We start from the raw sequence: 288,358 nt of genomic DNA, 5'->3' as shown, positions 1-288,358 counted from the left end.
TAACCACCACTTCTATCTGGTCCCTGACCTCCAGGAGTACCTTTACAGAAAGGTTACAAACCTGCCCTCTTCCATGCAGTTAGCACTGAATTCATGTACATTAGTTCATACGAAATAAAATTTTAAATTCAGTTCCTGAGTCCCATTAGCTAGAATTCAGGTGCCGCATTTCATGTGGTTGGTGGCCACCATATTGGACGACACACGCACACACGGGCAGATGCTGGGCATGCAGAGCCAGTATAGCAGCCACTTGGTCGGGCAGATCCCCAACAGCACGGAGTCAGTCATGGGGGACATCCCACGTGGCCTCCCCATGGCCTGTAGGAGCTGTCCCTATGCATCTCCTAGAAGTTCGCAGCCACAGTCCAGCACAAGGCCTGCCTGCACTGGTTTTTGGTTGGCGAGGGCTTGGAGCTGGAGTTCATGATGCCCAGAGCAACGTGAGCCACCTGGTGTCTGAGTCCAGGCAGGAGGAGGAGGCCAAGGGGGAGGTGGTCTAGGGCAGCCCCCCACCTCTGTGCCCGCCCTCCTGCTAGGCGACTGACCCCAGCCCCCCACCCCTGGAGAGCCCCGGTTCTCTTCCTGTCTGAGCCCATGAACCTCACTTCATCTCGATGATCACTGAGCCTTCCTCCTATGTCTGACTCCCTTGAGCTCTTCTAACTTGGACACATGCACCCTTCCCAGCCCTGCTTCACTGGTGACCTAGCAACCCCCACCTCTTTTTTTTTTTTTTTAAGATTTTATTTATTTATTCATGACAGACACAGGGAGAGGCAGAGACATAGGCAGAGGGAGAAGCAGGCTCCCTGTGGGGAGCCTGATGCGGATCTCCATCCCAGGACCCCGGGATCACGCTCTGAGCCAAAGACAGATGCTCAACCACTGAGCCACAGGTGCCCCCACCCCACACCTTTAACCCCATGAGCCTTCCTTCACTCCAACCTCTCCTCCACCTTTGACCTCCTCCATGTACCTCATAAGTCCCCATTTACCTTCAACCCCTCCTGTCAAGCCTCCCCTCACCTCTGACCTTGCTTCACCTTTGCCACTATGAGCCCCACCTCCCCTCAGACTGCCTTATCTCTGGCTCCCATGAACTCCCCTTCCATTTCCTCTCCTGACTCCCTACCCTCAGTTCTTGCCAACCTGGGTTTTCCAGGAGTGAGGCTGCAGGAGAAAGCAGCCTTGGAGCAGGTGGCCAAAAGACACTGTGCCCTCAATTTATTTATCAATAAATAAACTGTTGTCCTGCCCACCACACCCCTGCCCCCTGAAAAGAGGTATGCAGATGAGCACCCACACACCCAGCCCCAAGGGTCATGGCACTCAGGGGAAGTTGGTTTTATACTTTCAGCTACATGCGATGGAGAGTGGCTGCCTGTAAGAAGACAGTTGGAACTAGGGGCTGCATCCTGTCACAGCACAGTGCCCATGACAACTGCTGTGGTGCTGCCTGCAAGAATCAGTCTACCAGTAGAAAGTTACTCCGCAGCTCTTCAGAGACCTGTGCTGCAGCTGCCATCTTGTTTCTTGTGTGGATGTGCTGACTGAAGATCTGAGAATTATTTGGTTAAGGTCATTGCTACCAAAATTCAATTGCATATAATGGGCACCAGGTATTTTAGGCCTCAGGGCCTCCAAATCTCCTTAGTATCCAGGGTGGGTGGCAATGAGCAAAGGTCAGAGTAATGGAAGAGCACGGCTCTCCCGTCAGACTGTCTGGGCTCACACACTGGCTATATGACTTTAGGTAAGTTAACCTCTCAATGCCTCAGCATCTTCATTGGCAAAATGGAATAATAATAGTACCCATAGAGGCTCTCCAGGAATGTCAGTCCTGGGTCTGGTTGCTCCAGTTGGTTGGGGATACTTGCTGGTACATGTTCCTGCCCGTGGCTGGAACAAGAGCTGGGACGTGAGAACAGGCTCCTTTCCCCAAAGCTGCCCTTGGACATCAAAGTAGGAACAGATACAATCTCTTTGCTGACAGAGGAAGAGTCCAGGACTAGGATAGCTAGAGAGGAGGGGAGAGAAGAGAGAAAGAAGGAGATAGAGAGAGAGAGAGAGACTCTAGGTTATGTGGTTGGAGACCAGCAAGCAGAAACAAAGTCTATTAATAGCGTCGACATGGGAACCTCTGGGACCTCCATGGAGGCCCTAAAAGCATTTCTCCACCCTTCATTTCTGGTTCCAATACCTCAGAAAATGAAGCTAAGCTTTTTACCAACCTCCTATTTCAAGCATCACTCCCCATCTCAATGCACCACAAGGGGCAACAGACTAAAAAGGGAAATCGCCTTAGGGTCTTGATGTGACAAAAGAACTGGAAGCAAAAAAAAAAAAAAAAAAAAAGAACTGGAAGCAACTCTTAACAATCATCACAACCAACAATTTCCCCATAAGACCTCCTAAGAGGAGAAGTTGGTGTTCATGGATGAGCAGAATGATGACCCATGCCCACCCCAGAAGGTGGGTACTCTTTACCAATGAGATGCCTCTATGGCAGGATGAATAATTTCCACTACAAAGAGTTAACAGCACCACCCAGTATGTGCTCATACAGCATCTCATTAAATCTTCACAACCCTGGCAGGTGTGTATTGTCACCATTTAATATTCTCTCCATTTCAGAGATGATGAAAATGAGGCTCACAGAGATCGAATCATTTGCCCAAGGCCCCTGGCCAAGCAGCGAACCAAGCCCAAGTAAGTCTATGCGACTCCAAAGCCAGTGCACTTGAACCCCATGAACACCATCTTCCACCGCAGAATAATGAAGTACGGTTTCCTCTCACTTCTTTCCTCTCTTCTTCCTGCTAATCCACAGTTAAGTTTCACTGCCTAGGATTCTCGTGAAAATGCATGTTTTAAGGCCAGTTAAGGCCTCCCCCCTAAGATGGCTGAGCACATGCCCTTGAGGCTAAGCCCCAGGAGGAGAAGAAGAGAGAGAGAGAAAGAGAGGAAGAGAGAGGGTTCAAGCCCCATCTCACAGAAGAGTAGAAAGACTTCCGGTGATTCCCCACGCGGAAGAGGATTATGCTTAATGCGCTCTATAGCTTACATAATCCTCACACTGCCCATAACAAGTAGGACTTTTCAGATAGGAAATCTGAGGCTGAGTAGGTTTAGCAGCCAGCTATTCAAGGGGTATGTTGGGATTCAGTTCAAAGTCTTACACCAAAGCCCATATTCTTTCCTGTACAGGGTTACTGGGAATAATTTTACTTGGACGCTTAATGAGGTCCCCATACTGCTCTAGAACATTCTTACTTAGATCTTAGCAGTTACAAAGGTGTAGGGAAAATTGTGGGCCCTGGACCGCCCTTCCTGCTGGTGAAGGTGGGATGAGACACAGATCAGACGCTGATGTTTTCTGTTCCAAAGCAAGATGCACGCTCCTTTCAGAGAAGTGATGCTCTCTGAACATTGCAGGTCACATGATGGGGTTTGGCCAGCTTGTGGCAGTATTTTCAGAGGATGACAGAGTACTCAGCCACAAAGGAAGGCTGGGGGAGCCTGGGGAAAGGCACTGCCCAGGGAGAGTGACCCAGGAAAGAAGTTATTTGGGGCTGTTAATTTCTGGCTTAGATTTATATTAAGCTTTTCCTCCAGAGTCTCATTCTTTGATTTATGCTCAAACTGGAGGATATTGTAAGCATCTGAAAAGCCACAGTGGAAAACGGGACAGTTGAGCTCTGAAAAGGCTTGTTCCCGTGGCTAGAAGTCCAGGGTGGTGATGGGAGGTGGGGGACAGCAGGTGGGAGTGCCCTGGGGGTATCTGAGTTCATGCTGCGAACAGGCACATTCCACCAACACCAACTTCTGGGAGCGTGCTACCTGCTGTGAACCCTGATACTTAACAAAAACAGTTTTGTCTCTGAAGGTAGGAAAACAAATGAGATGACCCCTAGAGGGAGCTTCTAGCCTGAGGAGGTTTCTAGGATAAGCATCTTGAAAAGATAAGAATTAGAACCAGTCCCTCCTGTGCAACCTACTTCCGCTCCCTCACTACCACCACTCCTTTCCTTGGACTTCTTACCTGACCTCCCCATCCCACCTCTGGGCTTAATGAACAAAGTTCTAAATCCCAGCTGTCTTTCACGGTGTCTTTCTGTCCAAAAGTTGGAACAGGGGCAGCCCTGGTGGCTCAGTGGTTTAGCGCCTCCCAGGGCCTGATCCTGGAGACCCGGGATGGAGTCTCGCATCGGGCTCCCTGCATGGAGCCTGTTTCTCCCTCTGCCTGTGTCTCTGCCTCTCTCTGTATCTCTCATGAATAAATAAAATCTTTAAAAAAAAAAAAAGTTGGAACAGTGAAAAAAAATTAAAATACCCCAAATCAAAGGCAGCTTCTCCTGGGAGTGATGGGCTGCCAGCAGAGCTTCTCATTCTGATTTCCTCTGCTTTTCCCCCCAAGGGTTAGCACACATTCTTCCCATTGTGGGTACACATCAGATGGAGAAAAATAACCAGGACCAGGTTTTTCCTCCACTGAGGCTGGAACTTTGAGGGAGCCCATGATTCCTGGGATGACCCATTCTTCATCATTTGATAACTTCCTGTGCTATCTAGAATCCCTCAGATGGGCAGCCTCTCTCCTTTTTTTTGTTCATACCTCCACATTTCCTGTGTATGATTTAGGCACATGGGTTATCTTTTGTTAGAATGGTAACTCCTTGAAAGGTCCTAAAGGTTTATATGTATCACCACAAGTTCTTAACCCAGTAGATGTTCAATAAATGTACTGAGTGAATAAAACAGGTATTGTTTCAAATATCTCCCTTTGTCTGAGACATTTAGGGACCCCAGTGGAATCTGACCCCAGAGCAGCTACTGAGTCAACCTCACTCTTTTGCTATTGTAAATACTAGGAAAGCCCATGACCGAAGACCTCAGGTACGTATAGTGCCTAGAGTTACTTCTTAAACAATCTGAGTGCCCAGACAGTGGTAGTGATGTGGATAAATACAAACTAGCATATGACCTTCAAGTTCTCACAGCCTATTGCATTGTGTTTTCACAGCAGATTTCCATTCTCTAACTGTGCCTGGCAAAGGTTGATACTAAAATGAGGTTGGGGTTGCTGAGCAAACCACCACTTACAGGACCATGCTGGGTGTGCATGGGGAGCTTGGCACAACATGCATTTTAGATAACGTCCCCTAAATAATCAAGTGTGGTTCTTTTATAAAGGCTACCTATTGAGGTCAGCCAAAGGAATAGTCTAGTGTAATGGTGAAGGATCACAGACTTTGGAAACAGAATCCCACAGCTCAAGTCCTGGCTCTGTTGGCTCTGTCACAAGCTCCCTGCTTCCATTTCTTTCATCTATAAATGAGGGAAATAGCACAACCTTCAGAGGGCTCTTAAGAAATGGAAATGAGTTAAAACATACACTTGCTTAGAACAGTATCTAGTACATAGTAAATACTATAAAGTGTTGGCTATTATTATTGAGCTTCTGACTTTGGTTATTCCCCTCTGGTCTCCCTAGGAGTCCAGATAATGCCAAAGTCATCATCATTCAAATAGGCAGTGTGCAAGGTGTGGCCACAGTACCACCTGCTCTCCTTCCAAGTCTGGAAGAGAAAACACAGCCATCAGGAAAGTGTGGTGTGCCCACACTAGGGGGAGTTGTCCTGGATCTCCAAATTTCTGCAAAGCCTCCACTAAGGGGATTGGATCTCTCAGACACGTCCCAAGGCAGGGTGTACAGAGGCTCCCTCCTGCATTGTTCTCTCCCCTTTCCCAGATCCTGAAGGAAGGGCAAGGAAGGGCAGATAGAGGAGACACATGCTGGCCACCTGCCTACCTGCTGCCAAATCCTCCTCCTCTGGCAGAGGCTCCTGGGGGAGGTAAGGTCTTACCTCCATCTCTCTATTCCTTCTACACAGAATCCAAAAAGTTCTTTGAACTTTGGTGGCTCAGATAATAAACAGCACTTCTTCCAAAAAATCATTTCTTCCTCAACTGCGAAGATGAAAAAAAAAAAAGGAGCTTCTTTCATTTCTTCTAATCTATCGTAAGATTCAGAAAGATGACATTTCCCCAGGTAAGATTCTTTACAGCCCTCTGAAAACTGGGTAGTTCTCAAAGTCTTTAAAGGGCCTCTCATGACACCTTAGTTTCTAGAAAGACTGCCCAGGGACTGCAGCTATCTTAAGCATTGGATTGAAGTGGTTTGGAGATCCCATCATGTTTCCTGGAAATAGAAAGGAGTTAGCACAAAGTAAGTCACCAGGGCTTGAACTTCACAATGGCGGGTAGTTTACAAAACAAAGAGTGTTCTTTTGGGGAACTGAGCTCTGGGGTCAGTAGGCAGATCTGGGTAATCAGAGTGGAAAAAGAACAGACATACCCATTGCAAAACAAATCAAAATCCAACCTTCATCCTTTCTAGCAATGAACAGATGGATGGTGGAGGGATGGCAAGGAAAAGCCATCTGAAAGGAGTACCTACCTGTGTCTGTCCAGAACCACCGAGCCTGTGTCACAGAGCATCTGGCCAAATGGACGAGATTCCATTTTGTAACCCATACCGACAGGAGTATCCAGTGATCCCTCCCATCAGTATCCAAAAGTCATCGATATATACCCATTGCTGAAACCAAGCTAGAGCGATGTCATGTCTATGCTTGTCACATTTCTTCATGCTCCGAAAGAGGCGATGGCACCATGTTCCCAGCTCTCTCAACAGTGCTCAGGAAGGAAAAGGAGGCTTGAGAGCTGTAGAAGGGCACACAGAGCCCCAGTGTTTAAAACCAGCTGCAACCTGATTGGCAGGAAGGAAGTTTATGTTTGACTTTAACATTTAGTACCTAAAAACCATAAAAGCAAATGTCTAGTTTATTTTGCAAATGTGGTTTTTCCACAATTATTGTTAAAAGACTTGAGTGTATAGACGGAAGGGATGCGACCTATAGTATATGCCAAGGTTTGTCTAAAAATATTTTACACCTGTTCTCTGTTCTGCACACTGGTCATATTTTATCAGTGAAGTAAAGTACTCATAATGCCAGACGGAATGTGTTTTTCCTTCCAAGTCCTGAATGTTTTTCCCTTCTGTAAAGCAAACCTCCTCTTCTTTCCCACCTGTGCTAAAATAAAGCTAGGACCATTATCTGTAGGACATGTCTACTGTCAGAGCTACCTTTAACTACTCCTATCCCCGAGCCAGTGTTGTTTAAATAGCAACAGCCATTTCAATACTTTTCACAACAGCATGGACACTTTAGCAACCTTTTTGGCTGCTCTCAAAAGAAACGTCAACTTGTATTCTGGGTTTAAATCAACTTGCTGATTGTATGAAAAAGAATGCTGAAACACGGTTTCCCTGCCAGAGCCTCAAAACTAGAGATACACACTCAGTGGTATTTATCACTGAAACATGAATAGAATAGCTTTTAGGATATTACTGTAGAATTTTTATTTAATTTTCTGTGGATGCATACAACAGACTAGACAACAAAAATGTTGATTATAATAAAGATGTGGTGTGCATTTACCTTTCTGATTTCAAAGGTCAACAAACCAAGGGTGAAAGTCTGGACTTTGTGATTCTAAATACTGTAAACCCCTAAGAACACATGTCCCGTTACCTCACTGACAACTCTTCATAGCGAGGAGATTAGTGCCTCATGAACCACCAGAGGAAGTATATTGATATCACCCTACCCATTCTGCAGATGAAGAAACTGAGCCATCTGAGCCAAATGACTTAGTATGCTTAAGAATAAGACTCCATTTCACACAGCCTCCACACACAAGTGGCCACTCATTGCCTCTTTCTAGGGTTTGCCTAGTTGTAAGGTAATCTCAAAGCTCCACTTACAGACTATGTATACAGCAAGTTTTCTAAAATATAAATCTTAAACTTCCATTTTTTTTAAGACTTTGAGAGAGAGAGTGAGCGAGCGAGAGAAGGAGCAGACAGAGGGGCGGGGGCAGAGAGGGAGAAGCAGACTTCCCACTGAGCGTGGAGCCCAACGTGGGACTTGATCCCGGGACCCCGAGATCATGACCTGAGCTGAAGGCAGATGCTTAGCCAACTGAGCCACCCAGGCACCCTTAAACCTCAAATATTGAAAGAATTGGTTAGTAGAGGTTTACTACTTCACAGTCCATTAATAAGAAGACTTTTAGCCCAAGCTAAACCTCCAAAAGCCCAGCCAAGGGTTCAGCAATACTTGGTCCAATCAAATTCTAACCCCAAATCTAAAAAATTGGTACTCAGTATAACAAGATTTAATTCATATAGAAACTACTGAATATTCTTCTGAGCCATTAAAAAACGGGATTTTCCTGTTTACTGTGCAGTTGGTTTTTTTGGTTTTTTTTTTTTTTTTAAGATTTTACTTATTCTATTGGACTGTTCGGTGGAGGAGGAGCAGAGAGAGAGGGACCATCAGACTCTGCACTGAGTGGGGAGCCCAACTTGGGGTTCAATCCCACATCCCTGAGATTATGACCTGAGCCAAAACCAAGAGTCAGATGCTTAAGCAACTGAGCCACCCAGGCACCCCTACCATGAAGTTTAAATATGTTCAAAACTCAAAACAACACTAATGGGAATGTAAGTTCATCTATAATAGCTTATGCATTTAAAATATGACTTTTTAAACCAAAATATATTTTGATTATTTTCAAGGAAGGCTTTCAGAACAGTTTGAAATAAGAGGTCAGTTTCCTTAGTGGTTCTATTTTTTAAAGATTTTATTTATTTATTTATGAGAGAGGAACATGAAAGGGGGAGGGGCAAAGGAGGGTGGGGAGGCAGACTCCCTCACTGCTGAATTGGGAGCCCCATGCAGGGCTCCACCCCAGGACCCAGGGATCACAACCCAAGCTGAGGGGAGATGCTTGTGTTGTTTTCTATTTTTTAAAAAGATTTTTTTTCTTTATTCATTGAGAGACACCGAGACAGAGGCAGAGACACCGACAGAGGGAGAAGCAGGCTTCCTGCGGGGAGCCCGATGTGGGACTCGATCCCAGGACCCAGATCACAACCTGAGCCAAAGCTCAGAGCTCAGAGCTCAACCACTAAGCCACCCAGGTGCGCCCCGAAGGCAAATGCTTAACTGACTGAGCCACTCAGGTACCCCATTAGTATTTTAAAAATAAGACCAAGAAGACCATTTATCACAACATCTATTCATACAGAAACCATGTATTCCCAAGTAGGTACACGGAACACATTGTTGAAGACTATTTTGGTGACTTGACCTTTCCTTATGGTGTTTATCAATAACACAGGTGAGAAATGTATGTGAAAATGGCTGTATAAGGTCAACAATTAGATTTTACTTAGAAGGAATGGGGCCACTAAGTCTAGAGTCCTTACTCTGTCTGAGGTAATCATCCAGTGGTTCTAAAATGAGAGAAGCAATTTACACAATTGAATTAAGAAAATCAACACAATTAAAGCACTGACTTAATGATTTCTAAAAACATTTCCAGATAGCCTATAATTATAGTTTATGGCTACCGGAAATATAAAATATCTCCCCCAATACATCATCATGACTTCTAAACATGGCCAAGAGCCTCCCATTAGATTCTTCTCATGAACACTCCTATAGAAATTCTACCAGTCATGTGACTAATACATCAAGAATAGTCTTATTTCCCTGACTTCAAATCAGAACAACAACTAATCCCAGGGAACAAAGCATCGAGTTTAAGAGCGTAAACTCTGGAACTTCACTGAGTTTGAATTCCAAGTCTGCTACTTATTGGCCATATAATCGTGGATGAATTAACCGTCTCATCTCTTCTGTAAACTGCATTGGAATTGTGCATGCACATAGTAAGTGCTGTATGAGTATTTGTTAACCAAATGATTTAAAAATTTTTTAAAACGGTTTTAACAGAAGCGTAGGACTAATTTTCCAGTTAAACGCACAGATATTGATCTAAGGTTCGTTAAACATGAACATAGTACCTTCCTAGTATAACACACAGGAAACTGAAGAACTTAGATCTCAAGTGGCCTCCCGGGCCAAATCGATTAAGCACCAACTGATTGGCATACTGAACATTATAAGAAGTTTTATTGGGCAATGGCAATTTTACATACTTGTCTACTAATAAGGCTGCTTTCCTCCTAACTGATCTTGCACTAGAGTTATTATCCTGCTTCTAACGAAAGCATGCATCTCTTCAAGCAAAGATACATACTGCTGTGTCATACCTATGCTTTTTTTTTTTTTTTTTGAAGTTTTATTTGAGAGAGAGCGCACGAGCAGGAGGAGGGGCAGAGGGAGCGAGAGAAGCAGATTCCTTGCTGAGTAGGGATCCTGATGTGAGGCTCGATCCCAGGACCCCAAGATCATGACCTGAAGCCAAAGGCAGACACTTAACTAAGCCACCTAGGCGCCTGCATGCCTATGCTTAGTTTGTGTAGGGAAGAGGTTATGGAGGATAATCTCCAACCAGCATTTTATCTCATTAGCTTGAGTATGTCCAACTAGAGATACTTAAGTTCTCTAAGTGTTATAGTGACTTGTTTTAAAATAACCCATCTCCTGAAGATTTGTGAGAGAAGGTCTCTCAATTAGAAAGTAACACATCTAGAAGAGAATGACATTAACATCAACACATATTAGAACACCTTAAACTCAGAGCAACTTGAGTTTCACCTTCACAAGCTAAGAAGTTAATCACAGTAAATAAAGATGGTCATTATCTTTAGGGAAGCATTTTGACTTTAGGCCTACATTTGCCATCTAATATAGGTTAAAGCTATTCAGAGGAGATTTTAACAATACACCTGCTTTTAGAAAAGATGGGCAGTAAAGGAATATTCTAAACTCAAAGAGCTACAGAGCTATTTTTATCATCTTATTCATCCATCAATGAAGTATACGATCTATAAGGCAGTATTTTGGACACCAGATCGGGCCATTCAGAGGCTGCTATGCAGTATCCATAGTTATAGAAGTAAAAATAATGGGAAGATAATTAACTCATCAGGGGTGAATGGCTGGCTCAGAGGGTAGTGCATTGACTCTTGATCTCAGGGCTTTTTAAGTTCTAGCCCCATGTTGGGTGCAGAGATTACTTAAAAATAAAATCTTAAAAAAAAAAGATCATTAACTCATCACATGGTCAATCAAAACGGTTCCCACAAAAGGGTCAAAAGTGTGATAGCAGAGTGAGAAGAAAAAGATTTGGGGCCAAGATGTAAGTAAGCTTTTCTAAGGCTTTATATGGTGTGCTAGATAAGAGCATCTTTTAAAAAATATCCATTCCTGGGGAATGCCCAGCTGGCTCAGTTGGGGGAGCTTGTGACTCTTGATCTCAAGGTTGTGAGTTCAAGCTCCACGCTGGATGTAGAAATTAAAATCTTAAGAAAAAATTCCATTCCTTAGCTAAAAAGCAAAAACACAAGAAACAAGTGTTGGTGAGATTGTGGAAAAAGGGGAGCCCTCAGGCTCGGAATGCATACTGGTGCAGTCACTCTGGAAAACAGTATAGAGACTCCTCAAAAAGTTAAAAATAGAAGTATCCTATATTCAGCAATCACATCACTAGCTACCTTTCAAAAAAATACAAAAATACTGAGTCAAAGGGATACGTGCATCCTAATGTTTATAGCAGCATTATCTACAATAGCCAAATCATGGAAACAGCTCAAGTGTCCATCAATTGATGGATAAAAATGTGGTGTGTATATATGTATATACACACATACATACTATGTGTGTATGATAATGCTGCTATATACACACACCACATTCTACAATATTATTCAGCCATAAAAAAAGAATGAAATCTTGCATTTGCAATTATGTAGACTTAGAGAATATAATGCTAAGTGAAAGTCAGAGAAAGACACACCGATATGATTTCACTCATATGTGGAATTTAAGAAAAATAAGCAAAGGGGAAAAAAAAAGAGACAAACGAAGGCACAGACTCTTAACTATAGAGAGCTGATTACCAGAAGGGAGGGGAATGGGTGAAATAGGTGATGGGGAGTTAAGAGTGCACTTGTGGTAAGTACCTGATGACGTATGAAAAATGTTGAGTCCCTATATTGTACATCCCAAACTACTATTACACTGTATATTAACTGGAATTAAAAACTTAAAAAACATTTCCACTCCTATTGGATGTGGAAAAAAGGGCAAAAAGGGCATGAAAACAGAGCCTCTGTTCATTCTTTAAAAAGAAAAAAACGTCCTCAAGGATACCAAGCTCAAAGTGAATGGATTTTTTTTTGAAACCAATCAAGATTCAAGGACCAGGGACACCTGGGTGGCTCAGCAGTTGAGCATCTGCCTTTGGCTCAAGGTGTGATCTCGGAGTCCGGATCAAATTCCCTGCTTGGAGCCTGCTTCTCCCTCTGCCTGTCTCTGCCTCTCTCTGCCTCTCATGATTAAATAAATAAAATCTTAAAAAAAAAAGATTCAAGCACCAAACCAACATGGGTACTAATATATTTCCCTAAGATCTTTTGGGAATACGCACATCCCTAAGTTGTGGAAGATACTCATATTTACATTAAGATCAATTATTTAAAATCTGATTATATGTATTAGCGTTCCAGATTGTTACAAATGTGTTTCTACTAGCCAATTGTCTTAATTCTTATATTCAGAAAAAGTACATTGAGTCTTTACTTATAAAAAGGCAATTTTCCTATTAAGCCTAGGATAACTTCACCCCCAAGTCTCTAGGAGAAATTAGCACTTAAGACCATTACTGATTATTCTTACAGCTATTCAAACTTGCGGATCACAAAAGCACATAATTGATAGTGCTGGCAGACCAGATCTCCGCCAGTTCCACTCACTATCCCAGTCTTCTTCATAGCCTCATTCTGTCCACTCAAGGACAAAGGCCTCACCATGGAGCGGACGAAACAGCTCAGCTTGGTTATTCCCAGTGCTTGTTTCCTTAAAACTTTTTATTGCTCTAAATTGCATGGGTAACAGACAAAAGGCTTTTGTACACTGGTGTCCAAAAAATTCATTTAAGACCAAATTTATTTCACCAGTTACCCAGACAGTGCTGGTTCCTTACTATAAATGTACATTTTTCTTCCAATTTGAGGCAATTTTCTCACCAATACTATGTCAACACTGTATCAATGGACATTTAAACAGTGAAATGACTCATTTTACTTTAAAAATAGTGTCTCCTGCTCCCAACTCATCACTTTTTTAAAACTCCACCCTTACCAAGCCACCCCAATTTGACACATTGCGGGTGAGTAATCTTTGAACCTCCCTTCATCTCCCAAAGCAGCAGGTTGGCTATCCAATAGTAATTTTTTTTTTTTCAAGAAAGGAAAAAAGTAAACTTTCTTGCTGGGAAAATGCACACAAATACTAACACTAACATTTAGCACTCTGTCCAATCTTGAGTAGAGTTTGATCATAAATTCTCCAACTAAACATGACTGAACTTTAAGTGTAAGGATTAGTAAACAGACCTAATCTTCTTTTTAAATAGTTAGGTCAGCTGCTTTGTCCAAGCAAGGTTTCTGAGCTACTCACCTCCCCAGCAGAAGCAAGAAACTAATCCAAATGGTCTCTCCATATACATTTCAAATAAATTCTCTCAGGTTACATGAGTGAATTTCATTTTATCATCAGACTCTCAGATGTCAGCACACCACAATTTAAAAATTGCCGTAAAACTGGGTTGCCTGCCTTAGCATACCCATCCCTGCTCACAGAGAGATACATGTGGGCTGAAGAAAGTTGCTTAAAAATATACAATAAAGCAGTCCCAAGCATCGGTCAGGTTATGCAGTTTTGATGGGACTTTTTAGGTGGCAAACTACTACTATCTGGTGTAGTAGTGCAACTGCATTATTCCTCCATGATTCTAGGAGTCAGGCCTTTCCACATCACTAGCATTTACAACATCTTAACTCTAGAGGTAGATCTTTGGCAAAGGCTTCAAAACAAAGACAACGATAAGTGTTTTTAATTTTAAAGAATTTTAATACAAACTTAATATAAACTATTTCAGTCCCTCTTAACATGTAAGACACTGACTCAAAATACTTTTATACCGTTTTTTCAAGTATTGCACAATATAGGTACAAAATTAATATTTACGATTACATTTTCTTCCATAATATATAGCAAAAATCTTTAAACCTTTAACAGAAAATACATTTTTTTGAAAAAGCAAATATTCGTACATTTTAATTCCACCACTAAAGGAATATCCTGTACACAATTTTGAGAATAGTTGATGTCTTTAAGATGGATATTTTACAATTTCAGTAAAAAAAATACATGAAGCTGCTGCTGTCACAGGTCACTGTAGTAAAAAGATATAAATGCAATACCGTGTCGTAGAAACAATATATATATCCTCTGATATTTTACAAACTTTGTACTAAATTAAATTATACAATTAGAAAAGACCAATAAACCCACTTATTAGTGCCAATTTTTTATAAAAAAAAAATCAGCCATGTCCTTGCTATATCTTAAATACTGTAAGAGGCCATATCTGAGAGTATACTTTAAAATATACAGTCAGTATAAAATAACTTTGTGCTTGGTTGGCAAATGAAAAATGATGCAGGTTTTATTTTTGTAACCAAGCTTGAATGTATCCTTACTATAAGCTTTAAAAAAAAAAAAAAATCTCAAGGAGGTTAAAAAAAAAAAAAAAATCCCCCTTGGGCCCGTGCATTTTAACTTGTACATTTTTTTTTTCTTTTTTTAGTTAGCCATAACAGGCTGGAATTGCTGGTTAGAATACTGCATGTTATTTAAGCTAAAATTCAAGCCATCTACAAAAGACTTCTCGTTGAGGCCTCCATAGGCCGCAAACACATCAAAGGCATTACTGTACTGGAGAGGACTGAGGTTAAGGGGGCTGTCACCTGGGAACATTCCATTGGTACTACTACCTTGACCCTGCATATTAGGAAAAATAAATTCCTTGGCATTAGGAGAAAGAGCAGAGGCTTTCTGCTGTTGCTGCTGCTGCGGTGGTGGCGGTGGTGGTGGAGGCTGGGATGGCTGCTGCTGCTGCTGCGGCTGCTGCTGGCTACCCAGGCCAAGCCCGTACAGAGAGTGCATTGAGGAAGAGATGGCTTTCTGCTTCAAGAGGTCATTCACATTCAAGCCGAGGTTGATAGGAGAAGTACGTGCAACCTTGTTGCTGCGGCCACTATTCTTCATTTTGGTTGAGCCGAACTTGGTGGCAGCAAAAGTGGCAGTGGTAAAGGTTAAAGGCTGAGTGGACCGGGGCATGAAGGTAGGGCTTACAGCAGCAGAGTGACCAAAGGGAGGCGACGGAGAGCTGGACACGGATGAGGCTGGGTCACTTATGGGCATAAAAACCTGGGCCTCTGGGTTAAAGCTGTTTTTGATCTCTTTATCCAACTCACATCCATTTTCATTATTATCATCCACATAAAGCACCTTCACTGGTCCCTTTTCACCAATTTGGTAGGAAACCTCAAACGGGTCGATCCAAACACTAAGATCCTGTGGCAGATTGCCACGAACATCATCAATGTCCAAACCACTCTCTTTGGATGCTTGTTCAATCACTGGGTCCACTTTCTCCCCTATGTGTATACATCTAAACCCTGATCCTTTGTATGGCTTTTCAGGATACCAGTGCCCTTCATATTTCTTCTTAAGAAGTCTTTCAAGCTCTTCACCAAAAATGTTGACACGTCTCCTGGGAAGCTTATTGTACAAATATGAAATAATAAAATTTAGTGCTACTTGGATTTCAAGCTGCATAGCTGCTATGCCACAAAGTGAGATTTGTGTTTCAACTCCCCCCCCAACACACACACACAGTGTTCAGTTTGTGGCAGAGAAACAAATTTTCATTCAAAGTGCTGGTACTTTGTAGATTATCCTTCACCTTGAGTGGTCTTGCTCCTTAAAGAAAAACAAAACAAAACAAAAACAAACATGTCCAAATAAGATAAATCTAAGTCCCACAGCCTTTTCTTACCCCCGGAGTAATTTTACTTTTGAAAAAGTCTAATAGGCTAGGAAGTCAGAAAAATATAATCAGCACAAAATAAAGGAATATACAACAGAAAATTGTTTATTAAAGTTCAAAATCTCATGGGACAACTTAGGATTTACAGTTAAAACAGTATTTTTAACCCTATTATTTACTTTTTTTCCCTGAATACAGCTCATATATATATATATATGTATATATGTGTATATGTATATATGTGTGTGTATATATGTATATATAAAATCTCCCCCATATGTAGTGTATTTCCTCCCTCAATTCTCACAAGAATATTTATTGGAAACTCTACTCTGCACAACCATCCACCCACCTCCACACACATATATACCAGTTTTAGAAAGTGATCATATTCCTATTCACTAATTTAGATATGAATTCTGTATTTCAATTCATTCTGGATATATGCTGCCTAAATCTGCTGTATGGTTAAACATTCAGACATTTGAGAAGTTAGGAAAATTATTTTAATTTCCAAAGTACGTGAAGCTAAAATTAAAAATACTAAATGAACTGCCATCCTAGTGAACAATAATTATGAACCAAACTATCCTGTATCACTGCCGTCTTAAATATGCTAAGGGCACACAACGTAAAAATCGAGCTTCTCTGTTCTTCCTTTCCAATGTGCATCTTTCTAAATCTGAAAATACCTCTTTAACAGCAAGTATAACAAAAGCAACAATTAATTTCAAAACTCTATCGATTATTCTCTTTAAAGGGCAGGGTTTCTGAGTTTATTCTGATTTTCAAAACCACCTCCCTCCTTCGCGATAAGAGAACAGCCGGAGAGGCTTGTACGATAAGGTCGACCTTTAAACGTTTGCTGGATCAGCATTGGGTGGGGATAAGAAAAGATCAAGGGCAAACAGAAGATATTTGCGAAAGGGATCTATTTGTACACTGAGGTTGATTTAAAAGGACATTTTAAAAAATCAAGTTGGTATCAATCCATCTGTTCCATTTTCCATTATTTGTGGTGACAAAGGGAAAAAAGGATCTCCGGCTGCCCCCAAACTACACTTTCAAGCCCAAAGCCCGAGTGCCGGCCAAGGCAGCTGATTAAGCCAAATTGCTTGACGGTGCAGCCGAGAGAAATTCAGGCTCCGCGAAAGGTAGTTTGAAAGCAACGCCTTAAGCAGGAGTGTGAAGAATTACATAAACAGCCAGTTGGGTCTCATTAGATTTCTGCTCACAGCTCTCGGAGCCCGAGCGCTGGAGCAGCAGCAGCGAGGAGGAGGAGGAGAGGAGGAGGAGCAGGGGAGGAGGAGGAGGAGGAGAGTACAAGTCTCCTCCGAAAACGAGGAGGAGGAGGAGGAAGGCCACGAGAAATGGCAAAGCAGCCACTGGGGCCAGGCGCCGGGCAGGTCGGGGCGCCGGCCGCTCCGGGTCAGCCGCTCCCCTCCCCCCGCCGTAACCTGACCCGCCGCGCCCGCCCCCCGCCCCCCGCCCCCGCCCCCCGCCCGAGGCCCCGGGGACCCGGCCAGAGCCCCGGGAGCAGCGGCTCCCCGCACCACTTCGGGCCCCGCGGACCCCACCGCACCCCTGGAGCTCGTCGATCCTCCCGGCGCCCCAACCCCCGCCCCCCCTCCGGGCGCCGGCCGGCCCCGCCTCCAGGTCCCGCCGCGCCGGGGCCCCTGCGAGCCGCTCCCCTCCGCGCTCCGGCCGCCGCGCCGCGGTCCCCGAGGGCCCGGGGCTCGGCCGCTGCAGCCCCGCCGCCCCTCGATACTTACGGGCTGCGTCCACCACAGAGCCGGCCGCCGGGCGGGGGAGCAGGGGCGGCAGGGCGGGGGCTCGGGAGGGCGGCGGAGCCCAGCAGGCTGAATGCTACGCGGCGCCGCCGGGCGGACGACGGGGGCCTGGGCGCGGGCCTGGCAGCTCGGCAGCTCGGCAGCTCGGCGCTGTGGCTCGGGGTGGCGGGGCCGGGTCAGGCGAGCGCGCTCGCTTCTCCACACAGCCCGGTGGCCTGGCCCAGCGGCCCGTAGTACGCCGGCTCCGCGCCGGGCCAGAGCTTCGCTCCTTCTGCCGCGGCGCGCGCCCCGCCTCTCGTTTTATATGCTCCTCCCCGCCCCCATCCCCTCCCGTAGGGGCGCGCGCGCGCCCGCCTCGCGTCACACAGCTCGCGGCCGCGTAACCATTCCCCGCCCTCCCGCCCCTCATCCCAGACCCTCGGCGGCGGCTCCGCCCCTGCCCTGCCCCTCGACGCCATTGGTCGAGTCCCGCCTGCCCATGTCCTGCCGGGCGGCGGAGGGCCCCGGGGACGAGGCCACACCCCTCCGGCTCCACGACGGCCAATGAACCGACGTCCTGGGGCCGCCGTGGGCGGGACTAAGAGGAAGCTGGGAAAGGGATTGGGGGAGAGAAGTGCCAGTGAGGGCGACGGTGGTGGGTGGGGCGGCTGACGCCGGGTCCAAGCGAAGAGCCTCGGAGAGAAGGGGGGAGGGGAGCCAGGCAGGTGGCGGAGCGGCGGCGAAGAACGGGGAGAGCCCGAGGCCTCGAGAGGGAGGGGACGCTTTACCAAAAAATGCCCTACGCGAGCGGGACTGTGGCCCGGGAAATTCCCCCCCGTGGACGCGCCACCACATCGGCCCCCGGTGCACGCAGGAGAGCCTCAGAGAAAGGGCGAACTGTGCCGGGGACTCGTGCAGCCGGTTCATTGAATATTAATCACCTCGGGGGCCTAGGCCAACTGCCACCCGGGAGTGGCAGCAGCAGAACCCGAAGCCGCCGTGCCGGGCAGGGGGTGGGGGTGGGGGAGACACAGCACCTGGCCGCACCTCCCGCCCAGGTGACAGTTTAACTGCCTCCGCATCCCTCCGACCTCCCCGTGCGACCCGGCAGCCACTTGGACGCGGGGGTGGCTGGAGACCGCAGGAAGAATCCCATTTTACCCCACACATCCCGGCCCAGGCCTCCGTGCCGAGCTGCGTACGTATCTCAGTGTCTCTATGCATGCGCGTTTTCAGGTGGTACTTTAACCTCAAGACCCATACACACGGCGCCTTCCTGTAATGCGCGTTTAAGATCCTCTTCGGTTGAAAGAACGGGCGGGGAAAGAGAGAGACTCCCGGGAGGCGGGTAAGCGCCCCCTTTCCACAACCTGCAGCCGAGAGATACCCGGAGTTCCAGGGGGAGTGGAGGCCAGCGTCCCTCTCGGCTAAAAATATTACTCACAGGTAGCAACGACGCCTGATTGGCCGCGCTCCTCCCCTAGCGGCGAGGCGATTGGCTGCCTGGTATCCAGGAGACCGACGTCAGACTGGCACCGGGAAGAGGAGAGAGCGAGTCGGAGCCGAGGGGAGCTGGGAGGGGGAGAAAGAGGAGCAATGAATGAAACGCCCAGCGCTGGCCTCCTCTCCCCTTTCCTCTGCGCTCAAGAAGTGCTTCCTGGAAAAACACCAGCTGGGGCTCCGCCTTCCTCTTAAAACGGTGGGGCCTGCGCTCTCAACCTGCTATAAGGAAGTTAAAGCGCGGCTCTCCGCGGGGTGGGGTGTCCGCGGAGCCGGCGGTGTAGACCAGCTGTACTCCTTGGGCGCACACCCGCTTGACTGTTAGGCCTAGAGGCTCTGCGCTTTATGGATGCAAAATCCGGTTGTGGCCTATTCTTCTCCACCCTGACTCTCCTGCCCTCGTGCCTCCACCCCCTGTTCCCCTTTAGAGGGAACCGAATTGATAAAAAAAAAAAAAAAAAAAAAGGCTATTGCTAAAGTCCGCAGTGTGTGTGGGAGGGAAAGGGAAGACAGGTTTGTAGAATGGGTTGAGGGTGGGAGTGGTCATTGTATGGATTCTAAAACTCAGGCGGCGTGTGTTTTAAGAACATCCAAGTTTTATTCTGATTTTTTTTTTTTTTTTTTTTTAGTCTTTGGATTTTTCTGTAACAAGGAAAAGTGGGATATGATGGTGAAAGTGTTGGAAGTGCTTTATTTTCTGGAAACATTTTAAATGAAATGTTTCTCTGCATCAAAATAGTCCTTAAGTGTTTTCTACTTTTTGCTCAGTTGTATCTTTTGTTTCCTATAATGAACATTCATTCCATTTGTTGTAAAAAAAAAAAAAAAAAAAAGTGAGTTATTTTTAATTTTTTAATTGAGCACAGAAATTACAAGAAGCAAGATAGTATATTTTGGGAATGGAGTATCAAGAGAAACGCTTCATTTTTCATGTGCTCCAGAGCATAATTTCTCTTACCATTAGGCAAATAATACTGTACCAAACATCCAGAATTGCAGGACCATGTGTTGGGCCATGTGTCTTGATTTGTAATTTGGAAAATATATCACTATAATTAGAGGAGCATATTAGGCTTGGCTGACATTAAAATGTCTAACCAAAGATAGATGAATTGCCATGTTGTCAACCTTATCTATACTTTTCAAGAATTCTCAAAGAGAAGGCACAAATTCTCTTTTTTTGCATGTACCCAATCTATAATCCCAGCCTTAAAATTCAAGAGCAGTCATCCAATAGGTTCTGATTAATTATCAATGGCAGTAAATAGAATTTTTAAATAAAAAATTTAGATGTCAAAAATGTATGTTTTTGGAACTCAGTCGAAGGATATGAGAACGTTTCAAAGCAAATATAAACACACATGCACATTAAGGCCCCACAGCATACTGGGCAAAGTACTGAAGTGCAGGTACTTTGGCAGATCTGATTTTACCCATTTCTATGAACCTTCAGTTCTCTCATCTATAAAGAGGGTTGGATACATAATCTCTAATCATCTCTTTCAATTTAAAAATTCCACGTTTAAAACCCAATGCCCCTAAAGTAAATTACAATGTAGTTCTTTTTTAAAAAACAGTTTACAGGGCAGCCCGGGTGGCTCAGTGGTTTAATGCCGCCTTTAGCCCAGGGCATGATCCTGGAGACCCAGGATCGAGTCCCACATCAGGCTCCCTGCATGGAGCCTGCTTCTCCCTCTGCCTGTGTCTCTGCCTCTATGTGTCTCTCATGAGTAGGTAAATAAAATCTTTAAAAAAAATATATATATATATATATAGAGAGTTTACAAGGAAAAGGAAAACCAGATTCATACCCTTCCAAGTCACAGGTATAAAGTTTCCTTTATACAAGTTTTACACTTTAAATGCCCTCCCCCCCCCCATCACTTATTACCACTTAACATTTACTTTGGAATTAGGGGAGTGAACTGCTAAATGATTATTTTGATTTATGGAGGAAAAAAAAAAGCATTTGATATGAGGCTCCAGGTGGTTATCGCAACTAGATATTCCTGCCTGTGGACAAGTAATAGTCACTGAAAATCACAGCATTTGCCTTTCCCCACTTTGCATTCCACATGACTCCTGGAGCAGTGCCTCACACTGAAGGTAACTATTGTTTGGTAAACAAATATGTTCTAATATCATTATGAAACACAATTCTTGAAAGTGCTGTGAATTATCTCATTCACACATATAAACACATATATACTCCCACCTTGATTTCTGAGAGACATGTCCTAAACCTTCAAATTCTCATTGTTTCTTTGTAAACTGAGGATTACAGGAAAGTTACCATCACCTGATGTGTACTTATTATGGCTTGTTTAGCTTCTAGAGAATCAACTTTGTGTCTTGAAAGTTAGCATATGAGCATAATATTTTTATCCTTATTGTTGTTCATTTCTTGTGGACAGTCATGCAATATGAACCATGCACATTTTAAAATTGTTGGTGAGGAACAATTATAAAATAATCACCAAGTTATTAAAAACCAAGTAAACCAATTCTTTCCTAAACATTTTTCACAGGAAGTCACACATTTATGACTGAAGAAACCTCATTGTGGTTTCCTGTGGCTTTTCATATGGGTTAGTGGAGGAGAGCCATTCATTCTCTAAAAGAGATGGGAACACAGTTGTAATCGAAAGATAACTAGATAACACTGAACATACTCATTTACCTTTGGGACAAGCAATTCCACTGAAGGAATTGGTCCAATAGGAAAATATGTCCTTATAACTTGCTTACTCCCTATTATCTTGATGAGCAAAAATCCAAACCAAATCTTTCCATTTCTTTCTATTAGCAAAGGATAAGGATTTTGGTCTCAGCCAGAGATTATAGTTGCAGATTCTGGGAGTTGATACAGTGTTCACAACATTCTACACACAAAGAACATTAATTGATTAACATTTATTAATAATATTAGAATGCTTTAAATATATGAATTCCAGATTTCACCTGTTGTATACCATGTTACAAAAAATGGTAAGTGTTCAATTATAATGATACATAAATTTAAAGCATAGATTGTTTTACAGCTCTACTTACTCAAATAGAATTACATACATAAAATTTAGTTTATAAAATAGATACATGGTCCAACAATATATATGATGGTTTCTAAGAAAGCTTTACTCTTCTTATCAAAGGAACGTATGTCAGTTACTACTGCTACATAACAAACTATCCAAAACTTAGCAGCATAAAACACCTATTTTATTATGTTCTGAGATCCTGTAGATCAGAAATTCAGACAGAGTACAGGAGACAGATGGCCTTTCTATGCCACACAACATCTGGAGCTTCAGCTGGGAAGACTCAAACACTCAAGAATCATCTGGAGCAGATTTGTCTAATAGAACTTTCTCCAACGATAGAAACATCTATGTTGTCCAATATGATAGCCACTAGTCACCTGTGGCTCTTGTACACTTGAAATGTAGCCAGAGTGATTGAGGAACTAATGTTTTCATTTACTTTTAATTAAATGTTAATTGAAATAACCATAGATGGCCAGCGGCTCCTGAATGGAACAGTGTGAATCTGGAGGCTTCTTCACTTATCTCTCTAGCATCTGGGCTGGGATGACCCAAAGGCTGGACTCCGTTAGCACTGTCAGTTGGAGCATCTTACACATGGCCTCTGAACTCTCCTTGTGGCTTGGGCTTCTCACAGCATGGTAGCTGGTTCTGAGAGGAAGCATCCCAAGAGGGAGTTTCTGAAGATCAAACATTCTAAGAGAGGCACTTGGAAGGTGTATGGCCTTTTACTGATCGAGCCTTGGAAGTCACAAAGCACCACTTCTCCCATATCCATTGGTTGAAGTAATCATAAGTCTGTCTAGAGTCAAGAGGAAAGCACAGAGACCGACCCACCTCTAAAGGGAGGAATGTCAATGAATTTGGGATCCTTTATAAAAATCACCACTGGGAAACTTCCACCTTTTTTTCTGCCTTAACATGAATCTGATGGCAGGAGCTGCAGCAGCCCTTTTATCACCATGAAGAGGTTGCAAGATAATCACAGAGATAAAGGCTCTGATCAAAGCTTATGACTATCTCTAGTCTACTTTTTTTTTTTTTAAGATTTTATTTATTCATGAGAGACACAGAGAGAAAGAGAGGCAGAGACACAGGCAGAGGGAGAAACAGGCTCCATGCAGGGAGCCCAACGTAGGACTCCATTCCAGGTCTCCAGAATCATGCCCTGGGCTGAAGGCAGCGCTAAACCGCTGAGCCACCGGACTGCCCTCTAGTCTACTTCTTAAGCCAACATGAAACCCTCCATGACTTTTAGCTGAACATGTTCTCATCAAAAACACTAACTTAACAGCTTTTAAGGAAACGTGAACTTGATTCTTTAAAAAAATAAAATTCTATCTAGTCTGAATATTAGGGTTTCTTTCTTTCTATAAAACCTTGAGGGGTGCCTGGGTGGCTCATTTGGTTAAACATCCATCTTTTGATCTCAGCTCAGGTTTTGATCTCAGGGTCATGGTTCAAGCCTCATATTGGGCTCCATGGTGGGTGTGGAACCTACTTAAACAAACACCTGGAAATGCTCTTTGTAGAAAATTTGGAAAACAGAAACGAAGAAGAAAATAGCAATCACCCTTATCTCACCATGTGGTGATAACCATTGTAAGCATCCTGCTCTGATTCTTTCTGAATGAGTTTCTACTACATGTGCAGATTTGTATCCTGCAGGGCACTCAGCATTATGTGGTTTCTATTTTCCCCTGACACTAAGCATTGTCATAATTATCATTTTTAAGGACTGCATTTTCAGATTTAGAATAATTTGATCATTGCTCAGCATGATTAACAATGTATCTGTATAAAAACAATCATATTTAACAAACATAAAAAATATTTTTAAATTTATTACTTAAGTATAGTTGACATACAATGTCATATTGGTTCCAGGTGTACAACATGTGTGTATATATATACATGCACACTTTACTCAATGTTCATCATGGTAAGTGTATTCACCATCTGTCACCATACAATGTTATTACATCATTGACTATATTGTCCTTGCTATACTTTTCATCCTCTGATTTATTTATTTTATAACTAGATGTTTGAACCTCTTAATCCCCTTCACCACTTCACTCACTCCTTCCCTCTGGCAACAACCAGTTTGTTCTCTGTATTATGGAGTCTGCTTGGTTTGTTTGTTCATTTGCTTTGTTTTTTAGATTCCACGTAGAAGTGAAATCATATGGTGTTTGTCTTTCTCTGATTTATTTCATTTAGCCTAATACTCTCTAAGTCGATTCATGTTGTCACTAATGGCAAGATTTCATTCTTTTTGTGACTGAGTCATATTGTGTGTGTGTGTGTGTGTGTGTGTGTGTGTGCCAAATCTACTTTTTCATTCATCAATGCACAGATTTTATATATAAATCTTTAACTACATCCCTGTTATTTCTTTGGGATTGTTCCACAAGTGTATTTACTGGGTCAAAGCAAAGGGATCTTTTTTAAGGATCTTAGTACATAATGAAAATCCACTTTCTGGAAAGATTGTACTATTTTACACTCTGTCTCACCACATATTGACCAATAAGATTTTTTTTTAATTCTTAGCTATTTGATAAATAAGATGGTATCTCTTTGTTGTTTTAATTTACATTTCCTTGATCTTACGTAGGATGAACATGTTTTCACATATTTCTCAGCTCTATATTACTCTTTCAGTGAATTTTCTAGCAATACCTTTTCTCCACATTTCTATGAGAGATCTTTGTATGTTTCTCTTTAATTCATTTGAGCATCTTGCATATGTATGCCAAAATATTGCTGAACATGACTCTTTTTATAAGATTTTATTTATTTATTTGAGAGAGTATGAAAGAATACAAGCAGGGGGTAGGCGCAGAGGGAGAGGGAGAAACAGACCCTCCACTGAGCAGGGAGCCTGATGAGGGGCTCGATCCCAGAACCCTGAGATCATGACCTGAGCTGAAGGCAGATGCTTAACTGACTGAGCCACAGGTGCCCTCCTGAATATGATTCTGATCTTATTTTTTTTTAAAGATTTTATTTATTCATGAGAGACACACAGAGAGAGGGGCAGAAAGAGAGAAGCAGGCTCCATGCAGGGAGCCCAATGTGGGACTCAATCCTGGGGTCCCAGGATCATGCCCTGGGCCGAAGGCAGGCGCTCAACCGCTGAGCGACCCAGGCATCCCATGATTCTGACCTTAAATTTTATTTTCGAACTTGCCCAAATGTTATGTTTTATTTTGTATTTATTTTTTATTTTAATCACTTGGTGCTCATCACAACAAGTGCACCCTTCATCCCCATCACCTATTTTACCCATCCTCCCACCTACCTCCCCTCTGGTAACCTGATGGTAAACTGGTAACCATCTGGTAAACTGATGTTTGTTCTCTAGAGTTCCATCTGTTTCTATCCCACATTTAATCCATTTTGAATTTATTTTTGTGTATGGTGAAAGAAAGTGGTCCAGTTTCATTCTTTTGCATGTTGTTGTCTGGTTTTCCCAACACCATTTTTTGAAGACTGTCCTTTTTTCCATCAGATATTCTTTTCTGTTTTGTTGAAGATTAAGTGACCATATAATTGTGGGTTTATTTCTGGATTTTCTATTCTGTTCCATTGATTTGTGTGCCAGTACCATACTGTTTTGATAACTACAGCTCTGTAATGTAGCTTGAAGTTTGGAATTGTGATGCCTCCAGCACTGCTTTTCTTTCTCAAGATTGCTTCGGCTATTTGGGGTCTTTTGTGGCCCCATACAAATTTTAAGATCATTTGTTCTAGCTCTGTGATAAATGCTGGTGATATTTTGATAGGGATTGCAATGAATGTGTGGATTACTTTGGGTAGTATAGACATTTTAACAATATTTATTCTTGCAATCCATGAGCATAGAATGGAATTTCATCAGTGTTTTATAGTTTTCAGAGGGTCTTCTACCTCTTTGTGGAAACTTGATTTCTTATGTATTGTTTAACTTTTTAGCATTTGGTCTGATTCAAAGGTTATAATTTTTAAAGATTTTATTTATTTATTCATGAAAGACACTCACAGAGAGAGGCAGAGACATAGGCAGAGGGAGAAGCAGGCTCCATGCAGGGAGCCCGATGTGGGATTGATCCTGGGACTCCAGGATCATACCCTGGGCTGAAGGCAGATGCTCAACCGTTGAGCCACCCAGGTATCCCATCAATGCTTTTAAAAAAACACAACAGTTCTAGTGATATTTACTCAATTTTCTTTATCCTTGATCTTTCTGCCACACATCACACTGTTTACTTGAAATATTTCCATTTGATTTTGTGCATTCATGTGCTGATATAGGATGTACCAGCATGGCTCCCACTTCTTATTGTCTCAGCTGTAGTTGAACAGAGTAGAAAAATTAGGAACTTGAAATGACAGAGTGTTTAAGTCCTTCTCTGCTGGGTGTGAGCTGGGTATTGCTACACTGAGTCTCAGCCTTTGTGTAATGAATAGAAGCAATAACTCCCTCTGACCTGTGTGAGGATCTAATGAGATCATGCCTATGAAATTGCTTGGTGGGCTGTAAACCCCTACGTAGATATTAACATTGTCTTCCTTCCTCCCTCCCTTCCTCTTCCTCCCCTTCCTCCTCCCTTCCCCACCTCTCCCCTCCTCTTCTCCTCCTTTGCTTCTTATATCCAATGGAAATTTGATTCAGTTCAAGTAAGAAAGTATGTGGAATTGGCTGTAAACTGTAAGTGGGTATCATAGACACTCTCTTCTCATATACAGTATCCCCAACTCTGTCACTTCCATCTTCAGAATATTTCTCAGAACCTCACACCTTGGTGTTTTAGATTGTTACTTAATTCTTAGGTTATCTTCCTTTCCATGGGTTTATGTTCCATCTCCTATGTTGGATTGATTCCAAGCTTTTTTATGTCTTTGCACATGAGCTCTGTAGAGCCTTGCAGCTTATCAATATTGACTGATTGATGGCTTTGCTCCATAGTTGTCTGATCTAATGAAAGAATATAGACTGTTTGAGAAAGGGGAAGGGTATTGATACTCTGGAGAAGAGGCTGGATAGGCAGAAGCCAGATTACTGAGGGCCTTGTGTTTGGATATTGGGAATTTTGCCTTTTAAAGATGAGAAGATATTAAGTGATTTTTCAGTAGGGAAATGACATTGTTGGAATTCGGTTTGGAACATATTTTATTTAACTCTGGATCCCAGAGCCTAGGATAGCACTCGGTATGCAGGAATTGCCATCAATCTGTGTTCAATTGCTTTTATCACTAAACAGAGTATTCTTCAATTGTTTGATTATTCTGAAGATGAGATACTTTGTCTTTTAGGGAGGAAGTAGATCACGTCTGTAGACCTACCAGTATTTCTATCCATCTTGGTACAAAAGAAAAAGGATCAATTCTGTGGCAGGGTTTAAGCCAAAAACTTTTGGTTTCTGGAAAACCTAAAAACTTTCTGTGGGAAAATTCTGCTGGGGCAGAAGATTGGTTTCTTCTGCCTCAACCTTTTCTGTTGTGCTGAGTATTTGTTACTACTTTAGACAACCCCTCCTGGGTTTTGTTTGAGCATCCACCCCTCTCCCATTCTCCATTCATCCCTCTCCTTTGGGTATTAACTTCTAGGCTGGAGACAACTAGAACATGGCATTCTCCTGGCCATTGTGATGGGTTCAGGGATGGTCACTGACCTAATTAGGCCAATCAGAGTCAATAACTCTCAACTGTGTTTGAGATGTTGGGAATAAAGACTGTTTCCCCATGAAATGTGAACCGGGAAAAATCCATTGTTGAGGCTTCTGGGGCCATCTTAGTACCATTAGGAGAGAGACTGCTGCAAATTCAGCTAACATAGGCAAAACATGGAGAAAAAATAAGTACCTGAGGGTGCCTGGGTGATTCAGTTGGTTAAGCGTTTGCCTTTGGCTCAGGTCATAATCCCAGGGTCCTGGGATTGAGTCCTGCATCAGGCTCCCTGCTCTAAAGGGAGCCTGCCTCTCTCTCTCTCACAAATAAGTAAATACAATCTTTAATGAAAGAAAGAGAGAAAGAAAGAAGAAAGAAAAAGAAAGAAAGAAAGAAAGAAAGAAAGAACCTGATAAAAACTTTAAGCCCCTATATCACCTCTACCTGGACTTTATGCTACAAGATGTCCCAAAAGAGAAGAGCCTGAGCAAAGGGCTTTGTGCTACCACTTTAACAGACAGTGAAATCCTAGGGAGCATGAGTGAAGGACAAAGGGAATAAAGCACCAAAGGAGAGAGAACCAATCCAAGGTTGCATCATTGAGCCAGCCACTGTGAAGTACAATTGTTTGATCCCACCATGGGCTAGTCCTTCAAGAAGCAACATAAACTGTGTCCCAGGGCAGTCCACTGGAGAAAGGAAAGGGCCAAGAATTAATTCAATAGTTCCCATTTTCCACTGGTCAAAGGATGCATATTACAGGCTGTTAACTCTCCCACATTTCTGGGTTTGGAATATTGGAAGACAAGCAGGATCCTGCATCTCCGTGTCAACTGGGAAGTCTTGAGGCAAGAGGCCATTGACAAGGTGTGAGCTGAGAAGCTGTCAAATTGTGCTGTCAAATTATGAAGTTAGAGCCTGTGCAGCAGCTGGAGGGAGAGAAGGTGAGGCCAAGAGAACCTGAGTAGTGCCTAAGAGGCACCTCAGATACTCCTGAGTTAATAATAAGGCCCTTTTTGGCTAAAGCCAGCTGGGTTAGGTTTCTACATAAGCAACCTTGTGTTTACAAATTCCATCTCCCCACTCCCTAGACTGCTGTAACACTCACTGCCTGGGCCATTCATTTGGCATGAAAGTGTGCGCTGTCTTTTTGTTACTTAACGATCTTGCACGTCCTATCCAAGAGAGCTGTGTGGCCGTGAGGGCAAGGCAGTAGCCCTGTGCCTGTGCCATTCACAGAATGCTTAATAACTATTTGGCTGAACTGACTTTTTCAGATTCATAAAATTCAGCATTCTGCTATTTGGCCGCTCGCATCCCAATGGGCTTCTCCCGGTGTATGCTGACTTTTTTAACTTGTTAAAAATTTGTCGTTTGGGCAGTACTTACACAATGAATCACCACATGATTTCACATGCCCAGTGGCATTCGGATTCTAAAGTTAAATCACTGTTCTTCTATTCTCACTCTGGTTAATATGAAAAGATATTAAGGTGCAGAATAGCTCTAGAAGATTCGATATTGACCAAAACTGGAATTCTGGAAGCTAAGAGTGAGTAGAGAAAACAACCAGAAGGAAATAATGAAGTCATAGAATAATAAGCATGATTTGGTAGATACCTGTATTCTTGTAGGACTTGCCAATGATAGATATTCTTTTCAAACATCCATGGAAAAGTTTAAAATTGGCTGCATAATAGAGCACAAAGAAAATGTCCATAAATTCCCCAGAGTAGAAACCTTCTAACCTAAAAGTTCCAAAGAACATTAACACTAGAAATTAATGACAAATGTAAAAAAAAAAAACAAAAACAAAAACAAAAAACAAAAAACAAATCCATTCACTTTCAATTTTAAAGATTTTTATTTATTTATTCATGAGAGACACACAGAGAGAGAGCCAGAGACACAGGCAGAGGGAGAAGCAGGCTCCCCTTGTGGAGCCCAATGCAGAACTCTATCCCAGGACCCTGGGATCACAACCTGAGGGGAAGGCAGACTCTCAACCACTGAGCCACCCTGGTGCCCCTATTCACTTGCAATTTTAAAGCAGTTTTTGCAATAGCTTTTGCATTAAAGAGGAAATCAGAACCGAAATTTCTGTAATTTGTAGTTAAGTAGGAAATCAAATTTGAAACATGGATCACTTTAGAATAATGACAGCATAGACACTACCCACCAAGTTCTATATGACGCACAGAGAGTGATAATTGGAGGGAAATTTATTACCTTAAGCACACTTATAGAAAATAAGAAAAGCTGAAACTAAGTGATCTAAGCATACAGTTCAGGATGCTAGAAAAAGAGAAACAAAAAATAGACCTAAACCAAGCAGAAGGTAAGAATTAACAAGGATAAAATGGATGAAATAACAAATATCAGGTGTCTAATATAAAAAGCTGATAATTGATAGATAAAATTTTTAAAAGTCTGATTAAGGGAAAAGGGCTCAAACTGACAATTTAAAAGAAACAGGAGGAGAACATGATTATAGAAACAGAGGTTATTAAAGAATTTAGAGGGGCATTTGAGTGGCTCAGCAGTTAAGGGTCTGCTTTCAGCTCAGGCCATGATCCTGGGGTCCTGGGATCAAGCCCTGCATTGGGCTTCCGGCTCCAAGGGAAACCTGCTTCTCCCTCCCCTGCTCCCTACCCTCAACCCCCCGCTGTTTGTGCTCTCTCTTAAATAAATACATAAATACATAAATACATAATAAAATATTAAAAAAAGAACTTAGAGAATACTATGCCCAACTGCATTAAATCTAGATGAAAATTACAATTCTCAGGGAAAACATAAATTATCTCAATTGACTCAAGAAATAGTATCAAACCCAAATAGATCACCAACAATGGAAAAAGTAGTTTGAATTCTACCCACAGTGGGGCACCGGGCTGGTTTAGTTGGTGGAGCATGTGACTCTGGATCTCAGGGTCCTGATTTCAAACCCCAGGCTGGGCATAAAGCTGACTTTTAAAAGAAAAAAAAAGTAAAATCCACCCATGGAAAAGAAATGAAGCCAGTCTGGTTTTACAAATAAGATCTTATAAATTCATTCTATGAGGCTGGCATAATGCTGATACCAAAGTGGACAAGCATAAACAACCAAGAAGGAAACCAAAAGCTAAACTTGCTTATAAACACAGATTTTTAAAATTCTAAATGAAATATTAGCCAATTGGATCAGTGTATTAAAGTAATGCAAATATGGTTCAACACTAAGATAACTTAATGAAATTCACTACATTCATATACCAAAGAGAGAAAACTTCTGATAATTTCAATTGGTACCAAAAAAACCCATCTAAAACCAAGACCAAAAAACCTGCACATACTTCTAGTTGAATACAATACCCTTTTGTGACTGGGGAAAAATAAAACCTTCTCATAAGTGAAGCAGGAAAGAAAACATCTTTGGGGCACCTGGCTGGCTCAGTGGGTAGAGCACATGGCTCTTGATCTCAGGATCATGAGTTTGAGCCCCACATTGGGTGCAGAGTTTACCTAAATAAACTTAAAAAAAAAATCCTGAACTTGATAAAATCTCCATTAGAAACCTACAGCTAAAAAAAAAAAGAAAAAAAGAAAGCTACAGCTACAGCAAATGCTAAACAGCAAAGTATTACAAGCATTTTCTTTAAAGTCAGGATTGAGACAAACTGAGTTGATACCATTGTTATTAGTACATGAACCTAGAGTACCTAGTCACTGCAGTTAGATGAAAAACAAGAGTTAGACATCAACATGAAAAAGAGACAAATGGCATTAGTTCTAGATGATATGATAATATATGCAGAACTTCCAGGCTCAACCCCTTAACAAATGATTATGGCTTAAAAAAGAATCTAACAAGGTGGTAAATTATAAAGGAAACATATGCACACACACAAGCCAGTAGCTTTCCTATGTATCAGCAATAATAAATTAGGAAATATGATAGAAAAAAGATATAACTCATGTTAATAATAAAAACTAAAAAGGAGCTTAGGAACAAATTATCAAAAAATGTACAGACTTATGGAAAAAAAACTATGGACTTTCTTAAAGGATACACAAATGTTGAATGTATGGAGAAACAACTTATCTTCTGAAAATGATGAAAAAACTCAGTATTAAAAAGATATTAATTCTCCTCCAAATTAGTTCCTATTTGACATCCCAGCAGGACTTTTTATGGATATGCTGATTCTGAAATTCATCTGGAAGAGTAAACATACAAGAATAGCCAAGAACATTTTGAAATAGAAGAATAATGACAGGAGCACCTCCTGTTATATGTCAAGACATACAACAAAGATACCAAAGATTATAATAGTAAAAAATGAGGTATTGATGTAGGAAAAACCAAATAGGTGAGGAAACAGAACAGAGTCCTGAAGTATATCCTGTATAAATAGGAACTTAGTTTATGATAATGATGGCAATCACAAGTTATGGGGCAAAATGGTCGGAACAGATGGCTATCAATTTTAGGAAGAAATTCAAGGTGGTTTAAAAATCAAAACATTTTTAAAGCCTATAAACAATTAAAGATAAATGTAGAAACATATTTTTGAAATCTTGAGTTTGGGCAGGCCTTTCTATGGAAGGCCCAGATCCCAAAGGCCATAAGGAAAAGATTAACAGACTGACTATAGATAAATAGATTTATCTCTTAATAAGCAGATTAACAGATAAACATTTAAATCTTTGGTATACCTAAGGAAATCATAAGCAATATTAACACACAAAAGGCCAACTGAGAGAAACCATTTGTGACTTAAGCAAAGAGCAAAAGATTAATACCATAATATATAAAGAACTTCTACAAAACATCTGAAAGATATAAATTCAATGAAAATTGCCCAACATTAAAATGGAGTTAATTCATTGAAGAAAAAAACACAATTTATTAATAAATATATAAAATGATGATCTCACAAAACAAAAATGACAACAATAAGGTATTTCATTTTATCCACTGGTTTGATGAAACTTACCAAAAATTGCTAAATGTTAGTGTTGACAAAAGAGTGGGGAAAGAGGTCTCTAACAGGAATTTGAATTGACTAAGTACAAGGGTGGGAGTGGACATTGGTGCCATTTTGTAGTAAGAACAAAAATGCCCATATGTTTGCAGAAAGACACATCTTTAAAGATACTTTACAGATAATTACAGTATAGAATCACGAAGGAGATGGAAATAAATGTCCATCCCCAAAGGCTAGTTGAATAATTTCAATCCGTCTTGTACTTGGAAGCTGTTGATGAGGTAGATCCGTCCTGATGCAGGAAGATAATATATGTACCAGGCATTATATTCTGTGCTTCATGTTTTCTTAACCCTTCCAGAAACTCAATGAGGAAGATACCGTAACTTGTGCTCTCTGACAGATGAGGAAACCGAGGGACAGTGGGGTGATCATTCATCTAAGATGACACAGCTGGTTGGCAGAGCTGGTATTTGAACCCCAGTGATCTGGCTCCATAGCTGTGGCTTGGTCATGACCCTAAGTCATGCTTCCATATGACTATGGGGAGAAAATTAAGCCACAAAAAAAATTGAACAATCTCATCTTTATTAAAAGTGGAAACATGTTTCATTGCATAGGAAAAAACGGTGACATTCGATGAGAGAGAGCTTTACGGGTGGGTGAACTGGCACTTCACTTTGGTGCCACTCTTTATATGTTGCTGGAATTTCTCACAGCAAGCAAATGTTGCAATTAAAAGTAACGTCATGGGGATCCCTGGGTGGCTCAGCGGTTTAGTGCCTGCCTTTGGCCCAGGACGCGATCCTGGAGCCCTGGGATTGAGTCCCACGTCGGGCTCCCAGCAAGGAGCCTGCCTCTCCCTCTGCCTGTATCTCTGCCTCTCTATGTCTATCATAAATAAATAAAATATTAAAAATAGATAGATAAATAAATAAATAAATAAATAAAATAAAAGTAACATCATGAGAGACTCCTAACTCTGGGAAATGAACAAAGGGTTGCAGAAGGGGAGGTGGGAAGGGGTTTGGGGTAAATGGGTGATGGGCACTGAGGAGGGCATTTGATGGGATGAGCACTGGGTATTATACTATATGTTGGCAAATAGAACTTCAATAAAAACAAAAAAAAAAAGAAAATTTAAAAAATAAAAGTAACATATTTAAAAGACTAAAAATAATACCTTATTAAATATATTTTAATATTGGGATACCTGGGTGGCTCAGCAGTTGAGCATCTGCCTTTGGCTCAGGGCCTGATCCCAGATTCCCGGGATCGAGTCCCACAAGGGGCTCCTTGTGTGGAGCCTGCTTCTCCTCTCTCTGCCTGTGTTTTTGCCTCTCTGTGGGTGTGTCTCTCATAAATAAATAAAATCTAAAAAATATATATATATTAAAAATATTTATCATATAACTATATTGAGTGTATGTGGTCAAAATATCTTTACATCTGGGGCTTCCTTTTTTTTTTTTTTTTTTTTTAAACTCATGAGAGACACACAGAGAGAGGCAGAGACATAGGCAGAGGGAGAAGAAGCAGGCTCCATGCAAGGAGCCCCTTGTGGGACTCGATCCCGGGAATCCGGGATCACGCCCTGGGCCAAAGGCAAGCTCTCAACTGCTGAGCCACCCAGGGATCCCTGGGGCTTACTTCTTTATGTAGTGTTTTTTTTTCCAGAAGCTTCCTTTAGTTCAAACTATTATCTTGCAAAAATGAGAACAGAATACTCATGCCCCACCTATCTGCCTACATTCCGAAAGCATCAATTAATCACTTTGGAAGGAATCTGATTTTGTGCATTTGGAAGTACCTGTTTGTTACAAGAATTCTGTAAATAGTCTGGCTGAAATGGCTTGAATTTAACGCCTGACACACTCCTAATAGAGAGATTTGCCCTTTTGTTCCCTGGTATCTGGATTTCCCTTCCACAAGCTCTTAGTAAGATGCTATGCTTGGGGGGCACCTGGCTGGCTCAGTCAGCTAAGCATCTCCCTTTGGCTCAGGTCATGATCCCAATGTCCTGGGATTGAGCCCTGAGTCAGGCTCCCTGCTCAGCAGACAGCCTGCTTCTCCCTCTCCTTCTGTCCTTCCCCCTGCTTATGCTCTCTCGCTCTCTCTCAAATAAGTAAATAAAATCTTTACAAACACACACACACAAAAGATGCTATGCTAGATGCAGAGGCTCTGAGACTGAGTAAGCCCAGGCTAGTGAGAGCATAGACCCTTCCCAAGGCTGAAACCAGGGAGCCACCTTGGACTTTGTCCCTGTTGCCAACCTGCCACTGAGCCCATCAGTGTGGCACCCTACCTGCTGATCTGATCCACCCACCACTGTCCAGGACACAAGCACCTCTTTCCTTGCCTTTTCCAGTAGCCTCCTGCAGCCTCTCCTGCCTTCACCCCTGCCCCCATCACTCACCACCTCACATGTTCCCATCCCTCCCGCCACCAGGCTAAACCCATCAGTGTCTCCCATTTCTCCCAGGAGGAGAACCAGAATCCTCACTGTGTCTACCAGGCCCACAGCCCAAGATCCACACAACCTTCCTCCAACTCCTTTTACTTCCTCTACCAGGTTCCCTCTCACCTTGGGGCCTCTCACTCCACCCTCCTGGCCTTATTAACCTCCACTTAGCATTCAGCTGTTATTTCACTTCTTCACGGGAGGCTGTCCCAAGCCCCCACCATCAGAGCTCTTTACCCCCCTAACTCCAGAGCCGTCCCTGAGAGGACCTGTCAGGTCCCTACGGGTAGGAACCATGTCTCTTTTGTGGTATCCTTAGAACGAAGCAGAGAGAGCCTGGCCCACACGGGTGTTCACTGAGCACTTGCTGAAAAAGGAGTGAGGGAGGGATCCACAGAGAGGTGAGGGAGGTGAGGGAGGCCCTGAAGGGTTCTGTGGCAGGGAGTGAGAAATGACATTTCCGACTCGGGCCCTGCTGAAGCAGGGTATAGAGCCCTGTGGTTGGCAGGTCGGAGCAGGGAGGCAGAGCTAAGGCTGCAGCTGTGGGTGAGCCCTGCCTGGCCCGGAGCTCCCCATACCAAAAATAGGACTTGAACTCTATGCTGTAGGTAATGGGAGAATTTGGGAGGTTGTTGGGGAATCCCTCCCCACTCCCTTTCCTTTTCCATCCCCTCGTCCCTGCTTCCCCTCCTTCTGCAGACTCCGGAACAAGGAACAAAGTCTCTGAGTGCCAGAGAGCATGCTCTTCGTTAGAAAGGAAGTGGCAAGGGACTCAGAACAGACGTTGCTCAATGGGCCCCTTTGCCTGGCCCTGTTCCTAGATGTACAAAGCAGAGCTAGAGTAGTAGCGAGAGAGATGTCCTCCAGAGAGGGGCCGGGGAGCCCCCAAAGCATCAGAGCCCTGTGCCCCAAGGACGCAGGCGAGAGGGAGGAGTTGGGTCAGGCTGAGGCCCTAGACAACTAGACAGAGCCACTGACTAGTATCTGGGGGAGGGTCCCTGAGGCTCTGCTGCCTTCCATGACTTCTGCCTGTTGGCTTTGCCTCAGGACAGCTGAGGGGTCGACTCCAGGGCTCCAGCTCTGGGGCATGAAGAGGCTTCCGCTGCCCGAAGCCCGGCAAAGTCACCTCTCTCTGAATAATGTTGATGAGTAAGGGGGCTCAAGGTGGCACCTCGGCCTGAGGACTTGGATCCTCACCTTGAAGTTCCCAGGGGAGGGCACTGACTCCTGCCAGGAGCAGGGTTAGGGGAGACAGGAGCGCATAGGACCCGGCCTGCAGCCACTTCCCTGGGCTCAGACTTCTGCTCTCCTGGCCTCTCTGCAGACATTTCAAGCCTTTCAAAATCTCAAAAGTAGGGCACCTGGGTGGCTCAGTGGTTGAGTGTCTGCCTTCAGCTCAGGTCATGATCCCGGGGTCCTGGGATCGAGTCCCACATCGGGCTCCCCACAGGGAGCCTGCTTCTCCCTCTGCCTGTGTCTCTGCCTCTGTCTCTGTGTCTCTCATGAATAAATAAATAAAAATATATTTTTTAAAAAACCTCAAAACCATGGGACCTATCGGCTTCTATGTTTCCCACCCTATTCTTTGGGCTTGAATTTATTCTTCAGTTCAACAGCATTCACTTGAGTGTCTGCTCTGTGCAAAGCCCCATATAAGGTTCTTAGTGATAAAGATGAACAATTTATGATCCCTGCTTCCAAGAGGCTTACAGTCTAGTGAGGGAAACCACATTCAGAACAATATAAAACTCCAGTTTAATCAACCTTTTTACTATTTTTATGTAACTGACATATATAGGGCATGACCTATATGCTTGCCCCCACGTTCTGTCATCTTTGGAATCCTTGTTTATTTTTTTCTCCAGCACTCTTTGGGGTTTGGGATTGTTTTGTTTGGCTACAGAAATGGTTAGACTTGCTTCAGCGTCTCCTCACAATTTCCTCTGCATTATCAACCAGCTGTCACCTTGGAATTAGATCTGCCCCATCCCCTGGGTAGGTAGACCTTTCTGAAGTGAACTTGAAGCTGTCAGAGGATGCAGCTTCTGAAGAAGGGGCAGGAGACTCCCAGGCCATAAATATATCCTTGATAAGGGCCTGCAGTCCCACTGTTAAAAGGTTATTCCTTTGAAGGTGCATGAGCTCCTGGGGGAAATAATAGATTAAATAAATCCTGATTATTTACCAACTCTAGTGGGGATTCATTTATAGCCAGGGGTGGGGGGTAGAGGGGGCACCATCTTTCCTGGTCTAGTTGATTTCTCTAGATTTTGAGGTTGTTTCAGTTAGCTATTGCTACGTAACAAACCACACTGATTTGTTGTTGTTACAACGTTGTGGGTTGGCTATGTGGGTGGTTCTGTTAGTCTCCCCTGCCATCATCACCCATGTGGCTAAGGTCATCTGATGGGGGTTGGGGGCCCAACACGGCCTCATTCGCATGTCTGGAGGTTGGTGCAGCTTGCCAGTTCTCCCAGTGGTCTCTCATTCTCCAGTGGACTCAGGGGACTTCATCAGGGCATGGCAATCTCAAGGTTATGAGAGGGTAATGGTAGACGCTGGAAGACCCCTTTAGACCTAAGCTCCAGACTTTGCATGTCATTTCTGCCATATTCTGCTGGTCAGAAATGTCACTAGGCCAGTCCTGATTGAAGGAGGTGGCAAAGTAGACTTGACCGCTCAGTGAGGGGAACAGCAACATCACATAGCAGAGGGGTGCAGACACAAGGAGACGCCATTCATCGGGGCCATTGCTCTAGAACTCTACCATAGACATCTAAAAGAAGTAACATCTTAAGTGTTTGCTTCAGGACAGCAGGATAGATAGAGGAGGTGTAAGTCCCTACTTTCTGTCAACATCTATTTCCATGATTTTGCCCGGGGTTGTTATCCTTTGCCAGCAGGGAGAGAGCCTACAGATCCAGTTCCCTTGACTCCGCAGAGCCCATCAGACTGCATAACAAGCGCCATTTGGCTGATTCCCCTTGAGTTTTCCAAGCACCTTCCTCACCAGGCCCCATGACGTGCAGGTAAACTAGATTGGGGTGGGGGGTGGGGTCCTGATTTGCAGCATTTGCCAGTTGCTATGGTGTAAATACTCCTACTGCTGCCAATTGCAAGCTACCAATGTGACATCACTGAATGAGGAGTTTGGAATAGATATGAGTAATTGATTTTTGGCCCTGTACAAGCCAGCTCCCCACCTTTTCCTTATCTCTGGAATTTTCTAGAAAAAAGTGAATACAGATTTAAAAAGAAAAAAACAAAAAAAGCAAAACCTTTCTTGGTGCCAAAAGAATAAAATGTGTTAAGAAGACAGATTCTTGTTTCAGAAGATGGGGAACTCCACAGCCATGAGACAAGCCGTGGCAACCCCGGAATCTAGGCAGGGCCTAAACATACCCAGTGATATCTTTGTGTAGGCAGAGACCATTTCTGAAAGGGTGCTCACCTAACAAACACTGGTTATTTCTGGAAGTGATGGTGGGTGGGGTGAGCGACCTGCCTTTATATATTTCTGCTCTAACTTTGCTTTCTTACAGCAAACACGTATTCGATTTACAATTACATGATTAAAACTAAAGAAACAAGATATAGACTTATTGAACATTGCAGACTGTATGAGTCAGATAAGTCAGGGAACTTGCCCTGGTCAGGGGCACACCCCAGACTAGGACCCAGGGCTCCTGACTTCTTAATGCTTCCCCACAACCTTCAGGCTGCCCCCAATCTGTACAGCTACAGATTGGGAAGAAATCAATCACTCTCCCAGCAAAAGCTCATGGAAGTTTGGAGAGCCTTACCTTGGGAGATTGGGCAGAGACCAAAAAGAGTCCTCTCAGGAGTAGCTTTCAGGTGTGGCAGGCCACTGCAAGGCAGTGCAGAACCCTTTAGGGACATACCTCCTGCCCCCCACAGAAAGTCTGACCTACCATTGCTGTCAGTGAGCAGTGAAGAAGAGCAAGTAATGGAAATCTCTGTATCGTTGGCCGGAAGGGTCCTCCCATCCAACTTACTTTTAGACTCTCCTCTTGGGAAATTTCCCCAGTTCTAAATCACTTGATTGAATTTGTTGTTGTTGTTGTTGTTTGTTTGTTTTGGGGTTTTTTTGTGTTTTTTTTTTTTTTGTTTCTTTTTTTTTGGTTGAGAGGTTGAGAGGTTAGTGTTTCTTTGATTTATTTTCTCCTTTCTTGTATCCTTTTGCTGAAACAACCTTCAGGTTTCAACAAAGTAAGTACAAGGCCAGCCCAAATTCAGTATGAAAACAAGAATCAATACAATGAGTGAAAACCCAAAAAAGGCACCCTTATCTTGCAATGGGAGGCATTTGTTTTTAAGGAAAGGTCTTGCTTGTGTTTAGGAAGAGTGTGGGAGGGGGTCAGGGAGAATGAGCACCAGCAGACCAAGACAGAAAAAACCCTCTCTGGAAACAAAAGTTGGTGGTTGCATGGTTGTGACACTGACTCGCCCTTGGCTCAGAGCTGTGTTCAAGGCTGAATGGGGTATGTTTGGAGCCTCAGTGGGGAGATTGCTTTTCCAGGCTGGGCCGACCCATAGGGGCCAAACCACCCAAGCACTAGGAGGTGAAACCAGTTCAGCCCAGCCTTTAGGCTTGTTTGGAAATATTCTGTATTTTCTATTTCACTTCCCATCCCATGGCCCTGTGTCCTCCTCTTCATGAGGCTGAAGGCTCCTTGAAGGCAACGTCCTTATCTGTTTTGTCTTAGCATCATTCTTGGCAAGTGATCAGTAAATGTGTATTGAATGAAGGAATCAAATTCAAAGCAACAGTATTTCAATGGCCTTTACTAGTTGGTTTTTGGGGAGGAAGGGTGGTCAGGGGGAATTGGGAATGTGTAAGAAATAAAAGATTAAATAAAAGATGATCAGAGTAGGTCCCCACCTCAAAGAGCTTGCAGATAAATCCAAGAGACACGCTTTGACACAGATGAAGGTTATCCTTTTAGCTTCTTGCCCTCCGGCCTCTTGCTTTCTATAGGTTGTGACCAAATTTGAGACTCTGTCTTCTCCTTCTGTCCCTCACCCCCACGGGGAAAGCAGGAGCACGTGAGTGTAAGAAGTGCTAAGTCCATACTGCAGTGGCTGTGAGGGTTGATCTCAGCTCTGACATTCTGTGTAGATGCTCAACAGTCGAGGACTAGGGTGGAGACTGAGGTCCAGGGGTGGGGATGGGACAGGGCAGGAGCAGGAGGGGCAGAAGGCAGGTTCCAGCCAAGGCTCTTAAAAAGTGCCAAAGGTCAAATGGGAGCAAGCAAGTTTAGCTGTCACATCCAAGAGCAAGTGGAGGGGGCCATGGACTGGAGTGAGGTCCGATGGGGCCAGAAGCCAGTGGCTCTGAGTGTCTACACAGGACTGTAGAGGTGCCAGCTGTGAGCACAAAAGCTCAGAGTCAGGACAGACACCTTGTACATGGCCATGGAGCTTTTCCCGTGGTTCTCCCAACCGAGCCCTCACAAGCCCAGGCCCCAGGAAGGGGAGCCCCAGGCATGAATGAGTCCTCTGCTCTGCCCATTAGCCATGAGGCAGACAGACAAGGCTTCCCTCTATCAGCTGCACGCTGATCAAAAGATAGTGCAAGCTAGCCTTTAGTAAAGTTAGTTTTCATTTCTAACTTAAATGTCTATTCTGAGGTTATCTCCATCTTAGTTTTGGTGACAAGATGGCTCTTCTTTTATGAAATCATGATGATGGTAGGTGATCCATTATATTTTGGCTTCAGTGGGCTTATTTGGCTAAATTAAAAGGTGGGCAATATCGGTCCCCAGATTTACAGAAGGAAATAGTAAGGCATCAAACCCCAGTCTGGTTATTTCTGCTCTAAGTCTGGTCATTCGGCTGCAGATCCTGGCTACCAAAATAACACCATCATCACCAGCAACATGTACACAGCATACTCTTTGAACCAAGCACTATCTTAAGCATTTGCATATGCCAATTACCTCCTCCCGTTGGTTTGGCTCTCTGGTCCCCCTGTATCTACCTAATATCTGAACTTGGCCTCTCCCAATGTCAACTGAAGCCTGGTTCTGGTGGCTTCCTTAATACAGGCCTCATAATCTCTTCCCTAACTCCCAGCCACCTGGAAAGTAGAGATCCACCTCAAAATTCCTATCTAATGGCTGTGTCTCCACTCCTTGCTTCCAAATCCTCACCAGACTCTTATACTGACTGCCTGGTTGGGCCTCCTACCAGACACTGGCAAGCTCTCTGATACCGAGCATGGGTCCTGGAAGGAGAGCAACCAGCTGCCTAGCTGTGAGTCCCCAGGATAACCACCAGTCCAATTAGACCCTTCCCCACTTACCTGCCTTTGAGTTTTCTGGGGCCACATTCCACCCTCCTAGCAGCCTGACTTTACCATTTGCTTCCTGCTGGAATCTTCCCCAGACTCCCCACCGCTGTGTGAATCTTCTAGTTTCTAGGTCTAGCCCTTATCCAGCCTCCTCTAAGCAAAGCAAACCTTGAGTCAAATTCTATACTCTTGCCCCAGGCCTGGAGCTGTTGCTCGAACAGTACCAGAGAGCATGCCACATACACCTCACCACATTGTGGTGTATTACTTACTGTACACCGGATCTCCATTTTACGGAGAAGCAAACCAAAGCCTAAAGAGGTGAAGTCACTCGTGCAAGGTCACACAGCTAGGAAGTGGCAGACATGGGCTCTAATGCCAGGGTCTAGAGGCCTGGCGCTTAGCTACCACATTGCCTGGCTTCTCTAGGACGTCTGAGAAACCCCATACTGGGGGGTTTGGAATGAGATGAGCCTCTTTGGCTTCTGAGCTCCATATCTGTGGGAAGTTGCCAGTTCTGAGTCTTTGTTCCTGTGCCTTCCATGATCCTATTAGGACCCACACAACCATCACCTCCATCCCTTCCTGAGGCGGAACCCTGGTGACCATCGCATGCTGAGTGGGGCCTGAGGTATTGAGCTCAGCACTCTGGGAATGTCAGTCACAATTGAGAAAAGCAAACCTGTGTCTGTTTGTAAAGGATTTCACAGCTGAAGGAGGAAGGGAATGCGGGAATCTGAAGCGTGGAGTCTGAGCCTGGCCGCGCAGGGGTCTGAATCCTTACTCTGCCGTAGTGCAAGACTTTGGGTGAGTCTCTTAACTTCCCCGTGCTTTTGTTGTCTCATCTCTAAGGGGAATAATAATCATGGTAATACCTACCTCGTGTAGAGCTGTTGCTAATTATGGAGCTAATTAATATAATAATGTAATATAAATATGTATAACCCTTCGAACAGAGCCTGGCACCCACAATGAGCTTTTCATGGGGTACACTGTTATTAATCTCTGGGGTAAGAACATGTACATTACCACCATTTTGCAAGCAAAGAAACTAAGACTCTGAGGGGTTGAATGAGATGCTCAATATTACACGCCTTCTGCAGGATGGACTCAGATTGAAATCCAGAGCCTCTGCTGAAAGACCTGGCATTTCCTCCATTTCTTCCAGGAGTTTCTTATTTCCATTTCTGATGTGACTGCAGTTGGCTGTGATCACCAGGCTAGCTACCACTTTCCAACTGCATTAATCCACTCCTGCAAAAATCAGGCTCCTCTTAACGATGCAGCTGCTGCTCGGAGTAGACCTGGGCCCACTGAGCAGCTGTCCACCTACACCTGGTCACTAGAGCCTGCAGAATGCGGCTGTCAGTGGGGAGGGCACTTACCTCCAGCAGGTGCCTGATTATGCAAATCCCGCACTCCAGAAAGGAAGGAAGGGTGGGGGTACAGGGATGTGGCCAGCCCAGGACCCAGGAATGACTGATGAGGCTGGCTGGTTCCCTCTCCCTTGCTGTGCAGGCCGGAGCCTTGTGGTGACAGCAGCCCAACCACACTATCTCAGCTGCTTTGTAGCAGGCGCTGGGGCGAGGAAAGCTGAATTGGGTTGATATGGTTCTCCAGTGACTCATCCAGGCGTGGACCCGCAATGGATAATTAAGCTGTCTTGAACCTTCTTTCAGGCCCACACCCCCCAAGATGAACGCTCTCGATTTGTTTATCGGGTCTCCAACAATGGGCCACTATTCTCCTTCCCCACAACCCGGTTACACAATCTTTCCCCGTGTCTTTCAGCCACCTACTGAAAATCTGTCTGCGTGCTGAGCACTTGCTCCCCATCCCTCCACCAAACGCCTGGCTGGCACATCATCCCCGACTTTGATGGAATTGCTCACTGCCTTCTCGACTCTGCTCACCAAGAACCCCCTAAAAAATGAGGCACTTACTCTCCTGCCGGAGCCTCCTGAGGGCAGATTTTGGTCTCCACGCTAAACCTTCACACTGTCCCTGGCTCCACACTGGATCTGGACCTCCGAATTAGCGATCTTCCGGTGCCTAATGAATGCCCTGGATCTTCCAATTCCCTTTGATCCAAATTTCTTGGGTTAATTTTTTTTTAATTCTTTAGAAAACATATAAATAACTCACGTTTGGGATGTCTGGCTAGCTTAGTTGGTAGAGCATGCAACGCTTGATCTCAGGGTCATGAGTTCAAGTCCCACTTTGGGCCTAGAGCTTACTTAAAAAAATAAAATTAAAAATAAGTAAAAAAGTACCTCATGTTTGTTATAGAAAAAGGAATACAAGTCACTCATAATCCTGCCACCCAGAAATAGTCTTTATAAATATATATATATATATATATATATATTTTAAAGATTTTGTTTATTCATTCATGAGAGACACAGCGAGAGAGAGAGAGAGAGAGAGAGAGGCAGAGACACAGGCAGAGGGAGAAGCAGGCTCCACGCAGGGAGCCCGATGCGGGACCCAGTCCCGGGACTCGGGGATCATAACCCGGGCTGAAGGCAGGTGCTAAACCGCTGAGCCACCCAGGGATCCCTCTTTATAAATATTTTTATAAACTCTTTATAAATGTATCCTCTTGGACCTACCTCCCCATATTCTAAGATTTATTCCCATGCCCTTCCTTCCCTGCTGGGGCACCACTGATAGGTACCCCCCAGCCAAGTATGTTGGAAGTATGCAGATGCCATTTTTAAAATGAGAATCTACTACAGGACAGCATATTTGTTAATTTCTAGATTGTGGCTCTTGATGGTGAAGTCAGCTTCTTCATGGCGTCGGTATAGATTCCAATGACAATGTCTTGCCTGCATTTCTGGAACAGCTGCCCGCCCCCCCTCCAGTCTCCTGTCCTCCAGCCTCCAGAGTGAGCAGAATAGTACACTAACATCACCAGTTTGTTCCTCCGCTTTGCAATCTAAACTGGCTTCTCATTACTTTCGGGATAGCCTCAGGACTCCTTAACATGGTGTTGGTAGCTCTTTGTGACAAGAGGCCACCTTGCTTTTCCCATCTCTTCACTTCCCCACACAAATTTACATTATGCACCCGCCATCCCTGTCAGGCAATTTGCTCTTTCTAGAAGGGGACTGATTCTTTGCACCCCAGGATCTTTGTATCTATTGTTTCCTCTTCCTGGAATGAATTCCCCTTCCTTCTCTTTTGTCTGGATAATTTCTACTCTTCCTCTGAGACTTGGTTCAAGATTACATCTTCCAGAAGCCTCCCTTAAATATCTCATCTCCAATCTTGTTCCATCTCAGTTTAGTGCTTCCCCTCTGTGGATATATCATGTCACCTATAGAACTTGTCTGGAAGTCTGTCTTGTCTAGACTCTGAGCAACATGAGGACAAGGACTCTGTTTTTTCGAACTCTGTTTTTCTACCCACTGACAAAATGCCTGGCCCACACTACGTACTCAGTTCAAAATTTTTTTTCAGATTAAAATGTAAGAATGAGAAATAGACCTTATAGCTACCCAATGTTATTGTTGCCCAAGAAGTGAGCATTTTAATCAGATCCAGGTACAGCGTACATTTTAAAATTGATCCAAACACTAAGTGTATACACACCTATGATCACATGCTTTACTTTGTGTAAATTATCCCACTTAATGTCATTTCAACCTCATGACAACCATGTTGAATAGGAATTATTTCCATGTTACAGGTCAGTGAGATTCAAAGTCGTATTAAATCTTACATGTAGTAAATAACAGGATCCGAATTTGAACCAAGATCAAAATCATGATCATTCTCTGAAGAAATGATTGGGATTTGATGGTCTTTAAGGTTTTTTGGATACAGAAATTTGTTTCCCCATTTGGTTCCTTGTAATTTAGCAGCTGAGTAATCATGGATCTGCATCCCTCCTCACAGGTAACCAGGGAATTTGTGAATGAGTTGTGGATTAATGCATGATGACTCTCGTGCTGCTTTCTGGCTGACTCTCCACCATTGGCACCAAGTTGCAAAGGTCTTGTTCTTTCCTGTCCTTCCTTGTACAAGTATGATAAGCTTGTTCCAGGCATCTTTCCTTAAAAAAAAAAAAAAAAAAAAAAAAGATTATTTTGGAGAGAGAGAGCATAAGCGGGAGGGGCAGAGGGAGAAGGAAAGAGAGAATCTCAAGCAGACTCCACACTGAGCACGCAGCCCAACACAGGACTCTATCTTATGACCCTGAGATCAGGACCCAAACTGAAATCAAGAGTCAGATGCCCAACCAACTGAGCCACCCTGGCGTCCCATCCAGTCATCCTTCCTTAACCAAACATTTTTTGCTCAACTTGAAGAAGTGGTGAATTGCTTCTCACAAAGAAGATAGTGCTGATCCAGGTGGCAGAGTTTGTACTTTGACCTGGCTTTAAGATCTTAACAGAAGGGCTCTGATACTGAATGCTCTTTGTTGCTAGAAAATGCCTTGCTAGACTGTGTAGGTTCCCATTCACTCATTCATTCAAAAAACATATACAGAGGGCCAAATAATCCCAGTTAATAACAGTAGCTAACCTTTATTGAGGGCTTAATATGTGAGAAGCACTGCTCACATGCTTTACAAATAGTAACTCAGGTAATCCTCATTGTTGAAGATCCCCTCAGGCAGGAGCTATTATGACAGTTTTACAAATGAGCAAACTGAGAGACAGAGAGGGTAAGTAAGTTGCCCAAGGCCACACAGTCTTCTCATATACCTCATATACCTCTTCTACCGTGCACAAGGCTCTCTGCCAGCTTTGAGTATGGGGAGCTGAGTATGACACAGGCCCTGCCCTTAAGTGGCTTATGAGTTCATGCAAGAGCAACGTGGAGCAAGGGACTGCAATTCTCTGGTCTTCCTCTTGTGCTAGATGAAAAGACACATCAGAAAAGCCTGTTGGATGGCTCACTGATGACATCAGAAGAGTCACAGAGAAGGTGACTTTTCAGCTGAGTCTTAAAGGACTATCGCAAGGTCCATAAATCAGAAAAGATGGGGTTTGCTGTGGAGCACAGCTTTTGTAGAAGGTACAGATGATGCAAGGTGTGGAGTGGAAAAGGAATAACTTGCTAGAAGAACAGTGGAAAGTGCCAAGGGGTGGCTCACACAGTCACAAGGGAACACAGCAAGAAATGGGCTGAATATTAGATTGGGCCAAATCATAGAAGATCTAAAGGAATTGTATTTTTTAAAAAGATTTTATTTATGTATTTGAGAGAGAGAGAGAGAGAGCACAAGCACAGGAAAGGGCAGAGGGAGAGGGAGAAGCAGGCTTTCTGCTGAGCAGGGAGCCTGACTCAGGGCACGATCCTAGGACCCTAGGATCATGACCTGTGCCAAAGGCAGACACTTAACTGAGCCACCCAGGTGCCCCAGGAACTGTATTTTATTTTGTGAGAAATGGAGAGTTAATGAAGGTTTTTAAACAGAGGAGTGGCGTTATGCCTGTGAGCAGTGGGAAAGGGGGATGGGTGAGGGAGAGAGTTAAAATAGGAAGCCAGGAATCAGCGAACCAGTTCCTGATTGGAATTAACCAGGCGAGAAATACACGGTCCCCCAAAAGAAGACATTGGCTGGAGGTGTATTTTAAGAAGCAGATCAACTGGACTTGATGGGTGAAAGCTTCTCCCTTGGGCCTTATGTAAATAGGCTGGAGAGAACCAGTCAACCACAGCAGGGAATCAAGGAGGAAGAGGTCCTTCATTCATCTGTTTCTTGGTTCAACAGGACCTGCACCAGGTAGTGAGATCTAGTGGCCAGTCAGACGGAAGCCAGCCCTCAGAGCCCACAGTGTCGTGGGCAGGCAGACGGGTAAACAGGCTGGTTACAATACAAAGGGGTGGGTGGGCCACCCACAGAGGCAAGTCTCTGAAGCCTGATGGTGAATATCTTGACTGCAGGCTTCACTGGCAGGACCCACCCTGAGGCCTGGCTGGTTTCCTTTCTGCCCCTCTGCTGGTCAAAGACCTGCCCCTGGGTTGTCCAGCCAGGACAGAGGCCACGAGTGGATATTTGGGGTTGGCAGGGCTGGAGCCCTGGAGAACAGCTCAAATGACAGCAGTGCAGAAATGGGGCACCCCACTGTGTGAGCCACATCAATGCCCATGGAGGAAGTCAGGAGCCAAATGCCAGTAGGATTGGATAGAAACCCCTAGTCCAAAGGGCCAGGGCCGGGGAGGGAGAGCCAAGAGTTTGGAATTGGGCAGATAGGAGGCAAAAACAAGCCAGAAGGGCTGGATGAAACCATAGGGGGTGGGGCTGGGGTGCTGTTTTCCCTGAAGGGCTGGTATGCCTGCCACGCTTGGCTTCTGGGAGCTGCCGGAAAGGGTCGGAGGTAGGACACTAACCACGTGCCTTCCCTGCACCCTGCAGAGAAGTGACCCTGTCCCCCGCATGCATGCTTCCCTCCCCATCCCAGATACCCCCCCGCCCAGTTCATCTGGGTGTGCTGTGGATTGGATCCTAAGGAACCAAGGTGGACTGTCTGTAATTGTTCAGCAGGAGGCAAGTGGAGGAAGAGAGCGGAGCCGCTCGCATAGACAGCAGGGCCTGTGAGAGCCCTTCGTGCCCAACTGGCCCTCTCTAGTTGCCACTCTTTACAAAGAAAAAAAAAAAGGAATGAATGTGGTCAGCAAAAGCCAGAGGCGGTGTTTAAGCTGTCAGTGCTGCTGAGCCAAGCGGACAGCGCCCGCCCGACCCTTTGGGACACCCACAGAATCCAGGGCCCCTCTCAGAACATTCAGGGCAGACGGACGAGGTCAGCCACGGGGCGAGGAGGTGGGTAGAGAAGGCAATCGGGGAAGTGAGAGACACTGCCAACAGCCAAGGGAGCGGCGAAGGGGAACAGCAGAGATGGGGGAAGGAGGGTGGAAGTGGAGGCCCTGTTTCCTGTCTGCCTCTCGTGGCTCTGCGTCTAGAAGCCTCGGTTTCCAAACACCCGCACCCGCAGCTGACGTGGCTCCTGGGCCAGGTGGTGGTGGAGGGGAAGGCCTGAGTGGGGAGACCCACCGGGGCGTCCTGAAGCCTGCCAGACCCGATGGGAGGTGGCCCCAGGTAGACCGGGACACCCCCCGGGGAGGGAAGGGGGACAGGGATGGAGAGGCGTGTACCAAGTCCTGGGATCGCTACAGGCTCCTCTGCGTTTGGCTGCACTTGCTGGATGGGCTTTTCATTTTATTAACTTTAATTTGTAACTGGGTCGATCAGCAATTGTTCTTCCTGGAGGGTGTAATTAGGATTATAAATAAAGCCAAGTGGAAGGCTTGGATGACCTACAGCTGTGTATTCTGTGCTGTAATGAGCCCAGGGGGGCCCCAGGCATCCTCCCCGGAGAACGCATTTTCCAACAATACGTATGTTGCTTCATGGGCTCCAGTGGAAAGCTGACGTCTCAGAGAATCCTCACACTTCTCTGGAAGGAATCAAGTTGGCAACCTTGATCTTCTAGGGACCAATCAGCTTGGAGATTTACTGTAGGAGCCTTTTGAATTTAGAGCCCATAGCTCTAAGTCAATTCCAGAAGTCACATCTCCTGCAGCAAACCTTCCCGGGCCTTGTATAGGACCCTTTCCATCTGCCTGGTGGGGGCAGGACCCACAGCCCCTCAGACCCACCCCTTCCCTCCATGCCCACTGTCCAGGCTTTAGTTCAGGGCAAGTAGGTTTCCAACTACATTATTCCCCGATCCTCCTGGCTGCTCCCCATGCTCTCGATCTCATTTTCTCTAAAGCAATCTTACTAAAATGCAAATCTATCCTGGTCTTATGCCTGCCTGTAAGGCTTCCAGGAAAATTAAATGCCCCCTCTCCAGCATGGCACAAAGCTTTCCGCAGACTGGCCCAGACTGGCCCATCGGACCCCCACACTCCTGCCATATCGCCCAAGGTGATCCAAAGCATGGCCAGTCCCTCACATCTCTGCACTTGGAATTCCCTCTTCTTTCAATATCCCTTTGCCGCTTTCCCAGGGAAAACTTCTAACCACCCTTTAAGGCCCAGTCCAAATAAGTCCTCCTCGAATGAGTCTCCTAAGCCACTCCTCCTCCGAACTGCCATGGACTTTTTACCTTCACCCCTCTCATTGCTGTCTCTTGCCCTTATATGTCTGCCTTTGCTTGGTCTAATACTGGTCCTCCACTGTCATTTTTTTTTTTTTAAAGATTTTATTTATTCATGAAAGACAGAGAGAGAGAGAGAGAGAGAGAGAGAGAGGTAGAGACACAGGCAGAGGGAGAAGCAGGCTCCATGCAAGGAGCCTGATGTGGGACTCAATCCCAGGACTCCAGGATCACACCCTGGGCCAAAGGCAGGCGCTAAACCACTGAGCCACCCAGGGATTCCCCCTCCACTGTCTTAAATCGAGTGTCATTGTGTCCTTCTGGAATTATGGATGCATTTTGGGCAAGGATTCTTATCTCCGAGATTTTTTTTCAAGGTCCAGCCCACATAAGGACCCAATGAAGATGGTGCAAAAAAAATGTTCTAGGGGCACCTGGGTGGCTCAGTAGGTTAAGCATCTGCCTTCGGCTCAGGTTGTGATCTCAGGGTCCTGGGATCCAGTTCCGTGTCAGGCTCTGTGCTCAGTGAGGAGTCTGCCCCGACCCCTCCCTTCACTCACACACTCTCTCAAATAAATAAATAAATAAATAAATAAACAAACAAAATCCTTAAATTTAAAAAAATATTATTTAATTTTTAACTCAATTACCTTAAGTTTGAATAACCACATGTGGCTAGTGGCTACCATTGTGGACAGCACTGGTTTGGATCAAGCCAATTTAGAATAAAAGCCTAAACATACAACCTACCTGTGTCAGTCAGCCCCTCACAGCCACATCATAATCTTGGAAGAAAACAAATGCTAGTAATAATAATAATAATAATAATAATAATAATGGGTTCAATGTTATTTGGGTAGCTCAAACTGGGCAATATCACACGGTCATCAGCTGGTCTGACTTCTGACCGTCCAAGGCCACATCATCTGTGTGCTCACTTAACACATGCTGGGACCAGAGGGATCTTGCCAGTAAGTGCCTTCTAAAGACTTGGACCATGAAAGCAACTAAGTGAGCTCCTCCTGGAACGGGCAGTGGTATTTTCCCAAGCAGGGGAGAATGCTTTGCCAGGTATCCTTGAGGTCTGAGGGACATGATCTTAATTTATCACGAAGGAGTCACTTGATGGCCCAGCCCTAAAAACTTCAGACCAGGATGGGAATAGGTACAGCTCGGCAGAAGTGCAAGTGCCAGGCCCCTGGGTTGCCTTCATTCCTGTTCCAACGGAAGAGTCTTTATTCTGCTGGTACTTTCACACCTCTTGGCAATTAGCAAGGAAGCTTCACCCTTTCTCTCCGGGCAGCTGCGTCCTTTGGAGCCAGGGGAGCCCAGAGCTCTCTGGTGACCGGCAACAGGATAGAGAGCAAGCTGACACGGGCTACTGGCAGCAAAAAAAGCAAAGTCGACTGGCCACATGCATTGCCTAACTCAGGTAGCAGCCCGCACTGGGGAGGAGGAGGTGCCCAGGACAGGAGCACTCAACCTCCCCTGGCCTTGGAAAGAAACGGTTTTATCTGGGGGTGGGGGTGGTGGCAGACAGGGGGATGGGGTGAGGCTGCCAGGGTGGCTGTAGCTCTGTTTAAAAACACTCTCACGGAATGGTGTGAACTAGCAAAAGGAAAATAATTACAGCATTTTAGCCAACAATACATCTGCTTAAACTCAGGTATAAATAGATCTTCAGCCCTCCTCCGCTGAGCACAGCCTCTCAAATCTCAACGGTGAGCTGCCACGTGGAGGGGCAAGGGAATGTCTTCTGGCAAGGCTAGGGGGCCCTCCCACCCCTGGAGCACTGCACCACCGTACAGCCCTGCTTGGTTTCCGGGGAGAGGAAAGGCCGAGGACAGGGAAGAGCAGCATTCCAAATCCCTCCATACTCATGCCTGTAACACCCTACAGCCGCTCTGTATGGGGCCTCGGTTGGGGGTTCTCAAAGTGTTACACAAGCTTATCGTATGACCCAGCAGTCCCCCTCCTGGGTACTAATGCACAGAAATGAAAAGCACAGGTCCCCACAAAGACTTATGCACAAATGTTCGTGGCAGCTTTATTCACCATAGCTGCCAGCTGGAAACAACCCAAATGTCTAAAAACAAGGGAGCTGATCAAGAAGCTAGGATTTATCCATACAGTGGAATATTACTCAGCAAGACAAAGGGAAGAGCCACCTGCAGACACAATGATATGAGTGAACCTCGAAATTACCATACAGACGGAAAAGACACACGAGTCCAAACTGTACGGTGATGTGTGTGAGACGGGCAAATCCCGGTCTATGGGAATGGATCCGTGGGTGCCCAGGCCCAGGGGAGGGGGTGAGTGGGAAGAGGACACAAGGGAACCTCTTAGGTTGATGGAAATGTTCTGTACTTGATTATTGTGTTAGGAACACAGCATGCACATTTACACCTCCCCAAACAGTACATCTAAAACGGGTACGTTTTATTGTATGTACATCAGACCTCCATAAAGTTGATGTGGCAAGTCCTTCCTTCCGAAGGGCCTGGATGAGGGGGCTGGAGCCTCCATGCTGACAGAAGCCAGCCGGCCCCTCCTACAAAGTGCAGACACACGCCTTTTCAGAAAGCCCAATCAAAGATCAGGGAAGTCTCCCTCGAGGGCTGGTGATACCACCAAGCTGGAAAAACAGCTCCCTGGCGGCCTGGAAAAGGTCCCTCTCTGGCCCTTGATCCTTAAAAGGCTGGAATTTCTGGCTGAACAAGAGGGCCTGGGCCCAGTCTCCGGGCAGGACGCCCAGCCACCCTCACGCAGGTGCCGGCTTGCTGCCCAAGCACAGGCCCTGCCCCCCCCCCCCCCCCGCCCCCGGCAGGTCCCCACAGCTCTGTGGGGGGCAGGGCAGAGAGGCCACTCAATGCCAAGCCTTCCTATGCTCTGCCCCCACCACCTGTGACTGGCAAAGCCTCTGCATGCACAGCAGCTCTGGGGGGGAGGGTCGGTGGGGGGGTTGGGGGAGGAGGAAGCAACAACCCAGCTCCTATCCAGCTCCCCAGCCAGGGAGCCCTGAAGTCACCTGAGACCTTTACTCTGAATGAGGATGGCTGAACAGCCCCCAGAGAGAGGCCGGGAGTTGGTGACAGGAGCCCTTAGCCCAGTGCCCTCTACCCCACACTAGACTCGGCTCCCAGGAGTTGCCTGCCCTGGGAGGGATTTTTAATGGGGTTGGTTCTGAACACTAGTTCACAGGGGCAGGGCCTATGAAACAAAGGGACTGTTTGCCCCTGTGGCTGGGTGGCTCTGGGGGGTGGGTACTGCTGCTGCTGGCTTGGAAAAGGGCAACCCTGCCCCCGAGATGTGGGTATCGTCCTTGCCCACTGGCTGAGGCCTTTCTGACTGTGGGCTCCAGGGCCCTTTGGAGCCCAGCAAACCCTCTGTGGGGTCACAGAGAGGGTGGGCCTGGGACCAGGTTCTGCTGCTGGCCGTGGGATCTGCTCTCCCAGACCACGAGGGGTCCTCGTGAGCCCTAGGGGCCTCACCTCCTCCACTCTGTCTGGTTCTATCCATCTCTCTTTGTCTCTGGGTTTGCTTCCCTTCCCCCGTTCCCTGTTACCACCTGCACCTGTTTTTCCTGGCTTGCTCCATCTCTCCAATCCACAGGCTGTGGATTCCCAGGGGTCCCCTCCCCTTACCTCCCAGGCAGCTGTTGGCCCTGGCCTGAAAGTGCAAAATGAGCTAGCTCTTCCTCTCCTCCTACCTGCCGCCCTGCCAGGGAGCCAGCCAGAGAGCCAATAGCCAGAGCACCAGGGGGTGCCCAGGGCTAGGGGCTTGAGAAGTGGGGGCTGTGCCCAGGTGTGACACCTGCCACACCCTGTGACCGTGACTGGGAGCTGGCCACTCACCCTCTGCTCCTCAGTTTTCTCATCTATAAGATGAGAACATCTTCACTTTTATTATCTCAGCTCTGCCCACCAGCACGCACACAGACACACACAGACACACAAACACATACACTCCATGTTTTAAAAGTTTAGGACTATCAAATTACATTCATTTCATAATTATTAATTCAGGAGCCGATTTGATATGAAACAAAAGCAATCAGAGCTCCTGAGCTGCATGCCATGGTTTTGTTTCATATAAAACAGGGTCTTGAATTAGTAATTACTGAATAAATGTACATATATCATGTTCCCCATATAATTCCAGTAAAGAAACTTGACATTTTAGTTAAGCCTGTGTAGCCTTCACACAGATAAATGTTCTATTTCTGCTAGGCTTTTCAAAAGATAAAAAAGTCAGCCCTGGGTCTCTTCCTCCCCACTCTTTTCTGGTCTAGGAGTGGGATGGGGGAGCAGGGGAAGTGGGGAGCCAAGGACTGGTGATTGTTGAGACCCCTTGTGGTGCTGGGTTAGGAGGCCCGAGTGTGTCCCATCGGCTAACACCCTAGTCACCCTAGTATCATTGGTCCCGCCTACCCAGACCAGGCCTCCCATCAGATACCAAAGAAAATGGCCAGCAGGATGAAGGCCTGGGCCCTAAGACCTGCCTCAGCACAAACCTCTCTGTTCCTCGCCTGCCTGCCCAACCCACAAGAATTGGGAGCAGAAGGGGCCAAGGTGGGGGTGTCTTAGGATTTTCCCAAGGGAAAGGGAACAGGTGTCTTGGCAAGGAGACTGCACTTGGGAATGGAGGCTGCTCTCCAGAACATCTCACAGGCTTTCAAACAAAAGTGCAGGTCAGCTGGTCCCCATAGGACCCCTGGAGAGACCTCTCTCGTTCCACAGAAAGCGAGCCCCAGGGCTATCACTCCCATGCCATTCTCTTTTCCAGTCCCATGCAATCGGTCAAAGGCCCTGAGCCAGACAGGGTAAGCTGTGTTTCCAGTCTTGGCCTCATCTAGCAACATCCAGATCTGCAGCCCCTCCTCCTAGCTCCCTTCCCCACTGAACACCCCACTCCAGTGTCTTACAGATGCTTCCGATTCAGTGTGCTCAGAGCAGCCCATGACTCCCTCTCTGGGAGCAGAGCTGTCCCTCTGGCTGGGCTCCCCAGCCTTGCAGCTAGCCCCAAGTCACCCAGGCCCTGCCTCTGGCCACAGAGAATCCACCGTTCCTGATCCCCCTCCTGGCCCCTCCTCCAGACCTCTAGGCCAGGGCTCCAGACAGGAATAGAGGTTTCTCCCTCAGTGCTCTGCAACCTGCCCTCCCTACAGCCCCGCCCCCCCTTTGCTCCCCACCTCCTCAGCCCAGGCCCCCATCTAGCCCTCCTGGACCACGGTGGGGCCTCCCAGGGTCCCACCCACCCCCACACTGGAAGTAGAGGGGCCTCTGCACTTGGCTTCAGGCTGATCATTCACAGCCGTGGCCAGAACCTTCAGTGACTTCCTCATTCAAAGACTCAGCCTGTGTGGAAAGGAGGACGAAAGAAATGAAGGGTAACTCAAGTTCTCAGAGGGAAAGATGGGGAGCCATCCATCAGGTGCAGAGACGGGAAGTGACTGGCACAGGGTCACCCAGTAAGGCAGAAGCACACTGGCATGTTCTTGGGACAATAACACTCTCCTTCTGACCGCTCCCCTGTGTCCCCGCTTGACATGGTGTTCCAGTCATGCAGAGCTCAAATTTGCATGCTCTTTCACAGGTCTGCTTCCTTCCTCATGCAGTCAATGCCCTTCCTCTTTTCCCCCACCTCCACAGTCTTAGCCACCTGCCTGAGCACAGATGAAATGCTGCCTCCTCCAGGAAGCCTTCCCTGAATGCCTATCCTGGCACACCCCTTTCATGTCACTCAGTATTCTCAGACTTAGGTTAGAATTAATCCCGTACGTGCCCCCTAGGAGGGGTGGGACTCATCTTACTCACCTCCATCGTCCAAGAGCACCCTGCATAGGACCTGGCCTGTCACAGGTGCTCCACAGGTATTTCCGGAAGGAATCATCATAATATTTATTGTTGTTATGAATGGCTGACGTTGACAGAGCCCTCACTTGAGTCAGCCACCGGGCTCAACATGCGAGTCACAGTACACGCATCTTCACCACAGCCCGGCTGACTAGCCCCATTTCACAGATGGGGAAACTGGGACTCAGTGGAAATAAGCAGCTGGCCCGGGCTCTCACGGCTGGAAGGTGGCAGATTTAGAATTCAGCCGCAGGCGTCGCCTAGATGCAGCCCTGTGACTCTTGTTCTCTGTGCTCTGCCTGCAGCCAAGATGACAGTGCACTGGGCCAGGTGGGAAGCTGGTCAGTGCCCAGGACTCCACTGGCCCCAGACGACCCTGCCAGCCCCGGTGACCCTTGTGGCCAAAGCCTGAGGGACAGAAACCCCTAGAGCGGTCACGACAGGCTCTACTCAGTCCTGCTTTGCCAATGACCCTGAGGGTTCAGAGCAGGCCCTGGATCCCCAGCCCAGCCGGCCGGCTGATGACAAGAGTTCCCTGCTGGCCCCCTGCCACAGGGACACAGAGTACCTTTGCACATAACCTCTCTTTGTCACCCCGTTGGTCACAGTGAATAGGTCAGGCCCAGGGCAAAATGGTAAGGTGGCAGAAGTTTGTCTTGGATGGCGTGTGCAGCCTCTGTTCTGTTCCCTTTCCACTTGGGGCTTCCTGCTGGCTGACCCCTCCCTGTACCTCAGGAGGGACGCAGCGGCTTAACCCTTTGCACCCGAGAGCAGCACCAAAGGACGGCAAAGGGGACTTCAGGCTTTTCGGGGAGACGTGCAGTAAAAGTGGGGCTTCTCCTTGCTCACAGAATCGGAACTGACCTGCAGCTAGTCCGATGACAGCCTGGGACCCTGTGTCCCCCCGGGGGTCCCTCCTCCACCACCACGGAGCTCAGTGGGGAAGATGCTTTCTCCCCTGTTTCCTCACTGGCTCAGAGACCTCCCAGGTAGGGGGGCTGGACAACCCCAGTCCTTGCTGCCACTCCTGTACCCCCAGGACCGGCCTGCTCCTGTTCCCCAATCCTGTGCGTGTGGCCCATGCTAGGACTGCATGGCACCGGCGCCTGGAACCGCTCCCCACTTGACGGACGTCAGAGGCTCAGAGGGGTCACAAGCCCGGTGTGTGAGCGGCTGGGAGTTGAACTTTGGTTCATGTGGCTGCCAAGCCCATACAGCCTGGCTCCGGTGGCCTGTTAGCCTCAACTGCCCAACACAGTGTCCCCAGGGAGCAGAGGTCAGCTGGGGACAGGGGAGAAGGGGTGTCCCGCACTGTGCTTCCACTCCAGCCACAGGGTCAGCCTGCCGAGGGCGGCCCACCCCTGCCTCTGCGACCGTGACCCTGGGCAGCGTAACCAACCTAAACCTCCCTTCCCTCTTTTGTGAACTACGAGCTAAAAACACCTATTTCTCGAGATTCTTGTGAGGATTAAACAAGATAATCCAAGTTCAGTGCCCTGCACAGGAGCACCTGCTAGGTGCTCAAGGAAACCTCGCACTGGGCCTGTGCCCCTGGGTGGGGGTGGGGCAGGCTGGCGACAGTGACAGCAGGGCACCGGAACCCACAGGAAACTTCATCACAGAGACCAACAGCACATACATGGGAAGTAACAAAACAAGAAGAAAAAACCTTAAAATTTTGGCTGAGCAAAGGCAGCAGTATAATTACCGTCATTTATAAAAACTGCTTCCCATTAATGCCTAATTCCCGTGAAGCGCAACAATGATTATCTCATTAACTATGTGTCAGATTAACTTTGTTGTAGGTTTTATTTGATTAAAACAGTGAACTCTCAACACGTATGCTCATTCTTCATAGTCTGTGGTTTCTGGAGCACAGTGCTCTGTTGACATCTTTTTTTCTAAATTAGAAAGCATATTTCTGCGGAAGTGTCTTGTACAATCCAGTTATTTGGGGTCCCCAATGTGGAGCAAGGTGGAGCAAGGTGGAGGGAGAGTTCCCAGTGCTTCCTACCAGCACCCATCTTTGGATAGCAGCACCCAATTTTGGATTTTCAAAGGCTGGTGAGGGAGCGTGAATTACGTGTTCATCTTTTAGAAGCTCGGCTTTTGTACCATTTGAATATTTTACTATGTGCATATGCATTATTTTATAGTAGCAGAGGTTGCTGGTTTGGTTTTTTCCCCCCCAATCCGTTGAAAACTCCAAAGTTGTAACATCCTGGGTTCTGTTTCCCCCATGGGGAGGAAAGGCTGCTATCTGTCATACGCACTTAAGCGCCTGACAATTTTCTCATTTTCTGATAGGCGCTGCAGCCCCCCCCCCCCCTGCTCCTCACCCCTACCTTAACAGAGAAAAGCTGCTGGCTGACAGCTCCCAGCTGCACAGGGAGATAGCTGAGAATTTCCAACAGGGAAGTGCCATGCCTTGCCAACTCTGGGGAGGACAGAATAATTGGTTGGAACCACAGACCTGGGCGATGGTGCACGGGGAGACGGTCCTGGTAAAAGGGTCCCTGGGGGTGGGCTGGGCATCTCCACGATGCCAGGCTAGAGGCATTGTAGCCAGGCCCCCAGGCCCTTCAGCGGCCCCTCTTACCTCCAGGAGCCCTGGAGTGTGCCACTGCCATGGGGGCGGGGAGAGTCTCCGCAGCCCACACTAGAGCCCTGGGTCCCTCTCCTGGAGATCAGGTGGTGTGTGGGGAAGGTGGTTCAGGAGGAAAAGTCCGTTCTAGCACTCAACTTCCATGGGGCAGGGAAGATGGGGCGGTGGCAGCAAAGACCCCCATTCTCATTATAGGAAAGAGAGGCCAGAGATCTGCAAGGGGGGACTCACATTGTCCCACTTCCCTAGAGTCTGTGCAGATGGAGATGGAGGGTGGGAGTGGCAGGGCTCTCAAGGACAGAGGCATCCTGGAGGATCTCGGGCAGGAGGACCTCAGAGAGAGGAGCCCCTGACAGGGGGAGATGAGGGCAATTGCATGTTCTTTCCCCTCCTGATCAGAATCCTATATCCCTGGTATAGATTCCCGCCAGCCCAGGGCTCCTGGAGACCGTCCTTCTCCAGCCCCAGCCTCACTCTCTGTGGTCTGACTGCTTTGCCTTTGGCCATTGGATCTAATGCTCAGGGCAGCGCCATCCAGCAGAAATAGAATGCTGGCACGTAGATAATTCTAAAGTTGTCTACAGCCACATTTTTAAAAATGCGAAGAAACAGGTAAAATTCATTTTAGGAATATATTTTGCCTAATCCAACACCTCTAGAATATTATCATTTCAACATGTAATCAACATAAAAATGAATGAGATCTTTTACACCCTTTTTCTGTACTGAGTCTTTGAAAGCCGGTCTGCAGCTCACTCTTGCAGCACCTCCTGGTTTGGATTAGATCCCTCCTCAGGGCCCAGCAGCCACAGGTGGCTTGTGGCTGCCATATTGGGCAGCACAGGCCCCAGGCTTTCCTTGTGCCCTGTGATTCCCCAAACAGGGAGTCCTCCTCACAGGCCCCAGTCCAGACTGCTTTACCTTTCCCCATGGCAGGAGCAAGTCAGCTTTTGAAGCTGGGTGCTCCTCTATCACCTGCCCTATCTGGGCCCTAGTTACGTCCTCTGTTAGGAGAGAGGTTTCCACTAGAATTGTGATTTCAAGCATTGGAACCTGTTTTTCCAAGGAAATTTCACACAGAAGCCCAACGTATACATCAGAGAGAGTTGACCCTGTTTAAAGAGAATGAGAGCTTGAGCCTGGCCTCCTGCAGCCCCGGCCCTAGAGGTAACTCACAGGCCAAGCCCCAGAGGACCAAGCAGGGAAACCCTGCATCAACGCTCCATCCAGAGCTCACATTTCAACAGCATTTTCTGAACATTAGAGTGACACTGTAGGTGGTTCATGGACCCAGATCTGTAGTAAAAGTATGAAAATGCACGTGGAAAATGCCTCCATTTCAAGTTCAAGGCCTCCACAGAAGGGGGAGGAAGGATGTAAGCTAGGGATGGCACTTGGGTTCTATTGTCAACATTTAACTTTTTGACCAGAGGAGACCTAAAGAAAATATGGCACGATGTTAACATTTGTTCAAGCTTAGGGTTGGGTGTGTGGCTTTCTGCTCTTCTCTGTATGTTTGAAAGATTTTATAATTTAAATTTACTTAAAACTTTAAAAAGGGTAAATATATATCATCTGATGTCACTTTAAGCAAAGAATTATTTTAAAAAATAGTGAAGTAGGGGCATCTGAGTGGCTCAGTTGGCTAAGCATTTCTTTTTTTAATTTATTTTTTATTTATTTATTTTTCTTATTAATACAGTATTTGTCTTCCCTCTGTCAAACCCTGAGCCAACCACTTTCCCCAGGCTGCCTGGGGAGATATAGGAAAAGGAACATACAGGGCAGACAAGACATGGGAGGAAGACCTATGGGAAGTGGAGACAACTCCTTCACATGGCGAAGAGGATGAGAAAGGCCAGCATCAGGCAAAAGAGTCCCATGGCCTCTGAGAGGGCAAAGCCCAGGATGGCGTAGGAGAAGAGCTGTTGCTTCAGAGAGGGATTCCTGGCATAACCAATGATGAGGCTCCCAAACACAGTCCCAATTCCAGCCCCAGAGCCAGCCACCCGTACAGTGGCAGTCCCAGCCCCAATGAACTTGGCTGCTGTGTCAACGTCCCTTGAAATGGCGCTGGTTCGGAAGCTGCGGCTAGGAATAAGTGAGGTCAGGGGACATGGGGCTGCCAAGCTGCTGAGGCTCTCATCTGTCAGTGTCTCCGGTGGTTTTAGCACCACTGCAGACAGTGATCAGCTCAACAGCTGAGAGGTGCTCCGGACCAAGGAGGTGGAGACGAACTTTGCACAGGCGTACATTTTCAGGGGGTGAGGGGCTGTAGCAGGAGAGCTGCTCCCAGTGCAGAGACAGCAGAGAGGGGCCTCTTTTTGTTGTTGTTGTTGTTGTTTTAAGATTTTATTTATTCATTCATGAGAGACACAGAGACACAGGCTAGACGCTAGGGAAGGTTAGGAGACTTGCCAAGGTCACCTTGCTGGGCTGGCCACGGCAGGAGGTAGAAAGCTGTAGGAGGGCAGCCCGCACCAGGTCCAGTGGGGTTATTTCATCCCAGCAAACAGGTCTTGCTGGTTTGCCATTTGGAGAGTTTGGCCCCAATTCCCATGACCTGGTTAAATGGTAACTTGTCTTTGGTTGTGTGAGAGGAACAGGGAAGGAGCAGACAGCTGTGATGAGGAGTGGTGTGAGACTCAGCCAGCCCTGGGTTCTGGACTGCAAGTGAAGCTTAAGTTTCTTTATTTTTTCTTCTCTTCTGGACTCTCCCCCTTTCACACATCTTTCTGGGCAGATGAGTAAGGGCAAGGAGCAGTGGCGATGGTAATAACAGAGTTCCACAGCCATCAAGGGCCTTTCATTGGGAGATTGTTTAGCTAAGAAATGCTGTGCCCATTTTACAGAAAGAACCACAGAGGCCGAGAGGAGTGAGGTCACTCTGAGTCACTGGCCTTCCTGGCCTAACTCAGGCCTGGCTGCAGGGGGCCGAGCTGAAGAGCCAGAGCAGGCCAGGGTGGGGGCACATGCTTCACCTTACAATCTCTGGTTCTTCCAACAGAGTCGAATATCCTTGTTGGCCTTTGATCCTCAATTGTGTGGTCAGAGGGTGGGGGCCACCCTCCTCCCTTTGTTCAGCACCTGCCTCATTACAGAGCTGGGCACATGGGATCTCATCTGTCCCCACAACAGCCTTCTTTGCAGGCAAGGCCGGTTTTACAGACCAGGAAACTGAGAGTCAGCGAGATTAGGGCCCTTGTTCAAAGTGTCACAGCTGGTCAGCCCGAGGGAGACCAGGCCTCCAGACGCCAGCCTGGGACCCAGGCTTGCCTGTGGTTCCCAGGCTTGTGCCAGGCCTGCCCCTACTTCTGGCAGAAGGACCCCAGGACATAACAGCTCTGGTCTGAGGGTTCAGCTGACGTGGGCTAAACTAAGGACCTGCAAAGATTTGTCTTGGAATGGACAGTCACTGGGAGAGTAAGGATCCTGAGGAGCCCTTCATTTTGCCCTTTCAGGTGAGGTCAGCCTGCCCCGGCCCTGAGATGGCCCGTCTGCTCATTAGCAGGGCCTCAGAGTGGCTGAGCCCATTGTCATCAGCTTGGCCATTTCTCAGGTGGCAGGGTCTCACCTGTCACCATGTGCTCACTTGGTGTCAACACTCTGGTGAGAGGAAAGGAGGACCTCCATCCCCAGCCCACAACTCCAGGCAGGCAGAAAGACTTTTCTTCAGCTTTTGGAGACCTTGGGGAGAGAGTAGCCCACCCACCCTTCAGACTGTCTGTGGGAACCCCGGGGTGCCCCAGGGTGGGCAGTGCTCCGTAGTCAGAGATTGCATGCAACACAAGACAGGCCGGGGTCATCCAGTCTCCGTGGAGTAGTAGCCGTGACTCCCTTTCCTTCCTGGTACCCTGGATAAGACACTACCTTCCTTGACGGGTCCTACACAAATGCGTTGGCCGGATGTATGTGAAAGAGCCTTCCAGAAGCTCCAGGACCTCCCCTGGGAGGGAGCATAGCGTCCTCGTCCTGGGCAGCTGGCTCCTGCTCCATCCAGGCTACTGGATGCCATGCTGGGGCCAGAGGTTCTCGAGTGAGGAATCTGTGGAGGTCGGTGAGAGGCGGGAGCCAGGGTCACAGGGAGGGCTGGCCAAGGCCAGCCGCCCACTGCAGGCCACAGCTGAGGCTCTCCCCACACTGAAGGCTTAGTTTTCTCCTGCAGAGCCATGCTGTGTAAATCAGTGCTTGGGTTGAGCAGACTCAAGTCAAAGAGTCCAGCATTGAGCCCCTTCAGATGTCTGAAGGCCTGGGCCAGCGTGGAGCATCACTTGGCCAGTTCTGGGAGCCTCACTGAGGCTGGAGCAGTTGGCCCAAAAGGAACTGGGCCCTTCCCCAAATGTGTTCTGGGAGCAGGTGCTAGACCTCATGCCGCAGTGGTGGGGCCCACCTTCCCACAGGGAGGAGGCTGAAGGAAAGCCCATTACTTGGTTTGGGAAGAGTTAGCCTCCTGTCACATGCCTCCAACTTTTGACCCGATTCCTGTCTCCCTGAGGGAAAGCCAGACTGGGAAAGGGTGTGGCTGGTGTCCCAGAGGCTGATGTCCCCTGATGGAGTCAGGCAGCTCCCTTGTGCTGAGAGAGAGTATGTCTCAAATGGGCACCAAGTTCTCCTTCCAGGCGGATGGCGGTGTCTTGTTCCTCTATCCCAAAAGGGGCTTTGGATCTCCCCAGGCCTTCAGACCTCCGGCTTCCGGGCGCCTGTCTCCTCCAGGGTGCCCCCGTGGATGACTCTGCACCCTTGGGATACTGGGCAGGGGCCGCCCTTACAGAACCAGTTTGAAGCCAAATAGTGTCACGTCATAGTCCATCTGAGCAGGAGGCCACAGCAGGTGAACACAAGTTAGTTCAAGGCCGTGAGTGTCCATAGGGACCCAGGGGTAGACCATGGCACGTGTCCAGCAAGCTCCTTCCTGTCGTCCCCTGGGTACGCAGGCTGGCAAAGTGACCCCAAGGGCTCCCTTCTCCCCCTGTGGCCCACCTGCTGGGTCCCTCACCCTGGGGAGTGAAGTGGGGGGGAACAGAATGAGCGGCTACAGCCTTCCTACTATTCGATCTGAGTGGCTGTCTAGAACTCACGGAAGCCTTCTGAGAAGCTCGGTGGGAGGTCCGCCCTCCTCCAAAGGGAGGTAAGTGCCCCCAAGTACAGGTGTCTGGGGGGAAGCTGAGGAAAGCCTTGCAGAACTGGGGTCCAGAGGCTGAGCCTCTGCTTGGGACAGGCCCCAGCCCTTCTCTTGAAGATGGGAAGCCTGAGGCAGGTCCAGCCCTGGGGGGATGGCCAGGGAAGGGAAGAGCTGGTGGTGGAGGTGAGCCGGATGGGTGGCGAGCTCTGTGGGCCTCTTCCTAGAATGGCCCTCACCTTGTGTGCTGGGGCGGGGTGACTAGGTTGGGGGCACTGCCAGAGAACAGTCGGCACCCCTGGCCAGAGCCTGGGAAAGGAAATGGCCGAGGGACATGCCATCCGGCCCCTGCAAAGAGCTTCAGAGGAGGAGGCAGCAAAGAGGAAGCCCCCATGGCCTCTTCCAGCACCCCCACTGCCTGCACCCCCATGGGGGGTGAGCTCCAACCCACCCTTCCCCAGCTCCCTGCAGCTCCCACCCTCTCCTGCCCTGTGCCCCTGATTCCTGGTGTTCTGCACAGCCATCCGTGTTCCTCCCACTGGGTGAAGAACAGAGGTGGCTCTACCCCAGCAGAGGGACCCTCATCTGTGTCCTGACGCCCTCATAACTCAGCGATGATGGGGCCAGTCACACCTACTCCCTGGACCCCTGCAGCCACATCTGTGAGCCCAGGGCATGAGACCAGAACAGCCCTGAGCCAGCATCCAGGCCAACTGTTGCCCCCACTACATGGCTTCCCTAACCAGATGGCACCCCCCCATCCTCCCCTCACGCAGGGGGAGCTGATGAATAATTGTGTCTTTTCCTCCCCAATTCACAGGCTCCTCTCCACGATCCCACATCAAGGGGTCTGCCAGTCAGGGGGCTCCCCTGGAAACAACCTAAAGCTGCCATTCACCATTGGAGTAGCTTTTTACAGTGTACCACGCAGCCATATATTATCTGTGATTTTGTGTAATCTTCACTGCAAGGTAAATATTGTTAGCTCTGTTTTATAGATGGGGAGAGTGAGTCTCAGACAAGCCTGTGGCTTGCTCAAAGTCACCTGGCAAGTCAGGGGCAGGGCATGGGGCCCGGGACTGGGGCAGGCCCGCCCCAGCATCCCATAGAGCACCCCCCCAGCACCCCCCCCCCCCCGCCCCGTCAGGGTCGCCCTCCTCCGTGGGGCCGCAGCATGAACACCCAGGCGCCTCCATTCAGGGCCTGGCTCTGCAGACAGCTGAGCCTGGTGATGTCAGCGTTGCCATGGAAACCCTTCCCCGGGCGTCGGGCAGGACCAGCCTCCCCGGCACAGTTTCCCTTTGTGTGGACTTTGCAATGCGTTGCCAAGGCAGTGGGGCCTGCTGGGCGGGTTGGCAAGGGGTGGGGAAAGCAGACAAAAACCCACACCGCATCCCAGCAACCAGCAGCTCACAACAGGGAGCGCCGAGCCCTTGGGAGGGAGGGGCTGCAGGCCGGGCTGTGAGGGGGCGGGGAGACCGCGCCCCCCTGCGCCGGATCCGGGCGCGGAAATAGCCTCTGAGCATCTTCAGTGCTCTGGTGGGGGTCCTGCCACCCCAGCGTCACCTGGGCGGGGGGCTTAGGCACCAGGCGGAACCAGGCCCCCCGCAGACCCGCTTGGCAGGGGTTGGGGAGGAGCCCCAAGTCCCCAAGGCAATCTGGATGTGCAGTCAGCTCTGAGAACCACCCTCTAGGAGAAAACGCGCTTTATTGAGCACCTTTTCCCTCATTTATCTTGCATAATCCTCTCAGCCACCCTGAGAAGGAGAGGTGAGCAGAGGAAAGAAGTTTGTTCCGGTTTTTGGGTTTTGTTTTTAATCCACATTGCACAGGGGAAGACACTATCACTCAGAGAGGTTAAGGCCCCTGCTTGCCCACAGTCACCGAGCTTGGAGGCAGCAGGGTCTAGATTCACACCCAGGGGCCCCAGGCCCTCCCCGGGCAGGCCTCCACCCACAGGGGCCAGGGGCCAGCAGCCCTTCCTTCCTCCTGCTGCCTTTCGGGAAGCATCCTAAGGTATGTCTAGAGAGCGGGCTAACTCTGTCCCAAGGCTCCCGCGGCTCCCAGATCCGAGAGGGGCTTGAGCCAGGGGAGCCCAGCGGGGCCGGGCCTCCGCGTCTGCACTGCAGCCGCCTGCCCAGCCCGGGGAGGAAACCCTGCCCTTCCCCTGCCTGGCCCTCCCGCCAGGCCCTCCTCCCAGCAGCCTGCCAGGGCCTCCTGGCTCTCTGGAAAGGCTCCTGAACTCCCCGGTCCCTCCCCTCGCCCCGGGGTAGGTGGCTGCTGACCCAGTGCACACAAAGATGCCCCGATTCTTGGAAGTCTCCAGAAGAGAAACTCGGCGACCTTTGCTGGCCTGGCTGAGCCTCACAGCTTACAGCTGACTGTCCTCCTACGTCCAACCCCCACACCTCCTGCTCTCTTTGAAGATCGGTCCCCTTTTGCTTAACACCCTCTCAGGGCACTCAGAGGGGAGGTCTCCACACTTTGGTCCCGGGGGTCTATTCTGCTCGTGACCCTGGGAGGAGGCCGAGATCCTGGCTGACAGCACAGCCCTCTGTCCTCTTCCTCCTCTCAACCTGCATCTTCCTTATTAAAGCTCGACAAAAGCCCAGTGATGTCAAGTGAGGGCTGATGCGGGCCAGGGATGCCAGGAGTGGTTGGGCGGTGAGTGGCCATGGGCCGTCTCAGCCAGGTGCTGGGCCCCACTGAAGCCAGCCAGTGTTCCGGCCCCAAGCGTGACCAGGCTCTGCCTGCCACTCTTTCATTGAACAAGTATTTCCTGAAGTCTCTGCTATGTACAAGGAAGGATAAAAAAAAAAAAAAAAGTCTCCAAACCAGAGGATAGAAGGATAGAGAGATAAAAACAACCCCAGATACCTGCAATCCTTGCCCCCATAGAGGAACACAATATAGTTGGATTTCACATTTAACATCACTTGGGGATGGAAAGGCAAGATACCTCCAAATACTAACCTTGGTCCTCTCTAGTTGGTGGCATCGTGGGTGACTTTTATTTATTCACTTATTTAAAGATTTTATTCATTTAATCTGTGAGAGACACAGAGAGAGGCAGAGACATAGGCAGAAGCAGACTCCCTGTGGAAAGCCCAATGCAGGACTCGATCCCAGGACCCAGGGATCATGCCCTGAGTCGAAGGCACATGCTCACCCACTGAGCCACTCAGGCATCCCATTAAATACCTCTGCTTAAACCTTGTAAGGTCTAAGTTCTGCAAGCAGAGTTGCCCTGGGTAAACATGAGTGTTTCTCAGGATCCTCTTAGGAACATGTCATTGACAATGTCTGGGCTGGAAGATGGGTCAGAGGTCAGCTGGTTCATCCTTTCTCCCCAAAAGGGCAACCCAGACAAGTCAGTAAGGTTCCCTAGCCCTCCATCTGCAGGGTGGGTGAGGCTGCCGAGCTGAGTCCATGCCAAGGGGACCTGGAGACTCTGACCCCAGCCAGGGAGTGCAGAGTGACCCAGGCATCAGGGGGCGATGAGTGGGTACCCCCCCACACACCAGCCTTTTAGCCCCTGCCCTAGCCTGCCAGCCTGGGCCAGTAGAGGGGAGAATTGGGGTACAGCTTTCCTAAAGGGGACGGACTCTAATGTAACCTGGCCTCTTGGAACTTCAGCTTACTCATCTGTAAATGGGAATAGCAGTGCCTCTTGCATAAGCTGCTGGGGAAATTTAAAAAACGGGCCTGTGGGGCCCCTAGAGGGAGGCCAGCACATAATAGGTACTCAATAAAGCACTGCTGACCCCGTGCATGAACACACACGCTGGCTACTCTCCCTTATTGGGCTGGAAACCACCCCCCATCGTGACTTCAGAGTTGTGAAGCGTCCCATCTTTATCATTTGGGTGAGAAGCTTTCTCTGCTCCTCAAATTCTCCAGCAGGGGCTGTAGCAGCCATGATGTCTGGCTCTCTGCAACATCTCCCAGCGCCCTGGGGCCCAGGCAGCCCCTGTTGGAACTGCCACGTCCAGTCCCACCACACCCCAAACGGCAGCCACAGGAATGAAAAGGATTATGGCTGTTCTGTGGGAAACTGAAACACACACACACACACACACACACACACAAAACCTGGGAGGGCCAAAAGATCCATCTGCAGTCTACAATCTATGTTCTAAATTTTAGCATTGATCTTGCTAAAATAACACCTTTACATGTTATGAGGGCCTCTCTGGGGAATGATTTCCTCCAAAGGGGAGACCATCCTAAAGGGGAATCTCAGGCCCTGTGGCAGCCCCTGGATCACACTGGGCATTTGTATGTCCTGTGCTGACCAACCCTGTCTCACTGCCATGAACTTTCAGTCACCAGTGGGTTTGAGATTCCTGGCAACTGTCTCAGGAATGACGTTGTCGCCAGCCAATCAGGTGGGGGCCTCTCTGGAAACAGGTTGTCGGCGGCATCCTGCACTTGTAGAAGGTCCTTTGTACAGCTATTGGCTTGGGACTTGGGAGAGGGGGGTGTTCCAGAAACACCCCCTTTCCCAAACTACATCAGATTAGGGTTTCCACTGCTCTTCCTTTCAATAATCCCTGCATTTGATTACCTAACTGCCCATGAACCAGGCCAGGCAGAGGTGATCACCATCCCTATTGCAAGTGAACAAACCAAAGCCCAAAGAATAACTTAGCAGAGGTCACCAAGGAACTAAAGTCGAGCCCTAAGCCCTAGGACCACGTGATAGCAGATTTCCCAAACACTATGTCTTGTCATACCTCCCTCAGGAGACTTTGTGGGATTTCTTTCCCTTTGTACATTTTATTCTGTAACCATTACACAAAGCCCATGGCAATGACCATGACAAGGACCCCCAAAGACCCAAAGATAGTCTGTAGCCCACGGCATCATTCTCTAGTATCTCCACACGCTTCTTTCCAATCATTATTCATAGGACAGTCCTAGTTCATCGCCTGTGAAATACACATTTTGCACATTTCTAAAAGACAAATGCGTTTTGCAACTGATGTATACACATAATGTGCTTGTGTCTTCTTTTCCCACCAAAAGAAAAAAAACCAAAAAGCTCCTGGTAAATCTCCTGTGTCATAGAATCCAGGAAGGTCATTTTGCAGAGACAGAGTAAAATCATCAGTGTGGTCTGCCTCCCACTCTCCTCACTTCCCTTGAGATCCCTCAGCATCAGCAAAGGTTAAGGACAACCAGCCCCGACTGGGTGAGACCCAGAGTTTCCTAATCCCTTCCAGCTGGCCACCCCCACACAGGACACTTGGGCAATGCGACTAAGTTCAATATAAATCAAAACAGCAGTAGGACGTATGTAAGGCCCTGCTCTGTAAATTCCAAGGGGGCAAAGGGAAGGAAGGAAGCTGGTGTTTAGCGAGCACCTACCAGGTGACAGCCCTGTACTGGGGAACTGGAGGAATGAGGGCTTCTGGTCCCAGATTGGCAAGGAGGGGATGGTCAGGGCGGGGAACGTTTCCAGTTGAATAAGGAATAGCCCAACCTATAGTTTTTCTGACCCTTGGGAATTAGTAATCCAGGGTAAGGTTTTTTTTTTTCTTTCCACAAAGCATCTTTAAATTGAACGTGTCTTATTAAGCTGCTTGTTTTCAGACGTGTCAAGTTACTGGCAGGCACCACCTGTGCCTCACATGTCCTCGGTCTGAAATGATGAGCCTCAGTATCACCTGGAGGGTTGGTTAAACCACAGATTGCTGGGCCCCACCCCAGAGGTGCTGAGTCAGTAGTTTTAGGGTGGGGTTTGGGAATTTGCATTTCTAACGAGCTTCCCGGGATGCTCAGGCTACTGGTCTGCGCGAGGATTACTTGAGGAGCTCTTAAAAAATGCTGGTGCCTGGACTCTCCCCCAGAACTCTGATTTAACTGGTCTGGGTGCAACCTGGGAGCAGCCTGGGCATCAGGGTTGTCAAAGCCTCCAGGTGATTCTAAAGTCCCAAGATTGAGAAGCACCAGCTTAATGAGAAAAACCACCAGGCATAATTAAGGTTCCTCAGCTCTGCAGGTTTCCTAGGATTTCATGGACACCCTCCTCACTTTTCTCGAATTGGGGCATGCCAGGCAGCAGGTGTCTGAGGGCCAGAGGGGAGCTGGGCCGTGCAAACCATGTTTCCATACTTGTACCTTTGAAAACATGTAAACTGTTTGCTAATGCTGGAAAAAATGTGTAAGCCTATTACCGATGTTTAAATTAGGAAATGTCATAAAACCAAGCTTTCTGGTTCCTCTGGGCAAGCATCTGGGCATGTGACAATGTCTAGCCGGAGCGGGCTTAGGCCTACACTTGCCAGCTGGCCCCAGTTCCCATCACTTCCTGGTGCATTAGCTCTGCTTGGCCTAAGACGCTCGGTGATTTAGCTGTGGAGAGCCGTTTACACCCATCCCCTGTTAGTGGGCAGGTGTGAATGGACAGGTGATGTGCCAGTGGGAACTCAGATTGATGTCTTCAACCAGAGACAGGAGACCTGGGAAAGGAAGTCTGTGGCGTGACCCAAGGTCACCTGGCTGGTTCCTCAGCCTCCCTGCACACCTGGGCCCCTCGAGTCAGGCTGCCCCCTGCACCCCCAGCCCCAGCCCTACTCTTTCCTCTGCCAGTTGCCATGCCTTGGGGCCCTGAAGCATCCTGGACGACTTGACCCTTCACCAGTTCTGTGACTTTGGACAAGTTACTTGGTCTCTCTGAGCTGTTGTCAAATGGAGGTAATATCGTCCACAATGCACTAAACTCCTTGACGGCAGGGACAGTGTTTGTCAGTCAGCAATATATGTGTCCCCAGCATGCAGTCCAGTGGCCAGCATACAGTAGGTGCTCAACAAATATCTGTTGAATCAATGAATGGTTGGCCTAAGGATCAAATTGAATAATGTATGTAGAACATACTCCTAGGCGCAAGGAGGTGTTAAACTAATGTTTCCTGGATCCAAACCCACTGGAGTCGCTGGACTTCTGTAGTTTCCTCCTTGCACTTTCTGGTGGCTCACCTGTCAGGACACATTCTGGCCCTTTACCACACTTGCCTCCCACCTACACCTGCGCAGCCAATTTCAGCAGAAGAGGCAGCCCCAGGGCCCATCCCACATCCCCTTAACACCACGTTGAATGTTCAACAGCCACCCGGTGCCCATTCCCTCACGACCAGGGACCCTCGCCGCCTGACCCGTGCCACCTGCCCAGCCTCCCCTCCTCTCCTGGCTGTCTCCCTACCTCAGAAGGAGCTCCCCTCACCCCTTGGCTGACATTACTCTATTTTTTCCCCTCTGGGGCTTACTCTTGCTACCCGTCTGGCTAGGAAATGCCTCTCCTCCCTCACCTCCTCTCTTACCTTAACAAGCCTCATTCACCTTTCAAAGCCAGTTCAATGTCACCTCCTCCAGGAAAATTTTTCAGACCCCACCCGGTCCAGATTACAGACTCCAGCTCTGCTCCCGTATTACCGGTACATGACTCCATCCTTGCGCTTACCACATTATTTTATAATTATCTGCTTATGTGTCCAGCTTCGCCATTAAATTGTTAGTTTATGGGGCCAGAGACCGTGCTTATTCATCATTCTAACTCCTCTGTGCAGAGTGCCTGGCATGGAGTAAACCCTCTTTTCAGATCTTCCTGCTTTGTAACAAATCACCCCACAACTCAGCAGCTTAAAATTGCCATTTCTATTTTGTTCATGGTTTTGTGAATCCGGAATTTGGAAAGTTCTCAGCCAGGCAGTTCGCACTTGGGGTCTGCCGGGGGCTGCAATCACGTGAAGGTTCTACGAGGCTGGATGAACGGGATGGTGCATGCACACGGCTGCCGCTGCTGCTGGTGATTGGCCGGGGCTCCCCTGGGCTTTCAGCGGGCTCCATGCAGGCTCCATGCAGCCTCTCCAGCGTGGCAGCCTCAGGGTAGCCGGCCTTCTGACACAGCCTGGCTTCCCCCAAAGCACCTGTCCCAAGACAGCCAGGAGAAAGCTGCGTGGTCTTTTCTCATCCAGCTTTCCACTGCTTTCCAGCTTCAGGTCTTCAGAGGCCTGTTTCTTTCTTTCTTTCTTTCTTTTTTTTTTCTTTCTTTTTTAAGATTTTATTTATTTATCCATGAGAGACACAGAGAGAGAGAGAGAGGGAGAGGCAGAGACAGAAGCAGGCTCCCTGTTTGGAGCCCCATGTGGGACTTGATCCCGTGACCGCTGGATCACACCCTGAGCCAAAGGCAGAGGCTCAACTGCTGAGCCACCCAGGCGTCCCAAGGGGCCTGTTTCTAAATAACACAAGCACAACACAGCACGCTCGGGTGTGAGTCAAATGTGAGCTCCCCCTGACCTTCCTTTCTTGCTGGCCTCCCCCTAAGGGGGACTGCCCCCATCCTGTGCAGTTAACCACCCTGATGCCCAGCACCCCCCCCCCATTTTTAGAAGGCGTCCATTTTCCCGTACATTGCAGATGCAGAAAGAGACAGTTCTGCGGGGATATGCAGTGTTTTGTTTTGTTTTTAACATAAACCAGACTATACTGCTCGTGTTGTTCTGCGACTCTGCTCCCTTCTCAATTCTGTTGTGGACAGTCGTCCGTGTCTAAATGGAGAGATCACCCCGGTTTTTTCGTGCTGTTCTAGAATATGCCGTAGGATGCATGCTCTCTGGTTCACCTGCCCATTCTCCTCCCTATCCCGCGTGTTCTAGGTTCCAACTTTCTACTGCTGCATACAGTCCTGCAGCGGGCATCCTCAGGCTGCCTTCGGGGCTCTCCGGGCTTGCAGGGCTGGGGGACGCCCAGTTTCCGCGCAAGGACCTGCGAGCCTCTTTCAAGGCCACCAGAGTTCAGGTCCCGAGGGCCAGGTCCGAGCTGTGTGGCGGGGACGGCTGCCCGGGTCCCCTGAGAGCTGGGGTGGAGCGGCGAAGGCTGCGCGGGCCTCCGGCCGGGCCTGGCCTGGGGCGGCTGAGCAGGTGCAGAGGCGGCGGCGCAGGGGCTCGGGCGGGCGGGCCCGGCGCGGTTACGTAACTGGGCCGCTAATACTGCTTTCCTGGTCCATGGAACCCAAATTAAAAGAGGAAATTATTCTCCTGATGCTCAGCTCGCCTAATCCCCATCTGTCTCTCCCCTGGTCCCCCGCGCTTGCATCTAAAGGTCTTGAACGCGCTCCAGATTTCTAATTTAGTTTGCTTATGCAACCAAAAATATTATGGCCGCGTTTCCTGGGGGTGATTAAGTCTATATTCTGGGCTCCAGGCTCACTAAAAACAGCAGCGCCAGGGCCCCGCGCCGCTCGCGCGCACACCACGCGCAGGCTTTTTTTGGTTCCTCCGAGGCGCGGGCCGCCCTGCAGGCGCGGGGGCCGCGGCGGGGAGGGCGGGGGTGGGGTGGGGGTGGGGTGGGGGGCGGAGAGCCCGGGACTGCCGGCAGGGGAAGGAGGCAGAGCATGCAGCAGGGCGGCCGGGACGCCGAGATCGCAGCTGCTTGGGGTCCACTCGGAACGTCTGCCTCCTCCCTGGTCTTCTCTTCTCAGGCTCTGATGCTTGTGTGGCAGGTGCAGGAATCCATCTTCCCCGCGTGTGCTCCCACCCAGAGATCTACTGCGAGATGTTTGTTACACCATTGTTTATTCGGGAATAGCGAAAAATTGGAAAGAGCAGGACTTATCAATGGGGAGCCATCCAATAAATGAGGGGAACATCGGCACTCTGGGATACAATGTCAATGATAAAATAATAATAATAATAATAATAATAATAATAATAATAGGGTAGACTAGGATGCATTGATATGGACCAGATGGTTAAATTTTTTTAAAAAGCGACTCAGGAAAATAGAGTATGTTCCACTTGTGTTGTTTATAATCCATAAATACGGAAATGGAAGGTACAAAGAACTGACATGGTTACCTCTGGGGTGGGGACCAGGACTGGGGGGGGTACTTAAAGAGACTTTGGGGGGTTTACTTCTGTATTATTGGAATCCTCCAAAGAAACCGTGTTCATGTGTTTCTTGTATTACTTGCTTTCAGTGTTATGGGGGAGGGGGAGAGAAGAGCAGGGAGGCTCCTGGACTCTACCCTATTCTCTGGAAGCAGTAGTCAGATCAGGAGTGGGACTGGCTGGAAGTCCCTGCTCTCCACCTGCCTCTGACCACTGTTGTTTGAGATCTTGGCTGCTGGCATTCTTGGGGCCGAGGAAGGGAGGGCCTGGAGGCGCAAATGCTTGGAGGCAGAGCACTGGACCCGGAGTCAGAAACTTGGCTTCTAGTCCTGGAAGGTTGGCTCGGATGGCCAGGTCTCACTTATACCTGCTTTTCTGGCATCCTCTACCCTAACAGCCAGGGCGGGCTGTGTGGCAAGAAGATGTGGCTGCTCGGCCACCAGCTGTGAAGCCTATGAGGGCTCAGGTACTACTAGAGAGGGGTCCCCTGACTTGGAGGCTGCCTGTATACAATGGGGTGTCTCTAGAGCACCCGACAGACATCGCCAAGTGTGCACTGATTCCAGCAAGGTGTTATTTCAAATCAGGTTCCAGATGATTCTGGGATACCCTACAGGGTATCTACCCTACAGGGAGCAAATTTAACCAGGTCAGGACTTCTCCGGGCCTTCAGTATGCTCAGGCACACGGAGACCCTCCATGAGGGTTTGCTTAACGCAGCTTTTACCAAATATATATGACTCAGGGGTCCTTGGCCTCAGAGCCTCTCGTGGGCCTAGAGAGCCACACACAAACCAATGAGCTAGTGAAGGCAGGAGCCCGGGCATGGAGGGTGGAAGTCATGGGTACAGGTTGGGGACACTTAGGACAAGGGTGATTAAGTACCACACTGTGTGAAAAAAAAGAGGTCATTTCATCTGTGAGAGATTCAAAAACGCAGTCCTGCCGGTAGGATGTGTGTGGGGGTAGCAGGTCTGCCAGGACAGACCCATGGGGCCAAGGTTAATCTGTTTTCTCAGAGCTCGACCTTCGAGCACATGCACGTATGAGCACACGCCCTGGAACATACACACACATCACAAGCTCACACGCAAGAGCACACTCACACAGAATGCACGCAGGTGCACCTGTAAGGGCATAGACACTGCTCTTCTGGAGCACACACCCCCTCGCACTCACTCACACACACACCAACTCACTGGTTCCCTGCATATTACAAAGAAAAGCACACGTCCACGCACACACCCAGGCGCACACGTGCACACACCCTCATGCCCACCCAAACCCATGGGAGCTCGCCCCCGAGAAGGCGGGCACACAGAAGACACCGGAGCGCCCCCAGAAGCACACATGTCCAGAGCACCAGCACCCCCCTGGTGTGCACACCTGGGCGGCCGTGGGGCAGAGTCCGGATGTGCTCAGAGGACACACCTGCATCCACGCTCGTGCCCTCGCACGCGCGGCGGTTCTTCGGGCGGCACAGTGTCCCTGCTTCTGCGCGAGCAGGGCCGGCGGGGGGTGGAGTGACGCCGTGGCTCATGGGGAACAGCGCATTTAGCAAAGCGGTTCGCAGAAGGCATGTGTCCTTCGAGTATTTTTATCTTTAGCACTCATATGTCTAGCAGAGTCTGGGTGGCTCCATATTGCTACCAGGAAGGAGGGCAAGTGGCTGGATGGCAAAGCAGATGGCCTCTGGGTACACAGGACACATGCCCCTTGCTCCTTGCCTCCAGCCCCCACCACCACAGTGTTCCCTCCTCGACCCCCTGGGCTCCCCAGAAGCCGGCCCAGACTCCCCGCTTCTCACCAGGAATCTGGCCAGCAGGGCAGACCCCTCTCCCGGCCCCCGCCCAGGGGAGGGGGGACAGGGTCTGCAGGCCCCCAATCCAGGCTCCCCCGTCCCCAGGAGCTCAGCTCTCCCTCCTGCTCGGGCCTGGGCCGTAGCCAGCTGTGACACCTCTCCCCAGTCCCCCCACACGCATGCACCCTGCACTCCTCCCGAGCTGGCAGGAGGTCTGGGCATGTGCCCTGTGGCCCGCTGGCCGGTGGCAGACAGGCCGCTGGATTTCGAAAACTACTTAATCCCTGGCTTCTGACGCACCCGGTTCACCATCGAGCAGGATCTAGTGCCCACGGATCTGATGTCAGAGGGCGGCCCTGGCACAGCTCCATCCTTCCTGCCCACATGGCAGCGTGGCGGAGCCGACAGCGAGCAAGCGGAGCCCCAGAGCCTTCTCCTCTTGACTCACAACCATTTTGCTTCCCACTAGGCCTGCGAACCCCTACCAACCCCTTCTTAAAAAAAAAAAAATGCTGTCGTAAAGCCTAATAGTAAGGAAAAACAATCAGGAGCTAGCAAGTGAAGAAGGCAGATAAGCAAAACGTTATAACTTTGTGTCTCTTTCAGAACAATAATAAATGTATTTAGGCAGAGGGAAAATACTGGAAAAACTAACAGTGGCTATCTTTAGAAATTTATCATTCGACAAATATGTACGGCACACCTACTGTTTGTCAGACTCGCTCTAGGTGCTGGCGTTATGACAGTGAAGGGACGAAACCCTTAGGAATCTTATATTCTAGAGAGTTAACAGATAAGCACAAATTCCTAAATTCAATGTATACTATTTTTAAATGGTGACAAACGCAATGAGAAAGGGGTGGGGAGAAGGGATACGGGGTATTGAGGAGGGCGTAGTTTTTAAATGATTTTTTTAAATAGGTTTAGATTTATGGAAAAATTAACATCGTACAAACGGTTCTCCCAAACCACTCCCTCTACGCTCGGTTTCTCCCGTTATTGACTTCCGTGGTCCCTACATCATAATGGAACGGCTGTTACGATTAATGAGCCGGTATCAATACACTGGTATGGACTAACATCTGTAGTTTGTTCAGATTTCCTTGGTGTACCTAACTTCCTTTTTTTTTTTTTTTTCTCTATCTTATTTATTGATTTGACAGAGAGAGAGCACGAGCAGGGGCAGAGGGAGAAGCAGGCTCTCCTGGAGCAAAGAGCCCGATGATGTGAGGCTCCATCCCAGGGCCCTGGGATCGTGACCTGAGCCGAAGGCAGACGCCTAACCGACTGAGCCACCCAGGGGCCCCTTTAATTTCCCTTTTTTTTTTTTTTTTTGTTCCAGGACGTCCTTCAGGAGGACACATGAGACTTAGCTCTCTTTTGCCATGGCTCTTGGCAGGTGACAGTTTCTCTTCCCTTGTGTTTGATGACTGTGGCAGTTACAAGGACTATCAGTCAAGAGTTTTGTATTGAAATTTGCCTCGTGTTTTTCTCATGATTGGACCAGGGCTCTGGGTTTCCAGGAGCAGGATCACAGAGGTAAGGTGCTGTTGTCATCTGTCGCATCAAGGGAACATGCTAGCAATATGATTTATAGCTCTTGGCATTGACCTTGTATTGGCCAGGCTTCACCCCGATGTCCCCCGTTCCATGCTGCCCTCTCGGGAAGGAAGTGGCTGTGTGCAGCCCACACTCGAGGAGCAGGAATTGTGCTCCCCCATTTAGGGTGACGTAGCTACATAAGTTATTTCAGATTCTTTCGCACAGGAGATTTGCCTTTTCCCCATTTATTAATTTATCCACTCACTTACTTATAATGGATTCATGGATGTTTATTTTACATTTGGGTTATAATCCAATGATGTTTCATTTTGCTGCTCCATTTGTTCTAGCTTTGGCTGTCGGGAGCTCTTTACACGCTTCCTGTGACCCGTCATTATTTTTTTGTTTTAAGTACATCCTTACTTTGACAGGACAAGATGCTCCAGGCACATCCTGTATATCTCCACCCTCAGTCCTAGAATCAGCCATTTCTCAAGAATCCCTAGTTCCTTTTATTAGAGAAGATGGGAAAGTAAAACTTGGGCACTAGGTAAGTTCTGTATCTTTTAATTTGGTAGTCAACGAAGGCTTCTCCAAGAAGATGATATGTGAGTAAAAACCCAAAGAAGGTGAGGAGCAAACCATGGAGACCTTGAGGGGAGGGAGCGCTCCAGGCAGAGGAACAACAAGTGCAAAGGTCCTGAGGTAGGCATGTGCATTGTGTACGCAAGGAACAAGGAAGTCAGTGTGTCTAGGGCCAAATGAGAGGCACAGGACATGATGTTTGGGAAGGTGCAGATGGGGCAATCAGAAAGGACTGTGGCTTTTCCCCAGATTAGTCAGGGTGGGGTGCAGACATGTGACATAATCTAACTCACTTTTTAATAAAATCACTGGCAACCAGGCAGCCCGGGTGGCTCAGTGGTTTAGCACCACCTTCAGCCCAGGGCATGATTCTGGAGACCCAGGATTGAGTCCCACGTCAGGCTTCCTGCATGGAGCCTGCTTCTCCCTCTGCCTGTGTCTCTGCCTCTCTCTCTCTCTCTCTCTCTCTGTCTCTCATGAATAAATAAATTAAATATTTTTTTAAAAAAAATCACTGGTTCCTGTACTGGGAATAGAATGAAGGGGGCAAGGGCAGATGATGCCATTGTACGGATTGGGAGAGTGATGATGTTGGCTTAGATCAGGTCACAGCAGTGGAGGCAGACATCCAATCTTCTGACAGACTGGATGCTGGGTAAGAGCTGGAAGGACGGTCCTAAGGTTTGCCCAATTCTGGAAGAAGGCAGTTGTGGGGCGGACTGGAGGAGGAGCAGGTTTGGAAGGGTTCCAGGAGCTCACATTTTGGACACATTAGTTGAAAGTCCCCTCCTTCACCCAGTCTGGAGTTCAGGGCAGAGGGTGGGCTGGAGGGTGAGTGGGTCCCCGGCCTCCCCACCCTCTTCCCGTGGCACAAGTGGCCACAAGGCAATGGGTTTAGGCCCATGTGGTGTGGATGCCCTGAACCGGGGCTGAACATAGGCCCTATGCGCCAGCCCTCCACCATGAGCAGACAGGAGGCTTTGAGAATCCTGGCCCCAGATCCCAGCGAGGGCTTGGTCAGCTCCCAAACAACTCTTGGCTTTGCTTCGATCTGGATTTGCCCAGCACATGGGGGCTCAGCACAAGGAAATGCCCCGAAGTGGAGAATGGGGTTTCTCTCCAGCAGGGCGCCCCCTAGGGTGGGACTCGGGGGACATGTCTACCTTTTCCTCAGCGTTCAGCCCCTGGGCCCCTGGCGACAGTCATCAGCCCTGCAGAGTGAACGAAGGTCATATTCTTGAGGGCAGCCTCTCTGGCCTGAGGGAGGTGACAGCATGAGGTCACTAGACTCCTGAAACCAGAAGATGGAGGTGGGCGGGGACAAGGGCAGAAGGAAGGAGAGGTGAGGTGAGGGGATAGGAGATAAGGGGAGGGCAAGGTCTGGGGGGAGACGCAGGCCGGAGAGGAGATATGGGGAGGCTGGCAGCCCTGGGCCCTCTTCAGGCTTCTCAGGCTGACAAATGGGAGCCATCAGATAGGCTTCGTGCCTCCTCCCTTTGGTTCACACCCACAAGGGCCCGTCAGCAAACACTGCGGGCCCCACCCTCCCAATGCACGCACACTCAGACCACCTCCCACCGCCCTGACTGCCTCCACCCTGGACAGGCCAGCACCTTCTCTGACTTGCACCTCCATGAGAGCCTCCCCCATGCCCCCAGTCTGTTCTCAGAGTAGCCAGAGCGATCCTTTTAAAACAAAACAAGATCAGGCCATCTCAAGGCAAACCCTCACAGGCTCTCCCCACAACCCCAGAGCACAAAGGCCTCTCCTTGGCCCTGCTCAGCCTTCCCTCCACCTTCCCGTCCTGGCTCCAGTCCTCATACACTGGCCTCTTGGTTGCTCCTCTGACACACTAGGCATCGCCTGCCTCGGGGCCTTTACACTTGCTGTGCCCTCTGCCTGGACCATTTCCTCCAGCGCTCCACATGCCTATTCCTTCACTTTCTTCAGAGATCAGCTCAGATGTCACCTCCTCCGAGGCCTTCCCTAGACCCCCTTCCAATACTGTTGCTCACTGCCCCCTATACTCAGCATAGTTTTTTTTTTTTTAGACTTATCACCATTTTATATACATTTATTTAAGCTTTCCCCACTACAATTGTTTTATCCAGCAATGTATCCCCAGCACCTGAAACAACCACCAGACAGGCAGATGCTCCATAAATAATTTGTCAAATAAATGAATAACCATCTCGCCCCTCTGAGAGACAGCTCAGGCCACCCTCTTCAGGAACAACCGAACTGGCTCTCAGAAGTTCTTTTTTTTCCTCTCTTTTTTTAGGTTTTTATTTATTTATTTGTCAGGGAGAGAGAGAAAGTGAGAGAGCACAAGCAAGGGGAACAGCAGGCAGAGAGAGGGGGAGAAGCAGGTTCCCCACTGAGCAGGGAGCCTGATGTGGGGCTTGATCGTGGAACTCTGGGATCATGACCTGAGCTGAAGGCAGACGCTTAACCCACTGAGCCCCCCAAGGCGTCCCTCTCAGAAGTTCTGAGAGTGACATAGAACCTGCCAAAAATGGGGAAACTCAGCAAAACCTCAACAGAGCCAGTCACACTATCTGCAGACCTGCGATGCCACCTGCCTTCCCCGTTCCCTTCTGTGGGGCTGAGCCTCACACCATCCTGAGGCCTGTCCCCTCCCCACCCCCCCCCCTCCCAGTGCTCCAGAGCCAGCCAGGCCCCGGATCCTTCTGGGACACCTGCTAAACATCTCCTTATCCCCCTCTTCTCCAGCCCCACTGTCCTCTTGCTCATCAGCTCGTGGGCACAGCAGGTCCCTGGCCTCTCTTGTGTCACTACAAGCCAGTTTCCACAGGGATCCAGAGCCATCTCGCTACTGAGTACATCTGACCTGCTCCCTGCCCTGCTGGTCCTCAGGATAGAGACCAAAGTCCAGTGACTCGGCCTCTCCAGCCTCCCTCCACCTTTCCCTTCCTCCATGTGCTTGCTGGGATCAGCCCTGGCACCTGCCGCCTTCCCATCGTCCAAACACCCTGCCACGTCCCCCTCTCCACAGCCCTATTCTCATGAGATCGCAGCTCACTGTGTCATTGTCACTCACTTCCTATGTTGAGGTCCGGGGGGTGCAGTCCAGCCACTGGGCACCGCAAGCCTGCCGGTGGGTTGGATGTTTTTCAGGGGATGAGGAACGGCCGGTGGGAGCTGTGGAGGGGCCGAGATCTCCGGGTCTGTCTGATGGCACCACGCTGCTGAGCTGGCCCCAAGCCCTATATTCCATGAGGGAGGACCTGGGTCTGTCCTTCAGGGTCTGACACGGGAGAGGCTCTTGGGAGGTGTCCATTGATTGTCAGATTGAATGACTGACTCAGTAGCAGCTCCGAGTAATTTTTTTTTCCCTTTTTTGCATTTCTGTATTTTCCTATTTTATTTATTTATTTATTTAAATGTCTGAGCTGAAGGCAGACAGATGCTCAACCACTGAGCCATCCAGGCATCCCGTGTATTTTCCTATTTTAGAAAACCATCTACATCCCTCATTTGAAAAATGAAAACCAAAAACCTACCTTGCAAATTCATTCTTTTATTAAAATGTTGATTAGAAAGGAACTCTTCCCACATCTTCCAAAGCTGAACAGCTAGATGCACACCCCGGGCCCCTCCTGGGTATATACCGAATAGAAATGTGTCCATAGATTCACAAGAGACAAGAACTAGAATATTCACGGTGACATAATTCATGACAGCCAGGAGCCGGAACCTACCCAAATGTCCATCAACAGGAAAATGGGTGAAAATGCTATGGTAAGTCACACGGTGGCCAGCTACCAGTGGTGAGAATGAATGTCCTGTATGTGGGCGAATTTCACCAACATAGTATCGAGCAAAGGAAAGCAGCCACAAAAGAGCACATTGCGTATGTCTCCATTCAGGTTCCATTTAGAAGCAGGCCGAAGGAGCCCATGGGGTTGGGAGTCGGGAGAGAGGCTACTCTCGGGGAACCCGAGGGGGCTTCTGGGTGCTGGTTCCATGGGCACGCTCAGCCTGTGCAATTCATCCAGCTGTATACTTGTGAGCTTTCTCTCTCTCTGTCTCCAATAAATAAATAAATCTTAAAAAAAAAAAAAAAAGTCAACGAGAAAAAAAGACATGCATCCTGGAGCAGGTTAAACCTACTACTTTTTTTCTGTCCAAAGGGAGGTGGTGGGCAGCTGCCGTGTGTTTGTCTGTCATCGGCGCCATCAGAGTTTCTCCCTGGTCTCCAAGACTCCCAAAGCCCCAGGCAGGGGCTTCTGGTTCCAGTAAGCCTCAAGAATGCCAGGAGCTGGGCACCTGGGTGGCTGGGTTGCTCAGTGGTTGAGCGTCTGCCTTCAGCCTAGGGCATGATCCTGGGGTCCCAGGATCGAGTCCCACTTCGGGGTCCCTGCATGGACCCTGCTTTCCCTCTGCCTATGTCTCTGCCTCTCTCTGTATGTCTCTCATGAATTAATAAATAAAATCTTAAAAAAAAAAAAAAAAAAAGCACGCCAGGAGCTCTGGGGTCAATTCCCAAGGTAAACCCTGCCATGATAGTTGAGGCTCTAGAATCAGGGCTGGGAGTGCTGACCCTGTGGGTTCTGTCTGGGCCTCCTTGCCACAAGCTGGGAGGCAGGGCTGTGGGCATGCTTGGTGTGGGAGGTCAGAGTGCAGGGGCACAGGCTGCCTGGGTCCCTGAGTTATCCCACAACCTCTCTGCACCTTCAGGTCCCTGCAGGGTGGGGGGCTGTCTCCACTTCAGCGCCTCCCACCCCAACCCTGCAGAGAACCTCGAGTGGGGGGCACCTGCTCTCCTCCACTCATGAGCGGGGAAGCCCAGGGGCCCTGTGTGACCTTGCACCTTGCCCCCAAAGGTCACTACTGGCTGGGGCTTCAGGGGGTTCAGGTTGCCACAGTCGGGGGTGGAGCAGGGTGGTGGGGTGAGGGCACAGGATCCAGCGCTGCCCTCTGGGGCCCAGCCAGGCATGGTTATTTATAACCACGGGTCGCCTTACCTCCTGACCTTCAGCTGGGCCTTCAGCCATCCACAGCGATCAGCATCTCCTGCTGCCCCCTGGGAGCAAACACTCCTGCTGCCCTCCCCGGGCTGGGCCTTGCCACAGGGCCCTGCATGAAGCAGGATGTTGACCAGAGTCGGTGCCCTGTGGCTCCCGCAGGCGGACCCTCCACGTGTGAGTTGGGAGAGGTGGGTGCTTTGAGGGGAACCGTACAAGAAAAACTCAGAGCTCCTCTAGTCCCAGCCTTCCCAGGTAGAAAACGTTGGTCTATTCTGGTGGTGGTTTCATGTGTAATACGGGGCTCCCCAGCCCGGGTCTGCTCAAAGGGCTGCCCTCTCTTCAAAGCCAGTGGGGAGGAGGCAGCCCTGGGCGCTGGACCCCCTCCCCTGACATGTTCCCTGGAATTATACCAGACAAACTGCCTTCCTCCGACCCAGCAGCTGCCGCTCATCCCCACAGCAGTGGAAGCTCAGGGGAGCAAGTGACTGGGCCAAGGTGACACGGCCACCCACGGCAGATCCCCAGCTCCTGGCTGATGGCAGGAACTTGATGCCAGGACCCCTGATTATTACACGGAGGAACCATTAAAAGGAGACCGGGGTGGGGGAGATGGGCGCATTCATGCATTCATTCATTCACATTTTTGTTGAGCACCTACAAGGCGCCGGACACGATTTAAGGCAGAAATCCTTACCCTTGTGGAGCTGATGGTCTAGGCTACAGAGGCAGCCCCTGGAGCCATGGGTCAGGCAGCTGCTGAGGGGCTTGAGTCCTGAGGAGGGAGACTGAGGCAGGGAGCAAGGAGGCCAGGCTAAGTGTGCATGTGGGACTGTAGCACTGAACTGATTGTTTGCTACAGGCGCCCGAGGCCACATGAATGTTAACATCCCAAGCCCCTGACCGTTTTGTCTCAACAATGGGCGCCCTCCCCTAAGCAGCTTCAAGTGATCTTCACCCAGGGCAAGGGGTGCAAGTCTCCCCCAACACCCAGTCTTGGCAGTCATCCTGACAGAAGCCACAGGACTGGGCCCTCCGTGGGCCTGGTTCTGCCCGGCGCAGGGAGGAACTGAGTCAGGAGGCTTGAGGAGGGTGGCAGTGAGCAAGGGAGGAGTCTGGATGCTTCCTTCCTGTTCCGCCATGCTCTCACACACTTTGAAACACTCAGAGGAACTTTGGCTGTGTGGCTTGACCATCCCCTGACCCTCTCTGAGCCACAGTTTCCACAAATAAGAATGAGAGTAGTCGGCTTAGATGAGCCATTTCGGCTCTGGCTGCCAGGGGTCCTGGTCTCCGAGTCTGGCTGCATCTGCGAGTGCTCCCCCTGGCTGGACGCAGCCCAAGGGCACAGGTACCAAGAGGTGGCCAAGAACCCACGCCGGGGTGAGGAAGTGCTGTGTGGGTACACACACGTGTGCCTGGCTGTGTGCAGGACCTGCTTGCAGCCACATGTGGGTAGGAGGATGCTTTTGTGGGTAAGTGGCTGAATAAAATCATATACACGGGTGGCAGTGTGCATCTTGGTGTGTGCATATGGGACAGTTTATGTGGGAGTGGGAAGGGGACAGTGTGTGTACAAATGTGGAGTATGTGTGTTGGGGGGTGAGTCACACATCTCTAGGTCCAGGTGTATATGGAGGGTGTGGTGTGTGTGTGTGTGTGTGTGTGTGTGTGTGTGTGTGTTGTTGGAGGGAGTGTCTCAGCCGCGGGGATTGGCTTGAGGCAGGGGATGAAAGCCTGGGGGGGGCCTTTTCCTCGTTCCACAAACCCCCTCTGTCCACATGGTCAGCCTGCGGCCGACAGGCCCTGACCAGTCCGTGAACTCAGGGTCCGGGAGAGTCAGCGGCTTTTCCAACCTCTGTGCCAAATGGGATGTCAGCACGGGGGCGGAGGTGGGGGTGCAGGTCGGGGAAGGTGGCGATGACTTCATGACAACTGGCTGCCGAGCAGCTGGGGGTAGGGGGTGGGGAGCTGGGGCCTGGCAGCAGCGGCGGCGAGAGCAAACCTGCTCCGTTGGCCCCTGTGTGGGGCAGGGCCTGGGGATCACTCTGGGTGGAGGAGGCAGCCCCGCCAACGGGCTCGCACTTCCTGGGGACTCTCTAGTTCTTTTAGTGGGGGCTGTGGCTCTGCCGGGCCTCATGGGAAGGTGGGCAGGGGAGCTCTCAAGGAGTGAGCACCCTCCAGGGGCTTTCCTGCACGATCCCATAAAGCTGACAGCAACCCCATGAGTGAAGGACCCTTATGCCTATTCTGTGGATGAGGGCACAAGCTCAGAGGCAAAGGGACATGTCTGAGCCGGCCTGGGGACATGGGTTGCTGTGTGTCCTACTTCACCTCCCAGAAACAGGGGATGGGGCAGAGTCCTCCAAACCTGCTCCTTTGTGGGTGCCTTGAAGCTTGGGTATCAGACCTTCTCTGAGTCTTCAGACCCAATGCTCCTTATCTTTCCCCAAAGGGCCTCCTTCCTGGGGAGGCCCTCCACACACCTCTCTACAATTTAGGGGGTGACAGTCATCCATAACCATGCAGGGCCGGCTGCCACAAGCCAACAGAACCCCTTGCAGGTGGAGACCCTTTGTCCAAGCACAGGCCAGGGGCTGGGTCTATTTCAAGCACCTGGCCTTGGTGTAGGCCAGGCTGCCTTGACTCACAGGGATCAGACTTCCTTGGCTCCTTTGTGGGGTTGGAGTGGCCCCAAGATCACAGACCCAGGTGTGGGTGCGAGTACCGTCTTTGCACCCAGAAGCTGAGGTCAGCTTTCGGGATACTCTTTCTTCAGCCATTTACTAGTTTCTCATAATAATAATAACTGCCCCTGCCCAAACTTTATAGTCCACAAAATACTTTCACAAACACTCTCTCACTTAGTCCTCACGAGCCTTGTGATGAGGAGCCAGTACACCCATTTTACAGAACGAGAAATGGAAGCTCAGGGAGGGAGCTTCTGTGACTAGTGTCAGATCACGGGCCAGGAAGCGGCGCAGCTCCGGCCAGCCTGAGCCCCCATCCAGATCCAGTTCAAAGGCCTGAGCCCGTGTCCAAATGTGCTTCAAAGAAGTGTGGAGACTGCGGGCTGACGTCTCCAGGGCCTGACTGCACGAGCCCGCCGGCACAGGGACCAGACTGCTCCCCAGCCTCCCCGAATAATATTAGAGGCTGGGGGGTGGGAACAATGTAAAGCAGCAAAGTGACTGCTCCACGAGATAGTGGGAGTGGGAGAGGGTACTGGGGGGTCCCCCGCTGCCCAAGGCCTTAGGCTCAGGCAGGGACTCTAGGGACCCGTAGGTCCTGGAATATGAGGCCATGGGCAGGATTGCCATGCTCTCATCTGGTCGTGGCAAAATGAGAGAGACAAGGACAATGTAGTGAGGTTTTCCCAGAGTCAGACCCACAATGAGAAGCGCACTCCTTTCACTTGTACTGTGTATGTTCAATTGTGTATGTGTGTTTAAAAAGAACTTTCCTTTGACATTTCCTTTTAATGTCCTTAACTCAGCAAAATACAGACCTGGTGACCACGTCCCATCCTCAGTTGTTTTCTGGAAATGTCAGTGCCCCAAGAAATCGGACAGATGGGAGCCACCGAGCTAGCTCTAGTCCTAGGTGAGCCCTGGCATGGAGCGAGATGTTTTTTAATTGAGGGATGATGTCTGAATGGCTGGAAAAATCTCGGGGAGGGGGTTGGAGAAGAGACTGGGGTTCCTGCCCAGACAGCCCTCTGGGCCCCAGAGCCCAGACATCCCCAGGAAACCCGAGCAGAGGAACATCTGAGTAGCTGCAAAGGGAATTCTGAGAAAGGCCTTGGGGCCAGTTCTCCCTGCCACACACCCTTAGCCTCTTCCCTGACCCCGAGCCAGGAGGAAATGTTCCCTTAAACCCCACCCCTGCCTTCCCCACCCGGCCCCCCAAGGCTGCTCCAAAATAGCCCAGGCCCGGGAGACATCATGGGTCCGGCTGGCTGCCTGCCCCTCCAAGAGGACAAATATAGAGGGACACTGGATACCAACAGGAGACCCGGGACCTGGGGAGCCCCATGGCTGTGGCACTGCCTGTCCCGCTCCCATCCTTCCCAGCCCTGCACCCACTAACAGGACAGCTGGGAGGCCAGCACCTCCTGGCCTGGCCAACCCACCCTGGGACGTGTCCCAACATGCCCAGAGCAGAGCTGGAGGCTGGCCCAAGAGGACACCAGGCCGAGCTGGGCGTGTGCATGGGGACACCTCCTCTATCCGGGGGGTCTCAAAGCACTTCTATAAGCGTCACTGCCCACAGGGGACTCCCAGGAGCAGGAGAACCCGGGTGTCTCCCAGGTGGAACCACTCCGCCTTCTGTTCTTCCCGGCTTCCCAACGAGGCCAAAGCCATAAACCTGGGGGTGTGGGAGGCGGACAGAGGGCAGGCAGCCAGGCCAAACCCCAATAAACTGCTGGTTGGATCGAATTGCAAATAATTAGTCCTGATCACCAAAGCTGCCTCCACCCTCCACTCCCGGGAATTAAAGGTCAAAGGGCAGAGCTGCTGACGCAAATGTCAGGGGAGAAACGCGATTGGGAACAGCTGGGCTCCTGCGCCCGAGGTCAGCGGCGGCCGGCGCCCTGGACAAGGTGTCCCCCAGCCTGGGGCTCCCGGCGCGCTCGGGGAGGGGGGGCTCCGGGGGCTCCGCTCGCTCCCCTGCTCTGGTTCGAGGGTCACCAGAACCTGCTGGGGGGGGGTCCCAGAAATTCCCGGGAATGGTGCCGCTGGGTGCTTGGAGCGAGGGGGCCGAACGGCAGCTCGGTGTCTTGGGAGATGTGAGCCCCCCTCCCACCCTGAAACAAGAGAAACTTCTGCCTTTCGGGCCGCGGGAGCCTGTCCCCTGAAGCCCGCGGCGAGCCCCGGGGAGACCCAGGGCAGGCGCCCGCCGGCCACGCCGTGCTCTGTGCGCCAGGGGCGACCCCCAGCGGTCGGGGTGAGCCTGGAACTTGGGCCTCGGGCGAGGGAGCTGGGAGCTCGGCCCGGGGCTGGGGGCTGGGGACCCCGGGGTTCGGTTTTGGTAAGGGGGCTGCTGGCTTCAGGGGTACTTTAGTACGTGCTGAGTCTTCCTAGTTGTGCCGAATCTCACCCTAAATGTCCACCATTAGCAAATCAGCTCCACGGCGTCAAGGAATGCGCCATCATCTAGCCCTAAGCCTGCCCCTCCTCCTGGCTTCCCTGCATCTATAAATAGCACCACCCTCCCGGTCCCTCAGGCCCTAAACCTAGAGTCATCTTCCACCCCGGCCCACACTGGGCTGGGTGCCGGCCCTGCCCCTCCTCTCGCCGCAGTCACTCTTCCATCCCTGAGAGCCTCGGCCACTACCCAGTCGGCTGCCTCTCACCTGGGCTACTACAGCCCAACCGGGGCGCTGGGTCTGACCTGGGTATGTGCCCAGCCGCCTCCACTTACTGGCTGTGTGACCTTGTGCAAGTTACTTAACTTCTCTGAGCTCAGCTTCCTCTGCCGTAGGAGGAGGATAGTAATCACAGTGCCAGCCTCATAGAGCATTGCATGAATCTGCGATAGGATGGACATGAAGACCCTGTCACACGGACACGCTCCGCGCATGTCAGTTATTACAGGCCCTCCTTCAGCCCAGTGCCTCCATTCAGGAAACCCAGGCCGGAGAGCTGGAGTGAGAACTACCATTATGTGTTGCGTTCCAGGTGTCTTTACAGCGTGCTACAGAGCAGGGGGAGTGGAAGTTCCTGGAGTCTAGAAGCTTCTCCACCACTGCCTCCATCATCACATTCCAGGACCCAGAACCAAAGACCACCTCCTGAGTCCACTGGTCCCATCTGAGGGTCTTCAGGGGTGAGTGTACCTGGGTAAATGTTGAGGTCACTCGGCCACTGCAGATATCTTCTGGAACGAGACAACTCCAGGTCACGTTCAGTGGCCGTGAGTCAGGGTGACCCTCTGCAAGGTGATGAGTGAGGCTGCGCACGTTGGCCTGGCACAGTGTCTGGGCAGCAGGCCAAGCAGGGGCGTGGCCACCAGGCAGGTGCCTCCCCCTGCAGCGGCCCCGCCCCCACGGCCCTCTCCCTGCTCAACCTCACCCACGCCCCGTCCCCAGGGGCCTGCACACTGGGGGCCCGAGGGAGGTGGGCCGGCTGATTCGGCCCCTCTGCATCCAGGCCTGCTTCCCTGTCGGCAGATGTTTTCAACGGTCCGCCCGTGACTGAGCACCTGGAGCCCATACACTGAATTGGGCAGGCTTGCTCTGGAAAGAGATTTTCAAAGGAGACTTTTACCTACAGAGAGGGGGCAGCAGGAAAAGCCGACCATCCAGATTCGAATGTGGGCCTGTCTCTGGACACACCCTTTGTGTAAGACAGTTGCTCTCTTGGGGTCGGTTCTGCTCCTGAGACACTTGGCAATGGCAGGAGACACTTTTGTTACCACAACTGGGGGGTGTGCCTGTGCTCCTGGCATCTAGTGGGTTGAGGCCAAGGATGCTGCTAAATATCCCACAGTGCACAGTCCAGACCACACAACAGAGAATTATGCTGCCCCAGTGTTGGCAGTGTCCGGGGCAAGACCCTGGCCTAAGCGCCGCCCCTCTGGTGGGGAAACCCCTGCCTCAGCTGCCTTGAAGGCTAAGGAAAGTGATACTTGTCAGGGATCCAGGACTGGGCCTAGCTCATGCTCTGTTCCCAAAGGACCTTCTGGCCCTAAGGCCTTCACTTGGCCTGGGACACCCGAGCTGGTGGGCAGAGGTCGGCTGGGCACATGTTCCGACCACAGGAGAATTTTCTGAAATGATCTTGCTATTACTGCCCTACCCTGCTTGGGGCAGAGTTTCTAGAACAATCCAGTGCTCACTTTTTAAGGCTTTCAGTGAAGAAAAAGCTGGCCCAGAAGGAGGAGCCCACCCTCTAGGCAGGTGAATTGTGTTAGAACCTGGGCACTCGAGATTTCTCCTCTCAAGCCTTAGCCTTGGCCTCTGGTGGTCTCCTCGGGGTCCACCCGCCCACCCCTTTTACCTGCATTTTTGGGGAGGCGAGAGGACTAGAGGCAAAAATGCTCCTTCAGAGCAGTTCTCAGACTCAGCGGGAAGACCCCAGGCGGAGAGGAGGGTTTGTGAGGATGTGTGTCACTGACGCCCTGGGTGTCATCCCCCAGGCAAGGCCTCCCTGCCACTCAGTGCAGTGGACACCTGCTTCCCCCTCAGCCTCAGCAGCCATGGGGTCAAGTGTCTTCTTTACAAGAACCGTCCCCAAATACACACTGCCTTCTCCCCTGGGCTGGGGTGGAGGTGGGGGTGCCCGGATCAGAGCCCTTACACCTGGCCAGGGCACTGAGCTGCTGGTTTACCTGACTGATGTGGAACGGCCTAGGAGGCTGCCCTGGAGGAGGGTAGAAGGTCAGGCTAGTCAACAGAGAAGGACCCCCCCTCACCCTACCCCCCCACCTGGTCCTGCTCACTCCTTGAGACTGGGGGACCCAGGGGGTTCAGACCACACGCCCCCCTCTCTGGGTCAGGCATAGGTATCAGGCTGGGGTGGGGCTGCTGGCTGCATGGGAAGCCCGCTGACCCTGGGGACAAGCCCGGACACGCAGCTGCTCCTGAACAGGAAGTGGCTGCAGTGGGGGAGGGTAACGCGGGGGAAGGGAGACCAGACCCAAGGACATCAGACTGGCTGAGTGCAAGTAACAGGGCCTAACAAGGAGGACCCTGGGTGGCTCAGTAGTTGAACATCTGCCTTCAGCTCAGGGCCTGACCCCAAGATCCTGGGATCGAGTCTTGCATCGGGCTCCCCACATGGAGCCTCTGCCTCTCTCCATGTCTCTCATGAATGAATGAATGAATAAAATCTTTAAAAAAAATCAAGAAAGAAAAAAAAAGGGCCCAACGAAAGGATCTGCACCGAGTCTGCCGGTGGGAGCAGCCTCCTGCCACAGGAGTCTCTTCTCGGGGGAAACATGTTCGTCCTTAGTGGGCATTTCTTGCTGATGGTTTGATGCCCAGCCCTTTCCTTACCTTTCCTTCTACAGCTTAGCTCTGCTGCCGACAGGCTGGGGCGACTGCCCTCTTCCTCCGAGGTCCCGTGCCTGTTCCCTCCCAAGGGTGCTTAGAGGCTGCAGGGCTTCCTGCCCAAGGTGTAACTCCATCAGGAGAGCTCTGGGCCCCGGCCCCTGAGAAGGGCCGGGCACCCTGGATGCTGTTACCAAAGCTTCCTTCCCCAGACCCCTTAGCCCTCCGGCTGCTCCCACTCCCATCCAGCTTTCCTCCCAAGGCCACAGCCCCTGACATCCCACTCCAGCAGCGTGGCTCCCAGGCCCTGCTCTCCTTGACGGGCTCTGCGCAGGAGGCTGGGCAAGGGCGGAGAAGATCCTGACAGTGGTGGGGGTGAGAGGAGCCGTCTTCCTGCCCCAGGGGGGTGAGGGACAGTAGCTGTGCACAGGCACTGTCTGGGACATTCTACCCACCAGAAGAGGGCCCTGGGCAACCCTGAACCCCCTCAGGCATTGAACTCCCCAGGCCGGAGGATGGCAAATGCGGCTGTGTGACACACCTGTCCTCAGGCTTGTGTGTATGTGTGAGCATGTGCACTCGCATGGGGGAGCACTCCAGTCTAGAGCACCCAAAGGCCATGGGGAGGCCACAGCAAGGGCCCTGGCTCCTAGCCCACTCAGGCTGGCCTCACCTCCTCCTTGGGGCCTGCCCCCCCATATGCTTGCCGTCTCCCCCATCTCCACCAGGAGGACCCAACAGCTTCTTCCAACCAACTCTGGGTGGTGGTGCTGTGGTTGGGAGGGGCCCTAGGTGGCCCTAACCCCCTTTTGCTCCTGATGTTTGTTTAGGTTCATGGTCTCAGCTCATCCAACCTCATCACTTGACAGAAGACTGAGAGCCAGGGAGAAAATGCCCCTAACACTGGGGGCTCCTTGAGACAGGGGTTTAAGCTTCCAGGCGGAGGCCCTGCGTGTAGATGCCAAGGGTGAGCCAGAGCAGAGTGGGCTCAGGGATGGGCTCCAGCCACACTGCCCCTTCCTCTCATCCTTACCCCTTCTCTCCCCCTTTTCAGCAGCAGTTATAAAATCCAGGAAATAAATGTGGATTGATGGCCTATAAAGGGCTTAGTTGGTGCTGTGACCTGCTGAGTTATGTAACTCCCATTTATTATTGGCCTTGGACGAAGTTTCTATTGAAGCAGCTCACGAAGCTGATTCCATGACATTTCCTTTCGCCTTATTCAGTGGCTGCAGCCGAAATTCCTCCGCAGCTTCAAAGAGCAGCAGTGGGGGTGTGGACAGTTTCAAAAATCTCCTTCTTCAATCCCTTGGGCCAATGTTCCTCTCTGCCACTGCTCACATCAGCAGCAGTCCCGGACTCTGGACCGCCTGCCTTCCTTTAGGTCCCTGGGCTCTAGGCTGCCCTAGAGGGGCAGCTGGGAAAAGGTGTCCTCCCCGTCCCTGATGAATGAAAGGGGAACAACTCGGAGCTGGAGGAATCAAGAGGCGGCCTGAGTAGAAAGAGCACTGAACTAAGAGGCAAGAGCTCTAGTTAGATCTCTGCTGTTGGCATAATGGCCACTCTGGGCCTCGGCATGCCTGTTGGGAAAGGGGAGCCGTTTCCTGTATTCGTACAATCTGACCCCCCCGCACGCACCTGCCCTGGTTTGGTTTGGCCTGCCTTGCTGGGGTGGACAGCCCAGGTGAAGGTGAAAGAGAGGGATGAGAGGCTGGCAGTCTCTCTTTGGGTGAACAAAAAAGGTCAATACCAACGTGGTGCCACCTTGTGTTCAAAAGGGAGCAGAGCCCAGCCTCCCTCTCTCAGGCAGTTTTCCCATGCCCTGCCCCCTTTCTGCTCTGGCAGGGGTAGCATGGGGAAGCCAAGGGTCCTCCTTGTCACCTTTCCTTCTCTTCTCGTGATGCCATAGGGGCCCCACCAAGAAGCTCCCTGAAGGCTCAGCTGCCATCCTAAAGCAGACTTTTCCTCAAAACCTCTTCCCAGTTTCAAGAAAGAAAAGTACGGGCACTCCAGGAAGTACTGTAGTACCGGAGAACTCAACCAGGTCTGTCTTTTTAATTAAGAAGTATTCCTCCTATTCGTAGAAGTAAAGCCTTGATGGCTCAGGGACAAACTGCTGCATCAAAGAAAGCAGTTGGTTTGTAGCAAGTGGTATAGGCTACAGGAATTCCCTCCATTAGGGATCTGGCTGGGCATGAAGGCTACCGGCCCACACAACTCAAATTACAATTACATGGCCCAGATGACTCACCCTTAGAGAATGTCACCTTGGAATAAACCTTAGTGCTCATCCAAGGCAAGCCCAGCTTTTACAGAGAAGAAAAACTGAGGGCCCATGGTGAGGAGAGGGCTCCTAATGGATCAAATGGCAGAGAGGGGCTAGAACAAACAATTCTCTATTGCGACATGGTTTTTGAGATGCTGACTTTAGGCTCACAACGTATCACACAGAGGGGTCTTTGGAAGAAAGGGCTGTCACCTGGGGCCCCAGAAACATGGCCTTAACAGGGGGCAGGATGGTCTGATAAGCTTAATAGGCCAATATGCAGTAAAAGGTAGCAGCTGAAAATTCACTCTGGGATCTGTCACTTGTCTGGGCTAGCCAAGGTAAGGGAAAGGAGGCTTCATGAAGAAGGACGACAGGAAAAGAAATAGAGGCCTCAGTGGAAGGATACAGATGTTTACTGTTGGGTGGTACATGATCTCATTTTATCTCCAACGATGCTGCAAATGAGAGCTCATCATTACAATACTCCTGATGAGGAGATTCGAGTTTTGGAAAGACTGCTCCACTCTGAGTTGTGTCTGCACTTGAGATATCCTGCAAAAATCTTAGCAGCTGGAGGTTTGGGGTCTTGCCTGGGCAGAGTAGTGCTCAGCTTTTAGTAATTAGTAATGCTAGCCATGTAGACAGCCTCTAGCCCTTCTTGCCACCATTCCACACTCAGTAGTGTATTTGAGGATATTTTATTTACTTCTCTATGTTTGCTGCCAACCTGTTTATATGCTGTGACTGGAACATAATTCTTACCATAAAGCATTATGAGACAAAAACAGACAATAAATGTTTCAGTGGCATCTAAAACTATCAAACTTCCTGCTGTTTGCATGCCTCAATCTCTCCCTCAGTGTGCCTGCACAGCAGTGAAATGAACTCTTAGATGCAAAAGAGAATATGGTTTCCTCCTGTATTGAATTTTCATGGAATGCTCCCTTTTCCTTAAATTGGGGAGGGTGGAGCAAACAGAGAAAAGTATTCCCTGAGAGATCTGATAAGCCCAAGGTACCTCTGCTTCCTCACCTACTTTTTGTAGGACAATGTCTAGAACACTTACGGACTGAAAATGAGAATATTCTGAGTTAGGGGTGCCTGGGTGGCTCAGTTGGTTTAGAGTCTGACTCTTGGTTTTGGCTCAGCTCGTGATCTTGGGGTCGTGAGATCTAGCCTGGCATCTGGCCCCACACTCAGAAGTCTGCTTGAGATACTCTGTCTCCCTCTTCTCCCTCCCAACTAATATATAAATCTTTTTTAAAAACCTAAGAAAACAAATTGTGCATAAACACCAAAGATTTATTTTTTATCACATGACAAAACAGCCAAAGCAGAGACCATACCACCAATAGCATTTGTTCAACTACTGCTTCTAATGTGCTGTCACAATACTGGGTCCCACCTCATTTCTGTGTCTATTTCCCTCTCTCACCCACATCTCCTGAGGGTGTCTTACTCATCCTCACACACCTGGCACCCAGGAACCTTGAGTCTGCTGCCAAGAGCCTAGCAGGGACAGGTGGTGTGCTGGTTGCTATCACAAGTGTTACTTTACTTCACCATCACAAGAACCCTTTGGGGTGTTCCTCTCTCTTCAGAGAAAAGAAATGGAGTAAGTCAGTGACTAGTGAAAGGTCACAAAATTAGGCAACAGCAGACCCAGTTCTCCTGACCTGAGATCTAAGTCTTCTCCCAACGCACCTGCAGTAGCCTCTCGTGTGGGGGTGTTTGGTTATATCCCCGGTGAGGACCTGGAGCCTTTACTCATCTGAGCTGGGCCTGTTTACCAATGGGCAACAGGACCAGCCAGGCCTCTGCATCACCTGAGAATAATGAATCTATGAATAAATACTTTCATAAAACTATTAGATGTCATGCAAATGCAAGCTAGTCATGGTAGCATCTGAAAGGTTATGGTTTTTTTTTCCTATGAAAAAATCATCTTACCAAGTGCACGGGACATGAAAGAGTACTGGGCTGAGGCTGCTGGCAGGTCACCATGTGCCAGTAAGAAGCAGCTAAGAATAGGGGCGTCTGCCTTCGGCTCAGGTCACGATCTTGAGGTCCTCATATGGAGCTCTTGCTTCAGGCTCCTGCTCAGCGGGGAGTCTGCTTGTCTACCTCTCCCCTAGCTCGTGCTGTCTCTAAATCTTTTTATTTTTTTTTTTTAAATTTTAATTTATTTATGATAGTCACAGAGAGAGAGAGAGAGGCAGAGACACAGGCAGAGGGAGAAGCAGGCTCGATGCACCGGGAGCCCGACGTGGGACTCGATCCCGGGTCTCCAGGATCGCGCCCTGGGCCAAAGGCAGGCGCCAAACCGCTGCGCCACCCAGGGATCCCTCTCTAAATCTTTTTTTTTTTTTAATTAAAACAAAACAAAAACAAAGACAGCTAAGAATGAATGAAGCTTTCTGCTCCTGGAAAACCTGTCTGGGAGTCCAGCTGGGCTTGCGTTTGTCTCAAGCAGCTGTTCCCAATGCAAGCATCAGAATCACCTGAGTTACTGATTATCCAGATACTCCAACAGAGTCAGACACTCCCAGAGGTGAGAGGAAGAAGGAAGTGATGTCTGGAACTAGTACGTAGGCAACTCTGGCCATACTCCCCCTCCTGGCCTGGTGGAGAACTGCAGCTACTGCGTAAAAGCTGCCAGCCTGACTGGGCTTCATTGCTCCACCTTTCTCCTTTGAGTCTGGGATCAAATCATAACTACTTATTGTCTGTGGCTGGGAGGCAACGTTCTGCTGGGACATAAAATTGAGCAGCTGAACAATATGGCTCCTTTTGTGGGTGTCATTCTGAAAAATACACTGTAAGGAAATTCCACCTCCCAGGTATCTGGGCCTTGCAGGGGCCTGGCTAACCACGGCCCATAAACAGGAATTGCTGGTATGTATACAGACAACACATGGAGGCAAATCAGACTCAGAGAGGGCTGGAGCCAGCACTTTTTACATCGCCTGGATAAACCACCCCCCCTTTAACCCACGGGAGACCTAATTAGTCCCAAAGATGTTACAGAAATGCTCCTCAGCCTAAGCCACACTTCACACTTAACCTATGACACTTCACAGATGCTGGGACCAGGCCCACAACAGAGTCCTATTCGGTAGGTCTAGGGTGGAGTTTTATGTCTTTATGGGTGCTTCTGGGGTGCTATGTTAAAGTGAGTTGCTTACAGTTGCAGTTTCTAGGGGCAGCGCCTAGACAGGTCTAGAGCCTTCTTTCCTGCTATATATCACTAGGTCTCTAAAGAAAAGGAGTTTATTATTTTTAAAAAAGATTTTATTCATTTATTCATGAGAGACACAGAAAGGTAGAGACACAGGCAGAGGGAGAAGCAGGCTCCATGCAGGGAGCCTGATGTGGGACTTGATCCCAGGTTCCCAGGATCAGGCCCTGAGTCAAAGGCAGACGCACAACTGCTGAGCCACCCAGGAGTCCCTAAAGGAAAGGAATTTAACTGTATTGGGGCCCCTGGGTGACTCAGTTGTTTGGGTCTCTGACTCGATTTCGGATCAGGTCACGATTGCAGGGTCATGGGATCCAGTCCCGTGTCGGCTGTGTGCTCAGTGTGCAGTCTGCCTGTCCCTCTCCCTCTGCTCCCCCCAACCCTTCACCAGCCACCGATCCTGTTTCTCTCTCTCAAATAAATAAAATCTCTAAAACAGATTTAGATCTTAAATATTATGGAATATTTAAGATATCCTGAGAAGTCTCCTAACTATAAAACCTTTCCTAACAAATTTGCCACTGCAGAAAATTAAGCCCATGCCCTTTGTGGCCATCCGAGTTCTCATGCCTATGCAGAATGGGTGATGTTTGGGGGCTGGATGAGGGTGAGCTTGGGCACTTGAGCAGTTATTGTTCCACTAAGGCTTGAAAGACAGTTTCCTCACTGGGTGGGACTTCAGGCCACAGTCTCTGTGCTGAGGACAGCCCCCCAAAAAACTATAATGAGCATGTCCTTTCCTGTGCTGCTCGCTCCTCTGGCTTCTTCTAAGACTGGCTGGATCAGTAAAATGAATGAGGCTGAAAAAATTAATCAGTTTCCAAAACAATGACTTGGCAGGCCCCAGAAGACCAAGGGGGCAGTTAGGTAAGGTCCTGTAGAGCAGGAATGAACCAGGTTATTAATTATACTCTAGAGCATCCAGCCTCAACTGGATGGATCGCTGTGCCTTCATCAAGTGAACTAGCCTATTAATATGCTGATTGGGGCTACTTTTACTGTCGTGTCAGAGCCCACATTTCCTGTAAACAAAGTATACAGGATTGGACTAAATACCACTGCTCTGAATATGGATTCACACTGTGCTACCACATGATTAGTTTTATAATCATCCTTCCTTCCAGAGTCTCTTTCATGCAAATGGGTCACAAATAAGCACAGTGTATTATTAACATCTACATTACAGCCTGCCTCTCATTACTGAGTTAACATGGCAACTGGTATGCCTTATATCATGTGTGGGTTGTTACTCAGCACACCCACATTTCTAGAAAGCCCTATGTCTATTACTCATTTGAACATGTGAGCCAAGCAATCATGTTCTTCATGTATTCCCCACTACTCACCTTCAGCCTGAGCAAATGGCGACAGTCCGTGCTGTCATGTTTGATGGGGGAAGATTATTATTAGACTGTTGAATAAAAACCAAGTCCAGACCCCTAAGAAAGGCAAAACCAAAACAAAATACACTGGACCTCATACATGTTTCATATACATATTTATATATATTTCATGTACAAAGTTACATTCCGAACCCCAGGGGTTCCATAATAGAAATAAATACTGAAATAACTACATTGCTAAATGAGCTTTTTGCTCATAGAAATGAAGCCTCAGCCTCTAAGAGACAACAAGTGGGACACTCTAGAACCCATTTTTCAGGTTATAGAGGCCAGTAAAAGTCTGGATAAAATGTCTAGGACAAAAAACAAATTCAGAACATAAAATGGTTAAAATATATTCAAATATATTGAGAAATGTATGACAAAATTAATAATAAAAACTTAATTTTTAAGAGAAAGAAAAAGACATTTAGTGTTACAAAATAGCATAACCCTGTTAGAAAAGCATTTATGATTTCCACATTTAATTCTCTCTTCTCTACTCTTCCCATGTTATAAACTGGGGCCAAATGAGTCCCTTTCTCAACATGATCAATTAAGAAGAGCCCTAACTCTGCTTGAGTCCTTTGGTAACGATCATAATACTCACAATGAAATAAATATTCAGTTCCACAGCATTTGCAAGAAAGACGCACATTCTTTAGGACAGTTAATGAGACAATTGTTTTGCTTTGTTTTGTTACTAAGGCAGCCTATGTTAAAGGGTCTATTCTCAAATGCAGTTAGACCTTTACAAGAAATGAACAATACAGCAACTGAGAGCATGTATTTTAATCTTTTCTATGCAAACACAATTTGAAAAGTTATGTGCTGCATACTTTGTGCTCAAAATGTTTTAAACTCTCAAAAAGCTGCATCTATTAAGATATTCGTTCCTATTTAAAAAATTTAGATCCACACAGGTTGGAGAAAAACACTCTCAAAACAATGTTCTTCAAGAATATTCTCCCTTTGCCTCACAGGGATTTCAACCTGCATTTCATAGTAAGTGTTAGGTTGGTGTACAGGATACTTTCATTTTTGTAGACGAGCAATGGTCGAGCATCGGCAATTTCACATGGTTCAACCTCATACATAACCCAAGAATAACAAAATGAGAAAATTCTTGGGTATCCCTTATTTCTTCCAACTAGGGGAAATCTATATTTTTTTACATGGAGAGACCAACTTTTCTCTATCCTTGAGTTGGTAGGTACAGGAAGTATGCACCAACCACTTTGCTGCTTCAATAAGCTTACATTCTGGTTATGGAAGCAACTGTTACCACCTTGACCAAAGTAAATGTTACAAGAATATAAGCCTATTATTGGGGGAATGGGGGAAATAAAATAATCTGTGGGAAATATTCAAATGAAATTACAAATATAAGGACAAGCCCTTAAAACAACTTGTACAGGCATTTGTCTCTAGTCCCTGAAGTTATTAACAGGGCGACAGATAATCTGACAGCTTTAGATAAAATAGCTACACCCCTATATTCCTTATGTTAGAGCCAGTAAGTTTAAAAAGAACAATCAGAACCATTGTAACATGTCTGCATTTTTCATCTTTAACCTCCTGATTTCCTAAATTACATTTGGTCATACAAACATGTAAAAGACTGAACAGCAGATGGAGTCTTACTCTGGGATGCTTACTTCTTGGGACTAAACTTTCCAAACACTTTCGTGTTTCCTTTTTCTGAATTTATACAACATTCCCCCAAAATGTTTAAAAATGTGGGGGTTTTGTTTGTTTGTTTGTTTTTAGGTATTGCCAAAAATGGCTTGGATTTAAAATAAAAACATAGCTTCTCAGCTATGATAAGTGGCCCAAGTTTTGGTGCCTTGAAGAAAAGTGATTGAGTAGTTCAAGCAAAAAAGCATCCTTTTAGTATAGCTTTTACCAAAGGAGTTTTTCCTTCTGGCCATCTAAAGTGGCCATAAATTTATTGTGTACACAATGTGCTTCTAGACACATGTGGCCAAATGGCTCCAAAGGCCTCCTCCAGCTCATTAAATCCCGTGTATTTATAATCTAGCTTAATCCTGTAGATGCTTGAAGGACAGTGGCATACTTTTTACAAACATGTCTGTATGACATTCAGAAAGAACAAATCCCTGGCACTTAAGAACACTTACACAGTCTGAGGCCTGCGTGTGCTTACTTTTCCTTCAAGTAGGCCTTCTGATAACTGGGGGCCTTTGTTCAACAGGCTTAGATTTTTAAAAAATAACACTTAAATTTATATTCAGTTTTGCTTAAAGAAATGGTAAATAACACATTTTCAAGAAGCTGGAGAGGGAAAAACTGCAGCAAAACGGTTTTTGAAAACTTATGAAACAAGAAAGTCAGTTAAACCCAGAGTCGGTTTTTTTAAATGGTCAGTATACGCAAAAAAGATGAACATGTTGTGGGCTTTTACTTTATGGTATCTTGGCTTTGTCTTCTTCCCTTTCATAGTTTTCCTTTTTGAAGATGGCATTTTAATCTTAAAAGGGCACAAAAGCTTAAAGGTGTCATTTACATACAAAATATCAAGTGCTAGCTGTTCTGTAGTTTTACATAGAACAAGAAAAAATACTGTTTCTCACCAAATCCCTTATTCGATCCATAGGCCACTCTATCACCACTGCAGCTTTACTCTTATTAACTGGTAAGAGCAGTCCAAGAACAACTGGTAAATAAGTGAATTTTTTACATGGAAAAAATTCAACCAACTACCACCATTCACTGATACAAGAACCCAAAACACAATTTCCTTAAAAAAAAATTCTTCCCATTGTTGAAGTGATCTTCTGAGCCTTATAAATAATAAACCTTTCAGACACGTCAGTATGAAAATGAGACTAGTACTCAGAGAGCAGGCCTCATAAACTTTAGAGCTCTAATAAGTCAAAACAGGAAACTTTTATTTAAATAGTGTAGTCTTAATTTCTTTAATATAAAACCCCCCAAATCTGATGAAAACAAGGTTTTATATACCATATAAACAAGATTTGTCAGATTTGAAAGTGAAAGTTAAAGTAATTTACAGTTAGCTTTTAGCCCCCTGGGACATTTAGAGAAATCCTGAAATCCACCTGATACTAGCTTGTGTCAATTTTATAATACATTGGGAAAAACTTTATTATTGTACTTAATGGTACAATTTCACTTATCAAGTGTTCCCATTAATTCCATTATTAGTGACAGCTAAAAAGTGACCCCATCAAACAAAGTGAGTGACATTAACTGCGGCAGAGTAAGCCACATCTGGATTGCTTTCTGTAATTTACCAGTTTGCAGAGAGTAAACATTCTTTGATTTGTTCATAACATACTGAAATTGCCTATAACACTGGTGCAGTAAAACAGCTAGTTCCTGTATTGTTACGGTAGGACAGGTTCTGTAATATAAAGTTAACAGGAAAAAGAAATGCTCACACATAATGTGGTGAAACTAATTTCACATAGAGAGCATTAAATAAAGGGGCAGAGGGAAAATAAACCATGCAGAAGAGACAGCTTCCCCGCCTCCACCTGTTCCTATGTGCTCACTCACTCCCATACATCACTTGCCACACTATCAGGTGACTCCTTTCTGCTTTGGCGACAGAAGGTTCAAGTGGAAGATCCTCTCCAAGAAGTTCTGATTCTCCACCTTCATCACCTGGGGGATGATAACAAGAACTCAAGTTAGGTTGAGCATCGAATATGCAGTCCAAAGGACAGCAGATAGAATGTCCATGGTTAGCCTGTGAACAGTACGCACAAAGGTTGGCCAACTCCCATTTTGGAGAACACAGGACAAGAAATGACATAAATCAGAACCCTCACTTGCCCGACTTCTGAAAAGGTTAATTAAGTTTTCAGACAATAAAAGTGAGTTCACAGTACTAAATTAGAAACCCATCCCAGTATGTCTGCATACTGAGGTTAACAGAAATGAGAAGCTAAGAAGGAAAAGCTGTCCGACCCTGTGTTCATCCAAATGGACAGAGTCTACTCTCATTTGTGTCAAACTGAGAAGTGAGATTACATAAGCCTATAAATGTGGAGGTGTGGAGATAGAGCCCACACACCCACAAACTAGCTAAACCCAAACAACTCATGTTTGTTGTCAGTGACAATAATGCTCTCCAATCAGAGATAACCAATACAGGCACATGGAAACAGAAACTGCCTCCCTGCAGCACTATGAGATGGCAGATTCATCACACAAGAATACACTCAGATTTTTGTTTTTTAAGATTTTATTTTATTTTTAAAAATATTTTATTTGGGACACCTGGGTGGCTCAGTGGTTGAGCATCTGCCTTTGGCTCAGGGTATGATCCTGGAGTCCCTGGATCGAGTTCCATGTTGGGCTCCTCACATGGAGACTGCTTCTCCCTCTGCCTATGTCTCTGCCTCTCTCTCTGTGTCTCTCATGAATAGATAAATAAAATCTTTAAAAAATAAAAAAAATAAAGATTTTATTTACTTATTTGACACATGGACAGAGACAGAGAACACAAACAGGGGGAGTGGTAGGCAGAGGGAGAGAGAAGCAGGCTCCCCACAGAGCAGGGAGCCTGATGCGGAGCTTTATCCCAGGACCCTGAGATCATGACCCGAGCTGAAGGCAGACGCTTAACCAACTGAACCACCCAGGTGCCCCTAAGATTTTATTTTTAAGTAATCTCTACACCCAATGTGGGGCTCGAGCTCACCACCCTGAGATCAAGAGTCGCAAGCTCCACTAAGCCAGCAAAGGCCCCTCTATGTTGGGTTTTTCTTCCCATGATTTTTAAGTTTAGGATAGATTATGAATTAATGGTGTATGGTAGAAATGAAGGCACAAGGCCAAAGCCACAGAAGGCTATAGGTTCTTCTAGGAATAGCTGAATGAACTGGATAAATGAAGTCCTGACTAAAGACACTGCTCCCCAAGGGCCAGGGCAAGCAAAGCACACTCCTCTCTACAACGTACATCCCTAGTTTTGCTGTTGCAGACCAGGGTTACTCTGACACAACTCAGTGACAACTGGTCTCTGGGGTGGATTCTTCAGCAGAATCCTACATACTTATATACCAAGGGGCAAAGGTACACTGCTGATCTGCTAGTTTTGCCATGTATCTCACCTGAATTTCAGCTGGGCAAAAGAAAACATTGGTAGTGTCAACGAGAAACTGGCAGAGAAAAAAACCCCTAAAAATTGGCATTTTTCTCTGCAGGCCAAATACTCCTTAACCTACCTCTTCGTGATCCTTTACAGCAATGTCCAACTGTGTAGTGGAGCACGATCTCAAAGATTCAAGACAAAATCCAAGAATGTAAAAAAATTGAGTTTGGTTTTTAAATTTTAAAAAATTACAATGAGGGATGCCTTGGTGGCTTAGTCAGTTAAGTGTCTGACTCTTGATTTTAGCTCAGGTCATGATTTCAGGGTGGTGAGACCAAGTGTCAGGTTGGGCTTCATGCTCGGCATAAAGCCTGCTAAAGAGTCTCTCCCTCTTCTCCCTCTGCCCCTCCCCACTAAAATAAACAAAAAAAGAACTAAAAAATAAAAAATTACAATGATAATGACAAATTAGTTGGCAAGGTTAAAGGCTGTTGGTATTTGAGTTGCTTTGTTTTATAAAGGTTCTACTGTTTTATATATATATATATATATATATATATATATATATATACTGAAATATATACAAATATGTATATGAAACATGTATGAGGTCCAGTGTATTTTGTTTTGGTTTTGCCTTTCTTAGGGGTCTGGACTTGGTTTTTATTCAACAGTCTAATAATAATCTTCCCCCATCAAATCACCATTTCCTAGGGCTCTACATCTTACTTAATTAAACCACTGAAACCAGAAGACTGGTGATAAACAGGTGACAGGGATTTAGAGCACACCTGTTGTAAGAAGCATGGGTGATGTATGGAAGTGCTGAGTCACCAGATTGTACACCTGAAACTAATACAACACTGTATGTTAACTACACTGGAATTAAAAAAAAAACAAAATACGGGACTCATGGGATCAATTTTTCATTGTTAAAATATTACAGGAAACTAAAATGGAACAAAAAGATCAAATTTTATTTGAGAAAAAAAAAAAAAGTATACTTACCTACTATTAAAATTAAGCCTGTGCTTTCCAGGCTGGATTAACTAGAGATATTGACAAACCTGGTTAAACAATTTTTATGCTGTTTTCAGGATCCGCAATGGAAGGAGTTTCCAGTGCACATGGAAAAACCAAGATTTTATTAACATACTCCTTAGTATGGTTCCAAGTGCCATGTTTCACGCCAAGTAAAAGCTGCCCTAATCACCCCAGCTAAATGGAATCCCTTTCTATCAAGGAATTCTGCACCAATAGCCATTCATTCATTCATTCATTTATTTGATAGTCAATTATTTAAAAACCTTTTGAAGCAACTTCATTCCTACTAACATCACTAGAATCAGTCAATTCCTAAACTTCACAGTAACATCCCCCCCTTAAAAATGTATAAGTCTTTTGCATTAGATAGTCTGGTTTACACTAATTATATGCAGCACACTGTCATTTACATGGCCCTAAATTTTATACTACTTTCTTATAGAATTCAACAGCCCCCAAATCCCTCCCTTCTGAGATATACCTAAAGCCCAGCAACCATCTTTGACCTAAGACAACTCCAAGCTCACAATCTCCTCAAGGTCAAGGCGATGCCCAGCATCAAACTCCTCCCTCTCTACCCTCCAGGTCTGCTTGTCTTTTTTTTTTTTTAAATATTTATTTATTTATTCATGAGAAACAGAGAGAGAGAGAGAGAGAGAGGGAGAGAGAGGGAGAGAGGCAGAGACACAGGCAGAGGGAGAAGCAGACTCCATGCAAGGAGCCCGACGTGGGACTCGATCCTCGGTCTCCAGGATCACACCCTGCACTGCAGGCGGAGCTAAACCGCTGTGCCACTGGGGCTGCCCTGTTCTGGTAGTCTTTATGTCTGAGTAAATGGGTCACCTCACCTTTCTCCACATCCTATCAGTTACTAATCCCTCATCACGCTGCTTTATTCCTACTGTTACTGCCCTACTCAGTTTTTCATTTTTTTCCTACCTCATTTCCCTATGTCTAGTTGTTTTTTTGTTTTTTAGATTTTATTTATTTATTCATGAGAGACACAGAAAGAAAGCAGAGACACAGGCAGAGGGAGAAGTCAGCTCCTCTCAGGAAGCCTGGTGCGGGACTCAATCCCTAGATCCGGGATCACGCCGTGAGCTGAAGGTGGACACTCAACCACTGAGCCACCCAGGCGTCCCTCTGTATGTCTAGTCTTATACCTCCAACTCATCTTCTACACAAATCTATTCACATTGCTCTTCTATTTAAAGTCCTCTGATAGTTTTCCTTAGCTTTAAAGATAGAAGTGCATTAACTATAGAGAACAAACTGATGGTTACCAGAGAGGAGGTGGGTGGGAGGATGGGGGAAACAGGTGATGGGGATTAAGGAGTGGACCTATTGTGATGAACACTGGGTGATGTGTGGAACCGTTGAATCACTGTATCATACATTTGAAACTAACACACTGTATGTGAACTATACTGGATCAGAGAAAGGGAAGGAAAGGAAGGAAATACATACATACATACATACATACATATATAAAAATATAGAAGTGCAAACTCCTTAATGTCGTATATAAAGATCTTCCATAATCCAGCCCCAATCCCCCCTTTCTCGATTTATCTCTGGTCAAATGTACACTTGTCTCTCATGCTCCAGCCATTTAAAAATACTTTTTCTTCATTCAAGATGGTTTCAACATTTCTAAGCAAGCCTTTCTTTGATCAAGCTATTCTCTTACCTTGGAATGCCAATCCTCAGCATTCCTCATCCTGCTCATTCCCCAGCCCAATTCTTTAGATTACCACCATGCAGATCTATGTCAGCTCAAGCATCATGTGTTGCCTCTGTCCCTGCCCCACCCCCTGACCCCCAGAACACCTGTAACACTTATCTATTAACATACTGCTATCTCTGCACTCTTCCATAGTCTGCTGAAAGGGATCTTTGATTTGTATCTGCATCTCAAGCTTAAGACTGACAGGCACCTAGCAAATCATGTTTGTAAGGTGAAAAAAGAACAAACAAAATCCATATTGGTACAAACACTACTTTATAAAGTATTTTTATTTCTCCCTTTTGTAGGTGAGGAAACTGGGCTTCAGGGAGGCTGAATGATTTGTCCAAGGCCTTCTGATTCCTTATCTTATACTCTTCACATACACCTCCATATATGACCCAATCCTGTTTTCTTTCTTTTTTCTTTTTAAATGGTGGGTCATACAGGTCAACAAGAGTCTTACTTTTCATCAAATTTTATTTGCAGATAATGCAGGGTTTTTTTTTTTTCGTTTTTAAAAAAAGTAATCTCTATACCCACCATGGGGCTCAAACCTACAACCACAAGATCAAGAGTTGCATGCTCTTCTGAGCCAGCCAGGCACCCCAAATCTTGCTATTTTCAAATGCTCCTTCAAACAAATACACTTCTGTATAAAAAACTTAAAAAAAAATAAGAAAAAGGGTAATATAAACTTGTTTTCTAAGTCAAGAATTCAAAGAAAACCTCTTAAAAATCACTTATCAGAGTAGTTTCTTGTTTACTATGAGTGAAAATCCAAGTTACAGAACACAGTGGAGATCGAGCTCCCAGAACCAATGACTTACCCATTCGGAAGTCAATGTAGCCCTCTCCTCCACTGATGACCAGCATAGACTTCAAGGGCGTCTGGCTGCCAGGCTCCGGTGTAGATGGCCCTGCCTTGTCACCTGTTAGATCTGTGCCACTGCTGCCACTTTGTGGGCTGATGACTTGACCTATTTGTGCAAGAACAGAAGAGGATGGTACTTACCACAGACTAGGGTGGGGAAGACTCATTTTCTCTGAAAATTTTCAGAAGCTTGAACAAAAGGGTAAATATATTCTGATACAACCAAAGTCCTGGGGATGCCAGAAACCTCTGCATGATCATAAAATACCTGTAAAGGTCATAGGAAGTCAATTCGAAAATCTAAGTAGAGCCCTTTTGTACCAAAGAAGGAATGGGTCCAAACCTATTCTGAGATCTGGGTGGCTAGGCTGGTCTTAGCTGCCTGCTTTATTTATTTATTTTTTTTTCATTCACTGAAAACACAGTAAAATTTTATTACAAATATCTTATAAAAAACAAATTTCAAAAGTTATGGAAATGTGTACATAAAGTGATAAAAATATATGTAAAAGTTCTTCGCTGATGCTTTGTACTAGAGAAGTAAAAACAATCTCGATGTCCATTCAATAGGGACTAATTAAGTAAAGGATAGCCCCACAATGGAATATGTAGTAATTTACAAAAGAATGAGGTAACTCTATTTAAACACTTATGGAAAGGTGTCTATTAATGTATAATAAGTGAAAAATAGTCATAGAACATTAAGACTACTATTCTATTTGTATAAAACTAATACACATGGACATACACAAACACACATATATTTGCAAAAAGTTTCTGGAAGGATGCATATCAAAACATTAACAGTGGTTACCCCTAGAAAATAAGGGGTGGTGCTGCCTGCTTTAGACTATTACAGTCTACATCTTTTGATCTGAGGAACAGTAAAGGGTGCATGTGCATTTATGTAAGAGACTGAGAAAAATCTTCAACGTAAGCCCTATGAGTTTGGATATTCATAATTAATATTTAAATATATTTCAAATCCATAGTTTTTCTCTCATTATTTAAGGAAAGTATATCTTATTTGTAATTTAGATCATGCAAATAAAATTACTGGTAAATGTGCCATTTATGCTAAAGTTTAAGTTGTAAGCAGAATTCCGTGAGCATGAAATGGCAAAGACACCTTTAACATGCGATAGTTTAAATGAACTAGATTTTTATGTATAAACATGAACAAATCTCAAAAAAATGAGAAGCGAGTTGGAGAATATATAAGTGACGTAACATTTAAGTTCAAAGACAGAAAAAAAGACTACGTATTGTTTAGAGACTTGTTCAAATATAAAAATATAAAAACATGGGCAGGATACTCATCAACTTCAGGTCAGGGGTAGCAGATGGCGAGGAAAAGTGGAAGGGAATGGGATTAGAGGAATATAAAGGAGACTCAGAAAAATAAATAAATAAAGGAGACTCAAAGGGGATTCTAAGACCCTTTTTATACAAAAGCAAAACAATATTACTATCAGGAATTCCATTTCTAGGAATTTATCCTAAGAAATAACTATATAATTATACAAGGTGTATGTTTCAGGAAGCTCATTACCATGTTGTTAAGAATACTGAATAACTGGTTAGGGAAAATGTGCCAGACCTACACTATGGACATTTAATCACTTGATCTTTAGAACACCCTCAGGAAAATGAGTATGAGTATAATTTTATGTGTCAACTTGACTAGGCTATAGTGCACAGATATGTGGCCAAACTCCATTCTAGATATTGCTGTGAAGGTATTTTTTTTAGATATAATTAACACTTAAATCAGTGGATTTTGAGTAAAGATTATTTCTCCATGGTGTAGGCCTCATCCAGCCAGCTGAAGGCTTTCAGAAAAAAAGGTCCCCCAAGGAAGAAGGAACTCTGCCTCTAGACTGCCTTTGGACTCCAGGGGCAACATCAACTCTTTCTTGGGTCTCCAGCCTGGCAGCCTACCTGCAGATTTCAGACCTGCCTGCCCCTATAATCAATCACATGAGCCAATTCCTGAAATTAAATCAATTTTGCATTCTTTCTCATACTGTATTGGTTCTATGTCTCATGTCCAGTGTCACACAGTTGGTGTCGTAAAGTCAGAGTCAAACTTTGTATAACTCCAAAACTTGCATCTTATGGGGGAAAAGAATTCAAAACATGGGTCCTGCTTGCAGAAGGTCAGTCACATCAGTTTAGTATTCTTTGTGGACAGAACCCTTTTCACTGGACATCACCACTACCATCTTTTACTGGATAGTGCTTTATAGTTCCGAAGCACCTTTGTTAATTTTCATAACAAATGAGGTCAAAAAAGCAGAGATTAGTCATGTCCACTTAGGAAATGAAGACAAGTCTCAGAGGTTAAGTGACTTGCTCAAGATAACTACCCAAGTGGTGAGACGGGGACTCCTATCTGCTGCTTTTTGCCATAACACTGAGAAAGGCAACACAGCACATTCCCTGTCTCTTCCTGTATACAATCTTTCTGGCCATCTCCTTCACTAGGCCCACAACTATTTCTGGTATTCTGCAGTGACAAAATACTATCACTGCTTTTCAAAAGCAAGGTCTCTCTCTCTCTCTTTTTTTTTTTTAAAGCAAGGTCTCTTTTTTTTTTTTTTTTTTTTTAATTTTTATTTATTTATGATAGTCACAGAGAGAGAGAGAGAGGCAGAGACACAGGCGGAGGAAGAAGCAGGCTCCATGTACCGGGAGCCTGATGTGGGATTCGATCCGGGGTCTCAAGAATCGCACCCTGGGCCAAAGGCAGGCGCCAAACCGCTGTGCCACCCAGGGATCCCAAGCAAGGTCTCTTAAATAAAGATTGACAGGTTTGTTTTGGGGGAGAAAGATTCCAAAACAATTTCGTTCAAATATCCCTATAGTGCTTTATCCAAACCTCCATTATAACTTTTCATATATTATACTGGAATTATTTGTAATTCGAGTTCTTAGCTTTAGACTAGGTAGTGGAACCAAGGGATAGAAGAGATAATTATATGCAACTTCTCAACAGAGTAATCTAACTCACCTGGGACTGCCACAAAGAATTTCACAGCATCTTGGTGCCCATGGAAGCAAAGCTGTGCATGTGCCATTGAACAGTAAGGTATAAATGTCCCGGGAGTCACTTTATCACTGTTTTCATCACCATATACTCGGATTACACTTCCAGGACGATTTCCTGGTGCTCCTGAGGTTTTATTTGCTGCAACAGAAAAACCAAAGACCAAATATTTTCCCCTAGGAAATAGTAATGATGCAGGATGTTACTGGTTAATCCTTATGATACTATCTAAAAGCTACAGCCAGTTGAGGTAAAAACAAGGGCAGCAATGCCAACTCAAGATAAAGCTGGAAAAAAAGGTAACATAGCATGCTAGTTATTTTTAAGTACCTCAGTAAATGGAGTAGGGGATTTTGCCAGTCTAGCAGTAACTAAGCTTACTTTTTAAAAACACATCTATTAATTAAAAAAAAAAAATCTTAGTTTAAAAGAAGCCCAGATTTGAATCTTAGGCATGTCTGTTTTACTTTTATTTATTTTTAAATCCCCATTTTGGAAGACTAACCAGTTACAGTTTACAGTAAATGGGTATATTGTTAAATTAAAATTTCATAGTTTTATCTTCTGATTGTTCTCCCTTCTGGTAAGAATATCTCCCTTGAAGGGGTGGTAAAAAGCTGTGTTTAAAAGGATGCAGCCACTACAATAGAGTAGTTTTCATTTATACCAGCTTGATGGCTTGCTGCATTATTTTAGAACAACCAGACTCACAAAACATCCCCATTCCATGGGCCAGTAAGTGAATGAAAGAAACATGGTCGATAACAAGAGTAAACAATGGATATTAATGACAGTTTTAAGAGATGTTTCGTGTTTTTACTGGAAGGAAAACAAAGTCTGGAAGAAAGTTCAGCTGCAACAAAAGATGATAAATACACTAAGCCGCTGAGCAGTAGTTTGGTGGCCATGTAACAAGTATTAAAAAAACAAAACCAACAGAACATCTGCTGCGATGCAGTGACTGTGAGTGGATGGCATTTAGGAACATTCAAGAGGGCATCTAGAGCCGGAGGACAGCCTCCCAGTGGCCATCAGAAGCCAGGAAGAAGAGCTGGGTTCAGGATCTGCACTTACCCCTCAGCCCCAGTAAGCGTCCCTGGTGGAGGATTACGGCTACAGTGAGAGAGGAGGAAAGGGACATGGAGAGGTGCACGGCAGGGGACAAGCACTACCATGAACCTCTGCGCTTGCGGCTTCTCCTCTATCTGCTCACTTGGCATTCCAAGCACCTGACTACGTTAACAAAATCCGACTTGGTGTAATACCAAGTAACATGGGAAGTTCTTATCAAAGCCTCTATAGAATATCTGCTCAAAAAGGACAATTTGATTTACTGTGATTTTGCTTTTCTTAATCATAAAGCAATTTCAGAGAATAAGAATTGAATAAGGAGCATTTCCTCAATGTGAATATTTCCCCTTTTTCTTTTTTTTTTTGTGTGTGTGTGTGGCAGGTGTTATTGATCTAGAGGAGGAGCGCTGAGCACAGCCTGCCTCATTTCCCTTTTTTCTTTAAGAAATCTTGTTAAAATTGCTTTGTTAAAATAGAATTCTCTTTTATAATGAAGTAAACTCATGTAGATTTCTAACTACTTGCACAAAAAACAGGTGGAATTAAGAACTTAGGTTCTTGGGATGCCTTGGTGGCTCAGTGGTTGAGAGCCTGTCCTTGGCCCAGGGCATGATCCTGGAGTCTTGAGACCAAGTCCCACATCGGGCTCCCTGCATGGAGCCTGCTGATCTCTCTCTGTCTATGTCTCTTGTCTCTGCCTATCTCTCTGTGTGTCTCTCATGAATAAATGTTTTATTTATTAAAAAAAAAAAAACTTAAAAGTTTAAAACTTAAAACTTAAAAAAAAAAAAAAAGAACTTAGGTTCTTGTCCCCATTCTCCCTAAAGAAAGATAGGGCAATTTTGAGGTGTTTAGTTATCAACTTATTCTCTGGACTTATGGCACTTGTTTTCAAACCATTCCGGCCCATGAATTCTGTAACACAAAAATGCTCATTTGATGAATAATCAATGTAATGGAACATAATATGAAAAACATACAACGTACATTTTGTTCAAAAAAATAACAATAATGAAACAATATAAAACACATACAAAGTACATTCCGTTCATATCCTTTTCACATACAGGAGAAATGGCTTATCTCCAGTATAACCAAACGCTTGCTGACCTAAGAAACTTTTCCCACATTTTGTAATCCTCCAATAAGCTGAGTGGAACATCCTATAGTAACTGCTAGGGAGATGTGAAGAACCAGAATGATTCTAGGTCCTGTTTCTGGACATTGATGTACTATCACTGGAGGAAAGTTGAACCTCAGCCTTCCTTTCCTTTTCCTTTTCCTTTCCCTTTCCTTTCCTTTTCCTTTCCTTTCCTTCTTTCTTTCTTTTTCTTCCCTCCCTCCTTCCTTCCTTCTCTTTCCTTTCTTTCTTCCTTCCTTCTTTCTTTTTCTTTCTTTTTCTTTTTCTTTCTTTCCTTCTTTCTCCTCTCTCTCTCCTTCCTTTCTTTTTCTTTTCTCTTCTTTCTTCTTCCTTCCTTCCTTCCTTCCTTCCTCCTCTCCTCTCTTTTCCTTTCCTTTTTTTTTTTCAACCTTTATTTAAACAATGAAATAGGACTATGATTCCTGAACTGAGAAAAGGAGCTTCTCACAATAGAACATTTTTAGTTATGGACCTTGGTCCTGACACATGGACACTGTTAATGTGCTACAGTTTATAAGTTTTGTAGAAGTAATGAAAGAACAATAGTTAGGTCTTTGACCCATACCAAAACCACTCCTTCTGCCTGAATTCTGGACACAACTACACCCTGCAACTCTTTGCACTGTGAAAGTCAGCTAAAAATATACTTACTTTCTGTCAATGGGATGGAGATAATGACACCGTTTCCTGTCCCCACCCATAAACGATTGCAAGACACCATAAGAGCTGTGATCCTCACAAAAGAGAAGCCCAATTTTCCAGTACCTGTACAATGGGGGGAAATTTTTATGAGAAACTAGAGCACATAATGTTTTAGGTTCCAAATCCTTCAAAAAGACTGGATTTACATAAAAGAGAAGAAATGTGACCAGAGCTGGTTGGATGTTTCCTAAAGGTGTACATCAAAGAGAACTTCCAGGGGATCCCTGGATGGCTCAGTAGTTTAGCACCTGCCTTCGGCCCAGGGCGTGATCCTGGAGTCCCAGGATCGAGTCCCGGGATCGAGTCCCGGGATCGAGTCCCACATCGGGCTCCCTGCATGGGGCCTGCTTCTCCCTCTGCCTTCTCTTTCTCTCTCTCTCATGAATAAATAAAATCTTAAAAAATAAAAAACAAAAAAAACCAAAGCGAACTTCCATTAGACTTTATCACCTGTCTGATAACTCATGGTAAATGGAAAAAGAAAATTCTACAAGTAGCTGACATTTCATTATCATTCAGAAAGAAAATACTGTTGATCAGAAAGTATGACACAGATTTATTAGGGAGCTGCTAAACCAAACCCCAAACTAACTAAAAAACAACAAAAACAGAGTTTGCTAGATTGGAAAATCAAATGTCCTTTTGTTTTTGTAAGCCGAAAGAGTTCTGCTTTGCCTTAAATTTCTTTGCACAGATAAAAACAATCTTTAACAAAATTTACACTCTTTCCTTGTTTACATATTTTGTCCTATAGCAGTTTAGAAATTTTAGGATACCATAGACATATAATTTAGGGAAAATGGATGCACTTTTTTTAATTGAGGGGAATTTTTAAAACTGAAAGGAAAATTCTTAAACAGATAATAATATATCTGATAAATATCATTTAGTTACTCACAAAACTGAGAATGATCACAGATGGTGTTAGAAGTTAGAAGCAGCCTAAACTATCATTTAGTCTAAGCTATAGATATTTAACCTATGGTCAAAGTATATTCCTAAAATTGGGGTGCTGGGTGGCTCAGTGGGTTAAGTGTCAGACTTGGTTTTGGCTGAGGTCATGATTTCAGAGTCCTGGGATCAAGCCCACTGTAAGGCTTCATGCTCAGTGCAGACTTTATGTCAGATTCTCTCTCCCTCTTCCTCCTCCTCCATCCCCTCCACTCTCTCTCTCTCTCTCTCTCTCACACACACACACACATACTCTCTCTCTCTCAAATAAACAAATAAATAACATCTTTTAAAAAGTATATTCCTGAAATTAGCCTGTGTTTATGACATTCCTAACACTCAGAGTGTTAGATCAGGTGCTGAGGATACAGCAGCAGGGAACAAGCCAGATATGGGTCCCTGCCTTTTGTGGGGCTTCTGGTCTTTGGGAGAAGAGAGACAACAAACAAGAATCAAATAGTACTGCTGCAACCACAATCATGATAAATCCATGAAAAAAAGTATTAGAGGACCTAAATCAAATTAGGAATGAGGAGAGGTCTGCTCTCCATGTGACATGTAAGCTATGATCTGAAAGCCAAGTACAAAGGGACCAAAAGACCTCCTTTGGCAGAGGACAGAACATGTGGGGGGAGGAGGCGCCTGAAATGGGAATGCACCTGGTGAGCTCAGGGCAGTGGGAACAGACCAGAGTGAGTGAGGAGAGAGGTCCAGGCCACCGGACTGGTTTCTCCTGGTGTTATCACAAAATGTCACCTTACCTCAAGGAAGGAATATTCTAAAAGTGATTGGTGTTACATAAGTATGTCATGGTGGTATTTGCACATTGGTTACTACTTAGAGAACACACTTGAGTGGAAACAGAGACCGATTAGGAGGTTCACAATTATCTGGAGGGTGGGGAGTGGGTTGGGGTGGGTGGCCTGGCCTACAGGGATAATGGCATAGATAAAGAAGTAACTGATTTAAGATATTTGGGGGGGGGGGCAGATTTGACAGCTCCCAGTGATAAGAATAGGTGTGGGGAGTAAGAGAGGAGTCAAAAATGATACCAAGTTTTTTTGGGTTTTTTTTTGATACCAAGTTTCTGTCAAAAACCACAGGGTACATGGAGCATCTGCCTGACACTTTCAGTGATAAGAACTCACTAATCCTGAGGCAACGTATTCATTTGTTCTACCTAGCATTTGAGACCATTTAAAAATAAAACATTTTCTTCAACTGACAAAGGTAGAATGCTTTGGAAGCTTACCTAACATTTTGCTTACATAAGGCTCAATGTCCACATCCTGTAGGTGTTGGTAAGTGTGTGCATGATAGAGACGAAGTGTGGAATCCAAACGAATAGAGACCCACACACCGTCACCCACCCATGCAAGCTGCCGCACCTGGCTCTCCTTCCTGGGGTGTGCATCAAATGATTTCTAGGAAAGAATGTTCAATCACAATGTTACTTTAAGTAGGAGTTCATGTTTAAAAACTGTGCTATAATTTGCACAGTTTGGCAGACTATATATTAAAAGAGGAGCATAAATATTATTTACTAAATAGGATTACTCTCACATACACAATGCTTTTAACCCCAACTGCAAAACTAAATGAACAACTTAAGGTGTCAGATTTCAGCACTTTGTAGGATATCAATTTACCAAAGTAATATTGGCACATCCAGACTCTGATTATCAGTGTTCAACAAAAAGACTGAATTTGGTCTCAGGATCTTGTACTGCTGCATAGCAATGCATGAACTAAGAGCTGATATATAATTAAACAAAAGGGAACGTATATTGCTCTGTGTGTGTTTATCTGCAGATAGGAAATAGATATGGAAAAAGAAAATCCCACCAAATGATTAACTTTGGGACTTCCTAGGAAACTGAATGGGATTTGGCACAAAGGGATTAAAGACTTTTACCTTAAAATTTTCCTGCTGTTTTTCTTAATACTTAGAATGAATTCATATATTATGGCAAAACTTTTAAGAGAGCAATGCTAAGAGATTTTTATCTTTACCATAAATTGCCACTGCAATTGTATTTCTCAGTTTATGACACACTTATGGATTTGCCTGGATCTACATGGGGTGGCAGAGAGGTGGGAAACCTCCCCCCATACAACCTATACATAACTAAACATCTCAAGAAACGCGCATGCAAATAATACACATATTGCATCTATGGATATTCAGACACACACTTAAACATTCATGTGCGGGGCAGCCCTGGTGGCGCAGTGGTTTAGCGCCTCCTGCAGCTCAGGGTGTGATCCTGGAGACCCGGGATCGAGTCCCATGTCAGGCTCCCTGCATGGAGCCTGCTTCTCCCTATGCCTGTGTCTCTGCCTCTCTCTCTCTGTCTCTCATGAATAAATAAATAAAATCTTAAAAAAAAAAATTCATGTGCGAATCCTCCTTTCTTAAAAAACACCACCACTTCCCACCAGAGTCAGAAGTGGCAAGAGAGGCAAAGTAACACAGAAAAGCTGTCATCTAATCCATCACTAAAATGCCCTAAAACACAGACTTGGAAAACAGTTTCTAAAGAAGCTAAATATAATCACAGTCTTCAGAAAACACAAATTCAGTAAATACGGAAAGCACGGTTAAGTTAACTTACCTCTATTTTCATAGCTTTCGGCTGGACCACATAGATTTTGTTCCTATAGCCACACCAGACTTTGTCATGTACAACAGTCATGCACCGGATGGAATGGTGAGGCCGTCCAAGGTCTAACAGGTGATAGTTTGACAAATCCCATTGCCCATCTTCAAAATAAGAAATAAATTATTAGTTAATGCATACTACCTTTTAACACAAACATTCCATTTGGGGTACATTAATAAATGTATTGATGATGCACTGCAAAATACCACACAGTTTATCTTTTCTTTGTAGTGACTGGTTCTCTCATTCTGTCTACTGCAAAGTTGGGAAAGAGATCTTAGTGGGGTCTGGTCCAATGAGCCACCCACTGCCTGGATCTCCACACTCACTACAGTAGAGATGTGACTGATCAGCTGTAAGTTATCTGTTTATAATACTAGTTTAAGAATTAGAATGGACTTAGTATTATTTTTTTAGATATTATCTCTCTCACTTGCATTTTGATATATCTCAGGCTGATGTTAAAGACAACACATTGCTAACACTTTAGGAATCACACACGATCATTTTAGTGACGAGAGAAATACAAATGAGAATCAGCCACTGGAAGCTTGTGTTGTAGACTCTACTTGAACAATTTTGGTGAAAGAAAATGTACTGCCTCACAAAGCAGCTGGTTCCATCTTCCAAAAGCTGTAACTGTCTGAAAACTACTCCCCATGCCCAATTAGTTCAAGTCTGCCTCCTTGTTTGTCATTGCCCATCAGTCTGTAGCTTTGCCCAAGGGACACAGAAGAACCCAGTCCCACTTCTTTGCTACTGCCCTATGTTTTCTCCTCTCAAAAAAAAGCACTTGATGTGTTCTGTACCTACTCCGGTTTATAGACCCTTTGTCCTAACTCCATTTTGTCCATGTTTGTTTAATCTGCTATCTGCCAGAGTGAAGCAGGATTATCACCAGCCCTGTTCTGGACATGGATTTTTAGGAGGCTGAGAGTATAGTAACCTTTATTGAGTTGAGGGTCAACCTTTAGGTATTTTTCATTCTTCAGACATGTTGCCTCCTTTTTACTCTTCTGAATCCCAATGCAAAACTTCACATTTAAACTTACTGTCTTTTGTCTGTTCTGTCAATATAATTTTATTTTTTTAAAAGATTTTATTTATTTATTCATGAGAGACACAAAAGAGGCAGAGACACAGGTAGAGGGAAGGATGTGGGACTCGATCCCAGAAATTAGGAATCAGGCCCTGAGCCAAAGGCAGATGCCCAACCACTGAGCCACCTGGGCGCCCCCTGTCAATATAATTTTGGAATTCAGCTTGCCAAAACATTTATTATTACATTTTGTCTAGGCTTTTGTACTTATTAGCTGACCGACCACAAAGTGATTAAAAGCCTCTGTGCCTCGTTTCCTCATCTACAGAATGAGAATACAATAGAACCTTCATAAGTTGCTGTGAGGATTAAGCTCAGATAAAGTTTACAAAGGGTCTGAACAAGGTAAAAGAAAGCCCCTTCACTCTTTGATGATATGGAATCATTACCAGCAATCTCTAGGTACCAGTTACAAAGACAACTAATTATCCCCTACCCTTTATTTTTCCAAGCCCCAAAAGATACGACACTTTGGGGAAAGCCTTGCTAAAATCCAAATTCAGCGGGGCTATGTTTATGGAGTATTTTCCTGTTCTAGCAATCTAGCAAGTAGGAAATGATTATTTTGGCTGATACATGTACCAAATCACATGCTCACTTCCCTAGTTCCCTTAACTCAAGGCAGGCTCCACCACCTCTCCTGTCTGCAGATGATAGTTACGTCAGTTTTAAAGAAGTTATAGAAATTATAGGACATGAAAATTATTAAACCATATCCCATTAAAAATTTAAAAACCTCCCAAATATAAGTGGATACAAATTAGTTTTAAAATACTGAAAAAAAAGAAAGAAAAAAGAAAACCTTCCCTCTCACTAAATTTCTCCTAAGTGTACTAGTGAGAAACAAGAGCCTCCATATCACATTATGTCAGAGTACCTTGAAATGATAAACTACATGTACTCACATATCTAACTAAAGTCATATATTGTTAGTGTTCAGCTTACATCTTTATTCTTTCTCCTATTAAGTATCGTTTCTTTAAGACACAGGCCAATCTACTAAAAAATGCTTTTGCAAAGCAATAAACTACACATATATTATATGTTCATAACTCACCAACTCCTCTGTGAAAGATTGCAAGGGTGCCATCAGCCAGGGCCACTAACACAATCCCTTTCACATGTCTGCAAAAAGGAAAAGGGATTTCAGAACTCTCCATTTGGGAAAGCAGAAGAAACCACATGCTACTGAACTAGTTCAGGGGCTCTCAGAGGGCCAATGTGTGACAGACAAGGAGCTTATACCGTTCTGGTATAAGTATATGTTTTGTTTTTTTTTTTCTTAAGTCATCTCTACACCCAATGTTGAGACTCAAACCCATGATCCCTCCCCCAAGATCAAGGGTCACATACTCTATATTGAGTCAGCCAGGCTTCCTAAGAATATACTCTTATTTGAGAAAGTCTTGCTATGAAAACGTCAGCTGAATTAAATCAACAGCCTGTGTGGTGACTCCCTTGTTTCACTTCCTGGCCCCCCCAAGCTTCTGTCTTTGCAGAAGGGCTACACGGACCAGAGACAGATGCCTTGAGTGGAACTAACAGTCAGCTCTCTGGACTTCAGAGTTTTTGATAGTGACACAGTGAAAAGGACTAGTGAATCAATGCCCTAGTCAACACGCTCACCAAGTCTAAAGAGTACATAAATTAATAGGTATTAATTGGTTCTTTTTTTTATTTAAAAAAATTTTTTTAAAGATTTTATTTATTTATTCATGAGAGACACACACAGAGAGAGAGGCAGAGACACAGGTAGAGGGAGAAGCAGGCTCCATGCGGGGAGCCCGACGTGGGACTCGATCCCAGGTCTCCAGGATCATGCCCTGGGCTGAAGGCGGTGCTAAACTGCTGAGCCATCCAAGCGTCCCGGTATTAATTGGTTCTATGGTGAGGAATCAACTTGGCAAGTTTGACTTAAAGCTCTACTTAGGAACTATTTTACTTTGCAGTGAGAGAGATTCAATCTCACTCAGCTTCTCTGCTTCCATAAAGGGGGCGGGGGGGGAATCTGGTTACTGACATAATCATGAAGCACACGTTAGCTTTAATAGTCTTAAAAGATAGTTTATACCAAAATACATATTTTTAAAAGGAATAATTTCTAAAATAAAACTTACACAATACTGAGAATCGAATCTTTAAGTTTAATAGAATGGAGACATTTCCTCCACTGGGCTACAGATGAATGCACATACAAACTGCAAGAACAAAATCAAGACTAGTAAGGCATAGAGAAAACCAAGTCATTGCTTACATCTAATAATGACCACAAAGTTTCCTTAGGATTAAAGAGTAACACAAAAATCTTAGGAAATAACAGGGAGAGTTTAATGCAAAAAAATAAGCTGGTTAAGCAAACAGAAACATAGAAGAGTGAAAAGCCAAAACTAGAATAATGCATGGTCAGTTAGTTTCAGGTTACCACATACTTCAGAATCCTTGGCTAAAATCCTTTTTAGAAAATCATTTTACTCTTCTACTACACCAAAATATAACTTTCTGATGACAGACTGGTTTACATCAGAGAGTGGCAAACACAATCTACGGCCCACAAGCCAAATCTAGCCATCCGTCTTTGTATAGTGTGCAAGATAAAAATGGTATTTACATTTTTAAATGGTTGGAAAAAAAATAAATCATGTATATTTTATGACATCTAAGAATAACAAGAAATTCACCCTTCAGTGTCCATAAAGTGTTACTGGAACACAGCCACACTCATCTACTTACGTACTGTCAATACAATGGCAATGGCTGCTCTTGCACCACCATAGCAGAGTTGAGAGTTGCTGCAGAAATTATATGGCCACAAAGCCTAACCTATTTCTTATCTGATCCTTCATAGAAGAGTTAGTTGGCCCTCCATTTTGTAGTATTAAGGCTCCTATGGAAAAGATGCACTAGTAATCTTGCTTAATCTGTAGAGAAGCACAATTTTCTGAGACTCCCCATACTACTAGAACGTGAACCAACTATGTAATGTTAGTTACCATCTCATAAGCTTTCAGACTGTGATCTGTCCTGGTTTTCCTAGTACATTTCACAGTTACATTCAGAATGGAACTGGGCCTTTTTGCAGCCAAATGGATTAATTGCTGGTATTTCTTGAACACACTCTAGCCTATATAAGCCTTCTGTGCATCAATAATTCTGCCTCTGTGCTGTTCAGGATCTTCTGTTTTTGGATCACCCAGATTCTAAAGTTTTATTTGCCTCTTCTTCCAAGAATATTATATAAAGGATACATTCTGTGACAAAGAACTATATGATTTACCATTCATAACTAATGTAAGTCCAGTTTATAAGGTAATTAGGATCACCTCAAAATCTGTATGTACATAAAGATCTCTGCTTTAATATGTACTTTTTGTTGTATGCCTATGCACTACATTTTACTTATTTATCTTGTGATTCCAAAAGCAAAAATGAAAAACTAAAGATACTCTAATATTAAAAGAATTGGCACCTACCAGCCATTCTGAGCTCCAAGCCACATAGTTGGTAAAAGGCTACTCATTTTCTGGGCTTCCTCTCTCACCAGGTCTTGTTCATTTGGCAATACTGATAACTGATCTTTATATGCATCTGAATCATTACTGGAAAAGGTGAGAAAAAGAAGAGCATCTGAGTATGCTTAGCTACAATTTTCAGGGACAGAACATTTCCATATTTCAGTTTGTATTTTTTTCCCAACAGTTGAGGAAAAACAAAAAAAAGAAAAGCCAATTTTTTTTTAAAGACTTTATTTATCTATTCATCAGAGACACAGAGAGAGAGACAGAGACACAGGCAGAGGGAGAAGCAGACTCCCCGCAGGGAGCCTGATATGGGACCCAATCCCAGGAACCCGGGACCACGACCCGAGCCAAAGGCAGATGCTTAACCACTGAGCCACCCAGGTGAACCCCTGGAAAAGTCAATTTTAAATGCTTATAATAAATATTTCAACAGTTGTACCTGAAGTGACATTACCATACTAGAGAGAATGACGGTGCACATAAGGGAGGTAAGACATAGTAATACAGCAGTTAACATCCAGGCTGTAATTATGATTCTCCCTTAGGGATACTTTGAATTTTTAAAGTTTTTTCTCAGGGGAAAGAAGACAAAGGGATGGTGTGTTTTAAGACCACACACACACACATACACATAGGATCCTAGAATCAAGCCCCATATCAGGCTCCCTGCTCAGCAGGGAGTGTGTCTCTCCCTCTCTCTCTGATAAATAAATAAAATCTCTAAAAAAAAAAAGAAAAAGAAAAAGAAAAAAAAAGATAACTGGGCTATCAAATTCAAAACAGACAAACCTATTTCTAAAAAGATGACTATTCTTAAATTAACAAATGTTAATAGACACTTGATTACTCTATAAACTAAGAGGAAGACTATTAAATTGTAAAAACAATCACATTTAGATAGATCACCATAAGCTTTCTATAGGCCCAGAGAGTGCAGAAAATAAAATTAAAGAATTCACTAAATGGGCCTATAGTACCCACGATTTTAAAGGAAGAGCTATTTGCCAGAAAACCAAATTTTAAAAAGTCAGTCCAAGCCCACATGGGTAATCTAACTAAACTGTAGCTAACTGGAGCTGGAATGAGGAGGGCTGGTAAGGAATATGGCACAGTTACAATATGAATGGAAATGAAAAAACAAGTCGTATCAGAGGAGAAAATGACCATGAAAATTTTGACTAATGTCTTATAGGCAAGATTTTTTTTTTTTTAAGTGTTAGAAGGTATAGAGAACACCTGAGGGGAGAAATCCAGAACAGATGCAGTGGAAGGAGAGATGGAGACCTAGTGGAAATACTGTTGCTGCTGGAGATGATTCTGGTTTCTCTTTATGTGAGTACTTGTTCCCTAAGTTGCTGACCCATCTGCGTACCTTGACTGATACACTGGTGACAGGTCTTCTGGGATTTGAACTCCCAGGGGATCTGTAAAGACATGCTCTGTGTATACGCCCGGCTGGGAGGTGTCCACAGTGTCTTCAGCTGACCCTGCATTGCCTTCTGTGGCTTCGGTTGCTTCTTCTGCTGTTGGAATATTTTCATCAACCTCACTATTTTCTGCTTCCTTTTCTACAAAATAAATAAAACATGCTAACTATTCTGGGTTGAGCTTTTCTCCCAATCATTTCTCCACAAACCACTACTGTAGAATTCCACTCCACCTACCCCCTCCTTCACACTATACTGCAAAATACAGAATTCCTGATTTAAAAGGCATTATAGTGTTACAGTGTCTTCTTTCAAGCTCTTTCATCCTCGTTACTTCAAGATCTAAAATTAAGTAGGAGTTCATAATGAGGCATTTGGAATAGGCTCTGACTCTGTACTGATAACATGTAAGGAAAGTGATACCTGGTGGGTTTTCTGTCACTGGAGAAGCACCATTGGTACTAGGGGAAGTGGCAGCTGCTGTCACACCTTCTGTAGAACAACCAACCACTGTGATGCCCCCCAACAGGCTGTCTGTCTCTGCTGAGCTATTGCTGGTCATGCTGCCACATAAAGATGCTTTGTCTACCTGCCCAGATTCTGAAAGTTCTTCTCCTGCAGGGTAGTCTGTTTCTCTTGCTCCTGAAAAACAAGATAAATCTTTTTCTAATAGCTAAGTAAACTCTTATAAAAAGCATTTTCTCCATTAAGGCAACTATAAGTTTGAAATAAGAGCATGCAGATGAGACAAATAGCTACTCAAAATACACTGCCAGGATGGTAACTTTAAATTATACTTAAACGAACCTTCACAAAATGAAGAAGCAGCTTAAAAAATTAGGATAATACTTCTATTACTGCAAGCATAAGTAAACATGAAAATGTCAGAAGTGACACCGTTCTTTTTTTTTAATATTTATTTATTCATCAGACATAGAGAGAGAGAAGCAGAGACATAGGCAGAGGGAGAAGCAGGCTCCCCGCAGGGAGCCCGATGCGGGACTCGATCCCCGATCCAGGGATCACGTCCTGAGCTGAAGGCAGCCGCTCAACCACTAAGCCACCCAGAGTCCCTGACTCTTCTATTCTTAGTGAGCTCCTCAGCAACCACCTAATGAGGTTATAAACAAGGAAATCGGGCAGGCTGGGTGGCTCAGCGGTTTAGTGTCTGCCTTCAGCCCAGGGTGTAATCCTGGAGACCCTGGATCGAGTCCCACGTCAGGCTCCCTGCATGGAGCCTGCTTCTCCCTCTGCCTGTGTCTCTGCCTCTCTCTCTCTCTCTGTCTTTCATGAATAAATAAATTAAAAAAAAAAAAAAAGGAAATCTAGTATCTGACAATTCAGTAAAAAAAAATTTTTTTAAATATCAAGAATACTGGGATCCCTGGGTGGCGCAGCGGTTTGGCGCCTGCCTTTGGCCCAGGGCGGGATCCTGGAGACCCGGGATCGAATCTCACATCGGGCTCCCGGTGCATGGAGCCTGCTTCTCCCTCCGCCTGTGTCTCTGCCTCTCTCTCTCTCTCTGTGACTATCATAAATAAATAAAAAATTAAAAAAAAAATAAATAAATATCAAGAATACTACTTGAAGTATGGACTTCTACCACCATTAACTGATCACCGTAGGTGTATACAATGTCTTAAGATATTAATAATACATTAAAACTGAGCATTTACCATATAAATTTCTTCAATTTCCTTTATTTAGAAGGCTGTTCTTATTCATAGCACATTAAAATATTGTGTTGTATCAAATTTACCATTTCAATGTGTTTAAGTGTACAACTCAGTGGCATTAATTACATTCACAATGCTGTGCAACCACCACAAGCATCTATGTTGGAAACTTTTCCAACACCCCTTGCAGGAAATGTGTACCCATTAAATGGTAATTCCCTGTCCCCAGAGCCTCCCCCTCCCCCTTGGTAATCTCTAATCCACCTGCCTTTGTGAATCTGCCTAGTCTAAATCGCTCATGTAAAATGGAATCAGGTAAAAATTGTCCCTGTGCATCTGGGTTATTTTGTTCAGCATGCTTCCAAAATTAATCTGTGTTGTAGTACATAACAGAATTTCATTCATTTTTACGACTAAATATTCCATTGTGTAGACATATCATGAACCCCCATAATTTTTAAACCAATGTTTTAACATAATATTCAATCCAGAACTTTAGAAGCCTTCTCTTACTAATCAATCTAAACAGCCCCTTGCTCTTTGTCTACCAGGCATCTTCTCATATTACCATTATTGTATTTTCTTCACAATATTTGAAAATATCTTGTTTAGTTATTTGTTTCCAGTTTATTTTTGGTCTTCCCCAACTAGAACATAACCTCCATGAGAGCAATGCATAACTGTACCTCCAGTAAACAAATCAGTTTCTGCCAGTTAAAAGGTGTAGATGGTAGGGAGAGAGGGACGTGGCCTTCTCTTACCTGGTACACTTGCTATACACAGAACATGAGAGTTGCAAACAGTGAAACTATCTAGGATGTTGCCTGGTTGAATAGCATCGATGATGATAACTTTTGTAGCTGAATGAGTGCTGGTACAGATCCAGACTAGACTGGATAATTCTTCTTGATTTTTTAACTCCTTCTGTTGTTCCTACGTATACAAAGTAAGAAATATGAAAAAAATTTTAAAGATTTTATTTATTTATTCATGAGAGACAGAGAGAGAGAGAGAGAGAGAGAGAGAAAGGCAGAGACACAGGCAGAGGGAGAAGCAGGCTCCATGCAGGGAGCCTGATGTGGGACTCAATCCTGGAATTCCAGGATCACGCCCTGGCATCAAGGCAGGTGCTAAACCACTAAGCACCCAGGGATTCCCGAAATATGAATATTTAAAATGATATGTATATTCACATTTTCATAAGGCTGTGCTTTAACAGTAAAGCATTTATTTTCAGGTTATTTGGAAGGCTAAAAATACAACCACCTTTTGGTATTAATTAGTAAACTAGAAAATAGCAGTTAAAGAAAATGAGTGATAAAAATGTTCTGTATTTCGATTGTGATGGTTCTTAAATAGATGCATACATTTGCCAAAACTCTTTGAACTGTACCCATTCCAAGTGTATATATCTTATCATATATAAAATATGCCTAAGTAAAATGGATCTAAAAAAGAGAGAGCATGAGGAGTAAGAAAAGGCATAATAATCCCAAATAGAAAGAAGTTGGACCAGAAGTTAGTTTTGGACCAAAAAGCTAAAACCAGGTGAAATGTTAGTGCACACACACTTACCTTAAGTTCCTGGTCTAACTTGTCTAAACTACTCTGTGATGCACTTCGCTGTTTACTGCCTTCTGTATCCAAACCAGCAACATCCTTGTAAAATACACTTGCTCCAACAACAGACCCACCATCTCTGGTCTTCCCACCTGATAAATTGACTCCAACTGCACACCACAGCTTTTTGATATTAAAAAAAAAAAAAAAAAAAAGGTATTAAGTCATTTTCTCTCTAAAAATGTTTAGAAATTTTCACATTTCTTTAAAAATATAATGATCAGGGCAGCCCCAGTGGCGCAGCGGTTTGGCGCTGCCTGCAGCTAGGGGCATGATCCTGGAGACCCAGGATCGAGTCCCACATCGGGCTCCCTGCATGGTGCCTGCTTCTCCCTCTGCCTGTGTCTCTGCCTCTCTCTCTAGCTGTGTCTCTATGAATAAATAAATTAAAAAAAAAAAAACCTTTAAAAAAAATTAAAAAAAAAAAAATGATCATGAATATAGGTCTGTTTGTTCCTTTCTTTCTTTTAAGTAAATTCTATCCCCAATGTGGAGCTCAACCCTGAGATTAAGAGTTGAATGTTCTGCTGACTGAGTCAGACAGGCACTTCATGAATACAGGTTTAATATTCAAAGTATACCAGTTTATTTGCTTTTTAATTTTTTTAAAAAAATTTTATTTATTTATTTGAGAGAGAGAGTGCATGAGTGGGGGTCGGCAGGGACAGCCAGACTGCCTGCCAAGCAGGAAGCCTGATTCGGGGCTCAATTCCAGGACTCCAGGATCATGACCTGAGCAAAAGGCAGACACTCAACCACTGAGCCACCCAGGCTCCCCCAGTATCCCAGTTTAAAATTACAAAATAAACAATAACTTCATCCACAAAAGTAGAATTTAAACTTTTTGATTTTAGAAAGAAAAACCACCCAGAGTTTAAGAAATATTTCCTTTAACTTCAAAAGTAACTTACTTTCATTGATGTATCTTTTTCATCTAGAGGTCTGAGATAGACAGGCACAGGTAGATTTTTCATCTTATTTTCCCCTTGGCCATTGGTTACCTAGTAATTAGGGAGGGGAGAGAAAAAGACACATTGGTAAGCCTCATCAAAAGTGAACTCACAAAACCACTGAGCCATGGGCAAGCACTGCTGGTACATGTTTAATGTTTGAAATCATGTTCAAGTTAATTTTGTTATTCTTATTTGAAAATTAAGCAGGAAGTCAAGTGGCAGTTAGAACCAATAAACAAGATACTATGGGAGCTCATAAGAGATACACTACTTCATGTACATTTTGGTTTACGTGTGTGTGTGTATGTATGTGTGTGTGTGTATACACATGTGCTGAGTCTTTTATGGATAGGGAATATGGAAGTAGACAAGTAAAGTTCCTGCAGACCTGAAATGAGGTTTAAGTCAACAGTTTGAAAGGCTACAATGACAATGGTTTTTTAAAACTTCTAAAAACCAGAGGTGGTTTTCTTGGGTACCTAGGTGGCGCAGTCAGTTACGGGATCAACTGGATTTTGGCTCAGGTAATGATCTCAGGGTCCTGGGACTGAGCACTGCATCAGACTCCCTGCTCAGCCGGGAGTCTGCCGGTCTCCCTCTCCTTCTGCCCCTCTCCCCTTCTGTGCATGTTTTCTCCCTCTTTCTCTCCCTCCTTCACTCTCTCTCTGAAATAAATAAAACTAAAAAAAAGGATTTTTTAAAAAATGAAATCTTTAAATATTAAAATGGAGCAGGATACACATGCAACTCAATAGCAAAAGCAAACAAACAAATGGATTAAAAAATAGGCAAAGGTTCTAAACAAACATTTTTCAAAGAAGATACAGACAGCCAACAGGTACATGAAAAGATGCTCAACATCACTAATCATCAGTGAAATGCAAATCAAAACCACATTGAGATACCACCTCACACCTGTCAGAACTGCTATTTTCAAAAAGACAGTAAGTGAGGATATGGAGAAAAGGAAACCCTTATGCATGGATAGTGGGAATGTAAACTGGTGCAACCACTATGGACAAAAAATAAAAAATAGGGATGCCTGGCTCATTTAGTTAGTAGAACTCTGGACTCTTGATCTCAGGTCATGAGTTCAAGCCCCACTTTGGGCATAGAGACAACTTTAAAAAAAAAATTAAAAATAGACTACTATTCGATCCAGCAATTCCACTCCTGGGTATTTATCTGGAGAAAGCAAAAACATTAACTTGAAATGATAGATGTTCTATGTTCTCTGCATTCACTGTAGTCAAGACATGGAAACAACCTAAGTGTCCATTAATAAGTGAATGTAAGGTAAATGTGGTATATAAATACAACAGAATATTATTCAGCCATTAAAAAGAATAGTAGGGGGGATCCCTGGGTGGCGCAGCGGCTTGGCGCCTGCCTTTGGCTCAGGGCGCGATCCTGGAGACCCGGGATCGAATCCCACATCAGGCTCCCGGTGCATGGAGCCTGCTTCTCCCTCTGCCTGTGTCTCTGCCTCTCTCTCTCTCTGTGACTATCATAAATAAATAAAAATTAAAAAAAAAAAAAAACAACAAAGAATAGTAGGGGATCCCTAGATGGCTTGGGGGTTTAGTGCCTGCCTTTGGCCCAGGGCGTGATCCTGGTGTTGGGATCGAGTCTCACATCAGGCTTCCTGCATGGAGCCTGCTTCTGCCTTTGCCTGTGTCTCTGCCTCTCTCTCTCTCATGAATAAATAAATAAAATCTTAAAAAAAAAAAAAAAAAGAATAGTAGCTTTCTATCTTCGACAACACGGATGGAACTTGAGAGCATTATGTTAAATAAATTCAGACAGAGAAAAACAAATACCATATAATCTCACTTATATGTGGAATCTTAAACAAACATACAAAGCTCATAAACAGGGGATCCCTGGGTGGCTCAGCAGTTTAGTGCCTGCCAATGGCTCAGGGTGTGATCCTGGAGTCCCGGGATCGAGTCCCGCATCGGGCTCCCTGCATGAAGCCTGCTTCTCCCTCTGCCTGTGTCTCTGCTTCCCTATGCCCCCTGTCTGTGTACCTTTCATGAATAAATAAATAATAAAATCTTAAAAAAAAAAAAACAAAAAACAAAGTTCATAAACACAGAATAAACTGGTGGCCACTAGAGGCAGGAGTGAGAAGTAGATGAAGCGGTTCGTAAAGGAGGTCAAGAGGTACAAAACTTCCAGTTATAAAATAAGTCATGGAGATGTAATGTACAGCATGGCAACTATAATTAACAATATTACACTGCATATTTAAAGTTGTTAAGAGAGTAAAACTTAAAAGTTCTAACTACAAGAAAAAAAAATCTGTAACCATGTTCAGTGATATTAACTATACTTACTGTGATTTATTTCACAATATATAAAAATATCAAATTATGTTGTATACCTGAAATTAATATAATACTGTATGTCAATTATACCACACTAAAAATAAAATAAAACAAAACAAGAAACAAACCAGTAGATTATCTCAAGTCCATGCACTTGGTAAACCCCCCCCATTGACCCATCTCCCTCCTCACAGACTCAGGCATTTCTTTTGAGCTCTGGGGCTCTAGAAAACAGCTGGAGAACCACTACCCTCAACCCTTCTCTAAATGTGTGCCAAGTCCATGAGCAGGTTTGATACAGGTATTTTGATTCCTCCATGCCCAGGCACTTCCCTCCATACCCTTCCCCTAGCACTTCCCACTAGATGCTCGTATCATGTTCACATCTTACCTGTTTGTACTTTTGAGGCAGACTCCAGCCAAAAGCCTGCACTCTACCATCTTCTTTCTGAACGTGTGCCTTTACCTGACGATACTGTTCTCTCTTTTGTTCTCTGCGTGAGGCTAAACTAGCTTCAGTTCTAAAAGGCAAAGAAATTTCCCTTTTTAATTAAGGGACTATAACAACAGTATATCTCACCTTTCTCGCTAAGAGAGCAAAAATAACAACAAAAAAATCGCACAATTTCAGTTTAGTTTAGTTCAGAATTCTGCCTTTCTAAGAAGTGTTATACTAACGCTGGCCTTTTAGAGTTGTGCAGTAGGTAAAGTGTTCAAGCTTTAACAGATTAGCAAGCAGCGTATCTTATTATGTTGAATCGTTAGCCATCAAATTTCTATCAGGTTTCAGATTTTGGCCATATGAAAGGGAAAATTCTTAAATATTTTTAGTTCCTCCTTTTTTGTTCATTCAACAAATATTTACTGAGAATTTTCTAATGCCAGGGAATGTGCTAGAAGTGATTAAAGATCAATAAATCAGTATCTTCTTAGGAAGATAATAAAGGTTAATTTCTGGACCCCATGATTTGTTTCAGAAGACAAAAATGCAAACTGACTTGCTGTGTCTGTCATAGTTAACAAATCTTCCTGTGTGTCAGACAGTTTACAAACTGTATGTAGTTTAACCCTTGTGCCTCTGAGTCTGGTTATCATACTCAATTTACAGGCAGAGAAACTGGGACTGAGAGATTAGCTTGTCCATGTTCATGTACTCAAGGAGCAGTAGAGTCAGGAAGCAAAATCAACTTCTGATGCCAAAGGAAATGTTCAAACATTTAGGATAAAAGCTTACATAGCCCTTTAATATTTTACTAATATTTACTAGTGTTAGCAACAAGGAGACATTTTAAAACAACTTCTGTTTATGAAAACTGTGAGATGTAATTTTCATAAAAGGTATTGACTACAAGTAATCTACTTAAAGGTAGGCAGCCATGTTACAGAATTAGTTTCTTTATAGACTTATGTGAACCTTATAGCTGACCTGATAAAGGGCAAGAATATTCTGAACTGTTAACTTATTTAGAGCATAATCACTAGTTTAGAAAATACTTACTCTTCGCTTAGGAAATCAAAGGCTTTGGATTTATCCCCAGGGAGCTGAGATAAGGTGCTGCTTCTTTTCTTGACAGAAGGAGTAACATGAGAGGTGGGTGCATTGTATTTCAAATTAACAGGTGGTTCAGGCTTCTTAGTAGTATTACTTGAGGAGCTGAAAAGTCGGCTGAAACTAAAAAGAAAAGAGTGAGAGTGAGAGCGAGAAAGTGCCTGTGCAAAAGAGACCATTATTACATGCAGTAATCCATAAATTTCCACAAATTCCACAGTGCTTTTACAAGGCAATGAGTTAGAAACTGGCAGAAAGATTTTTTGTAGTCTTACACTGCAGCCTTAGCAATAGTTCACATCCAAACTCAGACATTCAGTTAAGAAACTATTGCTTAGAATGGCAGATCCTTGCATTTTAATTAGCAATTCACACAATGAAAGGAAGACTCTCAGGACGCCTGGGTGGCTCAGCAGTTGAGCGCTAAAGCGTCTGACTCTGGCTCAGAGTGTGACCCTGGAGTCCTACATCGAGTCCCACATCGGGCTCCCTGCATGGAGCTTGCTTCTCCCTCTGCCTGTGTCTCTACCTCTCTCTCTCTCTGTCTCTCATGAATAAATAAATAAAATGCTTAAAAAAAAAAAAAGGAAGGAAGACTCTTAAGTACAGGGAACTTCTTGTAATGAAGAAATAACATGGGTTCTAGCTCCTGCTTGATAAGTAGTTGTGTTAAACAGCAAGATTATAGCCGCACAGTTTGAACACAAGCTTAGTTAGCCAGTTCTAAAAGTAGTAGTAAAGTACTGGAACACATATTACCATCTTAACATACATCTTGTACATTTTTTATTAAGCTCAATATATATGTCTACCTTTACATCCACTTAAAAGAATTAACACTTCTATTAAATAGCTGATTCACCAAAAGGGGTAAGTTTTAAGTACAGTAAATACACAGTTCTTCTGACATGAACATAATTCAAGTCTGAAACACATAAATACACACACTACTCAAACCTATAGACACTAAATTTCTAAGCTTTACTTTGTAAAGCTCCTTACAATCAGACAACCAGTGAATCCATGTAACTTATGTACTGAGGACCCAGGTAATCATCAACTCTATGAATAATTCCCCATAATTTTTAACTAATTTAGTGAAGATTCTACCAAGTGCATAACCAACAGGATGCAGCTTACGACAGCATATGTTTGTCCTCAAGAGTAGCCTTACCGAGCTGGCACACTACATATCAAAGAGAAAAAATTCAATTTAGCCATATATTCCAAATTTTAAAAAGAAAGGAGACACAAAATCATTCTTAGAAATAAATTTTGACTGTAATCTTGTCTCAAAGTGCTCTCTGCTGTCTTTATGTGTTGTTAGATACTTACAATTGCCAAATGCTTGACCTTTTTTTTTCCTGCATGGCCGGATTTTCTCTTGATGCACTATATTTAAAAAGAAAAAGAAAGAAAAAAATGTCTTTATTAGTGAGGTGTTTTAGCTTTCTGTCTGGAGAACAGGGGATCCAAGTTCACAGGATACACAAAAGAGAATCAACAAATTCAGTAAACAGCTGCTTTGACCTATCGTATGTCAGTCAGCCTGTAAAGGCTATACAACTAAGATAAATAAAACACCATCCATCCATCAAAGAGTTCAGTCCACTGACAGAGACAAGATTGTTATCTGTGCTGAATGGATAGCCAACATGCTTGAATGTAAATATTAAAAAAAAATTTTAGGGACGCCTGGGTGGCTCAGTGGTTGAGTGTCTGTCTGGAGTCCCAGGATCAAGTCCCACATCAGGCTCCCTACAGGGAACCTGCTTCTCCCCCTTCCTGTATGTGCCTCTCTCTGTCTGTCATGAATAAATAAATACAATCTTAAAAAAAAATTTATTGCAGAGATATCCTCCAATTCTCCCTTTTATCAAAATATTGTCCTGTGAATCCTTATCTTTACAAAATGGTCTCTATTGCGCTCATGCTCCAGCTCTCACAAAACTGCCTGGAACTTTACTGCTCAGATAGGTCCTTTTTCACAGGACTAAAACTTTCCCATTACTGAAAAGATTACCAGAGAAGAGGATAAACTAGATTGGTTATTTCAGAAAATAAGGCAAGGCACTTCAAACTTATTTAGTAAGGTGGTAAGGATGCTGCTCTATCAAAGCTCACTTTTCACATTTTTTTTTTTAAGTACTAAATTGAAAACATCTTTTAATTCAATGAAGAAGTTAAAAGTGAGGCACCACGTCTTTTCACTTGTGGACTACCACATGGCTGCTAGAATTAAAAGTAGCAATGAAAAAAAGTGGAGCCCGCTGGGGAGCCTGGGTGGCATAGTCAGTTGAGCATCTGACTCTTGGGTTTGGCTCAAGTCATGATCTTGGTGTTGTGTGACTGAGCCCCATGCTGGCTCCAAGCAGGATGTGGAGTTTGCTTGAGATTCTCTCTCCCTCTCTGCCCCTCTGGCTCATGTTCTCTTTCTAAAATAAATAAATCTTAAAAAAAAAAAAAATGGAGGGCAGCCCGGGTGGCTCAGCGGTTTAGCGCCGCCTTCAGCCCAGGGCATGATCCTGGAGACCCGGGATCGAGTCCCATGTTGGACTCCCTGCGTGAAGCCTGCTTCTCCCTCTGCCTGTGTCTCTGCCTTTCTGCCCCACTCCCCTGTACGTCTCTCATGAATAAATAAAAAAATAAAACCTTTAAAAAAAATGGAGCCTCTCTCTATACCTCAATTTTTAAAAAAGACTATCTATCTATCTATCTATCTATTTGAAAGAGAGAGTGGGGGAGGGCGAGAGGAAGAGAGTTGCAGGCGGGGGACTGGGGGGGTGGGATGTCCAGCAGAAGGCAGAGCCCAATAACACAGCCTGATCTTACCATCCTAAGATCATGACCTGAGCTGAAGTCAAGAGTCAGAGGCTTAACCAACTGAGCCACCAAGGTGTTCCTCCTTCAATTTTTAAAATATTTATTATTTATTTAATATCTATTAAATATTTAAGGACAAACTGCTTAGTACATTAGTTTATTTGATCAATTTAATGAAGATTAGAATACTCATCCCTTCTTAGCAGCAATTACAAGTTTAGCAAATTATAAATGTGCTATACAAAGTACTTTCATTCTAGAATGACACTGCTAAAGGACATATAAACTGTTAAGTAATGTGATCAAAAGAAGTAAAAGTTGGAGGTTAAAAAATATGTTCATAAGCTTTAAAACAACATGTCAGTGTATGTGTACTGTTATTGGTAAATCTGAGGTAGGAATCCAAACTCAAAAATACGGGTAAATTAGGGGGCAACTAGTCCACAAACTTCTCATGAGCGCTTCCTAAATTAAAGTAAGGAGCACTATTACTGAGAATATGGCCATTAGATGGCAGCATCAGGTTAGAGCTAAGATCCAATCAATAAAGATGTCAATGGAAGGTACATTTTGCATGAATAGCCAGGAAGGAGGGGAAATCAGACGAGTATTTTACAGAAAAACAAGGAGTAAAAATGATTTTGTTTCCTGGGTGGCACATGAAATTTTTATCTTTTCCTAACATTACTGTAAAAGTAGTGTCAATTTCTATATTCTTTTGAAAAATGACCATCATTCCTAAGTAGTAACAATTCCCTTTTAGAGGTCATAGGAACATTCTCCAAGGGCCCTTTGCCCAAAAGGCACCCATTTTGATCACATTCTGTCCATAATTCCTAGTGTTACTTTAGAAAGTATTTCCTAATAAACAGAATAAGAGGTTTGGATCCCCAAGGCAGGCCTCTGGTTCTGAGTAAGGAATGTTCAAACCTAGGAAACAAAACTAGAAAAGCACCAAGAGGCACTTCTCCTACAAACCGAATCATCTCTGTCCATCGAACAGCTTCCTGAAGCTCCATCAATCTCTCTTTGTATTGGTTTCTCTCCATTAGAACGCGGGCCATTTCTACCCTAGTAAACCGCTTCCTTTGGGCTGTGGGAATATCACTCTGTAACAAAAAGAATGCTGCAGATCACTCTGGGAGCCTATTATTTGTTTTTGGTGTTATGTTAAATTTAAGCAAAATCTTAAAACTTTGAAATGCTTCTTAATTTCTAATCTACTGGAACATTTAAAGAAAAATAACCTTATAAAAATAAAATCACCAAAGAGATTTAAATAATTACTTATGACTGAAAAGAGGCAAGCAATTAAATTTCCGAGTAGAAATATAGATATTTGAACATACTACAAAGGAAATAAGAACACTGTAGATTCTGAGCTAAAACCAAGGGAGATTAAAGAAGTTATTAACCTATCTATACAGATTTAACATGCTCCCTGGAAATGTTCCTCTAAAACATTTTTTAAAGTGGATATTCTATAACAAATGCTAATTATTCAGCAATTTGTTACAAGTTAGTTCTGAAAGGGGTTCATTTATCTCAAACTACCCATCATCTACATATATTGGCTAGGTACCAAGGCGCCCAACTGTTAAGAGTCACTAAAGCCCCAAAAGAAATACAAGCTGGAGACAAGTATATTAACTAGAATTCTTCTTAGGGAGGGTAAAGGACATAAGCACGGTAAGACCCAAAAGCATGCTCAAGTCACCTTCCTTCTACTGCAATTCCTAAATGCTTTTCTGGGGAGGAAGACTGGTTTAACTGTAGAGCTTTTGTTTTGCTGATGGGTGGGACAGTTAAGAAAGACCTGAGTTTAGACCTTGGTGACCACTTCCTTTGTCTTCCTACTACAAACTTTGCCTCTCCTTTAAACAGAAGTCAAACAACAGAGGCTTCAGGGATTCTGCATCTGCAGCACAGCAATCACATTCCTAAGTACCAGGAGACTTGCACTATAATGTTCCTTAACAACAGCATTGTTTGTGGTAGTAAAAAGCTGGAAATAACCTAAATATCCATTAATAGGAAAACAGATATATAAATTATAATATATTCATACAATGAGATATTATAAAGCAGTGAACATGAATAACTTCCAGCACTATACTACAACATAGGTGAATCTCAAAAACATAATGCTGAGTATAAGAAGTAAATCTCCAAGTATGAAATAAAAAACAAGGAAAATGAAACCATATTTTGTAGGGATACATATATGTGTGATATAAAATTATTTTTAAAAAACTTCTTGTAAATTAATCTCTACATTCAACGTGGGGCTTGAACTCATGACTCTAAGATCAAGAGTCACAGGCTCTACCAACTAAGCCAACCAGGTGCTCTGATAAAATCATTTTTTTTGAAAGGTAAGAAAATGATAAATATAGGATAGTGGTCTCCTCTGGAGGGGAGAAGCAGAGGGTGGCTTCAGTGTTTGATAATGTTCTAGTTCTTAGGTGATGGGTTCATTCTGTTAAATTATTATGTTCAAAACTTACATATATTATACATATATTTTTGGTAGGTACCAAGTATTATATATTAAAAAAAGAGCAATATAGCAGGAGTATTAAGTAATCATTTTGTACAGGGTACCCACATATCTCAAGTCTGATGCTTGGGGCAGCCTGGGTGGCTCAGTGGTTTAGTGCCTGCCTTCAGCCCAGGGCCTGATCCTAGGGACCCAGGATCAAGTCCCGCATCGGGCTCCCCGCATGAAGCCTGTTTCTCCCTCTGCCTGTGTCTCTGCCTCTCTGTGTCTCTCATGAATAAATAAATAAAATCTTAAAAAAAAAAAAAAAAAAAAAAGAATAGTCTTTAAAAAAAAAAAAATCTGACGGTTGACCAGCAAACATCTGTTACAGGAATGATAATCTAGCTACCAAAAGAACTACCACTATGCTAATTATATTGACAAGAAACTCATTTAGTCTTGTATTTACATATGTTGAAAACAATATAAGCTGACTGCCTACAACTAAAGTTCTAGAATTCATCTTCTTATGTTTCATACTATAAGTAACTTTTATTATTAAGCTTTCATATTTCTAAGTGAAAATTTGAGATAAAACAAACAGTAATAAAACCCACAATGTTTCAGTTGGTCCTTGAGCTTGAACATGCAAACAGAGGTCACACCACAGAGCCATAAAAAAAAAAAAATGGCACACCACATGTAGCCAGAAAGCTTAGCCTCTGCATATCATGTGGGAGCATGAGCTATCCTATTTATGACCACAAACAGATCTTCTGACTTCCTTTCTATAATGCCGTATCCAAAGCTTAATTAGCAAGATTTTCTTAAAAACCAAAATGTAGTAAGAAAAAAATCTGAAATCATAAACCTACATCATCATCATCTTTTGCTTTTTGCCGTGCATCTTCGGCTTCTGCGCGAGCTCTAGTGGGGAAGAAACCAGAATATGTTATTTGAGTTCATCTTTTCAAGGAATGAAAGGGTATATCAAAAATTTTAATCAACACTAAATAATTATTTTTCTTTCCAGAGTATTTAGCTGCCTTCACTTAGGGGAACATTAGGGTAGCACTGTTCTCAGAAAAAAACAGGTATTAAAGAAAGCTGGGTGAAGGGAAAAAATGTTTCTAATTTCTGTATTAGCAAATTTTAGAGTGGTTCTACTAACTTTTTTCATATTATGACAGCCACAAAAAGTGACAATGATGACACTGGGTCAGAGAAGGGGCATGCTCACAGTGGAATCAGCGCCTGGCACTTGGCCCCCTTCCAGGCCACTCGTGCTCCTTGCCTCTTAAGGGTTATGGACAGAGAGGCCAACCTCAGGGTGATACCTGAGACCCTTTCTGGCACCCTGGCAAAGACAGTTGGGTTCAGAAGACCACAGAGAAAACTTACTTCCTAAGCTCCTCCTCCAGCTCCTTATTCTTCTCCTCTAGCTTCAGCTTGGCTTGTTTTACAGCCTCCAGCTCCCCCTGCAGCACATCCTTCTCACAGGTCAGCTCATCCACCTTTGCTATCAAATCATTCTTCACTACATTCAAAGCATGTCTAAGAAACACATATTGCACATATATCGTTACAAATGAATACTCTTTCAACCTGTTCTCTTTCAAACTAAAGGAACTACGCTGTCAAAGCTGAATAACTGAATATTTTAAAGAGATTCCACCCGGTATTGTTTGTAGATCAAGATAAAAAAAAACACAATCATGCAAGTTTTCACTCTTCCACTTAACCAAAGAATAAGCTAAGCAAAACAGACCACCAACTAATAAAAATGTCAAAATTAACTAAGATTAAACTTTTACAAAACAGCATCCATAAGGATACTGTTGTTAAATTCTGGGGAAAAAAATTACCTAATCAATAAAGTAAAATTTATCTTTCAATTTACCTTTTAATAACTAATGAGTAAAAAGTCTAAACCTGGGGGAAAACCTGGAAAAAAAATTCTAAGATCTAGTTCTTTTGGGTACAGATGGGCATGGTATCTCATCACCGCATTCTATTTTGGATCTACCCAGATGTTCCAAAGTTGCTCTGACACAGCAAATTAACAAAGGGACCTGGACTGCTTTCCACAGGACTCAGGACCTGCCCCACTAAACCGGACTCCAATATGTTTGAGGGCCTAAGACCCCACAAATTATACCTGAAAATCGACAACTATAGAGGAGAACTGGGTTGGGTATAGATCAAAATATTTATGTAGAAATAAAGAAACCCCAGGAGAAAATAAAATGGGCATTCCAGGGGAGGGAGCCAAAAAAGCACATGACAAATCCAGAAGGTTAAGAGACACAAATACTTGTAGAGTGGAAAGGAGATGAAAATCTGTTTTTGCAAAAAACAAAACAGAGCAACAAAACCTATCCATCAGTGAAATCGGGTCCCACTGCCCATTTGCTTATGCATGTGTGCACAGAAGCAAACACACAGGGAGGGGAACAAGATAAGGTAGCTCAACGGCAGTCGCATGCTGTGTTATTAAATATCGTCATTGACTCAGATGAGAAAATTCAATATCTTGTGTTCCTTTTAAAATTTTGTATATACTTACTTGGTTTCCAACAGTTGTGTATTTTCTAATATAAGATTCTCAACTTCACGACCCATTCCTATCAAAAAAAAAAAAAGCTTTCAAAAAAATTATTAAAAATTATATAAACTGGTATTATATAAACTAGAGCCTCAAATTTTAACTTATAAATTTTATCTGTCCTTTAGTAACCTTATTTTTGTCTATAATTTCATTTCATATATCTACTTATATAGATTGTAGAATTATAAATGATTATCCATCACAAAACAAAACTAAAGATTGTTAGCCAATTCCTTGTAACTTAGTCTATATTTTGTTTCTCATAGATAATATTTCAAAATGATCAAGACTTTTCTGCCCAATATTCTAAAAAGCAGCAGTAAAATGTTTAGAGGAAGAAAAGAGTAAGCATTAATACAGATCAAAAATCATTTGCAAATCACAGCTGGTATTGTAGGCTTTTGCCTAAAAATTAAGTGTTACTAAGAAAGAACAGGCAGAAACAAGGCCAAAGAAAGACGGAACCCCAATGCAGATGAAACCTTACCAAAGAAATTATGGTCTTAAAGCCCATGCATTCCATGTAAAGCAAAAACAAAGAACAAGAAATGTTTTATGTAAGAAACAGCATGAAAATAGATTATTAATTTGTAAAGCTTTATGCATGATATGAAATACATCTGGAATCAGTGTTATGATTTAATGCATAATGATGTGCGAAAGACAGAAATTAAGATGATTTCCTTCATTCCTAAGGGATGATCTTTGATGTTATACCTTTAAAAAATGCTTTACCAATTCTTTTACACAATGAAACTGAATGATTAGATTGAAAATCCCACATCAATAATATAAAGTTTCTCTCAAAGTGCCACCTCTGAAATGATAATGTTTAGTTATTACTTTACAGAATCCTGTTTAATAACTTAATAAGGACTGTAATATAGGCAGAGCACTCAAAGCAAGATTCAATGCAATGATCTTTAGGGAGAAGAAAGTTATTTAATTTGCCACTTATAAGAAACTGAAGAAATAAAACAACACACTAGGGAATGTATCTCAAAAAACTACAATAACAAAAAAGCAAAAAACAAAGCAAAGCAAAAGACTCACCAATCACTTATCCTAAGCTAATTAGAAAACCGCATATAATGGAAGAAGTAGTATTAATATAACCCAGCTATACAGGAAGGAAAAATCCTAAGAAAACTACATAAGGAAAAGGAGTTATCATGTCTCTTGATTTTTTAAAAAGCAGTATTTCAAATGACTTAAAGATAATTTAAAACCAACCTAGAAATGCTAAAAATTCAATGCTCACATATGAACTCATATTCTGTCTATATTATCATTATCTCAAATATTCTCAAAGATCAGGGTACTTCTCCATGAAGAATTAAATATGAGAAATAGTAGCTTATTTAATCATCTATGTATTCTCCAGAAGGTAAAAATAAAGACAAACTAAAAAGGTTTCCAAATTACAATTCCAAATGAATTTTGGCAAGATATGCTGAAATATTTGCTGTCGACTAATGTTAACTTTCAATAAAGCTATACAGTCAGAAGAAATTGAGTCTAGATTGGTTGAAAAAAGCTTACGTAATGACTATGTTTGTTATAAACTCTCAAGCATGTAGGGAGATAAGCATAAAAGCTGAAAATATATGGAAGGCAAAAAAAAAAAAAAAGTTGAGCGGAAAAAAAATGATGAGAAAGCATTACATGAGAATAGCAGCCAAGAACACCTTGCTTAAAAAGCAGTAATATTAAAGTATTTAAAAGCATACACACCAGAATATTCCCCTGGGTAAGCAGCCCAAGAGAAAAATGAATGAGAATCACAATTAGATTGTTTCCAGAAAGCAAGATCTACACTCATTAATTTCAATGAGAGAGAGGAGACAATAAAATTTAAAAGATGTAGAGAAACCATTAACTAAACACAGTAAAGTGTAAGTATTATAAATAAGAAAAAAATTTGAAATATGTACTACATGGGAATCATATCTAATGTAGTTCCCATAATTTACACATTCTCAGTGAAGAGTTCTCTCAAAATCTCATGTATAAATTTAATATATGATCAGTTGGATTGTCCAAAATTTTCACTTTGAAATGTATTGATAAAAGCTAACTCATAACCATAAGAAAAACATAACTTGAAGTGGCTGCATTTCTATTCAAGGTTTCAACTAAATATAAATTTATTAGGTCTAACATATTTGAAAACTTCACCTATTAAAACATGTAAAAATTGCCTGGCAGATTTTAAAATCATAGAAGTCTCATTTGGATTTTAGCATCAATCCTCAAGTTAGCTCCATAGTTGGGCCTCCAAATTATCTGTTAACCCCTTGAGAAAGTATGCACAATTTTGTCTACCTGTACATGCATTTTCCCAAAAGTACACTGCTTTCTTACAAATTCCCATAAAGAGGTTTTAATCCTAAAAGGTGAAGAATCACAGAATTAGAGGTGAAATAAAACCATAAGAACTATTCTGTTTAGCGATCCATTCACTTAATCACTGTGCTATGGTGCTCAAGACTCCATATGAGCAAAGGACAAAGTTGTCTTGACATTGAGCTTATAGCCTACCGAGGGAGATGAGTATGTATAAAATCACAGTGAAGTATAAAGAGTGGCATAATAAAGAAAACAAGTGCCACAAGAATACATTTCCAGGACAACTAAGCTTTAACTAGGTGATCAAGACAGAATTCCAATAGGAGGATATGCCATTTAAATAGAGGCAAGGAGATATATAAAGAGTTACATATACATTTTTTTTTTTTTTAAAGAAAAGGAGTAAACAAGCCATGGTGATTGGTTCTGAGGGAAAAAGGAGAGATTCTGAACAGAGAATTGAGTGGACGGTGAGGCATTCACTCAGACAGTATGGTGTTGGACCAAGAACAGCCTTGAACAGGACAACGAACATGATGAACTGACCTGTAGACAAATCAAGGGTAAAGCCCCACAAATCATCTTAAGGGTGTCTCATGGAGTGTTTGGAAATAATAGTCTGTGGCACTAGAAAAAGATCTTGGAAAGTGATAAAAACTGTGAAGCAATTATCCACAAAAGCCAAGAAACAAGAGCAAATAAGATTTCCCAAACAAAGAAGCAGGCCTAGGATACTGATATCCTGAAAGGTGGGCAGAAAAAGAAGGCTGAAAAAGAAGAATCAGAGGTAGGAAAGTCTGCTATCACAGAAATCCAACAAAGATGGTGTTAAAGACAAAGGTTATCTGAAGAGTTCTGTGAAAAGAGTGTAGAAGGAACCGCTGAATATAGCAAACAAGAAGGTGGCTTCACACAAGATGAGTGCAGGGAATAATCCCACACAGACTACAGGGGGATGAGATGCAAGTGGGAAAGGGAAATCCTGGCAGTTAAAAAGCAGCTTTACTTTCAAGAAGTCTGCTTTGTTCACTGATGTATCACAAGCATCTAGAATAGTGTCAGACACAGAAGAGATATCTCTTTGATAGTGCTGCATAAAGGTGTGACCAGAAATGGAACCTAAGTGAGTGATAGGGCATGAAGGTACTGAAGATGGAGGGTTAGAAGGGGGCAGTGCTTTCACTTTTAAATGGAAAACACCTGGGCAGCCCCGGTGGCTCAGCGGTTTAGCGCCACCTTCAGCATGGGGTGTGATCCTAGAGACCTGGGATTGAGTCCCAGGTCGGGCTCCCTGCATGGAGCCTGCTTCTCCCTCTGCCTGTGTCTCTGCCTCTCTCTGTCTGTCATGAATAAATAAATAAAATCTTAAAAAAAAAATTAAATGGAAAACATCTGAACATGTTTAAATGATAATAGAAGAAGTAAAGACAGTGAAGTTGAAAACACAGAAGGATAATCAAGAGAAAGAAAAAACCCCAAGAGTAGGATGTGCAATTTCCAAGTTCTTGAGTGTGGCTGTGGAAAGTACATGACTAAAGTGAATGGAAAAAGGACTGACAAAAATAAGAAAGTCAAAGGACAAGGACAAATGGAGTGGGGAGGGATTTACCTCTTTTAAATTGCTAAAATCTGGGAAAAAAATAATCTAAGTGTGGAGTATATGCATAATGATTACAAAAATTTATATCCTTGAACAAGAGAAGAGTTTTACAATAATATAGTAATTAAGAAAATGAATAATGAGTTATAGAAATGGGTTGCATACTTATTTATCAACCCAAAGTCAATTAAAGAACTTTGGGAAACAATTTTGTTAGTTTCACTATATTCCATTTAGTATTACACTTCAATTGCTATCATGAAATTGTATAGAAGATAAGCCAGGGAACAAATATGAATGAGCCTAGGAAATTTCATTTACCATCTTCGATCAAAAGGTATTCACGTAGGCATAAGTCACTACACTCAAGGTATTAGAGTAAAATCTTCTAATCTGGAACATTCTAGAGATAAATATATCATTATCTGCAAAAGGGAAAAGACACTAGTTTACAGTCTATTTCTTATTTTCAAAGTAGAAAGAAACCCACAGTATCAGGATTTTGCTTTTAACCTATTCATTATGCTTAATTTTCTGACTTAAAGAATGGAAGCTTTCAGAAAATACTTGATTTTAAAAGACTACAATTATTTCTAAGTACTCTGTGGCTTCTTAACTTTTACAAAAAGGAATGACCACCAACCTCAAAAATTATATTATTCAATATTGGATTATGAGTAGCAGGGTATACAAACTGCATTACAAATACTTCATTCTAATTAAATACAAAGTTGCAACATGAAGGAACTTTCCAGGGACGTATATTGCTTCTAGTAGTGATTATACAACTCTATGCTTTGGCAAAAGTAAAAAAATTCATCATAAAGAGTGAACTTTATTGCATATAAATTTGAATGCAAATTTAAACACAAAAATTCTTCTAACGTTTTTTGCATCTATCCTTCAATTTTGCCAGGGACTCAGTTTCTTAAACAGAACTTTTCATTCATAATTTAAAGTTAACTAAATTTAAAGTGTAAGCTAAAATGTAAAAATGGGGTGTTTCTTAAGAATTAATCTTTAGCCCTCCTTGAGAAATGCAAACTCATTCAATTGCTTCCAATACTTTACTTAGACTTTAACAGTGGGAGTTTATGCCTAATTTAAAAAGTTTTACTTATAATAAACTTTCAATCTCTCTTACTAGATAGACTATGAGTTCCATTTAGACAGAACTTATATTTCCTTCAAAAAATACTTCAAACTTTGAAGAATATAATGGTAATCAATAAATTTAACCCAAATTAATGCAAGTAATCCCACCCCATATTCGCAAAAATTAACAAACAGCACCTTTTGAGAACACTGTAGTCTGAATTATAATGTCAATAATAGATACAAAAATTTTTAAAGACCAGTTTCTATTCCAAAGGCATAGGTTTTTTAATACAGTAAGGCTTTCAATTTCTGTAAGATTGTAAGTTAAAAGAAAGGCAAGCCCAAACTAATTGACATATGTAATTATTGTTGAAAGAGACTTCAGAGATCCCCTAGAGAAGGAGTCTATCCATTCTTTCTGTAAAGTGTCAGATAGTGAATATTTTAAGTCTTTGGAAGCCATATGATCTCTGTTATAGACTACTTAATTCTGCTATTGGGTGCAAAACCAACTATAGACAATAAGTAAATAAATAAGATAGGCTGTATTCCAATAAAGCTTTATTTGAACACAGAGGAGATGAGCTGAATTTGGACCCATGAGCCACAGTTTGCTCAACCCAAGAACTAGAATCCAACTCCTTCATTCTATCAAAGAAACTAAGGCCGGGAGAGGTTAACTACTTGGCAAAGGTTATCAGATAAATAATGGAACAGTCAAATGCAGTATTCTTTTTCAAACCAGGTATCTTCTACAACACAAACTCTAAAATGATTACATGTCCAAACAGAATATGCTGTGAAATCACAAATAAATAAATAAATAGACCCCAAGTATTATATTTTCTTATCTAATTAAGGTCAATAGAATTTAAAGAAGTCTACCTAAGCCAGGAACTAACTACCTATTAATCTATACATCTACACATCTACACATCCACACCCTGGATGCACACACACTTATATATATATATTTTATTTTATATATATATATATATATATAAAATAAAATAAAATCACTGTGCTCCTTCTTTTTTTTTTTTTTTTGATCACTGTGCTCCTTATGTGAAATACTGTTTTTGGAATATATGCAGCACATGTTTAATAAAATGTGCTGTATGATTTTCAAAATACAAATTAAAGTACAATTCAATTTGAGGGATATCCATACACAAAGATACTTTCATTTAAAACTTGTGATCTCTATAAAATCTTTAAAAATAAATAAATAAATAAATAAATAAATAAATAATAAATAAATAAAATAAAATAAAATAAAATAAAATAAAATAAAATAAAATAAAACTTGTGATCTCAAAGACTACGTTCCTATTTATTGCCTGAAAGTACAATAACTGTGCTACTGAGCAGCAGTTAGGGACATTTTAAAGGAATTTTCAATTAAATCACTTAAAAAACTATTACAGTATGATACTTCTTCAGATAAGCTATCATACCTAGTAAATCTGCTCCTTCATCCACATCTCCAATTAGGCCTGAGCCAGCTGAAGACAGTTCTTCAAAGAGAGATTCTGTATTGCGATCAAAAGCTTTGTTCTCTATGCCTTTGGTGGGAGTGCTATGCAACAGAAAAAAAAAATCAACAAATATTACAGGCTTTTTCAAAAGTATAAAGTGAATACAATAGGCAAATAATTGTCTCCGGTAATTTGCATTTAATACAAAATGTAATTTTAAAAGATTTCTAAAAGGTTTCCTAAAAAATTACAATTAAACTCCACAGAAAGAACTGTTGAAGAAAATATAGAATGTTTATTTTTGGTCAGATCTCAGTAAACACAAACAATAAATGATAGCTAACAGAGCACTACTCTTCATTATATTAGACACTGTATAAGCACTTTACCTAGTTTACCTTACTGAATCCTCACACTGACTTAAAGGAGGTGCTATTATCCCAATTTTATAGAAGAGGAAACTAAAGAGATCAAGGAATTCACCAAGGTCATCCAGCAAATGAGTCAAAGAGGCAGGATTCAAACCCTGCACAGTCAGGCTTCAGAATCCATGATATTAACTACCATGTGAATATGTTGTCTAGATATAAATTGGCATGGCCATTTTGTTTTTCTTTTAAGGGCAATTACAGTATCTGTTAAAATAAAGAATACAAATACTTATATAGAAGAAGCTTTATAATATGGGATATGGAAGGAAATGGGGAAATGTGTATATTTGTGCTTTCATACTATATTAATAGAAAATAGTTGGGGCACCTCGGTGGCAGAGTCAGTTAAGCATCCAATTCTTAGTTTCGGTTCTGATAGTGATTTCAGGGTTGTGGGATTGACCCCCACGTGGACTCTGTACTCAGGATGGAGTCTGCTTAGGACTCTCTCTCCCTCTCCCCCTCCTGCTAGTGCGCACTCTCTCGCGCGCACGCGCGCTCTCTCTCTCTCATGTGTGTTCTCTCACTCAGCTCTGTCTAAAATAAATAAATCTTTTAAAAAATTTGCATAGGATTTCCAGTTAAACTTGGTGGACTAAACATAGTTATTTACCGCACAATAGGACATAGGCAATAGAAAAAGAAATTACAGCAGATGAATTGTGAACAAAATTCTGTAAGATGGAATACAGGCAAACAAAACTGATCTGACAGACCAGAAAAGGCTGAAATGTCAGCACTGAGGTTGAGGGAGGAGCTCAGTATACTGCCAGAACCTCTGAAGGAGGAATTGAAGGAACCAGCAATCTATAGAGAGATGCATGCAGGGGTGCCTGGGTGGCTCAGGAGGTTAAACATCTGCCTTTAAGCTCAGGTCATGATCCCAGAGTCCTAGAATCAAGCCCTGCATTGGGCTCTCTGCTCAGCAGGGGTATGCTTCTCCCTCTCCCTCTGTGCTCGCCACTCTCTCTCTCTCACTCAAGCAAATAAAATCTTAAAAATAAAGAAAAAAGAAGAAGAAAGATACATGTAAAGGGGAAACATAAAACAGAAGGTTAGGATGAAAAACAATAGAAAGACAGCACAAGAAGCAGTATGAGTGAGATCCAATCCTCCAGAACAGAGATCTCCCTCCCCATAGCATTGCTCCCTAAACAATGGAAGCCATGTTTAAGTGTTAAAAGCAGGAAACCAGAGTATCTGCATTACTTACCTAAGTACCAGCAAAACAGCCATGGAGCACCAAACTTTTAAAGAAGGCCTTTATTATAAAATAAAGAGTCTAAGAACAAATGGACTATAACAGAGGCACTCAGAGCAAAAGGAGACAATGCAAGCAGCAGAAGAAATTAAAAAAAAAAAAAAAACTTTTTTTTTTTTCAGAATAAACATTGTGTACATAAAAAAAATAGCAGGATGTTATAAAGAGTAATTCTAAAAACTTTTAGGGGGAAAAGAAAACTATTCACTGAGTAACTTCTATGCACTTAGAAATACTAAGACTTTGTCTCTGCTTTTAGGTGGTGACTAGGCAATGTTTGGTAAATAAAGGTTTTTTAATAAGAAAAATACTTTTAGGGGAAAAGAAAAAAAATCAATGAGGGCTGAAAGATAAAGTTGAAGAAATCATCCCAAAATTAGAACAAAAAACAGAAGGGGGAGGGTGGAATTATGTTAGTCCAGACTGCTCAAAATCCACCTAACAGATATTCCAGAAAGAGAGAGGAAGAGACAACAGTAAGGAGAAATAAGAAAATTCCTCAGAACTAGGAGATAATGAATTTCCAGATGAAAAGATTTACCATATACAAGAAGATACAAGGAAGATCCCTACGTCAAACACATGATGAATGTATTTTTAAAGCGGGGGAGGGCACATATCAGGGATAAAGTGAAGATCCTAAAAAGCTTCCAGAGAAAATAAACAAAAAAGCAAGAATCCAAATGGCCAACTCTTCAAACTCAACATGATTATGAACAATGTCTTCACAATTCTGAAGGAAAACTTTTGAAGATTTTCCAACCTAGAATTCTGTTGGCCAAACTATCAATCATGTTTTCAAATGACATTTGTCATACTCAAGTTCTCCAAAAATTTACTTTCTGGGACAGCCCGGGTGGCCCAGCTAAGGTTTTGCGCCACCTTCAGCCCAGGGCGTGATCCTAGAGACCCGGGATCAAGTCCCACGTCAGGCTCCCTGCATGGAGCCTGCTTCTCCCTCTGCCTGTGTCTCTGCCTCTCTATGTGTCTCTCATGAATATATATATAAAATCTTAAAAAAAATTTTTTTTACTTTCCATGCAGCCTTTGCCCAGAAAGCTAGTAAGAATATTTTTGTCAAGGGGCAGATGGGTGGCTCAGTCAGTTGAGCATCCAACTCCTGATTTTGGCTCAGGTCATGATCTTCAGGTCATGAGATCAAGACCCACATCAGGCTCTGTGCTGGGCATGAAGTCCGCTTGAGATTCTTTCCCTCTCCCCCTCCCCCTGCTCACACATGCTCTCTCTTAAATCAAGAAATCTTAAAAAAAAAAAAAGAAAGAAAGAAAGAAAGAAAAGAAAAAAAAGAAAAGAAAAGAAAAAGAAAAAGGAATATGTTCTGTCAAAACAAAGGCATACATCAAGAAACAAAGCACATCTGGGTGGCGCAGTCAGTTAAGCTTCGGATCTTGGTTTTGGTTCCTGGCTCACGTTGTTATCTCAGGGTCCTGAGATCAAGCCCCATGCTGAACTCTGTGCTCAGCATGGAGTCTGAGATTCTCTCTCCCTCTCTTTCTGCCCCTCCCTCTCGTACTCTCTCTCTCTAAAATAAATAAACAAATCTTAGAAGGAAAAGAAAGAAGCAGCAGCAGCAAGATGATCTCGGATCCAGGAAACAGAAGATATTACAGAGGACAAAGTGACAAGAATTCCCAGTATGAAAGTGAGGGCAAATGCCAGGACCAGAACCCATGAGAGCCTAGACTAGAGAATGGGAATAGAAGACGCCAGGAGACAGAGTGCCAGGAAACTGGCTTTATATTTGGCCATTTTGAAAGTGCTTACATTTATGATTCGCAAGGTATCTGTCCATGTACTTGCAATAGATATGTAGAAGCCTAAGCAAATAAAACGAAACAAAAATCTGCCACGTTTTACTAATTCTAGAAAAGTAAAGTTGCAAAAGATAGGAAAAATAATCACAGTATATTCTGTGACTAAGCTATGATCAATATTTACTGTCATAATGATTTTAAAAATGAATGTTCATGTAACACAAACTGAGAATTATATTGAGAGGATAAAAGGAGGGATGGTGGTTTAAGGAACTATATCCTTGTCGTCTTCTACTATAAAGTCAACAGCCAGTATCACAACTTTTCTAAAACCAGGGTTCCTCATTTGATCCACAGAATATAGAAAATGATTTGAGGGACTATTTTCTCAATTCTAGAGGCACAGGAGTGTAGCTAATTCATTATATACAAAGGATGCCTTAGGGCAGGACTTAATTTTCTCACAGAATCCCAGCTGAGAAACAGAAGAAGCAAGGAAAAGAGCATAAGGATGTGGTTTAGATACTTGAATAGCAGAAGAGAACTAAGATGTGACCGCTGCCGCCACCACATCCACAGTCATGCTGAAGCACAAGTTCTCTGTTGACACAACTTGTGAAAGCAGCTCTAAAGTGGTCCGCCAGGTGCTCAACAAGCTGGGAGGAGTCTGACATTGACCTGCCCAACAAGAAGGTTTGCTTCAATTCTGAGCACAACATGGACACTCTGCTGGAGAACTTGGAGAAAACAGGATAGGCTGTTTCCTACCTCAGCCCCAAGTAGCAAGGGCCTGGAAACCTGGGCCCAGGATGGACCAAAGGGGGCAGGAAGCTGATCTTCTCCTGCCTTCCAAACAGTCCTGGGGCCCAACAGTCCTGCTCAGCAATGGGAGTTCCTGCACAGACCTTTCTTTAGCCTGCTGACCCTGCAATAAAGCTGAGCTGCTATTATTGGGGCAAAAAAGAAGACAAAGAAGCGACAGACACTGACTCTTGGGAATGGGAATGAAGGGTGGATAGGGTAGGAGACTACTACTGCCCTTCATATTTTGTATTATTCCCATTTGACCTTAATACTATATATGCATTAATTAGTCTGATAAAAATATACTTTTTTAAATTTTTAAAGAGGTTCAGAATGACAAACAGAAATTGCTAATCTCCTTAGGCTTAAGAGAGGACAGATAATGGGATCCCTGGGTGGCGCAGCGGTTTGGCGCCTGCCTTTGGCCCAGGGCGCGATCCTGGAGACCCGGGATCGAATCCCACATCGGGCTCCCGGTGCATAGAGCCTGCTTCTCCCTCCGTCTGTGTCTCTGCCTCTCTCTCTCTCTCTCTGTGACTATCATAAATAAATAAAAAATTAAAAAAAAAAAAAAAGAGAGGACAGATAAAAAGCAAATTTCACTTTTTACATTCTGCATGTTTACATTTTTTGTTTAAGAGAGCATCTGTGCGAGTGGTGGGGGAAGAGATGGGGGAGAGAGAGAATCCCAAGTAGGCTCCATGCCCAGCACAGAGACCAGAGACCAAGGGGGGCTCGATCTCACCACTCTGATATCATGACCTGGGCTGAAATCGGGAGTTGGAAAATTAACTGACTGTGCCACCCAGGCATCCCTGCATTGTTTACATTTTTAAATAAATAATAAAGAAAAAAATGTTTTCATAGGACATGGCCTTCGACATCAGAGAGTCCTAGACCTAATGCTAGCTCCAATCGCTAACTTGGAAATCTTGGACAAGTTACTACACATTTCTGAGCTTCCTTATCTGTACAATGGGGATGAAGACACTGACTTCATAAGGTTGTAATTCAACTTATATTAAACGATGATGACCATAGTACTATCTAACCTTTATTAAACTGGGCCCACTGCCAATAATTCAACATACATTGATTCATTTACTCACAATCATCTGAGGTATTATCATAATTCCCTCCTGTGGAGGAGAAAATATACCTCAGATTCAAATCCAAGGCAGTATTTGAACCCACATAGTATTACCTTACGTTCATGCTTTTAACCATGACTGCAGTGATAAGTGGTGTGTATTTTTATGGTCATTTATTTTTAAAGGACAAATGTAATGGAAGAAATTAAAAGGAAGGGAGTAGGTCCTGTGTAACATTCTTGAACATCTATATGCTTTAGATTACCTTGATTAAGATGATACATAACAATTCTCTTCCTGCCACTAAACAGCCTTCCCATGTAAAACGAGAGTAATTTCTTCCAATAATGAGATCATTACACTTTGGGTTTTCTGTTGTTTTTTTGAGTAGGCTCCACATCCAAAATGGGGCTTGAACTCATAACCCTGAGATCAAGAGTGATATGCTCTACTGAGCCAGCCAGGCACCTGACATCATTACAGTTTTGAAGGGAGTATGTACACTTCTTCCTGATTTGGGGGAAAGAACAGTTTCCTCAAATTGTTACTTCTCATATTCCTGTTTCTATGTTTCCTCAAATTCCAGAAAGTACTGGTTATCCCTTGGGCTATTTTTTTCCCCTATCCTTCCATATGCTTCTAATCCCTGATGTAGCAAAGGAACATTTCATAAAACATTTAAACCAAGTATAATGTCTAGTTTCAAAAATGGAAACTGAAATATAGTACCAACATTTCTTCAGCAAAACATCTGAATTGTCCTTTTCTCTGAAACCAGGGAACAATAGTATGCTTCTGAGAGAGGGGAAAGGAAGTATAAAATGCCTTAATTTGACACTAATAGTACCTTGAGCCTTTATATCCACTGAGATCTTTGTCCATATCCAACTCAGGAGTGGATTCAATGATTGCTTGAACTTCTGACTTCTCTTCATTTTCAGCAGAGCCTTAGGAAAAGGACAAGATGATATAAATAATGCATATATTACATACTGCCCCTAATAAGAGAATCCTATTGCTTCAGTGATTATAAATACATCATTTGATCAGAAAAACATTTTAAGGAGTAGGTTCTAAGAATCATGAGGTTTAGACAAATCATATATCAGATTAACAGTGACTATCAGAAACTGATAAATAACCAAAGTTTTTATTTGTATTTTTGGGGACACAGTCCATTGTATCCCAGGGCAGAACTTCCTGTTTGTTTGTTTTTACTAATTAAGGGGTGAAATACAGAGAAATTAAAGATGAAGACTATTCTCCTGCCTTTTAGGCTCTCTAATCCTCCAGTTTCCCAAATCTGTTGCTCCAAAACTTTATTTGATCATCACTCTTTTTAAGCTTACCTACAATTGAGTACAATTTTATAAATCTAAAGCAGTAACACCCCTAAGATGAATCCTTTCATACCCAGGTGATCTTTACCAGAAAGAACTAGGGTCACTTACCTGTTGATACATTTCTAGTTTCTTGGGCTACCTGTACTTCAATATGCTTGCTTATCTCTGATTTATTTGGTGTATCTGCAACCTTCACAAATCCTTCATTATCTTCCTTTAAGGGAGTATCAGTAGGAATTGTGGCCACATCTGACGCAGCTGTTGATGCCGGAGTGGTAGCTTTAGATCCTCCTTGGCTAACATCAGAAAGTTCATCCTACAAATAAAAAGAATTATTGGGGATGAGGTTTTGCTTGGGTGGCTCAGTTGGTTAAGCGTTCAACTCTTAATCTCAGTTTAGGGTATTTTTAAAGATTTTATTTATTTATTTATTCATGAGAGACACAGAGAGAGAGATGCAGACACTAGGCAGAGGGAGAAGCAGGCTCCCTGTGGGGACCCCAATGCAGAATTCAATCCCAGGACCTTGGGATCATGACCTGAGCCAGAGGCAGACACTCAACCAATGAACTACCCAGACATCCCAATCTCAGTTTAGGTCTTGACTTCAGGATTGTGAGTTCAAGCCCTGTGTTAGGCTCCATGCCTAACAAAAGAATTATGGGAAAAATCTTTAAATGATTAATTCATTTTAAATCATTTTCTTAAATGAGTTAAAAAACTTGCAGAGAGAAAGTTCTATTAAAAAACAGTAACAGGGGGCAGCCCCGGTAGTGCAGCGGTTTAGTGCTGCCTGCAGCCCGGGGTATGATCCTGAGGACCTGGGATCGAGTCCCACGTCAGGCTCCCTGCATGGAGCCTGTTTCTGTCTCTGCTTGTGTCTCTGCTTCTCTCTCTGTGTGTCTCTATGAATAAATAAAATCTTAAAAAAACAAACAAACAGTAATAGGGGCACCTGGGTGGCTTAGTTGGTTAATCATCTGCCTTCAGCTCAGGTCCATGATCTCAGGGTCCTGGGATAGAGCCTCGAGTAGAGTCAGGCTCCTTGCTCAGTGGGGAGTCTACTTTACCCTCTCCTTCTGTCCCTCCCCCATTCGTGTTTTTGTTCTCTGTCTGTCAAATAAATAAATAAAATTAAAAAAAAAAAAAACACAAACAGCAGTGGAATTACAAGATTCTGAATCTTAGAGGAGATTCAGTTTTGTACACCGTATTCTTAAAATATCCTGCATCCAGATCACCTGAAATACTAAAGGGGCAGATTTTAAGTCCAACTCCAAACTTCAGGCAGTGAGGCCAAGTAATCTGCATTTTAAAAAAGCAATCCAGGTGATTTATATACTCATTAAAACTTGATAATTACTATTTTAGGGTCCACAAAAAGTCATGATGTCCAGATTGAATTTTATGCAAAAATGTGTAGAATGCATTTTTCTGGGGGAAAAAAAACAACTTTTATCAGGTTTCAAAGGGTTTTGTGGCCTCAAAATAATTAAAAACAGTTCTCCAAAAGTTGAATCTTTGTGTGGCACACCTGAAACTAATGTAACATTGTGTGTTGATTTAAAAAAAAAAAAAAAAGAAAAAAAAGTGGGCAGCCCGGTGGCTCAGCGGTTTAATGCTTTCGGCCCGGGGTGTGATCCTGGAGACCCGGGATCGAGTCCCACATCAGGCTCCCTGCATGGAGCCTGCTTCTCTCTCTGCCTGTGTCTCTGCCTCTCTCTGTCTTTCATGAATAAATATTTTTTTTAAAAAGTGGGGGAAGGGATTTAAAAAAAAACAATACAAAACAAAAAAGAGGGCAGCCCGGGTGGCTCAGCGGTTTAGCGCCACCTTCGGCCCAGGGCATGATCCTGGAGACCCGGGATCGAGTCCCATGTTAGGCTCCCTGCATGGAGCCTGCTTCTCCCTCTGCCTGTGTCTCTGCCTCTCTTTCTCTCTCTCGCAATCTGTGTCTCTCATGAATAAATAAAATCTTTTAAAAAGGCGGGGGGGGGGGGGCAAGTGGTAGGCTCAGTTGGTGGAGCATGTGACTCTTGATCTCAGGGTCCTGAGATCAGGCCCACGTTAGGCATAGAGCCTACTTAAAAACAAAAACAAAAACAAAAAAACAGCACACAGTTCTCTAATGGCTACCAATAACGAGGCAGTTCTTTTACAGCAAAGTACCCAGGTCTTTAAAAAAAGGGAACCTAAAATGCATGGGTAACTCAATCAGTTAAGAGTCCAACTCTTGGTTTTGGCTCAGGTCATGGTCTCAGGGTCATGAGATCTGGTCCCCAGGTAGGGCTCCATGCTGAGCATTTTGTCTGCTTGGGATTCTCTCTCTCCCTCTTCCTCTGCCCCTCTCCAGGCTCTCTTTTTCTCAAATAAATAAAATCTTTACCAAAAAAAATAAATAAATAAAAGAAAGAAAGAAAAAGAGAACTTGACAAAAAGTTTACAATAAATAGTAGTAGTAGTAGGAAGATTAATAATAATTAGGGTAAATAGTGAATTTATCATTCACTAAATGTCTGACCTTGGGTCAGTTATGTATTCTTTCTAAATCTATGTTTTCTCATTTGTAAAATAGAAATAATGGTACTTAATTCATAGATTATAAATTATTCTACATAAAGACTTAGCAAAGTGTTCACATATACTCAGTGTTTAAAAAGTTAGTAATTATTATATAGCAAATATGACAATACATTATGTACAACTCTGAGAATTCTGAAATGTATGCTTTTGGTCTAAAGCAAAAAGAATTATGTCTATATTAAGTTAAGTCTTAGCTTTAATATAGACATATAACTTAATATTAAGTTAACTTAATATGTCTACATTAAGTTATGCTATGGTGGGGTGATTTTTTTTTTTTTTTTTTTGGTGGGGTGATTTTTAGTGACTTTAATTTCCCTCTTTAAAATTTTCTTTTTTTGGGATCCCTGGGTGGCGCAGCGGTTTGGCGCCTGCCTTTGGCCCAGGGCGCGATCCTGGAGACGCGGGATCGAATCCCACATCGGGCTCCCGGTGCATGGAGCCTGCTTCTTCCTCCGCCTGTGTCTCTGCCTTTCTCTCTCTCTCTGTGACTATCATAAATAAATAAAAATTTAAAAAAAAAAAAAATTCTTTTTTTAACTTTTAAAAGTTATAAAAATAGGGATCCCTGGGTGGCGCAGCGGTTTGGCGCCTGCCTTTGGCCCAGGGCGCGATCCTGAAGACCCGGGATCGAATCCCACGTCGGGCTCCCGGTGCATGGAGCCTGCTTCTCCCTCTGCCTGTGTCTCTGCCTCTCTCTCTCTCTCTCTCTGTGACTATCATAAATAATAAAAAAAAAAAAAATTTTTTTTTAAATAATAAAAGTTATAAAAATAACTATAAAATAATGAAACAGACTCCAAGCCATTAAAAAAAAAACAAAAAAACAGTAACAACAATACTATACCAATCAAAATTACATATATACTCTAAGCTTTATATTCCACTATCTGAGAGATTTAGGTCATTTTAGGTGCTGAGAAGTCAAGAGTGTTCAATTTCAAATTTAAATTTAAAATTCTGTTCAAAAAATAAATAAATAAATAAAATAAAATTCTGTTCAAGTACAAGAAAGCATTTTTGGCATATAGTCAGCTACCTGTGCTATGGTGGAAAGCAATTACAGTGAAAGCAACCACACTCAGAGAACTTTATGACCGAAACTCTTAGCTTTATAATATTAAAACATTTTCATCTCCATTATCTTCTCCTAAAAATAATTTACTATCACAAATTTTGATGTAGCAAAAATTTCGGTACCAAGAGTGGGTGAATTAGAACCAATCACCAGAAGAAAACATAGGGTTATGTAAATTATATTTGCTGGGGCAAATCAGGAGCTCTTTTTTTTTTTTTTTTTTTTTTTTTTATTTTATTTATGATAGTCACAGAGAGAGAGAGAGAGAGAGGCAGAGACACAGGCGGAGGAAGAAGCAGGCTCCATGCACCGGGAGCCTGACGTGGGATTCGATCCCGGGTCTCCAGGATCGTGCCCTGGGCCAAAGGCAGGCGCCAAACCGCTGCGCCACCCAGGGATCCCAGATCAGGAGTTCTTTATCCAGAAGAGATGGTATATGTATACAATGGAATATTATTCAGCCATAAAAAAGAATGAAAACTTGCCATTTGCAACAACAAGGATGGTGCTAAAGAATGTTTCACTAAATAAGATGGTTGAGAGAAAGACAAATACCATGATTTCACTCATATGTGGAATTTAAGAAACAAAACAGATGAAGGAAGAAAAAAAAGTGAGAGAGAGGAAGACACAGAGAAAAAAAAAAAAGACACCTAGAAACAGCCTCTTAACTATACAGAACAAACAAATGGTTACCAAAGGGGAGGTGTGCAGAAGGATGGGTGAAATTAGACAAAGGAGATTAAAGGGTACATTTATCAAGACGCCTGGGTAGTTCAGCGGCCGAGCATCTGCGTTCAGCTTGGGGCGTGATCCTGGGTCCAGGGATGGAGTCCTGCATCAGGCTCCCTGTGAGGAGCCTGCTTCTCCCTCTGCCTGTGTCTCTGCCTCTCTCTGTGTGTGTCTCTCATGAATAAATAAATAAAATTTTAAAAATAAATAAAGGGTACATTTTTCTTGATGAGCACTGAATAATATAAGGAAGTGCTGAATCCCTATGTTGCACCTCTAAAACAGATACAACACTATATGCTTACTTAAAAAAAAAAAACACACTTCTTTATCTCTTCAATGGTGTCCCACTCTTCATCCCTATCCCAGACTCTGAGGTTTTTCTTTTTCCTGTTTTTTGTTTATTTGTAAATGATGAGAAATGCAGAATGTCACAGCTTGTGAATGCCATACCAGCATGAGTTACCCATTTAAAAATCTGAGTATCGGGACACCTGAGTGGCTCAGTGGTTGGGCATCTGCCTTCAGCTCAAGGCGTGATTCCAGAGACCCAGGATCAAGTCCCACATTGGGCTCCCTGCATGGGGCCTGCTTCTCCCTCTGCCTGTGTCTCTGCCTCTCTCTCTCTCTCTCTGTCTCTCATGAAAAAATAAATAAAATTTAAAAAAAATAAATAAATAAAAATTTGAGTATCCTGGCTCTCCTGATGGGCTTGAGCTCTAACACATGGTTAAAACCCAAATGTCTGCTGAAGACCTTCATCCTAGAAAATCTTTGCTATTCTCAATTTCTGAGTTTATATTGGACTTCAATAATAGCTGGTCAGCCACCAATTATTTTATTTATCATTATTTTAAGAAACACATATTCACAGCAGATAATGATCCATTTACCAAAAAAAAATGTCCCCTGCGATTTTGAATCTATCGAAGGAAAAATAAAATAGTATACACGTGTTAGATATGATATTTATTTAAAAGGATTTTCAGTGACATGGGAAAATGCTTATATGTTAAACTGGAAAAATAAATTGCATATATATTTTAAATAAAGTGTATACATAACATCATTTGTAACAGCAAAAAACTGCAAACAACTTAAATGCTTCAAAATAAGAGATTAAGCAAGCTATACTATATCCATATAAGAGAACATTATTCAGCAATTAAAAACTGTATTGTAGGGCAGCGCAGGTGGCACAGCGATTTAGTGCCACCTGCAGCCCAGGGTGTGATCCTGGAGACCCTGGATCGAGTCCCATGTCAGGCTCCCTGCGTGAAGCCTGCTTCTCCCTCTGCCTGTGTCTCTGCCTCTCTCTCTCTCTCTCTCTCTGTCACTCATGAATAAATAAATAAAATCTTAAAAAAAAAACCAAACTGTGTTGTAGAAGGGTATTTACTGAAATGGAAGATATTCAAAATAGTTTGCAAAGAGACTGGGATTAAAACAAACCAGTACAGTATGAGCAATTAAAAAAAAAATAGTAAAAAAAAAATAGGACAGTGATTCTTAGAGTTGTTGCCACTGAGTAGATGAGTAACAAGTGATTTTTACTTTTCCTGTGCCTTTGTTGGCATAATTATATATACATATAGAAGTAGAAAAAATTAGAAAAATCAGAATATAAATCTATACATGAAGTATGGTCTCTAAAAAATGTTTTAGCTTATATAAAGTGGCTATAGATAACAGGTAAAAATTCTTTCCTGCTTATTAATACTTGTGCGTTTCCAAATTTTTAAACAATAGTCACGTGTTACTATTATAAGGAAAAAAGTAAATTAAGTTAGAAATAAATTTGAATTAGTATAGCTAGATGAAATTATCTTTCACTTAGAAAGTTTTGAGAAAACCATTGATACTATTAATATATAGGGAGCTACCCATTCATTAGTGTCTGTGTTTAAGACAACTGATTACCTGTCACCTGAAGTACAACACTAAATATGCTGATAAAACATGCTGTATTGGATAGCCAATTATTCTGTGCATCTCCAATACAGGGCTGATTTCTAGTGGGAAGGAAGACAAACAAAGAAATAGCTCAGTTCTCTATCACTTCCTCCCCTCTTAAAACTAAAGGACAAAATTGCTATTTTCCTGAGCTGTTGACTGATGTCTAATAAAAAAGATCTGATAAAACTTACATAAGCCAAGCCAATTAGCTTGTTTGGAGTTAAAAAAAAACTGATGGTCACATTTGTGGAACCAAAGAGACCCATACTGAAGACAACTAGAGGCTGCCCTGAGTACCACTCTCTTAAGTCCTTGCTTTGATGTGTACTCTATTAAAAAAACGTAAGTGGCAAGGGGCACCTGGGTGACTCAGTCGGTTGGGCGTCCAGCTCTTCATTTTGGCTCAGCTCATGGTGTCAGGGTGTGGGACCGGCAAGTGCCCAGCTCTGTGCTCAGCGGGGAGTCTGCTTCTCTCTTTCTCTCTCTCCCTCCCAACCTTATTCTCTCTCTCTCCTTCTGCCCCTCCATTTGCTCATGTGTGCTCAAATAAATAAATCTTAAAAACTAAATAAAAAATGAAAGCGGCCACTTGATTAATTCATATTAATGCTTATCACATACATGAATTCCCACTATTTATTTTATTTTTAGTAGGTGCTATGCCCAATGTGAGGCTTAAGCTCACAACCATGAAATCAAGAGCATCATATTCTACTGACTAAGCCAGCCAGGCACCTCAAATTCCCACTTTTTAAAGGTTTAAAATATAAAATACATTTAAGGTTCCTGATAAGCACTTAAAACTCATCAAGACTGGGATCCCTGGGTGGCGCAGCGGTTTGGCGCCTGCCTTTGGCCCGGGGCGCAATCCTGGAGACCCGGGATCGAGTCCCGAGTCGGGCTCCCGGTGCATGGAGCCTGCTTCTCCCTCTGCCTGTGTCTCTGCCTCTCTCTCTCTGTATGACTATCATAAATAAAAAAAAAAAAAAAAAAAAAAAAAAAAAAAACTCATCAAGACTGCGGATTCAGAAAGCCCTAGGAAAAAAATCAAGTTCATATATACTGAAAAAAATGACATGACTTTGAAGCTATTTGAAAAATAATTTGAGGTCCATTTGTTTTTTCTTAAAATAAGCTCTATGCCCAATGTAAGGCTTGAACTCATGACCTTGAGATCAAGTCCCATGCTCCACCAACTGAGTCAGCCAGCTGTCCTTTGAGGTCAATCTTGTACTTGTCATTTGTCTCTCAAATAAAAGTAGAAAAATGATTTCCTCTTCCTCCTAATCACCCTATCCCCAATGTCTAGTTACTTTTACCTTAAAAAAAAATTACTTAGCAATTAAAGAGTTCATAACATAAGCAGTTTGGCAAAAGCCCTCCTCCCCAAATTCTTGTGGATCTGGGAGTATAAAATAAAGTAACCATGAGAGCTGAACCTAAACTAGGAAAAGGACTCTGCCATCTTCTCCAGGTTTGGGGCTACAAGGAAGTGGTAAATTAGTATCTGCTTAGAAGAAAATGTTTTAAATTTGTCATGGGCTATCCAAGTAACATGAGATTTATTTATCTATAACTTCCCTTTTATAGTTTTACCATATAAAAATATTTTACACTCATTAAAATAGCTCACTGTGTGGGCTGTACTTCTGGATCTCAGGGAGAGCCAAGGAGAGAAGCTCTCAATTTTAGGGGACCATTTTCAAAAGAGGCATTTCTTGTTGGTCTCCCAGGCAGTGGTGACATAAAGCTCCTAAGATTAGTAGGAAAGCACTGACATGGGAAAAGTCTCTGCTACAATGTTTGGTTGGAAGCACAGTATTCTTGTATCTCCTATGGAAGAAATTATGAAATTCTGTCACTAATAATGCCTCCAACAAGATAGAAGAAAGACAAGCCTAAATATTAATCTGTTAAAAGATAAAGTATATCACTTTTGGTCAACAGTAAGCTCATAAGATAAGATGTGCAATGGGACACCTGGGTGGCTCAGCTGTTAAGCCTAAACTGCCTTAGGCTCAGGGCGTGATCCCAGAATCCAGGATCAAGTCCCACATTGGGCTCCCTGAGGGGAGCCTACTTCTCCCTCTGCCTATGTCTCTGCCTCTTTCTGTGTCTCTCAAGAATAAATAAATATTAAAAAAAAAAAAAAAAAAAAGATACAATGTACAAGATAAGAAAAATCATGGGGTGCCTAGGTGGCTCCGTCGGTTAAGCACTAAGGCTCAGCTCATGATCCCAGAGTCCTGGGATTGAGCCCCCGTCAGTCTCTGCTCAGCAGGGAGTCTACTTCTCCCTTTCCTCACCCTTCCCCTTCGCTCATGCTCTCTTGCTCTCTCAAATAAATATAATCTTTAAAAAAAGAGAGAGAAAATTATTAGAACCTAAATGAAAACTGTAAGCATTTATAAAAATTATCCTATATAAAGTTTCAGAGGAGTTACATGCTATTATTTGACATTTAGTCTGTAGCTTCTGGAGACCTCCAGTTCCTGTTTTATACCAGTCATTTGCCAACCAGCACTGCTTTAGCTAATTTTTTTTTAAGTATTTATTTAAATTCCACTCAGTTAACAGTGTAATAATACTAGTTTCAGGTGCAGAATATAGTGATTTAATACTTTTATACATCACTTGGTACTCATCACACTAAGTGTACCCCTCAATCCCCATCACCTATTTAATCCACCCCCCACCCACTTCCTTAATGTTAACTATCAGTTCTTGCTTCCCCCCACCACACTGCCTTTGGTCATTTGTTTCTTAAATTCTACATGAGTTAAGTCATATGATAGGTCTTCCTCTGACTTATTTCACTTAGCATAATATTCTCTAGCTCCATCCATGCTGTTGCAAATGGCAAGGTTTCATTCTTTTTTATGGCTGAGTAATATTCCATTGTATACACATATCATCTTTATCAATTCATCAGTTCATAGAGAAATAGGCTGTTTCTATAGTTTGGCTATTGTAGATAACAAGCTATAAACACTAGGGTGCATGTGTCCCTTTGAATTAGTAATTTTTGTATTCTTTGAGTTAATACCTAGTAGTGCAACTGCTGGATCAAAGGGCAGTTTATTTTTAACTTTTTGAGGAAACTCCATACTGTTTTCCACACTGGCTGCACTAGTTTACATTCCCACCAACATTCCCCTTTCCCTGTATCCTGGACAACATCTGCTGTTTAGCTAATAGTCTCGACTACAATTGCCTCTTTATATGAAGAACCCTAGCCTATCAATTCAATTGCTTGGTGTCATTAAGATACCCTCTTCAAACATATGCTGATGTAGGTCCCTTTACGGCTGTCAAGTCTCTTTCTCATAAATGTACTTCTTTTATAACCTATTCCCCAACCCCCCTTTAGTCATTAAGGAAATCTCAAATTGTAGGCTGTGCATATCACTGGAGAATGTCCACAAAAAAGCAGAAAACTGATCTTGGATTCCAGTGCTACGACCAGAGGGGAATGCCTTCCTATGCATATTAAACTGTGCTTTAAAAAGCAGGTGTTAGGGTACCTAGGTGGCTCAGTTGGTTAAGCGTCCAACTCTTGATCTCAGCTCAAATCTAGATCTCAGTGTTGTGTGTTCAAGCCCCATGTTGGGCTCCATGTGGGGTGTAGAGCCTACTTTTAAAAATAATTGGGACACCTGGGTGGCTCAGGGGTTGGGTGTCCGCTTTTGGCTCGGGGCGTGATCCTGGGGTCCCGGAATCAAGTCCCGGATTGGGCTCCCTGCATGGAGCCTGCTTCTCCCTCTGCCTGTGTCTGCCTCTCTTTGTGTCTCTCATGAATAAATAAACAAAATCTTTTAAAAATAAAATTAATTAAAAGATAAAAAGGATAGATAAAATTAAAAGATAAAAGAACATTCAAAAATGTTATACAGGGGATCCCTGGGTGGCTCAGCGGTTTGGCACCTGCCTTCCACCCAGAGTGTAATCCTGGAGTTCTGGGTTTGAGTCCCACATTGGGCTTCCTGCATGGAGCCTCCTTCTCTGTCTGTGTCTCTGCCTCTCTTTCTCTATCTGTCTCTCATGAATAAATAAATAAATAAAATCCTTTAAAAAAAATGTTATACAGGGGAACCTGGGTTCAGTGGTTGTGCCTCTGCTTTCAGGTGAGGTCATGATCCTGGGGTCCTGGGACTGAGTTCCATATCAGGCTCCCTCGAGGGAGCCTGCTTCTCCCTCTGCCTATGTCTCTGCCTATCTCTTTGTCTCTCATAAATAAATAAATAAACAAATAAATAAACAAATAAATAAAATCTTTTAAAAAATGTTATATGAATAGGAAACAAGCACAAAAAATGCTCAACATTACTAATCATCAGAGAAATACAAATAAAAACTACAGCATCACCTCACATCCATTAGGATGGCTACTATCAAAAACAAACAAAATAACAAGTGTTGTTGAGATGCATCCATTAGGATGGCTACTATCAAAAACAAACAGAAAATAACAAGTGTTCTTGAGATATGGAGAAATTTGAACCCTTGTACACTGCTGGAAAGATTATAAAATGTTGCACCTTGCTTGGAACACAGCATGGTATTTCCTCAGAAAACTAAAAATAGAACTATCATATGATCCAGCAATACCCCTCTAGGTATATATCCAAAAGAACTGAAAGCAGGGCACCTGGTGGCTCAGTGGTTGAGCATCTGCCTTTAGCCTGGGTCGTGATCTCAGGGTCCTGGGATCTAGTCTCACATCAGGATCCCCGCAGGGAGCCTGCCTCTCCCACTGCAAAGGTCTCTGCCTCTCTCTCTGTCTCTCATGAATAAATAAATAAATAGAATCTTAAAAAAAAAAAAAAATTGAAAGAAATTTGCTCTACCCATGTTCATAGCAGCACTACTCCCAATAGCCTAGAGGTAGAAGTGACCCAAATGTCCATGAAGGGATGAATGGATGTATCAAATGCGGTCTATAAATACAATGGAATATTATTCAGCCTTAAAAAGAGGAAAACCCAACATATACTACAACAGATATGAATCTTGAGGACAAAATGCTGAGTGAAATAAGCCAGTCACAAAAGACAAATATCATGGTTCCATTTACACAACACCTAAAGCAGTCAAACTCTTAGAAAAGAAAGTAGAATGGTTGTTGCTGGGGTGGGAGAAGGGGAGAGAGGGAGTTGTTTCATGGGTACAAAGTGTTAGGTTTGCAAGATGAAAAAGTTCTAGAGATCTGCTTCACAACGTGAATATTCTTAACATTACTGAACTATGCACTTAAAAATGATTAAGATGGTAAATTTTAGGGGCACCTGGGTGGCTCAGTCGGTTAAGCATCTGCCTTCAGCTCAGGTCATGATCTTAGGGTTCTGGGATTGTGCCCCAGGTCGTGGAGGGGGCAGGGGGGGAGTCACTGCTCAGCAGGAAGCCTGCTTCTCCCTCTACCTCTGCCACTCCCTACATTCATGTGCATACTCTCTCTCAAATAAATAAGTAAAAAAAAAAAAAAAAAGAAAAGAAAAAAATGGTAAATTTTATTCTGTAGGTACTCACTACACACAAATAAGAAAATAGGTGTCATTACTTTTAGCTTCACTTGAGATACCAAAGTGAAAACTATCTGTCTTGTGCCATTTTATTACTGGCTTTAGATACCAGGTAAAAGTCTATAAACCTCTACAAAGTATCTTCAGTTGTTTCATTCATTAAATTCCTCCCTCATGTGCTCAGTCCTGAACAGAATATGTATGTTGTTATTCAGCATTGCCCTTACTATTTATGTTTTGAGAGACTATAACGTAAGTTTACAATTATAAAAGACAAATTTATCTAAGGACAGTTTAGAAATGGGGGCGCTTGGTTCAGCATCTGACTCTTGGCTTCAGCTCAGGTCATGATCTCAAGATCCTGAAATCAAGCTCTATGGTGGGGGTCTGCTTGAGATTCTCTCTCCTCCCTCTCAACCCCTCCCCTCACTCCTGCATGAACTCATGCTTGCGCGCTCTCTAAGTAGTAAGTTAAATAAATAAATAAATAAATAAATAATAAATAAATAAATAAATAAGATCTGGAAAGAAGGAAAGAAAGATATGTTCCAGTGTAATGTTTTCCTAAGTAGCCTGCCTGCTTTCATCTGAAATAAGATAAACAAAGGGGCAAGCTATTGTTACATAAGTGTCTTTTTTATTCAGATTTTAAGCCTAATGAAAGTAAAGACAAAATTATAAAAACTAGGCCCATGTATCCCCACTATAACACTTAATCACCTTATATTTCAATTTTTATATTTACAATCCTTTCTACACAAAGTTAAAATGTTAAAGCAGTGGTTCTTAAACTCTTTTGATTTACAGCTCTATGATATAAAAGAATTATAAAATTCTATGTGTACATGTATTTTCTTGATGTTTTATGACTTTGATTCCTAAAGGAGTCTGTGGCCAAAAAAACACTGAAAACCCTAACCCTAAGCACAATTAGAAGTTAATTATATTGTGGGTTTAAGAAAATTCTGATTACTAGAAGTATGAATGTCCTAACCCTGAAGATATTTCTGAAGAAAGGGGACACTGTTTCACGTCACAGATCAGCTGTAGTGCTTCCATGGACCTGGATGGGTAGGAGGCCTGACCTGGCGAGTAGGAAAAAGCCTTGTCTTTATATCCCCAATGCCCAGCATATCAAGCCTGACGTGAGAAGGCTCATAACAGATGTTTGCTGAATAAAGCTAACAATGCCCTGATTAAAGCTGAAGAAATCTGTTCATCGAGGGAGGCAGCCTACAGTACAATGACACACTGGGGCTGTCTCCAGGATACACACAAGTTATGTACATTCTGTCTTGAGGAAAGTATTTGTGCAAATTTGTGCAAGGGTATTTGCGTGTTTCTTACCTAGAGCTGGGTAGATGGAAATAGGCTGAACTTCCATATGATTTACTTAGATTTCTCTTCTTTATTTTAAAATGCTGTCTTTGGGGGAGGAGTAATTTATAGATTACAGTAAAGCCCTAGCAACCACTACAGAAATAATTCTCTTATATTTCAGTGAAAAACATCAGTAGTCTTCCAAACTGAGCACTAATGTCTTGAGAATAGCAGTTGAATAAGTAACCAGTAGTTAATTGTGTTTGTTTAGTTTTGGAAAGTGATCTGAAATACCATTCTCACCTCCTGTTCTACAGCCTTCAGAGATTCAGGACTACTGCTGACCTGGGAAGAAAGAAAGATTATACGAGAGACAACAAGATCATGTATTTATTAGGTGTTAGCACATTCCTAAGTATCTTTGGCTTGTTTTACCATTCAGGATAACATGATCTCTCTAATCTACTATGTTAAAATGAGGATTTGTGGGTTTTGTTTTGATTTGACTTAAAAACACTTTCCTCAGTTTCCTCAAAAAGTCGAAAAATAGAACTACCCTATGTCCCAGCAATTGTACTACTAGGTATTTACACCAACGATACAAATGTAGTGATCCAAAGAAGCACCTGTACCCTAATGTTTACAGCAGCAATGTCCACAATAGCCAAATTATGGAAAGAGCCCAGATGCCATCAACATATGAATAGATAAAGATGTAGTATATATATACAATGGAATATTACTCAGCCATCAAAAAACCCAAAACCTGCCAATTGCAAGGACATGGATGGAACCAGAGGATATTATGCTAGGCGAAATAAATCGATCAAAGAAAGACAATTATATGATTTCCCTCATATGTAGAATTTAAGAAACAAAACAGTGGGGTGCCTCGGTGGCTCAGTAGGTTAAGCAGCTGCCTTCGGCTCAGGTCATGATCCCAGGGTCCTGGGATCCAACCCCACATAAGACTTGCTGCTCAGCGGAGAGCTTGCTTCTCCCTCTCTCTCTGAGGCTCCCCTGCTTGTGCTCGCTCACTCTTGTTCTTTCTCTGTCAAATAAATAAATGAAATCTGAAAAGAAAACAAAAAGAAACAAAACAGAGGAACATGTGGGAAGGGAGGGAAAAATAAAACAAGAAAGGGTGACAAACCAAAAGAGACTTTTTTTTTTAAGATTTTATTTATTTATTCATGAGAGAGAGAGAGAGGTAGAGACATAGGCAGAGGGAGAAGCAGGCTCCCTGAGGGGAACCCGATGCAGGACTCAATCCCAGGATCTGGGATCATGACCTGAGCAAAAGGCAGATGCTCAATCACTGAGCCACCCAGGTGCCCCAAGAGACTCAATCATAGGAAACAAATTGAGGGTTGCTAGAGGAGAGTGAGATGGGGGATGGGGGTAACTGGGTGATGGACATTGAGGGCACATGATGTAATGAGCACTGCATGTTATATAAGACTGATGAATCACTGAACTCTTATCTCTGAAACTAATAATATACTGTATGTTAATTAATTGAATATAAATTCTTTAAAAAGTACAAGACACACACAATAAAAAAAATAAAAATACCTTTAAGCTTCTAGTTTAAGAGATATTATAGTTCAGGGGTCACCATGTCAAACCTAATACTTCATCAATAAGCAGCTCATCACTTAGCCCTTTTATCTATTCATACAGCCCTGAAATCTTTTTCAAATCTATTCTAATCATCTAGAATATTTTTTTTATCATCTAGAATATTTAACATGCAAATATTCCAGTACACTTGGAAATGTTTACTGTACCTTCCTTTTACCCCGTCATTTCAGAAACAGACATCACTAATAATTGAAGGGTGACCAATATTGAAATTCTTTTTCACAAAAATACCTATTTATTCATTTTCTATCTGTACATTTCCCTCTAGAGCAAGTGTTTCTTTCTTCTTCTTCTTTAAGATTTGATTTGACAGAAAGAGAGCATAAGCACTGGAGGTTGGGGAGAGAGAAGCAGGCTCCCTGCTGAGTAGAGAGCCCAACACCAAGCTCCATCCCTGAACCCTGAGATCGCAACCTGATCTGAAGACAGATGCTTAACCAACTGAACCACCCAGAAACCCGAAGACAAGTGTTTCTCTTAAACACAAAGCAACCAGAAGCTTTAAATATTCTTGTTCTGGAAATTCATCAAAGTCTTTGAAAAGCCTAAAATATGGCTGTAGGCTCTCTGTTAATTCTCTCAAAAGCCACAGATTAGCAAGGCATGATTCACTTTATAGAAATCAGACTGCCTCTCAATTTTTTTTATATGATCTTTGATTCTGGGTTATTATTATATTTAACCCTTATCAACTATTTATCAAATGCTGGTGGGGGGCAGGAACTGGGTGGCACTCTCTCTACATAACAATGGAAAGACTGCCAACACACATTTTTTCATGAAAAACAAACCAGCAAGCAGCAGGAAAATACTTAGAGCACATAGCCATTTATCTTACATATTGAGTGTGTTACCTATTTTGCATATGTAAAAGAAAAACGTCTGAAGGACAGATACACCAACTATTCACAATGCCTGGGGAAAAGTAGTATTTAGGGCTGGAGAAACTTTTTAGTCTAGATTCTTCAATATTATTTAAAATCAGGAAACTGTGGGGGCAGCCCCAGTGGCCCAGCGGTTTAGCACCGCCTTCAGCCCAGGGTGTGATCCTGGAGACCTGGGATCGAGTCCCATGTTTGGCTTCCTGCATGGAGCCTGCTTCTCCCTCTACCTATGTCTCTGCCTCTCTCTCTCTCTCTGTCTCTCATGAATAAATAAAATCTTAAAAAAAAATCAGGAAACTGTTAACAGTTAAAAGTTTTTTTTTTGTTGTTTTTGTTTTTTTTTTTTTTAATTTATGATAGTCACACAGAGAGAGAGAGAGAGAGAGAGAGAGAGAGAGGCAGAGACACAGGCAGAGGGAGAAGCAGGCTCCATGCACCGGGAGCCCGACGTGGGATTCGATCCCGGGTCTCCAGGATCGCGCCCTGGGCCAAAGGCAGGCGCCAAACCGCTGCGCCACCCAGGGATCCCTAGTTAAAAGTTTTTTAACCCTGTTTTATAAAATATTTGGACTCCTAGAACACTGTAATAGCATTTCTAGTTTCTGGCATAGTGGGCACTCAGATATTTTATTCATTCATTCATTCATTCATTCATGAGAGACATACACACGCACAAAGACAGAGAGCGGCAGAGACACAGGCAGAGGGAGAAGCAGGCTCCATGCGCGGGACTCGATTCTGGTTCTCCAGGATCACGCCCTGGGCTGAAGGTGGCACTAAACCGCTGGGCCACCCGGGCTGCCCACTCAGATATTTTTTAATGCAAAAAGCAGGTAATTTGTCTTTAACAGGAAATTATTAAAGTTATTTTTCTTACTCTAAAAGCTACCTTAAATATTAAATATCAATAAGAATAATAAATACTTCTGAGCAAATTACTTGAAAAGAAACCACCTTTGAAATATGAGCTGTAAAAACCATGATTTTCAAATTGTATTATTTAGATTTTTACCAATGTTCATTCTCAACATACAGTAGCATCTTGGTCAACATACAATCCAGTAAATATGTCAAAAAGAAAAAACCTCACTGTAAATAATTCCATTAAGAACTAATTCCATTCCCCCTAAGAAAGAACGAATTCCATTCCCCTATCTCTAAGAAACAGTTTAAAGGAGGAGAAGGGGGGATCCCTGGGTAATATATAATATAAATGAATGGAGAATACAACAGAAGCATCAAAGAAAGAGCCTAGAAGCAATCACATTTCAAGCAACAAACACATGTGGTACCTAGATCTTGGTTCCTAAATACAAGAACCAGGGCTCAGACATAGAATAAAAGCCAGGAGCATCTTATAGTGCCAGGAAGGAAGTACTCAAAAAAGTAAGGGGCATGTTGAAAGCATACAGAAGTCCACCTAAAAAGCTCCCAATTCCGAAGCTGGAACAATTTGCACAATAAAATAAACGATAGCATTGGATAACCTAGAGAATAAAACAAATGTCCATAACTTCAAGGAAGGAAGGAAGGAAGGAAGGAAGGCAGGTCTCATCCTTACAGAAGAATTCCAGTTAACATAAAATGGATGAAGAAAATAGAAAATAACCACTGGAACACCACAGTAATAACTGTAAAATCCAGTGACAGAACTACAATAAGTAGATGAAAATTTAAAGAGAAATAGGATATTTGCACAGTCTCAAAGCATATCCACCAAGATACTTTTTTTTTAAGACTGATTTATTTTAAAGAGAGAGCGCACAGGTGTGTGCAAGAGCAAGAGGGGAGAGGCAGAGGGAGAGGAACGAAGAACATCAGAGAATCTAAAGCAGTCTTTTTGCTGAGCACAGAGCCTGATGTGGGGCTCAAATTCAGGACCCTGAGATCCTGACCTGAGCCAAAACCAAGAGTCAGATGCTTAACCAACTGTGCCACCCAGGCACCCACTCCAAGATCCTTATTAATTATAAGGGGAAAAACAGTTAACAGGGTAGAGAAACCCAACACACATCAGCTAAACCAAGCAATCAAGGTTAATAATCACTACTAAGGTATGTTGTTTCTGCAATCTTCTTGCCAAAAATACAAAATGTCAATCTAATTATGAGAAATCATTAGAGAAGCACAGTATGTCAGACATTTTACAATATAATTAACCAATGCTCTTCATGCCTCAAGGCCAAGATTAAGGAACCGTCATTTGTTGAAAGACACCAAGAACACATAACTCAGTGCAACGTGCAACTCAGTGCAACTCAATCCAATCCTGGACTGGATTCTGAACAGAAGACAGTAGTAGAAAAACTGGTAACATCCAAATACACGTCTACAGCTTAGCTAATAATATTGCACCAACGTCAACTGTCTTAGTTTTAATAATTGTATATACTATGGTTAGTTAACACTTGTTGGTGATGGGTGATGGGTATTATAGGAACTCTCTGTACTGTTTTTGCAATTTTTCTTAAGGTTGAAAATATCTCAAAATAAAAAGTTTAAAAAATTAAGAGCTTTAACTGCTCAGAAACTTTTAATTACACACACATTTTGTAATAGGAACCTTTAATCACAAAAGACACAGGAATAAGGTTCAACCACTACAGAAATTCAAATTTGGAAAAATTAAAGAAATAGGAACTAAACTGTTAACCACAAATGGAGGAGGATGGAAAATTCTTCTGAATAAGAATGCTGGCTCTGTTTAGCCATTTCCTGTTCTGTATGCTAAGCACATCTCCTGAAGAATGCAGCACACATTGACCACTGGCTTTACATACCAAACCGTGCTAATAAGAGCTTCTCACAGCAGTTTTACTAAAGTATTTCAATTCATATGATTTTAAAAGAACTCTTAAAATTTTACAAGTAGGTATCCATCCAACTTGAAATTGTTTTTCTCAGTTCTAAAAGTCATATTTTACTAACAATCACCAACCCAGAAGACTCTTCAAAGAAAAAAATATTTGGAGGGAGTATATATGCAATATGCAGTCACTCACACATACATCTTTAGGCATGTGCCGGATAGTAAACACATATAGGTATATATACACGTATATGTGAAACTAGATGGAAATCTGTGAAATTGCTGGCAAACTGATACAAAGGTCTAGAAAAGAGCATCAATATTCAATGTATAGGATTCTTTAAATGATACTTGAAACACTTCATTCTCTCTCTTCCCATATTTGGGCATAAGGAAGGGCTATCTGACCTCTGAACATGTGAAGCAGTGAAGAACTTCAACACCACTAGTAAGAGAACGTCTCTGGGGGGGGGGGGGTAATTTAGCAATATCTATCAAAATCTTAAATATATGCTGATTCAGTAATCCCACTTACGGGAATCATAAATACAAGTAGAAAATTATGTATAATTCACTACAGCATTGTTTGTAATAGCAAAGGGCTAGGAAAAACAGATGTCCCGTCAACAAAGTAGATTTTAACTATAGCTGGGGTATGTGATCTCTCCCCACCTGCCCTGCCTCTACAATTCTGATACATCAATGATCTTCTTCACTGCCTTGTTTTCAATTCCTCTTTCTACTGGACTCTTCTAAGCACACAAACAACCCACTGCCTCCCACTCTAAGAGTACCTCTCCCACCAGCCAACTCAAGTTACCCTTTTCCCTCCTGCCATTACAACCACCTGTCTGGAGTCCTGACCCTTTCTAGTTCCTCCTTTCATGATTCTTGTTCACTCCTATTACTGGTCCTGCAACTCAGACTGCTCAAACCTGTATCTACAAATTGACAAATTCAATCCTCATCCTGTTTGATTTATCCATACCAGCTGACCCTGCTAACAACTGCTTCCATTCTAAAGCTCTCTTGTCCTTTGACTTTCAGGGCCACAATCTTTTACGATCTCTCTTCTCTGCCACTTCCACCCAATGCTCTTCTTTCCCTGTACATCTTCTGCCCCTCATTCCAACTCTATGTGGATGCGGCCCTCCTCACCTGCTTGGTCTCTCACATTCTATGCCTGGAGTGCCCTTGCTTGGGGAGGCCCTCATCATCCTGTTTAAGATCTGACACCCTAAAGCCTGGCTGCCCCTTTGCATGGATGTCCTTCACACTGCTGGGGCCCTAACTCTCTACACCAGGCGACCCCTAGATGGATATACTCTAAACCTTTCTCAGGTTATAGACGTGCACCAGCCCCACCCCCACTTCACCCTATGGATGCTTAACCTTGCTTTGCCCTACAGAGCAGCTTCAGGACTGAATTGTGCAGGAAAGAGGAAGGGCAGATAATGCAATACTACAACATGTAAATAATCACACCTTTATAGCAAGCCTTGATATCTAGTAGGGCAAGTTCTTATTCTCATTGTTCTTCTTAAGGACTGTCTCAGGTTACTCTTGGCCTTTTCTTCTCTAATGCCTTCTTTCTTGGCAGCTTATTTGTGAATATAATTCAGTTAGATGAACAACCCCACCTTAACATTTTTTTGCTCATTCCCAGTTTTAGCACTTTCATAATACATTTTTAACAGAACAGCTTGGGTGATTCAACACAAGTTGCTTTTTACCTGTTTCACTAGAAACACCCTCAGTAAGAAATCTCTGTTAATGATGCAATATAAACTCCTCTGCTTTCTAGTGATTTCTAAACTAGAAGGCCATTAACAGGGGTGTCAGATGAGGCTTCACGTAAGCTGTGGCATTTTGACTGGCCTTCAAAGAAGACTGTTTCCACTAGGGGTAATCTAAGCAGAACACAAATATATACATACGAGAAAACTATAAAACAAAGTAATTGGATGCAGCAGTGTGGAGGAGTTCAGAATATGAGAGTGGAAGATTCAAATTTGTGAACATCAATGTATAGAGTGCATTTACAGACATGGAACTTGAGTTACTCAGATTATGTAGAGAGGGGGGCTTAACTTTAAGCTCCAGGGAACTATGACTTAGAAGTCCAGGAGCCACAGGGGGATGGGTGTCCTGGAAGCAAAGTGAAGAAAAGTATTTCAAGAAGCAATAAGTATTCAAATGTGTCAAATGCTGCTACAAGGTAGGGTAGGAATGAGAATTTCCCATTATATTTAGAGGGTAATCCTGAGAAAAAGGCATGTCAGCACAGTAGTTACGTCTAAAAATCTCAAAGGAGAGGTGTGACAACAACCATTCCTCAAATGTTCTAGTTTGTCCTCACCACAGAGCCTTTACAGGTGCTACGTCATCAACCATGCATGCAGGGTGCAAATCACCCCTAAAAGGCCTTCCTTTGCCACTCTAAAGTAAACATCCATCCCTACTTACTGTTTAGCCCCTTACCTTGCTTTTTTGAAACAGTACATCTCACACATACATTCTCGCGCGCGCACACAAGCGCGCGCGTGCACACACACAAGCCGTCCATCATAACACTTGAAATCTAGGGAAGCCTGTGTGGCTCAACGGTTGGGCGCCTGCCTTTGTTCCAGGGCATGATCTTGGGAGTCCCAAATTCGAGTCCACTCGATCTGGGTCTCGATCTACTACTGCTTCTCCCTCTACCTGTGTCTCTGCCTCTCTCTCTCTCTGTGTGTCTCTCATGAATAAATAAATAAAATCTTTAAAAAAAAAATACTTGAAATCTATTACATCATTTGTTTACTTGTTTGTTGATCTTCCCCACAAGAATATGAGGAATAATATGTACACACACTTCTTTTTAAAGACAACTTGTGGGGCGCCTGGGTGGCTGAGTGGTTTAGTGTCTGCCCTCAGCTCGGGTCATGATCCCGAGGTCCTGGGATCCAGCCCTGCATCAGACTCCCTGCAGGGAACCTGCTTCTCCTTCTGCCTATGTCTTGGCCTCTCTCTGTGTATCTCTCATGAATAAATAAAAATCTTTAAAAAAAAATTAATAAAGGCAGCTCAGGTGGCTCACAGGTTTAGCACCGCCTTCAGCCTGGGGCCTGATCCTGGGGACCTGGGATCGAGTCCCGCGTCAGGCTCCCTGCATGGGGCCTGCTTCTCCCTCTGCCTGTGTCTCTGCCTCTCTCTCTCTCTCTCTCGTGAATAAATAAATAAAATCTTTTTAAAAAGTTAATTAAAAAATACAAAAAAAAAAAGACTTGTTCATTTTTCTAGATGCTTCATTCATGGAAGATTTTCCAGTACCTGAAGATATAATAATACCTCACTGACTACAACTCTCTTACCGTTTGAAATTTGCAATACAGCAACAAAGAAGGTCCCTAATGTTACAATCATTGGCAAATCCCCTTTACTGCCACTCTTCTGCCATGAAGCTTCCTGTAGTTCTGTTTCCTTGGTTATAATCCATCATATGGTTTTCTCACAGAACATTTTCACCTTAACCTTACTTCACAGAAAACTGTGCTAGTAAAATTAATGTTAATTATAATTCTCACCTTCAATTTTTTCATAACAAAGGCAAAGCATGTCCTAAATACAGCTAGGTCAGCAGAGAAATGTAAGTTGTAGAAAACGTTAAATCAGAGGTAGCCTAGCCCACTTCCTATCACACAAGGACACAAAGACCAATAGGTACAAGAGACAGGCTCCATAAATGAACTCTTAAACCTAACTCCTAGCCTTCCATAAAGTTAGAGAATGACATCTGGTTTATGATAAAGGCCTAGGTAAATAACAAAGCATATTCTAACTATTAGACATACTTTACAAAAAAAAAAAAAGACATACTTTACAAATCAGACTTTTGCCATTTTGCAACGTACCACTTTGCTCCTAGAAATTTCTACATGTTGAGCCTTTATCTCATTAAGTGGCTCCATGTACACAGTAGACAGGGACAGGATTTTTATTCTAGAAACTCTCTGGGAAATACTTGCTTTAGTATCTCTAAAGCAGGATACCAAAACCAAAACAAAAATACCTCTCTGGCTTAAGTCCATATTAATAATCTGTTAATCAGTTTATAACTTTCAGTAAAGTTCTGTCACAGCATGTTACTGGATTAAACAACAAGAGAATTATAATAATCTTCTCTTTGAGGTTCCTTTTGGGAATATAATTAAAATATAGTTAACCAGATGGTATACATTTTTGATGTACTAAAAGTATCCCTCCTACTTAATTTTGTTTTGGGAAAGGGACACAGTAAGTAGGCGAATTGAGGAACGGGTATTTTGAAAGACCTAGTAAACCTACAGGCAGGCTAAAAAAAAAAAAAAAAAAAAAAAAAAAAAAGGCCAGAGTGGCAGTAGGAGTAAAGAATTAGAGAGTTTCCTAGCAGCATCACTGTGGACTGATATTGAGCAGGTGCATGATTAGCTTCTAATAAACTGAGCAACAAGGAAAAGAGAAGGGGAAAAGGTGAGGCCAGTCTTAATGTTAAAAATACTTTTCAGTGGGAGAAAAGCTATCAAATATTGATTGCTTACTGTTCTGAGCACATTTCAAAGGTCAATGAAATGATTCTAAATGCCTCTACCAGAGCTGAGTGTATTTTATTCCAAAAAAGTCTTCCTAACATCTAAAACAAATAGTTCATTCAACAAACATATTCTGAGTGGCTACTCCGTGCTAGGCACTTTTCTAAGTGCTGGGGATACAGAAATAAGTAAACCACATAGATTTTATGTCCTGGTTGGAGAGAAAGAGACAAAGTAATTAAGTAGTAAATGACTTAGTATTTTAAAAGTATAAGAGCTATCTTTAAGCACTTAGACCATAATAAAAGTACTTTGGAAAAAAGAAAGCAAGGAGATAAGATGTAATCTACCTGTATTCATTGTAGGTGACCTATTTGTTTTATGATAATGTATAATATAACAAAATTCTTTTATAATCAATATTCTTTATAAATATCAACTTTATAAGATTTAGAATAATTTTAATTTTTTTAAGTTTATTTATGTATTTGTTTAGGTAATCTCCACACCCATCATGGGGCTCAAACTTTCAACCTCAAGATCAAGAGTTGCATGCTCTTCTGACTGAGTCACCCAGGTGCCCCAATTTTAAATATTTTTTGAACTATTACCATATCTCCCCTCTATTAGAGTATACTATTAATTATACTTATAATTTCTTTGACAGTATGTTCTTGGTCAAGAATATAATCTATAAAGAACTAACGTCAGGGCTTTTGAGCTAAACACAATGCACTTTTGGATATTGCTTTATGAAGGGTTTTGAGGAAGAAAATCTTTTTTTTTTTTTTTTTTTTTTTTTAGAAAAAACAAAGCCTTACTAAATTATGAAACTTCAACAGTGAACCAAGGGTTTCCAGTACCAATGATTTTCAATTCTAAAAAAACATCATTAAGATCACTAGTTACCCCACCTAAAATTTGTATGATCAAATAAATATCAAAATAGCCTATATCAAAGAGAAATTTTGATTAATCATGTCATTAGTATACTAATGACAAGATTATAACAAGTCAAGATTATAACAATGCTTGACTTTGTTTTCCTATATAACTTGAAAAAATAGTAAAAAAACTCTTTGGGAAGAGCTCATTTCCAATTTAAAAGAAAGGCAAAAATAAATAAAAGGCATTAGTTTTACAAGATAAAAATGTATACAAATAAAATGCATTTGTTTTGTTTTAGTTAATCTAGTAGTTCAATTTGGGTAAGAAAGCTTATACAACGTAAATTGAAGATTTCAGCAGAATGAAGCTTACCTTCAGGCTGGTATGAGAGCGAGGTTGACTTAATTCTTGGAATTTCCATTGCTCTGATCCAGGGGTCTCTCCACCTTTCTGGGTGTCAGGTGTAAGCAATCCATCTCCAGCAGGTAACGGGAAAATCCCTAATGATATAGGACGTTCTTTTCTATTGAAGAGGGGAGAAAAAATTAAGCATGCATTCATTCCTTTTAATTTTTATTCATCATGACTATAAGTAATAAGCCTGGGCTGTCACTGTTTTAGAATAATCACTCTTAAAGAATACCATCTGCCTATCTAAACAAGTAGACTCATCAAAGGAAAAAAAGGACAGTCTCAGAAATTCAAATTAGCCACAAGAAATTAACTAAGAAAAGTAGTAAACTAATGTTTAGGAAATGTTGTAAGTTACTGATGAGTTCCTTCCCCGGGGAGCAGTCTGTGGTCTGGTTTCACAGTGACAAAAACTACATTTTCACTCACTCTTACATTAGCCCTAAGGAAAACTAGCAACCTCTTCCTTTGGAAGTGAATCCCACCCTTCCTTCTACACTTCCCAAATCCCCAACCCTCTTCAGGGTACATGTTTTCTGCCTAAAGGAAAATCTATGTATAATCTAAATCAGGACTACTGATTAAGTGGTAAAAAGAACTCAAAAGAATTTTAATCCTTAACAGCAGGAAAGCTGTTTTTTTCTACAGAACAAATATATGCATTCCTTTCCATCACAGTACATGTGACAAAACCATTGTCAGTTTTTCCAAACAAGGAGGCCAAAAAAATTCTATTAAAAACTGTGGTTTCAAGAGAAAAAAAAAAAAAAAAGAGGAAAAAAAACCCTGTAGTTTCCAATGCTTTGTGGGAAATTTCAGTGAACAAGAGTTACAATTTTAATAATAATAGAATTTCAACAAGAAACATATCCTTCAGTATGCACAGATTAAAAATCAAATGGCTTTTTAGGGGGTGGAAACCAGCCTATGAAGAGGTTGTCCTGGGTCATTAATCCAAAAAAGTAGAAGCTGGCAAGAAAAGAGACACTAAAGGTCTGGGGCCTCCTGGAACTGCTACCTCTACGGGTAAGAATGTAAATTAGAATAGAAACACACTGAGGTTATAAATAAAAGTGGGAAAATGTTCAGTTTTACTAAAAAAGTCTTTTATTCTGTAAGCTCATTTTTATAACAAGAAACTTAAGCCACCTGAAATGTGCCCTCACTTAACACAAAGGATATGCTTTTCTATTCTTCACTACAATCAGAAGGATTAGTAAAACTGTCAGAGACCTTCTTAAAGATTAGGTGAAGGAAAAGGACTGAGAGATTGCATTTGGTTAAAGGTATGTATGCACAATGAAATAAAACAGGACTTTTCTCTAACAGTTAATTATTCATCATTTCTTTACACTTGGGGTACTTTACCTATTTGATTTAGGAAAATCACAACAGAAGGCTAGATTTTAATAACAAATTTAAGTTTGTGTCTATGAACTTCTAGAACAACCAAATGACAAAAATTAAAGTAACTACTCAGCTATTCTATTTAGACCAATTATTCCCCAATGCTGGTTCAGCAATAAAGTTTTCTTAAGTCTACAGTGAAAAAAGACATTATTTATTACATCCTTACTGAATAATATAGGGCATATTATTGTACACCTACACATTTCCATATATCCTAGAACCTGTTCTTTCCTGAGAATGACGAATCTTTCTCTTCATCTTTTCTGCTTCTCTGATTTTAAAGTTCCTTTCTTTCATCAAATGATGGTGACAATGATGCAAATTTTGTTTTAATGTTCATACTTGACAAAATAAAAAGTTGTTGCCTGATGTTTATCCCTCAGTTGGGGGGGCGGGTGTATTTTGGGAACCAAAAATCTAAGAGTCTAAGAGCTACTAAATGACTTACTTATTTTTTAACATATCTTAATAACTTAAGCAAAAGGGAATAAATTTAATGGGATAGTTTAATGGAAAGCTCTCTAACCCAAAAAGCAAAGACAAGCAGAAAGATAATACGAATGTCATGCAAATCTATCACACTGCTAACAGAAATCAAAACACAGGCCAGTCATTAGAATTATCTTCCTATATGAATGACAGACAACATCCATTCATTTTCACACATATCAAATACAGGAAAATTATTAAAACTACTGGAGGAAAAAGTCTGCCACGAAGCCAAGTTTTGCTTTTCCACTGTTGTTAAATGAGCCTGCTTTATCCAAAATACAAGGAGGATTCACACCTCTTTATATTGTTTTTATTAATCATTTAGAAACTGCTCTATAGGGAGAGTTTTTTTTTTTTTTCAGAGACTATCAAGAAGGTGCTGGTGCTTTGGGTCACTGTTTCAACTCTGGAAAAAAATATTAATACATACATGTCTTCTCTCCTTCTTTAATGATGTTTCATGAGAGTTGAGGAGAGGGAAGACGTGTAATTACACAAATCAATTAGAAATCCTACTTTTAAAAAGAAACCCTGAAAGTTGAACGTTTAGTCCTACAGTCTATTGGTATGCATGTTCAGTACTCTACATATTAAATGCAAATACTTCAGTGAAACTCACAGAAAAAAACAAAGAATGGGATACATTTGGAAAAACATCAAGTAACAGGTTTAAACACCAGTGGTTTCAATATGTTCCAATATGAGGCCACTGTCTAGAAACTATGCCATCTTCAACTACCAGAATCCTTGGTATATTCTTTTAAACACTGCCTTAGTTCCATATATTCAATTTTTAATTGGTTATTTAAATGTAACCTGTGTATAAATAAATTCCCAATTACTTTTGAAACAGCTTCTTGGCAATATAGACATTTAAAACAAATAACCATTAATAAAATTTTAAAAAGATTGTTCAACATTCACCATTTGGCAAGCACTAAGAAGGGTGGTTTGTTTACGTTATCTCATTCAATTCTCATAAGGAAACAGGGATTATTTCCCCAGTTTTCAGATTAGGAAAAGTGAGGCTCAGAGAAATTAAGCACCAGGAATCCACAGAGATGGGACTCAAAGTCAGCCCTGTGGCACTCCAAGGCTCATGTCATTTCCTTGGAACCTCTCTACTTCTTGACAACTTAATATTGAAGAATTTGGCATTATTTCATTAGGTTATAAACAACTTTTGTGTCAAAAAACTTTCTGAATTTAATAATAAGGTATTTTATTAATAAAATAGCTAGAGCTCTGGAAAATAGTTCTGCTAAAAATGGAGTGCATAAGTTACTGCAAATTATTTACTTGTTTGGTTTATTAAAGATCTTGCAACTGATTAAATTAAAAATAATAATCTCACACTGATTTTTAAAACCATCCAGACGGGTAAGAATCTCAGAGAAGGAAACTGAGGCACAGAGATTTTAAGCAACTTGCCAAAGGTCCTACAGCTCACATGTGGCAGAGCATTTATAGGCAAGCAGCCCAGCTCCAAAGCCTCTTACTCACTGCACGGCCCTGAATGGCACAGCAGAAAGCCATCTCAAACACAACCCAAACCTAAGACAGCCCTTTAAAATTTATCTTCAATATTACATATGCTTGAGTGAAGGTCTTTGTTACCTAAAAGCCTAAATATACATATAAACAAATCTTTTATGTACTAAATATACAAAAGTAGTAAGATTTCTTCAAATTTTTATAAAATCAGGAAAGAAAATAAATGACCAAGCATCTAACTTTAGATCATAGATGACATTTAACTTCTGGGCCTTAAACTAATGTTAAACACAAACTGACCAATGAATAAAAAGAAAACACTGAGGGAACTTATTAGTTTAATTCATCTTAATTTATCTAAATCCACGAGTTGAGTATTTTAAGTAAACATTTAAATAATAAAATCTAGACACCACAAACCTTCCTTTAAAACCATGCACAATGCAGAAATCTGAACAAATGAGATGCCTTTAGTTTGAGGAGTTAGAAAACAAAAGGTACCCAACCCTTAAATATCTAAGATGTAGAAGATGGTTCTTACAGGGTATGAGTAGAAAGAGCAGCAGCAAAGCTCCAGAGATTAATGACTACCTCCACAAACAGGCACGGATATTTGTCACCCAAGTCTACAAAGAAAGGGCAACATCTGACAAAACAATAGTGAATAGGCTTTGTAAAGCTTTCACAACTTTGATGTGTAAATAATGGGGGGAACGTACTCCTTGCCCTAAAAGGTTTAAATTCTTTCACTTTAAAATATATTTTTTCAGTAAGAAAATATTTGAATTGTCAGTTCCCAGGAGTTATTATCAAAAACTATAAAAATTATGCCTACAATGTCCATTCAGTCGAAGGATAACTGAAAAAAATAAACACCTACGGCCTGTGTCTAATCGGCTACAAGTCTCAGCATGAAAGATACTGGCCCCTAAATGCTCAGATGCTAAACACAGAGGTAGTATAAACTTGGACCCCTTGTTTTACTTTTGTTCTCCTTTTACTCTCTCAACACTGCCTAAAACAAGACCACACTGACCTTGTACTGCTGCGTAAGTACAATAGGAAAATCCTTTTCTTAAATCCGTAGTTTCCAAAGACAAAGCCGTATCCCTAGGTAATGGCCTGTAAATTACTATAAATAAAAATTAAAAAATCCTAGCTTCAGGCCATTTTCCATTGTTTCAATCTGCAACAGAAATGGTTACGAGCAGACCCGTGAAGCTGAAAATTTGAGAAAAACCAACTAAACAGGGGCTTCTAAGAGAGACTAGAGTACCTGAGTATCCTTGGTAGGTTCTGCGTCAGAGCTGGCACACCGGTAGAAATAGAAAAGTGCACAAGCAGCAAAACAGAGAGAGATACTAAGATAGCAGAATTAATGACCACCGCCCCGCCAACAAAGCCAAACACAAACAGCAGCATGCATCCAGGACTCATGGCGCTGTGCTGGCATGGTGAAACACCCGAACCAGGAGGCCTACACAGGGGCCAAAGGGGTATCTTTGTAGTGAGGATCTGTCATTCAGCTGCTGCCACAAAAACAATGCCATCAGCAGCAGCTTTCCACTCCATCCTGCAGCAGCTCCGGAGCGATGACGTCATCCTGCTCTCCCCACCTCATAACCATAGAGCTGCTGCTCCTAGCATTTATGCAGCAATCCAGAGCCACAGCGAGCCTATTAACTATTTTCCTCTCCACTAAGAGTCCTGGCTTAGCTCATTGGCTACAATGCTTGGGAGATCTACATAATTTATTCAGACTCCTACATCAAACAGAAGTCTAACCCTTTCGAACGTGCCTCTCCGTAACAAAAAGGACTTTAAACCAATTATACAGGAGAAAAGAAAAATTTTCAGCACTCCCACAAATCAGAAAAATTTAAACCTAGTATAATCTCCATTAAGTATTACAAAACAATCAAAATACCTCGATAGGTTGCTTAGATGGCATGGCTCAGGAATTACCTTTTCAATAGCGAGGGCTGTTTCTATTTTTCTATGCTATTCTCTCCTATAGCATTCCAACCATGCTTTCTGAGAGAGAGCTTTTGAATCAGCCTAACTATTGTTCCAGGATTAAAGAACAGGGAGAAACAGAAATAAACAGATGAATATTTCGATTTTTCTCAAGGCAAAATGTTTAACAAAGCTTACCTAATTCTACTATGAGCTGTGGACTCTAGTTGATCACTCCCTGAGAGCTGATGAAGTTTTGTTCTTTCTAAGTGTTCCATATAATTATGGATCATCTATTTTGAAGAAAGAAAAAATATGCAAATTTTTAAGGCTAATATCTGAAATAAAAACAGTATTTTAATAAGGAACATTTTAGTAGAAATTTCTTATTTACCAGACACTCACAGTTCCATGTAAAAGAATACTACGGTTGAAAAAAATTTTAGCAGCAAAGGAATATATGCAAATGCTTACATTCATTTAAGGACACTGGTGTCCAAAGAAGTACCCAACATGTTGCTTAGCATAGTGATAACTTCTTTTAACAATATGTGACATTATTAAAAGCTATAATTTTAACATAAATAACACAAGTTAGGACACAGGCATTGGGGAGGAGGTGATAAAAGACTACCAATAATAAAGGGCATTTGAGAAATCCATTCCCTAAAATGGGAAACCAAAAAAGAAATTAACATGAAACTTGAGAAGAAACCATACCCTGATGTGTGATCTTTTCCATTTTTTTTTCTTTTCCATTTTATAAAGGATTCAGAGTAAATATCACTGTCCATTTAATTAAGGAATTTAATACCAAGATGTTTATTTCTTGTGCCTATAGATTTCATTAAAAGAATGATAAAATATGGGGCACCTGGGTGGCTCAGGGGGTTAAGTGTCTACCTTTGGCTCAGGTCCTGGGATAGAGGCCCAAGTCAGGCTCCTTGCTCAGCGGGGAATCTGCTTCTCCCTCTCCCTCGGCCCCCCCACCCCCTTCAAGCAGGCACGCTCTCTCTCAAATAAGTAAAATCTTTATCTTTTTTAAAAAGATTTCATTCATGAGAGACAGAGAGAGAAAGGGGCAAAGCCACAGGGAGAGGGAGAAGAAACAGACTCCATTCAGGGAGCCTGATATGGAACTCGATCCCGGGACTCCAGGATCACGCCCTGGGCGGAAGGCAGGCACTAAACCATTGAGCCACCCAGGGATCCCCAAGTAAAATCTTTAAAAAAAAAAAAAAAAGCTAAAATATTTTCTCTTTTGTTTGATTGTTAATATATTGGTGTCATCACTTAATGTAATCATCTAATAGCAAATAAAATAAAAAATCAGAGTGCTTTGATTTTATTGATTTATTTACTTCTTAAAGATTTTATTTTTAAATACATAGAGCTCAAACTTATAATCCCGAAACCAAGAGTCCCATACTCTACCAATAGCCAGCCAAGTACCCCATCAGAGCACTCTGATTTTAAATCTTGGATAAGGAGCCATAAGATAGACAAGCTGAATATGGAAGTAAAAGCTTCAGGAATATCAAGTATACAAACTGCCAAGAAATTCTATAATCCTATTTAGTTTTTGGTAATCTATAGTTCCACTTTTAAGAAACCTAAATCTGGCATTAAAACATGTAAAATGCAACAGATTTTCATCATAAATTCAAAAGGCCTTTGCTAGATACTAACATATGATTAAGAAAAAATGAATTTTAAAGAATAAGAAAAGGTATGTTAGCAATCTAAAAGAACGTAAATTTGGTAAGTAGACAAGAAAAAGTTGATGACTGTCTTGGGACTATCCTTTGAATTCTTAAAATTTGAATGTTCAGGGCAGCCCTGGTGGCCCAGCAGTTTAGTGCCACCTTCAGCCCGGGGTGTGATCCTGGAGACCTGGGATCAAGTCCCATGTCAGGCTCCCTGCATGGAGCCTGCTTCTCCCTCTGCCTGTGTCTCTGCCTCTTCCTCTTTCTCTCTGTGTGTCTGTCATGAATAAATAAATAAAATCTTTAAGGAAAAAAAATTTTGAATGTTCCCTGAATGCTTAAAAAGGCATGGAACATCTATAGAAGTTTCTAAACTATACCTGTATGAACATGGATTTCAATCTCAATATAACTTGAAACATGCACTATAGCATGTTAAAAGGATAAATGAAAAGAAAGATCTTGAAAAAAATCTGTAAAACTTTTAAAAAGCACACTTTTGTTGGAAGAAATTTTACTTGGCCTGTATGTATGCAAAAAAATGAAATCTCCAAAGTGTTATTTACTTCAAATAAACAAAAAGCTTAACTGATGCATGATTTAAGTAAGTCTATCAAATCAAACATTATAAAAGAATTAAATAGGGCAGCCCGGGTGGCTCAGCGGTTTAGCACCGCCTTCAGCCTAGGGCCTGATCCTGGAGACCTGGGATCCAGTACCACATCGGGCTCCCCGCATGGAGCCTGCTTCTCCCTCTGCCTGTGTCTCTGCCTCTCTCTCTCTCTCTCTCTCTCTCTCTCTCTCATGAATAAATAAATAAAATCTTAAAAAAAAAAAAGAATTAAACAGGCTGTTTCCCAATTAAGACTATCTAAATAAGAATTGTATCAGACTAAGAAAAATTAACGTAGAATTACAGGGAAATGGTATGTAAAGGCATTAAAAATTTTTAATTTACATACCCTCTATTTTAAATTTACAAATTTTCTCTTTACCCCCCAATTAAAAAACATATTTGCAGAAATACAGTTTTTGTCTTTGTGTCAGCATGTCAGAAATAATGAACTTAATTTTTTTTAAGATTTTATTTACTTATTCATGAGAGACAGAGAGAGAGAGAGAGAGAGAGAGAGAGGCAGAGGCACAAGCAGGGGAAGAAGCAAGCCCCATGCAGGGAGCCCGATGCAGGACTCAATCTTGGGACTCCAGGATCATGCCCTGAGCCAAAGGCAGATGCTCAACCGCTGAGCCACCCAGGTGTCCCAATACTGAACTGTTTTTTTCTTGAATCAAGAGGAACTTTAAGGAAAAAAAACAAAAATGAAACTAAAATAACAAACTGATAGTTGAGCCAAATAGATATCAACTCAATTTTCAAAAGATTTTACAAAACCTAAATTGAATTCTTATATACTGGATAGTAATTATATGCAACTGATTAGCTCAGATGAAAGAATCTAAGTTTCCTTAAATACTCAGATGAAGAAAACAGAAACTTCTTAGACTGCCTTTACAATATTCTATTTATTCAATATAGAAAAACAAAAATTATACATGCAAATATAGAATCAGTTCTACCCCCAAATAGTACATTCTAAAGACTGATTCTTGTCTTACATGATTAATTTTAAATTTATAAAATGTTGAATTCTAAATCTTCTTCAAAAGACTGACCCCTTCTTCAAATAATATATCCCAGATATAATATGCTAACATTCCAAAATGGTCTATATAACGAAACTGGTTCCAACCCAATTATTTTTGTTAAAGATTTTATTTATTTATTTATTCATGGGAGACCATACCCTGATGTGTGATCTTTTCTATTTTACAAAGGATTCAGAGTAAATATCACTTTCCATTTAATTAAGGAATTTAATACCAAGATGTTTATTTCTTGTGCCTACAGATTTCATTGAAAGAATGATAAAATATGGGGCACCTGGGTGGCTCAGGCGGTTAAGTGTCTACCTTTGGCTCAGGCTATGATCTCAGGTTCCTGGGATAGAGCCCCAAGTCAGGGTCCCTGCTCGGCCTCTCAGAGACACAGACAAAGAGAGAAGCAGGCTCCTCACAGGGAGCCTGATGCAGGACTCGATCCCGGGACTGAGATAACTCTTTGAGCCAAGGGCAGATGCCCAACCGCTGAGCCACCCAGGTGTCCTGGTTCCAGCCCAATTAAACTAGCACTTTATAGTAAAGAATAATAACAAAATGATAGCTAACGTTTATTGGGCATAAGTCAGCCAGTCCACTGACAGCAACTGTTTCATTAATCCTCACAATATTACAATTTTATAGACTCCAGCTTAAGGTTAATGTGCTCAATCTGACCAGCTAGTTAAGGATCAGCTGTGTTCTGCCATTAGCTAGTTGGCTTTAGGACCAGAACTCCCTCTGACTCAGCCGGTCAAGAAGTTAAGCATTCTAGGGACTGGTTCAATTTGCCCTTTTAGTCAATTCTCTAGGCAGGCTATAAGCTCATTGTTCTTTCTTCCTCACACCCACAAGAAAACCCCACACCCTAAAGCATTTCCTGACGTCTGAAATAAAATATGCACTATATTCTATAAATTCACCCAAAAAAGTAGAAAAAATACACTGTATGTAAAAAAAATTTTTTTAAAGACTTTATCTATTTATGAGAAACAGGAAACAAAGAGGCAGACACACAGGCAGAAGGAGAACCAGGCTCCACACGAGAAGCCCGATACGGGACTTGATCCTAGGTCCCTGGGATCACGACCTGAACCAAAGGCAGATGCTCAACCACTGTACCACCCAGGTATCCCTAAAATTTTTAATTTTAAAAAAATTTAACTTTAATTATAGAGCTTCACAATATAGTTCTGCTTAAAAAAAAAAAAAGTAAATGGCAGGGCATAATCAGTGCTGCCAGACAGAAAAGAGAGAGGTGAGACAGTAAAAAAAGAGGGCACACTTTAGATAATCTACTGCTGGGTCCACCAGCGTCATCCCTCCAGATCTCATAACTGCACCTCTCCATTTTCTCAGCTATGTACATTAATTCACACATATTCAGGAGTCAATTCAGTAACAAACAGTTGGCAGTCCTAAAGAAGAATCCCAAACACACTGTCTGGAAAATCTCTACTCCCCTCTGCATAAAGAAATCACAGTAGAGGTCGACTGTCACCTTGGCTCAAGCTGGGAAGTAAGGCAATAAGTGAGGTTTTGAAGAAAAATGGCATGAGGATCCCTTTAATTGTGCTGGCCATGAATCTCTCCATATGCACCCAAGAATCATCCATATATCTATACCTGCAAGGCCACTATTCTTAAGGTTGTTGCAATGCCAGAAGCAAAGAGGCACAGAAAAATTTCTAGTGCTTTTAATTTTAACACTCATATATTCCATAACCTAAAAGCGTTATTGAAAATAGGCAACAGAATATGACAGAGCTAGGTTCAAATCCAGTCACACATACTAGCATGGAATTTGGAACAAATCACTTCATATTCCCTTTCTAAACTTCAATTTCTAAAATGGGGGTGGATGATGGAGTCTGGTCAGAGGATGAAAGAGAGTGCATTTAGGGGAGCCTGGGTGGCTCAGTCAGATAAGCAGCTGCCTTCAGCTCAGGGCATGATCCCAGAGTCCTGGAATCCAGCCCCGAATCAGGCCATGCTTGACTGGGAGCCTGCTTCTCCCTCTCCCTCTGCCTGCGATTCCCCCTGCTTGTGCCCTTCCCTGTTAATAAATAAAAATCTTAAAAAAAAAAAAAAAAGGAATGCACTTAAACACTCCTTGAGGGGCACCTAGGTGGCTCAGTTGGTTGGATGTCTGCCTGCACCTCAGGTCATGATCCCAGGGTTCTGGGATCTAGCCCTGCATCAGGTTCTCCGCTCAGTGGGGAACCTGATTCTCCCTCTCCCTGCTGCTCTTGTGCTCACACTCTATATCAAATAAACAAATAAAATATTAAAACAAAAAACAAAAAACAAAAAAAAACGCTCTGACTGATGTAAGACCAAGGTTCAAGTTTCTGGTGATTAATATAAGAGTGTGTATACACAGTTTGCCCAAGTGCCACACAACTGCTTAATGTTTGTATTTCCTCCACTGTCTTCTTTAAGGCATATCTTCTTTTAAGCAAATTCAGTATTTGATACAAAATTTTGAATTTGAATAGAGAGAGAACAGTTATGCATATTACAAAAGGAACCATGGGGCACCTAGGTGACTCAGTTGGTTAAACGTCTGCCTTTGGCTCAGGTTGTAATCCTGGAGTCCTGGGATAGAGCCCCACTTCAGGCTCCCTGCTCAGCTGGGAACCTGCTTCCTCCTCTCCCTCTCCCTCTGTTCTTTTCTCTAAAATAAACAAAATCTTTAAAAAAATAAAACAAAAGAGCCATAGCAAGTTTATCTTAAGCAGCAAATAATGTGTTTGATTAAAGTGCCATTTACACAACTTTTGAGGGGACACCTGGGGCTCAGCGGTTGAGCATCTGCCTGTGGCTTAGGGCGTGATCCTGGAGTCCATGACTCCCGCATCAGGCTCCCTGCATGGAGCCTGCTTCTCCCTCTGCCTATGTCTCTGCCTCTCTCTCTCTGTGTCTCTCCTGAATAAATAAATTAAATCTTCAAAAAGACATAAAAATAAAAAAATAAACAACTTTTTTGGGTGCATATAAAAAAGGTTACCTGCCTTGTAATAGTGAAAAGACAAGGTTAAATCCTTCAAAGTTCCTTTCCCTGAAGGTTCCCAGAATTTACCTTTAGGATATCTAGTTCTTTAGCAATGGACAGCTATTTATAATTGCTAATTGAATGGCATTTCTAGTACAGACATATAAACACAGGAAAACGTGATCTAGAGTAGACAGACCCATATTTTGAAGCAGCTCTATGTGTATTACATAAACCTTCCTTGAGGAAGAGCAAAATAAAAGGAGCCTGCCTAACAGGGCAGAGGAAAGAAGCTGCTTATGACTGACGGAGGGGTTCCTACGGAAAAAGTTGTCGTGCTGTAAGTGAAATCACCCTTAGTCCTAGACAGGCCCAACTCCAATGTGGTATTTAAGATTTTCCCCGAGATCTCTTTTTCTTCCTAGAGTATCATTCTCTGAAGGAATTCTCTATAACTTTTATAGAAAAGTTATTGTACCTTTCACCTGAAATTAAGATGTCAGGTTGTTTTTCTATAGGAAAATTTCTTAACTTTTATTAAATAAATACGAAAAAATATGAAATTTCACTTTACAGTATTTTTTTAAAAAATACATATATTCATTTCTTTTAAAGATTTTTATTTATTTATTCATGAGAGACACAGAGAGAGAGAGAGAGAGAGAGAGAGAGAGGCAGAGACACAGACACAGTCAGAGGAAGAAGCAGGCTCCATGCAGGGAGCCTGACGTGGGACTCGATCCAGTACTCCAGGATCACACCCTGGGCTGAAGGTGCACTAAACCGCCGAGCCACTGGGGCTGCCCACATTTTTATTTAATAGCATACCCATCTGTTCAGACATGGATATGGTATAAGAAGAAGCAACAACAGGTCTTTAACAATTGTTTGTGTTTTTTTAAGTAGGCTCCATGCCCAGTGTGTAGCCAAGCATAGAGCTTGAACCGAGGACCCTGAGATCAAGACCTGAGCTGATAATCAAGAGTTAATCACTTAACTGATTGAGCCACGCAGGTGCCCCATCAATCATTTCTGAACAGTCTTAATATCCACCAAATGCCATCTGATTAAAATCTGAATATTTTTCACATACTGACAAGGTTGCTGTTTAAGCTATTCCTGTCTTCCCAGGGGTCCATGGTTCCAAAACTCCTTAGCCAATCTTTTCCCTCCACCACTGAGTATTAATTCTTCACGGGTGGCTACAAAAAAACTAAATAATAACCAAACCTCCTAGATCGGAAATTCTAACCCCTCCTAAAGAAATACATATCCAACTTTATCATATTTAATCATATTATTTCAAAGCAAATCCTTAAAAGCAACAATATGGGTTTCTACCACAGGCAGGATAAGAGATCACAAACTAATGAAAGAAAAATGGAAGCTTAAGACTGGAACCATCTGTATTCTGGGAGATTTGGATAAGAAAAGGGAAAAAAGAGGAATTTTTTTTTTCACGTAACAAATAGTGCTTTGAGTCTATGAAATTCTATTTATTAAGGTTTGTGACCCCCTCCCAGACTGACCATGAAACACAAAAACAATTTTCACATTCAAGAGACTGCAACAAAGGCAGCATATGAAAGGCTCGCAAAGAATCATAAAAAAGGTTAAAAACATGCTCAGGTACATTTTCTAATTTGCTTTGGAGAGATTATATACTAGAGTTATTAATTTAAAATACTGAAATTTCATGCAGAAAATCTGTCTTAGAGTCATTCTGGTTTAATAGACAATGTGTTTATATTATTTGTCATAAGCTTAATGCAAATAAGCCTTTTATAGTGGATTATAAATACAGAAACTCTTACCAACTAGTTACCAATCCATCATTTCCCAACTGGTAACAAAATACATCAATCCTTGTCATATTAGTATCATACAGACTTTTTATTACACAGACATTAGTTTGTAATTAGCTGACCAAAAAAACAACTATTGGAACTGCCTTAGTAATTACATTATTCTATGGCAAACTGTCATCCATGAAAAGTTAATTCCAAATTAAAAAAACAACAGAAGTCCGCGTTTGGTAACAAAGGTAAATGCTAAATGAAATTTAATGTTTTCTGGACATATTCCCCAAGAATTATAGTAGCTGACTTTCAAAGGAAAATTAAGACATAATTTCTCAAGTTAATTCAGCCTGTTCAATGTTAGCATGGTAAGAACAACCCAGAAACCCACCTCAGTGTGTCTCTGATGTAATGCATTATATTCCTTCTTCAGTTCTGCTTCTCTTTCTTCAAGTCTGCTGACTGAAATTAAGATACATAATATTTAATCAGAACAAAATATAAGAAATTCACTTAAAAATTCCATTCTTAAAACCTGGAATAGGTTATCTATAATTCTTAGTAACTTTAGGACTCAGTGCTTCTCAAAATAGAGACCTCAGTTACCTTCCTTAATAAGTAAAACTTTCAGCAAGGGAGGATAAACTAGATTTTTTAAAAGCCCCTATACATCAGATTGCTTCTCCTAATAGGTGTATGTTTCTCAGGTCACCCCTTTAAGTAGATTTTTACTGTGACATAAAATGATCTCTTTCGAAAACACTTTACAAATCCCCTCATAGAAGTTTTAACCTGGGGTCTGGGTCCAAATCATTGACTTTTAACATTACTCAAGCTCTTTTCACTACTGAGCAGTTACGTGAAAGCACCATTGTTCAAAAGTACTTTTTCTGCTTCAGGGCTTAATTTCAGGGATTCATCTTCTTTGATTTAGCTCCCTCTACTGATGGAGTTTGTGAGTAGCACTGATTTGGGGGTAGGGCTCAGAGTACAACTACTAGTTTTAGATCCTGAGATACAGAATGTTAGGACAGGATTTCATAGGAAATAATATCAGAGAGGAATGATTCTGAGAGAAAGTAGAGTCCAAGCAGGACCACAAAGAAATTAAATTACAGTACTCAAAATAGATGGTGAAGACAGTATACAGGCACTGTTCCCATAGAGAAGGGAACACAAAACCGTGATAGTGCTGAGAAAGAGGGGAGACTGGCCAGCCTGGAGGAGCTCATACTGACTAAGTAAGGCACAGTGAGAGATGGTCTGGTGAGGAGAAATAAAGCTGGAACCACCAGGAACTTGTCAAGAAACTCATTTAAGTCTGTTTAAAAGACAGATTAGTTGGAAATGTTTTACTGGTATAAGGGTCTGCTAGCTGTAAGCATGCAAAATTGCTTGTAAGCCACAGCCTGTGACCATGACAGATGGCAGCAGAAGTAACTACTATGAACAGATGGCTGTAGAAGTAACTATGATCTATACAACAGTACATACACGAATGTTTCCCTATACCTAATGTTACCACAGCAAACACCAAATGCATAACTTGTGCTGCCCAGTAAACTCATCCTTCGTTTGTGTAGTAGCTTTACGTGCTACCATTTGTTTGAATATCTTGAAAATATGTCATTAATTAGAAAAACTGTAGCTCTGTGGCTGAAAGCAATAATAAGCAAACTTGTAATGCTGATGTATTGTGAAAATGTAATAGGTATTGAAACTATATTAAGTTTTAGGGCTGCTTCTGTGATTTTTATTTAAACACAAGAAATCCAAGCAAATTATATTTAGTTACAATTTCAAAACAAATGTCTTCTACTACTTCTTGTCAATTAAACTGATCTAAAAACCTTAACCCTAATACTATTGTGTGAACCTTACCTATTTTTAGTTGTTCATTTGTGTATATCAAGATTTTCTTGCTATTGTGTAACCAGAAAAAAAAAAAATTGTAAGTTGGGACTCAAATACAACTATCATCCATAAACTTCAATTTTCAAGTTTGTGCTCAACAATAGTCTCATTAATTCTTGTCAGGTCTTGACATGAATTCATAAAATAAGTTTGTATCACCATCACCACCACTTCTGATAGCAGCTAAAATTTTATAGTGCTTATTATGTACCATGCACTGTCTTGTGTGCTTATATAAGCAAATTATTTGAACCTTATATTAACCTTATGCTGAAAGTATTAATACTACACTCATTTTAGAGATGAGAAAACTGAAGCAAAGAGAAGTTAAGTAACTTGCACAAAGTCACACAGTTAGTAAATGGCAAAACCAGGATTCCTTTTTTTTTTTTATTTTAAGATTTTATTTATCTATTCATGAGAGACACAGACAGAGAGAGAAGCAGAGACACAGGCAGAGGGAGAAGCAGGCTCCATGCAGGGAGCCTGATGTGGGACTTGATCCCGGGACTCCAGGATCACGCCCTGGGCCAAATGCAGGCGCCAAACTACCAAGCCACCCAGGGATCCCCAAAACCAGGATTCCTAATGGAAGAGTCTGGGCCCAGAACCTGTTTGTAATTACTTAACATAGTAATACTCCCTTTGATCTGTTCATATAATGGAGCCTACCTTAAAACTTCACTTGGGGGAAAAATGTATAGATGGTATTCTTTCTTTCAAACAAAAAACGCTCTGTTCTTACAGAAATAATCTAGTTACAGATATTATGACTTAAAGACATCGAACTGCCAAGGAAAATACATATCCAACTTTATCAATCATCAGAGAAATATGTATTAAAACCAAAATGCAACACAGCCCTTGTATGCCCATCAGAAAAGCTACAATGAGAAATACAATATACCAAGTTCTGGTAGAATATGGAGCAACTTGGACTCTCATATGCTACTGGTAGGAGTAAAAACTGATACACTATTTGAAAACTGCTGGGCAAGATTTAGTAAAGTTGCATATTTACCAATCCTATGACAAAACAACTTAATTGCTAGGAAATACACATACAAGTCCACCAAAAGGCATTTAAAACAATGCTCAAAGCAGCACTATCAGTAATAATCCAAACCTGGAAACACCCCACCCGTCTAATAGCATAAAGGATAAATATTCCTGCATTGTAACACTATTCAACAGTGAGAATGAACAAACTACTGCTACACTTCATGGATGACTCTCACACACAGGAGATTGAGGGAAAGAAGCTAAAGCAAAAGAATACAAAGTTCAAAAGACATATTTAAGGAACTAAGCTAAAACTAATCTAAAATGTCAGAAATCAGGGTAGTGGTTACCTTTGGGGAGGAGTTAGTGACCTGATTAATTCACTGTGTGTGCAGCCCCACCCTGCCCCAGTTCAAACACACTGAGCACCTATGCACACAAGCACTTACTTGGGCTTGAATACTCATCATTCTTTACGTTCTCCGACAACTTCTCTGAATTCAACATTTAGCAGAGGATCTAAACAGACCATTCAGACCCATTACGAACAAATTGTGCCAATTCACCATTAAAATGTATAGGGAGGGATCCCTGGGTGGCGCAGCGGTTTAGCGCCTGCCTTTGGCCTAGGGCGCGATCCTGGAGACCCGGGATCAAATCCCACGTCGTCGGGCTCCCGGTGAATGGAGCCTGCTTCTCCCTCTGCCTGTGTCTCTGCCTCTCTCTCTCTCTGTGACTATCATAAATAAATACAAAATAAAATAAAATAAAATAAAATATAAAATAAAATAAAATAAGATAAATAAGATAAAATAAAATAAAATAAAATAAAATGTATAGGGAGATGAGCAAAAATGTTACCGGATTGAAGAATTATAAAAAGAAAAAAAGAGGGCAATAGGAGAGGATAAATTGGAATTACTCTTTTGAAGGTCATGTTGGTGATACCTAATAAAATAAGCAATGTGTATATATCCTCTGACCCAGTATTACTACTTTATTTTTTTTTTAAGAATTTTAATATTTATTTGAGAGAATGCACAGCAGAGAGAGAATGCTTGGGGGGGAGGGGTCAGAGGGAAAGGAAGTAGCAGATTCCCTGCTGTGTGAGACCAATGCAGGGCTTGATCCTTGATCCCAGGACCCTGGGATCATAACCTGAGCCGAACCAACTGAGCCATCCAGGTGCCCTCCCAGTATTACTATTCTTACTCATCCTGTGGAAATACCAAAGCCCAAAGATGTGAAAATGTTCTATGCAGTACATTTTATAATAACTCCCAAATTACAACCATCCCCAAATTTGTCATTAGGTGGTTGGTAAAATGAAATATCATAGTCATTGGATGGACCACAATCCAGTGGCTTTGCTACTTCCAAGTTATTTTACCTTGAGTATATTAATCCCTCTGGGCCTTAGTTTCCTTATTTATAATTGAGAAATAATAGTATATTAGAGTTTATATTAGTAATAGCACCTAGCACACGTTTTTCAAATACAACAAAGGTACTGCTAAAAGGAATGCAGTGTATCTACATGTGCTGACATGAAAATGGTACCTAAAACTGAATGGAAGAATGTTGAATATATACTGCTATATCTGAGAATAAAAAATAAATGCCATAAAGGTGGAGTGCTAACTCAATAGGACAGGTATCCTTGTAAGAGCTCTTTCTCCCCACTTATGCACAGAGCAAAGACCATATGAGGACATAGACACAGCGAGAAGGCAGCTAACTGCAAGCCAAGGAGAGACCTCTGAAGAAACCAAACTTGCCAGCACCTTGGTCTTAGACTTCCAGCCTCCAGAACAGTGAGGAAATAAATTTCTATGGTATTTTGTCATGGCAGCCCTCCCAGAGTAATATAAGAAACTAAGTATCATCTTGGAAAGAAGCTTAAAGCTTTTGTACAAGGTGTTTATCAAGTAACTTGGATAGGCTGGACTTGCAGCTTATAGAAACAGGACCTCACTGATATTATGGCAATTTGCTTACCAGTGCTGGTTTGTGTGGCTTTGCTGCTATGTACTATTTAGTAGTAAGATTGTGGGAGATATAAGACCCTAATATACTACAATTACCAGAGATTTCCTTATTTACCTAAATGTGCTTTGTTCACAATGGTTCATCTTCATCTATAAAAATTCCTTAAGAGTTCTATTAGTCACTTTGCTCCCCTTAAAGCATTCTGGATTATCCCTATCTAATTCCTTAAGCCTCCACCCACAGCTTTCTAAACCATTAGTTTCTGCTTAATTTATTTCCATAACATCCTATTTTTACTCTTGCCTCAAAAATAGCATATGACGGGATGCCTGGGTGGCTCAGTGGCTAAGCATCTCCCTTGGGCTCAGGTCATGATCCCAGAGGTCTGGGAAGTCCTGCATCAGGCTCCACTTGGGGAGTCTGCTTCTCCCTCTGCCTATGTCTCTGCCTCTCTGTCTCTCATTAATAAATAAAATCTTTAAAAAAAAACACTTGATAATCAACCCATTTTCTAACACCTCTTTCAAAATATATTAATCTCATAGAAATTATCTATGTCTTTTTTTCTTAGCATACACCACACAAAAAAAGGTCATTTAGCATATGCAAACTATATGTGGTTACATGACTTGCCCCTTACCCTGTTTGTTATTTTTATTAATCAACTTTATTTTTTTTACAGCAATTTTAGGTTCACAGCAAAACTGAGCAGAAAGTACACTGTGTTCATACACCCCTTCCCTGTCACACACACACCTACAACCTCCTCCATTATCTACATTCTGCAGAAGAGTGGTACATTTGTTACAATCAAAGAACCTAGCTGACATTATCACCCAAAGTCTACAGTGTGCATTAGAATTCACTCTTGGTGTTGAATATTCTATAGACTTGGACAAATATATAATGACATGTATCCACCATTATAGTTTTCACATAGAATAGTTTTACTGCCTTAAAAATCCTGTGCTCCACCTATTCATCCTCCTCCCTTACCCTTGGCAACCACTGATCTTTTTACTGTCTCCAGTTTTGCCTTTTTCAGAATTCCCAAAGAGCTGAAATCATACGGTACAGTCTTTACACATTGGCTTCTTTCACTTTGTAATACGCATTTGGGGTTCCTCTGTGTCTTTTCATGGCTTGATAGCTCATTTCTTTTTAGCACCAGATAATAATACATTGTATAGATGTGTCACAGTTTATTCCTATTATTTTCCTAAGAGCAAGAAGAGTGAGACATAAGAGTTTTCTTTCCACATTCATTTTCATTATTCTACACCACTAGAGAACATAATCCTTTTTTTTTAATTTCTTTTTTTAAATTAATTTATTTATTCATTAGAGACACAGAGAGAGGCAGAGACAGAGGCAGAGGCAGAGGGAGAAGCAGGCTCCATACAGGGAGCCCGATGTGGGACTCGATCCCGGAACTGCGGGATCATACCCTGAGCCAAAGGCAGATGCTCAACCGCTGAGCCACCTAGGTGTCCCAGAGAAGATAATTTTTTTTAAATTTATTTATTCATTCAGAGAGAGCGAAAGAGAGGCAGAGAGAGACACAGGCAGAGGGAGAAGCAGACTCCATGCAGGAAGCCCGACGCGGGACTCGATCCTCCGTCTCCAGGATCGGACCCCGGGCTGCAGGCGGCGCTAAACCGCTGCGCCACCGGGGGTGCCCCAGAGAAGATAATTCTTAAAACTACCTTATGGAATGACAGAATTCAGTAACTTGAGAATGTGTCTCACGAATGTACAAAATAAAATTTAGAAAATTATATTTAAGAAGTGTTTTCTACCCTTACTATAGACCTATATGTTTACACTATTCAATCAAGTCCAGAAGTCTTCCTAGAATAGTATGGTACATTTACTCATAAAATGTGGGTGGCAAAAACACTCTCCAAAATTTATAATGTATTCAACTCCTCACTCCCATTGCTAATTTTCTAGGGGCAAGATAAAATTTGTAGCCAGAAAAAAAAAAAAAAAAGATTTGTAGCCCATAAACAAAATGTATCTTGTTAGCAAAATCTAACCACTAAATCAGAAATTGATTTCCTTGTAAAAAGGAATTATCTTATGGTTAAAATGTCTACATAAATTCGATTTAAACCTATCAGTTCCTCTAACCTAAGTATTACCCATTTCCATCTTCCCCTCCACTCCATTGTAAGAATTACAGCCTATTCAGCTCAGTCTATTTACTTGAGGTCCTTAAGTGATTATTTCTGTATCTTATTAAACAGAAAACTTGCTATTTTGTATTGTCCTATCCAGATGTATCATAGATAACTAATTATATAAATCAAAATAAGTACACTAAAATATATTACCTATTACTAGTAGACAACTACAGCATTACAAAGATGGTTCAAACATTAAGTTACCCACTTCCCCACTTATGAACTGGGAATTAAACAAGCCAGGATGCCAATGAAAAATCCAAGACATATCTTCCCAAAGGAGTTGTTCATTACATTCAACTCTACAAAACTACATAGGCTTTCAGATTGCTAAGTTAAAGTTTGTTGTTGTTTTCTGGTTCTCAGACCAGCAATATATAGGCAATTTAAAGGCGAGGCGGGGAGGAGGGTACACAAAATGTAGAACGTCCATATAAGGGAAAATTATTCAGCCTTAAAAAGGAATGAAGTATGGCTGATACATATACTGCAGTCTGGATGAACCTTAGGCTAAGTGAAAGAAGCCAGTTACAAAAGATCACATATTGTATTATTCCATTTATATGAAATGTCCAGAATAGACAAATCCATAGCAATAGAAAATAGATTAGTGGTTGCCAGGGGCTAGGGAGAACAGGGAATGAGGAGTGACTGTTAATAGGGATGGATTTCTATTTGGACTGGTGAAAGTGATCTGGAATTAAGACAGTTGTAATGGGGGCACCTGTGTGCCTCCATCTGGTTAAGCCTCTGCCTTTAGCTCTGGTCACGATCCCAGGGTCCTGGGATCAAGCCCTGCATCAGGCTCTCTGCTCAGTGGGTAGCCTGCTTCTACCTCTCCTTCTGCCTACTCTGCCTACCTATGTGCTCTGTCAAATAAATAAAATTAAAAAAAAAAAAAAAAGACAGTTGGGGGACGCCTGGGTGGCTCAGCAGTTAAGCATCTGCCTTTGGCCCAGGGCATGATCCCGGGATCCAAGATCGAGTCCCACATCAGGCTCCTTGCAGGGAGCCTGCTTCTCCCTCTGACTGTGTCTCTGCCTCTGTCTCTCTCATGAATAAATAAATAAAATCTTAAAGAAAAAAAAAAAAAAAGACAGTTGTGATGGTTATACAACTTTGTGAATGCACTAAAAATCACTGATTTGTATACTCCAAAATGGTGGATTTTATAGTGTATGAATTATATATACATACATATATATATATTTTTTAAGTAGGCTCCATGCTTGAATTCATGATCCTAAGATTAAGAGTCACAGGCTCTACCAACTAAGCCAGCCAGAAGCAGTGTGAATTATATTTTTTTAAAAGGGAGATATCATTCAAGACCTATCCCTAACACAAGCATCAGAATATTACATCTTAATAGTAACCTAACTTTTAAAGGAAAAGACAAGATGTGAAACAATGAGAATAAGAGAAAATCTCAACACTTAGTAAATGTTTGTTGAATAAATGAATATGCAATAAAGAGTTTTAAAGTGATAATAGCCAGAGTAACCTTGGAAGTTGTTTAGAAATTAGATTTTAAGAGCACAAATTATAAATGCTATATTTTCATTAAAATTTGCCATCTTTTCTTCCTCAGATAATTCACAAGTAGAAAGAATAGGCAGATGATTGCCGAGCTTTAGGTACATTCAGTCCCCTTGCCTCAACACTTGAGCAAAACCATGCAATATCTATTAAAGCTCTTAAGGTAAGGCAGAGAACTGGCCAGATACTAATCAAAGTAATTTCTTCTTTTTCTTAGACACATTGCTAGATGGCATATCACAGTCTCTATAATTAGTTTCTGATGGAGTTATAGCCACTGAAGTAGAAGCAAAAGCTGTGTGCACCACTCCTAAGGCCTGGCCCAATAAAAACTATCCACGTAGAACTGTCCATTCCTTTTCTCTCCTCTCTACCTTAATGGCAGGTGAGTATGATGAACTTGGAGCAAGCAGTTGGAAAGAGCCTACATCTCCAAAGGAAATACCCACCTTCTGGAAACATCTATTCTAATTTTCACATGAACAAGAAATAAAATATAACATTTGAATCATTATACATGTATTTTGTGGCATGGTTGCTACAGAAACTAGAGTTACTTTAACTCATACATTAGCTTATGAACAGTCACTAAATCCTCTTAAAAGGCATTCTAAATTATCAAAGGTATGTTACTCGATGGTGATTTTAAATAATTTATGAATTTGTTACTCTTGATGATTTTCCAAATGTTTTCCTGGCCATGATTTTCTCCAACATAAAACCTGCAGCAAATACCTTGATAGAAATTATCTGATTGTATTTCCTGTTTTCTTTACCTCCAGTGTGATTTGAAATATTAGTATTTTCTTTTTAGGTTGTAAGTTAACCACGAAGATCATGTAACACAAATTGAGAACCTCTCACTTTTCTGAAAATACAATACTTAGCACAACACAATCAATAGACTCCCGCTTTCTCAAGGCCTAAGTCACATAAGATAAAATAGTGTTTAACAGAGAAGTACTTTTAAATGCTGGGAAGAGCCATCTCTTCAAAGTCCTGGATGCCACCAAGTCACAGTAAAGGGAAAAGAAAAGGAAGTAGAAGGGACAGGGAAAGGCAGGAAAGAAAGGCCCAACTGGGCAAGGATGGCAGACATTCCCGAAAGTTTCAATTACCATAATGTTAACCTATGCCTATTATTGTTGCATTATATGTAAAGTGTAGTAAAAGATCATTTCTTAATTAGTTCCTACGTGAACCCAAATGTAAAAATGATCTCAGGAAAAATCTTAAAACTTTATCATTTTATTCATCAAACTAGCCACAACCTGAGATTAACTAGAAATAAGCAAGATTCAGCTCATCCTTCCTATCCCAAAACAACAAATAAACCAATCTGCCATTCTTGAAAAACTAATATTCTGAAAGAAAAAAAAAATCAAATCAGGGCATCTAAAAAGCAAAGCAGGAAGAGGGCAAGAAAAAAGAAGAATCAAAAGACTAATCTAAATTTTTCCCCTTTTAATCGCTAATAGAGATCATTCAGCCTTATTTAAATGCTCTTTTTCTTTCTGTCCATCTTTCCAAAGAGCAAGACGACATGATTAAGGCAGGAAGAGCCACCTGCTCAGCCTGCTCAAAATCAGAGCTTACCTCCTTAGATTGATGGCCTGTGCCAAGTTTGGAACACCTTCCATCTCTGTTGTCTTCTGCCCCATCAGACTGCTGATAGGCCTATGGGGGGAAGAAAGAGAAACACACCTGCTAGAACGCCGTGTCCAACTCATTATTTGCCTTCTCAAAAGGAATCATCAGTTCTTACTATTCATGGAAGGCAGATAATCCAATGTTATTTGGCCTCAGAAGATTGGCATTGGTCTTTCACAAGCCTTTCCTTGAACAATTGAGCATCAAAAGTCTCAACAGGTAAGCAAGAATCAAATGCTGACTTAAGATCAAATAAATCTCAGACAACCACATCAAAGCAGTAATAAAAGCCTCTCTTCTACCAACTAAGTCCTGCACCACGTCTCTAAAGTTCAAAAGATTTTCAGACAGATTGATGCTATTAATCAATGACACAAGGTGAAATGCTAAAGCATTCTCATGAATTGATGATCATATCCTGAAAACAAGAGTAGAATAACTTCAAAGAACCTCTGTGGTTAGAGAACTGACCTAGTCTCTGTCTTGACAATGTTACCCTAAGCCATCCACATCACAAAGTTGACTACTCTCCTACCTAAAGTCTCTATGTAGGGAGAGTCCATGCTTTCCCCCAGCACACATTCCTATGTAACACCTTCATAGTCAAGAACTACTTCCTCATGATCAACCAAAATCAACAAGTAACATTTTCTCTAATTCAAATCTTCCAAAATTACAGAAAAACAACTTGGTATCTTCTTTCCCTGTCCTTTTATATGTTTGAAGTAATCAAATAATTCATTTTTATTCTGTTCTCTAAACTCACTATAAATCCCTTCACCCTTATTAATAAAATTAATTTTTTTTAAATTATTTATTCAGAGAGAGAGAGACTGAGAGGCAGAGACACAGGCAGAGGGAGAAGCGGGCTCCATGCAGGGAGCCCGACGCCGGACTCGATCCTGGGTCTCAAGGATCAGACCCTGGGCTGCAGGCGGCGCTAAACCGCTGCGCCACCGGGGGATGCCCTAAAATTAATTTTCTATGAAACTTTAGGTTCCAGATATTAATTATAAACTACAACCTTAAGGTTTTCAATAGGCAACATGAGACTACAGAAATGAGAGAGTCCAAATACAGATAATGAGACATAAAGCAGATCTGAAGACTACACATGATGTTACCTAATGAAGTAGGCATAATAAAATGTTAGTGTTTGCATAAATTATCCTGTGCTTAATTTTTTGGCTTGCCCTCTAAAAATAAGCTCCAAAAAAAAAAAAAACCCTTGTATAAAGTTTATTAAATATACAAATGTTTTTCATATGGCAAAGAATTCAATTCCAGTTAAAGGCACTAAAAAAGTAACTTTTTTTAAAGCAACTTTTTATATAATGAATTTCATTTAATATTTTTTTTCTTTTAAAGTAAACTCTATGCTCCATGTGAGGCTTAAACTCATGACCCTGAGATCAAGGGTTACACATTCTACCAGCTGAGCCAGCAAGGCACCCTTTATTTCATCATTTTTTAAGTCAGGAGATATATGAAACTCTGAAAGTTGTCTTATTAAAAATATGCTTTCAACAAAAATACAAATGATCTGTTTTTTACTTTAGTCACTCTAAAAATAATGTAGAAAAAATAAAAATAATGTAGAAGGGATGGTCTACGGACAAGAAAAAATTAAAATGAAAAAAATGGCCTATTACAGTATTATTCCAATTTTCAGAATATTAATATTTATTGCCAATCACAAAACATGGCAAAGGGGCTGATAAAGCTTTTTATCAACCTGAAGGTATTTTTTTAACTGATTTGAAAAACAGTGACAATAAATAAATAAATAAATAAATAAATAAGTAAATAAGAATCTTGAGGCCCAGATATTAACTTAGGTACGAACCTATACTCAGTACCTTAAAAATGGTTTATTTTTCATCTATGTTATGAAAGTTCTCAAATGATCAATCACATCATTAACCGACAGACCTTGCTTATAAAACAATCCCCAAAATGGAAGTCTGTTCTAATCCCTTTCTTTATTCCTTTAAAATAAAAAAAAAGTTAACGATTACACTTTCCATCTAGTAACATGCTAATTCTTATGACCAAGAAGTCAGAAGTGTTTTCCTTCCAATAATAATATATGTTTCAAGGTAAAGCCTTCAAGGTATTTTATTAGACCAAGATCTTGATACCAAATCTAAAAACCAAACGAATGTTATATGGGGGAGGGAAAGAGCAAAAGGTCAGAATAAATCTCTACTACAGTGTTGTCAATTGTCAAAATTATTTTTTCATTTAATTTAAAAAAGAAATTTTCATTCAGAGGAAGGAAGGCCAGATTCAAAGAACCCTTACATAGCTTAAAATTACTGCCATCATCTCCACAATTCAAGGGAAAAGTCACCTATTATAAATCAAAGAGCTTGAGGGAAACAGTTTTCCTGAGAGTCAAATAATAAATGGTTCTATATCAGCTCTGTGTGCTAATATGTTGCAAATAATGATTCAAATTCATAAGTTATGATAAATGAAATATGCTACTCAACCATACTTCTCCAATTCTTTTCACATTAAAAATGACCAAACAATAATATAAACCAAAAACCACTGAAATATTAATCTTACTTGCCCTACTTCCTTAAATATATTGTGAGAAAATTATCAAAACATAGAGAAATCTATAGTTTTTTTTCTTTTTTAGGATTTTATTTATTTATTCATGAGAGACCTAGAGAGAGAGAGGCAGAGACAGGCAGAGGAAGAAGCAGGCTCCATGCAGGGAGCCTGATGTGGGACCCAATCCCAGGATTCCAGGATCCTGCCTTGGGCTGAAGGCAGGCACTAAACCGCTGAGCCATCCAGGTGTCCCAAAATCTATAGTTTTGAAAAAATATTCACTGCAATATAATTCACTATACTGGAAAAGATGTCCAACCAAACCAACAGAAGTTTTTTGTTTGCTTTTTTTAAATTTACCTGTATTTATTTTTACTCTGACTCATTCTTTCATTCTACAAAGGATTCGAGATAGCTTATTAAAACATAACAATTCGGGGATCCCTGGGTGGCGCAGCGGTTTGGCGCCTGCCCTTGGCCCAGGGCGCGATCCTGGAGACCCGGGATCGAATCCCATGTCGGGCTCCCGGTGCATGGAGCCTGCTTCTCCCTCTGCCTGTGTCTCTGCCCCTCTCTCTATCTCTCTGTGACTATCATAAATAAATAAAAATTAAAAAAAAAATTAAAAAAAAAAAAAGAAAAAAATAAATAAATAAAACATAACAATTCATTACATATGTATAGATTAAAAAGAAAATAATTTAAGTACGCTACCCAGGTAAGGTCCAAACTAGTCCTTACAGTTCCTAAGTTCAGTTTGAGTTTCAAGTAGCCAAGGTAAAAAAAAACAAAGTGGCCTTTAAATAATTCTCATTAGAGCAAAGAGAAGATACCCCAGAGAAAACAAGAATTGGTAATAGATGGCATAGCTTCTGGATGGTGGGTATAGGCAGACATTTTAAAAAGAATAAAGATTATACAAGAAATATAGTGTTAAGGACAAGATACAAAATTATTTATACACTCTAACTTCAGTGATATAAAAACATGGTATATATGGAGAAAAAGACTAGAAAGTCATACATAACCTTCCCCCCCACACACTGATTTCTTTGACTGCAATGACCATATTATATTCTTCCATACTACAAACATAGTCTTCTGTACCAAGCTAAATGATAGATATACAGCGGTATAATATTTTTAACTGTATTAAAATGTCTATATTTACTTGACTCAGTTAAGATAATAATGGCTTACAAGAAAGAAATACTCAATATACAAAAGAACTAATGAGTATCAAGTATTTTGTGACAAAGAACTCATTACTGCCACAATATGAACAGCAAGACTCATTACAGACTCCTTCCATAGTTGTTAAGAACCAACAGGCCTTTCTCAACCCATAATTTCGTTTTTCTACTCCATGTATGTTTCGGATTCGTCTTTAGGACTCACAAGATGTTAACTACAAAGAAGTGTTGTTGTTACTCCCAGATAAGAAATCATGTAACTACCGTTTTTAAAAAGTCCTTTGTGTTGGAAAAACCAAAAGCATATCCTACATAGTTCAAATGTTTAAAAGAGAGCAACTAGAAATCTCTAAAACCAAACATAACCACAAAGCTTTTATACACTCAACTATGCAAAATTTTTATAGACTCAATTTCTCAACATTGTGAAATAATACCACAACCTGAGAATTCCATACTATCAAAAGCTGTAAAGTATGTCCTTAATTCAGTTCCTATTTCTTGATGTTTTCTTGCTTCTCAAATAGTAACTACAACCAAAATTTCCCCTTTTAACATAGGAAGTCATCTTCAAAGCAGAACTTAAGACTTTTACTGTGGCTACTTTTTAAAGAGAATATGTGCCCTAAAACATATCAATTAGAATTGACAGTCTTTAAAGACTCTAACATACAAATATAAACATGGAAATTGGACAAGATACTGTTGTTATCACACTGTGCTCAAAAAGTGGCACTAAACAAAAACACTGCACCCATCTCTCTTCTATTACAAATATTATCAGTAATTTATACAGCCTTAAATAAGTGTTATTTAAAAACAGATGTTAGGAACACTAAAAAACATTCAAACCATTTTAAAAGCTTAAGACAATGAAAATAAAAATAGATGTCATGCTACAGTAACTTTAACAAAAATCATGATGTATTCTTTCAAAAAAACTGATAGAATTAAGATTAAATAGTCAGATATTCTCTTGTCTATCATATAAAAAAGAATTCATATGCTCTGACATACATCTATTTACACTGGTTTTCATTTTTTAAAAAACATATTCCCTGTCCTTGCTTTCCAAAAGGACAGGGCATTGGTGATACTTAAAGATCACCTCCATCCTCCACCTTTTTTTAAAAATAAGGAGTTTCGACTCATATTAAGAGATTTGAGGGAGGGAAAATTAAGAAAGTAAAATGAAAAAATAGTCAAACATTTCTCTTCCACACACATTTTTTTTCAGATACTTAAATATGGCAAAATAAAGACTTAGAAGAAAATTTCAAGATACACTTTGATTTCATATTATAACCATTTAAGGCTTAAAGAAAAATAGAAGAGAGAAGAAAGTAGTTAGAAGAGAGAAAAAGATTCCAAGGTTTCAAAGGAAAAGGGAGTAAGTTGCAAAGCATTAATAAAAGAAGATTCATTACAGCCTCACTCAGAGACGAAGAAATTTAGCATTACAAGTTTTGTGCATCTGAATGGTCAATTTTGATTAATCACAGTTTTAAGCTTTTTTTTTTTTTAAGATTTTATTTATTTATTCACGAGAGACACAGAGAGAGAGAGGCAGAGACACAGGCAGAGGGAGAAGAAGCAGGCTCCATGCAAGGAGCCCGACGTGGGACTTAATCCTGGGACTCCAGGATCACGCCCTGGGCCGAAGGCAGGCGCTCAACCGCTGAGCCACCCAAGTGTCCCAAAGCTGTTTTTTCTAGATGAGTGGTACCCATAGGGATGTGACTCTAGTAATATATTTGTTAGCATTTGCACTATGGAGTCCATCATCCAGCTATCTAAAACCTTAAATTTCTAGAGTAGAATCACAGAAGTCACTCAACATATTCAATGTGAACAAGGGAAGCTAGAACACTCTAGGTATCTACAAGCCTAAAAGTACAAAGACATGATATATGGCTTTGTCTCATTGTAGTTGGCTTATTACCAAACATCAACTGGCTCCCTTGCATGACATCTGCTTAACAGCCATGTCAGTTTTCCCTGAATTCTGTAATACCTGAACTCCAGATTCCCAGTGATTCAAGGTTTAGCTCTATTAGGCCATTCCAAAGCACTAGAGGGAACAGTTATCACACACACACCCCAAGTCTGGTAATAAGCGAAGGTTATCTACCATGAATTCCCATCCTAAACAGCAGATGTCACTATGTAGCCAAAATGGTTGACAAAGGAAGAACTGCTGGTCCTCTTCTGCTTCCAAGGATTCTGAAGGTTTATAGTGCTGTGAGGGAAAACTGAAAAACTCTCTGCCTGCCCAAATCAAATAAGAAAATAGGCCACGAAGTTTCTCCCTGCCTTTTTTTTTTTTTTTTTCTAATTTGGACTTAATTTGGTCCAATTCATTAGCCAAAAAAAGAGAAATCCTCCTTGGAGTATGAAACAGTTATTTTTAAATCAAAAGTACGATGAAATTATATTAAAAATGAAATAAATCTGAAAAATGATATTCCCTTCCCCAAACTCCCTCAGTTTTCCACTAGAAAATAATGAAAAAAAGAGAACTCAGTGATAATTTTTGTGTGTGTGTGTGTGAACTCTGCCCAACAGGGGGCTTGAACTCACAAACTTGAGATCAAGAGTCACATGTTCTACTAAGTGAGCTACCCAGGCTCCCCTAGAATTCAATAATTTTTTTATACATACTTCAGAGCTAGAGTTTTTGTCGCATTTGTAAGTTTCAAAGCAATACAGAATGCAACGGAAATTTGTGTAGTGGATCAAAATCAGAAGAAATGATCCACATGCACACATCCCAGAATCCTGCATAATGGATATAGGATAATGTTAACTACAAAGGCTGAGAGATAAATTGAAGAAGAGAGTCTTAAAGGCATCTTTGGTTTAGTTATTTCTACAGACATCAGTGCCACATGAAAATGTGAATAAAGAACCAAACTTAGCTTCCAGGTCTCACTCTTCAGTCTGGGATGATGACAATTCCAAGTACATATATATATTTGGAAGCCCAGTCAAATGTCAAGATGAGTCACTGCACTATTAGAGCCCACTCTTTAATATGTACTTATGAGGAGAAGTATTTTTACTTACTCTGGTCAGCATAGTTTTTTGCTTTGAGCTCAAGTTGTCTTGTTTGAGATTCTAAAGATTCCACTCGGGTCTGTAAATCCTTTTTTTCCTGTTCTTGAGAATCTTCAAATTCAATGAATTTCTAATAGAAAAGAAAAGCATTATTTCCATTAGAGAAATGAAAAATTTTTAACATTATCAACCCCTGTGTTTCCTGGTATCAGGAATCACAAGCAGGCATTAAATACTCAGAAAGATCTAAGAATCAGGTACTTCTGTTGATTTTTTAGTTTCTTGATAAAAACTTCCAAATACAGAAAAAAAAAAGACCAAATAGTTTATAAAGTGTTTCCACTTCATGTAACAGGCATTCCAAAGAAAATACATGCATCCTACTCCAAAAATATGAATCCTTAGCACATCTGTATATTTATCTGAGTTGAAAACAGTGTTTTGCATAACATTGTACAGAACATGTACAACAAATGAAGCACTGAAGAATTATGACGTGTCAATAAATATTTGTTCAACAATTATTTGGTTTAAAAAAAAACAATTATTTGGCTAATCAACAGCCTTCTAGATTTTTTAAAGCCTTCTAGATTACCTGAACTATGGAGTTTAAATTCCTGAGAAAAAGAACACTTCTTAGAAATAACTCCAGCAATCAAATTCAATTTCATAAAATTGTTCTCATCAAAAAAATTATTTTGTAAAGGTTTTATTTATTCATGAGAGGCAGAGAGAGAGAGAGAGAGAGAGAGAGAGTATTTTACTTGACTCATTTCTTTCATTCTACAAGGATTTCGAGATAGCTTATTAAAACATGAACAATTCGGGGATCCCTGGGTGGCGCAGCGGTTTGGCGCCTGCCCTTGGCCCAGGGCGCGATCCTGGAGACCCGGGATCGAATCCCATGTCGGGCTCCCGGTGCATGGAGCCTGCTTCTCCCTCTGCCTGTGTCTCTGCCCCTCTCTCTATCTCTCTGTGACTATCATAAATAAATAAAAATTAAAAAAAAAAATTTAAAAAAAAAAAAAAGAAAAAAATAAATAAATAAAACATAACAATTCATTACATATGTATAGATTAAAAAGAAAATAATTTAAGTACGCTACCCAGGTAAGGTCCAAACTAGTCCTTACAGTTCCTAAGTTCAGTTTGAGTTTCAAGTAGCCAAGGTAAAAAAAAACAAAGTGGCCTTTAAATAATTCTCATTAGAGCAAAGAGAAGATACCCCAGAGAAAACAAGAATTGGTAATAGATGGCATAGCTTCTGGATGGTGGGTATAGGCAGACATTTTAAAAAGAATAAAGATTATACAAGAAATATAGTGTTAAGGACAAGATACAAAATTATTTATACACTCTAACTTCAGTGATATAAAAACATGGTATATATGGAGAAAAAGACTAGAAAGTCATACATAACCTTCCCCCCCACACACTGATTTCTTTGACTGCAATGACCATATTATATTCTTCCATACTACAAACATAGTCTTCTGTACCAAGCTAAATGATAGATATACAGCGGTATAATATTTTTAACTGTATTAAAATGTCTATATTTACTTGACTCAGTTAAGATAATAATGGCTTACAAGAAAGAAATACTCAATATACAAAAGAACTAATGAGTATCAAGTATTTTGTGACAAAGAACTCATTACTGCCACAATATGAACAGCAAGACTCATTACAGACTCCTTCCATAGTTGTTAAGAACCAACAGGCCTTTCTCAACCCATAATTTCGTTTTTCTACTCCATGTATGTTTCGGATTCGTCTTTAGGACTCACAAGATGTTAACTACAAAGAAGTGTTGTTGTTACTCCCAGATAAGAAATCATGTAACTACCGTTTTTAAAAAGTCCTTTGTGTTGGAAAAACCAAAAGCATATCCTACATAGTTCAAATGTTTAAAAGAGAGCAACTAGAAATCTCTAAAACCAAACATAACCACAAAGCTTTTATACACTCAACTATGCAAAATTTTTATAGACTCAATTTCTCAACATTGTGAAATAATACCACAACCTGAGAATTCCATACTATCAAAAGCTGTAAAGTATGTCCTTAATTCAGTTCCTATTTCTTGATGTTTTCTTGCTTCTCAAATAGTAACTACAACCAAAATTTCCCCTTTTAACATAGGAAGTCATCTTCAAAGCAGAACTTAAGACTTTTACTGTGGCTACTTTTTAAAGAGAATATGTGCCCTAAAACATATCAATTAGAATTGACAGTCTTTAAAGACTCTAACATACAAATATAAACATGGAAATTGGACAAGATACTGTTGTTATCACACTGTGCTCAAAAAGTGGCACTAAACAAAAACACTGCACCCATCTCTCTTCTATTACAAATATTATCAGTAATTTATACAGCCTTAAATAAGTGTTATTTAAAAACAGATGTTAGGAACACTAAAAAACATTCAAACCATTTTAAAAGCTTAAGACAATGAAAATAAAAATAGATGTCATGCTACAGTAACTTTAACAAAAATCATGATGTATTCTTTCAAAAAAACTGATAGAATTAAGATTAAATAGTCAGATATTCTCTTGTCTATCATATAAAAAAGAATTCATATGCTCTGACATACATCTATTTACACTGGTTTTCATTTTTTAAAAAACATATTCCCTGTCCTTGCTTTCCAAAAGGACAGGGCATTGGTGATACTTAAAGATCACCTCCATCCTCCACCTTTTTTTAAAAATAAGGAGTTTCGACTCATATTAAGAGATTTGAGGGAGGGAAAATTAAGAAAGTAAAATGAAAAAATAGTCAAACATTTCTCTTCCACACACATTTTTTTTCAGATACTTAAATATGGCAAAATAAAGACTTAGAAGAAAATTTCAAGATACACTTTGATTTCATATTATAACCATTTAAGGCTTAAAGAAAAATAGAAGAGAGAAGAAAGTAGTTAGAAGAGAGAAAAAGATTCCAAGGTTTCAAAGGAAAAGGGAGTAAGTTGCAAAGCATTAATAAAAGAAGATTCATTACAGCCTCACTCAGAGACGAAGAAATTTAGCATTACAAGTTTTGTGCATCTGAATGGTCAATTTTGATTAATCACAGTTTTAAGCTTTTTTTTTTTTTAAGATTTTATTTATTTATTCACGAGAGACACAGAGAGAGAGAGGCAGAGACACAGGCAGAGGGAGAAGAAGCAGGCTCCATGCAAGGAGCCCGACGTGGGACTTAATCCTGGGACTCCAGGATCACGCCCTGGGCCGAAGGCAGGCGCTCAACCGCTGAGCCACCCAAGTGTCCCAAAGCTGTTTTTTCTAGATGAGTGGTACCCATAGGGATGTGACTCTAGTAATATATTTGTTAGCATTTGCACTATGGAGTCCATCATCCAGCTATCTAAAACCTTAAATTTCTATAGTAGAATCACAGAAGTCACTCAACATATTCAATGTGAACAAGGGAAGCTAGAACACTCTAGGTATCTACAAGCCTAAAAGTACAAAGACATGATATATGGCTTTGTCTCATTGTAGTTGGCTTATTACCAAACATCAACTGGCTCCCTTGCATGACATCTGCTTAACAGCCATGTCAGTTTTCCCTGAATTCTGTAATACCTGAACTCCAGATTCCCAGTGATTCAAGGTTTAGCTCTATTAGGCCATTCCAAAGCACTAGAGGGAACAGTTATCACACACACACCCCAAGTCTGGTAATAAGCGAAGGTTATCTACCATGAATTCCCATCCTAAACAGCAGATGTCACTATGTAGCCAAAATGGTTGACAAAGGAAGAACTGCTGGTCCTCTTCTGCTTCCAAGGATTCTGAAGGTTTATAGTGCTGTGAGGGAAAACTGAAAAACTCTCTGCCTGCCCAAATCAAATAAGAAAATAGGCCACGAAGTTTCTCCCTGCCTTTTTTTTTTTTTTTTTTCTAATTTGGACTTAATTTGGTCCAATTCATTAGCCAAAAAAAGAGAAATCCTCCTTGGAGTATGAAACAGTTATTTTTAAATCAAAAGTACGATGAAATTATATTAAAAATGAAATAAATCTGAAAAATGATATTCCCTTCCCCAAACTCCCTCAGTTTTCCACTAGAAAATAATGAAAAAAAGAGAACTCAGTGATAATTTTTGTGTGTGTGTGTGAACTCTGCCCAACAGGGGGCTTGAACTCACAAACTTGAGATCAAGAGTCACATGTTCTACTAAGTGAGCTACCCAGGCTCCCCTAGAATTCAATAATTTTTTTATACATACTTCAGAGCTAGAGTTTTTGTCGCATTTGTAAATTTCAAAGCAATACAGAATGCAACGGAAATTTGTGTAGTGGATCAAAATCAGAAGAAATGATCCACATGCACACATCCCAGAATCCTGCATAATGGATATAGGATAATGTTAACTACAAAGGCTGAGAGATAAATTGAAGAAGAGAGTCTTAAAGGCATCTTTGGTTTAGTTATTTCTACAGACATCAGTGCCACATGAAAATGTGAATAAAGAACCAAACTTAGCTTCCAGGTCTCACTCTTCAGTCTGGGATGATGACAATTCCAAGTACATATATATATTTGGAAGCCCAGTCAAATGTCAAGATGAGTCACTGCACTATTAGAGCCCACTCTTTAATATGTACTTATGAGGAGAAGTATTTTTACTTACTCTGGTCAGCATAGTTTTTTGCTTTGAGCTCAAGTTGTCTTGTTTGAGATTCTAAAGATTCCACTCGGGTCTGTAAATCCTTTTTTTCCTGTTCTTGAGAATCTTCAAATTCAATGAATTTCTAATAGAAAAGAAAAGCATTATTTCCATTAGAGAAATGAAAAATTTTTAACATTATCAACCCCTGTGTTTCCTGGTATCAGGAATCACAAGCAGGCATTAAATACTCAGAAAGATCTAAGAATCAGGTACTTCTGTTGATTTTTTAGTTTCTTGATAAAAACTTCCAAATACAGAAAAAAAAAAGACCAAATAGTTTATAAAGTGTTTCCACTTCATGTAACAGGCATTCCAAAGAAAATACATGCATCCTACTCCAAAAATATGAATCCTTAGCACATCTGTATATTTATCTGAGTTGAAAACAGTGTTTTGCATAACATTGTACAGAACATGTACAACAAATGAAGCACTGAAGAATTATGACGTGTCAATAAATATTTGTTCAACAATTATTTGGTTTAAAAAAAAACAATTATTTGGCTAATCAACAGCCTTCTAGATTTTTTAAAGCCTTCTAGATTACCTGAACTATGGAGTTTAAATTCCTGAGAAAAAGAACACTTCTTAGAAATAACTCCAGCAATCAAATTCAATTTCATAAAATTGTTCTCATCAAAAAAATTATTTTTTAAAGGTTTTATTTATTCATGAGAGGCAGAGAGAGAGAGAGAGAGAGAGAGGCAGAGACATAGGCAGAGGGGGAAGCAGGCTCCATGCAGGAAGCCCGATGTGGGACTCGATCCCAGGTATCCAGGATCACACCTGGATACCTTAAAAAATCCTTAATCTTAAAAAAATCCTTAATCTTAAAAAAAAAGAAAATTATAATTAAATCTAATCATTAAATCTCAGCCCTCGGGATCCCTGGGTGGCACAGCGGTTTAGCGCCTGCCTTTGGCCCAGGGCACGATCCTGGAGACCCGGGATCGAATCCCATGTCGGGCTCCCGGTGCATGGAGCTTGCTTCTCCCTCTGCCTATGTCTCTGCCTCTCTCTCTCTCTCTCTCTCTCTCTGTGTGACTATCATAAATAAATAAATAAATAAATAAATAAATAAATAAATAAATATAAATAAATAAATCTCAGCCCTCATCTTAACTGTTTTATCAGTGTCATCTGACATCTGGTCACTCAAAACATTTTTTTAATTTGGCTTCTAGGACTTTGTTCTTCTACTTTATTGGCTGCTTCTTGGTCTTCTTTGTTAGTTCTTCCTCTTTTTCCCCACAAACTCAGTCCTTGAACAACCTTTTCTCTTCATTGTTTACTCATTCCCTGGTGATCTCATTCAGTTTCATGGCTTTAAATACTAACTATATGCTGACAACCTCCAAATTCCTAGTCTAGTCTCTAGCCTAGACCTGAATTCCAGATTTGTACATCCAACTGCCTACTGGACAACCTTGTTGATTTGAATGTCTAATAAGCATCTTAACTTTCGCATGTTAAAGCTTGCTCCTCCTGGTCTTAGCTAGCTCATTTAATTACCGTGGTCAGCTGCTCTGGCTCACAACTTGAGTCAGCTTTGATTCTTCTCTAACACTTCATATCCAATCTATTAGCAAATCTACCTTCGGATGCAACCTCATCATCTACACCACCATCCTGGTCTGTGTCAACATTATCTATTGCTTAGATTAATGCAACAGCAACTAATTAATCTTACTTCCACCCTTGCCCCTATAATGCATTCTCAATACAGTAGTTAGAGTGACCCATTAAAAAGTCAGATGGAGGGACTCCTGGGCAGCTCAGTGGTTGAGCGTCTGCGTCAGCTCAGGTCCTGATCCCAAGCTTGGGGATGGAGTCCCCATCAGTCTCCCTGTGAGGAACCCACTTCTCCCTCTGCCTAGGTCTCTGCTTCTCTCTCTGTCTAAAATCCTTAAAAAATAATAATAAAATAAAAAATAAAATAATAAATAAATAAATAAATAAATAAATAGTCGGATGGGTCACCTGGCTGGCTCAGTCAGTAAAGCATGCGACTCTTGATCTCAGGATCATGAGTTCAAGCCTGACGTTGGGTGTAGAGGTTACTTAAATAAATAAAAACTTAAAAAAAAAAAAAAAAGTAAGTCAGATCAGTTCAGTCCTCTGCTCAAAATCCTCTGATTGCTTACATCCTCCCAAGTCCTTACCACAGCCTCCCAGGACCAACACAATATATCATAATCTTTCTTCTTTGACATCATTCTCTTCTACTCTTCCCCTCCTTCCCCACCTCCCTCATGTACTCTGATTCAAGCTTCCCTGCAGTTGCCTCAACACTCCAAACCTTTGCACTTGCTTCCTACAGCCTAGAATTCTCTTTCTGCAGATATCCAAATGGGTTGCCCCCTCGTCACCTTAACATCTTTGTTCTAATGTCATCTTCTTTTTCTTTTTTAAGATTTTATTTATATCAGAGAGACAGAGGAGAGAGAGTGTATGCATGGAAGCATGAACAGAGAGAGGGAGAGAGGGAGAAACAGACTCCCCGCTGAGCAAGAGCCAGATGCAGTCAGTGCTCAATCCCAAGACCCTGGGATCATGACCTGAGCCGAAGGCAGACACTTAAAGAAGCCAAGGCACCCCTAAATGTAACCTTCTTAATCAGATTTCCTTGTGATGATATTTAAAACTGCAATACCCCCTCTCTACTTCTCTCCCTGCTTTACTTCTCTCCAACACTTACTCTCATCTAACATACTATAATTCTTAGTAATTTATCTTATTATCTGCCTTGCCTCACTAGAACGTAGACTTCATGAAGGCAGGATTTTTTTTTAAAGATGTATTTATTCATTTCAGAGAGAAAGAAAGAGGGTGAGCACGAGTGGGAGGGGCAGAAGGAGAGAGTCAATCTCAAGCACATTTCCTGCCGAGCACCAAACCCCACGCAGCCCCGGATCTGACGCCCATGAGATTATGACCTGAGCCAAAACCAAGAGTAGTAGGTTGCCTAACTGACTGAGCTCCTCAGGCACTGCAGGGCAAAGATTTTTGTTTTCTTTGTTGTTGTAGTCCTAGTGCAAAGAATGATGATGGCTCAAATATTTGGTAAACAAATGAATAAACAAAAAATACTTTTGAAATAAAAAGCTGAAACCCATATAGAAAAATGTGAAGTTCACAAAAAAAATTCAGATATCACTAAATAAACCCTAGTTTTAATATGAAATTTTTTTGTTCATTACTTCTTTTGCCTGTCCTGAAACTTTTCAGTCACTGTAGTGGATATAGTTTTTTGTCTGTACACATTGCCTTCCTTTCAACCTCTCCCATTTCATGTTAATTCTATTCAGTCCATACAATTCGACTGGTGAGGACTCCATCTCCCTAGAGGTGGGCATATGACTTGAGCCACACAGGTCATTCTCCTCTGGGATATCTGCCAGTTACTAGATAGAAAGATACTACCTCTCTTCCTCAGGAATTGCATACTCTATAAGAATTTAGCAGGCTTTTAAGTTGCAGATGGACATCTTTTTCCAACATATGAAAAGAAAATGCCTAAGAAATAAAGCCAATAGAAAACAAAGAGCAAGGAGGAAGGAAATCCTAATTAAAGGTACTATTTGAGTAGTAGAACCAATAGTTATTACAGACAGCATCTTGTAGTCATTTTTCATTTTTCAGTTATCTAAACCAATACATTCCTATTTCATATAAGCTTGTTTGAGATGGTTTCTATTACAAGAAACTGAAAGCACCTTAATCTAGTCATCTACTTTTCCTTAAGAGCCATTTGATTTCCTTATGTTATTAGATTAATGTTCTCATTATCTTTGCAAGATTGAAGCCTACAACCTCTGGAACATTGGTCCTTAATCATACAGGGGTCCACAGACCCATTTGGTAATTTGATATATCCATAAATCATGCTTCCCCAGAAAAAAACCCCACATCCAATCTGAATTCTGCCTATTTTCCTCAGGGACTCAGAGATCCCTTAATTCTTTCCACAAACTCCAGATTTAGCACCCATGCCCTATATGTTTCTATGAAAATATTCCATATTTGTGAGACTTCTAGGAAGCATCAAACAGCCATTATTTACTTTTCCAGAATATTAAAGATAACTATAAGTACAAGGAGTAAAGATTATAATAAGTACAAGAAAAGAGGCAAACTCAAGGCGACTAGGCCAGCTCAGTTGGTAAAGCATGCAACACCTGATCTCAGGGTCTGGAGTTCAAGCCCCACCTTGGGTTGTGGAGCCTAGTAAAATTTTAAAACAGGTGTGGGGCCAGCTTAGGTGGCTCAGGTGTGTGAGCCTGCTTCTCTCCCTCTCCCCCTGCCCTTCTTCCTTGCTCCCGCATGCACCTTCTCTCTCAAATAAATAAAATTTTAAAAAAAAATTTTTAAAGAGGCAAACAACAAGTCATTCATTCATTCATTCACTCAAAAAATGTCAGGGGAGCGTGGGTGGCTCAGTCAATTGTCTGCCTTCCACTCAGGTCATGATCCCAGGGTTCTGGGATCAAGCCCTGTAAGGGGCTCCTGCTCAGTGGGTGGGGAGCCCACTTCTCCCTCTCCCTCTGCCTGCTACTCTCCCTGCTTGTGCTCGCTGTCAAATAAACAAATTAAATATTTTTTAAAATAAAATATTTTTTAAAAGTTTACTATTTACTATATACCTAGCACATGAAACATGATTATGAGTACCACACTATCCCTGCCTTCCAAAGGTGTTCACTGGCTATAAACTGAATGCAAGCAGAAAATATAAAACTTATGTTGAAGGTCTCGTCAGTGGCACAGTTGGCAGAAAGGCCAACTCTTGGTTGGGCTCAGGTGGTGATGTCAGGGTCACCACATATAGCCCAGTATGGGGCTCTGAGCTCAGTGCAGAGTCTGCTTGGGATTCTCTGCCCCTCCCCTCCCCCCTGCACTCTTGTGCTCTCTCACTTTCTCTAAAATAAACCCTTAAAATAAAATAGTTATGTTGAACAGAAAAGCAGCTATAAAACAGGATGTTGGTGATGTACTCTGAGTAAATTATTTCAACATTTTGCCAGGGGATATAAGAAAATACCAAGAATAAGAAAACGTAATTATTTTTTGGCCTGCTTTAAAAATGATGCTCCTTTGACTAAGTGGACTGCTATTATCTGGGTTAAATAACTAAAAACTTTAGGCTTCTTCTGTGCTATGGGTAAAATGCTGTTTTAAAGAACATGTTTTACGGCAGCCCAGATGGCTCAGCGGTTTAGCGCCACCTTCAGCCCAGGGCACGATCCTGGAGACCCAGGATTGAGTCCTGCGTCAGGCTGCCTGCATGGAGCCTGTTTCTTCCTTTGCCTCTCTCTCTCTCTCTCTCTCTCTCTCTCTCTCTCTCTCTCTCTCTCTCTGTATCTCTCGTGAATGAATAAATAAAACCTTAAAAAAAAAAAAAAAGAACATGTTTTAAAGAACATATAGCAGGGGCATCTGGGTGGTTCAGTTGGTTGAGGGTTGGTCTGCCTTCAGCTCAGGTCCTGATTCCGGGATCCTGGGATCAAGCCCCAAATCGGGCTCCCTGTTCACCAGGGAAATCTGCTCCCTCTTCCTCTGCTCCTCCCCCCTACTTGCACTTACTCTCTCTCCAATAAATAAATAAAATCTTTAAAAAATAATAAAGAACAGGGATGCCTGAGTGGCTCAGCAGTTGAGCATCTGCCTTCGGCTTAGGGCGTGATCCCAGTATCCAGGATCGAGTCCCACATCAGGCTCCTTGCAGGGAGCCTGCTTCTCCCTCTGCCTGTGTCTCTGCCTCTCTCTCGTTCTCTCTCTGTGTCTCTCATTAATAAAAAAATCTTAAAAAAAAAATAAAGAACATATAGCAGATGTCTAACAAGTAATACTTAAAATGATATGCTACTAAACTTCTAACAAAAACTTTACCACTAACAGATTGGTAGTTGACAGGGGCAGGGAGTGTGGGTAGGGGAAAATGGTGAAAGTGGCCAAATGGCACCAACTTCAGTCATGAGTAAGCTCGGGCAATGTAATGTACAGCATGGTGACTACAGATAATATAACTGTACTATATATTTGAAAGTTGCTGAAATAATAGATTTTTAAAGTTCTCACCACAAAAAGAAAACAGAAACTGTAATTATGAGATATTATGTTAACTAGCCTTATTGTAGTAATCACTTTGCAATATGCACATTTGTCAAGTCATTAGGGTGTACAATTTAAATTTACAGCAATGTTAATATATCAATTATTTCTCAATAAAGCTGGAAAAAAACAACTTTCCCACAATTATGCCTATTCAGAACTCCTGATAGGAGAAACATCATCATGAACACACAGCTTCATGTCTGCTTTGTTTCTCAGCGACCCTGTTTAACTAGAGAAGAACATGAATAATCCATAAATTTAGCAGTCACTACACTACTATCCACTAACGTCATAAGTGAGCATTACATAGACCTACGTATATGATTCACGCTTTGTAACTATCCACATTTATAATAATTACTGAGACTTTATATCTCTATCACCTTAAGTAACTATGGCAAAAGAAAGATTTTCTTTTCCCCCAAAATGATGTGACAGTTCTTGGACTGGCAGGGCTATTTATCTGCAAATGGAAATCTCTTATTTCTGCAGTTTCCCTTCACAGGAAGGGACAGGCAATAATGAAAATATTCCAAGCAAATACATAATGCCAGGCCCTTCCCTCAAGCAAATTAAAACAGATAAACTTAGAGACTCCAAAACGAACTGCCATCTCTCATAAAAGAGTGTATTTTTTTTTTCCTTTCTTATTCTAAACAGTGGATTTTAAATTTAACTTTTGGAATCATGAACTCCTTTGAGAATCTTATGAAAATAGATTCTTTCCTCAGGAAGATAAATATATGAAACACAAAACTATGGATTCAAATTCACTGCATTTTCAAGGTCTATAAGAAATCAAGAATGATTTTCTCCCATTTATAAAACTAGTGAATGTTGATTTCTTTTAAAGTAATCTTTTAAAATTCTCTCTGTTCGGGGATCCCTGGGTGGCTCAGCGGTTTGGCGCCTGCCTTCGGCCCAGTGTGTGATCCTGGGGTCCTGAGATCAAGTTCTGCATCTGGCTCCCTGAGTGGAGCCTGCATCTCCCTCTGCCTGTGTCTCTGCCTCTCTCTCTCTCTCTCTCTGTGTCTCTCATGAATGGGAAAATAAAATCCTAAAAAAAAAAAAAAAAAATTCTCTGTTCCAAAAATCCCAATTTAAATGTGTATTACATTTTGGTTTGGAAATGTACAGCTGCCACCCTCACTTAAAATGCTAATGACACAACAAAAATAAATACTCTTCACTTCTGATAAGGCATGTTAATAAATCATAAAGGGTACCATAAGCTAGGAGGATAAACATATCCTAAGGAGAGTAATCAAGAAAAAGTAACAAATGATTGAAATTTTCTAAATTATTATTCCCCCAAAAAAGACTGCCAAATAAGCTAGTTTTATGCCATTGTTTTGTGAAATACCCCTGATAATATAAATAACTCTGGCAATAGAAGTTGCTATACGGCAGAGTAACTCAGAAAACACAAGAGTGATAAATACCAAAAACTTCAGAAAATGGCCTAATTCTAAGGTGCCTAGGTGGCTCAGTCAGTTGTGTATCTGCCTTGGGCTTGGGTGGTGATCCCGGGGTCCTGCAGTCAAGCTCTGTGTCGGGCTCCCTGTTCAGTGGGGAGTCTGCTTCTTCTTCCGTCCCTCCCCCCTACTTGTGCTCTGTCTCATGCTCATACTCTCCCCCTCTCAAATAAATTAACTTAAAAAAGAAAAGAAAGTGGCCTAGCTCTTTATGGTACATAGCAATAACATAAACATAGGAAACACTGATATAAGAATTTAAGAAAACCGGAATAGAAATAAAGAAGGTGGCATGAAATTCAATTAGATGCCAAACAAAAGAGAGCTCTTGGTAGAAAAGGTTTAGATTCCTGGCCCTAATGGAAAAGTTGATTTTTCTGGGTGAGGGTTGGGGACAGAGTATAAGGGATGTAATGAGAACTGTTTTCCTTTTTCTATTCCCAACCCTCTCACACTACAGAGAAAATAATTAGGGAATAGGTGGCATGGGTTATATTCTTCTTAAAGGCTTACCATTTCCCTCCCCTGCTCAGAGATCCTTGGTGGGTTAGTACCACATGTGAGTATTGCTGAACCTCATTACTAGTTTTGTATACTACAAACATCACTAACTCTTGTTTTAAAGACTTCTTGGGGGCTCCTGGGTGGCTAATCAGTTAAGTGTCCAACTCTTGATCTATGAATTCAGGGTCATGGGCTCCACACTCAGCAGGGAGTCTGCATTAGATTCTCTCCCACTCCTTCTCCCTGCCCCTCTCCCCACTTGCTCATGCATGCTCTCTTGCTCTCTGAAATAAATAAATCTTAAAAAAAAAAAAAAAAAAAGGAAAGAGGGATGCCTGGGTGGCTCAGTGGCTGAGCGCCTGCCTTTGACCCAGGGCATGATCCTGGAGTCCCAGGATCAAGTCCTGCATCAGGCTCCCCGCAGGGAGCCTGCTTCTCCCTCAGCCTGTGTCTCTGCCTCTCTCTCTGTGTTTCTCATGATTAAATAAATAAAATATTTTTTTAAAAAAATTTTAATAATAATAAAGTAAATAATGGCTGTTTAGCAGAAGTGGGATTTAGGATGATTTTATCTTTCTAAAATCACCTTATCCTTAAATAGTCTAAAGTTGCTGTTGCTTTTTTAACAATATGGATTCATATATTTTATTTTATTTATTTTTGATTCGTATATTTTAAAACAATAAAGGAAAGGAGGAAAATGGGATGCCTGAGTGGCTCAGGGGTTGAGCATCGGCCTTCGGCTTAGGGCATGATCCCGGAGTTCTGGATCAAGTTACGCAATGGGCTCCTTGCATGGAGCCTACTTCTCCTCTGTCTGCCTATGTCTCAGCCTCTGTCTCTCATGAATAAATAAATAAATAAAATTAAAAAAAAAAAAAAGGAGGAAAATGCACCTTACAGGCCTATCTCTCTTCAATGGCAGTGAAGAACTAAATATGAATCGTTTGCATTTCAGCTTAGAAAAGCTTGGCATATTAAACATTAATATCACCATTTATCTGACCAAAAATGATTATAGGTGTTTTTCTAAATGTAATTAATCAAAATCAAACTCTGAAATGGGATACTAAGAGAGAAAAATCAGTGTGAAGAGATAATTCCCCTTGAATTTATATACAATACATGCACTATGCCATGACATTACATTAGATCTATTGAAGTTAAAAGCTAAATTATAGGAGTGGTGTATTTCAGGACTAGGATATAGAAGTGTGGATCAATTCCAAAAAGGTTCTAGAAAGACTGCAGAAAATAGATTCATTTTATAGACTTCATTCTTTCCTGTATTTTAAAGATATTTCCAGGGTACCTGGGTGGCTTAGTCGGTTAAGCTTCCAACTCCTGATTTCTTGGCTCAGGTCATGATCTCAGGTCCTGAGATCAAGCTCTGAGCCAGGCTCCTGGAGTCGGCTTAAGATTCTCTCTCTCTCTCTCCTCACCTCTCTTTCCCACCTTCCCCTGCCCACAGGCAGGAGGTGCTTGCTTGCTCTATATCTCAAAAAAAAAAAAAAAAAATTATAACAAGAAGATCCCAATACAACTAAATTTCCTTTTATCACCAAAATTTACATATAATACAGTATTTTCATGCAAAGTAAATAAGGCTTGAGGCCTCACCTTAGCCAGAGACATTTGGGGGATGGGGAGTAGTAAATGAAAGCTCATAAGAAGCCTATGGGTATTCATAACTTATTAAATGTGACTTAACTTCTTGCCAGTGGCATAACTTCATGAAGTTGGGTCACCTACCACTACATTTGGCAAATGATGGGGTTAGGACAGTACTCCTGAAACCAGTATTACACTATGTATTAACTAACTAGAATTTAAACAAAAACATGAAAAAACAACAAAAATCAAGGCAGGAGAGGTGCAGCTTTTCAAATTCCAAAAAAGCATCCAGCCCCAGGAAAATTCTGGTTACTCCACTCCAGTATAGCAATTTGTCAGATCTCTTAGGAATGTTGCTGTAGAGTACACATCTCCCCTCAACCCTCTGTGTCTTTGTCTTTATGTCTTCTCTCTTGCACATCTTTTTGTAAAAAGTGTTGAGTGGGGAGGGTAAGAACCCACGCATGGGCTTTTTTAGCATGTATGATAAAGATAAACCCTTCTTCACTAGAGTCTCTTTTCACCTCTCAATTACTAATCAGCCAACAACAACATTGACATAACTTCAGACAGAACTCTCCTGGGATCAACCACACACTGTTTAAAAAAAAAGAAATCAGTAGACAATACAGACTTATGTCAGGATCTAAAAAGAATAAGCTTTGTGACAAAGCAAAATGGTTTCAAGTCCAGATGGCTTATAGGGGCTGTTTTGCCCCACTGTTCTGGAGAAAAACAAATGAATACTTTGAAAATGCAAGCTCCCGAAGTTTAAAAAAAAAAAAAAAATCCCTAGAGACTGTTCCTAATTGGGAGTAAAGATGCAAGAGCCAAAAAAAGAAAAGCCCTGTATTAGTAACTTTGACTACAGTAGTTGTCTACAAAATAATACCACCAAATAAAAGTATCAATGCTAGGTATCCCCATATTTACTCTACAGGGTGGGGGAATGAAAATATTGCATTATATTAAGTAATTATTAGTAAATTCAATTAAGTTCTGCTAAATGTAATTGTTTTTCAATGTAGTATCTTTAAAAAATAAGAGGATGAGGATATATCATATTTTTTTCAAGATTTTAATTTATTCATTTAAGTAATCTCTACACCCACGGTGGGGCTCAAACTCATGACCCTATGATCAAAAGTCGCATGCTCAGGACGCCTGGGTGGCTCAGTGGTTGAGCGTTTGCCTTGGGCTCAGGTAGTGATCCTGGGGCCCTGGGATTGAGTACCACATGGGGCTCCCCACAGGGAATCTACTTCTCCCTCTGCCTGTGTGTGTCTCTGCCTCTCTCTGTGTGTCTCCCATGAATAAATAAAATCTTAAAAAAAAAAAAAAGTCACATGCTCTTCTAACTGAGCCAGCCAGGCACCCCAAGAGGATAGACCATATAAAACAATGCCCAAAGGATAGGATTTCTCCCTCTAATCCAAAATGAGGAAATCTTTCATATACAAATGGTTCAATTTCTTCAAAACTCAATAGCAAGGAGAAAAAAATGGAGAACTCTTATAGATTAAAAGAAATTTATGAGACATTTACCAATATAAATATGCGAACCATCTTATTTGATCCTGATGGAGACAATCAATTTAGGGGTGCATGGTTGGCTCAGTTGGTAGAGCACACAGCTCTTGATGGGGGGATGGACATGAGTTCGAGCCCCACACTGGGCATAGGCTTACTTTTAAAAGGGGGTGGGGAGGGCAGCCTGGGTGGCTCAGGGGTTTAGTGCCGCCTTTGACCCAGGGCCTGATTCTGGAGACCAGGGATCAAATCCCACATCGGGCTTCCTGCATGGAGCCTGCTTCTCCCTCTGCCTGTGTCTCTGCCTCTCTCTCTCTCTGTCTCTCATGAATAACAAATAAATAAAATCTAAAAAATATATAAATAAATAAATAAAAATAAAAGGGGGCTGGGAGGGATGCCTAGGTTGCTCAGTGGTTAAGTATATCTGCCTTTGGCTCAGGGCGTGATCTCTGACTTCCGAGATCGAGTCCCACATTGGGCTCCCTGCATGGAGCCTACTTCTCCCTCTGCCTGTGTCTCTGCTTGTGTGTGTGTGTGTGTGTGTGTCTCGTAAATAAATAAATAAAATCTTTAAAAATAATAATAAATAAATAAAATAATAAAAATAATAAAAGGGGCAGGGAGGCAAACAGGTGGCCCAGTCAGTTGCACTAGTAAAAGTTAGTAACATCCCTAATACATTCCCCAGTTACATCACAGAGCAGTCAGGTGGCCCTCCTGCCTACCCACACAGAAGATAGGGAGTTTGTTTTCTGAATAAACTCAAGAAGAGAGATTCTATTTTTTAAAAAAAGATTTTATTCATTTGAGAGACAACATGTGCACAAGCAGGGAGGGAGGGGCAGAGAGAGAGGCAGATTCCCTGCTTAATCCCAAAACCCTGAGATTATGACCTGAGTCAAAGGCAGACACTTAACCGACTGGGCCACCCAGGCACCCCTCAATAAGAGAGATTCTAGATAAGGGAATACCACTAACAAATAGGTGACAAATGAAAAAAAAAAAATGAAGTGAAAATCTATGTACCAAGCAGTAATACTGGCAGCCCCTTTTCCTCACCCAGATTCTAAAAACTAGGCTTATCTACCACTCCACTCCCCATGACATTATCTTTCCTTGGCAAAACTCAATGCCTGAGCAAAAAGACCATGATACTGAAATCTGGGTTCCCAATAGGCAATAAACTGCTTCCAGGCATACAAAGCTTCTGGCCCTCCCTTTTTTAGTGCCTCACACTTGAAACATGAAGAGATAATTAAGGGTTATCAGGCACTTGAAGCTCCAACATGAAAAAGAGAGACCAAAACTACCAGAAAAAAAATGGGACTCTGAGGAAACAGACAAAACAGGAACAAATGAAAACTATAATTAATATACTCAGAGACCAAAGAAAAGTCATTGCATCCATGAAACCGGAACACTATGCTATTTTTAGAAAGAGGTGGGGGTAGGGAAGAGCAAGAAGAAGAAAGAGCTCTTGGAAATTATAAAAGTATGAACTGAAGAATATAACACTTATCCTATCTTTCTTGTACAAACTATACCTTAGGGTAATCAAACAGTTGATGAGGGAGAAGTTCTCCTCTATAAGAAAATTAGGTAAAAAATGAAGGAATAACTGAGTTAGAATAGCACCATTTCCCAATCCTTAATGAAATAATAGGGAATATCCAGTCACCATTCAGATTTTCCTGGCTGTCTCGTAAATGTTTATAGCTAGGATCCAAACAAAGTCCCTGTGTTACATTTGGATGATAGATCTCTTAGGTCTCATTTAAAATACAGATTCCCGGGATCCCTGGGTGGCGCAGCGGTTTGGCTCCTGCCTTTGGCCCAGGGCGCGATCCTGGAGACCTGGGATCAAATCCCACGTCGGGCTCCCGGTGCATGGAGCCTGCTTCTCCCTCTGCCTGTGTCTCTGCCTCTCTCTCTCTCTCTCTCTCTCTCTGTGACTACCATAAATAAATAAATAAGAAAATTAAAAATAAAATAAAAAATAAAAATAAAATAAAATACAGATTCCCATGTTAGTTTCAACAGCACATATATTAAAACCAGAACATACAGAGAAGATTAGCATGGCCCCTGCACAAGAATGATACACAAATTTGTGAAATAATAGATTCACCCTTTGGCCCAGGGTGTGATCCCGGAGTCCCTGGATCGAGTTCCGAGTTCCGCATCAGGCTCCCTGCATGGGGCTTCCTTCTTCCTCTGCCTGTGTCTCTGCCTCTCTTTCTGTCTTTCATGAATAAATAAATTAAATCTTTAATAAAATAAAATAAAAAATTAAAATAAAACATTAAGAATGATCTGTTACAACCACTGATGATCATAAGGGAATACTATAAACCATTGTAAAGCATAATTTAGATCTATCCAGACAGACCCAGTTTGTTGCCAGTTATGAGGACATAAAACTGAACTGAACAGGCAATTCACAGAAGAGGCAAGTAGATCATCAAAATGTAAGAAAATGTGCTCAACCACACTAGTGATCTGAGAAAAGCAAATTAAAATAAAAGGTTGTTTCACAAATATCAGATTAAAAACTAAAGCCAAAAAAGTCTGAGAGTGTCAAGTGCTGGCAAACAAACATACAGGAAAGGGTGCCTGGGTGGCTCAGTTGGTTCAGCATCTGCCTTCCTCTCAGGTCATGATCTCAGGGTCCTGGCATCTAGAGCTACGGGGGGGGGGGGGGGGGGGGGGTCCCTGCTCAGGCGGCAGTCTGCTTGTCCCTTTCCCTCTGCTCCTCCCCGCCAACCTAGCTTGTACTCGCTCTCTTTCTCTCTCTCAAAATAAATAATTTTTTTAAAAAATGAGGTTTCTCTAACAGGCAGGATTCTAGAAGTATTTCTATAATGCTTTGGTTCCGTTTTGTTTTTCACAAAGAGCATGTATTTTATCTATAAATAGGTAAAGTAAGCAAATATAAACAAATAAAACCTTTAGATAATAGCCAAAAGTACTATACATATGAATTTTACTCACACAGAAAGAATTTTACTTACTGCCCAAACTATCATCCATAATCGTATAAATGTAATAGAACATGATCATTTTAGGGGTGCCTGGGTGGCTCAGTGGTTAAGTGCATCTGCCCTCAGCCCAGGGCGTGATCTCAGAGTCCCAGGATCGAGTCCCAGATCGGGCTCACTGCATGGAGCCTGCTTCTCCCTCTGCCTATGTCTCTGCCTCTCTCTGTGTGTCTCTCATGAATAAATAAATTCTTAAAAAAAAAAAAAAAATCAGTGAGGGGAACCCAAGTGGCTCAGTCAGTTAAGCATTTGACTTCAGCTGGTCATAATATCAGGGTCCTGGGATCAAGCCCCCTGTTGGGCTCCCAACTCAGTTGGGAGTCTGATTCTCCCTCTCCTTTTCCTCTCCTTCTCTCTCTGCCCCTCTCTCCAGTCATGCTCTCTCTCCCTCTTGCGCTCTCTTACATAAATAAATAAAATATTAAACCAAACAGTGGATCATCTTTTCTTTCCAGTTATTTTATGTGGGGTTTTTTTTTCCGTGTCTAATGGGAATTCGCAAACATGCATCAATGGGAGAGAGGGATCCCTGGGTGGCTCAAGGGTTTAGCGCCTGCCTTTGGCCAGGGCATGATCCTGGAGTCCTGGGATGGAGTCCCACATTGGGCTCCCCGCATGGAACCTGCTTCTCCATCTGCCTATGTCTCTGCCTCTCTCTCTCTCTGTCTCTCATGAATAAATAAAATCTTTTTTTTTTAATAAATAAAATCTTAAAAAAAAGAGAACAGTAAAATAAACTGCTAAATACTATCACCTAATTTCAACAATTATCAGCATATGGCACATACTATTTTGTCTGTATTCTTCCTTTTTCCCCTCAACAAACCTCAGCATCATAGGATTTCACTACAAAAACTTTAGTATGAATTAAAGATACATTTTATTGCTTTGATTGAAGATCATCAATGGCTACTTAAGTGTAGACTTCTAAACTCTACCTTGGCCCATAAAGCCCAGTGAGTGAGCAGCTCCTCCATGATTCTACTACTTCATTCCCTCTTTTTCCTCGACACTGGCTGACTCCTTAATTAAAACTTTTTCCTACCTTAAATTCTCATTTCCTTTGCCTAGAACACTCTCCTTTGGTGGTCTCCTCCTCATTCTTCATTTCATAACTGAAATGTTATGTCCCCCGTGTCCTTCCCTGACCATCCTACCAAGGAGGGGATACGGTCATTATTTTAGCTTTTCACATGTAATTTTTAATTTTTAGGTACACACATACACCTTTTTAAAGAATTTTTACACTACCAAACTTGTTATAAAATTAGACTCCTGTCTGGTTATTTCCAAACGTTAAAACAAACAAACAAAACCACACACTCCAACCTAAAAAGATATATGAGGGATCCCTGGGTGGCGCAGCGGTTTGGCGCCTGCCTTTGGCCCAGGGCGCGATCCTGGAGACCCGGGATCGAATCCCACGTCGGGCTCCCGGTGCATGGAGCCTGCTTCTCCCTCTGCCTGTGTCTCTGCCTCTCTCTCTCTCTCTCTCTCTGTGACTATCATAAATAAAAATAAAAAAAAAAAGATATATGAATAGCACTGGCTTATCTAATTACAGGAAAAGCACTTAACAAAATTCAGCATCTCTTTGTAATGAAAACACTCTACAAACAAGAGAAAGGAACTCCCTCAAATCCTCACAACTACATCATATTTAATAGGTAAAGACTGCATGCTTTCCTCATAAGATCAGAAACAAGACAAAAACTTTACTCTTGCCATTTCTATTCAATATTGTACCAGGAGGTTCTAGTTAGGGCAATTAGTCAAGAAAATTAAATAAAAGGCATGCAGGCAGTGGAGACAGAAGTAAAACTACCTCTATTTGCAGACAACACGATAATGTATATATAAAAAAGTCTTCAGGGATCCCTGGGTGGCGCAGCGGTTTGGCGCCTGCCTTTGGCCCAGGGCGCGATCCTGGAGACCCGGGATCGAATCCCACATCAGGCTCCCGGTGCATGGAGCCTGCTTCTCCCTCTGCCTGTGTCTCTGCGCCTCTCTCTCTCTCTGTGACTATCATAAATAAATAAAAATTAAAAAAAAAAAAAAAGTCTTCAAGAATCCACACACAGGGACATCTGAGTGGCTCAGTGGTTAAGTGTCTGCCATCAGCTCAGGGCATGATTCTAGAGTCCTGGGATCGAGTCCCAAATTGAGCTCCCTGCATGGAGCCTGCTTCTCCTTCTGCCTATGTCTCTGCCTCTCTCTCTCTCTGTGTCTCTCATGAATAAGTAAATAAAATCTTAAAAAGCAAACAAACAAACAAAGAATCCACAAACAGGGACACCTGGGTGCCTGCCTTTGGCTCAGGGCATGATCCTGGGATCCGGGATTGAGTCCTGCATCGGGCTCCCTGCAGGGAGCCTGCTTCTCCCTCTGCCTGAATCTCTGCCTCTCTCTCTCTCATTCTGTCTGTCTCAAATGAATGAATGAATGAATGAATGAATGAATGAATGAATATTGTTTTGAAATCCACACAAAAAAAATCTATTAGAATATGGGGTGCCTGGGTGGCTCAGGTGGTTAACCATCTGCCTTCAGCTCAAGTCATGATCCCAGAGTCCTAGATCAAGCCCTAAATCAAGATCCTTGCTCAGCGAGGAACCTGCTTCTCCCTTTCCCTCCTGCCTGCCACTCCTCCTGCTTGTGCTGTGTCAAATAAATAAATAAAAAATATATTTTTTAAATCTATTGGAATAAGTAAGTTCAGCAAGATACAAGATCAATATACAAAAATCAATTGTATTTCTAAACACTTGCAATGATAAGAAAATGAAATTAAGGGATGCCTGTCTGACTTAGTCCAGAGAGCATACTATTCTTGATCTTGAGGTCATGACTTCAAGTCCCACATGGCAGGTAGAGTTTACTCCAATAATTAATTAGGAACACCTCGGTGGTTCGGTGAATTGAGCATCCAACTCTTGATTTTGGCTCAGGTCATCATCTTGGGGGCCCTGGGATTGAGCCCCATGTCAGGCTCTGCGCTTGGAGGGGAATCTACTTTTCCCCTTCTTCTTCTCTCTTTGCTCTCCTGTTCATACACTTGGGCATACACATACCCTCCCTCTCTCTCTCTCTCTCTCTCTCTCTCTCTCTCTCAAATAAATAAATAAATAAATAAATAAATAAATAAATATTAAATAATAAATATTTATAAATAAATATCTATTAAATAATAAATATTTATTATTTAATAGATATTTATTTATTTATTTATTTATTTATTTATTTTAATTTGAGGCACACAGAGAGAGAGAGAGAGAGAGAGAGAGAGAGGCAGAGACACAGGCAGAGGGAGAAGCAGGCTCCATGCAGGGAGCCTGACATGGGACTCAATTCCAGGTCTCCAGGATCACGCCCTGGGCTTAAGGCGGCACTAAACCGCTGAGCCACCAACCGAGGTTGCCCAAGAACTTATTTTTTAAATGAAATTAAGGAAACATCTCCATTTACAAAAGCATCAAAGAAGAACTAAATGCCTAGAAGTGAATTTAACAAAAGAAACGTAAAACTTTTACTCTGACAACAAAACAGTGTTGAAAGAAACTAAAAATCCAGGGATCCCTGGGTGGCGCAGTGGTTTGGCGCCTGCCTTTGGCCCGGGGCGCGATCCTGGAGACCCAAAACAGTGTTGAAAGAAACTAAAAATCCAAATAAATAGAAAGCATCATGTTCACGGATCAGGAGATCTAATATTGGTAAGATGGCAATACACCCCAAATTGATCTACAAATTCAATAAAATCCCTATGAAAACCCAAGCTAGCTTCTTTGCAGAAATTGACAAAGTGATCCTAAAACTCTCGTGAAAATCTGATGGGCCCAGAATGACCAAAATAATCTTTAAAAAGAACAAAGTTGGAGGACATATTCCTCAATTTCAAAATTTATTACAAAAAGACAGTAGTAACAACAGGATAGTGCTCACTTAAGGATAGATGTATAGATCAATGAAATAGAACTGAGAGTCCATGAACGCCTGGGTGGCTCAGTGGTTAAGCATCTGCCTTCATCTCGGGGCGTGATCCTAAAGTCCCAGGATCAAGTCTCACATTGGGCTCCCCGCATGGAGCCTGCTTCTCCCTCTTCTGTGTCCCTGCCTCTCTTTCTCTGTGTGTGTCTCTCATGAATAAATAAATAAAAATATTTTTTAAAAAGCCCTCAGATTTATAATCAATTATATTTCAACAAGGGTATCAAGATAATTCCTGAGAAAAGAATGGTCTCATCAACAAATGCTACTGGGACTGGATATCCACATGCAAAGGAATGGATTTGGACTCCATATAAAAAAATAACTCAAAATAGATCAAACACCTAAGTTTAAGAGTGTTAAAACTACAAAACTCTTAGAAGAAAACATAAGTAAAATTTTTGTAACATCTATCTAGGCAATGGTTTCTTCTACATACACAAAGAGTACAGGCAATAAAAGAAACAGATAAAACTCCATTTCATCAAAAGTAAAAACTTTTAAGTTTCAAAGGACATTATCAAGAAAGTAAAAAGAAGGGTGCCTGGTTGGTTCAGTCAGTAGTGCATGTGTGCGTGTGGCTCTTGATTCTGGGGTCGTGAGTTTGAATCTCACATTGGATGTGAAAACTACTTAAATAAATTAATTAAAAAATTTTTATAGTAAAAAGATAACACATAGAATGGGAGAAAATATTAGCAAGCCATTTATCTGATAAGAGGCTTATATATACACATAATGGAATACTATACAGCCTTAAAAAAGAGTGAAATTAGGATATATGTTACAAATGGATGAGCCCTAAAAACATGCTAAGTGAAACAAGTCAAACACAAGAGGGTAAATGTCATATGATTCCATTTATATGAGGTACCTAGAGTAGTCAAATTCATAAGGACAGGGGCACCTGGGTGACTCAGTCTGTTAAGCATCTGCGTTCAGCTCAGGTCATGATCCCAGGGTCCCCCATGTTGGGTTCCCTGCTCAGTGGGGAGTCTGCTTCTCCTTCTACCTCTGCCTACCACTCTGCCTACTTGTGTGCTTGCTCCCTCTGTCTGTCAAATAAGTAAAATCTTTAAATTCATAAGGACAGAAAATAGAATGATGCGTTTTCAGAGGATAGGAGAAGGGAGAAATGGGAGTTATTGTTTCATGGGTATGGAGTTTCAATTTGAGATGGTGAAACAGTTCTGGGGATGAAAAGAGGTGGTGGTTGCATGACAAGGCAAATATACTTAACACCACTGAATTATGCGGTTAAAAATGGTTAAAAAAGGGATCCCTGGGTGGCACAGTGGTTTAGCGCCTGCCTTTGGCCCAGGGCGCGATCCTGGAGACCCGGGATCGAATCCCACATCGGGCTCCCGGTGCATGGAGCCTGCTTCTCCCTCTGCCTGTGTCTCTGCCTCTCTCTCTCTCTGTGTGACTATCATAAATAAATAAAAATTTTAAAAAATGGTTAAAATGATAAATTTTATGCTATGTATATATTTTTTGAAGATTGTATTTATTTGAGAGAGAAAGAGAGAGAAAAAAAAAGTGAAAGGGAGAGGGACAACGAGCAGGAAGAGGGGCAGAGGAAGAAGCAGACTTCTTGCTAAGCTGGGAGGCCGACTTCAAGGCTGGATCCCAGGCCCCTGAGATCATGATATGAGTCAAAGGCAGATCAACCACCTGAGCCACCCAAGCACTCTAATGCTATGAATATTTTACCACAACAAAAATTTTAAGGGAAAAAATATGTGTTGACAATTATATAAAGTGAAATTTTCACAGGGAGAAAAAAATCAACTCAATCTAATTAAATAAATGCAGTCTATTAGAGGAATGAAAATTTTCAAGGTCAATATTAATACTATCAGTTGACTAGTATCACTAAGAAATGAAGTAGTCTTCATAACTATTTTTAAGAAAAACTGAAGCACCAAAATATTTATATAACATCGTTTAAATTAAAAGTATTTCTAGGGACGCCTGGGTGGCTCAGCAATTGAACATCTACCTTCAGCTCAGGGCATGATCCCAGGATCTGGGATCGAGTCCCACATCTCTGCGAGTCCCACCATTCTCCCTCTACCTATGTCTCTGCCTCTCTCTCTGTCTCTCATGAATAAATAAAAATAAAATCTTAAAAAAAAGAACACATGGAAAACTAATATTAAGTAATATTTATTACTTAAATATATTGGAAAAATAAATGTCTTGTTTTTGTAGTTTGCTGAATATGTCACACACTTTCAAACTCTTCATACTTTGGATTTGTGACACATAACCTAGTTAAATGCCACCCTGTCTCTATGGAGTTATCCCTCTGGTTTTAGGTTTTAAGCACCTTGAATATACAGTACTTGTCTAAAATGCTTATCTAAGACTGCCCTAGTTATTTACATTAGCCTTCCCCACTAGACTATGATCTCCTCAATAGCAAGACCTTGGACTAATCGTTTTCATACCCCTGGTCCAGGTACAAAGTGTTAAACTAACACCTGTTTTATAAACAAATAAATGAGATGGATAGAGAGGTGGATATAAGAAATATTAATAACATTTAGTACTGATTAACCAAATGCCTGAAGCTTTGAAAAGCTCATTCTTCTGGTATAATTCTCACAAGAATCCTGTAAGGTTGTTACTATTATTATCCCTATTTACAACTAAGAAACTAAGGTCTGGCATTAAAAACCCGTCCATGGGACGCCTGGGTGGCTCAGCGGTTGAGCCTTTGGCCCGGGGCATGATTCTGGAGTCCCAGGATCGAGTCCCATGTCAGGTTCCCTGCATGGAGCCTGCTTCTCCTTCTGCCTGTGTCTCTGGCTCTCTCTCTCTCTCTCTCTCATGAACAAATAAATAAAATCTTAAAAAAAGAAAAGAAACCTGTCCATGATTTCACAAGTAGGAAGTAATACAGCTAGCATGTGAACTAAGGCAATCTGATCCTTTGCCCTTGGCCACTACACTGTACTACTTTTTATAATTTTCAGTAGCCTACTTCAGAGACTCCTGCCATTTGTTATATATAAGAACATATCTCTAATAGAAACTCTCTTAATTTTGCTGTTTATAACCTGTTGAGGGCTAAGAAACTATTTTATTCAAAATAAAGATATTAAACGGGTGCCTGGGTGGCTCAATCAGTTAAGCCCCTGCATTCAGGTCATGATCTCAGGGTCCTGGGATCAGCCCCTGGTCAGGTTCTGTACTTAGCAGAGAGTCTGCTTCTCTCTCTCCCTCTGTGATCTCTCTCACTCTTGCTCTCTCTCAAATAAATAAAACCTTTTTAAAAAAAAAAAACCTGTTTCAATAAAATAAAATAAGGATACTATGAGGGCACCCGGGTAGTTCAGTTGGTCAGGCATCCAACTCTTGATTTTGGCTCAGGTCATGATCTCAGAGTCTAAAACTGAGCCCTGCATCAGGCTGCATGCTGGGTATGGAACCTGCTTAGGATTCTCTCTCTCGGGATCCCTGGGTGGCGCAGCGGTTTGGCGCCTGCCTTTGGCCCAGGGTGTGATCCTGGAGACCCGGGATCGAGTCCTGTGTCAGACTCCCTGCATGGAGCCTACTTCTCCCTCTGCCTATGTCTCTGTGTGTGTGTGTGTGTGTGTGTGTGTGTCTCATGAATAAATAAATAAAACCTTTAAAAAAATAAAAAAATAAAAGATATTTGTTTTTGAATACGTAGCAATAACAAAAAAGGGGCTAGGGCAACAAGTAACTTAAAAGAAAATTCAAATTAAGGATTTGATAATTGAAATTAGAAATTGTATTTATATCATAATAGGCTAGCAGAAGCTTTTAACCAATATATTTTCAATGCCCAAGAAATAAAATACCTTGTTCTTCAGAATGAACTTTTCTTCAAAAATAAATGTTGGGGCACCAGGGTAGCTCAGTCAGTTAAGTGACTGTCTTTGGCTTAGGTCATGATCCTGGGGTCCTGGGATCGAGCCCCATTTTGGGCTCCCCACTCAGCAGGAGTTAGCTTCTCCCTCTTCCCTCTGCCCCTCCTCATGCTCATTTCTCTCTCACACTCAACATGCGCATGCCCTCTCTCTCTCTCAAATAATAAATAAATCTAAATAAATTCTGAATAAAATCTTAGGGAAAAAAAAAATGTCTATCAAAAGATCCTAAGCAAATTGCTAAAATTAAGTTTGGGCACTTAACCTCATTTGTGTGGAAATTTTATTCAAACAAACTTATTTCTCAAGCAGCAACTCAAACAAATCTAAAATTAAAATACAAAAGAAAGCCACATTAAGTTTAAAATAATCAGGGGTGCCTGGGTGGCTCAGCGGTTGTGCATCTCTGCCTTTGGCTCAGGGCATGATCCCGCAGTCCTGGGATAGGGTCCCACATCAGGCTCCCTGCATGGAGCCTGCTTCTCCCTCTGCCTAAGTCTCTGCCCCTCTCTCTCTCTCTCTCTCTCTCTCTCTCTCTGTCTTTCATGAATAAATAAAAATCTTTTATAAAATAAAAATAAAAATAAATTTTTTTTAAAGTTTAAAATAATCAGAGAATCGTGGTACTAACATGACTTTTAAAATCACCTAGGTACCTTCCAAAACCAAACCAAACCAAAGAAAAAAGATAAAAACAGGGATCCCTGGATGGCTCAGTGGTTAAGCGTCTGCCTTTGGCCCAGGGTGTGATCCTGGAGTCCCGGGTTCAATTCCCACGTCGGGCTCCCTGCATGGAGCCTGCTTCTCTCTCTGCCTATGTCTCTGCCTCTGTCTCTGTGTCTCTCATGAATAAATACATAAAATCTTTAAAAAAAAAAAAAAGATAAAAACAAAATAAAAAATAATAATACATTTTTAAAAATAAAAAATAAAAAAAAGGGACGCCTGGGTTGCTCAGCAGTTGGGTGTCTGCCTTCTGGCTCAGGGCATGATCCTGGAGTCTGGGGATCGGGTCCCGCATGGTGCTCCCAGCACGGAGCCTGCTGCTCCCTCTGCCTGTGTCTCTGCCTCTCTCTGTGTGTCTCTCATGAATAAATAAATAAAATCTTTAAAAAAAAAAAAAAAAGGAAAGTAAAAAAAGATCACCTAGCCCAACCTTTGCAAAGGCAGAAATAATGCCTATGATCTTAATATTTCAATTTAAACATGTAAGTAGTTCTAGAATATCTACTATGTAGAAGACAGTAGGTAAATCATTTGCAATAACTACCCTCAGAAGTGGTTTTGTCTTGTTTTTTTATGTACAAAAGTCAAAAGACTTATTGAAGAATTTTTTGGAAGTTTTAGCATAACTTGGCACCATTGGTAAGGACAAATAACTTGAATGCACAAAAGAGAACTTTAAATACTTAGGCTTAGCAATTTGACCTTTAGCATATTCATACATCCCGCCAACTAAATAACAAATATCTATTAAATAGCTACTGCATCCTAGTAGTTTAGTAGGGGAATTAAAGCCATGGATCAGTTTGCTAAAACATTGGAAGTGTTACATGAGGGGGAGGGAGAGTATGCTGTGGGACAATATAAGATGGGCATAATCCATCTTTGGGTGTTCATAAAAGGCATTCCAGAATTGAAACCCAAAAGATGCATACTGTTAGCCAGGCAACAGAAGAGAAACAGTACCAAGCAAAGAGGCAGTTTTTAAGAAGGCCTGGAGAGAAAATACTTTGTGCAAAACAAACTCCAAGTGTCCAAGAGTTCAGTATGATGGCTCAAAAAAGAAAGGATATGTGGTAAGGTAAGGAGCAGCCAGATCACAACACTTTGTATCTTAGGAACTTTAGACAGAGCCACTAAAGGCTTTTAAGTATGGAAAGATTGGATCACATTTCCATTTTGGAGAAATCTAGGTACAGTATGATGGGCAGTTTATAGGTTGGCAATACTGGAAGCAGACAGATCAGTCATGGGACAGTTTCAGTTGTCCATTCATTTATTCAGAAATATTCATTGGATACTTCCTTTGTGCCAGATACCAGAAAACAGTGTGAATGACACAAAATCCCACCTCTATGGAGTTTGGATTTGGCCCAAGAGATGTTGGCAGTCTGTACTGTGCAGTGGAAATGGTTTTGGAAGAAGTAAAGATTCCAAAAATATTTAAAAGTTGGGAAAAAACAAATAAAATAATAAGAAGAAATATTTAAAAGTTGGAAACAAAAGAAGGTAGCAATGAGAATAAAGAGAGAAGAGCTGGGGTGCCTGGGTGGCTCAGTGGGTTAAGTGTCTGCCTTTGGGGGTCATGAATCCAGAATCCTCCGAGTCCTTGACAGAGCCCTGAGTTCGGATCCCTGCTCAGCAGGGATTCTGCTTCTTTCTCTGCCCCCTTACCCTGCTCATGCTCAATCTCTCTCACACTCAAATAAATAAAATCTTTTTTAAAAAAAGAAAAGAAAGAAGAGAGAAGAGTTAAGGTGATGAGCTATCTGGCCAGGCAGACAGCGGTAACCCTTACACAGGGAACAGAGGAGCAACAAGCTTGGGAGAGAAGTTCAGGTTTGGATGTGTCAGAAGACATTCATGTCCGAGAAACAACAGTAATGTGGATCTGAAACTCCAGAGAGAGATCGGACTTTAAAGTTCTTAACAGCTATCAGCTTCAAGAGAAGAAACTTCTGTGTTTTGCTCACCACTGTGTCCTCAATGGACACAGTACCAGGCACACAGTCAACACTCTATAAGTAGGGGGATCCCTGGGTGGCGCAGCGGTTTGGTGCCTGCCTTTGGCCCAGGGCGCGATCCTGGAGACCCGGGATCGAATCCCACGTCGGGCTCCAGGTGCATGGAGCCTGCTTCTCCCTCTGCCTGTGTCTCTGCCTCTCTCTCTCTCTCTCACTGTATGACTATCATAAATAAATAAATAAATAAAAATTTTATAAAAAAAGATTAAAAAAAAACACTCTATAAGTATCTATGAAATGAATGAGATACACATTTTGGAATGGTCAACAAATTATAACTGAACCCATGGGAATGAATAATACCAGTTAGGCAGTGTGCAAATGAGAGCTAGAGGGGAACCCCAGAAAGAACTCCAAGGAACACTGAAGCTAACTAACAACATTAAGGAGAATCCACAATGGTCAAAAAAGGGGAAAACTGGGATGCCTGGCTGGCTCAGTCAGTGAAGCATACAGCTCTTATTCTTGGGTTCATGAATTCAAGACCCAAGCCCAGCATAGATTCTACTAAAAAAAAGGGGGAGGGGGGAAAAGGGCACCTGCGTGGCTCAGTTTTAAGCAGCCAACTCTTGGTTTTGGCTCAGGTTGTGATCTCAAGGTCCTGGGATTGAGCCTGGAGTGGGGCTCCAGGCTCAGCAGGGAATCTGCTTGAGATTCTCTCTCTCCCTCTGTCCCTCCCTACTTGTGCACACATGCACTAGCTCTTTCTCTCAAATAAATTCATTAGTTAAAAAAAGAAAAGAAAAAAGAAAAGGGGAAAAATCAAGAGAGTTCAAAGTCACAGAACCAAAATACGTTTCCTTCAGACTCTTAACTCTAGAAAACAAACTGACAGTTACCAGAATGAAGTGGGTGGGGGGACAGGTGAAATAGGTGAGGGGGATTAAGGAGTGCACTTGTCATGATGAGCACTGAGTGTTGTATGAATGTTGAATCACTATGCTGTACACCTGAACCAAATATAACACTATATGTTAACTGGAATTTAAATAAAAACTTAAAATATATATTTTATATATATATAAATATATATGTTTCCTAAAGAAAGAGTGACCAAAAGAGTCAAATATTGCTGAGAAGTATGAGAAGGAATAGAAAAAAAAAAAAAAAAAAACAGAAGAAATGCACTTATCAGAGCTGCTCACTTATATGAATTTTCAAGGATAACAATTAGGAGAAACTCTGACTATACATGTTTAAAGTTTCAGATCTAAAAAAGTACTTTTATGAGATGAATTATTTCCTGCATGGGCAGCTTACCCTTTTATACTTCTTTGTTCATCTAAAGTACCTGCCTCTTTACTCTTTATCACATCACCTCTTTTAATTTCCTGCATGGTGGGGCACTTGAGTGGCTCAGTTGGTTAAGCAACTGACTCTTGATTTCTGCTCAAGTCATGATCTCAGGGTCATGGTATCAAGCACATGATATCAACACAGAGTTGGCTTGGGATTCTTTCACTCTTTCTCTCCCTCCCACTTTGCCCCACTGCCCGCCCCCACGTGCTTGTGTGCACGTCTGTGTGCACACTCTTGCTGGCACGCAGGCACTCTCTCTCCAATAAATAAATAAATCCCTGAATGGCATCTGTCACAATCTATGATTACAATAACTGGCTTGTTTATTCTTTATTACAGTATAAACTGAAAAAAGTACAGGCTACCTTTTTTGTCTTTTTTGTTTGTAGTTATATTCCCAGAGCCTACAACAGTGCCTGACTCAATAAACAGTTGTTCTTTCTGATCACCTATGTGTCTATCTTTCTACCAACCTATGGAAATGGGATACAGTAGAACCAGAAGATCATAGGAGTTTCCTCTCAGCTGTTAAAAAGGATCAGTTTCAAAAAAAAAAAAAAAGGATGTTTCTCAATTTCTGTATCTTAGCTTCAAACAAGAAAGACAATCCATCATATTTTATACTGTAATTTTAAATTTTAAAAAATTAACAATTTTCATTATTGTCTTATAATCTCAGATCTAAATTCCTTATAGAAAAGTACCTAGAAAAAAAAAAAAAAAGAAAAGAAAAGTATCTAGGGATGCCTGGGTGGCTCAGGGGTTGAGCATCTGCCTTTGGCTCAGGGCGTGATCCTAGAGTCCTGGGGTTGAGTCCCATATTGAGCTCCCTGCATGAAGCCTGCTTCTCCTACTGCCTATGTCTCTGCCTCTCTCTCTCTGTGTCTCTTATGAATAAATAAATAAAATCTTTAAAAAGAAAAAAAAAGTAAACTACAATTATTTTAGGGCACCTGCCTTTGGCTCAGGTCATGATCCCAGGGTCCTGGGATGGAGCCCTGTGAGCAGGGAGCCTGCTTCTCCCCCTCCTCTCTGCTGGTAGTCTCTCTCTCATATAAATAAAATCTTTAAAAAAATTTTTTTTAAAGATATCAATGCATTTTTAGTTTTTCTGTATGTTTGAACATTTGCCTAATAAAAAGCTAGGTAGGGGGAGGCTTACTGAAAAAGTTTAATAATTTTTTTTAAAAAGGGCACCTGAGGGATCCCTGGGTGGCGCAGCGGTTTGGCGCCTGCCTTTGGCCCAGGGCGCGATCCTGGAGACCCGAGATCGAATCCCACATCGGGCTCCCGGTGCATGGAGCCTGCTTCTCCCTCCGCCTGTGTCTCTGCCCCTCTCTCTCTCTCTCTGTGACTATCATAAATAAATTTAAAAAAAAAAAAAAAAAAAGGGCACCTGAGTGGCTCAGTCAGTTAAACATCCAACTCTTGGTTTGGACTCAGGTCATGATCTTAAGGTCATGAGATCAAGCCCCTTATCAGTTCCATACTCGGTGGGCAGTAAGCTTGAGATTTTCTCCCCCTCTCCCACACCTCTGACCCTTCCCCCAACTACACTCGTGGGCACTCGTTCACTCTCAATAAATAAATAAATAAATAAATAAATAAATAAATAAATAAATAAATAAATAAAATCTTAGGGGGGAAAAACAATTTTTGAAAGTTCTAATAACTCTATATCCTCACCTTGGAAACTTCTTTATTGTATGAATATGTAAATTTCCGAGGTACAGTTCAAAAATTTTTGGAGGCACCTAATTACTGGACACTATAATTCCTAAGTGAATAAAACAGTCTTGCTTCAAACTACCAACTAAATATTGCTGGCTAAGAGCACCTGGCTGGCTCAGTGGGAAGAGCATGTGATTCTTGATCTTGGGTTCCCAAGTTCCAGCTTCACACTGGGCATAGAGATCACTAAAAAATAAATAAAATATCGCTGGCTAAGATTTCAAAATGCACAGAATCACACACCTATTTTTTTAAGATTTTTTATTTATTTATTTTAGAGGGGAGGCAGGGAGACAAAGAGGGAGAGAATCTCAAGCAGATTCTATACTGAGCATATGGCGCTCAATCTCACAACCCTGAGGTCATTTCAACCTGAGCTGAAATCAAGAGTCACTGCTTCATCAACTGAGCCACCCAGGCGTCCAACACACACATATATTTAAAAAGCAGTTTTTTGAATACGTGTTACATATATTATTAAACTGGATCTATGTTAAAAAAAAAACTGGATCTATGTTGATATATTTTATCTCTAATAATTTATTTACGTAAGAGTTGTATTCATTATGAGTGCTGAGCATAGCAAAATATTTTTAATATAACTTAGCCATTAACTCAGTCAACAGAATAAAACACATATTTGGCTATATTCTAACACTAGCTCTCCTGGGAACCAAAGGTTCCATATGATTTAAGAATGTAGTGTGTAGTAAAAGGTAAGCTAAGGAGTCCAAGAAACAGGAACCAGATTCAAGCACTGAATTCTTGGATTAATGAGCTATGGCACAAACTACAGTAATCTAGTGAGTAGTTCTTACTTTACTAATTCATCCTCTGATTAGAGGTACCTACCTGGATGCAACTAGGCACCTTACCATTTTTATATTCTCTTTTGTGTTTTTAAAGTTTTGTTTGTTTCTTTTTTTGTAAGCCCCACACCCAATGTGAGGCTCAAACTCACAACCCCCAGATACAGTCATAAACTCTTCTGACCAAGCCAGCCAGGCACTCCCTCTTTTGTGATCTTAACCAAGTAAAAATGTGAATGTCACAGTGGCAAGGACACATAATGGTATCTCACATATTACATTCAGAAATCTCTGAAGGTAAAGGGTAAGATCTGTCTTAAGAGCTAATCAATGGTTAATAGACTGCCATCTCAAAAGGCAAAAACCCCATCACTACTACCACCACCACATACACATACTGCCCCGGGGAACAAATAGACTGTCCATTTCAGAAAGGGTCTTGAGGAGCACCTGGGTGGCTCAGTCAGTTAAGTGTCTATCTTCAGCTCAGGTTGTGATCCCAAGGTCCTGGACCCAGCCCCACATTGGCTTCCTGCTCAGCAGGAGTCTGCTTCTCCCTTTCCCTCTGCCCCTCCTCTTGCTCCTTCTCTCTCACGTGCACCTGCATTGTCTCTCTCTCTCTCAAATACATAAATAAAATCTTAAAAAAAAAAAAATCTCAAAGTAGGGACTGACTAGGGGCAATATGAAGCTTATTCAAAATGGCTCAGCAAGAAAAAAACTTATTTTAAGTAAACTCAATGCCAAATGTGGGGCTTGAACTCTGAGATCAAGAGTCACATGCTCTACCAACTGAGCCAGTCATGTGCCCCAACAATGGTATTTTTTTGTATATGAAAATATATACTTTTATGTGTATAAAAGTGTGATTTTAAATGAATTGGTTTTATGTACAAAATAATTTAGGTAATACTGAAATTAATGAAACATGAAATGTTTTTTGAGCAATCTAAAACAAGTTTCAGGGATGCCAGGCTGACTCAGTCACAAGAGCATGTGACTCTTGATCTCAGGGTCATGAGTTCAAGCCCTATGCTGGGTATAGAGATTACTTAAATATTTAAAAAATATAAATAAAACAGGTTTGGATTATGTAACGTGACATTCCAAAAAACTGTTCTTACTCTAACTGAACCAACAGAGAAATTAAGTCAGCACCTGATTCAATTCTTGAACTCAAATCTTTAGCTCACTGAAGATACCACAAAATACTGGTTTCAAAACCACCGATCAGGTACTACAAAGGAACTTCACTTTTAAGAGGAGTTTGAAAACTGACCGATAATATGTATATACAAACTTGTAAGATGTCAAATGTTAACACCTCACAGACAACAACCTGTTCTCCTGTAATGACATGTTACCACCCTCTCCTGCTGCTCTACTTGAAATAAAACAGCAAAGTTAAACTCCTAAAGACACCAGAGTTGACAGAATTAAGGCTAGAAACCTAAAGAATCATCATAATACTAATGTAAATAACAACTGTGCTAGGAACACCTGGGTGGCTCAGCGGTTGAGCATCTGCCTTTGGCTCAGGGCGTGATCCCAGGTCCTGAGACTGAGTCCCACATTGGGCTCCTTGTGGGGAGCCTGCTTCTCCCTCTGCCTGTGTCTCTGCCTCTCTCTCTTCCTCTGTGTCTCTCATGAATAAATAAATAAAATCTTAAAAAAAAAAAAAAAAAACCAACCCTGCTAAAGGCACAGAATAAATTTAATGTTGAGGCAGACAGAATTTCTGCTTTCCAACTCCCTAAGTCCTCAAGAGCCACCATCAGCAAATTTAAGTTTTAAGTATGCAAAATTCCTCTTCACTCCTCTTACTTGATAAAGTCAAAAGACTCAGTGAAAAGACATCAAATTTTCCTTTTAAAGTGTTTATTAAAAAGATGAACTCAATGGCCATTGTAAATTACCTTGCAAACAAATCAAAATTAACTTCCTCAACAGTTTTGATTAAAATATTTTTATGAATGAGAACATCAATAAAAAGAACACTATCAAAAGCCTGCTTTCCTGCCCAGAAAGCATACCCTTCCAAAGAAAACAATTTGACTCAAGTCTTCATATAAAACATCAATTTTGTTACTGCTTTAAGTATTAATTCATTGGGGAAAAGTTAATTTGAAAATTCTCAGTAAAAAAAAAAAAAAAAAAATCTCAGTAGTATCTCTCACCTCAGTATTTAATCACTCCAATTCTTTTAAGCAAAAAGCCACAGAAAAGTAGTCACAAAATCACATACATAACATCTTCTTCCCAGCAAAGATATTCTCTTTTCAGCTTATTCTCCTCAAATATGCTTCTATAGTACACGGTGGGAGGAAAGGGAGGAGGAAGAGAGTGCATTTTTAAGTACAATCTCCCTCCACTCAGTCATGCTAAATAAACTCGAACTTTGAATATAATGGTAATAAGAAACAAGGCACACAGAATTACTTGAAACTAGATTCCTGGGCAGCCCCGGTGGCTCAGCGGTTTAGCGCCGCCTTCAGCCCAGGGAGTGATCCTGGAGACCCGGGATCGAGTCCCACATCGGGCTCCCTGAATGGAGCCTGCTTCTCCCTCTGCCTGTGTCTCTGCCTTTTTCTCTCTCTGTGTCCCTCATGAATAAATAAATTAAATAAGAAAAGAAGAAAAGAAAGAAAGAGAAGAAAAGAAAAGAAAAGAAAAGAAAAGAAAAGAAAAGAAAAGAAAAGAAAAGAAAAGAAAAGAAAAGAAAGAAAAGAAAAGAAAGAAACTTCCTAAGAAAAGGGTTCTTTTTTTTTTTTTTTTTTTTTTTTTTATGATAGTCACAGAGAGAGAGAGGCAGAGACACAGGCTGAGGAAGAAGCAGGCTCCATGCACCGGGAGCCTGATGTGGGATTCGATCCCGGGTCTCCAGGATCGCGCCCTGGGCCAAAGGCAGGCGCCAAACCGTTGCGCCACCCAGGGATCCCAAGAAAAGGGTTCTTAAACTTATTTGCCTACTTATCAGAAAAGTTGGGGTTTTGGTTATTTTTAATTACTCAAAGCAATCAGGTTTATTGTAAAAGAATCAGAACTTGAACAAAACATAAATAACACTAACATAGTCTTCGCAAGAATAACATCTCTCTCTAGGTCACTGTTTTTATTTTTTTTATTTTATTTTTTTTTTTAATTTTTATTTATTTATGATAGTCAGAGAGAGAGAGAGGCACAGAGACACAGGCAGAGGGAGAAGCAGGCTCCATGCACTGGGAGCCCGACGTGGGATTCGATCCCGGGTCTCCAGGATCACACCCTGGGCCAAAGGCAGGCGCCAAACCGCTGCACCACCCAGGGATCCCTAGGTCACTGTTTTTAAAAATCATTGAGTGGAAAAAAAAAAATCCGTGATTGAGGGGGGTCTGGCTGGCTTATTCAGTAGAGCATACGACTCTTGATCTCAGCGTTGTGAATTCAAGCCCCACGTTGGGTGTAGAGATTACCTAAAAATAAAATATTGGGATGTCTGGGTTGTAGAGATTACCTAAAAATAAAATATTGGGATGTCTGGGTTGTAGAGATTACCTAAAAATAAAATATTGGGATGTCTGGGTAGCTCAGTGATTGAGCAGACGCTCAATCCTTGATCCCTGGGATCAAGTTCCACATTGGGCTCCCCACAAGGAGCCTACTTCTCTCTCTGCCTATGTCTCTGCCTCTCTGTGTGTCTCTCATGAATAAATAAAATCTTAAAAAAAAAAAAGTAGTCTTTAAAATTGTTTTAAAAAAACCAAACACCCTCCTGAAACTAATACTACACTACATGTTAATTAATTTGAATTTAAATAAAATCTTGGAGGAAAAAAACCCACTGATCTACAAATAAATTATTCAAAGATCCATAGGGCTTACTATGGATAGAGCAGACACGCAAAATCTAGCTGAAAAAGCGAAATTTAACTGAGCCAAGAGTGAGGAGCTAGCCAGGGTGAAGCTCTGAGGAAAAGCATCCTATGCCAAAGGAATAGCATGAGCAAAGGCACCACACAAAACTTAGATAAGGAATGTAAAGATAAATGGCTTGACCAGGGAGCCCAAAAGGTAGAGTAGTCAGCAACAGGGTGATAGATTTCTTGACTAGCATTTGAAACTAACTATAATCTTTTTCATTTTAAAGCTTTTTAAAAACTTTTATTTGACCCGGGGGGGGGGGGCACAGAGGGAGTGAGAGGGGAGAAGCAGACTCCCAGCTGAGCAAGGAGCCCAACGTGGGGGTAGATCCTAGGATCCTGAGATTATAACCTGAGGTGAAGGCAGAGGTTTAACCCACTGAACCACCCAGCCAACCCATTTGCCCTGAAACTGATCATAATCTATCTAAAAGCAGCCTTCCTTTAGGTTGGTTTTAAAGAGTCACAAAAATAGGCTAACTCCACACCAAACAAACTTAAATAAAAGCAAAGAAAAAGTCAAAGAATTCAAATTAAGCAATATCATTAGAATAAAGATGAAATTTCCAATTCCTTGGGGCATCTCGGTGGCTCAGGGGTTGATCACTCCCGTATCAGGCTCCCCACGGAGATCCTGCTTCTCCCTCTGACTGTCTCTGCCTCTCTGTGTGTCTCTCATGAATACATGGAACTGTGTGTCAGGAAGGAAGGAAGGAAGGAAGGAAGGAAGGAAGGAAGGAAGGAAGGAAGGAAGGAAGGAGAAAAAAAGGAAAAGGAGGGAAGGGAAGGGAAGGGAAGGGAAGGGAAGGGAAGGGAAGGGAAGGGAAGGGAAGGGAAGGGAAGGGAAGGGAAGGGAAGGGAAGGGAAGGGAAGTGAGGGGAAGGGAAGGGAAGGGAAGGGAAGGGAAGGGAAGGGAAGGGAAAGGAAAGGAAAGGAAAGGAAAGGAAAGGAAAGGAAAGGAAAGGAAAGGAAAGGAAAGGAAAGGAAAGGACGGAAGGAAGGAAGGAAGGAAGGGAGGTATTTACAGCAAAAGTACTTGAAAGCCTGGAAATTGTCCATCACCAGAAAGTGTAAGTTAATTCTGAGCACCTTTGTGGAAATTTAGGAGGGTATATAAAACGGTGAGAATATTTTAGGGAGTGTGAGTTGCTATAATGTCTTGCTTGCAGGAATTCGAACCAACCAACCAACCTTCGTCCCTTCCTCTGAGGCAGTTTTGCTACAATAGCAGACTATCAGGCTCCATATTAAAGGCCACAAATGAAGCGCTCAGAAAATTAAACACAGAATTCACTTCTGCATATTGGCTTAAGAAAGACTGAATTTCCAGAGACTGGGTAAAACTTGACTTATCATCTTATACAAAAAGTGATAACAAGGTGGTTGTATGTTTGGGGTCTGGGAATTGGCTCATCTATCATTTCATCAATTTTCTCTATTCTCAAGTCATGGCTCTTTGCCCAAAGGTTTCATAATACAGAATTTACAGACGTATTTGAAAAAGTATAAATAACCAAAAAAAAAAAAAAAGTCACTTATTTACTTAAGAAATTAATACACAATCCAGTACGTAGCAGTTAGTTTTATTTCCTGATTCTGCAACCTGTAAGCAGATATTTTTCTTGGCACGTGTGACCCTGGCCTTTTGCCATGTTCACATGTCCCTACAGGAGTTTAAAGCTGGAGGGAGTATTTCTTTTATCCAAGGTGATAGGTCATGCTGGGCCTGCTCCTTGTCTGTGTATACATGTCTCTTCCTAGTACATCCACATACTGGTAAGATAATAGCCTGTATGAGGATGAAGATACAGCACGCCACCTCAGAAGTAGTACATGACCTCTGTTCTATAAACAGTGCTAATAAGCTACTGGACACTGCAATCCCATCTTCAGATTTTTTTTCAATCCCTCCCTCTCTATATACTTGGAAATACTCTTGACACAAAGTCAATTTTGTTTGGCAAATGCAATGGCATTCCTTTGAGACAAATGGATCACAAAACCAGAACTAAAAATCATCACTATAGTCAAGCTTAAAAAAAAAGAGAACTATGTGACCTGGTACAAAGGTGTATGTGACAAAACAGAAGTCTGAGTGGAGATAGTATTCAGGGTTAGGAAATGAGCTGCTAAATAAATCTCATATCCTAATGAATGCCTTTTTGCCCCAAGCATTTTTCAAAGAGAACATGTTGCTGGTTCAATAATTCAGTATTTAGTTTCCTTCAATCACCATGTATTTAGCCCGGTGTATTAGATTAGACGCTCAGAAAACAAAGATGAACACTTCGCCTGAATTAGGTAAATTCCGTAGACATAAATGCCAACACACCCTGAAAGCTTAAATCCTGGACTGTCTCAAGAAGTCCAAGGCCTATCACTTGCACTCTAGAGCTCCAAAAGGCTCACGGACCCGAGGCGAGGGTTCCGAGGTCACTGCCGAGATGCGAGGGTTAAAGACACCTGTAAACTGCAGTCCTAAAAAAAGGCTGCCACCAGTCACCTACACCTCCTCAACCCGCCCCGCCCCCCAGCCCTCTTCATAAATAAACAGAGGGTTTGTAAGGGGAACTGTCCAAGGTGACCACCTGACACGGGGGAACGCTTTGGTGTGAGATGTCAATAAAACAAGATTGTACGCTCTACTGACAAGACTGTTGCTCTACAACATCTAAGTGCCGACAAAGTGTCAGCCAAGACCCAGAAAACATAAAACAAAACCTCTTTCTCTACAGGGTTAAGACGTCAGGAAGAAACTGACCGAAAGAGGGAGATGTCTAACTTCCCAAAGCAGCAATCCCCTAGAAAGGTACTGGAACCAGCGGAAGTTACATACCCAGGACAGAAGTGTTTAAATGCCCCCCCCCCCCCGCACACACACACTCACCATGGTAAAAGTTTGAACCGCCGTCTGACTATCCCACGGTGGTCGGAAACTTCCCTAAACTGCAGGCGGCTACAGGCCACCCCGAAGTCTCCGCCCCCAGCCAATCTCAGGTGCCCTCAGGCCAAGCTGTGGCTCCCGCCCCGGGCCTTGTCCCGGACACTCACTAGCCTGCCGCGGCTTCCGACGCCGGCCGGGGGTCCCGGGGACCTCGGCCGCAGGCCCGCCCCCTCCTCGGCCGGGCCGCGACCCCCGGCCCCCCGGCCCCCGGCCCCCGGCCCCCGCGCTGCCCGGCGGCGGCCCTCACCTCCTCGGCGTGCTTGCGCAGCGCCTTCTCCCGCTCGTACTGGGTGATGAGCTGCTCGTTGTCGTCCCGCAGCAGCTCCAGCTCCACCTGGTGCTCCTGGTCCTGCGCGAACACCGAGTCCAGGTTCTCCAGCACGGCCACCACCAGTGGCATCAGCTCCTTGACCACCTCCTCGTCGTAGCGCCCGATGAGCCGCTCGAACTCGCGGTAGATGGAGCCGGCCAGGCCGGACACCCGCTCCGACATCACGGCCCCGGAGCCGCCGGGCTCCTCCTGGTACACCACACCGTCCTCCAGCTCCATGGTGGCGGGCGGGCGGGGGGCCCGGGGCGTCGCCGGCTGAGGGGGCGGCACGGGCCCGCACGGGACGGGCCCGGCTGGGGCTGGAGCTGGGGCTGCGCCCGGCGGGGTGGGGGGTCCGGGCCGGAGGAGGGGAGGGGTGGGGTGAGCGCACTCAGCCCAACGGCTGCTGCACCAACTGCCGGGGCGGCCGGGCCGCGCGCGCCACACGTCACCCGCGGGGCGGGACCCGCGCCGCGTCGGCCCGGTGGGCGGGGCCCCGCGGGAGGCCAGGCGCGGCCGGGGGGCGGGGCCGTGCGTCACCGTGCGCCGGCGGAGGGGGCGCCGTGGCGTCAGCACTGGGCGCCGCGCGGCGGGCGCGTTCGCCAATGGGAAGGACGGCTGGGGGAGGGTGGCGAGAACTGTCAGCGCCCGGCGGGACTCGCAGGGCGGGTCCCCGAGGAAAGGGAGGGTCCTGGAAGAGTGACTGGCCGCCCGGGATTAACAAAGCTAACATTCCTGTTGCCTTTTGCAGCTCACAAAGGGCTTTCTCATTTGTTCCTCGCGACAGGCGTGGTGTCGTGGAGGTCTCGGCGCCGTTGCACGGACAAGGGGAAAGTAGGCCCAGGAAAGTTGTGGTTCACTCAAGGTCACGCAGCCAGAACGAGGAGGAGGCCGAGCTGGGGCTCAGACCAGTCCAGATTAGGAAGCTCGGGCGGGCTCGGAGAAGGGTGGGACACACACAGGGAGAGAGAGGGTTAAAGCGACCGTAACTGAGACGGGATGTCCCCGGGTGATGCGGTTGGGTCTCGATGGCGCTGTGCGGGGACGGCGAGAGTAAGGGTAGCCCCGTAAGTCGGAGGAAGTGCGAAGCATTCCGGACAAGGGTAACACTGACGCCGCATCTGGCACGTCCCCAGACACTGAGCCCCTCGGCCCCGGGCCACCTGGGACGGTGGCATTTCCGGGCTCCAGACACCCGGCGTCCCTCCAGTCTGGAGGAGGGGCGGCGCGGGGAAGTGAGGGGCCGAGGAGTCCAGGAGGGAAGGGGTGGAGTCTCTGGGGTGAGTCAGTCCCATGATCCGCGAGGCCTCCGCCGCCCGCCCGGGAGAGCGTCACGTGTGGGGAATGACACAACGCCCAAGCCTCAGGCGGCCTGAGTCAAGGATGGCTTTCCGGGCTTCTCCTTTAACCTCTAGAGATGCGGCGAGAGACGCTCCCAAAAATCCCGCAGGTGACCCAAGGCGTGTTGAGGCCGGTCTCTCCTAAGAAGAGGGAAGAAAAGGCAGGACTTGGATAAATGGGAGTCTAGTGGGGGGAATAGGCCATTCCCAGGATCAAATACCCTTGACCTGTTTACAAGTTCGAGTTCTTTCTACCAAGTTTGAACTAGTCCCCCAAGGTCTTACAATCTGGACCCACCCTGGAGACCCACAAAAACACAGTATGAATGTTGGACGTAGGCCAACCTGTAAACTCAGACGGACAAAAATGAAAATACTAAGATTTATAGCGGTCTGTACTGTCCCTCTTTCCCAGCTCGCCCCATATCCACCCTTATGTGTCTGAGTCAAGACTCTGGTTCTAGACTTTTCTCTCTTCCTGAGGGGCTGGTCACCTAGGCGCAGATAGATAGATAGATAGATAGATAGATAGATAGATAGATATCTTCCTGGGAGTCAGAGAAGCAGGAAAACCTAGGTCAAGGATTTATTTTGTCTTCCCACAATATTATCATACACATTAAAAAGTTTAGAAGAGAGGAGCCTGGCTGGTTCAGTAGATAGAGCATGCCACTCTTGCTCTCTGGGTCCTGAATTCTAGCCCCATGCTGGGCACAGGGATCACTTTCAAAAAGAAAAAGAGAAGAAAATTTAGGAGGGGAAATGTTGGTTTTTAAGTATGTTGTTAAAATCAAGTCTTCATAATAAGTATGTTTCTTTAGGTATAAATTCATCTTAGATATGAGATATAGATTTATGTCTTGATTTTAAGCTTCTGCTAGCTTTCAGAGGTCGTATTTGTTCAAAATAAAAATCAGCCAAATATCCATCAGATGTGGAATACATGAATAAAATATGGTGTATGCATATCTTAGAATATTTATCATTCAACAATAGAAAGAAATGAAGTACATGCTACAATATAGATGGACCTTGAAAATATCATGCTAAGTAAAAGAAACCAATTACAAAGGACCACGTATGAAGGATCAGTGGCTGGGGCAGCTGGATGGCTCAGTTAGTTGAGCATCTGACTCTTGATTTTGGCTCAAGTCATGGTCTCGCAGTGGTGGGACTGATCCCTGGGCCCAGCTCTGTACTCAGTGGAGAGTCTACTTGAGATTCTTTCCCAATCCCCTGCTCCTCCCCCACCTCGAATAAATCTTTATTTTTAAAGATTTTATTTATTCATGAGAGAGACAGAGGGAGGCAGAGACACAGGCAGAGGGAGAAACAGGCTCCATGCGGGAAGCCTGATGTGGGACTCAATCCCAGGGCTCCAGGATCACGCCCTGGGCTGAAGGCAGATACCCAACCGCTGAGCCACCTAGGCGTCCCATCAAATAAATCTTAAAAAAAAAAAAAAAAAAAAAAAGATCAATGGTTAGTTTGAGCTGGCTGGGGTGATGAGGGAAATTGAGTGATGCTAATGAGTATGGGGTTCCTTTTGGGGATAACGAAAATGTTCTAAAATTGATTGTGTTGATAGGTACATGACTGAATATACTAAAAGCCATTGATGTGTGTCTGGGTGGCTCAGGTCATAATCCCAGAGTCCTGGGATCAAACTGCACGTGGGGCTCCGTGCTCAACAGGGAGTCTGCTTATCCCACTGCCCCTCCCCAGGCTTCTGCTCTCTCCCTCTTTCTCTCTCTTTCTCAAATAATAATTTTTTTAATCTTTAAAAGCCATTGAATCATATGCTTTACAAAGTTGAATTGTGTGATATGTGAACAGCTTTATCTTAGTAAAACAGTTAAATAAAATTTATGGTTATAATGACTTTATAGTAAACTCAGTAGAAGCATACAACCATGTGATAGAGTAGAAATAAAATGGTTTTAAATTGAGAACCTTGTAGTTCTAATATAGGCTGGTCATCGTGAACAACTGATGCCAGAAACAAAAAAAAGCAGGGATGCCTGGGTGGCTAAGCGGTTGAGTGTCTGCCTTCAGCTCAGGGCGTGATCTCGCAGTTCTGGGATTGAGTCCCACATGGGGCTCCCTGTGAGGATCCTGCTTCTCCCTCTGCCTATGTCTCTGCCTTCTCTCTGTGTCTCTCATGAATAAATAAAGTCTTAAAAAAAAAAAAAAAAAGAAACAAAAAAAAAACAAATAGTTACTGAGTACCTACTGGATACCAGTCACTACAATAAGGGCTTATGAGCCTCAGCTTCTTCATCTGTAAAGTCAAGAGGTGTGTTACAGACTCTGTAAAGATTTCTTGCATTTCTTTTTTTTTTTTTTAAGATTTTATTTATTTGGGATCCCTGGGTGGCGCAGCGGTTTGGCGCCTGCCTTTGGCCTAGGGCGCGATCCTGGAGACCCGGGATCGAATCCCATATCAGGCTCCCGGTGCATGGAGCCTGCTTCTCCCTCCGCCTGTGTCTCTGCCTCTCTCTCTCTCTCTGTGACTATCATAAATAAATTTTAAAAAAAATTAAAAAAAAAAAGATTTTATTTATTTGAGAGAGTGCCTGCCTTTGACCCAGAGTGTGATCCTAGAGTCCCGGAATCTAATCCCACATCGGGCTCCCTGCATGGAGCCTGCTTCTCCCTCTGCCTTTCTCTCTCTCTCTCTCTCTCTCTCTCACACACACACACACACACACATAAGTAAATAAATAAAATCTTTAATAATAAAAAAAGACCTGAGCTGAAATCAAGAGTCGGATGCTCAACTGACGGAGCCAACCAGGCACCCCTCTTGCAATTCTAAAATCCTGTGATTCGGGATCCCTGGGTGGCGCAGCGGTTTGGCGCCTGCCTTTGGCCCAGGGTGCGATCCTGGAGACCCGGGATCGAATCCCACATCGGGCTCCCGGTGCATGGAGCCTGCTTCTCCCTCTGCCTGTGTCTCTGTGCCTCTCTCTCTCTCTCTCTCTGTGTGACTATCATAAATAAAATAAAATAAAATAAAATAAAATAAAATAAAATAAAATAAAATAAAATCCTGTGATTCTTGGGGAGGGGAAAAAATAATAGTAAAATAAAAGCCTCTAATTCCCATTTATAGGTGAGAAGGAAGGCAGGAGAGGGACTTGAGATTTAGTCCCATTAGTGAACTCCTAATTTTGTAGACAGCTATCCCACCTCCTATACTCAACCACCAGGATAAATTTCCAGCACCTACTAGTGCTGAGATTATTGTTAAAGACTAAGAGTCATTCAGGAAAACAAGTCATGTTGTAGACTTTAGAGTAAATGTTTACTTTTCATTCCTAAAAGGAAGGAAATTCCATTTTAAGAGATTTTTTTGGCCTTATAAGAGTAGTGAGGACACTAATGGAGGCAGCAGAGGGGAGGAGCTGATGGGGCAGGAAGGGAGGTGTTTCTTCCTAAGCACAATAACTATAATCACTGGAAGACTGAAATTACTAGTCCTGTTGTTTGTCTAGCCTTCTGGAACTTTTACAGTTATTTCTATGTGAATCAGTTTTTCTGATTTCACAAACTATATTTGCCCATCGGTGGAGAGAAGATCGCTGAAAGAGGAAGAGAAAAGAGGGCTCCCAGTTCCCAAGGCTGTCTGCCTATGGCAGTGTGAAATGACAAATAATCACAAACTATACCAAAAACCAGAAAGTCCTTGGTGAGACAGTCTAACTGTGGAATTCAGGGTTCTTGAAAAGTCCCAGAGGACTTTTCTGAGCCCTCAGTTTTTCCTTTGAAAGCCTTTTTAAGGTGTCAAGAAAAGATGGACAAATCTGTCCAGGCTGTAGTTGCAAGAAGGTCTCTAGGCAAGTGCTCTTCCCTTCAACACCACCCCACTTAGAACGTTGGACTGGCAGAAATACCTCCTAATGAGGAGGGTGGGGCGCCTGGCTGGCTCATTTGGTGAAGCTTGCAACTCTTGATCTCGGAGTTGCAAGTTTGAGCCCCACATTGGGTGTAGAGATTACTTAAGAAATAAATAAAAGTTAAAAGTTAAAAATTAAAGAAATAGGGGATCCCTGGGTGGCTCAGCGGTTTAGCCCCTGCCTTCCGCCCAGGGCGTGATCCTGGAGTCCCGGGATCCAGTCCCCATCAGGCTCCCTGCATGGAGCCTGCTTCTTCCTCTGCCTGTGTCTCTGCTTTCTCTTTCTCTCTCTCTCTCTCTCTCTCTCTCCTCTCTCTCGAATAAATAAATAAAATCTTTTTTAAAAAATTAAAGAAATAGGGGCACCTTGGTGGCTCAGTGGGTTAAGCGTTTGCCTTTGGCCTGCATCATGATCCCTGGGTCCTAGGATTGAGCCCCATGTCTGACTCCCTGCTTAATGGGGAACCTGCTTTTCCCTTTCCCTCTGCCCCCACCCCTGCTTGTGCTCTCTTGCTCTCTATCTCAAATAAATGAATAAAAATCTTTTTAAAAATTTTTAAATAAATAAAGCAAAGAAGCTGTGGGGCACTTGTCTGGCTCAGTCGGTGGAGCATTCGACTCCTGATCTCAGGGTCCTGAGTTTGAGCCCCACATTGGGCCTAGAGCTTATTTACTAACTTACTTACTTTATTTATTTATTTATCTGTTTATTTTTAAAAGTGGTAAGTAGCAAAGCAAAGTTTATTGAGTACAAAGTTCCCAAAGAGGGAAAAGACCCAAGAAGATTCCCCTAGAGCTTACATTTAAAAAATATTAAAAATAGAGGCACTTTGTGGGCTAGTCCGTTAAGTATTTGTCTTCAGGGACACCTGGGTGGCTCAGCAGTTGAGCGTCTGCCTTTGGCTCAGGGCCTGATCCTGGAGTCCCAGATTGAGTCCCACGTCGGGCTCCCTGCATGGAGGCCTGCTTCTCCTCCCCTATCTTGTCTCTGCCTCTCTCTCTGTGTCTCTCATGAATAAATAAATAAAATCTTAAAAAAAAAAAAAAAGTATCTGTCTTCAGATGATGGAGCCCTGTGCCGGGCTCCTTGTTCACTGAAAAGCCTGCTTCTCCCTCTCCCTCTGCCCTTCCCCCAGTTTATGCTCCCTCCCCTGCCCATAAATAAATAAATAAATAAATAAATAAATAAATAAATAAATAAATAAAATCTTTTATTTTTTCAACTATTTTAATTTATTTATTTGACAGAGAGAAAGAGAGCACAAGCCGGGGTGGGGTTGCAGAAGGAAAAGCAGACTCCCCACTGAACAGGGAGCCAGATGCAGGGTTCCATCCCAGGTCCCTGGGATTGTGACCAGAGCTGAAGGCAAAGACACTCAACCAACTGAGCCACCCAGGAGCCCCTAATTGAAATATTTTTAAAAATAAAAATTAAATGAAGAGACAGAACATATGGCTGAAGCAAGAATCCCAGAAGCTAAGGCTGTTTTGAATGGGTCCTAGGAAAATTGGTCAAATTTGTATTCAGGTCTATTTTTTCTCCATTTCCTTCTGACTTGAGTTAAGTGAAAGAAGAGGTTCATCAGCTACCTCAGTATACTTTTTACACATAGAGCTGAAGTTCACTCTGGGAATAAAAGATATATTTTCTAAATAGTGGGTTGGATTTTCCCCCAGATTACAGACAAATGCAGACTCACTATAGAAAATTTGCTAAATACAGAAAAACACAGAGAAGAAAATGAAAATCACCCGTAGAATCCCATCTTCCGGATGTCCACAGTTAACATTTGACAATCTATAGGGTGATCCAGGAAGTCTTCATTGTTCTTGGGGAGAGGAGTCAAGTACATAGACGGGGACTTGTTTTCTCTGGAGTAAGCATCCAGTGAGACTTGCCAGAGAGAAACCTGAATTTTGGTCCCCCATTCCACCCTCACTCCCTCACTCGAGTCTCCTAAGTAAATAGATGAGAAAGACATAGATTAGAATTTTAGGAAACATCAGACAAACCCAAACCCCATTTCTAAAGGTCTTTCTTTAAATAGATTTCATTGGGGATAACGTTGCAAATCCATTCTAGTTTAGAAATTAATTTTGACACACTTATTAAAAGTCATACTGGGAAAGGAATAGAGATGAAAAGAAACTATTTCTTCTACATGCCAACTTATTTGTGTGTATGTTTTGAGAGGAAGATCCCGATGACCCAGAACATCACACCTGAAATCCGCCATCTTTAAGAACTCAGTACAATTCAGCCAAAACTTGTTGCCTTGGAAGTGCTGGGTCCTGTGCCAGGCCCAAGGTGAAGAATCTTGGCTAAGATCAGGCACAGTACTTGCCCTCAAGATGAGCAGTCTATTAAGGGAGGCAGGCCTGGGAAGCAGAAACCATGTGCTAGTGCAATCTACATACATAGAAGGTACAGTAATGGCAAAGAGAAAAGAACAGCTATATCTGCAGGTTATTTAGGTGAACGCATCCTGGAGGATTTTGCCAAGGAGAAAGTAATCCCTGCAGATGTTTGGCTTGGAGGTTAACTCATGGATTCAGATAAGCAGAGAAAAATGATTTATTTGTTTTGGCTAAACCTAATGTGGCCTACTTCCTGAGACCACACTCACAAAACAGACCTAGTTCAAAAGAAATATTGGTCTGAGGGATTATTGAAACAGTCTCTTTAGGTCACATGCATGTGTGCTCTCTCTTGAATAAGAATACTGAGTCTTGGGGCACCTGGATAGTGTCTGCCTTCCACTTGGATCATAACCTCTGGGTTCCGGGATAGAGCCCTGCGGTGGGCTCTCTGCTCAGCAAGGAGTCAGCTTCTTCTTCTTCTTCTCCCTCTGTGCTCTCTCTCTCTCAAATAAATAAATAAAACATCTTTAAAAAGAAAAAGAATACTGAGTCTTTTGGCTAGCCTCTCACCTAACTGATCCTTCCCTTAAGAGACCTTAGAATAAGAGGGAGAAGTGTGGGGATGCCTGGGTGACTCGGAGGTTGAACATCTGCCTTTGGCCCAGGGCATGATCCTGGGGTCCTGGGATTGAGTCCCACATTGGACTTCTTGGGAAGCCTGCTTCTCCCTCTGCCTCTCTCTGTGTGTCTCTCATGAATAAATAAATAAAATAAAATAAAATAAAATAAACGAGGAAAAAGTGTGTCTTTAGCCACTTGATGGAGGTGGATAAAGGTGAATGGGATCTTTGGATCCTTGAAGGGACCTCTGATCTTTGTCTTCTGGCCTCTTGCTGGTCTCAAGCAAGTGATATTCTTGCTTGCCTGGTCTCTGGATATTCAGCTTTCCTTCAAAGTTAAAGTTTTGAGTTACTAGAACCCATGCCCCATTCCCCATCCCCCATGTGTCACTCTGTGTCTCATTTGGCCTCCTCTGACTCTGATGTTATGTGAGATGTCTGAAGTCTGGCTGTGATGGCAGCCTTCCCTGCAGCCCTCACCTCAGAGCCACCTGCTGTGTACTATCCACTTCTGCCACCAAGTTCCCAGGCTAGGGTTGCAAAGCTAAGCCTCTAGGCCTCCCAGGGCCTAACTCCACAGCACAGATGACTTGATGTACTTGTTCCTTAGGTTAATATGGGTGATCTTCAGGGCAGCATTTTCCTGAGCCCCAGATGAGAAGAAGGTAGTGTCCTCAGTGGTACTTTGATTTATTCAACATACCTTTTACTCTCTGAAACAAGCATGGGCTCCCAAAAATAAGGACACACGTGATAGTTTTATGTTCTTCATACCTTTCCTCCTTTCCTCCATCCTATCCTACCAATCCTCCAGTCTGAATAAGTGAAGCCTTTTTCCATATGTTCTTTCTCCATCTCATCTTCAACTCCTGGTTAAATCTTATCAGGAATCAAAAGTGTTTTCTCTCCATCTTGGGAGCTCTGCAGGCGAGGTCACTTTTATGCTAAAATGCAGGGGTGCACAGAGGTGGGGGAAGTGGATAAAATACTGTGGGTAGGGATCCCTGGGTGGCGCAGTGGTTTGGTGCCTGCCTTTGGCCCAGGGTGCGATCCTGGAGACCCGGGATCGAATCCCACATCGGGCTCCCGGTGCATGGAGCCTGCTTCTCCCTCTGCTTCTCCCTCTGCCATGTCTCTGCCTCTCTCTCTCTCTCTGTGACTATCATAAATAAATAAAAATTAAAAAAAAATACTGTGGGTAAAAGGCAAGAATTTTGTCTAGTTTGTTAATGTCTTGGTGTATATGCGTCAGCTGATCTTAGATCTTTCCCCTAGAATTCCATCAGTATCTGTCCAATCTCCCTTCCTGCCTCCACATGCCCATGTTACTTAAGGTAATGGCCATGGTTATGGGCGTGAGAAATATTTGAAAGAGCCAATGGACAGAACTTGCCAGATTTCGAGGGTGGCAGAAAGGGACTTACAGTCTTCTGGCTTGGGCAAATGAGTAAATGGTGGTACCACCAATCTAGAGAGCTAATTCAGGACAGAAGTTTGCTTTTTAAAATAAAATAAGTTTGGGGGTGCCTGGGTGGTACAATCAGTTATGCACCTGACCTCTTGGTTTTGGCTCTGTGCTCAGCACAGAGTCTGCTTGAGATTCTCTCCCTCTCCCTCTGCCCCTTCTGTTCCTGCTCTCTCTGTCTTCCTAAGTAAATAAATCTTTAAAATAAGTTTGTTTGGGATACTTATGGTTTGAGGAGCTTCTGGACTGGATCACAAAGAAAGATGATAGCTGGACAAACCATCTGAAATCATTAATTTATGGGGTCCCTGGGTGGCTCAGAGGTTTAGCACCTGCCTTCGGCCCAGGGTGTGATCCTGGAGTCCCAGGATCGAGTCCCACATCAGGCTCCCTGCATGGAGCCTGCTTCTCCCTCTGCCTGTGTCTCTGCCTCTCTCTCTCTGTCTCTCATGAATAAATAAATAAAATCTTAATTAAAAAAAAAACATGAACTTATGAATGTAGTTAGGACTTATTTGTGGACAATACTCCTAGGATGAATCATTTTATGAAACACATGGTCCAATTTCACCTTTTATATTTTTGAATTTTTTAAAGATTTTTTAAAAGTAATCTCTATACCCAACATGGGGCTCGAACTCACAACCCTGAGATCAAGAGTCACAAGGTCTACTGACTGAGCCAGCCAGGTGCCCCTTCACCCTTTATACTTTGTGTAATCAACAGTTTTCTACCAAAAAGCTACCAAAAGCCCCTTCACCCTTTATACTTTGTGTAATCAACTCTTTTCTACCAAAAAGCTAGATGAAATCAGCAACTCTGAAGAAATGGCTTTTTTTTTTAAAGATTCTATTTAAAAATCTCTCTCCCTCTACCCCCTGCCTCCTTTCTCTAAAAGAAAGAAAGAAAGAAAGAAAGAAAGAAAGAAAGAAAGAAAGAAAGAAAGAAAGAAAGAAAGAAAGAAAGAAAGAAAGAAAGAAAGAAAGAAAGAAAGAAAGAAAGAACGTTAGTGTCTTTCTCCTCCAACTTTCTTCTCATTTTATACCAATGAGATGAAGACCTAATGAGTAAGAAACTTGGGCACCTGGCTGGTGCGGTCCATGAAGCGTGCAACTCTTCATCTAAGGTCGTGAGTTTGAGCCCCACATTGGGTGTGGAGCCTACTTAAAAAGAAAAAGAAAAAAAGAGAAAGAGGGAAACTTTGATTAGAAAGCAGAATAAGGGCACTGGCCACAGGGATAGGGGGTGAAGGATAGAGATCCCAGAAATGAAACAGAAGAATCTTCAAAAAAAAAAAAAAAAGGGACACCTGGGTGGCTCAGTGGTTGAGTGTCTGCCTGTGGCCCTGGGTGTGATCCGGGGGCCCCTGGATCCAGTCCTGCATTGGGGTCCCTGCAGGGAGCCTGCTTCTCCCTCTGTCTGTCTCTGCCTCTCTCTCCGTGTCTCTCATAGATAAATAAAATCTTTAAAAAAAAAAAAAAAAGAATCCTCAAAAATGAAATAGAAAATTCACCTGAGAATGAAACATTACAATTCTGCCCAGAATGGAGCCTGTCCTGGTAAGACTTTACTACCTCTAGAGAAAGCTGGGAACCCATCCACAGGTTGCCACGTCAGCAAGGCCGGGGCTGACTGTTCAAAGGAAAGTATGCATATATGCATATGTAATCACTGTGCAAACTGTAGTTGTTAACATCGTTTATTCCTCAGAAAAGTACAAAAATCCAGCAATGAGGACAAGGCCAGCCCACAAGTAGAGAACAGGATATGAATAAACTAAAACACAATAAAGTACTATTGAATCTATTTTCTATTTAAGGTATATGGCTTATCTAAAATAAAACAGAAAAAGAAGGCTGGTTGGGAACAAGGTGTGGTATCTGGTCAGAAGGGAAATCATCGTATGCACAGCCTCTATGACCTTTGTCACTTTTTTCCTCCACATATTCATGCATGAAAATGACTCAACACTAACACTAGCAGCTTATTTTTAGCAGGGGCAACAGAGCCAGTTAAAAACCTAAGCATAGTAGCCGTTGCCAATTGACAGTCTCACACATCGGAAGCAGGGAACAGATACTCATTTGTTCATTTCAATTGGATATGTGTGACTCGAGGGGCACCAGAGAGTCGGCCTCTTTCAAGATATATATTTGCTCTTTCCTTCTGCCTCGGTGCTGGGAACTCCCTGCAGAGAGTTACTCCTTTGGACATGAGATCTGAACATTAGGAGGTCACTTAGCTAGCAGTGGAATCTAATTCCCTCCTTTTACAAGTGAGGAATCATCCACGGTCATCTTCTGGCTTCATTGAAGCTAGTATCTAACAGTGGACTAAGCTCAATGCCACATTCAGGACTCTATTTTTCAAATTCTGAAATCAGAAGCCAAGTGTCATACATTTGATATAGATCATATGTCTGGAAGAAGAGGACATATCCTGGCCTATCTCCCATTCTGTTATATAAATGTTGCATATAAGGGAATAACATTGTTTACTATCAAGTTAGCAGAAATCAAGACTCAGAGGAATATATTCTTTTTTTTAATATTGTATTTATTTATTCATGAGAGGCACACAGAGAGGCAGAGACAAAGGCAGAGGGAGAAGTAGGCTCCCTGTGGGCAGCCCAGTGAGGAACTCCATCCTGAGACCCCAGGGTCACACCCTGAGCTGAAGGCAGATGCTCAACCACTGAGCCATCCAGGTGCCCCCAGAGGAATATGTTCTTTAATGCTTTGTAAAAAAGTTAAAATTCAAAATCTTGGCCAAGCACAAGGCAATAAACACAAGAGATTGAGAGTGTACAAGGTGTCTGGAGTTAGCTCCCGGGGTCTGAATTATGCTTCTGCCACTTAACTAGCTGTGCTTCTTAAACAAGTTACTCTCTTGTACCATAGTTTCCTCTTCTGTAGAATGAGTTTGAGAATATGAGTACTAGTCATACAGGGTTGTTGTGAAGGTTCGATGCCATAATACACACAAAACATTTTGAATAGTGGCTGGCACAGGAGTGTTCAGTAAATGTAAACTACATTTTTAATTCCTGTCGGATTATTAGTGAGGAGCCACGCCCAGCTCCATCTCCTATGGGCATCTTCTTACTAGGAGTCTGTTACCAAATCACACCCTGTGTGTCTGCATTCTCATGGAAGGATTTCTGCAGCATGATATCATCTCTCGAAAACTACAGAGGCCAGGTATGTTCAGGGTCTAGTGGCCCATTTGGAGATAGGACTTAAAGCCCTGACATGAGAAGAAGGCTCAAAGTACCTGGATCTGAAGCCCCTACTGAAGATAGCCTCTGAGGAGATCACAGAGCTGCCTTCCAACTTTAAATACACACATAATTTTAATAAGTCATCCAGCCCATTGTGTTTTTGTTATCCGAGCCTGATGGACTAAGTCTCATTAAACCACCGAGACTTGTGATTGACTTTTGGCTCTAGCACAACCTAGCCTATCCTGACTAATACAAAAGGTGCTAAAATCATAGTATTACGGAAATTATGGGGCACCTGAATGGCTCGATTGGGTGTCTGCCTTTAGCTCAGGTCATAATCCTAAAGTCCTGGGATTGAGCCCTGTGTTGGGCTCCTTGCTCAGCTGAGAGCCTACTTTTCCCTCTCCCTCTGCTTGCTGTTCTCTCTCTCTCTCTTTCTCTGTCAAATAAATAAATAAGGAGGAAGACGTGGTCTCCACCAGAGCGGAGTCCAGGATGCCCCGCTCCTGCTCCTGATTCACCGCTGTTCGCTCTCACTGAGGAACAAGCCTGTCAGGAAGCCACACTGCAGCCATGGCATTTAAAGACACCGGGAGACACCCTTGGAATCAGAGGTGGCGATTCACTGAATTAGAATTACTCTAACCAGCCGCAACGTAAAATCTTTGGAAAAGGTATGTGCTGACTTGATCAGAGGTGCAAAGGAAAAGAATCTCAAAGTGAAAGGACCAGTGCTGATGCCTACCAAGACTCTGAGAATCATTGCGAGAAAGACTCCTTGTGGTGAAGGTTCTAAGACTTGGGATCATTTTCAGATGAGGATCCACAAGCGACTCATTGATCTGCACAGTCTTTCTGAGACTGTTAAGCAGATTATCTCCATCAGTATTGAGCCTGGAGTTGAGGTTGAAGTCACCATTGCAGATGCTTAAATCAACCTTTTTAATAAATTGATTATCTGTTGTTAAAAACAAACAAGTAAATAAAATGCAAAAAGAAAAAAAAAAAAGAAGTTATAGATTATGTGATATCCAGCCCCAATCGGGAGAGACTGGAGAGACAAACCAAACCAGTCCAGTATTATTATCATCATCAGTGAAGACAAAAGACACCAGGCCCATGTAACAGACTCCCAGTAGGCGTCTTGGAAAGTCAGATGACAAGAAAGCAAGAGGGAGACAAATGTGAAATCATTGCTCTGAATGGTGAACCTCTTCAGGCTTCCCCCAGAGAATTTTAGTCTGTTAAGACTAGACCAGGGTCAAGGCAAGTGGAGAGACTTTTCCAGGCAAAGAGCCCGTGTCTTTGCAAAAGGCTTTATTATATCTAAGTTTAGAAAGTGGAAACAAGAGGAGGGTTGTAAGAGAATGTGAAAATAAGTGGGATTGAGGAGCTTAAGGAGAGAGAAAAAAATCAATGGCATTAGAATCATCACTCTCGTAGTCATGAGCAGAAACTAGGAGTGTCAGAAGAAGGCAGTGTAGTTGAACAGGAAGAAAAGAGATAACTGATCCCATTTGGGCTGCCTTGTAATCCTTGGCATCTTATTGGGCCAGAAAAGCATATAATTCCTGAGGACACAATGTTAAATGGCATGGTGTGGTAGTTAACATGAACTCTGGAGCAAGAGTGGCACAGATTGACAGCCAGCCTCTGCCACTTACTGGTTTTGTGGTCTTGGCTAAACTATTTAACCTTTCTGGGCCTCATTTTCCCCACCTGAAAAATAAGAGTTAGAATCAGGCCCACCTCATATAGCTGCTACCCCAGACTATGTGAGGAGCCTCTTACAAGTTCTTTCTCCCATCAGCAAATTTTGCAGGTTTCCCCAAAAAATCTCTTCTCCTCCCTCCCTCAAGGATCAGGGCCTCACTCAGAAGATTGATGATGCAGTTTTTTTTTTTTTAACCATATTGCAGAGCTAGAGACAGACAAATGACCTGTGTGTGCAATTTTTTTTCCGAAACATAGGCAATTACCTTCACCAAACGATCGTGCTGTTTGATTTGTAGTTTGACTCTGGAGTCAAAAGTGGGAGGGTTCATACTTCATTCTTGATTAAGGGCAGTGAAGATTCCCACAGGACTCATTCCTAATTAGTATTATGAATGGCCTCTCTTTGCCCTGCATCCCAGGATGCCTTTCTGTTTCTCACATGTGGGCGTAATGCGTTAGTTGCTCTGATTCCTTAAATCATTAATAGCAGGACAGACATGACCTGAATCAATTCTATTCTTTGCACAGTGTTAGGGCTTGCTGTCTTGTTGATTATGATTTCTTTGCATCTCATAGTGCATCTCATAGTGATCCCTCAGGAAAGTGAGACTTTTAGAAAAAAGCCTTCCACGTGGTGAAGACGCACACACGTAATTTAGAGCTGAAGCTCTGGCCCTGCATGGACTGGCTTTAAATCCTAGTTCTGGGGCACCTGGGTGGGGCTCAGCAGTTGAGTGTCTGCCTTCAGCTCAGGTCCTGATCCCAGGGTCCTGGGATCCAGCGGTGCATTGGGCTTCCTGCATGGAGCCTGCTTCTCTCTCTGCCTGTGTCTCTGCCTCTCTCTGTGTCTCTCATTAATGAATAAATAAAATCTTTAAAAAAAAAAAAACCTCGTTCCACTTCTTCTGGCTGTCTGAATTTGAGCAAGTCACCCACCTTCCATGAGCTTCAGTTTCCCTACCTGAAAAATAAGGACAATAATAGTATTTACCACACTAAGTGGTTGTGCATACTACTATAAATAAAGCACTGTGCCTGGCACAGAGTAATCCTTCAATATATGTTGTCTATTATCGTTCATTTTTGTGTAACAAATGAATGGCAATTATTGGTCCTTTTAAGATAACTTTTTCTTTTTTAAAAAGATTTTATTTATTTATTTTTATTATTATTATTTTTTATTATTATTACTTATTTACGATAGTCACAGAGAGAGAGAGAGACAGAGAGAGAGGCAGAGACACAGGCAGAGGAAGAAGCAGGCTCCACGCAGGGAGCCCAACACGGGACTCAATCCCGAGTCTCCAGGATCACGCCCTGGGCTGAAGGTGGCGCTAAACCGCTGAGCCACCTGGGCTGCCCTTAAGGTACTTTTTAATACTTATGGATCACTGGGGTGCCTGAGTGGCTCAGTCAGTTAGGTGACCAGCTCTTGGTCTCAGTTCTGATTACGGTCTCAGGTTGTAGGTTGGGGACTGGTGCTTGGCTCTTCACTCAGTGGGGAGTTTGCTCCCTCCCCCAACTTGTGCACGTGAGCTCTCTCAAATAAATAAATCTTAAAAAAAAATACAGATCACCTTTTTTCTAAGACTATTTAAATCACAGTATAATTACCATCAGTTTCAGATAACATAAATTAGAATACTAATATTGTTTTTTATCTAATTTCATTTCGTTTTGTTTACGATTTATTGATTTGAGAGAGAGAAATAGTGCCGGTGAGGTGGGGAGGGGCAGAGGGAGAGGGAGAGAATCTCAAGTGGAAGTCTGCCCAAGAGACTCCATCCCACAACACTGAAATCATGACCTGAGCTGAAATCAAGAGTCAGACACTCAACTGACTGAGCCACCGAGGTGTCTCTATATAATTTCATTTCTTTAGTTTTTTTTTTTTAAGATTTTTATTTATTTATTCATGAGAGACACAGAAACAGAGGTAGAGACATAGGCAGAGGGAGAAGCAACCTCCATGCAGGGAGCCTGACTCAATCCCAGGACCCCGGCATCAAGCCCTGAACCGAAGGCAAATGCTCAACTGCTGAGCCACACAGGTGTCTCTTTAATTTAATTTCTAAAAGGCTCTACCCTGGGCAGCCCCAGTGGCTCAGCGGTTTGGTGCCGCCTGCAGCCTGGGGTGTGATCCTGGAGACCCAGGATTGAGTCTCACATCAGGCTCCCTGCATGGAGCCTGCTTCTCCCTCTGCCTGTGTCTCTGCCTCTCTCTCTCTCTCTGTGTCTATGAATAAATAAATAAAATCTTAAAAAAAAAAAAGGCTCTATGCTTGGCAAACAATAGCATATTACATATTGTTGTAAAAATTCTAGAAGACACGTTTGACATATTGTTAGAATGCATATTTGTCAGATATTGGAATTTATATCTACACAATCACAAAAAGTCTGCCTTTGAAATAAAAGAACATTGTCAATGCTTTCATGTTTGGCTTTGAGGTATTTATATAACACTTTTATGCAAATAATCCGCACCTATTTCTTCTTAGGCCTAGCATCTCTTCTGAACCCCAGATAAGTGTCTTCAGTTGGTTACCGTACATTCTCTCTCTTGTATCACCTCCATCAGATGCATTACATCTTCCTCTAGCTGGCTTTTTCTGGTCTTCCCTATTTGAATAATATCATTATTATCACAATTCTAGGTGTAAAATTCTGTCATCCATAGCTATAAAAAAAACAGATATTTATTATTTACTTTGTGCCAGACACTGTGTTAAATTTTATTGCATTACTTTATATAAATCCTCTCAATACTCTTATGACGTCGTGACAAAAACTGAGGTTTGCTTGGCGATATTGGATATCTTGACCAAGGTCACATAATTAATATGTAGTTGATCCAAGAATCGCCCCCACATCACTTGAAAACAGACTCATGATCTTCAGCACTGTCATTGCTGTGATAGAGTCCCTTTCCAGCTCTTGTCAATTGTATTCAATCACTTCCCAAACCTTGTTAGTTTAGCCTATGAGTTTTAGCGCAAACATCCCTTTGACCACTTTAATTCTCATACCTTGATTATTGATGACATTGGCATTTTTTTTATGGGCCTCTTTGCTTCCAGTGTCTCCCTATCCAATCTACCCTCCAGACTATAGCTAGATTCTTCATTGTTCTAAAGCATAGCATTCCCCATGTACCAATGTAATCTTGAATAAATCGAGTCATCTCTTTTGGTCTGTGTGTATGCCTATAAAGTGAGTGAATTAGATAGCCACAACAGTTTTATTAAGTTCTAGAATTTTAAGATGTTTCTCAGGTCACTGTTCTACACTCAAAGGTTCCATGACTCTCCATTAACTACGGTCCCAATTTCTTGGGCTAGCATTCAAGGCTTGTCATTAATCTGCTGGTCTTCTTCCCCACTATTCTAGAAGCACTCTATCAGGAGTGTCTAATGAGTTTCTGTGACATTTTTTACTTTTCCCTGTTTGCATCCTTTGCTCTTGGCTATTTTCCTTGTCTCCCAGAACCTACAGACTTGCCTATTTGCCATCTTCTCTCTGTGCATCCCAATCATACTTCAGTGAAACCTTCCCCCTATGTTACCAAGGCAGCCTAGTGACCACTCTTTCTCCACAAGAGTTGATGTCATTAGTGCAGTTCACTAAACATTACTCCTGTTATTATTTTTGGGGAGGGTGAATATATTCAAATTTGCAAGTTTATTGTTGTTGTTGCTATTTAAACAAGAGGAGGGTGGAAGGCCAGGGATCTGATGTCTGAGGTAGTGGATTCCCCTTCCTGGAAGTTTCAAGAAGAAACTAAAAAAAAAAGAAAAAGAAACAGAAACCCTTTGTCAGGGTTTCTGGAGAAATGGGTTCATATGTCCTTTAGGTCCATTAGTTTCAGGGTGCCTGACTGGCTCAGTCAGAAGAGCATGTGACTCTTGATCTTGAGATCATGAATTTGCTTCCCACATTGGGGGCAGAGATTACTTAAATAAATAAATAAATAAATAAATAAAACTTGAAAAAAAAAAAGATTAGTGTTAGCTTAAATTCTTATTGTTTTTTAATTTGTTCTGTTGAAACATTTACCTACAGAAGCCTGAAGGGTTGTGTATAGAGTTGGGCAAGGAAGGGTAGGGCGAGTCATGTAATTAGGATGGCTTCCAGGAAGAGATGAAATCTTCCTATTTTCTACTGTCCATTCCCCTTCTCCAGATTCTGCCTGGGCAAGATCCTCCCCACCCAATAAGGCTTATAACATTTTTAAAGGAACCTGCCTCCAGGAGATGGTCTTGTAGAGTCTATCGATTGACAACCTTGGAATCATAAAACTCTCAGGCTTCACTCTAGACGTACTGAATCAGAATTTGCTTTTTAGGGATCCCTGGGTGGCTCAGCAGTTGAGTGTCTGCCTTCAGCTCAGGGTCTGGGATCAAGTGCCCCATCAGGCTCCCCACAGAGAGCCTGCTTCTCCCTCTGCCTGTGCCTCTGCCTCTCTCTCTCTCTCTCTCTGTGTGTGTGTGTGTCTCATGAATAAATAAATAAAATCTTTTATTTATTTAAATAACCCCACCCTGGCTGCTCAATAAATAAAATCTTAAAAAAAGAATAATTTTTGTTTTAACAATTCCCTATGTGATTTGTTTGTACATAGAGGTTTTAGAAGCACTAGTGCAGCGGTCCCCAACAACTTATAAAGGAGCTTTGTAGATAACTATTGAACGGATACTTAATGCATCCTCTCCCCCGCCACCAAAAAAAGTAAGTAAGAAAGAAAACTAGGGGGTACCTGGCTGGCTCTGCCAGTGGAGGGTGCAACTCTTGATCTTAAGGTTGTGGGTTCGAGTCCCATACTGGGTGTAGAGATTGCTTAAAGATAAACTCTTAAAGGACGCCTTGATGGCTCAGCGGTTGAGCACCTGCCTTCAGCCCAGGGGGTGATCCTGGGGTCCTAGGATTGAGTCCCATGTCAGGCTTCCTGCATGGAGCCTGCTTTGCCCTCTGCCTGTGTCTCTGCCTCTCTCTGTGTGTCTCTCATGAATAAATAAATTTTTAGGGATCCCTGGGTGGCACAGCAGTTTAGCGCCTGCCTTTGGCCCAGGGCGCGATCCTGGAGCCCTGGGATCGAATCCCACGTCGGGCTCCCGGTGCATGGAGCCTGCTTCTCCCTCTGCCTGTGTCTCTGCCTCTCTCTCTCTCTCTGTGACTATCATAAATAAAAATAAAAAATAAAAAAATTTAAAACCAAGAAAAGATTTAAAAAAAATTTTTAAAAATCTTTAAAAAAGATAAAATCTTAAAAAAACTTAAGAATAAATAAATAAAATCTTATAAAAAAAACCTTAACAAAATAAAATAAAATCTTAAAGAGAGAAAATTAGGAGCCAACATCTATTTTTTTTCATGTCCCCTATCCTATCCATCCGTTAGACCTATGTGCCAAACCTTGAATATACATCCTGTAACTAACCACTTGTCTCTTTTTTCTTTCTCATCACATATTCCAAACCACCACCATTTCCCACTTAGACTAATGGTATAGTCTCCATCAGCTTTCCTGATTCTGTTTGAAGAAAAAATTTTTTTATAACATTTCTTTATTTTATCTTTTTTAAGCCTTTATTTATTATTTTTATTATTTTTAAGCATTTGTTTTTATTTTTTTAAAGATTTTATTTGGGATCCCTGGGTGGCGCAGCGGTTTGGCGCCTGCCTTTGGCCCAGGGCGCGATCCTGGAGACCCGGGATCGAGTCCCACGTCGGGCTCCCTGCATGGAGCCTGCTTCTCCCTCTGCCTGTGTCTCTGCCTCTCTCTCTCTCTCTCTGTGACTATCATAAATAAATAAAAATTTAAAAAAAATAATAAAATAAAGATTTTATTTATTTATTCATTCATGAGAGACACAGAGAGAGAGGCAGAGACACAGGCAGAGAGAGAAGCAGGCTCCATGCAGGGAGCCCGGTGCAGGACTTGATCCCGGGACTCCAGAATACACCCTGGGCCAAAGGCAGGCGCTAAACTGTTGAGCCACCCAGGGATCCCCAAGCTCTTATTTTTAAATAATCTCTACACCCAACATGGGGCTTGAATTTGAACCACTCCAAGATCAAGAGTTGCACATTCTTCTGGCTAAACCAGCCAGGCATCCCTTCTAAAAAATTTTAAATTTTGAAATACTTAATAGATTTATGGGAAGTTGCAGGGTGCTTAGCTGGCTCAGTCAGTGCAGCATGCGACTCTTAATCTCAAGGTCATGAGTTCAAGCCCCAGGTTGGGCATAGAGCTCACTTAAAAGAAAAGAAAAGATTTATGGGAAGTTGCAAAAAAAAAAAAAAAAAAAAAAGTACAAGGAAGTGGCATGTATCCTTAACCCAGTGTCCTCTAATGGTAACATCTTGCATAACTACAGAACAATATCAAAACCAGGAAATTGACATTGGTATAACCTGCAGAGTTTATTCAGATTTCATCAGTTTTACAAGCACTCATTTGTGTGTATGTATAATTCTATGCAGCTTTATCACATGTGTAGATTCATGTAACTGTCACCACAATCAAGATACAGAAGTAGTCCATCACTCCAAGGCTCCCTCTTACTACCCCTTTAGGAATACCCATGCCCTCTCCCCCATCCCAAACTCCTGAACACTCCTAATGTGTCCTCTATCTTTAAAATTCTGTGAATTCAAGAACATTATATAAATGCAATAATGCATAATCTCTCTTGAGATCTATCCAAGTTGTGTGTCAATAGCTTTTTTCTTCTTCTTTTATTATTATTTTTTAAAGATTTTATTTATTTATTTGATGGAGAGAGCACAAGCAGGGGGAGCAGCAGGTGGTGGGAGAGGGAGAGACAGGCTCCATGATAAGCAGACAGCCAGACTTGGGGCTCTGGGGTTTGATCCCAGGACCCTGGGATCATGACCTGAGCTGAAGGCAGATGCTTAACCAACTAAGCTACCCAGGCGCCTCTCTTCCTTTATTATTATTTTTTTATTTTTCAAGATTTTATTTATTTATTTATTCATGAGAGAGAGAGAGAGAGAGAGAGAGAGAGAGGCAGAGACACAGGCAGATGGAGAAACAGGCTCCATGCAGGGAGCCCGACGCGGGACTCGATGTGGGAACTCCAGGATCATGCTCCGGGCCCAAGGCAGATGCTCAACCGCTGAGCCATCCAGGTGTCCCATTCTTTTATTATTGAGTAATGTTCCATGGTACAGATGGATAGAGACTAGTTTGTTTAAGCTTTCATTTGATGGACATTTGAGTTGTTTCCAGTTTTTAAAAAATATTTTATTTATTTATTCATGAGAGACACACACACACACACAGAGGCAGAAACACAGGCAGATGGAGAGGAAGTCTCCATACAGGGAGCCTAATGTGGGACCTGATCCTGGGACTCTGGATCAGGCCCTGGGCCGAAGGGAGGCACTCAACCACTGAGCCACCCAGGCGTCCCTGTTTCCAGTTTTTGGCTATTACAAATAAGCTGCTAAGGACATTTGTATGCCGTTTTTTTGTGTGAAAAGAACATAAATCTTTAATTTCTCTGGAATAGACACCCATGAGGGCAATTGTCAGGTCATATGGGAAGCGCCTGGTTAGTTTTATAAGAAACTGGCAAACTTGTCCTGAAGGCCTATACCATTTTTCATTCCCACCAGCGATGTATGAGGGGATCTAGTTTCTCTACCTCTTCAACAGCACTGTCACTATGTTTTTTCCTTTTTTTTTTTTTTAAAGCAGGCTCAATGCCCACCATGGAGCCCAACCTGGAGCCCAACATGGGGTGTAAACTCAGGACCCTGAGATCAAGACCTGAGCTGAAATCAAGAGTTGGATGTTCAACCCACTAAGCCACCCAGGAGCCCCTTTTTCCTCCTTTTAAAAGAAAACTACATCCAACATGGGGCTCAAACTTAAAACCTCACTACAGTGAGATCAAGACTCCCATGCTCTACCCATTGAGCTAGTGGGGTGCTCTTTTTTTTTTTTTTTTAAGCATTAAGATAGGTGTGTAGTGCTACCTCATTGTGGTTTTAATTTGCATTTCCCAGGACATCTGGGTGGCTCAGTGGTTCAGCGTCTGCCTTCAGCTCACGGCATGATCCTAGGGTCTTGGGATGAGTCCCGCATCAAGTTCCCCGTGGGGATCCTGCTTCTGCCTCTGCCCGTGTCTCTGCCTCTCTCTTTGAGTGTCTCTCATGAATAAATACAATCTTTTTTTTTTTAATTGTATTTCCCTAATGGCTAATGATGTCGAGAAACTCTTCATATATTTATTTGCCACCTGTAAATCCCTTTGTGTAATGTCTATTTTTGCCTTTTGTTCATTTTCTTTTCTTTTCCTTTTCTTTTCTTTTCTTTTCTTTTCTTTTCTTTTCTTTTCTTTTCTTTTCTTTTCTTTTTTCTTTTCTTTCTTTTCTTTTCTTTTCTTTTCTTTTCTTTTCTTTCTTTTCTTTTCTTTTCTTTTCTTTTCTTTCTTTCTTTCTTTCTTTCTTTTTTTTCTTTCTTTCTTTCTTCTTTCTCTTTCTTTTCTTTCTTTCTTTCTTTCTTTCTTTCTTTCTTTCTTTCTTTCTTTCTTTCTCTTTCTCTTTCTTTCTAAAGATTTTGTTTATTTGAGAGAGAGAGTGTGTGAGAGCATGTGATAGAGCACAAGCACAGGGAGTTGCAGGAGAGAGAGAAGAAGGCTTCCCACTGAGCAGGGAGCCAGACTCAGGCTTGATCCCAGGACTCTGGGATCATGATCTGAGCCGAAGGCAGATCTTAATCAATTGAGTCACCTAGGCACCCCTCTTTTGTTCTTTTTCTAATTGGATTTTTTAAAACTGTTGAATTGTGAAAATTCTTTATGTGTTCTATATACAAGGCCTGTATTGGATACATGACTTGCAAATATCTTCTTTTACCCTGCAGCTTGTTTTTTTTTTTTTTTTTTTTTTTTTTTTTTTTTTTAGTATATGTGCTGCCGAAGCGAGCACCAGCTTGTTTTTTTAATCCTCTTCTCAGGGTCTTTCAAAGGGAAAATGTTTTTATTTTTGTTAGGGTCCAATATACCAACCTTTTCATTTTATGGATTGTGCTTTTGGTGGCAAGTCTAAAAACTCTTTGGCTGGCTCTTAGTCCTGAAGTTTTTGTTTTGTTTTTTTTTTAAGATTTTATTTATTTATTCATGAGAGACACAGAGAGAGAGAGAGAGAGAGAGGCAGAGACATAGGCAGAGGGAGAAGCAGGCTCCATGCAGGGAGCCCGACGTCGGACTCGATCCTGGGAATCCGGAATCACACCCTGGGCCAAAGGCAGATGCTATACGGCTGAGCCACCCAGGTGTCCCTGAAGATTTTACCATGTTTTTCCTAAACTTTTTATAGTTTTACATTGAAATCTGTGATCCATTTTTTAGAAATTTATTTATTTGAGAGAGAGAGAGCTTGTGCAGGAGTCGGGGGATGGCAGAAGCAGAGGCAGAGCCCCCACAGTGGGCTGGATTTCACGAAAGATCAGGACCTGACCCAAATCATGAGTAGGATGCTTAACCAACTGAGCCACCCAAGTGCCCCTTTATGATCCATTTGTTTTGTTTTTTAAGATTTTATTTATTAAAAAAAAAAGATTTTATTTATTTATTCATGAGAGACAGGGAGAGAGGCCGAGTCATAGGCAGAGGGAGAAGCAGGCTCCACGCTGGGAGCCCGACATGGGACTCAATCCCGGGTCTCCAGGATCACGCCCTGGGCTGAAGGCGGCGCTAAACCGCTGCGCCACCCAGGGACCCCCTATGATCCATTTTGAAAGAATCTTTAAGGTGTAGGTGTAGGTAGATGTTCTTTCCTTTTTTCTTTGCTTGCATATGTCCAATTCCTTCAGCACTTTATATATATTTATTTTATTATTTTTTTATTTTTTTAAGTAACCTCTACACGTAGCCTAGGGCTCAAATTCACAACCTCAAGATCAGGACTTTCCAACTGTACAGACTGAGCCAGTCCGGAGTCGCAGGACCAGCTGTTGAAAAGACACCTGATTCCTCTTCGTACCTTAGCCCCACCCATTTATTCTATGGCAGTCAGTGTCATTTTTTTTTTAACATGTATCAGATGATGTCACTCCCTGTTCAAAACCTTCCCGTGGCACCGCAACATAACCCGGCCTCTCTCCGATGTCATTTCCTGCCATTGGATGCCCACTGTAGTAATATTCCGCAGATAAGCACCAGACTTGCTCCCTCACTTCATGCAGGTCTAGTCCATTGTCACTTTCTCAGATTTTTTTTTCCCAGCCAAGCTTTTAAAATTGCTTACTGCTTTCAGTCTTTCTCCCTTGCCGTGCTTTTTTCTTTCTTTCTTTTCTTTTCTTTCATTTTTAAAGATTTTATTTATTTATCCATGACAGACACACAGAGAGAGGCAGAGAGTGGGGCAGAGGGAGAAGGGCTCGATCCCAGGACCCAGGATCACGCCCTGCGCCGAAGGCAGGCGCCCAACCCGAGCCACCCAGGCGCCCCTCGCCTGCCTTCTCTGGCAGCACGAGCGTAACGCCACGTACTCGGTGACTCTTTGTCCCCATTCCCAACCGCACCACAGTCTCCAAGCGCGTTCACTGCCATCCCCTCAGGCCCTGCAATAGCGCCCGGCACACAGTAGGTGCTCAATTAATAATGCAGCGCTTGTTGGCTGGAAAGAATGAGTAATTGTCAAGTGAGAAAGACCGGTCTATTTCTAGGTCAGGTGCCCGTCCGGACTTCCTGCAAAGTGGGAGCGCCACCTCCCGGGAAGCCGACTTACTCGAGAATGGAGGAAGTGAGTCAGACAGTCTTACGGGGCGGGGTGGGGGCGGGGGCGGGGGGAGAAACGGGCAGAGAGCCGGAAGAACAAGGAAGAGTGCCGGAAGTTAAACCTAGGAATGTTGCTCACTAGAATGACATCCGACTCCCGAGAGGAAGCGGGAAGCGTGGCCCAGGGGTGTTCTGTAAAACGGGTTCCCCCGGCAGCCGATCCGGAAAGAAGAGTTCCGCGCCGGTAGGTGCCAGGAACCACGTGGGGCCGGGGCGTGTTTCCGGTGCCGGCGGCGCCAGAAGGAGTTGCGGCGGTAGCAGCTGGAAAGGTGAGAGGCTCTGGGGTCTTGAGAAGAAGGGGAGAGTGCTGGGGTCGGGAGAGGGGGGCGGCGATGGGGTGGGCTGAGTGTTGCTCCGGGCGGTGGCGCGAGGGATCGGATGGGAGAGAAGGGCGGCAGCGCCCGCGGACAGGTGCAGACCTGGCCGCGCAGTCCCGCCCCACGTGGCTGCCTTTGCCAGCAGGCCACGTCCGCCGGGTGGTGCCCTGTCTGCCTCCCGCGCACGCAGAGCTGGGCACGGGGTTGGAGTTCTGTAAGTGCTTGATGGATGAATGAATGAATGAATGAGTGAGTGACGTGTGTGTGCCTGGGTTGGAATGGAGCACGTTTATGGGTATAAATGGGATGGGTATAGGGACTGTTTGTGGCTCGGTAGCCCCATTTTCTCCTGGGGAATCCATACTTGTCCGCAGCTTCCATTGGGATTTCTCCTGCAGTCCTTAGGCTTTGTCTCTTTTTCTTGGAGGGGCAGCGCGGTTACCACTTAAGACCTTGTCTTTTATTTTTAATATATATTTTATTTATTTATTCATGAGAGACACACACAGAGAGAGAGGCAGAGACACAGGCGGAGGGAGAAGCAGGCTCCACGTAGGGAGCCTGATGTGGGACTCGATCCTGGGACTCCAGGATCACACCCTGGGCCAAAGGCGGGTGCTAAACCGCTGAGCCACCCAGGGATCCCTTTTAAGACCTTTTCTTTGCTCTTACCGAATGCAAGATCATGTGGCTAGGTACCAGGGACAGACGCAGGAGCAAACCATCCCCGTATACAGGCCGCAGACCAGTGTGTGTGTGTGGGGGGGGGGACAGAAACACAAACTAAAGATAATATATATGTATTTTTAAAGATTTTACTTACTCATGAGAGATATACAGAAAGGCAGAGACCTAGGCAGAGGGAGAAGCAGGCTCCCTGTGGGGAGCCCAATTGGGGACTCTGATCCCAGGACCCCAGAAACAAGACCTGAGCCAAAGGCTCAACCACTGAACCACCCAGGCCTTCCAGAAATTAAAATATATTAATAAGGTGTCATAATAAGAGGTTAACTAACCTACAGGAAGATAGAGCCAGGAAGTGGTGTGGCTGTCCTCATTAGGGATTGACCTTCAAGGTCAGGGGCCTCCTCCTTCCCTTCTTGTGAAGGCAGAGCAAGTCTTGAGCCCAGTCTTCTCTGTAAAAGGCAAGATACGAGATTGACATTCTCTAGGCAGACTCGTTCCTGCGTGATGTCCCAGCTCAGATACTACTAATGGCTCTAGTTCTTCCACCATCCACCTTTCTCTGGTGTGTCTTATGATGTAGCATAAATTGTATCCGGTTGGGAAATCCAGATTTTTTGGCCCTCATTTTGGTGCTCTAGATTTGTTTTCTTGTTTGTAAAATGAGGGGGATTGTAATGAAATAATCTCCAAAACCCCTCCCAGTTCTAATACCATGACTGTGGCAGTGGGTTAGACTGTATTTCATTCTGCCTTGGACCTGACACCACTTTATCACTGTAGTTTCTTCTCTGGATAAATCAGACGGACAGTATCTTTTCTTTTCTTTCTTTCTTTTTTTTTTTAAACATCCACTACCTTAGTTATACCACAGTACAGGTTAATAGAAGCTTTTAAGTCAAATGGGATAGAAAAAATAGCCCCTGCTTTTGGACCCTTGCCCACCCTGGGATATTAGTTCAGGAATAAGGGGACTGAGAAGGAATTGGGGTTTTGTTTTTGCTTAGGGAAAAAATTTTTCCCCCCTTAGGAACATTTTTTACACACGGGCTATTCCAGAGTTTTGTCCATATAGCACCTTATAATGAATACATTCGTACACTGCAATAGCACACTATTCTTTTTCTTTTTTTTTTAATTTTTTAAATTTATGATAGTCACACAGAGAGAGAGAGAGAGAGAGGCAGAGACATAGGCAGAGGGAGAAGCAGGCTCCATGCACCGGGAGCCCGACGTGGGATTCGATCCTGGGTCTCCAGGATCGCGCCCTGGGCCAAAGGCAGGCGCCAAACCGCTGCGCCACCCAGGGATCCCCATATTCTTTTCTCTAAGATTTTGTTAATTTATTTTAGAGAACATACGAGCATGAGCAGGGAGGAGCAGAGGGGGAGGGGAGAAAGAATCTGAAGCAGACTGCTCTCTGAGGCTCTCAATGTGAGGCTCAGTCCCCTGACCCTGAGATCATGACCCAGGCTGAAATCAAGAGTTGGACACTCAATTGACTGAGCTGCCCTCGTGCCCCTTTAGCACACTGTTCTTATTGGTATATACGACTAGCACTGTAGGAACATTGTGTATACATATATCTTTAAAGTTGTCTTATAAGTAGCACAGTGCGGTGAGCACACTAGGCATTGGGTTTTTACCTGAGAGACTTGGAGTTGGCATGACAGATTTAAACCAGCTTTATGGGGTAATCGGCTTGCGATGGATAATGATGTAGGCAGGATATTCCGTGCTGTTTCATCCTCCCAGCTGTTTATCCTCAGGACCATGGCCAACAGTGAACGCACCTTCATTGCCATCAAGCCTGATGGAGTCCAGCGCAGCCTCGTGGGAGAGATCATCAAGCGTTTCGAGCAAAAGGGATTCCGCCTCATTGCTATGAAATTAATCCAGGTAAGTGGACTTCACTCTTCATATTTCTGTTTTCTTGGAGTACAAAGGATCATTGTAGGTTAGCCTCCCTGTTCTCCCCTCCCCTCCTCTTTAGCCTTCTTCATGTAGGGTGAACACAAGCATCCTGAAAGCTGGAAGCTCACTGGTGGCTAGCACTGTGGCTGAGTCCTACCACAAACCCAGTTTCTGGGACTTCTGGGAATAGCCTCCCCTTTCCCTTAGCAGTGCAGAGTTCCACATATTACTACTGCAGCACTGTGATTTCTTCTTTCTTTCCTTTATTTTTAAGCAATCTCCACAGCAAATGTGGGGCTCGAACTTAACTCTGAGATCAAGAGTCATAGGCTCCACTGACTGAGCCAGCCAGGCGCCCCTGCCCCCTGCTTTTTTCAAAGATTTTATTTATTCATGAGAGACATAGAGGCAGAGGCAGAGGGAGAAGCAGGTTCCTTGCAGGGAACCAGATACTGGACTTGATCCCAGGACCCCAGGATCATGACCTGAGCCAGAAGCAACCGCTCAACCGCTGAGCCACCCAGGCATCCCCCTTTCTTTCCTAAATTTTTATTTTATTTTATTTTTTTCTTCAGATTTTTATTTAAATTCTAGTTGGGTAACATACATGCAATTTTGGTTTCAGGAGAACACTGTGATTTCTGACTCAGAGCCCTGGGCGTGTTTGAGCTCCCAGTCTTGAGCTTCCTGAGCAGATAATTTCAGAGAAATTCCCCCTCCTCCATTCCTCTCTTTGAGTCAGGCAGGTTGATTGTCAGCAGGGAGATTTTTCCATCCTTATTTACCACCCACTTGGTGTCTAGCATAATATTAGGCACCATTAGGGCATGTTGTGGGAAAGCTGTGGTTTTGTCCTTTGGAAGGCCCACTTGAAAACAGCAGAGAGAAATGACACTTGCAAGAAACCTACAAAGCAGTATTTCAAAAAATGAAAAGGAGGGGGCACCTGAGTGGCACAGTCTCTTAAGCGTCAGACTCTTGGGTTTGGCTTAAGTATCTCAGGGTCATGAGACTTGAGTCCCATGTCAGGCTGCCCACAGCAAGGAGTCTGCTTGAGATTGTCTCTCCCTCTCCCTCTGCTCCTCTTGCTCATTTCTCTCTCTCAAATAAATAAATCTTTAAGAAAATTTTTTTAAAACTTGCAACCACCACCCCCCCCAAATGAAAAGGATTAATTAGTCAAGAACCCTTTTTCAGACAGACCTGGGAAATGAGAATTCAGATTCTCAAAGCCTATAAATTAGAGAATGGTCTTTTTTTTCCTATTTATAGAGTCATCTTTTTTTTTTTAATTTTAATTTTTTAAGATTTTATTCATTTGAGAGAGAGAGAGAGTGAGCAAGAGCAGGGGGTGGGGAGTTGGAGATACTCAGATTCCCCGCTGAGCAGGGAGCCCCGCTGAACAGGGAGCCCCGCTGAGCAGGGGCTTGATCCCAGGACCCTAGAATCATGACCTGAGCTGAGCAGATGCTTCACTGACTGAGCCCCCCAGGTGCCCCAATAGAGTCATCTTTGGAGTTTGCTAGTGTATTTTAAATTTAGTTTGATTTGCAGTTTAGTTCCTGTGTGATGTTTTAAGAAAACTGCTTTAGTATAAAAGGGAGTAGATGGATGTTAATGCAGGGGGGTACATCATGGAATGATTAGTGCCAGGTGTTAGACAAGTATGGCTTTCCAGAGAGTTTGTATATTAAATTAGGTTTTGAAGGCAAAGTGAATTTTTTTTTTAATATTTTATTTATTCACGGCCTGAGCCGAAGGCAGATGCTCGACCACTAAGCCACCCAAGCGTCCCAGCAAAGTGAAATTAGAAAGTATTGTTGATTGGGCATTTACCGTGTGTTGGACATGTGTTTTTTTCTGGCTCGCATGATAACCCAGAGACGTACTTATTTCTATGCCTATGGTTGTCAGTTCTGAGGAACCTGGGGCTTGGAGAGGTTAAGTAATGTATCTGAAGGCACATAGTGATGGAACAGGGATTTTAACTCTGGTCTCTCTGACCCCTAAGTGCATGCATTTTTTTCCACTACACTCAGTTTCCTATCAAGGATATGGGCTTGATGAAGATGGACAGCTGCCAGGAGCCTACAGAGTTATTTATATCTGACATGGAGAAGGGTGGAGAGGAGAAACATGATGTCCCCACTCTGAAAGAAACCCTGTAATCTGTTCTGCAGATTAAAGATAACCAGAACCAATTAGTAGAATTAAAACAGTGTTTGGGGAAGGGAAGGTCAAGTCAGTGTATGTCAGGAGACTGTAGTAGTCTTCCAGGGGGATTGGAGGGGATAGGAGAGGAATTGCTAACACGGCTGGTCATGTGGCTGTGTCATTTTACTTTGGCAAGTAACGATCAACAAGAGGCTGAATGGTAGGATGATTTGGATGTGCTTTCTGGCAGCAGATCCGCCCATATGTGGGTCTCCCTGCAGTGTGCAGTACTATAGAACTGGAAAAACTGAGTCCTTGTTAGGCCCTGAACAGGCCCTGTGCGCAGTGGCAAAGAACACAGCCGAGGTAGTCGGAATTGCCAAGCAGCTGGTTTGCTCTCTGGCTAACTTGATTTGTTCCCACATACCAGTCTTGCAATGTGAGAGTTTCTCATTCCTTTTTCTGCAAAATTATTTATTGCTAGATGTCATGTACTTTGGAGTGATTTGTAAAATACTTGTGGGAATTGCATAATTGCCACACCCGGTCCCTGGCCTGCATCATCTGAAGAAATGTGAAGTGGTCCTGGGAAGTGGCTGGGTTCAATTTACTTCTCATCGAATGCCAAGGGCTGCCCCCTTTCCGCTAATATTTTAGTTGAGGCTTGCTCTCAATGAATGGAAAGTCATCATGTTGTTAGTTTTACTGTCTAAAATGGGATGGCTGGATTTGATTCTAAGGTTCTGTGGTATTCCAATCAATCAAGGCCAGTGAGGGAGGAATTGATATAAAGCTTAAGCACTTTTAGTCTCTTGGCACTGCTTCCCTCCAGTCATGTTGGGACTGGATTGGGTTATAACAGTCAGTGAAGCCAAGGCTCACAGTTTAGACAGCAGTGGGAAATGACTAGATTGCTGGTTCTTAGGTCATTAGGGGGCCAATTCTCATTCTCTGCCCTGTTGATTAGGCTTCTGAAGACCTTCTCAAGGAGCACTATATTGACCTGAAGGACCGTCCATTCTTTGCCGGCCTGGTGAAGTACATGCAGTCAGGGCCTGTGGTTGCCATGGTGAGTGTGCACATATGGGATATTGATCGGATGACCCCACTGGGAGCCAAGAGTCAGGCTTGTGATTCCTGCATCTGATGCCAGGTCCTCATTGATACAGACGAAATGGGGGCTGGGAGGATTGGGCAGTTAAGGTGTGAGTTGGCTCTCTGACCCACCAAAGGCAACATATATCTGTTTGTTGAACTGAAGACCCATAGTGACTCATAGCTGGGAGCAATTGGGAGAGGTCACTATACTTCTGGAGGGCAGGGAGATTGTTTCTGGCTTATTGCAGAAATTCTCCAAGTATGTACTAGTTGTCCTCATTGTGCCAGGCTTTGTTCTAGACACTGGGGATACAGTCCAGAATGAAGACAAAATAGGTACTTTTTTTCATAGCTTTGCTTGCCTACACATCTTGACAGGGGAAGATGGGCAGATCATGAAGAAATAAAAATATATGTGTGTGTATGTGTGTGTGTGTGTGTGTGTGTATAATATATATATGATATAAAGATATGTTTATATATATATAAATAAAAGCTGGCAATTAGTGATATGCACGGAAATGAAAAAGGATGAGGTGACAGCAAGTGGCCACTTTAGATCGGGTGGTCAAGGAACATGCTTTTCAAGCTGAGATTAGAGTGAGAAGAGGGAACCAGACATACACAAAATCATGTTGAAGAGCACTCTCATCAAGAAAACAGCATGTGCAAAGGGCCTGGACTTTTTGAAGTCCAGAAAGAAGGTTGGAGTAGCTAGAGCCTGGTGGGTAAAAGAGAAGATCAGGTAACAGGAGTCCAGAGGCACAGGCCCGGGCCAGAGTAGGCAGGCCTGTGCTGGCTATGTACTTCATGAGCTCCAGGACGGATGCTATGGGAGGTCCTACAGTAGGCATTTTTAAAAGGCTGCTCTGGCTGCTTTGTCAAGAATGGATTGTAGAAAAGCAGGAGTTGGGGCAGAGAGATGAGTACTTCCAGTTTGGAACAAGTGGATGCTCTGTAACTATTCTTCAATGTTAAGGGGGCTTTTTGTTTTCTTTGAATTAATAGTTCACAGATTTTCTGCTGAGATTGGTTTTCTTCCTTGACCATATATTTTTTATCCTTGGAGGTGTGGGAGGGCCTGAATGTGGTGAAGACAGGCCGAGTGATGCTCGGGGAGACCAACCCGGCGGACTCCAAACCTGGGACCATCCGTGGGGACTTTTGCATCCAAGTTGGCAGGTGGGAGTTGGTGCTTTTTGCCCTTTTCCAAAATCTGAGGTGACACAAGAATTTGGGTTCCTTGGGCACCTGGCTGCTTCAGTTGGTTGAGCATGTGACTGTTGATCTTGGAGTTATAAGTTCGAGCCTCATTTTGGGTGGAGAGATTACTTTAACTTTATTTTATTTATTTATTTATTTTTAAAGATTTTATTTATTTATTCATGAGAGACATAGAGGGAGAAGCAGGCCTCCCCATGGGGAGCCCAATGTGGGACTTGATCCCGGGACTCCAGGATCATGCCCTGGGCCGAAGGCTGAGCCACCCAGGCGTCCCTATTTTTTTTTTTTTTTTTTTAGGATTTTATTTTTTTATTCATGAGAGACACAGAGAAGCAGAGACATAGGTAGAGGGATCAGCAGGCTCCCTATGGGGAGCCCGATGTGGGATTTGATCCCAGGACTTTGACCCCAGCCAAAGGCAGATGCTCAACCACTGAGCCACCCAGGTGCCCCTAAAGATTACTTTTTAAAAAATGTTAAAAAAAGAGATTTGGGTTCCTGAGATTGGGATGGACATGATACCGTATGCACATCAGTTTAACATCAGTTCACTGTTTTTTTCCCTCTGAAATTGGCTTTGGGTTAGCGAGCTCTCTGCCATTGGCCATCGGCACCACTGTGGCTGTGCCTGTCTTGAGAGGGTAGAACTGGTACAACACACTTCGTTGGCCAGAGTCCTCTGGCGACTGGAGTGCAGGCAGGACATTTTTCATCCTTACCAGTTTTAACTGCAGTTGTGGGCTTTTTCTTTTAATGTGGACTCATGTACAGGGAGCTTTGGCTTTTTCTGCTGCAGGGGCTGTAAGCTTTCTGGCAGTGGGAATGAGGGGGGCTTCTGGGTAGTTTAATGCTTTGAGTCTTGGTAACCTGGCCATCTCTTTCCCTGTCCAGGAACATTATCCATGGCAGCGATTCTGTGGAGAGTGCGGAGAAGGAGATTGGCTTGTGGTTCCAGCCTGAAGAGCTGGTGGATTACAAGAGCTGTGCTCAGAACTGGATTTATGAGTGACGAGTGATGAGGGAGCAGACCTCAGTGCTTTGCCCGTTCCATTCCCTTTCCCTCCCATGAGCAAGGGGCCAGGCTCTTGCAAATCCAGTGATTTTTGAGAACTTCCTTATAACCTGGAGGGGACCTCTTGGAGCTGGGAGTGCTTCCCGTACAGTATTATGGGCTGCTATCAGATTAAAATGTTTCATCCCATTGTAGGATTCATTGAGTTGATTTCTTTGTATTGCTGTATTGCTTTGTATTTTGTATTCTTATCCATTTACTCTGGCTAACCTGAACTAACAGAGAATGTAAATACTATGTAAATTATTTTTATTGGCCTGAGATCACACATACATAGTCTCTTTCTGTCTCTCTCTGTTTGCCTGTCCCTCTCTTCACCCCTGCATCCCATCCACTTTTGCCACTGAGCCAGTCAGCATTCATCCAGGAAAGATGGTCTAGGTTACCAAGACTGTAACTGGGTGCAGAGGATTCATTGGAAATAAAAGATATCCTTCCTGCTCTTGAGAAGCTGTCAGGGACTCTGTGGATGGGGGAGTGTGAGAACTTGTAACTATTCCAAAACAGGATAGTATGCCTGGCTCCCTGGGATGACCTCAGAAGAAGCAGGTGAAATCTTGGGAGTAGCTTTGATTTGTTAGGGCACTGATTTGGTTGCTTTAACAGAAGCAAGATGGAAATTTACTTATCTTTTATTTAAAAGTCTAAACTAGAAATCTAATGTACAGCACTGTGTTTATAGTTCACAATATTGTATTGTGTACTTGAAATTTGCTAAGAGGGTAGATCTTTTTTTAAACGTTTTATTTATTTATTCATGAGAGACATAGAGACATAGGTAGAGGGAGAAGCCGGCTCCCTATGGGGAGCCTGATGTGGGACTCAATCCCAGGACCCCAGGATCACGCCCCAAGCCAAAGCCAGCGGCTCAACCACTGAGCCACTCAAGCGTCCCTAAGGGTAGATCTTAAGTGTACTCACTACACACAAAATGGTAACTATATGAAGTGATATGTTCCTTAGCTTAAGTGTGATCATTTCACAACATAACGTAAATTAAAATATCAGGTTGTATACCTTAAATACATAACAAGTTTTATTTGCCAGTTATACCTCAATAAAGCTGCAAAAAAGTCTAAGTAGGTATGTAGGGGTGGTGATGGCAGTGAGATTCTGATCCTTTAGTTTGGGGACCAATTTCCTTCTCAGCAATGTAACACGCCTTACCACCTGTATGTGTGCCTAATGGCAAGTTGGGAAGGGAAGTAGATTGTTCCTTTCTTTTAAGGAACCCTTAAAAGAAGGTGTAACCCTGTACCACCTTCGCTCTCCACCCATCTCATTGGCCAGAACTTCATGTGCAAGTCTCTTGCTGCAAGAGTGGAAAGTATTTTTATTTGGGCAACCTTATGCCTAGAGAATACTCAGGAGCTCTCCTAGAAAGGGGAAGGTGAGAATACATATGATGGACAATTACTTTGGCCTCAGACGTTAGTGTTTCTTGGTATTTTCCCTGTTCACCTGGCTTTGGTAGGGGCAGTGGAGAGGAGGGGAGTTGGGAGCCGTGTTTTTCCAGCTTCTCTGGGGTGTACCTGACGAAATTGTAAGATTATTTGAAGTGTGCAGTGAGAGTTGACATATGTAGACTTTGTGAAAGAATTTCCTCCATGGGAGCTAGGACTTCCACACAGCTGAAGACTAGATGCATTTCTATCTCATACAAAGCATGGCCTGCTTTTGGTGAGGGGAGTGAGTTAAAGTTCCAGTACCTTCAGGGAAGGGATACGTGTGTGGTGAGGCAGCAGGGTAATACCCTGCTCAGTTGAGTGCCCTCCAGGAAGGACCAGGAAAGCAAAGGGCAGAAGGCTGCTGCTCACTGTGCTGCAGGACCTGTGATGACGGGACCAAAGGGGCAAACAGCTCTCCAGAGAAATCTGCAGTGAAATTCCCAGATTCTTTCCCACAGTTGACACTGGGTAACTGAGAAGGAAGTCCAAATTCCAGTGCTTCACCTGGAAGCCCAAGGGAACACTGGCTGTCTCTTCCTCAGAGTGTATTGTATCTTTTATTTATTTTTTTAAAGATTTATTTATCTGAGATAGAGAGCGAGCACGAGCAGGGAGGAGAGGAAGAGGGAGAAGCTGATGCCCCATTTGAGCAGGGAGCCTGATAAAGGCTCCATCCCAGGGCCCAGAGATCATGACCCAAGCCAAAGCCAGACGTTTCCCTGAATGAGCCCCCCAGGGTCCCCCAGGATTGTGACTTAATGCCCTGTGACTAGAAATTGGGAAGTCAAGGTGTAATACCGGGCTGGCTTGTCCTCTTGCAGCCAGGGTGCAGGGGTGCAAGGACACCTGGGTCCAGGGGGCCCACATAGAGCAGGTTCCATCACTCCAGGCTGACAAAACTGAAAGGTGTGGAGACTGGTCACGTGGAAGAAAATGTTTTTCAGGGAGGCCAACACTAGGAGGACTGGACCAACGTCTGAAAGACCAGCTCTCAAGCGCTGAAAATACTGTTATTTTTTTAAAAGGTTCTATTTATTTGACAGCACAAGCAGGGGGAGTGGCAGGCACAGAGGGGTAAGCAGGCTCCCCGCGAAGCAGGGAGCAGGATGCGGGGCTGCGTCCCGGGACCCTGCGGTCATGACCTGAGCTGAAGGCGGACGCCTAAGGCCTGAGCCACCCAGGCGCCCCAACTTCCAGTTTTCTAGAAGGAAAATGTGGGGCAGGGGATCCCTGGGTGGCGCAGCGGTTTGGCGCCTGCCTTTGGCCCAGGGCGCGATCCTGGAGACCCGGGATCGAATCCCACATCGGGCTCCTGGTGCATGGAGCCTGCTTCTCCCTCTGCCTGTGTCTCTGCCTCTCTCTCTCTCTCTCTGTGACTATCATAAATAAATAAAAATTAAAAAAAAAAAAAAAGAAAATGTGGGACAGAGGTCAGTGGGTACCTGCATGTGGGCAGTGGCGGTCCAATCCGTCAGCGTTTCGGGGCCGGCCCTGCGAGTCCTTGTTGCTCGAGGGGGTCGTGTCGGTTCCCGTCGCCGTTCGGCGCAGAGCGAACCTGGAAGGCGGTCATCGGCTGCAGAGGCCCAGCTCGGCACGGACGTCGCCAAGTCCTTCCTTCAGGCCAGCAGCGACCGGTCATCAGCGCCCGGCCCGGCGCCCTCGCGGAGGCGTGCGCTTCCCGCCGCCAGCTCGCTGTCCCGACGCGGCCCGTCACGGGGCCTCCGCACCGCGGGACGGTGTCTCCGGCGGCGGGAGAGGAGCGCGGCGCCGTGTGCCCTCGGGGCAGGTATGGATTCTGTCAGGCAGCCCGGGATCCTGTCAGGGACGCGTCCCCGGCGGGGCGGGAGAGCCGGAGCACACGGGGCGCGAGCGCGGGCGAGGGCGAGGGCGCGGGCGCGGGCGCGGGCGCGGCAGGGGGTGCGCGCGGAGGGCCGGGGCGGGCCGCGCGGGCTCCGGCCGCGGGACCCACACCCCGGCCGGGCGACGAAGCCACTTCCGGCCCCGAGCCCCCGGGGCGGGGACAGCGGCCCGGGCCGCGTCGGCCTCGCGGGTTGGGCGACGGGGCGTCCGGGGTGTGGCCGCCGCGCAGCCCTCCTCCCGCCGCCCCGGCCCCGCCGCTCGCTCCGTCTCGCTCCCGGCCCGCCGCGCAGCCAGCTTCCCGGTAGGGCGCCGCGGGGCCTCCCCCACCGCCCCGGGCCTCCACGGCCGCGGGCGCGTGTCCCCGGGGGGCGGGGAGCGGGGGCGGGGGCGGGCGCGAGCCCCGGGCCTGGGTCCGCGCGGCCGCGGGGCCCTGAGCCGGCCTGTCGCCCGCAGGCCATGGCCCACCAGGAGCGCACGTTCATCGCCATCAAGCCGGACGGCGTGCAGCGCGGCCTCGTGGGCGACATCGTCAAGCGCTTCGAGCAGAAGGGGTTCCGCCTCGTGGCCATGAAGTTCCTGCGGGTAACGCGGCCCCCCCCCCGCCCCCGCCCCCGCCCCCGCCCCGGCCCGCGGGAGCCCGGGCGGCGGGCGCCCCTCCTCCTGCCCGCGCCCCCACCCACCGACCCCCGCGCCCCCGCCGCCCCCGCCCGGCCCCGAGGCCCGCGAGCACGGGCGCCCTCGCAAGGTTAACGGAGGTGACGTGTCGGCCGCCGCGGAGCCGGGGCGCGGGGCCCGCGGGCAAAGCCTGCCCCCCCCCGCCCCCGCCCCCCCCCGCCCCCGCCCCGCCCCCGCCCCCCCCCCGCCCCCCCCCCGCCCCCGCCCCGGCCCCGGCCCCGGCCCCCGGCCCCGGCCCCCGTCCCCGCTCCCGGCCGCTCTCCTCCCCGGGTTTAGGGCAGTGCCCGGCATTTCCGCACTATGCTTGGGGCACAGGTCTGGACTTTAAGGGAGAACTATTGAAATCTTGACCAAGCCCATCTGGGAAGAGGAGAACCTTCCAGTTAACATCAGAAATGTTGGAAAGGACACTGGGAGATGGGCCAGGAGACTGGCTGCGATCTCTCTCTGACCCGTTTCCTTCAAAGGCAGCCAACGCTTACTTAACCCTCCACATCTAGATTTTCAAACCACCTACTTTTTAGGATTATAACACCCCTAATACCATTGACATTTTGAGGGTTTCTTCATGATCAGAACAGTCTTTCTGCTAAAAGAGTATGGAGCTTGGATAGGATTTATATATGAACCCCTTAGATGTGGGCTAACTTAGGCAACTGGATTTTTGGAGAACCTGCCTTGTGAATGGGTGGGGGGGGGGGATTCTGAGGATGGGATAGAGCCATAATTCAGCTTTATCCAGTTTACTTCCTAACTGCGACCTCCTGTTCCATGCCAGGCCTCAGAGGACCTCCTGAAGCAGCACTACATTGACCTGAAGGACCGTCCCTTCTACCCGGGGCTGGTGAAGTACATGCACTCCGGACCTGTTGTGGCCATGGCACGTGCTAGTGGGGGCGGGCAGGGAGATGGGGTGGGTGTGGGGCAGGAGTGTGGGGAACATGAATGCGGGCTGCTACAGAACCCGAATGCGGGCTGCTACAGAACCCGGCTTGCGCAATGCTGGGGTGTCCCTTTTCTTTCTTTTTTTCTTTTTTTTAAGATTTTATGTATTTACTCATTAGAGACACACAGAGAGAGAGGCAGAGACACAGGCAGAGGGAGCAGCAGGCTCCATGCAAGGAACTCAACGTGGGACTTGATCCCAGGTCTCCAGGATCATGCCCTGGGCAGAAGGTGGAAGGTGGCACTAAACTGCTGATCCTACCCAGGGATCCCTGGGGTGTCCTCTTTTTAGACATTTTCCCAGCTACTTTAAATTCCTTTTTAAAAATTTTTTTTTATTTTAAAGATTTTGTTTAGGGAATCCTGGGTGGCTCAGCGGCTTAGTGCCGCCTTCGGCCCAGGGCCTGATGTCCTTCCCACTGACCCCATCCCACCTGCTTGCTTTCCTCTACCCCTTCACTGTTTCTCCTCCTGTTTGTGGCCGCCTGAGGTTCCTCAGTCCTGTTCAGCTTCCTCTTAGGTGGGAAGTCCCCATGTTGGGTAGATGGTGTCCATGTACCTGAGCAGTGCACTCGGGTTGGAGAGCAGACCATCTCCGAGCTCCTCTGGTCTATGGGGGTGAGCCAGTGAACTGGGTCAGCCATTACTCTGATTCTGAGGGTGAAGCTTTGTTCTCGATGGTCCCAAATGACAGATCTTATGTGGTTCCTTTGCCCTACTGGTTTCCAGGTCTGGGAGGGACTGAATGTGGTGAAGACAGGAAGAATGATGCTCGGGGAGACCAACCCAGCAGATTCTAAACCAGGCACCATTCGTGGGGACTTCTGCATTCAAGTTGGCAGGTAAGTCCTGAGGAGCGCTGAGACTTTTTCTCAAAGCCACTTAAATGAGGGGTATGAGATATTTTTGGCATATCTCAATTTTAGGAAAACTTGAACTTTTACAAGTGGGTGATAGTGATCACTGGATCGACATTTTCTTCAATAATTATTTTCCTTGGCTACTTAAAATATTAACTGAGACCTCACCCAAGGGAGCTACATGTGGTAGGTCCTGTGGGACACAGCAGAAAGCCAGTGGGGAAAAGCCTCTGCTCTTGGCTGTACTGTGTCCATGGGGGTGGCGCTAACCTTTTGGTTCCCTCACTATATGAAATCTGTACAAAAACTCTATAAAGATCTAAATGGAATAAAGGGATTGTCAGTGAATGTGAATGTTTTGGTTGGCTTTGCAAATGAGTGTTAATAAGAAAATGCTGCAGAAATGGCCCTTGATAATGAACGTACCTCGTGTAGTTTGGATATTGGTCTGGTTATCCCAATTTTCAAAATTCGAGAAGTAGTTGTTTGTGACATAGTCTTGGGGTACAAGCTTTGTTTTGGAAACTTGGGAGTATAATAAAGTTGAGCCAGGGGATACTTTTGATCAAAAAATCTATTATTTTATAGTTGCAGGTTTTGTTTTGTTGTGAAGAGAGAACAAGCATGTGTGCAGGGAATGGGGAGTTGGTTGGGGGAGGGACAGAGGGAGAAACTCCTAAACAGCCTCCTCAATGAGTGCCAAGCCCCACACAGGGCTCCATCTCGTGACCCCGAGATCATGACCTGAGCCAGAATCAAGAGTCAGACACTCACTGCCTGAGCCCCCCAACCCTCCTATATTTGTAGTTTCTTTTAAGAGGAAATACTTTGGGGGTAGTCTCCTGCTTCATATGGCAATTTGGCTGGAAAGGTCTGCAGTGACTATCCTTTGCCTTAGCCATAAACAGACTTTTGCACTTTAAAATGTGGTGACTTGGGGCACCTGGGTGGCTCAGTAGGTCTCAGCTCAGGTCTTGATCTCAGGGGCATGAGTTGAAGCCCCACGTTGGGCTCCAAGCTGGGTGTGAAGCCTACTTTAAAACAAAATATATGGTAACTAATAATTGTTCTCTTTCTTAGGAACATCATTCATGGTAGTGATTCAGTAAAAAGTGCAGAGAAAGAAATCAGCCTATGGTTTAAGCCTGAAGAGTTGGTTGACTACAAGTCTTGTGCTTTTGACTGGATCTATGAATAAAAGATGGACACAGCATTAGTTCCCTTTGGCACCACTTTATATGTCCCTGGACATAGCTCTTCATTCCAGTGACTTGGAAGTAATAGAATCAATCTTTCTTTTCTAAAACGTACTTAACCAATAAAGCCTTTGGAAACTGTTGTAGTCTACTGTGCTTGCTTGATTCTACCCTGGAAGAAGTGACTTCCTTCCTGGGCTTTCGTAGCATTATACAGAACTAAATCATCCCGCTTACCATGGACAAATGATGTGACCCTTCTCAGCACCAGAGTGTACTTTTAGACTCTAGGTGGTCAAGTAGAGAGGCTGAAGAGGACAAGTATGGCACTGTGTGTCTAAACTAAAAAGGAAGTAATGAAGATAAATACTCAATCTCCCTAGAGGAATTAGAAATGTGTATTTCTGTACAAAGAGTTTGTTGAAATTCAAGGGAAACACAGAGCAGTCAAGTTGTCCAGATTCACATTTTTGTTGACTGATGACTGGGCAAGTGATGAAATGGAAGCCTAAAGACATCTGTAAAATGAGGGTATATAGCCCTGCAATGCAGGTTTAAAAGAAAGAACGGATCTAGTCCCTAGCCCCTCAGGCCCCTGTTACCTGAAACCTTATTCCACTACTCACTCTTCCCTAGGGTGAGATATTTATCATGCCTGTTTTCTGGGCTACATGCAATGGTTACAAAATTCTTACTGCCTGCTTTTAAGGTTAATTTCACTAGAATGGCACGGTTGTAAGATAATACCAAATAGCACCCATCAGTTTAAATGATCACGATCACCTGGAGTCGTTTTTTTTTAATTTTTAAAAATATTTATTTATTCACGAGACCCAGAGAGAGAGGCAGGTTCCCTGCAGGGAGCCTGACGGCAGGACTCGATCCTGGATCCTGGGATCACAACCTGAGACAACCACTGAGCCACCCAGGAGTCCCTTGGAGTCTGGTTTGGAACTTGGAGACTATGGGCACCCTGGGTGGCTCAGTCAGTCAAGTGTCTGACTCTTGGTTGCAGCTCAGGTCACTGTCTCAGGGCTGTGAGATTGAGCCCTGTGTGGGGATCCGGGCTGGGCATGGAGCTTGTCATTTTCTATCTCCCTCTGCCCCCTGACCCCTGCATACCTCATTCTCTCCCTAAAAAAAAATAAAATGCATTACTTTCTCATTTAATTATTTTTTTCCATCATGGTAAATACTCTTTAATCCTCCCCACCTCCCCTCTAGTAACTGCCAGTTCTCTATAATTAAGAGGCTGTTTCTTGGTTTCTATTTTCCCCTTTGCTCATTTGCTTTTTAAATTCC

At 42.9% G+C, this 288,358-nt stretch overlaps 4 protein-coding genes, 1 long non-coding RNA gene, 1 other non-coding gene and 3 pseudogenes across 14 annotated transcripts; 5 read left to right on the top strand and 4 right to left on the bottom strand.

Moving 5' to 3' along the window:
- Positions 1–13,935: 13,935 nt before the first annotated feature.
- Positions 13,936–18,040, bottom strand: TOB1 (transducer of ERBB2, 1). The gene is made up of 2 exons (XM_041726567.1): positions 17,715–18,040; positions 13,936–15,875 (listed from the first exon to the last, which is right to left on the bottom strand). The coding sequence occupies exon 2, from the start codon at positions 15,729–15,731 to the stop codon at positions 14,694–14,696; it is 1,038 nt and encodes a 345-aa protein (XP_041582501.1). The 5' UTR covers positions 15,732–15,875; positions 17,715–18,040; the 3' UTR covers positions 13,936–14,693.
- A 41,949-nt stretch (positions 18,041–59,989) lies between these two features.
- LOC121472576 lies at positions 59,990–61,881 on the bottom strand (annotated as a pseudogene).
- A 35,202-nt stretch (positions 61,882–97,083) lies between these two features.
- Positions 97,084–246,543, bottom strand: SPAG9 (sperm associated antigen 9). 8 transcript variants are annotated; one of them, XM_041724567.1, is made up of 31 exons: positions 205,593–205,717; positions 198,715–198,795; positions 188,880–188,950; positions 180,531–180,625; positions 174,942–175,092; positions 164,098–164,139; positions 150,715–150,922; positions 150,111–150,210; positions 143,881–144,002; positions 137,335–137,392; positions 136,170–136,322; positions 135,644–135,695; positions 133,265–133,395; positions 130,799–130,855; positions 129,413–129,586; positions 128,306–128,435; positions 125,543–125,632; positions 124,587–124,754; positions 123,773–123,944; positions 121,759–121,977; positions 121,281–121,476; positions 119,861–119,986; positions 118,508–118,588; positions 117,448–117,515; positions 115,244–115,392; positions 113,881–114,052; positions 111,627–111,740; positions 109,838–109,876; positions 108,728–108,904; positions 105,671–105,820; positions 97,084–100,635 (listed from the first exon to the last, which is right to left on the bottom strand). In XM_041724567.1, the coding sequence occupies exons 4-31, from the start codon at positions 180,623–180,625 to the stop codon at positions 100,520–100,522; spliced, it is 3,510 nt and encodes a 1,169-aa protein (XP_041580501.1). In that variant the 5' UTR covers positions 188,880–188,950; positions 198,715–198,795; positions 205,593–205,717; the 3' UTR covers positions 97,084–100,519. The 8 variants fall into 8 exon arrangements, with proteins under 8 accessions (XP_041580501.1, XP_041580504.1, XP_041580505.1 ...); XM_041724570.1 differs by lacking the exons at positions 109,838–109,876; positions 198,715–198,795; positions 205,593–205,717 and adding exons at positions 210,234–210,354; positions 246,113–246,543; XM_041724571.1 differs by lacking the exons at positions 109,838–109,876; positions 164,098–164,139; positions 198,715–198,795; positions 205,593–205,717 and adding exons at positions 210,234–210,354; positions 246,113–246,543.
- Positions 146,832–148,151, top strand: LOC121472916 (annotated as a pseudogene).
- On the top strand, positions 223,537–223,642 carry LOC121474310. The gene has a single exon (XR_005983328.1). It is a non-coding gene; the product is annotated as a U6 spliceosomal RNA (small nuclear RNA).
- A 13,112-nt stretch (positions 246,544–259,655) lies between the features above and the next one.
- On the top strand, positions 259,656–260,047 carry LOC121473787 (annotated as a pseudogene).
- An 11,678-nt stretch (positions 260,048–271,725) lies between these two features.
- Positions 271,726–280,201, top strand: LOC121473617 (nucleoside diphosphate kinase A). Of its 2 annotated transcripts, none has more exons than XM_041726153.1 (5): positions 271,726–271,878; positions 274,380–274,509; positions 277,646–277,747; positions 278,846–278,958; positions 279,892–280,201. In XM_041726153.1, the coding sequence occupies exons 2-5, from the start codon at positions 274,384–274,386 to the stop codon at positions 280,007–280,009; spliced, it is 459 nt and encodes a 152-aa protein (XP_041582087.1). In that variant the 5' UTR covers positions 271,726–271,878; positions 274,380–274,383; the 3' UTR covers positions 280,010–280,201. The 2 variants fall into 2 exon arrangements, with proteins under 2 accessions (XP_041582087.1, XP_041582088.1); XM_041726154.1 differs by lacking the exon at positions 271,726–271,878 and adding an exon at positions 272,039–272,140.
- LOC121473618 lies at positions 272,793–283,384 on the bottom strand. The gene is made up of 3 exons (XR_005983179.1): positions 282,963–283,384; positions 274,257–274,542; positions 272,793–273,062 (listed from the first exon to the last, which is right to left on the bottom strand). It is a non-coding gene; the product is annotated as an uncharacterized LOC121473618 (long non-coding RNA).
- Positions 283,385–283,521: 137 nt separating this feature from the next.
- Positions 283,522–287,197, top strand: NME2 (NME/NM23 nucleoside diphosphate kinase 2). Its single transcript, XM_041726152.1, has 5 exons — positions 283,522–283,681; positions 283,834–283,962; positions 284,834–284,935; positions 285,730–285,842; positions 286,941–287,197. Exons 2-5 carry the CDS (start codon positions 283,837–283,839, stop codon positions 287,056–287,058), a joined length of 459 nt encoding a protein of 152 aa, XP_041582086.1. The 5' UTR covers positions 283,522–283,681; positions 283,834–283,836; the 3' UTR covers positions 287,059–287,197.
- The last annotated feature ends 1,161 nt before the right edge of the window (positions 287,198–288,358 follow it).

This window comes from Vulpes lagopus, chromosome 12, assembly GCF_018345385.1.
Source record: "Vulpes lagopus strain Blue_001 chromosome 12, ASM1834538v1, whole genome shotgun sequence".
Taxonomy (NCBI): domain Eukaryota; kingdom Metazoa; phylum Chordata; class Mammalia; order Carnivora; family Canidae; genus Vulpes; species Vulpes lagopus.
Note: the sequence above shows the minus strand (reverse complement) of the source record. Positions and strands in the feature narration are given on the sequence as shown.

Bases quoted from the DNA above. Each gene is read 5' to 3' on its own strand.
- TOB1 (XM_041726567.1), bottom strand. From the start codon at position 15,731: ATGCAGCTTGAAATCCAAGTAGCACTAAATTTTATTATTTCATATTTG.
- SPAG9 (XM_041724570.1), bottom strand. From the start codon at position 246,415: ATGGAGCTGGAGGACGGTGTGGTGTACCAGGAGGAGCCCGGCGGCTCC. The intron at 175,093-180,530 runs GTAAGCTTTGTT...CCTCTTCAATAG, and splicing joins ACAGCTCATAGTAGAATTAG to AAAAGAACGTCCTATATCAT. The intron at 164,140-174,941 runs GTAAGCTTCATT...CTTTCTTCCCAG, and splicing joins GCTCTCATACCAGCCTGAAG to GTCAGCAGTAGTCCTGAATC.
- LOC121473617 (XM_041726153.1), top strand. From the start codon at position 274,384: ATGGCCAACAGTGAACGCACCTTCATTGCCATCAAGCCTGATGGAGTC. The intron at 274,510-277,645 runs GTAAGTGGACTT...CCTGTTGATTAG, and splicing joins TTGCTATGAAATTAATCCAG to GCTTCTGAAGACCTTCTCAA. The intron at 277,748-278,845 runs GTGAGTGTGCAC...TTATCCTTGGAG, and splicing joins CAGGGCCTGTGGTTGCCATG to GTGTGGGAGGGCCTGAATGT.
- NME2 (XM_041726152.1), top strand. From the start codon at position 283,837: ATGGCCCACCAGGAGCGCACGTTCATCGCCATCAAGCCGGACGGCGTG. The intron at 283,963-284,833 runs GTAACGCGGCCC...GTTCCATGCCAG, and splicing joins TGGCCATGAAGTTCCTGCGG to GCCTCAGAGGACCTCCTGAA. The intron at 285,843-286,940 runs GTAAGTCCTGAG...TCTCTTTCTTAG, and splicing joins TTCTGCATTCAAGTTGGCAG to GAACATCATTCATGGTAGTG.